The following is a 270,996-nucleotide window of genomic DNA, read 5'->3' on the forward strand; positions in this document are numbered from 1 at the left end:
TCTATGAACACTAAAAGGCCTTACTTCCTAAAATATTATACCCCTTTAAAATGTTAAAAGACCTTGTGGATCTTTAGGGAGTCATAATGTGTAACTGTCAGTTTTATTGCAGAAGGTAAACTTTACTTTATAGTTTAGTTGACTCAGACCATCGAGTTTTGACCCCAACATACTGAGGACACACACATAAAACGTAAAACCACCAGCTACATAAGCCCGAGAGGGATAAACGGACAACACACAGAACATTTATCATACACACTTTTACTTTACCTTTTTTATTGAGAAAAAAAAAAGACTACATTGGTCAACACAGTGGCAAGCTACTCTGAGGAAAGCATGAGGCACTACCTATGTCAGTGTGACGGCTTCACATTTGACATCAGTGGGTCTCTGAGGATCAATACACTGCTTCATCAATCAGGTCCTCATCATACATTTACATTCTTTAAAGCAAAATATGGCAGAAAAAGTCATTTTCCTCACAAAACAGTTAATACTTTGTCGATTTCAAACAATGACCCACTTTACTCATACAATGCAAGTGTTCACCAGTAACGGTACATTTTTAATTTGCATATAAACTGTGCGTCGAACACAGAATCTACATTAAACAACAGGGAAACCATGAGGAGCGAAAAATATTCCCTTCATCAAAAGGTCATTTTGTCCATTTACAATACATACCAGCAGTCAAATCAAAATCAGCGTGGGATCATGAGCACAGTGGCTATCGTATTCATAGGGGCACCTTCACAGAATGGACTCCTGTATGTGTATTTTATTTACATATCTCATACAAACGTACTGTATATAAATAGCCTTCTCATTTTAAACATACTGTTGCGCCTTCACTCAAATGACAAACCCTTTTTTCCCCAACACGTCACTCTCCCTTCATTCTCACAACCTTCGTATATCACAATGCCTCTTAAAAAAACAAAGACACGAATGATTAATAAAAATAGAAATGACAATATATATATTTTTTTAGCAAGTCAGGAAGACAGCCTGGGTGCTGGGCTTTTCCCGTCAGCATCAGGTCACTATTGTTTACATCTGGAGCTCTTCATTCTGTTTTCAAACGCTGCACTGGCTGCAGCACAGGCAGGCCTGAAAAGTGTCTGAGCAATCTTAAAGGAACAGTTCACCCCAAAATGAAGATTCAGGTTTTATCTCACTGTTGGCATCAGAAGAAACTAGTATTAGTGGGATCGTGGAAACTGGAATAAGTTAGCATGCTAACCAGCTAGCCCCAGCCTGTCCCGGTCCAAAGCTCCTGTGCTAGTAAACTCCAACACTCCTCAGGTGCTCCAAAGTCCCAGTCTGGACCACAGATGCACGGCTAACTGAGTTTACTAGCTAACGGAAACTCTTGTTAGCAGCAGTTAGCGGTTACTCTGGTGATATGCTGCCCCAATTTGTTTTGAGTATGAATTTGTCACGTATGCATCTTTAAGTTATGTGTTATCTGTATTAAGCCACTGCTTCAAATTAAAAGTGCTCAACTGTTGAAACATGTGGTGGCTTTTATTGTGAAGCAGCCACTGGAAACACAGTGGTATGTGTCAATTTGATAACAACTTTCAGTGATAAGACAAACTCTAAGTTTTCATTTTGGGGATGACTTATTACTTTAACACCGACTCAAACACAAAACATTTTCTTTGTACAGCAAAACTTTTCAGATTTCCTGCTTCTCCGTGTAATGACTATGCAACGTTTCCCTGTTGTGGCTAATGTAAAACACACACTGGCACAGTAAAACACGCCAAGAAACAATGGATCCCTTTGATAGAGCGGACTGGTACTGAGAGAGACTAGCATGCAGGCTGGTGAGATGTCAGGTTGGGGCGATATTCAGTGTGTCGCAGGGGTCACATGTTGCATGGTTCCCCTGAAGGCATGACAGCGGTGAAAACCCTCCTCCTCGGCATTAGATGACTGGCGCCGATCTGTCATTCGTGACAGTCGGTCTCAACTTGACCGTCGCAAAAGGATTCCCTCCCCTGCAGGGAGAAAATGGAAGAAAATCACCATCACGGTATTACATGTTTAAAATCATCTGCTGATTATCAAACAACCTTTAATCATTGAAAGAACGCAGTGAAAACCTGTGAGTTATTGTTAGTGTGTTAGGTCACTCACCCTAGAAAGGGAGCCTTTGCAGTCCCATTGACTAAAGAAACCTGAAGAAAAAACACAGAAGAAAAGACCCTTAAAGATCCAGAAATAACACACAACATTCAACACACACCACCACAGTCACCACATATACACACCCTGCCTCCAGCTGTGAAGAAAGTCAGTGTTGCCCAACTGGTTTGATAAGATTTCTCATCAACAGTCGCCCCCCTCCTCCTCCCACCTTACTAATCAGCACAGTGGAGGTTTGACACGTACTTCAGCTAAAACCTCAGACCTCACCGAGTCTGGAATCTAGACAATCTAGAAAGGCGGGCGGGAGACACACTCCTCCTTTTCTCTCACCTGAGGATGACGATAATCTTATCTCCTCCACAGAGCCAAGTGAGCATGGGGACGATAAAGCGGAGGAACATAAATACCTGAGCGATGTACCCTGAGGGCGACTACAGAACATTTTTGTTTATAAAATGATGTAAAGAAAGTTTATGGCGATGCTACAGCAGGCGATAAAAATATAAGAGGAACTATTGTTAACACATGAGTGAAGATTAGGGTGTTTTCATTTTAGATCAGGTGAGAATACGTGTTTAATCTAAGATTTTATCAGTTATTTACTCAGTGCACAGCACAACAAGGGCTGATAAACAGAGGAAACCTACTGACAGTCATTGCATTACCCTGCTCTTCCATTAGAGAGCAGACACCATTCACAAGTGACCACACATGAGTCAACGTGTAGGAGACTTATTCCCAGAACTGAACCTTTCAGGAAGCACCTCCTCTCAGGTTGATGTTTAAAAGAAGAGAAAAGAAGATAAAGATAGATGATCCAAGGGGCAGGCGGAAAGTAACGCATCTACAGTACTCGAGGCAACTCAACGTAAGGTCCCCTCTAGAGGAAACAGGACTTTAATGCTGCCTGAGAGGCTCAACTCAGGGAATAACAGTGACAAGGTCCACCTTCGGCCCACAGTCACAATAACAAACCTAAAGCGCACAGTCAGCAGTGACATCTGAACAAATTGCCAAAGGCAGGAGGATGTATTACTTATAACTACCTATAATAGTGGGATTAAAAGTGGAAAGTGAAAGTGAAAAGCACTGCTGGGGTTCCTCCTGTTGGGAGGGTGTATCCCTGCCTGTGGTTTATTTCATGGTGAAACCCTGAGGCAGCAGATACAAAGGACACTGAGTACAGACAGGGCGGCGGTGAAGAGGTGATGATGAGGGAGAAAGGAGCGTGCCTGCCCGGGCTTGTCCTGCTGGCCGGACAGTTCATTCTCAATCAGCTGGCACAGAATGAAACTGTGTGTACCCTCTTGTCCTTTTACATCTCCCTCTGTGACTCTCTCCTTCTCTTCTAGCTCCATTCCTGCACAAAACCTGGCTGGGAGCATTTTTCACATCGTCTTTTGAAAGATTTTGAGCCAAAAACGCTCTTTGTCTTGACACACTACTTAAGTCTGTATTGGTGGCAAAATTTCAAAAAGGCTCCATGAGAGTGTAAACACAACAACCTTAAGGCTCACAAATTGTTTTGCGAAATAGTTGCATGAATAAATATAGCACACTTCCTCAAACTGGTTAGAGGAATTAAGGTGCGTTTCTGGCACTGCTCCGTTTAAAGGGTGTGGAGGCAATGACTACGCAGTTGGGAGATTTTGATAAGACAGGATTAGTCAGGCTGGTAGCTTGACGTGTGATGCCATTTTTATATGTGGTTTGACGGTGGAGTCGGTAATGACTTAGGCAATAAGGATATTCAATGAGGAAACGTGTACCTTTCTAGAACGACCCACTTCATAGACATTTGAACATGGCAGCTGTCTGGTAAAAGGACAGTCAGCCATGCAGCTTTAAGTGCCTTGCCTGAAGGCACATCATAGCTGTCAAAGAAGAGGACTTAAACTACCCTGTGTTTATCTAGTTGGATTTGACTGCTGACTGTGCTTGTCTGGTCAGAAATTGACATCTGAGGCAAGGATGTAGCTAGTTACCTTCAACGCAGCTAGCTAGCTAGCATAGCAGACAGCATGCGACAGCATAGCAGACAACTACTTACTTACAGATACTTATTTTTCCACTTCATCTTCGTAGCATTAGCATGAGTTTGTATTAGCAACTAGCAGTGTAAAAGTTTTTCACTGCTACATAAAAAATTGTCACAAGTTGTGAACAAAACTGACATATTTGCATCGTTTTAGTTGATAAAGCTAACTTAAGCTAACTTGCTAGCAAAACATTTTCTCTGTAAAAATGCACCATATGCAGAGAAACATTAATGTGATTCCAGTATTCACTATAAGTCTGTTTATGGTTTAAAGCAACACCTGAGGGAAATAGCTGGCTAATTGGCTACTAAATGCTCCAATTACTATCTAACCACTAATTTTACTGCTGCTTGGTGCTACGTTTTGGTGCCAATACTGCTAACTGCTACTACTGCCTAATCCAATATAAAATACATTTTTGGCCACATTATTCCCAGAGAAATTAACAAAAATGTATATAAACACCCTATCTCGCGATGTTAAAGAGTGAGAAAAAAATGGTGAATCCATCTAATTTTCCGGATCTGCACCAAAAGTTAATCGGGTCTATTCCGGGCCGAGATTTATCCCCCATCCATGTTTCGTGGAAATCCGTTTAGTAGTTTTTATGTAATCCTTACAACAAACCAACAGCTTCTTTTAGTCACAAACACCAACAATCAATCATAAATAAAGAAGCTCTAAAGGGTGTTTGTTTAAAACAACAGTACATCAGTATGTTACTTGTCCAAACCTTGACATTAAAGCCGTGTTAAGATTAGTTTTTAAGGAACTTTTTGGCACAACTAGGAAATTCAACAACTAGAATTCCTGCAACATTACATCATTAAACTGTACACAACACATTGAAGCCATCTCCACCAGTGATGACTTTGTACTGAAACAGGTAACAACAGGTAACATTTGGTGAGTGAACGCTTCTACGTATGCTCATGAATACTGACTGTGTTGTATGGCGAGAGCATTGAGCGGACCACTGGGCTGGAGTCGTCGCTGTAGTCTGGTGGTGGCAGCAGCACCGGCCCCTCTTCGTCCTCCGGCTCAGGCAGACTGGCCAAGCTCAGTCTACGCACCGGCGTGCCCAGATTGCTGCTAAGACATGTGACATAAAGGTTCAGCTCTCAAACATTAGCCGTTAAAACACATTATTGATACTCTTCCCATAATGTTGTTATTTTTGTCTTACCTATTTGATATCACTGACTCAGTAAAAGGTCTGCAGTAAGATGAGGGAAACCAGCCCCGTCTATTAAGAGAGACAAACACACCTGGGCATTAGGAAACAATTTTGGTAATACAATCTTACTCATAAAAGAGCAGGATGCTTCACATGTCTTGCACAGAGTTAGATGACATGAGTGATAACACTCTTAAGTATGTGTGGTATACATAAGGCTGCTGCTAGCCGCTGTTATCTTAGCTTAGCTTAGCACAAAGACTGGAAACAAGGCGAAACTGTATAATGTTTAAAAATTGGCTAAAAGGATGAAATACCCTATGTTAAGTTGCTTAACCTCAATAATTAGTCCTTTAAAAGATCCAAAGCAGGAAAACTGACACTGACTTTTCGGGGTTGAAGAGTTTAAATCGTCATGAATCACGGCTACAAACAACACACTTGAGTCAGACGCAAATACCAGACATAGAACACATGACAGACAGATGGATTTTGTTCACTTAAGACTCAGAAGTTGTCTCCAAGTCACGGCTCGAGAAAAAGATGGCTTATCAGACCAATGCACTGGATTTGTTGCCTAGAAACAGAATGTAATGTGATTTATCCCAAAATGTCCTCTCTTCGTGACAAACCGCCGCTGACTGCATTAAAACCACTTCAATTTAAAAGACCACTTAATGACACACGCACACACACACACACGCACGCACGCACGCACACACACACACACACACACACACACACACACACACACACACACACACACACACACACACACACACACAGATAAGGCTTTCGTTAAATTGCTTCAAAGTGGGAATAAAAAAAATAATTCGACACGAGCTCTGTAAGCACCCTGTAATCCTTTCGCCTGCCTTATGAGTCCTAATTGATCGAGCGAGGAGCTGAAGATGACTGTAATTATACAAGCAACTCAGAGTGCCACTGTAGCTTCATGACATGTTGTACATAAACTTCTCCAGCCTGATCATTTGAGCAAAGAAGACAAACAGAGCCGACAGGGAGTGAAGAGAATATTAAGCAGGGATCATTTTTCCTCGTCTCTCCTGTCTACAGGTAACATGGAGAAAAAATGACGCATTTGTTGAGTGAAATATAAAAGAGCAGATGTTTCTTGTTTGCGTGTGTGCACCTGGATCTTTACCAGCTGTCTGTCTGTCTGTGGTAGGGTTGCAGTGATAAACTATTTTTTTTTGGTATACCCTGGTATGAAAATTGAAGATTATCATACAATGTACATTTGCTGATCAACAGTATTTAATTGTTCTTAAAAAAAAATAATATTTCCAGGTTCATGTCTGTCAGGACATATTATTATTTAGAAATTATAGTTAAGCATTTGTTTACAGATGAAATGAAATCCTTGGTTTCATTCTGTTAAGGGTAATTGCAGCTGATAACAATGTTTATCATGCTGTTATAATTTCTGAGATGGTTATCGTACCGTGAAAATCTTAAACTGTTGCAACCCTTGTCTGTGAACAGACTTTTTGTCAGTGTGATAGCATTAACAAATGGCAAGGTACAGCCACGAAACCTTACAGGTGTGAGGTTGAGATCTAAGTAAAGGCACTGAACATTTCAGAGCCTGTACTTAGTATCTGTACTTTAACTTGACTAAAGAATGTTTCTACTTTTGACAAATCTGTCCGGATCTACCACAGAAGCTGCTTTGAGTACTTTGCCGGGTGTTAATCTTTTCTGTTTGTTGACAGATTTTGTCAGCGTGATAGCTCACATCACAATCATGTAAGATGCAGTCATGAAACTTTACAGGGCAGAGTTAAGGGAGAGAGAGAGAGAAAGAGAGGGAGGCAGAGAGAGAGATCGAGCTTTACGACTGTCATGTCGAACATACCTGACATACTCTGTTTCGAGGCATGATGTATTGGCGCGGCAAAATATTCACGAACACAAAGCAGAAACTAGAACTGCTAAACTGAGTTATGTGAATAACGCTCGCTGCATATTTGTTGTAACGAAAGCACATTTCCTCTCGAGGGTGTGCCAAAGGTTGTGTTGAGATTGACAATGTTAGGGAGCGATTTCACAATGAGAATAATAGGCTACGTGAAACGCTTACATATCTTATCCAGCCCGTAAGGTTAGAGTTTAACACTGTCATAAGTTTATATTATATATTGTAAATATATCGTGGGTTTTGATGTTTTCGTGGGGTTTGCTGACAAAAAGAAAAGTTCAGAATCACCCGACTTTAAAACCAGAAAAATAGACAGGTGAGATAAACAGAGCTGAGGCATCATGACGCCATCAACGCATCCCTGAATATAAAAATATTACAAAACTTACTGCTGTGTCCTTTCCAGCTCTCCGTACAGCCAGCCGTCCTTCTCCTCTTGGATGAGCAGGCTGATGATGTCGCCGTGGTCAAAGCTGAGGAGTGTGCTGTTGTTGCCCGCCGTGTGGGGGAAGATGGTCATGACCCGGAGCTTCCTGCCCATGTTGAGGCCAGACGACTGGGATGTTGAGCGGGACAGATTGCCCTCTCCGATGCTGCCCTGGTCTGGAGACAGGAAGATTAAAAAAAAGATTAGAGATGTGATAATATCAGTCATCCACCAAAACTTCAAACTGAGGTTAAAGGTGCAATATGTAAGAACTGGCCACCTGTTGAGTTTATACTCAAAACAAACAGGAGGCAGCATATCACCACAGTGACCGCTAGTTGCTGCTACCTGTAGCTAGCAAGTGGCTAGCAATCTGAACGGTAAGTGTGGAGCGCCAGGGAAGTGTTGGTCCTTACACCGTTAGCTCAGGAACACTGGACCAAGACAGGCAGGGGCTAGCTGGTTAGCATGCTAACTTCAGTAAATATCTCCTCAACATAGACGTTGTGACATATTGCACCTTTAACTGACTTCTGCCATCTGTACCTGAGTTGTGGTCTGAAGAGGAGGTGAGTGGAGATCTGGGCTCTGGGTTGAACATGTTGGCTAGCGGGCTGATCTGTGCCTTTAGTGCCGGTGCTGGAGGAGGCTCCACGTTGTTCTGAGGAGATGAAGAAGAACATGATCAGCCAAAATATGAGTCGGCAAAAATAAAATGACACCAAGGTTTTGTCTGAACGACCAGGTGTAAGGGAAACAGTCATTACTGTAATTGAAGCTTATTGTCCTCCGCCCACGCAGCAATAAATAGCCAACGCCTAAAGGCCCTCGGTGGACTTTAAACAACACAACAATAGCACAAGCAGGGTTTCCCCTGGCTGACAGCCACATGACGATAACCAGCCACTTTACACATGGCAGCTTCGATCAGATATCAGCACCTTTGCAAGATAAACTACAAGCAACAAGACACGATAAACACTCCAGGGACTCCTTTTCACTATTTCTAACACTTGTATTCACAGCTTCTATCTGACAGTAAGATGAGTATCAAAGTTAGGGATGAATAAAGCTTGAAATGATGCCAGTGTTGTTCATGGTTTAACCCAAATCAGTATAGTCCACGCACACTGAGCTAATACTCACCCTGTTGTAGCGTTCAACCAGCGGTGATTGTTCTGGGGTGGTGGACAGCTCCTCTATCATGGTCATCACCGTGTCCGGCACCTTCGTGATGTCGCTGCACTTTTCCTGCCAGCTGGGGAGCTTCATGGCCAGCATCTCTTTGGCCTGAAACCACAGGGAGGAAGAAAGAGAACGGGTGTTAAACAGGCCGTATGCGGAGGTGTCTGAATGTGCAGGATTAGCTTTCGGTCCGGGCTTACTTTCTCGTGGAAGCTGCTAATTTGATAGGAGAACATGCAGTGTTTGTCCGCCAGGAAGCAGAAGCGCCTCTTCTCCTCCAGTAAGGCCTCTCTGCAGCCGTCAGCGATGAACTTCTGCATGTCCATCTGGCGCGACGAGATGGTCTCCACATACTGCAGACAGGGTCAGAGGACGGCAAGGAGGTCAGGACACAGGATTTATAATGAGTCAGGTTTCATAAGAGAAATTAGAATATATTTCATTATATTTTAGGGAGAAGATGAGAAGGGACCACGAAGGGCAAAACCAAGAACAGGCTGTTCTGCTTAGCACTTCATCAGGTTCACCAAAACTGACTCGAAATAAATACATTTAGTTAATAAAAAATTAAAAAACATCATTACAATGAAATAATAATAAAAATAAAAATATATAATTAGTAAATAATAGAACAAAATATTCCAATAAATAAATAATAAAGTATTAAGAAAGATGGAATAAATCTAAATGAAAAGAGAATTATTAAAATACATAGACATATAGTTTTACATAAAAGAAAAGACAAAGAACATACAGAGAAATGATCGGAAGTTATTTTAAATTGAGCTTTACTTTGTTTTCTTATCAGTAGACTTTATTTAAATATATTTTTAAAAAATTCTATAATCATAAAAAAAAAAAAAAATTAAGGGGCATTATGTGGTTTCGAAGAAGAAATTCAAACTAAGAATTTAAATATTAACAATATTAATAAGGTAGTAATACAAACTAATGAATCTTTATTTTTTCCTTAACTGAATAAACATTTACATTTTGTGTAAAAAAAAATACATAATGCACCTTTAATTCAATTTCATTAATTTAATTAATTGTTTTTAATTATTTCTACTTCGGTGGATCTTGGTTATTTTTGCAAACTGTTTTTTGAGTCACACTTGCACTGATAATGATCAAAACCTTTGATAAGGCCTTTTCACGAGCCTGATTGTGGCGTACAGATGTGCTCTGACCTGAAACTGGCTCTCGGTCTCTCTCTCTCTCTCTCTGTAACTCAGAGTCCACAACTTAATTCTTATGTTCAGAGGCACTAATTAGCTTTGTAATCGAAGTCTCTGCACTTAGTGGCGAGTTTTATTCGCGGCTCCTGTGGTCGGTGGATCGATCTCAGCGTGGTGTGAGACCAGCTGATGGACTGATGGACCCACCCTCCCCACAGACAGGCTGAGAACCGCTCTGCCATTCAAACACAGCAGATGGCCGACTGAATCTGACATATCTAACTCTTAGAAAATGACTTCTCAGCCCACCCCTCCATCCTATTATTCGACACCGACTCCCCTCTATCTCTCCCATTTTCCCGGGGTTGTCATGGTGACGGTAAAGCAGCTGTCTCTAAGGGCTCTGTTGACGACCCTCCTCTACTGTCTGGTCTCATTTTCTCTGTCTCTCTCTATCATAGCCCATCAGACGCCAAACCAAGGCTCTTCATTTCCCATTTTCACAGCAACAATGGTCAGAGACTCTCAGTGAGAGGAGGTGAGAACAGGCCGAGAGGGCCGAGCCCATTATTTACAGAGAGGAGTGGCCCAGTCTCAGCTCAGACCGAGAGCCAGGCTCGGGCTATTAAGCTCCACCCAGATAAGACGACTTACTAAAAGGTACCACTCAAATGCCAGGACAAACCAGAGACTGACTCAGACTTAAGCAGCAGATAAAATCAGACAAAGCGTGCGTCCTAACGACTCTTTTACAACCTACAATCTGGACTTCTCAATTAAAGGCTTTGTTCAGTAATTCCCTCGAAACAAACCAGGCGTACACACCGTCCATCATCGACAGCGGGGCCATAAAATGGTTGATAGATTAAATAAAGCCAGACAGGAAGTTGGTACTCAGGCTTTGCGGTCCCTCCTTCATCTCAACACATCGATTTACAAAGCAAATCGCAGTCCAGATGTTAAGAGCGGACAGCAGGACAGCAGGACCCGAACCACTTCAACCAATATAGTCCGGGTCACAAAACAAACCTACTCAAGCAAGAGGACGCCGATACTGACTGTTTCAACTTCAGAGCCATGTCTGTGTGCACTTGTTTTAGCTCTGCCTGTCATTTCACTGCTTTTTAGATGCAACAGATAAAGTTTTATGAGTCCACACGGCTGTTTTTTCCATGTGAATGCAACACTTCAATCACGTCCTCTGTGGGCAGACGAGTGTAAGACCTAAACAGATTTTAAGCAAGGTCTCAATTTCGGGGAATTTGATTTCCCTCCGTGTTGCAGCCCGACTGGCTCTATTTTTGGGATACAAAACATATTTAGTGCGCCGTCAAACCGTCAGTCCTCAGATAAAAAAAGAATAGTTAGAAAGGAAATAACATTTTGTTCATCAATTTGTTTAACTCTGACTTTTTATGACAAACTATTGGTTTCTGTGAATGAAGCCCTGATGTTTGGTAAAGATTAATCCCACTTGCTGCGCCCATTACAGCCTGGATGTCTCTATATCTGAAACTGTGTGTGTGTGTGCATTCATGCATTTCACTGTGCAAATTTAGGTGTGTGCGCCTTCAATAAAAACACAATCTTCAGTCTGTCGCCGAGCGCAGTGAGCCAAGTCTAGTGCGTGTAAAAACAGAGAAACTACAGACAGACGCGGGTGTGGTGGCACCTTTGATGGTTTTTATCGCCTGTCTGATCCAAAAGAGTTATTTTGTGTCATCGATGATGTCATGCCATTACATAATACTAAAGTACAACCTGGACTTTCAGTCCTATGAAGCATCTTCTTCTCACATGAGAACCACGTGCAGCACACCTCCTTCTTTCCCCTTTGCACTGGTATGTGATTATCTTGAAAACTATCTTGGCCACATACATAAATTGTACACTTGTCATATTCTCCTCATGTGCATCAGAGCGTAAGCATGTAACAGCACCTCTGCTTGCGAGGTAATACAAAGTATCCTGCGAGTGCACGTGCAGTAAGAAGGGAAGGAAAGGTTGGGGTCGGTTCGGTTTGGGTCTCACCTCGTTCTCTTTGATCTCGTACTTGGATGAGTGCTTCCCCTGGCTTTTTCTCCTGAGCTTCTTCAGCTCTGTCTTCGAGCGCTCCAGGGAGTCCTGCTTCAGCTTGTGCTCGGACTGATAGCGCTTGAAGGTGGCCTGCAGATGTTTGACAGGAGATGCATGAGACGAGTGAAGAATTTTTTTTTAAAAGTTTTTATTAATCCAATGTTCCTTAGACGCACAGAAGCTGAAGCTGAAATAAACATCCGTCACTGGAGACGCCAACTGTGAAATTCTGGGCAGATACTCCGTGCTGTTATTTATTCTCCCTTTTGTGCCCGGGAAATAAATTAATCATCATTACATCATTACTCTGTGTTTGAAAGAGCACAAATTCAATCATACAAATGTATGAAACAACCTTTAAAGGTGCAATATGTAAGAATTAGTCACCTTGAATTCATACTCCCAATAAACAGGGGCAGCATTTCACCAGAGTTACTGCTAACTGCTGCTAACTGCTGCTCAGTTAGTCGCGCAGCTAGCAGGACTACCAGAGGTTTTCAGGCCTAAGGCTAGCTGGTTAGCATGCTAACTTTAGTAAATATCTCTTCAACACAAAACATCATGTCAAAACTGTCATTTCTTCACATTCTGTTGATAATTGTTGTTCATTTTAGATTGTTTGAAACGAAAAATCTTACATATTGCACCTTTAATATAATAACACCTCCCCCCACATGAAAGAGGATCTTTATTTGAAAGGAATGTCAGTGCTTACATAGCCTTACAAACTGATGGGAGAAATTATATTATGAATTTGCCAGCACAAAATGAACGTGGCACGCTACGCACTGAACTTAAGAACCAGTTTTGAGAGTCTTTATTTCAAACCTTATCTTTTTTCTCCATTAAATTCAAAGTATTTTACTGTCTGGTGGCACTGATGGACGCACTTACGTTCATGTATTTAACATCCATGTCTGTCTTCTTCTCCAGCTCGACAATAACGTCTCTGTGGAACCTCTTGAACTGCAGAACAAGAGAGAAAACACACACACAGCTCAAACTCATTGCACCATCCATCATGCTGCATGCACACTGTTCGAAACGCAATGTACAGTTGAGTAACGCTACGATAAGCGTGGAGTGACCCGCTGGAATGTATGATAATGGGTTTCTGAGAGGATAATATCCCACCGACCAGGGATGGCTTATCAGCCTGTTAAAGTTAAAGATTAACAACTTTCCCCACTCAAAGAGTAATTAAATTGAGTCAAGGAGAGAGATTGTACTCGGTTCTCAAACTTCTCACATCAGACCGAGTGTTGTGTTTCAGTCATTGCCGTATTTAAATGCTTAATTTTACTTCTGAACACCGAACACAGGTATCCGAAGCATTTCGTCCCCAGGCAGCAGGGTTGGGAATGACGCTGATACTTTTTTCACCCGCGTCAAACTTTCTTTCACCTTTTGTTGCAACTATTTCGAACTCTCTAAAATGAAAAGAATGAGCTTAAAAGGTTGCAGAGGTTATCTGTCCAGAAGAGAAAGTGTAGCAGATAGAAGAATCGCTGTCTCATATGTCAAGGCAAGGATGTAAATGGCCACACTCTAGGAATTATCATCCTTCACCTCCACATGTTCAACAGGTGACAGTTCAATGCTTGATGGGGCTTTTATCATTGGCTGACATATTATGTTGCTGTGTTCCACGTTGAAAGTCGTATAAACATAGAAAATCTGACAAATGATTTCTATTTCACATCTTCCCAATCAATCAACAACTGAAAAGATGCTGGATAATGAAAATCTGGAGGGACATCGGGCCACATTTCAAGGCAAAACAACATATTTGATAGCCCGTTAGCTAACATTAGCATTCAACAACTTCCTAGCTAACATAAATGGTTTATCACATCCAGTGTGTTTCCCCATCATATTGTGCAACACCATCATACTCAGTGCACAGTAGAAGCTGTTGACAGTAAAATAAAGGATATTACCACATGTATTTTGAGGCTACTCACATTCTCTTCCAGTTCATTGTGGACCTTTCTGTGGGCCTCTGCGATCTCCATCAGAACCACACCTAGGAAGACATCAGGAATGACTTTAAGTATAATTCAGAGATTATTACAAAGAAAGAGAAACTTTTGAATTTTGGTTTAAAGCATTCAAAAAAGGAATTAATATTACCAACAGAGTGTGAGGGGACAACAGTGTTGGCGTTATACTAAAAACATCTATGTACTGTGTTGTAAAGGTGTTTATTGTTAGCAATGCTAACCAGCTAGCCCTGTCCAATACCACTTTGTCCCTCAAGATGCGTCTGATGGCCCCCCGTAGTTTCAGCTTGGAGACGTACGCCAACTGAGCTACTTGCTAACTACGTACGATACCATAGCTACAAAGCGTATAGTGAGCAGCAGTTAGCAGTTGCTGCCCCCCACAATAAATGTGGGGGGCAGCAACCATGTTAAACCACGTTGGGTTTGTTGTTACACTTTGAAAGATAACAATAGTGTTAATTAGTGAGCTTTATGGGTGCTGATGAGCTGTTTTCTCTGTTTCCAGTCTTCATGCTAAGCTAAGCTAAGTGGCTGCTGGTGGTAGCTTCACATTTAGCGTAAACACATGAGAGTGGTATCAATCCTCTTATCTAACTAGCAAGAAAAGGAATAAGATTTCTTTAAAAAACAATGCTGAACTGTTAATTTAAGGAAACGAGAAACTGAACATCCAAAGGGAAAAAACAACGAGATGCAGAGTCAGGATATATCATCAGAAAATAAACACTTTTCCAAATTTCCTGTATAGGCGTTAGCCTTCTTTTCATTAAGCCTCGCATACATCTTTACAGTCCATATTTTACAGATGACTTATCTCCATTCAATATTTGAACAGCTGTCAATAAGTAATCTCTATGAAACGTTCTGGTATTGTGCGGTCAGATATAGAACAGTCTCCATTCATTCACAGACGGGCTACAGCATAGATAGAGCAGCGTATGACACGAGACAATGGCAGTGAGTCAATACTGTAAACAGAAGTGGACAATCGTAGCTAAGCAGTTTATAGTGCTACCTCTGTCACAATGGGGTGAAATCTAGACTCAAGGTTTACTATAGGACACGCTGTTCTGGTGAAACCTGTAAAAACAGTATGGGACCTCATATCTGGACATGTGATTGTGTCACTGGGGAAAAGAGCAACAACCTGCAAGAGTTTCAACACCTTCAGAGGACTGTTGACTAAGCACAGGTGTTGGGTTCACCTTGTGATTTTTAAGTGAAAATCTCTAGAGAGTTGCTCGTGTCAGCCACCTCACCACGCATACACATTTGACCCAACACCTGACATTCCTCCCCGCACGCCTCCGCGCAGAGCAAACAAACGTAATGACCCGCTGATACAGAGCTGTACTTCGGTGATCCAGCGGGCAGCGTCCAGCTACAACAACATTGCCCTCTGAAGGTCACCAGAACGTACTGGTAAATGCTGCCTTTGTGCTTGGGCGGGGAGGGGTGGCGCTGGGGCTCAGGGGCTGTTTGTACAGCCCCAACAACAGCGTGCGCTGGGCTGGAAGGGGGAGGCTGAGAAAAGGCCGGGAGGGGGGGGTTCAAAGAGGCCGTTGTACACCTGCAGGTTTCACCTTTGGGGTTAATAAGGTGTGAAAGTCTGCCTGATGGAGGCTAAATGCTACAGAAAGTTATCATAGGTCGATGTGTATATAATCTGTACAGCGACTCGTGAATCTGAAGAGGGTGTTGAGAGGGACAGAGTACAATGTTGTAAAGAAGATGTGATGCTTTGTGGCTTTCTCTCTGAGGAAAGAAGGTGTGAGGGCTGAGGTGTAAAAGTAAAGGTAAAAATGGATTCTCTCGAACTAAAGTGTGAATAAAAAACTGTGGAACCGCTGGGCTGAAGTGGACCGCTGTTCAGGTTCATCCCCTCAAAAGAACAACAACAGCATAGCGACTGTTTTCCTGTTTGTCTCATCTCACATCTCCGTCTGTTGCTGGCGATTTGCTCTCTCTTGAGAGAATTTTAAGTATCTATGATTCACTCATATGACTTATGATTCATGATGAACACTTTGCTTATTCTCTCCTCCACTTCCTTATACCCTGCTCAACTTTATCATGGTGGAAAGTGAATAATATGCAGATAACATGAACTTTGACAATGACTTCTTTACAACACGTGTTGATGATTCAAAGACTTTTGTTTTGGTGTCATAGTTAGATTGTATGCCCTCTTTCCAACACCTGCATCAAATGCCTGATTTACAAGACTGCTGACAGGACACACAGAAACGCCTTTGACATTCTCAACAGGTGGTGCCATTTATGAGCTGGGAGTGCCCTGCACCAACAAAACCAGTGCCTACTGGTGTTTGATAAGGAAAGTGTATGAGATGACGTTGTCAGGGCAAGCAGTGGCAACTCACCTGCTAGCACTTTTTCTCTGGCTCACCTTCATTTCGCCACTTTACAGACAAACTTCCCTCTATTGTGCAAGCGACACCTGAGTTGAACTCGGCCGCAGTCATTGGTCATCGCATTGTATCAAGGTTTTATCGCTGACATGCATCATCGGGCTTGCCCAAGCAGTGTGTGTAATGGAACGAGGCCACCTCCTGTGTGACTCAGGATCGAATGGTATCTAAATTATACGCATTCCAGTGCAGGTGGGGAGAGATGCTGCTTGGAGGTTACCATAGATGAGCTACTCCCTTCCTGTTATCATACTGATGTCACTGTGATTAATGCAGAATCCACTGTGGCAGTAAGACGTGGAGAGGTGACTGTGGTTTAACCTCCTCTGGAGCGCAGAACAGAGTGTTCATTGTGACACAGGTCGCTCGAAAAGAAGTCAGATCTTTGTCACGCTTCTGTCCTCCATTGTGGGGCGAATAAATGTCCTTTAATCTCGTGGGAATATCACCACCATCATAAAGACTTCAAATAGAAATCTTCTCGAATCAAACCAACTACGTCCTAAAACTCTTGGGACTTTTGCACAACTTGTATAAACAAGCAACCACAACCAACAACCACGGCATAAATCATGATATTATCAAACTCTCAGCTCAATACACAGAGAGAGTCTTTTGATAAACTGGCCGAGTTTATCAGCTGTTTAAGACCGTGTGATATGATGGAACGGCTGGCTTATTATGATCGACAGAGAAGTGGGCGTTCAAATCTAGCTTTGTTGATTTCGAGCATTAATTATGTTGGTGGAGAGAATATACAGTATACCCATTAATACATGGTACAAGAAATTCAAAGCTAACAGGCTAACTGTAGCGTCTCCAACAGGCTAACATCAGTGTTAGCTTCCCCAACAGGCTAACAACAGTGTAAGCAAGATAACTTTTGTGTTAAAAATGACCTTAATGATGAATCAATATCCAGTGCTGACGGTTTTTCTGTAGATCAGCCGATTATTTAATCTCCCTTGCTTACACTAAACTCACACACACACAACTTGCAGAGCAAACTGGACAATCCTCTGCAGTCATTATTACCAATCACACATGCCACCTTGAGTACTGATCATCAGTTTCTCATAATAATGAATATAAAGTGTGACCTTTTTAGGGTTTTGTACCAATTTATTATTGGTCAGTGTTTTGAGTGTCTACTGTCATTCAGCATGTCTACTGTGCTTGCTGCAGATCAATAGCTGCGACGGCTTCCTTAACACAGAGCGATGACCTGCCATCGCACACAGCACACAACATCATTCATTACTAGAGCAAATAAAACAAACTGTAGCCCCGGGCATTAACAATAAATCTTGATTCATAAAATCCAAAAAGCTGAAGGCAAAACTCAAATAACAATAAAAACAGCACGTGTGGTTCATATGTTCATTATGTGAGGTGTTTTTCAGTTTTTATAGACACTAAATACTGGTTGAAATCCTTAATAAACTACGTCAGACGCCGACGGAGCGGTCGAAGAGAATCATGGGGTATTTTTGTGAATGGACTGAAGTGTGACGGGGTTTAAGAGCGGTAAGTGAGTCTCTGGTCTCTTTAGAGGTCCCATGGATGAAACTCCCAATGTACCTGAGAGCCTTGAGTTTAACGGTGGACGCAGGACGAGGGTGTTTGAGGTCTGGGATCATTAGAGAGCTGTGGAGTGTGACGAGAGGAGTCATAACTGACTGAACAATGAGTGAACTCTTTGAAACAACCTTCATTCTTCCTTGTTTGCTTGCTTTCAATCTGTGCCTGGTTTGTAAAAAACACAATCTGTGTTATTGTTACTGACATTTTATGGTCCAGACACACTGATCAGGACGTGGTCCTGCTAATTTCCTCAGAAATAACTCCCTCATATTCACCATGAGTCATACAGCAGATGCCACTTACAGGGTTTAAAGTGATTGTTCAACATTTTGGAAAAATATTTAGTCTTCTCAGTTTCTTGCCAAAAGTGAGATAAGGAGATTGATACCACTGCTCCAGGCGTTTGTTTGGAGTCAGGAGGCCGTTGGCTTATCATGGCATATAACAGGAAGCAGGCAGGCACACCTAGCCTAACTTGTGCTATCGTCTTTCGGTTTAAAATTGAACAGATATGAGAGCGGTAGAGTCATTTAATTCTTGGCAAGAAAGTGAACGAGTGCATGTCCAGCGTATTTCGAATTAAACTTCGGGGACTATTACACGTCATTACTCTGATCAGCCTTCCACGAGCACTGACATGTCACATGCAACGTCTAAAATACTGAGGACGCGCAGCAAAGGGCCGCAGGTCAGGCTTTGGCGCTGGGCTGCTGCGGGGAGGACAGGGTGCAGGCTCCACTGAAGGAGCTACCGGGCCGCCCCATAGGCCTGTTCTTAATTGGCCAAGATATAAACAGCATTCATTAAGGAGACATAATAGTGAGTCTTCATCATTCTATCTCAAATAAAGGAAGTTAACTACCCACAAGTTTTGGGGGGGCCACAGACACAGGCAGAAAAATTAAGGGGGGAGCATCTTCTGACTTGCGGGAACCATTTAGTTCCCTGATGATGTCTGTGATTACAGTTAAATTGCTCGCCACGTATTGATTATACAGGCAATAGCGTGTGTTGAGTCTTGAGAGTAATCCCATTTAATAGCTCTGAGCCAGATGTTTGAAATGTCACAGACATAACATCAACAGCCCTTCAGAGAAGCGGCTCCTCTCAAAAGTCAAAACCTGTTTCAGAAGCTATCGGCAGGAAACACTCAGCGGTCGGCCCGTTCTGGGGAGATTACCATTTCTGTCATGCTTACTGCTTCAATATTTCAAAAAAACAATTTTGACTGAGGCGTGGCAAACGGCGCAGAGAAAAGGTGGAAGGGGTGGGGATGCTGCTATTCTTTCTGCTGTAACGTTTTCAGTCCCTCACTACCTGCTGCTTTTCAGAGCGGAGTGGCAACTCCCTGCAGAGTCCGGTCATGCGCTAATGCACAGGAAGTTTGTAATTGTACACCCACTGATAACTGTGACTTTTAAATATACACAGTGATATATTGCATGCCAGCTGCACTGCAATGGCAGGGAACAGCGAGGAGAATGGGTGGTAAAGCAGAAAACAACAAACTGTTTAGGTCTGCTCCTGTTCTTTTAGGCTAGCATACTTGTGGGATAAATGATGCTAAATGACATTGTGGCAAATGGAGCATTATGTGGCACAAATTAGAGAAGAAGTCAAGCTCAGTAACATCAGTTACACAGCAATACCTGTTTTACATTACCTATTATTAGCCTCCATTAACTACTGCTGATACCAGTCCGAGTAAATATGTAAAACCCCTGAATATGTTGTCCGTTCTTATGTTAGCTTACATTAGCCACCTTGCTACTGGTGCTAACCGACCAGAGCAAGTAGTCTAATGCCTAAAATCCCTGAATCTATTGTCTGTTTTTTACTTTTTTAAGTTATGTTAGCCAACATTAGCTACACCAGTCCAAGTAAAAACATAAAACCCTTGGATGTATTGTGTATTCTGTATCTTTCTTATGTTAGCTTACATTAGCAGCCAGACGTCTAGTAAAGTGGCAAAACCCCTACGTTTATTGAATGAAGGTGTGTTTTATTGCTTACAGATTTAATTTTACAAGTTGTAGGAAGATAATGCTATTTCCTCTTTCAAAGTTATATAGCCTGGAAACACAACGGTACATTTTTGCAACTAGTTAGCGCTAACAGCCCATTAAACGACCTCATCCGAGGGTTAATAAGAGGGTGGCTTTTAACTACTTTGAAAGTTTAAAGTAACTTCTTTAAGAGGAAGCGAACATGTTTACTCATTTTACTCAAGTGTGACTTCTCTTATACTTTCACTTCGATTATACCATCACTATGTAAGAGAAAAATGTGGACAAACTGTTGTTCTGGTAAAACGGAGAAGTGCAGTATGAAGGAAAAAGCCTCAGGTAACTTTCTGCAAATACCTGCCAACCACTGTGACGCAAGTGCTTTTTACACCGCACCATTCACAGAGGGAGGAAAAAAACAACACAACCCATCTCTACTGTCCGCAGTTTGAGAGCTCGTCATAACGACATGTTAATGTATTTTGTCTGTCCTTCTCGACAGCGGTGCAGTTTAAAGCAAATTATACTGAGTTATTCGACTCTCTTCAATCAAGCATCCTACTGTCAGCGATGGAGAGAGAGATAAGATTCACTTGAGGCAATAATGAGCAACAGTGAATCCTGTAAAAGCAGTCATGCGGAAGCAAGAAAGACAGCTGTAATGTCGTAATGTCTTCAGGTTCTGACACATCCACTATTGTTTAACTCCGTCTTACGTCTCGTGTTTAGTTATAAAACACAGAAGTAAACGTTCCCTCATTTCTACACAAGTTTGATCCAAGCGTCCAAAAACAGACTGGCGGGGGGATTGTTGAGGCAGATGGAGGAACAGGGGGGATGAGGAGGATCAGCGGTGGGAAGACAGTCTTCTCTGTCTGTCTGTTTGTTCAGTGTGTTTGCTGCCATCCTCCTGCAACGTGTGAAATAATTCACACCGTCTTGTCGTCGTCTATTCCGGGAAAGTCAAGAAACAACACATGTGCCTTTATACCAGGAGCCGTTTTAATGTAAGGATGGATTCTTATGATCGGGGTCAAGTGACCGCACAACAAAGGTGCAGGTTCACATTTAATGACATTAATGTGTTTAAGGGGCACTATATTTACAATATTAATGAGGTAATAATACAAACTCAGATATATTTATGTTTTCCATAACTGAGTAAACACGCTGTTCTCAGAGGAAAATAAGGTTGAGGCTTATAGTTTGTTTATTCAAATGATTCAGCCATGAGGAAGAAGAGAGTTTGTTTATTTAGTTTGATTAGTCAGTGTAGATCTTTCTCCTCTGATTAAAATTTCTTCTGCAGCTTTAAGGCAGAGAGGTTTCACTTAGAAATGCACTAATGGATGTTAAACTGCAAACTTTCCACCTCGCTGTTTCTGGTATGCAGTCAAAATGTCAACGACCGGCCGCGTGAGGTAAACGTATTACTTAATGAAGCAATGAAGTATTGTTAGCTGAGGTGCGGCCTGAAAAACTCGATCAACTCTGCATCACAGTGGAGGACGGACAGTTTCTTCAATCACAGTAAATGTTTCATTGCAGACTCTCTGCCAGACATCTAGCCAAGCTGAGTTTATACTTAATGTTACTGAGTTTTCAGAAGAATGGACAAGAAAAGGCACGATGAAATGTTTTCTTCATGGTTTCATCTTCAGACACCGACGCCGCTCATGTTTGGCCTTGCCGCGTTGGTATTTTGCTAACTTCCTTATACATTTACTGACACTTTGTCCGAACGTGACAGGCAAACCTGATCGTGTTTCATTCGCACAGTGACAGCTTTGTGAAAGTCGCTTCACCTGAACTGACAAGTCACCAAATTTTGTTTATGATTTGAAGTCATGCAAACGCTGAAGAAGGGAAAGTCCACAGCAATTTTGCAAAGACACGTACGATGATGTAAATGGAAGCAGCATCCACTGTGGTCACAATTTTCCCTTTAGAAGACCAAATGACAGTTATTTTTCTGCTCTACTCTGATTCCCTGCGTGTCACATCAACCCGAGCGTACATGAGGCCAATTTATAACCCTGCAGGAGTGACGCAGCAGAATACAAAAACAGCTTGATTAATCATAATAGCACAAAATTAGGACCAATGGACAAAGTGGGTCAGCTCCAAATTTTACCACTAACACAATAATTGGAGATGAGTCACACCGTGGATGAAAAACAACCTGTACAAGCTCGATGGCAGCCTCAGAGAAGGGATAGAGAAGAAGCACTTCAATCAGAGCGAGAGGTAGACAGCAGGCAATAATGAATTTCTGCCGCTATTGTGCCGTGAGGGTTCAATCAACGTTATTTCCAGATGTTTGCATAATTGACTTGCAGTTGGGATTGTGGATGTATGGAGGCGAAATATGTCACCGTGATGAAGCTGCATAGAAACGGTGCTTAGACGATTGTGCAGAGACAATTTCTGTGTGTTTGTGTGAAACAAGAGCGGTGTTGTAAGCGAGAACGTCACTTTCATCATTTCTTAGTGACTTCAAAGAGTCAGTTCGACGTTTTTGGGAAATTAACTCACCGGTATTTATTTTCTAGATGAGAAGATCAAGATCAATATGACGCTTGTATGTGTAAGATGCCTATAAGGCTGCAGCTAGCAGGCGGTTAGCTTATCCTAGCATAAAGACCAGAAACTGAGGCTCCCCTGGCTCTCCAAGGCAAAGTCTATGTAACTGTCCCTTTGATCATCACTAATTAAAAACTTACAGTGTGTTTGCTTGACTCGTAAAATACTCGTAATATGACAAATTGGCATTTTTACGAGGTTTATCTGTTGCTGGCAACACGGTACCTGACAACAAGATAAGAAAGGTGCTAACGACTGACATACATTACATAAATGATGTTGAAATGGTTGCAGTTCGGTTAAGTTTTGTTAAAGTTTAGCCCCAAAAACTACTTGGAAAATATAACTTAGGTTCAGTTTAGGCACCATTACTTCTCGGTTAGGTTTAGGAAAAGATCACTTTGGTTAGGTTAAAGCACCACAACTAATCAGTTAATAAAATACTTTGGTAACCTGAGGAAAGGATCATGTTTCTGTTAAATTAAGTATATCATTTTCATAATTCCATATATATCATTATGTACCTAAGTGTGCAAATACTGGCAAGCAAAGAACAAGGGATGTGGTTGGTATAGATCTGTGGGTCTATCCGAGGGCGTTGACATAAAACCTTGAGCGTGGCCACAACTAATGGCTCATTTTACCATTTTGGGTTTTGAAGAGAATAAACAAATTAGCTACATGTTATTTAGTGAGCTATCGAGGGGGTGATAGGTGGGTTTCGATACCTTTGGAGTGAGCCAGGTTAGCTGCTTCCCCCAGTTTCCACTCTTTATGATAAGCTAAGCCAACCTGCTGCTAACTCTAGCTTCATATGCGCTGTACAAACATGAGTGTGGTATCAATCTTTTCATCTAACTCTCGACAAGAAAGTGAATAAATCTAAATATTTTTCGAGCCCTAGCGTCCCCACAGAGACATTCGAACATGGATATTCAGCAGACCCCCGTGAGATTTACTGGATATCGCTGCAGGTGTTGGATGTAACCTGGACTCGCTTGAAACTCACCAAGCTCTCTGGAGACCGGAGACACGATAGCGTTCTCTCCAACCTTTGACACTGCATCAAAATAGGCCTTTCCAGCAAGAGTCATCACTGCGTGGGGAGACAGACAAACATCATCAGGTTACCAACTGGATCATTTTATGTTCTGACAAAACCCAACAAACCAAACTCTCTGATTGGTGGAGATACTGTTGACACTGAATGTCACTGACCTGTGACTGATTTCTCATAGCTCTTCCCCAGGTTGACCAGGTTCCTCAGGCCTGGGTTGAGCTGATCCATCACAATCTGAAACAAACAGCATAGATTAAAGGGTTGTGAAGTAAAATCAGCAAGTTTGACAAATTTTTGTACTGCCACTTTCTCTTTCGCTTACTCACAAACATCTCTGATTTCTTTATTTTTTGAAAAAGGGCTTGGCGAGCACAACACAACTCATGGGGCTATTTTTTACGGGAGTGGGTGGAGAAGAGAAATCCATGAAAACAAGTGCAAGTGTTTGTGCTTTTGCTCTATAAATACCACCATGTGAGAACAATAAAACCTTCAATCTTTAACCTGACCCCTCACGTGTGCTTTTACAATTCCCGTCAAAAGAGCAAAGTCCCACACTGCTATTTGCGGCACGAACCTCATCCCCGACTCTCCCCTCCCAAACCCCAGCCCCCCTTCTCTCTCTCTCTCTCTCTCTCTCTCTCTCTCTCTCTATTGAAATGCCTCAACAATCAAGTGCTGTTCACCTCCCAGTCTCTATTCCCCTGGCACACCCTCAATAGAACAATGAAGGGGCAGGTATGACTTTACATGAAGAAAGGAGCAGAGCAGAGGAGAGAGAGAGAGAGAGAGAGAGAGAGGGAAACAGGTTCCTTGCTTTCTTTTTTTCTCTTCTCCCTCCCAGCTGAAACTGTGACACACTGTAAACTACAGGTTTGACTCTCTCTCTCCCTCTCTCTGTCACAACACACACACACAGAGACAGAGAGAGAGAGAGAGAGAGTTTATATTACTAAACCTGGGAGGACTTCCAATTGATAAAGTAATATTTAACCCTAATTCTACTATAAAAGTTTAAACTTAAACCAAAAAACAACCTTCCAACCTCTAAACTTTGTCTTGTAGACTTCAACACACTCTCAGCTGCTTATCACAGGAGAGAGGCGGAGGTGCCGACATGATTAGATTAACCTACTCTCACTGAACAAGGCTAATCCAGTGATCAAATGACTATTGATCAAATCATTTGACAGGTTGAGTGATGATAGAAAGCTTCTTCTCGCTCATCACTCACTTGTCAGACAGACTTCTCTGTGGTTTGCTTTGATTTATTCATCCCTGGAGTTATTAAATGTTGTTGGTGTGTGCCTGATGTGGCTTTTGTTGTCGTTGTTGTTGTTGTTGTTGTTGTTGTTGTTGAACTTTGCAGGCTGTAATTACAGCACGAGAATGCATTACTGCCCTTGTGAACAACAGTAGAAAGTTTCAGCTGCTGTGTGAGTGTGTAAGGGGTCAAACTCTGTCTTACAATTTAACTTTTGTAATCTCTGTGATTTAAGGTAAAGATTAAACTATAACAAAGCTGATAATCCCCCTATAAACCCTCATCCCATACCAGGGATAACACCTATCAATTATCCATCAGTGATCTCCTTTCACTCACCTTGTATGTGCTTTCAGTAAGCTTGCTCACATCCTCTGGAGCCCCAGACATGGTGGCAGGTTGTTTCTCAAGCCCAGAAAGTCAAATTAAAAAATAAAAAGGTAAACAACAAAAACACGCAGCAATCGTTAATCCAGGTGTTCAGTCGCTCCGGATGATGATAAATCCCCACAGACGCTCCTGCTCCTTGTGTCTGCACCCTCGCTCACTCCGCGCGTGTGGTTAGGGAGACGCTCAGCAGCCGGCGGCTCGCGCACTGACTGAGAGAGAGAGAGAGAGGGGGAGAGAGAGAGAGAGAGAGAGAGGCTGATGATGAGGAGGGCGGAGGAGGGGCGTGACGTCACGAGAGCTGCTATGCAAATTGAAGCGTGTGATGTAATAAAAAGTTATGAGATCGTGTGATTCTGCGTGTAAGTTATATATTAAAACAAGCAGCTGTTGAAGGCATGACGCATGTTTGGTATTTAACAAAAGAAGCCCTGATTGGCCCAGAGGGGGAGCTGTGACACAAATGTCTGGACAGTACTGTGAAGTATGGAAGTATGTATGTTCAGGTCTTTTATTGAAGTAAAGTGTTTAATTCCAAGTAAAAATATGTGAGTGTTTCTTTTAAAAGTACTCATTATGCAGAATTGCCCTACTGCCATGTTATATTGTGACGTAAGATTATTATTATAAGTGTTATAATAATAATAATAATAATAATAATAATAATAATAATAATAATAATAATAATAATAAAACATGAAAAGCAGCATTCAAATGTTGCAGCTGATCGAGATGGAGACAGTTTTAATAACTTTATTTACTGGTGTTGAGTCACATTCAATACAATTTCACAATATAATCTTCTTTGCAACGTCTTCCATGTTTTGTATGAAAATATTGTTAAATAATCTGTAATTAAAATTGACTGTAGCTGTCAATTACTGAAGTACAGAGAAGTATCATGCATTATAATATGGAAATATTGTTTACTTAAAGGATACAAAAACAGAAATTCTCTCATCAGTGACTCAGCCTCATGCCGATGGACAGTCGGGTGAAGTTTTGTAGCCCACAAACCATTTCTGGAGCTTCACAGCAAAACAGCGTTCTCCCGAATAACTGAAGTAGATGGGGACTTGTTTGAAAATGTTAAAGAAACAAACAAACATAAAATGACTACCAGGTCTCCAGAAGACATGAGGTCCCAAACTGACTTTAAAATATATCTGCACCTTCGACGTGCTGTCAAACATGTGCATCTGCTTTGGGTGAGGTGTGTGCTAACGCTAACGGGACACATTTATACAACCTGAATGAAGACATGTTAAAAAGTCCCCATCTGCTGCAGTTGTTTGGCAAAATGCTGCAACACTGTTTGTACCTGAGTAAATGTACTTTGCCACTGAGTTCATGATAAACTCACACTTGAATGGGCCACATGTTAGTTTTCACATGTGAAATGCTGTTTTTATACAACCTTAATGATGACATATTGAGCTCAGCTGTATTACATATTGGCTGAGTGAAAATGTCACATGTTGGCATTTACTGTAAAACATTACTCCCCATGGCCTGATGGGGGCGATAAACCCCTTCAACTGAAAAGCCATTAGTGCTGATTCAGTGAAAGCTGCATACTTACACCATGTAAAGTACCATCAACCATGTACATGTGTACATTTAACATACACATGTGACCCAGAAAATATAAAATACACCACAGTACTCCCATTTTCTAGTTGCAACATACTGTATATGTTTGCAAACATGGCTGGATTAACCCAGCTGGTGGCCTCGGGGGAACAGGTGACAGTAACAGTGTCAGACAATTACCGATTCAACTCCTCTCTCAAAGTACCAATTAGATACTAGGGCTCTCTTTAATTTATATTTAAGGTCTGTACTACCTTCATTATGTGGATCTGGAAACATTTTTATTTGAGGCAGCAGGAGGCCAGACAGCGCCATGAATCAAAAAAGAGTCAGCAGCCCAATGTGACCGCTAATAGCATGACGTCTTTATAATGACACTGACAAAGAAACTGTATTTATCCCATTGTTATGTAAGGATTTAGATCCGTTTGCTAAGATTAACATCAGCAGTGACACTGAACCCTTCTCTAAGGACTCAAGGATGATTGATAATGAACTCTTGTCATTTCAGTCATTTGGGCCCCCGTACTGAAAACAAGAGACAAAAGTCAAAGAAAGAAAAAAAATATGCTGAGTTTTACAATCAAATCTGAATATAGGCCAGCAAGAAATGGTAATAACATTTATATTCAACATATTTATCTGTGCAGCCTGCCAGAGCTGCCTTTCAAGACAGGTACCATGTATTTTAATCTGGTAACTTCCTCTAAACATAATTCAGGAACAATCCCAGCAACAAGTCGCTTTGAACAAACTTTTTGGCCGATTCCTGAGTTGATAGCACCACCATGTGGATGTCTCCTGTAGCAGAATTGTGTCCAGCGCCCTTATCAAATTTATACTTTGTTTGTATTTCTTCTTTCAGATAAAACTGTATATCTCAGAAAGATATAAGTCCCACATCTCTGAGAGGAATGTGACCCAGGCCAGAGCCTCCGACTCAAAAGCTGATTGTTCTTCCTGAACCACATGATTGAAACGCATGGGGACAATTTCAAGCCTTTATGGCTCTCATCTGCATGCTCAGTCAGAAGGAGCCTCATCACGCCTTTTCCTCCTCTCAGGATTAACATCTTCTGTTTGAGGTCCTCTGAGAGGAGAGAGCAGATATGGACAGGTACATCTAACATCTACTACATTAACGATAGTTGATACTTTTGCTCCCTGTCTTTAAACTGTGGGATGTTTGCCTACAGAAACAATGTTGTCCGGATCTTGATGCTCCTTCTCCTGGCCGTCCTGGGTGTGGCAGAGACCGCAGACCCTTTGACAGATTTGGGTAGGTCATGCAGCATTTCTCATTTCAACTTTTCTTGCAGGCGTCACGGCTAAATATACCATTTCTTTTGAACAGAAAATATCGCTGGGAAGTTGGTTTTCTATCAGATGGATGGAAATGCCACCTATGTGAGGGACACAGGAGAACTGGCTTCAGATGTTCCCACCGAGACCATGTTTGAACTCTTCGATCCCCAGAAGAGTTTCAGCAAGGCAAAATTCGACTATACCTGGGACCTAGGGAACGGGTACGTGGACTTTTCCTTATCTGAAAAAAATATAAATGAATGTTTGGCTTTTCTTTGCCTTTCATATATATTTTGATGTGTGATGCAGAGAGGTGATTAAAGGGACTGAGCCGGTGGTCCGCTATCATTACGCAGCATCAGGAAACTACACACTGCGGCTGAAAGTTGGGGTGAATGTGACCGAATATGCACCTCTACTCACTGACTTCTACTCCATGGACGTCCAAGTGCTCGGTTTGTAGTTTGAACAGATAGTTGCAGTTAGATGAGTCAAAATATTTCAGTTTTAAAGGTGCAATATGTAGTTTTGGTGAAGAAAATGTAATCAGAAGAGAAATATATTTATTGACTGATGCCTAAAAAAACAAACTCTCTTGTTTTCATGACTGAACAAACTGAATAAACAAACTGACCTTAAAGGAGAACACATTTTCACACTGTTTTACATTGTTTTATATGTGGCGGACCCTGCCACCTTTCTAGCTTCAAACAGTGTTCTGGGGACCTTATTTTCCTCTGAGAACAGCTTGTTTATTCAGTTATAGAAACAGTTTGGAGTTCGTGTTATTACCTCATTAATATTGTAAATATAAAAATTCCAAAAGTACATGGTGTCCCTGTAATGTACAGTTTTACCTTGATGCATAACAATGATCAGATGGTGAGGTAATGTCGCAGGTTCCCAGTTGAGTTTCAGTGAATGTCAATAAAACGAGGCAGACTGAGACAGGTTACTCCTTCACTACATTGTTAAATCACCATCTGCCTAATTCAAACTCAAAACATATAACAGAACAATAACAAAAAACATAGACGTCATAACATCAAAACTGTTATTTCTACACAAATTTTAGTTAATTTATATTGTTTTAAATAAAAAAAATTCTACCTTTAAAGCTGCAATATGTAAGAATTGGCCACTTGTTGAACTCATACAAAGGAAATACAGGGTAGCATATCACCAGAGTAACCGCTAACTGCTGCAAACCTTAGCTGCTGTTAGCTAGTTAGCTCAGTTAGCTGTGCAGTTAGCAGTCAGACTGGATGTTTGGAGAACCAGGGGACTGCTTCCGGGCTTGGTCGGGGCTAGCTGGTTAGCATGCTAACTTAAGTATATCTAATGTCAGAGCTGTTCTAGTGATTTTTTCCAACTAAAATTCTTACATATTGCACCTTTAATCAAAGAAAGTGCCTTTAGATATTAAATGTGAATTGTGAAATTATCTTGTTTAACTGCTATTAGATGTTTAGTAGGCAAAATGGATTCATATAAACATACATGTCGTGTCTTTCCAAGTGCAGTCGTGCTTAAACCAACCCTAGAAAATGATGAAATGACTAATAACTGAAATTATTCTGTAGATGTCATTAAAAACATCGAGCTGAGGGGGCCTTCAGACTATGAGGTTTCTCAGAACACCAATCTGGCTTTCCATGTCGATGGAAGGTAAGCTGCACTTTGTTTTGTTTTTTCAAATTTTCTGTTAATTGCAATAAAAAAAACAACAGATTATCCTGATTACGGAGAAACAAACACTCCCAATTAAATCTGACATTTTTTCTCAATACAAGAAAGAAATGCTAAACTATTATCATTACGATAAAGAATATCCTTCTCTCATATTTAAAGGTGACAGAAGGATAGGCTTCCTGTCTAATTTATCCAAAGCAAAGAGGGGGCAGCATATTAACAGAACAGCAAGCAAATAAAATTCCTACATATTGCACCTTTAATATGAAATTATATTCAGTATTTGGCCAATGCAGGTAAATCATGTATGTGTATGTTTGTGTGTCTTTAGTCCTCCCATGTGGGTGTGCTGGCGTTTCCTGCCCAACTGTGTGCCGGACACGTCGGGGGCCTGCACGCTGACCATGCTGTATGAAAACACCCTGCGACTGAACCACACCTTCACCTCTATCGGGATCCACTGCCTGGAAATCAGTGTCCGCAATGACGTCAGCAAGCTGCAGACCTCCTTCAGCCTCTACGTCAAGAGAGGCAGTGAGTGGCCACACACACACACGCACACACACACACACACACAAACTAATGTCTGCAGGCTAACAGCTACTTTCCATAACAAAAAGATCAACGATGAGGAAGGTGTGACAGAAAGACAGCCACCAGAGTAGGCAAGAAAAGGATCAGGTCAAGAAAGAGTTAAAGGATAAAGGATGCTTAAAGGATAAATTCACCTAAAATTGAAAATTCAGTAATTATCTACTCAGGAAGGTATAACAATTTAATTTAATACTTTTTTGTTTTAACTTTTTGATAAATCTCTTTTTTGCTGTCTGATTAAATATAGATTAAAAACCTTTTTATGGCCAATTACCAGGCAATACTAGCCCTCCATATATTTCAGTGTGTGGTGTTATGTCATTTGAAGCACAAAGATAAAATAAAAAATCTTGGTTGTTTTCCACATCCAGAGAGCTTCTTGAAACCAATAGAAGCTGTCATGAGGTGTCTCAGATAAAACTCACCATGTGCCTTTTAGCTGCGTTAGTTCCACAGACATGGAGGGGACGGTGAAAATGGAGGAATCCAGGCACAGATTGATCTGACTGCTCACCACATGACTCCTGAGTTCAATTGATTCACTGCTGCTGTGATCCAGCTAAAGCTAATAATTAACAGCTTTAACTGTCAGCCTCTCTCAGCTGGTCAGCAACTTTTTCGGAGGAAAATACGTAAATCTGAACGTTGTATTGAAGTCTTTGACTTCTGTTGCTGCTATTCTGCTGTGTGACTTACAGGTAGAGCAGCAGCTGTAACAGATTGTCTGAGACATCGACATTTCACATCATCCAGATACTGAATGATGCTTTTACATGGTTGTGACACACTTCAGATGGGATGTTTTCCACATGTACTGCACATCATATCTTACATGTAAGACAATGGAACAAAGTTGTTCTGAGTATTCTGATGCCAATATGAATAGTCAGAACATTTAAGACACTAGATCGCTGTTGAAAAATCCAGTTCCAAATGGAAATACATCAACTTTAGAAACAAATAAGACATTGTTGAAATGTTGTTTCACTGTGACTTTAACCCTGGATTGCACACTCACAAGTAGCATGTTTGCTTCTGTGTTAATTGCAGGTAACACCCACATGTTCTTCGTCCTGTCATGTGCTGCCATTCTCGTAGCAACCTTCTCCTTCATCACAGTCATCGCCTGCCGCCCTCGTCATTACAACAGATCACAGGTGAAGAAATGTTGTATCTCACAAGTCACACTGTATTTGTTACTTTCATTTGCAAATAATGAGTATTCCTTAAAGGATGAGTTCGCCCAAAAATGTAAATTCAGTCATTATCAACTCCCCATTATGTTGATGGAAAGTCAGGGGAAGTTTCATGGTCTACAAAACATTTCTGGAGCTTCACAGCACAACAGTGTTGCAGCATTCTCCTAAAAAGTAGATGGGGACTTGTTTTAAAGTATAAAAAGACAAACATAAAATGGCTCCATACAGTACATCCAGCTTAATCCAAGTCACCAGAAAGCCTGAGATCCAAAACTGATTTGAAAAGACTTTACTGACACCCTTGAAATGCAAGTTCAAGCGCGTGCATCCACTTCAGACGGGATGTGCGCTAATGCGTTTAGTTTAGCAACCACATTGAAGATTTCAGCTTTAAAAGAGTGTAAATAACGTCTTTTCAAATCAATTTGAATTTCAGTACTTCTGGAAACTTGGATTATGCCAGACGAGCTGCATGAAACCATTTTATGTGTCTTGCATTTTAATACATTTGTATAATCATGTTTTAAAACAAGTCCCCATCTCCTTCAGTTGTTTAGGAGAATGCTGCAACGCTGTTTTGCTGTGAAGCTCCAGAAATGTTTTGTAGACTATGAAACGTCACATAATTTACCATTCGCAAGAGGATGAATAAATAATGAAGGAATTCATTTTTGGGTGAATTTATGCTTGAATGATTGAATATAACTCATTGGTTTAAAGGGGTAAGAAGTGGGGATAAGATCTGAATGAAGGACATGGAACAGAAAGTAAATATTGGGTTTACAGCATGCGAGGTGCACTTTGGAAATGTTTTGGTAAAGTGATGGTAAAAGTGACATCAGTTATCATTTATTTATGTATGTTTTCATTCGCTCTGATGAACAGAGTCCAGACTTTTTTATAGAGTTTCAGTGATTGCGCTTGAATACAGCTTGTGACCACAGGGAGGCTCTCTGAGCACAGAAATAAATTACACCTGAGCAACAGACTGTGTGTGGCACAGATACGTCAGGTTGAAATGGGACTGACTATAACTCTTCATAACTTTTTTGTAATCTAAAAGCAACTTTGGAACTAAAATGTGTTTTAAAGCTTTTTTCTGGATTTCTTAGATCGCTACTTCCGGTAACGCAATATTCATGAAGAACCAGGACTCTGACAGCCAAAGCTCAATTCTTTTTAACTTTTCCAACGTGGAGAGGGGAGAGAAGGCGCCACTCCTCCTGGACTTTGGGTCTCATTACTCCTCTTAACCGCCTTCGCTCCAGCATACTGTGACTACATGTACATGTGGGTATCTGCGAGAAGACAATGCACAAGTATGGCATCACATAAGAAATAACATCTCTCATCTTCCATATTATCACCATGTTATAGACTCAAAATTAGTTAGAGATTTGGATATTTAAGTGTTTGACTTATTCTGTGACATATCTGAATTCTTATTTTGTGTTTTGTGAAACTTTTTAAATAATGTGACACATTTCACTTTCATTGCATATCCATGCACATACATATATGCACCAATAATGCAATATCTCTTTTCGAGTAGTGTATATAGCTGTGAATGACCAGTCTACCTGATATGACATTTTAAATTAATCTGGTTGCACCTGTATGTATTTAAGGTTATGGTTTGAGCTGTGGTTATGAATGGTTGAGTCACTATTGTTCAGTAAGCAAGTAGGTCAAATGTTTTCTGGATTTTTGTAATTAGGTAATGGTGATCAATTAATGAGTCATAGAGCTTGGGCTGACATTCAAATCAACTCATAATAAATTAATAGCACAAGTGCAGCTCATGTTTAAACAATGAGTGTTAATATAAGCACGCTGTGAATGGATTTTTTTTCAGGCTGATGTATAAATTTGCACCTTGCTTTACTTTACATTACAGATGTTTCATGTACATGTACATGTCTCTTAGTGCTAAATACATGAAAAAAATTAAATAGAAACTATATAATCCATTTTACAGTAAGGTTAGTTTGAGTCTTTGAACATATAGGCCACATTATGTACGACATACTTATTGTCACAGTATATTTGATTAATTAATTAGTTGTTTACTGGTATATGGACAAGTATGTAGCATAAACTGGTGCCACGCACCGCATAATCTGTAGCATAAGCTAATTTGCATTGCCTGTCCCTTTAAAATACATTAAATATAAAACTCAACAGCAAATACACAAAAGACAATTCAAACACTCACTCAAACTTCACTGTTTCAGCAGCTATTATACAAAAATATTCACATACTTTTACACTGTAGATGATGCAAACAATATAAATAATGCATGCAATGTCTGATGTCAATCATTTGGAAAGCTAGTGCCAATTAAACTTCACAAAGAGAGAGAAAAAAAATGCTTTTTCCTTATTTTCTTTTAAGTTTTCAAAGATTTCTTTGAAGCAGCAACACTTTATTTGAATTGTTGTCAGCTCTGACTTGCTCAAGCATCTTCATTCTGCAGAGCAAAGCAAAGGTACTTGGTATGCATACAGGTATCAGCTTTGTGGAAGCTTTCTTTGGTCACTTTTCACTAAAAACTTGTTTAGTTTTCTGGATTTGGGACGGGGAAGTGTCTGCAGCAATGCTGGCAGCTCTGTGAGGCTGTGCCGTGAATGTCTTCTGCACAGCAGTGGCTTGAAATAAATGCTAATGCCAGCATGCTGAAATCTCTCAATGACAATGCTACCACACTAATGTTTATGAAGTGTACAAACTCAAGTGTATGGTGCGTAAGCATGCTAAAATTTGTTTATTTTCGACTCAACACAAAAGTCTGATTAGTTTTGCACCTATTTGGTTGCAAACCACAGTATTAGACACGTGAAAATTTTACCTGACGATGGTGCCAGATTAAAAACTAGTGATCATAAAGGTTAGTCATCCAGGAGAGTGCAAGGTTGTAGAAAAATGTTCACTTAAGAGCACAGATGTAAAGCTCACTGGCTGTAATTCATCAGTTGGGCAGCGTGAATGCATCAAATGTCCTTGCAATCCATCCAACAACAGAAAATTAAGCCTTAGATGCACTTTATATTATATTTTGGACTGTAAAGACAAAATTAGTTGTTGCACTCAGAGAGACGTAAAAGTGACAAAAAAACGTCAGTGTCAGGAGAGAAAATGTTGAATAAAACTGAACTAAACACAGGATAACCTCACACAAAACAAAATCCTTGAATTTTCTCCAGCTGCGCTGACGTCAGTCAAATTATTTTTGTGCCACGCACCTTGATGGTGTTTATGACAGCTTGTCCTCTGTTTGAGTTGTCATGAAATTATTAATTGTGAGTCTCCTGATGAATGCCAGCTGTCAGAGAAACTGTGGGGAGCTGCAGGTGATAATATGAGCACTTCATTTCCATCAGGGGATCGACCTTGAGCTAAAACACCGCTGTGTTTAAAGACTTCAGATGGCTTTTAACTCTGTTAGTTAACTTTTACTCTATCACATCTGCTGAAGCTGTCTTGTGTCAAAATGTAGGGGTTAGGGGGAATCTCAAAACTCTTTGAGAATCAGGCTAGAAATCCATGCTACATATCCAGTGGAGGATACATGTTAAAAATCATCCATGTTGTAGCGTACAGCGTCTTTGACACGCTCGATCGAAACAGTCCTAAGAAAAAGATTAGTAATGTTTCTGATGTGTTTTTTCTTCTTGGTTGCTGTCTGGCTAAAAACACAGCGTTCAGTGGAAAAGCAAGAAGATCTGTAATAACCTCATAAATAAATGGTTTTCCCAGCTCCCTCCAATACATCCAAAATTTAAAACAGCTTGTGGCTATAAGCATAACTTGCTTAAAATCTTGGCCATTAATTTGAATTAGTTACATGTGTTCCTGTTTCTGTTAACACTGACTAAATGTAGATTTATCAGCCTTTCAACAGAATGATTGGATTAACAGCTGGTGGCTCTCTGATTATAAATGTGTTGCCTAAAATACTTAAATAAAACCACGGTATTTAAAGCAGCAATAACTTCTCCATTTTTTTCTCCATTTGGGGGCAACTGAACAAAATATGAATATATGGCTGACACAATATGACTTTATGAAGCTGACATTATAGTTTATTTGTAGTTATGGAGTCCACTCGTAGCTCTGGTTCAGTCTCCACCAACTCCTGAAGAAAACATCTCGCTCAGTAAGGACTAAATGCTCCGCTATGTTCACCAGCAGGTCAATGTTTTTTAAACCTAACCAAACTGGTTAGGTTAGTGTGCGTGTGTCACTGGTATGCTGCTCCGATTGTTTTGGGATACACTGACAATCAACCTATTCAGTTGTTTAGGTATGAGGATGTATTGTGAAAGTGTCACTACGTGAACGATGAGACTGAACCAAAAGTTATTCCAAGAAAACCATTTTCCACTCTGTTATTTCTATTTTTATTTGAGCCCTTTCTGATTATTACAGAACATTTTTGCACTTGTGTGCTGTTTCAGTTTCAAGGTAATTCGCTTGTAAGAGCAAGACATCACACGCCTCTTCTTTCTGGAACAAAGTGGTGGACCAATACTCCCAGCCACCCATTTACCAACACATTTGTTCAAAATAAAGAAAAGCCTTGAGTCTTACTGTTGTAAACACCGAGCGTGTGCTGCTTTAGGTTCAAGGTAATTTGCTTGTGAGAATGAGTCTTCAATACACCTCTTCTTTATGTTACTTAGATCATTTGTTAGAGCAACTGACCAACCAACCCTGTTTTTACCCATTTTCATCCCATCCTCCATCACAAAAAAAAAACAACCACAGGCTAATAAAGTATGAACTGATTCAATATGGCCTTAAACATCTCCTTTTTTCATTTCCATGACCATGAATGATTGATTTCTGCTGTGAAAAGCCTGATGGAGACTTTTATGTTATTGCTTTTTCCTTCATTTCAGCAAAGATAAAAGGCCATAACATACAGAGCATCCTCTGTCACTGGAAAATGACATGTTTTGAAGAAAGGAACAAAGCAGCTTCTGACGTGACCATTGTAGTGCAACATAAATTTAGTCCTCAGACGAGGCCACATGGATAACAGCCTGTGTGAATTACACAAATTAATTAGACGACTTTATAAGAGGTCATAGTGTGAAGGCTGCAACCAACTCTAGTCCTGTCTCCAGAGACCCATACAGTGTAACGTTCAGCTTGCATTTAAAGAGCTGGTAAACTTCATGTTTTTGAGTCTGGGTTTTATTGAAGCTTTTACTTCATGGCCTTCAAAACAGATGTATTTTTTTAGCCCTATTTAAAATGTCTCTCAGAGCAGAATGTGGTCAGGAGGAGCTGCTTTGTATGAGGGACTGTGTCCATGACGCCACCTGTGACCTTTTGGCCTCTCTCATCTGTTAAGCGTTGCTAATGCCACCCAGGACACCTGTTGTTGTCTTGACCCAAGACATCTGAGTCTAAAGATCCTGCTCAGCTCTGTGTAATTAACTGCCCATGTGTCACCTGAACAGACTGACCAAACACTGCTAACCAGAAACAAGGTGATTTTATCGGCCATATGCTTAAACGACTACTCGGCTTAATTAATGTACTTAGACAGCTCTGATTTATTTCACATGACTCTTAAAGGTGCAGTACGTAAGAACTGGCCTCCTGTTGAATTCATACTTAAAACAAATAGGGGTCATATCACTAAAGTAACTGCTAACTGCTGGTAACTATAGCTGTCATTAGCTAGTTAGCTCAGCTAGTGGTCCGTACTGGGACCAACATAGAACATAGACGTCATCACATCAAAACGCAATATGTAAAAATTGGCCGCTTGTTGAATTCATACAAAGAAAATATGGGGCAGTATATCACCAGAGTAACAACTGACCACTGCCAAATGTAGCTGTCGTTAGCTTGTTAGCTCAGTTAGCCGTGCAGCTAGCAGTCCAGGTTGGATACGCGGAGCACGGAGAAAGTGTAGGTGTTTACACTGCAAGCACAGGAGCTTTGAACCCGGAAGTGCCAGGGCTAGCTGGTTAGCATGCTAAACATTGTAATACAATAAAAAGATGTAATGATGTTAAAAATGTTTTTTCTTCACATTGTGTAGAGAATTGAACGTTTTCAACAAAAAAACTTACATATTGCGGCTTTAAATACCAAAATGATGCACAGGAAATGTGCTGATTAACAGGAAACTTGCAATGTAGTGGCTGACAGATAAAATACAGACATTTACATATACATTTTTGCAGCAGTCATTTTCTTTATTTTCCACATTTTCATTTATTGGCAAAGTCAACATTTACAAAACATTTAATGGCACTTAATTCTCCAGAAGGCCACAAGACACGTTGACAAAGAATTAAGACCATTCATGTGCTTAAAATTGAGATTACATAAAAAAACTAAATAATGAAAAAATCACACTACACATACAAATGATAAATTTACATTTAAAAACACCTTTTTTGACAAGTCTTATCATCGTTGTTACATCTTCTGTTGAATGCTTGGTTAGACACTGCAACAAAATTACAAATCACAAATAAAAATATTTCACAACACTGAAGCTATGAATATATTTCAACATGATTCACCATTTAAACAGGTTTTGTTCAAACAGGAAAGGCAAGTTAAAAAAAAAGAGCACTGTGATAAACTCACTAGTATCACTGGTATCAGCTATGCATGCCGAGAATGAAGCTTCCCAACAAGGTAAAGTTTTCTAATTCAGTGCTAATTCATACGTAAACTGGAAAACTAAATCAATGTATGTTTCCACCAGAGAAGTAAGTTTATTGCACACATGCTCCAACACACCAGCCAGAACCACATGACTGCTAAGATGCCAAATTGTACTTCTCCTGTCAGTCATTCTGAACATGTCAGAATCAGAGGTTTGATTGATGTTGGCTCTAAGCCCATTTCCTCATTAAGTAACAGACATAACATTAGCCAGACCTCTAATCTTTCCTCCTACTCCCACAGCACGCAACACCAACTCACATGTCAACTGCAAACTCACAGCTAGTCTGCACCTCTGTGTATTTGCAGTAGTAACGTTTCATGCGTGCGACTGTGCCGAACTAGACTGGATTTTCATTACTTCAAAGCCTGTGAGTGTGGAGGGAGAGGGAACTGTGTGGGGATAGGGATGACTATTACGTCTTAGCACCAATACCTGAGGGGACCTTTAACCATGGAGGTGGGTGGACTGAAAGATTGAATTGCCTTAATCATGGTAAAGAAATAAATATTGTCCCTGATTGCCAGCAGCTGATGATGTTGCTCAGCCTCCACACTATTTGAAATAAAGTGCGTCCACACATTCAAAGCCACGGATCTTATTGTGAAGATGTTATGTCATGTTGATGCAGGCATTTAAAGCTGCCACAAGTGATATTTTGTTATCAAAATTTCTAATACATTTTCACTTCATCCAATCAGGACAGAGAACTCCTTAAAGAGGCGCTCCTGTCTGCTTGTTCATGTGGCTACGTATAGAGGAGGGAGGGGACGGCTCACTGCAAAACGGACAGGAAGTAAGCAAAAACGACAACAATGCTTACAGCAGGTTTGATTTTAACAGATCCCAGGGTTGGTCTCTAACGGATTACATGTAATTGGGATTAAGTTATCAGATTACAAAAAATAAAACCAGATAACCTTTGAAAACAATTGGATGTAGGTTGTAGTCAAGGATTACTTGATTAAATTTATGATTATGTCTTTTAAAATGGCATTTTTTCCACGAAATATGTGTCTATATTGGTCCTAATTTCTCAGTGGGCAGCTGACTGAATTTCCTTCTTTCAGGTTTATAAAACATTCTTTCATTCTGTAAACATTTCTCTTACTCTTGTGATCAAACACATTGATCTGAAGCTCCATTCTGAGGCTGTTCTCTTCATTGTTCTCCAATAAATAACAAATATAGCAACTTCTGATCAACCCGTATCAATTTCAGGCTTAAATTGTCAACTTCCTGTTAGTCCCACACACCTCTGTTTTAAGCCCCACTCACTACGCAGATAAATTAGTTGACTGAACAGATACAGATACTTGCTCATCTCTAGTAATTTGTTTTTCAGTTACTCACGACATTTTAAAGTAATCTAACCCAACCCATGTCACAAATTTCAAACAACTCTCTGAGCCAAGCAGATAAAATAAATTTGTTGAACATCAATGTAACGCAACGTTCATAAGCAGCCTTACGGTCATAGAGCAGACAATATAAAAGATGCTGAGTGATCTGAAACAGCAGCTAATCTAAAGAGAGGCAGACAGATGAGTTTTAAGCATTGGGCAGTCGCTCCTGACACATCTCCAAGGGTCGCTTGAATGCTCCCCTCCCGAACACTTCCACGTTGCTCGCTAGCCAGGAGATCACATTCCCGGGGACATAAGAACTGCAGTTAGCCATAGACTGGACCTCGACCGGCTTCAGAACGCGGTCCCAAATGTTAACCTGACTCAGCTCGCCCACGAAAGCCTGTCCGGCGTCGAATCGCCCGCCCACCACGTCCTGTAAGGGCCATAAACGAAGGATGCAAATTTCAAAAGCATCAACAACACCAACAACAACATCATCGGAGGTAATTATCTTTATGAGGTGGAGGAGGCAGTCTGTGGGAATATGGATGGACTAATCATTAAACTTATGGATGTAAAGTGTGTTTATTCCCTGTTCTGTTTGATGCTGCAAATGTTGAAGAACCTAAAACTGTGTAAATGTCTGGAAACATCTGAGGTGACGCTGACTGGATTTTGATTAAGTTCATGGAAATTTAATTTGTTCATTTTCAAGAAGACTAAAGAGGCTGATGTCACACCATTTTATACACAAGTGTCCGTCTAAACTGTGATCACATCTTCAAAGTATTCATTGAATCCTACATTACAATGCGAGTCCACAGCAATGCCAGCAGCTCTGTGAAGCTGCGCTTAGGCAAGCTAACATTAGCATGCTAACATGCACAAAAGGAGAAGCAGGTGTTTACCATGTTGACCATTTTGGTTTGGCATGTTAGCATGCTAACATTTGGTAATTTTTATTGAACTACAAGTACAGGTGTGGCTGTAAAACCAAATTACAATTTGTACATGATGATGGAGCTACATATTCCTAAAGTCAGGTCATGTGATTTCAGTTTATCCAAAGGGAGACATAAATGTCTGGACCAAAAACGTCAGCAGAGCACGTCAGCTTTCACAGTGCCTGCTCAGACCTGGGAGAGCTGACCAATCGGAGCAGAGTGGGCTTTTCAGGAGAGGGGCTTTAAAGGAGCAGGCACTAAAATGGAGCGTTCAGCCAGGGGGTGAATAGAGGTGCTGCAGCAGCCAAAAGTATGAACCTGAAAATGAGCATAATGTTGGACTTTTAAACCACAAATGTCAACCTCATTGTGCACTAACATCATCAGGGCACATCATCTAGAAACCCTGACTGTCGGTACAAAGGTTGATGACAATCAATGTAGAAGATGTTGAAATATTTTAGCTGCAAACTTTGACCAGTTGATTGTTAAAAAATAATAATAAAACGATTGAATTTGATTTTGCCGTATGCTGTTTTTCATACTCCTGTGTTAAGTCATGCAGCTAGAATTGATTTCCTCAGAGCTGATTGGCTCAGAGGGAGACGTCAGCATGTGAGGGGAGTTCACTGTTGTCTTTGTTTTGTCATGATAACCTGCCACCTCCTTATCAATGCTGATTCATGTCTGTGATTCACTTTGCAGTTGTCAAAGATGCTTCAAAAATAACTCGGCTAATCAGTAGAACTACTTGACATTACACTTTGAAGTGTTTGGCTTTGGTTGCTGGTGCATTGTTAGTTTTCTTCAGTCTCTTCCATGTTGAAAAAAAAACCCAATGTCACTTTATAAAGAAGAGAAGTCATTGATGATGTAATTCCTGGTAAGTGGCTGCTTTCTTTGATCATGACAAAGGAGCTAGATTAATGACTAACCCAACAAACACAACACAACAAGCATTCGTCAAACACTTCGAAGTCTAATCTCTAATTTCGTTAGAGACTTTAGGGTCCTGCTGGCGTTCCTTACCTGCTCCTGCCCCAGGATGATGACTCCTCCAGGTTTGATGGGGTGCCAGGCCGCCAGGTTGTCGCCAGTTCCCAGCTTTTCACCGTCTTGGAAAGCCTCCCATTGGCCATCCCGTGTGGTCCAGGAGATGCAGATGTGGTGCCACCTTCCATCACGTACCTCCAGAGGCAGCTGAGCAACCTGTGGTCCAAACAAGATGTACTTAGTTGCGGATTGCTTATATAAAACACATGTATGGTATGGTTGTTGAACGAAAGCAGAAAGTGTATGATGGCTGACAAACATACAGAAGGATTGGATTTAGTGGAGCAAGGAAAGTAAGCAATACACAGTGGTGTATCTATTGATTTAAAAAATGCAGTTGACACGATAGACCACCTTTTGTTATTATCAAAATTGCTGGATTATGGTATTAGGGGCACCATTCACAAATGGTTAAGAAGTTATTTGGAAAATAGAAAGCAATCTGAACAGTAAACTGAGGATTATTTATAGTTTAAGAAGGTTGAATGTGGAGTTCCACAGGGGTCGGTACTGGGCCCAAAACATTTTCATTTATATATTAATGAGATCTGTGAATTATTGAAAAGTAGTCCACTGCTTTAGCATTGCACTCCTATAACACTGTTGGACTCATTATGGACTTTCAAAGTAACATACTGTATATGTTAAGATGACTGAATTGCTGAATCTTTATATGTTTTGTGAAAAGGAAAAGGTAAGGAAAAAGGGATCTGTACTGTTGAGTGCAATATGCAATATGTAAGAAATTTAGGTGAAAAAAACACTAAAATTATCAATAGAATCTGAATAACACTTCTGACATTATGATGTATATGTACTGTGTTTCAAAGATATACTTAAGATAGCATGCTAACCAGCTAGCCCCATCCTGTCCCGGTCTAAAGCTCCTTCGCTAGTGTGCTAGTAAACGAGATCACTTCCATAGTTTTCCAAACTTCTAAACCAGACTGCTAGCTGCACGGCTAACCGTGCTAACTAGTTAACAGCAGCTACAGTTTGCAGCAGTTAGCATAGCGATATGCTGCCTGCCCCCTATTTGTTTTGAGTATGTATTCAACAGGTGGTCACTTCTTACATGCTGCACCTTTAAGAAAAGGTGAAGGGCAGAAAATACAAGTTTTTCTTCTCCCTGCTCCTGTTGTTAGATGTATTATTTGTTCTGTTCAATTTGTCAGTTATCATTTTATTATATATCCCACAGGTTCAGTAGGTTAAGGTGATCAGAAACTGCTTGCCTTGTCATTGATGAGCAGCTCTATTGGGTTATTGCCCCATTCGATCAGCACGATCTCATTCGCTTGTCCTGGTACACCATAAGAAAAGGGTGTCCCTATGCCTGGACTGGCGCTGGACTTGATCCACATGCAGAGTGTGAAGGCGTACATCTCTGGCAGGCTCTTGGTGATGCGGCCGTACAGGTAGTTTGTCCGCTGGGGGAGGGAGAGCTTGAACTGCTCTGGGGACTTGAAGTCTCCTCCACCTGTAATGAGACAGGCAGAGAGAGAGAGAGAAAAGTATCAGGAGGGAGAGGTGAGAGGTGTCCCATCAACTTGATAATGGCTGCCAGGGGGTGAAAGTGAAGAAACAACAGCACCACATAGCTTTATGTTAATACGCAGACAGAGCCTTAACAAAGGTCCCTTTGCAAGAAATGTGCAGCCTTGTTCTCTGTCTCATCAGACCCTCTTTACTCTTTTATTCCCATGAGTGCCTTCTTCTTTCTCCTCTTTATTAATAGATTTATGCATGCTTCATATACTCTCAAGTGTTTTCCCTTATGCAGCACCATATTCCAGTTTCCTTATATGCTGGAAGTGCTGGCTGCCACCCACCTTCACACATTTCTGCAATTCAAGGTGACTTATCCAATCCTCTCCTCTTTTGTTTTGACTTTATCTGAACAGGTATGATGATGTGTTGCATTACCTTTCTCCAGCTCACTGATCCTCTCCACCAGGGCGTTCAGCGTGCTCTCCGTCTTCAGCCTGTACGCGGCCGTGGCGTTGGACAGCATGCTCTTCTCCTCCTCCAGGTTGCTGACTTTCTTCAGGAGCTGCTTCTCCAGCTCCCCGAGCCGGCGCTGCAGCAGGTCTCGGAGCTCGCTGGGGAACGAGGCGCCCGATACATTGGCCCGCATCTGATGTTGCTAAGGGATGGATGGACAGGAAGTGCACAGAGGTGATCAGGGACAATGACAGCTGCAAGTGAGGGGTTACAGCATCGCTCTATAAGTTGCCATTCTTCTCGATGAGTGAGTGACAGGCCTGCAAATGTGGTTTCAGGATTGGAAACATTGGAAGTTCTTTTGGTTGGTTTTCTAATCCTGTTCTTATTTTGAAAGTTATCTGTGGCAAAAAACAAATCCCAGCACTTGCCTTTAAATCATAATGCATAAGAGTTACAATCAGTGAATAGAAATAAACAATCTGGGTCACTAACATTTGGCAAAACACCATTTCAAGACTGTGGGTAGGACATTGTTGATACTTTAAAGGGGCTCTGTGGAACTTCTGCGTTGTGCTGGAAGCCAACTGTTGGACTCAATTTCTAAATTAAGGTTATATTGTTACTCTCTGTAAGCAGACGGGAGAGGGGCACTGGAGGATTGCATAAAGTCACATCCTTTGGACTGTAGTGGAAAATCCGACCCGAGTCTTTCACAAAGAAATCCACAGTCCAGCAGCATTAAGCAACTTTAAAAAATCGTCCATAGCCTTGTATAGGTAAACAAGAGACGGGGAAGGTCTTAATTTAAATTATTGATACATGTAAATTGCTACAAATTGTTACATGGAGCCCCTTTAAAGCATTTACTATCACAAAATATGTCGTGCGTAATAGAAAGTTTAAGGTCAGTTAGATAATCAATCTATTTCCTACAGACAGGCTTTTGATCTCCATTACGGGCACTATAATGGTTCTCAGAGGTGCTAGTCTACTGCTGAGCAGTGAGTCGACAATGTGTCGTAATCCTATAAATCCGTATCGAGAATCAAACAGTGCTCTTACGCATGGCTGTGGCACAGGATGTTCGCTTTGCGCAACTGGCGCCGACTTACCTCCAAGTTCTCCAGCCGGTCCTTGAGCCCCTGCATGGTTTTCCCAAGACTTTCGATGCTGTCATTCGGATCTCTGGGAACATCCCCCATTGTGTTTTGCTTTTCTTTACCCCAGTTACCCGCCTTGTCGTACTTCCTGTCGTCGGTGGCCGAGGCGCAGAGCGACAGCTTGGTGGTCAGCTCGTTGATGGTGCCGAGTTGTTTGGAAATGTTTTCCTTCTGCTGTAAAATTGTCTCTCGAAGCTGCATGACCGTGTTCCTGAGCTCCTCTTCCTGGCTCCCGGCGTTCAGCTCGGGTAAGAGTGTCACAGGGCAGCTGGCGTCGCCGCTGAGGGGTACTGCCCGGCAAATGTACCTCTTCCCATCGTCCGGCTGGCCGCTCGCTAGTTGACTCCAGCCCAGCGCGCACAAACATAACAATCCGTACAAAAGTGAAGACATAGCGGCGTTTACCTTACAAGGAAAGTCGAGGGGAAAGTGAAAAGCCAAACATTAAACCCTTAAAACTCTCTCTAACGTAATCCACCCTCAACTTTTAGTGCGTAAAAGCGTACCCCAAAATAGGTCTACCCAAAAAACTCAGGTATAACTTCTACGAGGCCATGTCTGAGCAGCGAAATTAAGAAAATTGTGAGCAGAAAATCGGATCAGGGGTGACTCTCTCTCCCTGTAAGCCCTGTTAATGTGGCTTGTAACTGGGACTATTCCTGGCACAAACAGAGCGCGTAGTGTGGTGCTGATCGGACAGCTCCTCTTAGGAAAGAGGATTACCAAAAAAGGTGTCAGTGGGAGCTCCCTGATTGGTTGTAGTAGGTTGACGTCACCGACCAGGTGGGTCGAACATTTGTTTATTTATTAATGCTGAAAGTTAGTTAAGCAATGAGGACTGTGAGGAGCACCAGCACTTGTATCTGTGAAGTTACTTCTTAAAAGCTGTTTTTTATATTGCTCTAGTTTACATGTTTTACTCCGTTTGTTGTATAACCATTACACTTTTCAAATGTGTTTGTATCATGGTTATTATTCTATATTATATCTCTCTTATGTAAGCTGTAAGTGTTCATCACATTTTTTTCGAGTTTTGTAGTCCACATACATTTCTGGAGCTTTCTCACAAACAGACCCCAGACAGTTCGGATTGGCAGTCACACCTCCTCTACCTTTGTGCTCGACACCAGAGCCCCCGAGGGCTCTGTGCTCAGCCCCCTCCTGTTCACACTGTACACCCATGACTGCATGGCTCCATGCAGCTTTTCCAATGTAATCAGAGTCTTAGGAAGCTCAGAGATCGCAAATTGATTTGAAAAGACGTCATTTACAGCCTTGACATGCAGTCAGGCTTGTGCACCAAGTTCAGACGGGGTGCACGCTTTTAGCTTAGAAGATACAGAGAGCTCCTAAACAGCTGAAGTAGATGGGGACTTGTTTTTAATTATGTCTGTTGTCATAATTCAAATCTACTGAGGCCACATTGATTTCAAAAGATGTAATATACACCTTTTTTGAGATGGGTGCAGGCTCGACCACATGTGATATATGTGTGTGTCATATTATTAATAAACAGTAATATACAAATACAAAACACAATCACTTGATAAAATCAGTGAAATTACTTTAAAATTCAGGACAGAAAGAAAAGATGTGTGACACTTGTTCTTTATGAGCACGTTTTGAAAAGATACAGAAGCTTCGAGGCCATTTAAGGCCAGAATCACGTTTCCTAGTAGTGAAAAACATGACAAATCAATCTAGATTCAAGTGAGTCTCTTCAATAAGCCAAGCAGTGAAGAAACAGGATGTGGTGGTAAACAATTAGCAGCAGCTGCCTGCTTGGCTGTGAAAGGTCAATAAAGCCTGGTGTGCAGACTGGAAGACATACCACTGTGCTTTGAACATGGCGTCCAACCATGCCCCAAATCACGCAGTCAATCAGGGGCTTTGTTACGGCAGTGGAAGCTGTTTGGTTTTATTCACTAATTACACATTTCTCAATTTTGTCATTCGAAACAGCGTGACCATGGGAAGTCTTATTTGCTCTCAATAAATGATCAAATAAAGACATGTCAATAAATTATACAAGTTATTACATGCAAAGTTTTTACTGTTGTTAAAGGCTGCCAGTCTTACAGGCAGTTTCAGACTAACTAACATCAGTGCATCACATCAGCATGATGCACTAATGTGATGGTGTGACTGACTCATCTCAATAAAACATTTCCAAAATCAGGTTTGGTTAAATCACTTTGGTTGTCAGCCAATCAGTGTCCTATATTGTGACCATTCTGCTCTTTTAACTAAAGCACATTCATATGAAAAGTGTCATATTTTATTTTATGTTTTTAATCAGTGGTGGAGGGAGCGTTCAGGGATGTTACTTAAGTAAAAGTTACATTACAAAAACATTGTTAAATAGTCCTGATGCATCAGTGCATGAGAGGCATTGTAGTGGTTGAAGTGGAGGTAGTTGTAACTAGTGTGCATACACTTTTGTTCCCAGCCAAGGGGCCGGAACCTTCTGAGAGGTCATAAAGTAATATGTGGAGGTCATGACGTGATTAATGGCACAGGAGAGTGGAAATGCAATGTTCTACTACAAGTGAAAAATTGGATTTTTTCATCTCGCAAGAGGTCCAGGTGTGAATGTGTAAATGTGTGGATGTAATCAGGGTGTTCCTGAAACAGAGAGAACTGCTCTCAGTGAACCCTCGCTGAATAAATAAAGGCTAAATAAGTACATTTTTAAAAGTGTAAGAGCCAATTCAGTACATATTATTTGGTAACTGCACTGGGTTTTCACTAGAAGGTTGCATTTAATTCAGTGGAACAAGGGTCAAAACAAGAGACTCTGGCCTAGGATCTTGGAGACTGGTAAAACAGCCACTGCATTAAGAAATGATTTGAACCACTGGTTAAATCTTACACAGTGCATTGTATTGTATAAGCTTACAGTGAACAGCCACAATATTAACAGGAAAAACAGGTCAAGTGAATAACATCATCATGTAATCATACTGTTACAATGAAATGTTCTGCTTGGAAACCCTGGGTCCTCCATGGCATTCAAGCAGATGCCGCTTGCCATGCATCGCCCAAGGATGTGTTCTTTTCATGTTGAGGCTGATCGGATAACAACATGTTTTTTCTTTAAAATCTTATCTTGAAAGTAACTAATAACTATTGGCAAATACAAGCTGTGGAGTAAAAAGGACAACATTTGCCCCTGAAATGTTGTCGAGCAAAAGTATAAAGTTGAGTAAAATGGAAATACTCAAGTATTTGGATAAATGAATGTAAACATCTCAGTTTTGGTACGTTTGAAAGCAGAGTTAAACAGAACAAAATGCAACCTTCGAAGGTGAAATATTTAAGAATTGTCGAATACATACTCCAAATGAACAGGGGGAAGCATTTCACCAGAGTAACCGCCGGCTGCTGCCGACTGTAGCTGTCGTTTGCTAGTTAGCTCAGTTAGCCTCGCAGCAAGCGGTCCAGACTAGGAGCTTGGTGTGGTCTTATGCGGAAGGCCAGGCTGTGGCTAGCTGGTTAGCATGCTAACTACAGTAACATTAGAACTGTTATTTCTTCACATTCTGTTGATAATTTTAGTTTTAGTATCTTTTAAGCAAAAATTCTTACACAAAGAAAGAAAGAAAGAAAGAAAGAAAAATAAAAAGAAAGGCAGGAGCAGGATGTGGCAGCAGTGAGGGACCATCAACACCTTCAGTTCGCTGGTCACAGGGTTTGGTAGCTTTGCAAAGCCTGTGAGAACCAATTACCATGATTGGTGACAGACTCTGCCTCCCTCGGTTAGACACAGGATATTTTTTGCTGACATGGTACCTATTGTGTGGTCACCAGGTGACAAAGACAAAAGGTACGTACCAGTTTCAACGTTAACCGCAGCTGATTAAAAACTGCTCCAGGAAATGGAAAGTTCAGCATTGATTTCATTGGGTACAACACTCATTGAATTAATATTCCCATTAACAACCACTCACAAAGTGGGGAGCTGTCAGAGTCTTTTACACAGATGTGTACCTGCTGGTTCACAGAGACTGTTATTTTGCAGACCACATGAGCACATGTTGGTAAAAAGAATGAATGCATTAGGGACTTTGGATGCATGAATAGATTCCCAGGGCATTGTTGATGTTTCAGACTCAGTCTCAAGGAAAGTGCACTTTTTTAAATATGAGAAATAATGCAGGGGTGATCTGGCTTCATCATCAGGGCATCAGCAGCCGCAGCAGTACACTGAGGAAACACAATTCTAATGGACACATGAGTGGTTTTTGGAGAGCCGGAGAACCAGTGTGTCATCCACTCTCCCCTCTCAGGATAAAGCCCCTGTCAGAAAAAACCCACTAATGAAACGAAGAGGACAGCGCAATAAGCCTGAGACAAACATCCTTTAGCAGATCATTATTACTTAGGGAACGGAGCCAGAAAGAGAATGAGAATGTCACATTATTTGTCAAATTACCTTTCACATTATATACGACATTCACTGAAAGGAATATCTCATTCTGCAGTCTTTTGCCTGTGGGTCCACGTATGAAGGGGGAGGCTGTGAAGGACAGAATTATGAATTAAAACCCATTAACAAAGCAAGCGAGCAGGAGCTGGGCTTGATAGACCAGGCGAGATAAATAATGAGCATTTCTATTAATTCCAAAGCCATTAAAACAAGCATCATGAGAAAAAATGTCAAGCTTTGTTGTTGCCATATTGTCATTTATGAACTACAGAAGTGTGCATGACAGCACCTTAATATGGTGACAATGAAACTTTGGAGCGAGCCTTAAAATGATCATGAAAGGTAAGATACTAAAAATCTACATTTTTGGCACCCATCCTCTCAAATATTTTCTGACATAATTAAGGAACAAATAAATCACTCCTGGCTCTCCTGTCCTGTATTAATGTGGCACATCTATCCTCTTGCATTGTGTCAGTAGACTTATTAAATACTAAGCTCTCAAAATCAAGATATGAGATCTGTTTTCTATAGTTTCATTCCTTTAAAAACATGTAAGTTTATACTATATTATATCTTTATAAGAAAAATTATGCTGAAGTTCCATGTTTGTAATGTTTCATGCCAACTTCAGTATTTAATTGTATTATTTCTACAGGGTTGGTATTGCGCTTGTTTTACTGTAAGCAGTGAAAATCTCAGATCATGGAGAGTTGACAGACCCGCTGTCTCCTTCAGTGGGCTGCCATCTTGTGGTAAAAACAAACCATGCTAACTACTTCAACTGTATGTTCCAGTGTCATATCTCATGGCCCATCCACCATAATTCTTCATACATCAGTTATTATCCATTAATATTAAGATTTTTTAGGTTGCCAGTCTGTGAAATGCCCCAGAGATGGTTTTAATTCATCTCCAGCATGGTGCATTGTATTTTAAGTTTTTTTTTTTTTTTTTATGCATAAGGAAGACCCAATCACTAAAACCAAATAACCTCTTACCTATAAAAGTTAGATATCAAACTTTTATTAATGAGGATAAGAAACAACAGCAATATGGATCACTCACAACCTGGCAACCCAAAACTTCTACGTTTCTATAAGTTTTATTAATTTATAGTTGATCAGTAAATGCTTTGTTTACTGTAAATAAAGCCATTAGGTATATCTTATAAATGTAAACAAACCGAAATGATAATAACACAACTACAGGCTGAAGTTGCCTCTGTAAATCCCATGCACTAACTGCTGGCTGAATTCACAATTTAGCAAACATTTAATGCACTATATGGATAGTTTACACAACACTGCAATATGTGTCTGAATGCTTTAGCGTTAGGCCTACATGGATTACTACAAGCACATAAATTACACCTCTCACACAGGGTACTACTACCAAAAAGGTCGATGCTGCGCAGTTACCCGCAAATTTACTTCCTCCGCTGATAACCCTGAAAGCGAAGACCATCGAAAACGATGGTCTTATAGCCACTGGTTCTCACTGTGTATCATTCCGCCTGTACTAGAATAAAACGTTTTAATTAATAAACCCTATTTTTACAGAGCGGAACACCGATTATATAGTTTTTCTGCATATATCCATGTAAAGCAAACATTACGAGACTGTATTCATGCATTCATCGAGAAAATATGAAATGCACTTCGCGGAGGGATATCGCACATTTTTACCGGTCGCAAGTACTGAGCAGCGCCGCGAGCGCGGCGGATACAGAGCGACAGTTTCCTGTCTGTCGTGCTTGGTAAGTGCAAATGGTCCAATTTTTCTTTTAAACTTTGGCGAAATCTTAGCTGTTTTCTCCGGCCTCTCGTGTGCGACTAGCTTTTAAACAGGTCTGCGTCTGAAAAAGGATGCTTTGTCCCTGTGGAGTGTGTTTATTTAGTCTCAAACAGAGTTTAACGTTAGGGGATGCGCGAGCGCTTTCTTTCTTTGGGAGAGCTAGCTTATTAGCTAACGGTTGCCAAGGTGTTTTGGGAAATTAATATTGTATGTGCCGTTTGCGGGTTTATACCATGCACGGATTGACCTCTTAGCAATGCAGTTGCCCTCATTTTGATGCCGAAAACCCCATTTTTAATTCAGAAATTTCTATCGTAGTGTACAAATCGTGCTAGTTGCAGCAGTTGATTATGTCATCATTGTGCGCCCGTAAAGAGGCATGTTTGTGTCTGTTACCTGGTTGTTTGTCAGACAGTAAATTCCCCGTGATAACGCTGATTTTTGCCTAAAGTTTGAGAAACTATGACATTCATGTCTGCAGATTAACAACGCTTTCTTCTTAAATTCATATTAACAACAGCGAAATTCTTATCTCCTCTCATCCCTCCAGTGTTCATGATATCAGTCTGAGATCTGTGCAGACTGCGGTCTGCCCCCTTTCACCACAAAAGTGCAGTCTGTTCCAGCGGCCACCATGGCCTTTGTGCCTGCGCCAAGCCCCACTGTGGTGGACCAGACTACACTTATGAAGAAGTACCTGCAGTTTGTGGCAGCACTCACAGACACCAACACACGTAAGTTAATAGACCTCAAATGTCATTGCTAGACTTGAGTAATCTCAATGAGATATAGAAGCATTAAACACAGATTTACTTAACTGATCAGTTATAGTCAGAAAATGACTTAGAGCCACTGGTTTTCTATTTCATCATGCTATTTTCTTGCTTTTGAACTTACCAGTATGCTGTAGGGATAAGTGTAGATGTCACCCCAGTTGGGTGACAGTTACTTTAAATGAACTGTTAAAATATTTGGCAATTATTAAGAGTAGAAAGAAGATGCTTGTATAATAAGTATTAGTGTTAGAATATATGTAGTTATCCCCCCAGAAATAGAAAGGGTGTTTTAATATTTCTTGTTTGGATTTGACCAATTAAAGGTAGCATTTCTAAGAACACATTTCTCAAACTTCTCAATATATTTACATACACACCTTGTCATTTCATTGAACCTTTTTCAGCTTAGTGTCAGCAAAGTAAATGATGGTTTAGATGGGGCACCTGTGCTCAGCATTGGCGATGTGATGAGAGCGATATGCTTTAGTCCAGTCAAAGGTACGTGTGTCTGGGAGAGTGCCTGTGTGTGTGTGTGTTGAAGTGTGAGTGCGTTTCTAAATGTACCTTTTGATCAAACTGGACGCTGAAAGTAAAACTGATAAGATCTGAAAGCCCCTGCCGAGCACATGGTGGTGGCCATGAAAAGTGGAACTGTATCATTAGCACGTTTGATTAATGGCGACATTCTGTCCTTCAACTTCCAGCCGATGAAACTAAGCTGAAGATGATGCAGGAGGTCAGCGAGAACTTTGAGGTAAGTTTGATGAATGCTCACAGTGTGTGTGATGGAGGGCGTTCATTTTCTTTGTCTCTGCTGATGGATTATGATGGATTTTGAGAAGTTTTATAGAGTCCCCAAAAGTGTGATTCTCTAGGAATCTTTTGAGTTGTTACTGAACCCAGGGGACAATACTGTCTCTGTTTTCATACAGTGAAGTAAGCTTTCAGCAGTGAAGAAAAACTTTGCACAGAAACATGCTTGCAGGATATGCTGAGTTACTACATGACTTAACATGTCTTGGGCTTGTCAATTTCAGAATGTGACATCGTCGCCTCAGTACTCCACCTTCCTGGAGCACATCATCCCTCGCTTCCTCACGTTTCTTCAGGATGGAGAAGTGCAATTCCTTCAAGAAAAACCTACACAGGTGTGTGGCTAAGAACAAGGGCTTTGGTTGTCTTCCTACACTCACAAATTTCTGTCTAGTCAAGGTCCAACAACAGCAACAACTTTGTATTGGTGATTTTGAAAGTTATTTATGGTAAACCAGTCACCGAACTTCATTGCAACACATTTCCTGAAATGAGTGAGCATCACTGGATCATATAAAATGGTGTATGCAAAGCTGGATTCTTGGATTTATAATGTTGTCCACTCTTTCAGCAACTGAGGAAACTAGTGCTGGAAATCATCCACCGCATTCCAACAAATGAACACCTTCGTCCACACACAAAGAACATCCTGTCAGTGATGTTTCGCTTCCTGGAGGTACGAGTCCTGTTCTCTTAAAACAGAACATTTACGGTTTATAATTTTAGATAATAATAATAATACTAACAACAGTAGTAATAATGATAATGATAATAATAATAACATTTATTAATTTATTCCACATACAGGAGCTGTTTGTGTGGTGATTTTACAGTCGTGCTTTTTTCCCCCACAGATTGAAAGTGAGGAAAATGTGCTGATATGCCTTCGCATCATTATCGAGCTGCACAAACAGTTCCGGCCTCCAATCTCTCAAGAGGTGAGAAGCTCAGAATTATTACTTTTGGGGGGGGGGACTGATTGTGCTATCCTCAATTTAAGAAATTCTTAGCTGAATAATTGTCAGAAAATCTGTCAATTTGGTACCTGTGCTGATGACTGCAGACTTGCATCTTTTATCGTTGTTTGTCTTTACTGATGTCTTCTTTGACGATGCCCAGGGTAATCTAAGTTGACTCATACAGAAGTATAAATTAAATTTAGCTTCAAAAGACAACAACTGTCATAAAAGAGCTTTGGATTTTCCTTATTCCTCTCTTTGAAGAATTTCGTAAAACATATCCTTCTTGTTTCTCTGTTATTGTAATACAGAATGTTAGCGTTATTCTCTGTGGATGTTCAAAGCATTATTGATATTATAGTTATAGTTTAGAGTGATAGTTCTTGGTGTGGATGGCCCTTAATACCTTGTTCTATATTGTAAACAATGGCCAAAAAAAACCCGGCTAACATTGTTTGTTGACCAAGACCTGAGTAACAAACAGTAGGGGCAGCACTATGTATATAATACTAAAGAGGACTGTTGTTTTTCTCCTTTGCTTAAGCAGGCCAAATACAACATTAAGGCATTAAAGAATAATTGGTTTCCAGTTGTTCCTTATAAAAGAAAAGGAACATTTTCATGAAGTCTTGGATTAACATATTTGTCTTAATCCTCTCTTCTCAGATTCATCATTTTCTGGACTTTGTGAAGCAGATTTACAAAGACCTTCCGAAAGTTGTTGTAAGTACAGCTTCCACAGCAGTTGGCTTGCCTTTCCATGAAGAAGTATTTCTGTTTGTATACCTTTTTACCTGTGCCTGTGTTTCCGATAACCAGTCTCCTTCTGCTCCCACCAGGCCAGGTACTTTGAGAACCCGCAGGTGATTGCAGAGAACACGGTTCCCTCCCCAGAAATGGTCGGGATGATCACATCTGTGTTGGTTAAGACTGCACCTGAGAGGGAAGACAGCGAAACACGAACAGTGAGCTAACCAACATTTTTTGGGAGTTGATATCTCCACTGCAAACTTTTACAGTACTGTCTGTAACCACTGGATGGTAGTAGTGTTCCTTATTGGCACACTGACAGGACACAACACCTCACTTGAATTAAAATAGAAAGTGCATTAAATGCAAATTACGCTCTCTTAGAGCAAAACATTTCCAAACTTAAAGTTGTATTAGACATGCCATTTGTAAGTTGGCCATGATGTTGCACTGAATCTGTTTCATGAGGGACCATTGACTGCCAGTTTCTCAAAGATTATTTTCCTTAAAGCTTTTTGTCGTCATTTTACGAAGACTGAGGACATGATCTTACAAATTGAGAAAGTCTTACAACTGAGACATTTTATAGAGGAATGTGTAAACCAGTCCACTTCTCCAGAGTAAATGGCTTTAGTGGTAGACGGGTGTGGCAAGTGTCCAGCATTTACATCATTCGGTTACATCAGTCATCCTCCTAATGTTTCTCACTTTGTTTCTGCCTCTAGCACACCATCATCCCACGGGGGTCTTTGTCTCTCAAGGTGCTTGCAGAGCTGCCTATCATAGTGGTGCTGATGTATCAGGTTAGTGACATACTCCTTATCTTCTCTTACTATATCCATCATGCTGTAACACTTGGTGGAAAAGAGATAAGTGAAATGGGTTATCTTCTTTTTGTCTTAAAAACTGCAAAGGAAAAACATTAAAATGACTGAATTAAAAAGTTTAGAGTGAAATATACTTCCTCTTTAGGGATGGAAATTAAGTTTCCATTTACTTGAAAGATTTTGACACCGCTAACTGAATTGACTCATCTGCATTTTGAGATAATTGGAGTCATGGAAGTTTTGGCATATTACCATGGGGTTTGGGAATGAATCACTTCAGCTGTAATAATGTGTGTGTTTTTAAATGAGTTTTTTTATTTTTTTATTATTAAGTAAGATTGTATCTATGTTCTGTGCCCTCAGCTATATAAGCTGAACATTCACAACGTGGTGTCAGAGTTTGTACCCCTCATCATGAACACCATCATGCTCCAGGTGTCTCCGCAGGCCAGGTAAGATGCATCTGTGTATGTGTGTGTCCATGCAGGCTTATTTTTGTGAGATCAGATAAGAGGTTTAGCGTGCCTTTAACACATTTCGTTTTACAGCCCTAGAAATGAGCTCGGGCACGTTTAGGAGAATTTTTTTTTTTTCTTCTTCTCCTGCGCGAAGTTTGTTGATGGTGTTGCTCGGCACTTTGCCTGCCAAAGCTGGAGTTTGAATCCATTTGGGGATGTTAAAATTGTAGAAATTGGCTTAGCGGGAGGTGAAACCTCTTGGGGTAGGAAGAGGGTTGTGTTAAGCATTCCGAACAGGACGGAAATGGAGCGGAGTTAATTTAGAAGAAATACCTCGGCAGTCCCTGGTAGGTATAGAGAAAGTTTCTCCCTGATGTGCATAGAATTGAGTCCCATGCGTGGACCCTTAACTTCAACCTATGTAATTGCCACCTACTGCAGGTAATCAGCATCATTAATGTCTTTCAATTTTGCTGTTTCCTTTGCAGGCAACACAAGCTTTATAACAAGGAGTTGTATGCAGACTTCATTGCCGCGCAGATCAAGACTCTGTCATTTCTAGCCTACATCATCAGAATCTACCAGGTAAACCCGTTTTGATGACTGTGTTGCATCAGTTTCCACTGTCAGTCAATAGATTTAATGAGTCATTCTTCCTCACAGGAAAAAAAAAATGCCATTTATAGTTAGAGCCCTTTTACTTGCATCATAGGATTGCTTTTCTCACTAGTCCTGTTTTGTAGGATTGTTGATATCATTTATTCTTGCAGGTGTCAGGTGATTGGCAGGAAGCAGAGTGTAACATAATGTGCTCGCTGATATGAAGGCACCGAAGCTGGGGAGAAATAAAGATATAAAAGACACTTTGAAAACTTAAATTAAGACTTTATATCTACTTAAATTTTTCCACATTGAACAAAACGAATGGCACAAATAGTGTCTTCTGAAACTTCACTGACTGTGCGCACACATTATCAGGAACAGAGTAAGAAAATAAAACCTCAGACAATTGGTGCAAACATCCAAGAACACTGATAATACCATAAAAAGGCCTTCTATTAGGAGGAATTTAGTTTACTGTTAAATTATACAAATTGAATTAAAAGATATTTTAAAAAACATTGAATCATGGTTCAAATATTTGGCTTGCATTTGGTATTTACTTGTATAATAAATGTTTTTGCAGGAACTAGCTTGCCTCCATACTGCAATTTTAAATCAAAATTGTGCCTTTAATCATAAGTTATATGTGTGTGTCTGTCCTATCAGGACCTGGTAGGGAAGTACTCTCAGCAGATGGTAAAGGGTATGCTGCAGCTGCTGTCCAACTGCCCCTCTGAGACCGCTCACCTCCGCAAGGAATTGCTCATCGCAGCCAAGCACATCCTCACGACTGACCTGCGTAGCCGTACGTACACACTCACAAATGGACACACACACACCACATAAATGCATATAACCTAATGTGAAAGAGGAAAGTGAGAAGATTTCATGCTTTTTTTTCCTCAGTAAAAGTTGAAGAAACTTTCAGGCTAATTGTAGTGTGATGTGTTCTTCCTGGTCAAAACATTAGCAGCGCAGATCCTTGCCAAGTCACTCTTCATTTTTCACATTTCGCACTTCTGAAGTAACATTTTTATTAGCTGTCAGACTGCGCTGTAGAACCTCATTTTGATTTGGTGGCTGAGCAGTGAAAAGTGAGACTGACTGAAATGGAATAAAAGCTCAACCAGCCATCAGTGAAATCTTGTGACACCGATGCACATTTTGGATCATTTTCTGCATTATGCTGTGAGTTACTTCTGCGGCTCAATCCATTTCCACCGATTCTTCTCATTTGACATTGTGGAGTTGCAGAAAACTGATGAAACTATCTAACCACAATTAGGTGTTTGAGTGGCAGTTATGCTCTTGCTGCCAAAACAGGGAAAGGGGCAGTGATAGTTATTATGTTTATTATTGTTATTTTATGCAATAAAACAAACATTTCTATCATGGGTCACACCTAAAATCATGCCATGAAAGTATATCCTTTTGTGTTTCAGAGTTTATACCTTGCATGGACAAACTTTTTGATGAAGCCATCCTCATTGGTTCTGGTTACACCGCTCGGGAGACTCTTAGGTGAGTTTGTGTGTGTGCACAATCATTTGATCTCCTTTGTGTTGTTGTTGATTTCTCAGCCAGGTGCATGTTAAGTGTCCTAGCATATTAATCAGGCAGTTTTTGATGCTGTCGAAATACAGGGGGAAGCTGACTCCCAACACTGCACCACAGATCGCACTGTCAAGTTGTCATGTACAGAAGCATCTCCAGAGGGCAGGCTGCCCGCACATCCTCCCTTAGGTCGATTTCAATACCTCGTTGACCCTCTTCACATGCCAACTAGCACACCTCACCAACAAAATAGCTGTCATTTTGCATTAGTACGACATAGGAAACAAGGCAGTTGGCTGAGAACTGGCAGGACTATTAGCATCACTCATTAGTTCATCTTCTCTCTCTCTCTGTCTCCCTCTCAAAGCTACTTATCATATCAGAAAAGCTTTTTATGACTTTGCTTTCCTGATTACAATTTTTTTTTCTAACTTTTAGTAAATGCTGGTTTCTGACTACTAAAAGTCATGAAACATGGTTATAATTCTGCTGCAGATGCCATAGTAAAGTGTTTCTCTTTCTTTCCAGACCCTTGGCCTACAGCACATTAGCAGACCTGGTGCACCATGTTCGTCAGAACTTGCCCCTGACAGATTTATCCTTAGCTGTACAGCTCTTTGCTAAGAACATTGATGATGAGTCGCTTCCCAGTAACATCCAGACCATGTCCTGCAAGCTGCTGCTCAACCTGGTAGACTGCATCCGCTCAAAGTCCGAGCAGGAGAACGGCAACGGGCGGGACATCCTAATGAGGATGCTAGAGGTGAGCAGCACAGAGCTTGGATCGATAGAAAAGACACTGTTTTATATTTCATACATATTGATTAGGAAATATTGAGTTGAATTTTCCCTATTTCTCCTATAAATCAGGTGTTCGTGCTCAAGTTTCACACCATTGCACGCTACCAGCTTGTCTCCATCTTCAAGAAGTGCAAGCCCCAGTCAGAAATGGGTGTGGTTGACCCAGGAGCATTACCCGGCGTACCAGCCACACCCACTCCCTCCACCACCCCGGCCATTCCCCCTCCCGCTCCTCCAACACCCGTTCCCGCGGCGCCTCCACCCCCAGCAACGTCTTTTGACCGACCTGGTGAAAAGGAAGACAAGCAGACGTTTCAGGTGTCTGACTGCCGAAGCTTAGTCAAGACTCTGGTGTGCGGCGTGAAAACAATTACATGGGGCATCACCTCTTGTAAGGCCCCTGGAGGTGAGTGGCCACAGATTCATGCTCAGCAACCAAGCATCTAGCTAGGTGTCTGCATGTAACCACATATCAATCAGTGACTGTTTGATTTGGACTTGCATGTCTTATTTTCTTGTTTTTTAACTTTTTTCCAGAGGCTCAGTTCATTCCTAACAAGCAGCTTCAGCCAAAAGAGACACAAATCTACATTAAGTTGGTCAAATACGCCATGCAGGCCTTGGACATCTACCAGGTACAGCCAAAGATCTTGACTTTACTGTCAGTGTTGTAATTTTTTGCAAGTCTTTTGGAGTAGAAAGCACATATAAAATCCCTAACAAATAAGCATATGGCAGGAGGGCATGGCTCTGATGAATCCTTTTATGTAAATCCAAATCAGCCCACTTTAACAGCTCATTTTTCTCCTGACCAGGTACAGGTTGCCAATAACCAGCAGACTTACATTAGGGTGGCCAACTGTCAGACTGTACGCATGAAGGAGGAGAAAGAGGTTCTGGAGCACTTTGCTGGGGTCTTCACTATGATGAACCCCCTCACATTCAAGGAGATTTTTCAGACAACCGTGCCGTACATGGTGGAGAGGATATCCAAGAACTATGCACTGCAGGTACATGCTGTCTTGCATAGAGACAAAAAATGCATCATTAGCTTTGTAATATCTCAGTCAATACATACACTGTTCCAACAAAAAGACCTTCAGATGTAATTCATCACTCGTGCTTGACTTAAATTTCTTCTTTTCTTTCCTCAGATTGTGGCAAATTCTTTCCTGGCCAACCTGTCAACATCGGCTCTATTTGCCACCATCTTAGTGGAGTATCTTCTTGAGAGACTACCAGAGATGGGTTCCAATGTTGAGCTCTCAAACCTTTACCTCAAGCTCTTCAAACTAGTCTTTGGCTCAGTGTCACTATTCGCTGCTGAGAATGAGCAGATGCTCAAGGTAAGCAGGTGTTTCTGTGTCTTTTTGTGAGGCTCTTTCTTTCTTTATCTTTGTGGCTCTTTACTGATATGCCTGTCCCTGTTTCCCCAGCCACACCTCCACAAGATTGTGAACAGCTCGATGGAGCTGGCTCAGTCAGCTAAGGAACCCTACAACTACTTCCTGCTTCTCCGGGCTCTCTTCCGCTCCATTGGTGGAGGCAGCCATGACCTGCTCTACCAGGAGTTCCTACCCCTTCTGCCTAACCTGTTGCAAGGTAAAGCCTTACACCACATCATGAACTGTGACAAGGTAATACTTTGTTCTCTTCTTATGTCCAATCTCCCCTTTCCATGCTATCAGGTCTGAACATGCTCCAGAGTGGCCTTCACAAGCAGCACATGAAGGATTTATTTGTGGAGCTGTGCTTGACAGTGCCAGTGCGTCTGAGCTCCTTGCTGCCCTACCTACCCATGCTGATGGATCCGCTGGTGTCCGCCCTCAATGGCTCTCAGACTCTGGTCAGCCAGGGCCTTCGCACCCTGGAGCTGTGTGTGGACAACCTCCAGCCTGACTTCCTCTACGACCACATTCAGCCTGTCAGGGCAGAACTCATGCAGGTGGGGAGTTGTTCTTATCATCATGACCAATACTTGAGCCACCCAGTTCAATTCTTACTGAGCTGCTTGGCAGATCCAAAAAACATCTCATTCATATCCATTCATTAGACAATTCTCTCAATATTACTTCGCATTTGTCCCCTCTAGTGGTCGACAATGGACATGGCAGTATCTGCAGACAAAACACTGAACTAGGATCACTTACACAGCTCTACACTATAGTAAGGATAGATAGTTATAAATAGATTATTACTGCAATGCTATCAGTATACAGTATCTACCTACAGGGACTTTTAGCCTTTTTCCTTGCACTTGTTCAATTTCAATGAAGTGCAGGTTGTAAAAACTCAAATGACAAACTTGAGGTTCTTCTACCTGGAACAAACTTCATCAAACAGAGGTCCAGTGTGTAAGATTTTATTCAGTTGGTTGAAATCTGCAACCTCACCACAAGATGCCACTAAACCCTACACACTGGACCTTTTTAAACTAGAATGAGCAAACTTTCAAAGATGTTATTGGTACCTTGTTTGTTTTTGCTTTTGCTTAATCTTTGAATACACTGAAGTTCTACTTTTTATTGATACTGCGCTCTTTTAATTAGTATTTGTTGTGGTTGTTGATATGGATCCCAGGAAGACAAGCAACAACTTTGTGGAAGCTAATGGGGATCCAATAAAGAAGCAACACAGTTTAATTACCTGCTTCTATATTTCCTATCAACGCCAATGCTTATAATTTACCTCCTTCTCTTCCTGTGCTGCAGGCCCTGTGGCGTACCCTCCGTAACCCCGCCGAGAGCATCTCTCATGTAGCCTACAGGGTGTTGGGAAAGTTTGGTGGCAGCAACAGGAAGATGCTGAAGGAGTCTCAGAGGCTGCATTACGTGGTGACTGAGGTGCAGGGACCTAGCATCAAGTCCGAATTCACTGACTGCAAGGCGTCCATACAGCTACCAATGGAGAAGGTAGGACTACACTGTTAATATTGTAGTGAATGTGTGCTTTGTGCTCTCAATTTTAAGTTGTTTGCAGAACTCTGAGGAGGAAAGTTTATTGATGATTCACTCAGTCAATCATTCTCTCCCTTTTCACCTTTTGTATTTCAATTTTAGAAACAAGGAAATAAAAGTAAAGAGTTTGATATTCCTCATTATTGTGCCCCACTGAGAGCAATATATCCTTGTCAGGGGGTTGTGTGTGTGAGAGAGAGAGACTGAGTGAGGAGATGTGTGTGTCCTCCAGGTAATTAAATTCATCTCCTGCTTCTCCTCCTCATCCCAGTCAGTAATCATCAATCTAGTGTGGGCCACCATGACGGCATTATTTACTCTCACTAATGGCTGCTCCTTCTTTCTGGCTATTCTGTGTGTTTGCCATCATCACAGGCGCAGGCAGCCCGCACAGACTCTCTCACACAATCTCACAAATGCTGCACACCCCCATGCACAGGCTGAAGGCATGAATCTGTAGCCGGCTCGTGGCACAGCCACACTGTTAGTTGGCACATTGAGAGAGTGCTGTAGGGTAGATGGTGAGATCAAATAACATCGATCTGAATAACTTGACTCTCTCCAAGGTGGTACATCATGTAAAAATACTCACATGAATTTGAATTTGAACTACTTTTACCTTTCAAGTATTTTACCTCTCGAATCTTGTTATTTTTTTTACTGACCACTTCAGAAATATTTTGCAGGCAGCCTGTACTCTTAACAGGCTCAAGTAGAAAGCTGTGTTTTCTCATAAGTTTGCATAAGAACCTTCCCTTCAATTTCTTATCCAAGTACTGGTAATGGCGTCAGAATCTGCCATCCAAATACACTGACAGGTCTACAATTCAATTCTGCTGCCCTCATCTCTCCTCTCAGTCTATTCTTGCATCCTTTTTATCTTCTCCCCTCTGTTCTGAGTGGCGTTAATTAGTTCATTTTCTCCCTTTTTAAGTGCCTGGCTGCTCTGGGTTGTCAGCCCATAATGTAGACATCCTAATGACCTTTGCTTGGCCAGATGGCGCCCTGTGTTACCGAAAATGAATCACACATATGTATATCGCAATATAATTGCCAAGTGAATTATTGAGGAATATTGACGTTTTTGCAACATTGTCATTTCTGAATATAACAAGGTGAAGATTTTGAAGGAAGATTTGTATTGTGTGTTCCCTCCAAGGCCATAGAGACGGCGCTGGACTGCCTGAAGAGTGCCAACACAGAGCCCTACTACAGACGACAGGCCTGGGAGGTCATTAAGTGTTTCCTGGTCGCCATGACCAGTCTGGATGACAATAAGCACGCTCTCTACCAGCTTCTGTCTCATCCCAAGTAAGTCAACATTCTGGGTTTGATTTTTGCCTTGGTATTGTGGTTTTTGTGGAATTTATTTACAATTAATTGTTTGTTATTTCCGTTGTAAAGCAGGATTGAATACTAAATTAGAGTATGAGCTTTTAGTAGGATAAATTAAGCCACCATGGCCTGATATTTTGATTGACTTGTTATTCTGGACATATTCAGTGTATTTCTATGTAGGGCTGGGCAATATATCAATCTTATATTGGTAACGTGATATGAGATTATATATTGTGTTAGATTTTGATTATTGCGATGGGGGAGAAGTGTTGTCTCTTCCTGGTTTTAAAGGCTATATTACAGAAAGTGATGTAATTTCCTCAACTTAGCCAGTGTTGTAAAAAGTACACAAAAATCATACTTGAGAAAAAGTAAAGATATTGTGTTAAAATATTGCAGTATAAAAGATATTGCTGTATTATTTAAGGCCATATCACCTAGCCTTAGGTTGTCAACAAAAATGACAGGAGGTGCTCACTTGCATTTAGCTTTGAGTCCATACACAGCCAGGTCTCCTATCAATTATCCCTCCTCTTTAACCTTTACTAGACTGACTTCACCTTGACCTCGACCTCCACCCTGCCCACTGCTTTCCTCACCATCTCTATGTAAATCGTCCCACCACCTGCAGACATCCCCTGCTCTCGCTCTTTCACGTCACGTCTTCACCAGCCTCCCCACCACACACTGCCTCATCAATTCTGTCTCAAGAGCAAGACTTGCTAATTACAAACGCGCAGCCTCCCCCCTCCACCCTCTGGCAGGCCTCACTGCGAGGCGGAGACACATACATGAACAGACAAACAGGAAGGGGGGTTGGTTGTCGGGTGGGTTAGTCGCATTACCATCATTGATCCCCGGGCAGGGGCTAATTGACTTTCCCCTGTCTGTTTACGCTACACCATGCCCCTTACGCTCCTGTCATTCCACACTAACACACATGGATACGTCCATGCACACGTTTCTGCGAGGATAATGAAGTGTGTCAGTTATGATCAGGGGGCCTGCACCTGCTGCTTCCCCTCGTTGATTCGCAGTGCCCTCTCTCTTGGAAGATTTTGTCTCCTCTTTTTTCTCTCTCTCTGCCTCCTGTCATCTCCATCAAACCTTCTCTCTTGCCTCAGTATTTTGTCACTGTGAGTACAGCCTTTCACTTTTAAAAGAACAAGATACATAGAGCAAATCATGAAATGCCAAGTGGGGAGAATGGAGCAGCTTTAGGGTGGCAGGCCCCTGAATCAGTGAGGGGCATTTGATCCGACTTTTTATCAACAATGCCAGCCACCCCCAACTTTCTCCGCCCGTCACGTTCGACACTCACCCCTCCTCAATCCCTCCACCGACTTCTACTCTCTCCTCCTTCAAAGAGTAGTCTTTTAAATGGCAATAATGAAATGAAGCGATCCATCAGGTCTGCCCCTGGCGTGTGGCATTATAAAACACAAGCTCAAGCATGGAGAAAACAGCTGCTCAATCACACCATGGCCCAGTTGCCTTCAGCTGCAGTAAATAACAAAAATACCAACAGGGGACAAACAGGGAGGCAGAGGAATAGAAAGGCAGAAGGAGCTACGGGGAGAGGAAAATTGAAGGACAAAGACGCAGAGTTTCAGGTTCAGGGACCGCAGACAGGCAGTGGACTTGGATCTTAATTTTAAATATTGAGCAATCAGGCTGAACGCAAATTTTTTAGCTTAAATAAAGGTTCTGTGCCACATGACGCATGTAAACATATTGTCCTTGTTAGTATGTGATTTCTTAATTCATTGTGTTGCTTTCTCTCCAATTAGCTTCACAGAGAAGTGGATCCCCAATGTCATCATCTCTCACCGCTACAAAGCACAAGACACGCCCGCCCGCAGAACTTTTGAACAGGCCCTGACTGGGGCCTTCATGTCTGCTGTGATAAAGGACCTGAGGCCCAGCGCGCTGCCCTTCGTGGCCAGCCTGATTCGCCATTACACCATGGTCGCTGTGGCTCAGCAGTGTGGTGAGGGACTAGTTCTCTTTGTATTCTCTATGTCTAATATTAGCTTTCTGTTAAACGCTGGCATTGGTATGCATTCCCAGCTGCACAAGAAAAAATCAGTCACTTTCCACTTCAGTCCTTTCTCTGCTTTTATTAAAATTCTGCCTGTTTCATTTTCCTTTAACACAACATAAGAAAATATTTCACACAAAACTCCTCTCCTCTTGTCCGCCTCCTTTATCCCAGGTCCGTTCCTGCTGCCATCCTACCAGCTGGGCAGCCAGCCAAGTACAGCCATGTTCCACAGTGAGGAGAACGGCTCAAAGGGCATGGATCCACTGGTTCTGATCGACGCCATTGCTATCTGCATGGCCTACGAGGAGAAGGAGCTGTGTAAGATTGGGGAAGTGGCCCTGGCTGTCATCTTTGACGTGGCCAGCATCATCCTTGGCTCCAAGGAGAGGGTAAGTCGCTGAGAGGAGGGTATTGGAAGGCTCAGATATTTGTGAATATATCTTAAGGAAATGATTTCGCTCAACACTCAGGCACAACTACTCTGAATGACTGATTACTCGAATTTACATAATGAAGTTTGATCTGATACACCTTTAATCAAATTGAAGGGTTTTTGTTGTTTTATAATTATTCTTCAATGTGTATGATGTATGTTTTCATATGTTTATAGTTGTTAAATCAGTAAATCATCTCAGCCCTTGCCTACTTCCTCAGGCGTGCCAGCTGCCCTTGTTCTCCTACATTGTGGAGCGTCTGTGCGCCTGCTGCTATGAGCAGGCCTGGTACGCCAAGCTTGGTGGTGTGGTGTCCATCAAGTTCCTGATGGAGAGACTTCCTCTGATCTGGGTGCTACAGAACCAGCTCACCTTTCTGAAGGCCCTGCTCTTTGTCATGATGGACCTCACTGGAGAGGTAAGAGGAAGTGACTGAATAATCTAACATTTAGCAAATATTATAAAAAGGAGTAGATGATTTACCTGCTATGTGTTGTCGACTTTTGTTTTCACACGCTGTTTCCAACTTTCTTCTTGTGTCGCACCACTGTACTCTCACTGCAGTGGCATTGTACTAACTACCTTATTGATTTTCATAAGGTGTCAAATGGAGCGGTAGCCATGGCCAAGACCACTCTGGAGCAGCTGCTAGTACGCTGTGCCACTCCACTGAAAGATGAAGAAAAGACAGAGGAGCTGCTGGCTGCCCAGGACAAGTCTTTCCACATGGTCACACACGACCTTGTCCGAGAGGTCACCTCCCCCAACTCGACCGTCAGAAAGCAGGCCATGCACTCCCTCCAGGTGCTGGCCCACGTCACTGGCAAGAGTGTTACTGTCATCATGGAACCACACAAAGAGGTAAACAAGGACTGAATGCCGTGGTAGTTTGGGATTTTCTGTGAAATGCACCTGTCTATTTAGTTTAAACACAAAATAAGCTACAATCAAGGACCGTGTCTGAACACCCTGGACTGATGCCTTCTGAGAGTGTATCAATTTTGAAATTTAACTTGAGAGTCAAACAGAAAATGTCTTTTAATCTACATTAATTTATTGTTTTCTGTGGGTTTTTTTCACTTCAGGTATTGCAAGATATGGTTCCCCCCAAGAAACACCTGCTCCGCCACCAGCCTGCCAATGCCCAGATCGGCTTGATGGAGGGCAACACCTTCTGCACCACCCTGCAGCCCCGTCTCTTTACAATGGACCTCAATGTCATGGAGCATAAGGTCTTCTACACAGAGGTATGTAAGATGCCGAAGTCATTAATTACATCAGTCACATACTCAAGATCTACTTCTCCAAATTGCCCTTTTTAATTATTTATGTCATGTTCATCTTATATATGTTATTGATTTATGACTATTTATACAAACACCTTGAAGCACACTGTAAGCGTTCCCCCCCACCACCACCACACACACACACACAAAAAATATTCTTAAATGACATAATTCTTCGATCAATGTAACCTTTTGCATGCGTTTCCTCCCTCTCCAGCTGTTGAACCTGTGTGAGGCCGAGGATGCTGCTCTGATGAAGCTGCCCTGTTACAAGAGCCTCCCCTCTCTGGTTCCACTCCGCATCGCTGCTCTCAGTGAGTAGGCTCTGCTGAACCTGATATTGGTCCCATGTATTATGGAATTTTTCAATTGCTACTAGTGTTTTGTGTTCAAAGCAAGTCAATCTGGATGAAGCTAAATACATAAACTGTTATTAATATGTTGTTGACCATATTTTTTCGCTCTTATCTTTGTTTTACCTCAGTGTGTTATGTTAGTAATGTTAATTTATAGGCATTTAAAACTGAATTCACTTGTCAGAAGTTAAATGTTTCTTTTCTGTTCAGATGCCCTGGCAGCCTGTAATTACTTGCCACAGTCCAGAGAGAAGATCATTGCTGCCCTGTTTAAAGCCCTCAACTCCACCAACAATGAACTCCAGGAAGCTGGCGAGGCATGTATGAGGAAGGTCAGTGCAACAGCTCTCGTCCTTTTCTTGTTGCTTTGTGATTGGTTTGTTTAATTTTTCAAATGATGTTATGACTTACAGGAAATGTTACATCTGAAATTAGTTTCAGCCCTCAAACCCATCATCTTTAAGTATGATGCATCCGTTTTTGTTATAGACACTTTTCTCATATTTTCAAAAGCTATTATAAGCATATACAACACCATGATAGAAAATGGTATTGAATATGCTGAGAGAAAATTTTACTCTTTGGCTTTTTTATGGTTTAAATCTGTAAACCCAAAGCTGTGGATTTTGGAATCCACAATCTTTACCACCTGTTGCAAGACATTTGTCACAGGGCAACACTGCCATTTATTTCCCTCCTATCTAGGCGTCTTAACATTGGTGCCCGGTTTGTTTCTGAATTGATTTGGAATTAATTTCAAGAGTTTATCGATTACTTAGAAAGCCCAGACCTTTGTGATATCACTTACTTCAGCTGCAATTCCCTTTGAGCAGAAAACACAGACCCACAGACCTGACCTTTCTAAATCTGGATTAAAGACTGTGCCCTTAAACTATGAAGCAGTCAACCCAAGATCAGACTAGTGATTTTGGTGGCACCCTTTAAATCCTTTCTAAAACCACATTTTCTACACCTTTGAAATTGCCTTCGACTGTGTCACCCTTATGCTCTCTCCTCCTAATTTATCCATTTGTATTATTTGTACTTTCGCTATGTTATGTTTTGTTATGCTTGTTTTGTTTTCTAAGTATAGTGTTTTATTATCTTGTTTTCCTGGTTCTCCTCCTTCCGCCTTCATTAGTCTTTTATCTGCATCACTCATGTCATTTGCCATCTGAAAAGTCCTTTGTTAATCTTCCCCTCATACAGTTTCCCCACCCAGTTATCTTCATATGGACCTCCCTCTGCTTTATCACACTCTCCCTGAACCATCCCGGCCTCTATTTATCAAAGTATCCATACAATCTTCGCCTCTATCCATCTATCCAAAACTCTTTTTCCCTCCATTTCTGTGTCCTTCATTTTCTGTCTTTGCCACCGTCACTCCTTTTCACTATCCTGTGATTTTTTATTTTTTATTTTTTTGCCTCGCCATTCTCTTCTCTCTCCATTCTTTCATCTCTGCCCTGCTACCACTAATGAGCGTTGCCATGGCCCGATCGATACAGGATGGAGTGTTTGTTCTCAGCACTGAGAGGAAAATGAATGTGGCTGCCATGCATCATTCCCTCCCGACTGTGTGAGGGTGTGGGTGTGCGTCATCAGTGTTTGGTGTTGGCAAGTGTGCTTGGTTATGGCTGGTCATGCCCTCATTTGAGTGGCCTTAGTTCCTTAATGGAGATACAGGGGCTAGCGAGAGCAGTTCATGGGGCTAGAAAACACGACAAGGCCAGGTCTCACGTCGAGACCAAATGATTTGTGAAAGCGAAATTAAAATGATTTGGTTTAATGCATTGTGGGAAAAATATCTGGCCAAACATCTGAAAAATACTTTGAATTTTTGACAGCATCAGAGCTTTAAAGAGTTGATTAAACCTCATGGAATTAAAAATAATGTTTCCCTGCTCTGTGTTTTAGTTCCTGGAAGGTGCGACTATCGAGGTCGACCAGATCCACACACACATGCGCCCCCTGCTGATGATGCTGGGTGACTACCGCAGCTTGACGCTCAACGTGGTGAACCGCCTGACCTCTGTCACACGTCTTTTCCCCAACTCCTTCAATGACAAGTTCTGTGATCAGATGATGGTGAGAAATTACAGATTCTGTCCTCCACCTCCTCCTCATCGCACAACATCAACAGTTAATCGTGGCATCAATGTGGAGAACATGACCACCAAAGCTTTTAACAGTGCTAGGCTTTAAATGATAGATTCTTTTACAGTATCTTAATACTTGAGTAGGTTACATTTTGAATATTCTACTGAATATACTGCAGATGTAATCTAATAAGGCTGTTTTAAGTAATTTTTGAAGGCCAAATATAAGTATGATAGAAGTTATGTATGCCATTTCTCTTTAGAATTAGCAACTACTCGCTAATTATACTAAAAGGATATTATAAAAAAAAGCTTTGCAGCAGATATTTTGTTTTTGGTTGAAACTGTGTTAAGAATATATTCCCTGAATCTCCAGTGAATGTTAGGTCTGTGTTGGTGCCATCTGGTACCTATTGAATCTCAATCTTGTCTCTCTTTGTCTTTCTCAGCAACACCTGAGGAAGTGGATGGAGGTGGTTGTAATAACACACAAGGGAGGCCAGCGCAGTGACGGCAGTGTAAGTATACACAGTTCAGACAGTCCCATACACACACCTCACAGCACTGAGACATTCAATACAATTGTAAAGCTTCCATCATGCATATCATGTAGATGTACCCTGTGTCTTTTAGTTACTTTTTCTAGAAATCTTGTTTCGATGCAATATAGAAGCAGTCAGACCTACAGGAGCAGCTCAATACAGCCGATGACTGGAATCCTTTTTTTTTTTTGTTTAGTTGATGTCCTGCCTAAACCAAACAGCACTCAATGAAGGGACAGAGAAATTGCCCCTCAAACACACAAAGCCACAGTCACATATAGTCAACACCTCCTCAATGTGGACTCCTCCCAGATGAGTTGTGAGTGGCCATATTACAATCAATGATTAATTAGGCGCCAGGCAGGCGGTGGTGGGCCCAGCGCTGCGTCTCCTCATTATCTCCCCGACAGATAACCTTGTAAAGGCAGAGAAAAGGTGAGAGAGAGGAAGGAGAGGGGGGGAAAAAAACAGCTGCCTCTCCCTCATAGAAATAATGTCCACTTTTTCCTGCCTTCTCTTTATGCGAGTTCATCCTGCCTCATCTCAAAATGGTTCGTTTAATTAGATGCAAATTAGCCCTTTGTCTTCCCCACCCTCCAACTTGTGCTCTTTGTGGTTGTTGACAGCAAGGCTGGCAGTGACAATAAAGCCAGGGTCATGGGGTGAATTAGCTTAGCCTGATCAAGACAAAAAGAGGAGAAGGAAGGATGGAACAGGGCTGAGCAGGATCGTCTGAAGACATGTAGGCAAGCAAGAGGGCTTCGACAGAGAGGAGGAGAATATGGAGTAAAGTATTGAGGTGAGAGGAGGAGTAAAGATCTTGTATTGGAGAAAAGGTAAAACACCAAAAACAAAATGTCAGTTTCTGTATTCATGACCTGATATCTGCCAGGAGAGTGTTTTCCTCCAAATGCCATGGAATCAATGTTGCTCGACTGACGTTCCACTGTGGCCCCTGCCCCATTATCCATCCACTGCAGAGAAAAGTTGTTCCCGAGGTCACTCGTAAAGGTTGCTTCCGTCTCGCCATCCATTTCATTATCACCTTGTCTTATCTGCTCACTTTCCATATGGAACAAAGACAGACAACACACAGCCACACACACAAATGCACACATAATGCTCTACTGACTCTGATCATTGTCTCCCGTTCCGGCACAGCCTGCGTTGGAGGGCGTTGAGGTGAGATGTGACCTGGTGTTGCGCCCATTGTTGGTGACTCTCTTGTCAGTGATTTAAACCTAGTTGAACCAATGTCGTGCTGGTGAATTGAACCAATGTCGTGGTAGTGGTGCTGGTGGAGTTGCCCTGTATTTCTGTGTCCGTGTGTCTGTGGTCGTCTCCAGAAATGTTCCTGTCATCTCAGCCTTGCCCTAATATTTCTGACTGCTAAAGAAATGTCCAATTTTCCCCATTTCCCTTTGACTTTTGCACCCCTTAGATGTAGATAATACAAGGTTTAGGAAAATTGTCACAAAACGATCCCTTGTTTGTACAAATGTAATTCAGATCTCCTGCAAAACGACTACCCTAATGAGCCCAGTTTGCATTTTCTGTCGTTTGACCAAGATTCATCCTCATCTTTCCACAGTGGCCGTCCATCAAGACTGTCAGAAATGATGTCCGTGTCTTGTTGCGTCATCTTCTCAAGATTTTAATTCGCTCCCTTCTTTCCTCTGCTCTTTTTCTGCATTTTTTTCTCTAGGAAATGAAGATCTGTTCTGCCATCATTAACCTTTTCCACCTGATCCCAGCTGCACCTCAGACTCTGGTCAAACCTCTGCTGGAGGTGGTCATGAAGACGGAGAGGGCTATGCTAATAGAGGTAGGACACTTAACACGACTCTTCAGATGGACTTGTAGAGACTGTCCAATCTTACTTTATGACTTACTTTAGGATTAGCAAGGAAATTCAAGAGCACAGCTCAAACAGTGATTCAAGAAAAGGAACATTTTCAACATTTTATTTTAGAAAGCAAACTCTACCACTTCATGGCAGTGTGCCTTGGTCTTACAAGAGCACTTGTGGCATGTAGATGAATGAAGCAAGAAAAAAAAGATGAGGATGAAGAGGAAAATGACCTGAACAAAAAATTACCATAGTAACGTTAAAGTATGTTACAGCTAGAAAAAGGGTCATCGACATTACTTAAGACATTTAATAGCTGAAGTAAGCAATGCATGATTATATTACAATAAATCCCTGAAAACTCTCTTGATGATCTCATGATATTAGTTGTTCCATCCTGGGATAAGCTTCCTAATCCTGTTTGATCTCTATCTGATGTATAGTCTTAATGGCACATTAAACTCTGCGATTAAGCGCAGATCTTCACAAGAATTCAAATTTTCATTCTCCATTTTCTACCTGTTTACTTTACTTTGTCTCCTCTCCTCCCTCTCTCCTCCCTCCTGTGTCAGGCTGGCAGTCCATTCAGGGAGCCTTTGATCAAGTTCCTGACACGTCACCCATCTCAGACTGTGGAGCTGTTCATGATGGAGGCTACGCTGAACGACCCTCAGTGGAGCCGCATGTTCATGGTCAGACACCTAAGTAGCAGTCCCTTCAGTCTTTTCATTGACACATTTGCCAATAAAAAAAGCATTTTGCTGCCTCAGTTATGGGCTGTAATCAGGGATATACTGGGTATTTCGAAGCTCAGTGGTCCTGTTAAGACCAAATTTAGATGGATCTTCCCAGTAAATACTCTTTACTTTGTGTTCATGTGCAGAGTTTTCTGAAACACAAAGATGCCAAGCCGCTAAGAGACGTGCTGGCTTCTAATCCCAACCGCTTCGTCCCCCTGCTGGTTCCCGCTGGCACTGCAGCAACAGTTCGACCTGGATCTCCTTCCACCTCCACAGCCAGGCTGGACCTGCAGTTTCAGGCTATCAAGGTATACACATTTTCCTTTATCTTTTTCTACATCGATCCATAGCGCTTAATTCTAATATGAAGACTACATAAATACTTTCATTACCTGTAACCTTTTTTCTTCTTCATCCCTTCTGCTCAGATTATCAGCATCATAGTGAAGAATGACGAGGGCTGGCTCGCAGGGCAGCACTCTCTGGTCAGCCAGCTGAGGCGAGTCTGGGTCAGCGAGGCCTTCCAGGAGAGACATCGCAAAGACAACATGGCTGCCACCAACTGGAAGGAGCCCAAGCTGCTGGCTTACTGCCTGCTCAGTTACTGCAAGTATGTACACTCATTCAAATTGTAATGTGTTTGAGGAAGTCGTCATTAGACCTTATACTGTATATGCCCTCTCTCAAAGACTGCCAATGAGCCTTTGGGCCAAGCATTATTCTGACATTAACAATGACTTAAGTGACCCTTTGAGTAATACATACATATACATTTAAATTTTTAAAGGGCTGCAAGTTAATAACGCAGGTTTGTGTAGTTTCTTACTATGAGTAACTTAATGGCATTCCAATCATGAATGACCTTCTCACCCCTCTTCTCTGGCTGAGCACAGAGAAAGTACTAAAGCACTTGGTGCACCAGGCACTTAGCAGATGTTTATTTCAGACCCTGCAATTAACCCCCAACCACTTTAGACGGTAATTTTAGAGTGTATGAGTTTAGTCAACCTTCTTTGGATAAACAAAGTTTTGTTTAAAGGGTGTAAAAATGTCTTTATTACCTGTGACACCTTAGTATAAGATTATTTGAAAGTTATGTTGTACAATATAAGTTATTATTGTCATTGACATTAGTTATGTCTCCTGTCTCCTTGATAGGTGTAACTACTCAGAAATTGAGCTACTGTTCCAGCTCCTGCGAGCCTTTACAGGTCGCTTCTTATGCAACATGACCTTCCTGAAGGAGTACATGGAGGAGGAGATTCCCAGGAAGTACTCCATTACCCAGAAACGTGCCCTGTTCTTCCGCTTCGTTGAGTTCAATGACCCACACTTCAACGATGAGCTTAAAGCCAAGGTACATACACAGACATGAGAGTCAATTAGTGGCTTCATGGCAAAGGGGGCTGAAAATCCCAGTGACCTTTTTGCAAGTTTATAAACCATCTTTTTGGAATTGCTGGTCAAGAGATGGTCGGAGGTATAATAAACTCTTACCGACCACGTGGGAAAAAATTATCAGTGTTTGGCTTGTGGGAAGTGTGCAACACTCAAACCCGCCCCTATTCAGAAATGCAAAAATGTCTAAATCTGGAAATGGAATTGATATAACATGTGAGAATTGGGTATTTTCAGTGAAATACTATTTCCAGGAAAGGATTATTAAGGACTGCAGTTTTGCTGCTATTTGTCTCTTTGTTTCTAGCACAGCAGTTATTACTTTCTTTTGGTTCGTATAAAGGCTGCTAAAGGAAAAATAGATATTTAAATAAATATGCTAATTTAAAGCTGCAGTGCGCATGGAAGCCTTAATTGGGGGGGAAAAAAGATTTTTTTAAATTGTGCAGGAAAAACAGATTAAAATCATGAATCGTGAATTGATTTTTCAGTCCTAAACTGAATAATGCATTGTAAATCCTGCTGCAAGATTCTTTGATCATCATCTCGGCTTGGGACGTGATCTGTGTGACTTTTCTGGTTGGTGTGTTTTGTACCAGAAGTTCTTTGATAGAGTCAGGAAGGTCATTTTGTCTGGTTCTAGACCCTCAGAGGCTCACAGATGAATGCGTCTGTCCTCTCTACCTGACCTGCTGCTGCAAGCATTACAATCATTCAGGCTGCTTTTTAATTAAGCCCACTCTCCCGCATGCATGCTCTCACACATACACACACAGACAGATGAACACACATGCACGCACACACACACACACACACACACACACACACACACACACACACACACACACACACACACACACACACATTTTGCACAGCTGTAACAGACACAGAGGAGCAACAGCACTGCTGTTAAGTACAAACGGGTCAGCGGGGATAGCCTGCCCTGGCACACTGTATCATATAGCCGAATGGCTAGACACACACACAAGAGGCTGGCTAAAGCGCCCAGACCCCCAAAATTCAAGGACATGCACTTTATGTTTATGATGCTGCTCACTCCAGCCTGGTCTTTTTGCCTGGATTCAGGTTAATTCTTTATTGCCTTCTGTAGAGATGTTTTTTCACAGTCTGTACACAGAAAAGACAACCAGAACAAGGTATAAACAAAAAAGAAACAGAATAATTACACACAACACAAGTCTAATACAGTATGCCCTAGCTGTTTAAATCGCTCATAGCTGAGGGCACAAAACTCCTCCAAAAGCATCTTTTATGCCTTTTTTTATTTTTTATTTGTCAGATTAGTCATCCGCTAAGAGGAAGGAGGGTGAAGCATCGTTTGAGGGGTTGGCAGGGGTCGTGTGAGGTTTGGGGGTTGGCAGTGGGGATACCAATTATTTTATTTCAGGAGCTTGTCTCCGTTGCTGAGGGAAACAGATCTGTTCACATTGCTTCATCTGCTTCTGTGCTGGAGAAAAAAAGGGACATAGGCATGGGAGAGGGTTCATCCAACTCACTGTGCTGTGTCTTTCCAGGACAAAAAGCTGTTCTTGAATTTTTAGCAGAGCAGAGTTCATTCACCGAGCTAGCAGAGCCATAACACCCCCACCCCCATCAGAATTTTGCCCATATTGTTGTTTTTCTCTTGATTGTCCTCCTCTGGTGAGCAGTAGATGCTAGCTGTGTTTGAAGTGGAGAGACAGACAAGGGGCCAGACTGACAGAAAGAACGAACGAACGAACGAACGTGTGTTTGTGAATATGTTTGTTTATGGTGATTAGTGTAAGTGTTGTGAGCAAGAGAATGAGTGTGGGTGTTACCACTGCTGACATTTAAATAATTGCCTTTAGCATTTTCCCAGAAGCATAATAACACAGGGAAGTGTGTAAGTGTGTGTGTGTGTTCTCGGTATGAGTTCGATAGAGGCCCAGGTTCTTGTGTAGCATCTCATGGGTTTGGGAGGATATTTCACTTTAAGACGACACAGAGAAGAGTGTGTAAAAGAGAGAGGGGGAGAGAGACAAGGTGGGACAGCAGCAATGAATCATCTATGATGGCACAGACTGACCTCATGCTGCTTCTGCATCGCTTCTTTTGTTTCGTCTAAACAGTTCTTACAGAAAACCGCTTTTGTGTTGCTTCTTTTGTTCGAAAGAGCTTGAGTATTCGCGGAATAGATTTCGAGCAGACGAGCAAACAAACAAGTGTATGAAATTTATGAAGCACAGTGCATCTGTTTCACATTCTGCTGCTTCTTCTTTTTTTTTTGTTCGCGACATGACATACAGTGTAGCAGAATGCGTCTACATGCTGTGCTCGTATCATCCCCTCAGTGGTGAATGAAATCAAACCGAAGTGTTAAGTTGAAACAGCATAACATAATTTTGTTAGTACCTGTTACAATCCTCCTGTGTGTAAGCAACAATGAATTAGATTTTCACTCGCATCTAATTACTGTTTGTTTTTTAATTTTACAAATAAAACAATAACACAGAAAAAATAATACCAAGGACTCATGTTTTAATAAGTAAAACAGTTTAAAAAGATGAATGCAGCTGTATTACCAACATAGATGTTTTTCACCGATTGTACTTACCATTCAAGACTTCCTGTGGCGACTTCACAATAAAAGCCATACATTTTTTGCACATACCTGGTAGGGATGGTTCATAATACATACTCTTGCCCTCCACCCCCCACTGCTTTACCACCATCTTCTTCCTAATGTGGTTGTGTTGCAGTGGCTCTAGGGTCTCTGCACACACTCACACGTACACTTGCTTGTTATTTGTTTAAGGGTATGGAAATGGGATTTGAGATAATTAAGACACCTGCAGAACAAGATATAGGCTACTTGCCCAGAGGTATTGTGTGTGTGTGTACGTACATTTGCACCAACACACACAGCCTGCAGAGAACAGCATCTCCTGGCATTACAGAAATACGCTCTGATCCTACAATGATTGATGTCAGAGACGCTCAGAATTAATAGGAACAGATGAGACTGTAGGACAGAGTGGTGCTCCATGCATTTTCTGTGTCTTCATTTGGCGGGTGCGTGTGTTTCTGCATGCGTGTGTGAGTTTATCAGCCATGCATGTACGTTGTGCAGAGTGTGTGTGAATAATGTGCTAACAGAGGAGCTCGAACATATGCTGCCACAGCTCGTTCTCCACTGAGCGATGCCCTGTCCTCCCCAGTGATGGATTGAACAGGGGGGTTCATTAACAGATAGCAGCTTCTTTAATAAATGCAGTCGTTAGCGATATTGTGGTTGGGTTATTCTGCATTTTTTCCTGCTAATCAAGACTTTGTCTTCATCAGATCCCTGATAACAATCCCTGAAGGTTTCAGAGTGTTGGTAAATTGCATTTGAAGCTTTGCCTCAGCAATAATTTTGAATACTTTTTCTGAATTATGAGAATTTGTTTTTGTTTTTTTTTGTATTTTCTCAAGAAATTTTGATGACAATTATTTTGGACATTTGACATTGCTGTGCCTCAAGTCTGTCTTTGTGCTCCCAAGTTCTTTTTCTTCTCAAATGAATCAAAGTTTCTCCCGGGAAATTATCAATGTGAAAAGGACCTGTGTCCGTCTGATTTTGGAATAGATTGTCGAGCAGATTACTATTTCATCACTTAATTATGTGCCATGGAGAGCTGAGGGTGTGCAGATTTTTCACTTATGCAGCTTGTGAAAGACCACACCAGGTGATTTCACTGATTAGTTTCTCCTTTCTTGAAGGTTGCGTATTCCCCTAAGTAAGTGGAAAAATGTTTTTTTTAATCAGTAAAATCATATGTGTGTTTTGTCCTGTTTCCTAGGTGCTGCAGCACATCCTGAACCCAGCCTTCCTCTACAGCTTTGAGAAGGGGGAAGGTGAGCAGCTGCTTGGACCTCCCAACCCTGAAGGCGACAATCCCGAAAGCATTACCAGCGTCTTCATCACTAAGGTGCACATGCAAATACATGTTTGAGATTTCTTCACATTGAGTCTCCTCACTTCTCCCCACTTCTCCCTTTGTTCATAACTCACCAGCTTTGTCTCTCCATCCGTCTCTGTGATTTCATTACCTGCTGCATTTCCTCTCATAATGTCTTATCAGTCCAGCACATCTCCACACTCTGTCATCATCAACTACATCCCACTTAGTCAGAGTCGTCTTCTCTCGTGTCCTCCACACATTACTTGATCACTTAATTGCTGTCGTTCTCTTCTTCCTCTTCGTCTCTTCCATCTGTCCTTGTTTTTCTCTCTCCCTCCCTCTTTCCATCACATTTCATTCATCAGGCCGGACTATAATTCCTGGTGTAAATGTCAGGGTGAGACCATGCTAAAGGTCAGCGTGTTTGTTTGTGCTGTGGCAGATCTCATCACTGACTAACACCAGTCCTAATGGCTGCTAATGGCTCCTCTACGGTCTGGTTAAAACTCATTTCCTCACTCACCTTCCTCTCTCTGTGTGCTCTCCTCCCCTTCTGTACCTCTCTTCAGGGAATTTTGATGGTGATTGGTATTTTGAATGGGTAGCTGTCTCTTTCTAAGAGCTTTTTTAATGTGTGAAAAACTGCTGTATATTGCTGTTGTGGTGGAGGTCATTCAAATGTAATTTTGAGAAGTAAACATTAGACAGTATACTTTGTTCAGGCAAACATTATACGCAATAGAATGTGTTTCACGTAAGGTGACTTCTATCGACCTCGGTCAGCAACCTTTTTTTGCCTATAAAATCAATTTATTTAAAAATGTGCTACTTTGACTCTGATTCAGCCACTTCTCTGTCTGTAGTCACCGATCTGTGGTTTCTGTCCTGCCCACAATCTGCAAAGTAACTAGTAACTAAAGTTATAAAACAAATGTAATCGAGTAAAACATACAGTATTTTCCTTCAAACTGTAGTGAAGTTTAAGTGTGAAGAAGATATTTTTCAGTCTGATCGTCACCTTTGCAGATCTACAGTCCTCACTCCGGTGGCACAATCTCTAACCATACACCGCTCCCATCTCTGTTGAAGGTTCTCGACCCAGAGAAGCAGGCGGACCTGCTGGACTCGCTGCGAATCTGCCTGCTGCAGTTCTCCACCCTGCTGGTGGAGCACGCACCCCACCACATTCATGACAACAACAAGTCACGCAACAGCAAGCTGCGGCGCCTCATGACCTTCGCCTGGCCATGCCTACTGCCCAAAGCCTGCGTGGACCCTGCCTGTAAATACAGCGGCCATTTACTCCTGGCGCACATCATTGCAAAGTTCGCCATTCACAAGAAGATTGTCCTGCAGGTGAGGAGGAATGTAGAGAGTAAAAACTCAGTGGAGCGTGGGTTTAATTGAGAATTGAGATGAAACAAGGCGAATTTGTGAAGAAGATGTATAATGAGTTCATGCAACACAAAGAATGAAATGAGATGATTACAGATAAATGCAAGATACAAAAATAACAAACTTAAAATTGGAGAAACATGATTAATGTAAGTAGTACTCAGAAAGAAAATTGGGAAATAATACAGTAGAGGAATTGAAGTGAAGTGAGTATGTGCTTGGCTGATAGCTTAATAGTATTCCATTAATGTAATATAAATGTATTGGAAGAGAAATACAGTAGTTGGAGGGGCCATTAAAAAGGAATAAGAATTGGTAGCATCACTTGTGCAGGAAAAGTTATATTAAAGTGCATTACCTTTACTTTCCCAGGTTTTCCACAGCTTGCTGAAGGCCCATACCATGGAGGCCCGGGCCATTGTGCGACAGGCCATGGCCATCTTGACCCCAGCTGTGCCTGCCCGCATGGAGGACGGCCACCAGATGTTGACCCACTGGACTCGCAAGATCATTGTGGAGGAGGGACACACTGTACCGCAACTGGTCCACATACTGCATCTCATTGTGCAGCACTTCAGGGTGAGCTGATATAGAACAACAAACGCAGATATTTAAGTTCAAGCCACTATTGAATGTATTGATTCCCAGTGTGTGCATATGGGTAAACAGGGTAGGGTAGACAGAACAGTCAAAAAAAATCTGAATTCTGTCCCTGTAAGCATGAGAGACTTGTCTGAACACCACACTGAGTAATTCCTTTCTTAAAAAATCACAAAAATTTCTGATTAATGAATATCTTACACTCCTCAAAGTGAGAGGGTAACTGCCACTTTAGTTCATCCACATTTGTTGCTGCTGCCAGCTCCCTGCTCAGTGTGGCTTCGGCAACTGCAGGGAACCACATGGGGAAAACTGTTGAGAAGCTATTTTTGCTGATTATCTGAGTGCCCTGAATTGTGTGATGCCTCTAAACCAGCCCTAATGGGAATTGAGCATCATCATTTAAAGTTGGATTATCGTGTACACCCCAATGAATAATTTTCATGATATTAGTTAGTTAACTAAATTTGAGTTTCATTTCGACAGTAGCCAAGGCAATGGTGTGGCTCTCCAGCACAAAGCTTACTCATTCATCATTGGCTAGTGGAGCTAATGGTAACCGCCTGCTGCCTGTAATCGCCTTGATGCACATACAATCCCAGACACACCGTCTCAGTGATGGTCGACAGAGTCAAGGAGAGCCTAGTCTGTGAACCCAGCAATGGATCATTGGCCTTTATGTTCGCCTTCCTCCTTAAACTTCACTCACACTTTCTGCCCTCTCGCTACTTTCGTCTGATGCTCGCCGCCTCGCCGGTCAGAAAGCGACAGTCTCTAAGCAGAAGACTGACATTTCCCTCAGTTCCCCTCTCTATCTCACTGACAGGCTGCTCTCACTGGGCCAGATGACTAATCTAATGTAATCACATCAGCATAATTACACTGGGGAGAAGATAATGACAGACAGATGAGAGACTTTGTGTGTGTGTGTGTGTATGTGTGTTTGATAAAGAAATAGAGATTGTGTGCGTGTTTGTCTGTGTGCACACGTGATGGACAGGGCTTAGCCACTCTGTCATTAAGGGGCTGTGAAGCCCTGCTCTATCGGCTATAATTACCCTCAAAGTGAGAAGCTTTAATATTCTTTGACACTGGCAACAGCCCTCAGATAGACATCTCATCTCTTGCTCTTTTGTCTGCGTGCGTCTGTGAGTCCCAGTTCAGTTTGCGATGAAGCTAAGTGACTCTTGAGTGTGACGCTTGAGAGTGTGAATTCTCGGGGCTAAGTGTGTCATCATGTCCTTGAGACTAAGTGGGAATACGACTTCAGAGTTTGCCCCTTCTGACTTGGTGTCTCAAAGTGATTGAGCACCCCGTTTAACTTTGCATGCGTTATCAACCAGAATCAAGAGCAAGGTTTAAGCAGTGTCGAAAAAAAATTGCATTTCATGCAGTTGCCTTTCATTCACTTTTTATTTTTGTCAGCACTGATGATAATGACGCTCTATCAGCGGACTGGATTTTTGCAGCAAGATGGTGTTGAAGCGAGCAAGGCAGGGTTGTAAGGAGTTATGGGGCTCTTTGTTGACTGGAAACCTCTAATTTTAGGCATTTAACCAAGCAGGGTCTTGTTGGGAAAGAATAACACAAAAAATGGATGCACCCAACAAAAGGTCACTTTCAAAATTGTTATAGATGGTTGCTCAGGCAATGGAAGCCAGCCTGATGTATTATGTGACGATACTGTTGTATGATATGATACTGTCATTACAACATGAAGTTGAGGCAAGGCTGAGGTTCTCCTCATCTGTTGTCAGCAAACCAGTAACGGACTTGATATCAAAACCAATGTGAAATTAATATGACAAACTTGCATGCTTAACTTTACATCACTTTTTTGGCATCTTAATAAATTCATGGAGAGTTTTTGTGTGTGAGGAATGTTTTCTGGTGTTCCCTCTCATGCAAAACAGGATTGTTTATAAGTTTATAATCCTACAAAATGTATCACTCGTTTCCCACTTCTCCATACTTGGACACTTGCATCTGGTTTTGGAAAGAGTGGCAGCCCAGGTAGTGAGATGTCCAAGTACAGGATGCAGAAACAGGCCCCAAGTGACAATGGCATTTTATGTTAATGTTTGGGTTCTTTACAAACTGCTCTGTCATCTGTTCAGCCTTATTTGCTATCATTGTTATCATGTTTACTTCTGTTCCTCAAAACTCTGCCGTTGGCATTAGTGACCATCTGCCATTGGTGAAAATGCAGAAAAGTCCAGACTGACACTTTGTGTTTTAAAATGCCAAATATTGAAGCTTCATGAACTAGATATTCAATATATTGAATCACTTATTTTCACATCACTACTTAAATGTTTAATTACTGCAATCTTTTTCCAGGTGTACTACCCTGTTCGCCACCACCTGGTGCAGCACATGATCAGTGCAATGCAGCGTCTGGGCTTCACCCCCAGTGTAACCATAGAGCAAAGGAAGCTGGCTGTCGATCTGGCCGAGGTGGTCATCAAATGGGAGTTACAGAGGATCAAAGACCAGCAGGTTTGCTCATGGACTGGTAAAAAATACACATACAATATAACTACAAAATCCAGGGAGAGAGGCTGTTGGAACTACACACAGTTTTCAATGACCCAAAATGTGGGCAACCATATCAGTTTGTGACTAACACAAACAGTTTTGTGCCCACATTGTTTATGGATCACCGCTGCTGTCTGGAGATGGTTATTAGTTCACAAGAAAATGCCATTTATCATAGAGATAGAACATTCTCTTAGTCGCATTTCATAAATACTCATGACCCATAATCCTGTAGGAGCTGGATAGAAACCTTGAAAAGATACACACTTGATAAAATTCTATAAACTGTTATTATGTTTACTGATGAACTCATTTCCTCTCCTGTCTGTCCCTCTCTTTGCCGTGGCAGCCGGAGTCTGAGGCTGAAGTAGGCGCTGGCGGTGAAGGGACTAGTGCCGCTGCTGTGAAAAGAGGACTGTCTCTGGAAGCTGCGGCTGCTGCTGCTGCTGGACAAGACGTCAAGAGGTTCCGCACAGCAACTGGAGCTGCTTCCACGGTGAGCTCAATCCATCAGCACTCAGGGGGTAGCAGAATGTTGCTGTGAGTCTCTGTGGCCAGTCACCTTAGCCAGGCTTGGCTTTACAGTAGTTAATCATACATTGTTCATTATAACTGTTGAATCCTCTTACCTACTCTCCGCTGGCTGTCCCTGTGTTCCACACTACTCTGAGTGATCAAACAGACATTTTGCATATCTCCGAGACAAAAATTACCAACAGGAGATGACAGCATGGTCGTTGTTGTTGTTGTTGTCTTAATCCATTGTTCCTTACAACAGCATAGCAGGCTCACATCTATTTCATCGGGAATCCCACTGTGATCTGTTGTTTCTGCAGTCTCAAAACTGGATGAGATGTCTTTGTTGTGCCTGTTCAACATCTAAATCTAAGTTGCTGAATCACTATGGTCAACCTCTGATATATTCTTTTAAAAGGCTATTTTAAAAACTTCGAAGTTGTCGGTCAACATAACCTTGTTATTTTAGTATCTGTGTGTTGTAGACTTGACAACCTATTGTACAATAATACTTCACTTATGAATTTCAGTATTCGCAAAGTATATTCATTATTAATCACCACTAATCTATCGCGTTGTAGTGTTAATAGCCCTGCACTAAAATTTAACCCAACACAACTGCATTATGATTATGATATGTTAAATATCCCTTTTATACGTCACACTAGCTTAAGTTTTAACAACTGCATTCTTAATGACGGTGTTATTTCAAACTCCTTTTATCTAATGTCAAGAGAAAAATGCAACAGCAATTGTTTCTGCTTGAGCCAGAGAAATGTTAATTGCTTTGAAAGTTGCCAGGATAATTATCAGAAAATCATAGTTGCAGCCTTCTTTTCACTATAAGCAGCGCAGGCAAAAACCTGACATTGTGAGTTTTATTATAAAGTACATTTGTTGTCTTAGAGACTTAAAACTTTAATTAGTCTTTGTTTATAGAATCATTCTATCCTCTGTATTAAAAAAAAAAGCTGACATAATAATAATTATAATGTTTGTGTGTGTTTGTTTGTTTGTTTGTGTGTGTGTGTTTGTGTGTGTGTGTTTGTGTGTGTGTGTTTGTGTATGTGTGTGTGTATGTGTATGTGTATAGGTGTTCGGCCGCAGCCAGTCCATGCCAGGTACTGAGACCATGCTCACCAAGCCTGTTGAGAAACAACATACGGACACAGTGGTCAACTTCCTCATCAGGATTGCATGCCAGGTAAAAAGCCCACAATTACTGCCACACATACACACTCAGTACTCCAATTCTCTTTCCGTCTCTCTCACACACACACACACACACACACACACACACACACACACACACACACACACACACACACACACACACACACCAGGTACAGTTCTGCCATCCATAGCGCCTGCCAGGTAGGACACAACTGTCCTAACCCCTCGGTGGTGAAGGAAGGACACACCTGGTGGCTGTCCTAAACAATTCTCCACAAACACACACACATTCACGCACACACACAGTCCTTTATGTGTCTCCTCACACATTCGTCCCTTGGTCTAGTGGCAGTGATGACCTTGGTCACAAGCCTGAAATAGACTGTTGAGAATTCACCCACCTTGACTTTTCTTACTTTCTTTTTTGGGCCAAGCTTCATTCTCACTGTTCATCCAACCATCTCTGTTGAATATAAGCTTCTGTATGACTGCTGGGGATCGCTCACTGCTCACAGAACAGTCTAAAGAAACATAATCTTTTCTTTGTATTCCACTTGATAACAGTGTGGTGTGATGCTAAATTGATCCCAGTTGAAAAATCATTTCTTTTCACCGGTCCCAGAGATCACCGACCGAAGCAAACCTCACCTAGAGCTGATAAGGATTTGTTGTCTTGCTAAGGATTTTTCCACATAGTGGATGTTTGTCATCTTGAGGGCTTGTGTTGATCTTCCTGATTGACTGGTTGTGCTATTGTTGACCTCCCGCTGCATGAATGAAATTACAACATATGGTGCCAGTCCTCGTCTCTTCTTGCCCTCTGCGATTTCACACATCGCCAGGACACCATTGTGATATTGAAGATGAAGACCCATTGTCACTGATAACGATCCCAACCTTCATCTCATCTCATTTCTAGGTGAACGACAGCACCAATGTGGCTGGGTCTCCGGGGGAGCTGCTGTCCCGTCGCTGTGTTAGCCTGATGAAGTCTGCCCTCAGGCCTGACATGTGGCCTCGCGCCGAACTCAAGCTACAGTGGTTTGACAAGCTGCTTATGACAGTGGTAAGATGGCATATGCTTTTAGAATGATTATTAGACCGCCATTATGTTTTATATGGCCACATCCATGCTTGTGTCTGTTGTTGTGCTGTATTTCCGCACTGCATTTCCCAGAGATTACTTGTAATGGCTTTTTCTTGGATTTTCCATTGATGAAAATTAACTTTCTGAAAGTGTCTGTCTAATCTTTTCTTATGTATTTAATGGAGACTGTTGTTGTTCTTTAAAATCCCCCCAAAATTATTTATTTGAGCATGTCACGGATTAAAGTTGTATGTCATCAGCACTGTTTTAGACAAACCCTTTTGAATGAAATGCAAAATGTTCATGTTTGTTGTCACAGCTCCGAGCAGTAAACAGCAAACGGCAAAGGATAACTAATGCGTCTCTGCCGACTGCCAAAGTTTCCCTGTCCCTGTTTAAGCTCTGTCTTAGTGTTTGCTCTAACGTCTCCTAGTCCTTTGTCCGTTATCGGTAATACATGAAGTGAGGCGCCAACCCCCATAATGACAAAATAATGACAGTGGTGAGATAACAGGGGTCTATCCGGGTTGGCCTGTGCCTTCCCGTTCAACCCTCCTCCCCCCTCCTCCTTCATCCTAAACTCCTCAGCCTTGCCTTCTGTATCGCCCCACTATGCCTCTCTGCATCTCTCCCTTTCCACCACTTCCTCCTCTCATCTCCTCTTTTCTTTTCAGCCCCTTATCGCAGCCTCTCTTCTTTCTCTCCCCTTTTATCTGTTGCTCCACTCTCATCTCTCTGGTCTGATTCAGCGCCACTGTTCAGACAAGGTTATCACCATGTGCTGCCAATTGTCACGTACTTCCCTTGTTCCCTTTTGGGGATCACTGCATCGGCCTTCTTTCTGCCTGCACATACGCACAAATACACACACATACCCAGTCCCAATCAGCCCCTCTACGTCCCATGGGGATGGTCTGACAAACAAGGCTTTCTGCAGGTCTTATGCAGATGCACATTCACAGGCCCCCGTCCCCCCGGGAGCATGCTCTACCTGCCCAGCCATCTCACTCAGACTAATGAACAATGCTCTAAATCGGATTACCTTTTATCATCCCATTGTACTGCCATGGCAGTGATTAAGAGTCAGGAGGAGGGGTGTGAGAGGGTAAATGAGGAGGGGCCACGCACACAATCCCACGCTCTTGAACATAAATGCGTGTGCCCTATCTGCATTGCTCCAGAGGTCCCATCCTGTTAATACAGTGCCAAATCAATACTACCCTAATATCTACCAGGAGCCTTATCACAAGAGTCACCTTGTTCATTAGCCAAGATTAGTGCCATGGATCTGTCCCAGATTATCCTCTTGGCCCTGCCAACGTTGTAAACCTTGATTGCAATTTAGACAAAATTAGGACCCGATGTTGGCCATTGATCTTTAGTTTAGCAGCAATCAGAGTGCCTCGGTTCTTTTGTGTGAGAATTACCTCTGTGTGTAGAATATTGATTTCTGAGTTGGAATTCATATGGAATAAAAACCTAAATGATTAATGCATCTGCCGATGAATTTGCACTACGTTTTTTCTTGCTTTGTTTTGGGTTGTACACTCATGATTTAAAAAAATGAGCCTGGATATTTTCCTGGACGCAGGGATCACATACTTTAAGACTTATAATGATTGGTAAATATTTCATTTTATTATCTCTCCCTCTCTTCTGCTTCTCTTTATTGTCCTCTCAGGAACAGCCAGCTCAGGCTAACATCTCTAACATCTGCACTGGACTGGAGATTCTCTGCTTCCTCCTGACAGTGCTGCAGTCCCCAGCCATCCTGGCCCATTTTAAACCCCTCCAGCGGGGCATCGCTGCGTGCATGACCTGCGGCAACACCAAAGTCCTTCGCGCTGTCCATTCCCTCCTGTCTCGCCTCATGAGCATCTTCCCCACTGAACCCAGTAAGTTGCCAGTGCCTAATGCCTTAATTCTAACTGGAATGTAGTCCTTGGAAAGCGCTGCATATCTGAGTTGTCTGAGGAATTGCTAACTCCCTTATGTGTTCATTGAAGACGTGCCAAAATATTTGGAGCATTTCTCTGTTGATTGATGCTCATCATGCCATGTGCTGAAAGCGAAGCATTGATTTAGATTCTCAGCTTTTCCTTGTCTGAAGCAAACGCTGCTCTCTCCCTCCAGGCACGTCAACAGTCGCATCTAAGTATGAGGAATTGGAGTGTCTGTATGCTGCTGTGGGCAAGGTCATCTATGAGGGACTCACCAACTATGAGAAAGCCACAAGCAACACTAACCCCACACAGCTCTTCGGTAAGACCTTTAGCTCTTTAGTTCTCCCTTTCTACCCACTTGCGCTCTGTTACTTTCACTTTGTTGCTCATAAACCCTGTCTTTTTTCAGATATTTTACTCACTTGCATTCTTTTCCATACAAAACCAAGCTACCTCAGTCACTTTTAGCAATTAAGTCAGTGAGTGGGTCGTTAAAATGTAAGCCGATGGGTTGCGCTGCTAGGGCTAACATCTGGTCTGTTTAAACAGAGGCCACAGTCCAGTGGTTTGGGAAAGGTTGTCTCGGGAAGGATTGGTGCTTCAGCCACCATCCCTTTATGAACATTACTGTTATCCGCCCAGATGTCACAGAGTATTTATGGATAAGGTGTACATCAAAGCTTCTTCCAAGGGGAAGTTATTTGATTTATCTCTCTTCTATTTGGAATGTACAGTAGGTTTCCAAATAAAGGCCCACAATGTGACTATTGGAGTATAAAGGTAATGCTATTTGATACAGTTTCGAAAAATGGCAGTTGTGGTCAATAAAAAAGCTTTAGGTATCCTGCTGTCGCAGAGACCTGATGTGATGGGGGGTGACATTTTAACATTTGTCTCCACTCCAGGGAGCAACAGCAGAGGGGGACATTACTCATACCCATCTCTGTCTCTGCGACACTGGAACTTTTGTTAGATTTTCTAAAAAACAAAAAGTCCTTGTCTTGCCGTGTGAATGAACACAGCCTGACTGCAGGTGTGTGTGCGTGTGTGTGTTACCTTGCCCCACAGACGTCAGGGTTTCTCATCAGATTATTGTATTTCCCTTTCCTACCATCATCCTCCTTCCCCTACATTTTTCTTCCAGGAACACTGATGATCCTGAAGTCGGCCTGCAGCTACAATGCCAGCTACATCGACCGCCTCATCTCAGTGTTCATGCGCTCACTGCAGAAGATGGTGCGGGAACACCTGAGCCCCCAGCAGGCCAACCCAGGGGTTACCGAAACCAACACAGGTACACAGACAGATGTGAATTCAGTCGGAAAATATATACCTTTTTATATAACAGCATCAAGAGTGATCATATACAAATGTATAAATAACATACAGTATATATGGATAGCTTTGAATTTGATTGAGTCAGTCCACCACCAATATAAAAGAGATTGTGACTGCTAAAAACACTAAAACTACAACTAATGACCTATTTTTGTTGAAAACATTTAAAAATTAACTAAACAGATTGTTTTGACATTATAATGTCTATGTACTGTGTTGCAGAGATTGCTACCAAAGTTAGCATGCTCCCAAGCTCCCAGTCTGAACTGCTGGCTGCATGGCTAACTGAGATAACTAGCCAATGGCAGTTACAGTTAGCAGCAGTTAGCAGGAGTATGAATTTGACAGGTGGCTAAATATTACACTCTTTAAGAGGGACAATGGTTGGCTGGTCGGCAAAACCAGCAATGAAACATCACTCTAGCATGAATTTAAAACCGAGCAAACACCCATGTCTCCACACCAGCCGTAACACATTCATAAAAATTGCGTTTACTGGCAGTAGGTCACTGATTCCACAGTCAGACGTGCCTCACTACCCCCATAAATCCCAGTATGCCTCAATTATTTAACCCAGTTCTTGAGTTCACGGCACCTGAGACACAATTAGAGCTTGGATATTCCACCAGACATCAACTGCCATTTCAGTTATTCTGCAGGGCTGTAGTTTCAGCTGGCTCACGTTATCAGGAATGCTAGTGTGCGTACCTTCCCCAATCCTGATCCAACAAGGGGTGGACTGTGTGTGAGGCTAGTCATACACAGGCACACTCACACAGTGACCTTCCTCAGACTCAGTTAGAGCTCAGATATCCAGTGTATCTCAGCAGTACCTGGCTCCATACAAAGACCGTATCAAAGGTTCTATATCAATTGCCACAGCTGTGTTCTCAATAGCTGACTTGGTGAGGGGAGATCCACTCTTCAGATAGTCTGGTTTCACAGGGAATGTTTCACAGGGTAGTTCCCACCCTGTTTTGTCTCTTAGTCTCTCACAGGAGAAGGCAAACAGATGGTCACCTTGTGCTGTTTTGCTTTTGGTTTGATAGGGGAGTCACTGTTTGATGCTTGACAACTTGCCTTGTGTGACAGTGAGGGTAGAGAGAAGAGGTTCACAAGTTTAAGTGTTGCTATTTAAGTTGTTTAGCTTTCTCGTGACTATTACAAAATTTATCACGGTTCCCTGTTCACTTTCTTCTCTGAGCCTGGCTCCACCAGGTTTAAAGAAGTCAGGCAGTACATAATTCCTGTGGCTACTCCTCAGATGGGAGGTAATGGCTGTAAGATGCTATCAGTGCTTTAAATGGGCCCCTAATGACTATATCGGGAAACACAGACATTTACCCTCCACTAGGCGCAGTTATAGTCACTAAGACCAAAGGCTGTCTGACCAGAAAGGCCTTTGCCTCTCAAGATTGTTCATGTCTCGCTAATCTAATAAGCTTAACTGAAGTAGTTCCATCCTGATTGTATTGAAACTGTTTAGTTGTATTTCTACTGCTATCACTATATAAAAAAACTAGAGCATGACTCGCATAGCAAAATGCTGAATTGGTGATCTGAGTATAAATGTGTTCTAAACTCGGACACAAGGTAAGACTTTTTATCTTAGAGCGCTTAGATTTAAGAATAATGCAGTGGTTTTGCTTCCTTGGTTAATATTGACAAGCTCAACTTCAGTATTTGTGCAAAAACAAAAACGAACGTCAACAAATACTTCCTACTGGTATTAATCCTTAACTTGATAATAATGTGTTTCTTGGTAGCTAGTTTGTCCCAGTCCTGCTTCTGACTGTTGGCGTCTCTCCCCTCACAGTGACCAGCGAGCTGGTAATGCTGAGTCTCGACCTGGTGAAGACTCGACTGTCCGTCATGAGCATGGAGATGAGGAAGAACTTCATCCAGGTCATCCTCACGTCGCTAATCGAGAAGTCGCCTGACCCCAAAATCCTCCGCGCTGTGGTCAAAATTGTCGAAGAGTGGGTGAAAAACAATTCTCCCATGGCCGCCAATCAGGTGAGGAGGCTTTTCACGCTGAGACAGTTTCTACAAATATAACGCATGGAAACAATTGGAAATGCGTGATTCAGCAGATAATCGCATTATTTCTTTGATAATATTAGGTGTGAATCAGAGTACTGATTCAGCAAAGGAGATTTTACAAGGCATGAAACCTTTGGACAAACAACAAGCAAAGCACATTTTTCTAAACCTAGCGAGGTCGATATTAGCATAATGCCCACAGAGGTGTCTTTGGTCTTTATTGTCTTTTAAGCTGTGGAAGGAGAGCAAGCTGTAAAAGGCTGAGGTGGACAGAGAGATGTGGATACAAGAAAAAAAAGATTATCTGCGTTTTTTATTTTCTCCCCTCTCCTTGTCCTCTGTCTCTTTCTGTTATCTCTCCTCTCTAACCGCTACCTCTCTCCAGATGCCCAACCTGCGCGAGAAGTCCATCTTGCTGGTGAAGATGATGACCTACATAGAGAAGCGTTTTCCCGATGAACTTGAGTTAAACGCCCAGTTCTTGGACCTCGTTAATTACGTCTACAGGTAATTACCGCCATTCATCACATGGCCAAATGGCCGTGCCACCTGACGCCGATGCCGCCCTTGCATCCATCTTAACAAGAGGGGGGTTAAGGTCGGGGGTTTGAGGTGGGGGAAAGACACAGGAGGTTGGGTCAAGGAGCGAAGGAAAATGATGATGAAGAAGTGTACCCTTCATCATTTTTAAGAAAGGAGGTAAAGGTAGAGAGATGGAAATGGTTACAATAAGTTGATGGTAAGTGGAAGCTAAAAAATGTAATAATAGAAATGGAAACTGTAGGTGGAAAAGGTTGGGGAATAGAAGTGTGGCATCGTGCAGGAGAGGTCAGAAAGACAGCAGGTAGTGATGGAGATGGATAATGTGCCAGGGTCTTTCACAGGGCTACAGTAGTGTCAGGACTCGTGACAGGACACACAGCAGGTGGAGGCCAGAGGGGAGAGACTGTCTTAGTGACCGCTATTCATCAAACCATGGCACTCTTTGTCTTCCTGTCTTACACACAAACACATTTAATCAGCCAAATGTACCCCGCATCTCTCCGCCACATCTGCTCCACATGTCAGAAGATTTAAAAATGAGCCGTAAAGCTATGATGGACAGCAAGTAATGATAATGGAATGACAAAGCAGCTGTGCCAGAACAATATGTGAATAAGAGAATGGTGCAATATGCAGCTGTGGTAGCCTCGCCTTTGTTGTTACTTCTATCCCACCTTCCCTCTCTCCTTCTGTTATGTGAATCACACCCATGAGGCCCATTAAGTGCAGCCGGATGATGTAGAAATGATGGCTTTTTTTATTTAATGCGTGACCATTAGTGCTTTACTATTACTGCTTTCTCCACGTCAAACTACTTCAATTTTGCACAATATTCAGTGTAAACTGCCATCTCCTCATGCATCAGTGATCCCCATGACTGAATGACACGGCTGTTTAAACATGCCACGTTGCGTTTGGATATTGCTATAAGACTACCTTCTGTGTTTGTAATATGTTTGGAATCCTACCTACCTGTCTGCCTGCAATGTTTGCAAACGCCACCTTTTATCCCAAGCAAGCTTGATTAGATTGTATTCTGTTAATTAGCAGTGATAATTATGTCTACAGTTACACCGAAATACCCCCCAAAATTGGTCTGTAAATATCCTTTATTAGTATTGTTTGATTGCTACACATGCAGCTATTCTGCATGAAAATTCTCTTCCTTGCTCAGAAACACATTGTAATGATATTTACTAATATAAAGATGAAGTAAAAGTCATAAAAACGTAAAGAATATTTCAAACATTCTGAAAGTGTTGTGCCAGTTTAAGCGAGTATTGGCATGCATCACCTCTATCCTCTTCACATGACGCTGCCATTAGTGCCACTTTGTTTGTTGTCAGTGCAGTTGAAGCTGCATAAAAGTTACAAAATAAGAGAAGCTTTGGCAGAGAATTTACATAGAGAATTTCTGATACTCAAGACTTTCAAGGAACACGAGTTTTTGACACTGACACAGATTACGGTTTTCAAACAAAGTTGAATCAGCATCAGAACTGAATATGATAAGCTTCATAAATGTGGAATCATCGCGGGGTACAGATGCTCCTGTTACTTCAGTGTGTTCTTTATTGTTGTGTTTGATATTGTAACTTGTTTTTCACAGTTGTCTCACAGTAGTTTTGACTAGTACATCATTTCCGTGACTGCTTTCAGTTCCAGCAGATGTTCTAAGTGAATTAAATTTTTTATTATCGACAAAACGCCTGTGTTCTGCCCTTATGAATAATGCAGCGTGCAAACACTGAAATAATTGTTTTGTCTATCATATTACACAGGGATGAGAGCCTCTCAGGAAGTGACATCACATCCAAGTTGGAGCCAGCCTTCCTCTCAGGGCTTCGCTGCACTCAGCCACTAATCAGAGCCAAGTTCTTTGAGGTGTTCGACACCTCCATGAAGCGCCGTGTCTATGAGAGGCTGCTCTACATCTGCTGCTCTCAGAACTGGGAGGCCATGGGCAGCCACTTCTGGATCAAACAGTGCATAGAGGTAAACAGAGTGCTGCCTCTGATCTTTCAGCGAGCCTCTTAAGCCTTTTATCCGGCATTAAAAAGATTGTATTGTTGACGCATAAAACACGCCTTTCTTTTGTCTTTTTTCCCCCTCCACTTTCAGCTAGCCTTTTGAGATGCCTGTCACTCATTTACTGTCACTGATCACGTCTTGTACTTGTGTGTGTGTGTGCTTGTTAGCTGCTGCTGGCAGTGTGCGAACGAAACACCATCATCGGCACCAGCTGCCAGGGATCCATGCTGCCGTCTATCACAAACGTCATCAACCTGGCCGACAGCCATGACCGCGCCGCCTTCGCCATGGCAACGCATGTCAAGCAGGAGCCGCGTGAGAGGGAGAACAGTGAGACCAAGGAGGAGGTGGGACACACAAACAGACCCACACACACAATACAATGTGTCATGAGACATGCTTTCTCACATAATTTAGCACATTATCCCATTAGGAACGTTGCATACTGTGGTAGGCAGACAAGATTAAAGCTTTTCTTCCTTGCTCCCTCTTTTAAAATTAGCGGCTGCTCTCATTTGCCACCCATTACTTTCAGCTGTTGATGGTTAATGTCCCCTTTCAAAAATGTGTCTTCTTTCCTTTGTGTCCAACGTGAAGACTAAATGTCAAAGCTCTCCCACAAGATGATTTTTTTCTTCTCTTCTCTGGCAGGATGTGGAGATAGACATAGAGTTAGCTCCAGGTGACCAGACGGCCATCCCCAAGAGTAAAGAGCAGGCCGAGAGAGATGCAGGCAACCAACTTCACATGCTTACGAACCGCCATGACAAGTTCCTCGACTCTCTACGGGAGGTCAAGGTAAGGTTGGTCCTCCTGAAACAAGCATATACTCTGTCCTTCAGTTCAGAGTGAGCTGAGGAGAGTGATATATCTAACCATTATGAGGAGTTTTCAAAATGACCCTAATTACCCAGAGGTTACTACTGACAATATTAGAGAAAGCAGCCTTTCTGATGTTTAACTTTGAACATATTTTCCCTCATCTATAGTGTGCAGAAGATTTTTATGATCCATGATCCTGCTGATTTTTATTCTAGCTATAAAATCAGGAACTGATTATTACCAGGGACATCAGTCAAATACAATTAACCGCCCAGTAGGATAGTAAATCAGCAGTGCTCTTGAGTCCCGAAGACAAGGATTAAGAACACTATTGCCTTGCTGAGTCAGCAGCTGTCATCTTTCTCTGCTTTGTGTTAGACGGGGGCTCTTCTGAACGCTCTGGTCCAGCTTTGTCACATCTCCACTCCGCTGGCCGAGAGGACCTGGGTTCAGCTCTTCCCTCGCCTCTGGAAGATCCTCTCTGACAGGCAGCAGCATGTAAGTATTACTCACTGGCCTCTGTGTAGTTACACCCCAAGCAGAGGAGCACAGAGCCAGGTAACTTCTGAGTCTGATTGTTGCGGTTATATAAGTGACCAAATTATTTTATGTTCAAAATGTGGGAATATTGTGTTATTCCGTCTTCCCATTTGCACGAAAGTTACAGAGGCAGAAAGAGGGGAGCGGAGGTAGTAAAAGAGCTGCAACAGAGGCGAATTGACCTCTGTGTGTAAGGATAAGCCGGCAGCGTGGGACAGGGGAATGACGGTGTAATGACGTTTACAGTCTGACAACATATTTCGAAAAATGTTTTACCTTGCCATGACGCAGCTTGCAAACTGTGCAGCTCTTCCCAGTACATACAATCTAAAATGTGTTCCTCTGGTTGGAAAATCCAAAATGCCAATTTGGTCACTTTTAGAATATAAATACAAACAACAAACAAAGCATACTTATCTCATCTCTTTATCACTAGTTTGTCTTTTTTTCATTCCTTACAAACACACACACACACACACACACACACACACATTCATCCACTCCCTTTATCCTTTTCTGTATCTTATCAATGACGTTAGCAAGGAGACTGTAACTCTGACCTTGGCCATCCCATTTCTGTCTCAAAACGTGCAGTTCCACTTAATGAGGACAGATTCATTTATGCTAAAAATGGAAACGAGAAAACTGAAGGAGGAAAGCTATAATGAGTTTAACGAACCAGATGCATATAGAGTATTTTGAGACTTGTTGAAAGGCCTTGATTTGAAGTGATTGAGCTCTTAAACATCTGAAAGACGCAGTCAATAAAAAGATGCCTTCAAAATGATGATATTTTCTGCCTGTGACAGGCATGAAGTCACAAATATGTCACATGTTTATTCTGATGCCTGGCTCAGCTCTGTGTTTAATGCCACCATTACACCATTTAAATTTAGGGGGGGAATAGGGTTATGACTGCTGCTCGCTCAGGCTTTATATCTGTGGGCTGATTATTACATGAGAATGATAGAAAAGCATATTCCTCTGAGGAAGGAATTTACTTCTGTTCACATATTGGCCTTCTCCACCACCAGCCTAATTAAAGTGACCATCAAGGCATTAATTATTCCGTTCTGTCAACGGGCAGTGAAAATTATATTCATTACCAATACATCATTTATTTCTGAGTGTGTGTCAGTCATGATTATCAGAGCAGTAACTCCATGGTCACGCTCAAAGTCTGTTCTGCAGGCGTTGAGAGAGAGCGGCCAAGTGCTCTTCAAACATGCAAATAATTTTTTTTTGTATTACCCTCGTTTAAGATGAAAAAATGAAAAATAGTTATTGACTGGGTTAAATAATTGCAATCACTTCCATAACATCAATATTTTCCTATATTGATTATTTGCTCATACATGTATATAAAATCTTGTAGTCTGAATGCAGAAGCGGGCTGAAAACAATGTATTATTCCCAGTCATCTCACCTGTTTCCTCCTACCTCTCTTACTGGAAAAAGGCATCACATTGCATCACATGCATGCAACAGAATGCCTTTATCAATATGCTATATCAGTGCACTAGTGCTTAAGTGTAACTGGGTAGTTTGATGAGCCCTCTATATCCCCACCTCCAGGCATTGTCAGGAGAAATGAGTCCTTTCCTGTGCAGCGGCAGCCATCAGGCCCAGAGGGACTGCCAGCCCAGTGCCCTAAACTGCTTCGTGGAGGCCATGTCCCAGTGTGTGCCTCCTATTCCCATCCGCCCTTGTGTGCTCAAGTACTTGGGCAAGACGCACAACCTATGGCTACGCTCCACTCTTATGTTGGAGCAGCAGGCCTTTGAAAAGGGCCTCAGCCTGCACAGCAAACCCAAGCAGAGCACTGAGTTCTACGAGCAGGAGAGCATCACACCACCTCAGCAGGTAATGTACTTAGATTTGGAGTTGGCAGCATTTATTTATTTTATGACTGATCAAAGGTCTTTGAATTTTGCATAGTTTTGAAAATTGACAATCATTGTACAATGTAGTGTTTTGTCGAGGGCGTTTTTGTCAGGAAAATGCAAGCCACAAAAACTTCTTTTTATTTATCCTTGTCTTCCACAGTAGAGGATCTTGAAAATACAGTTGTCATGTGTGTGTTGCAGCTTCGTGTTTAAAGCTGGCAAATCTGGCTCTTATACTGTTTGAACTAGACTCATTAGCAAAGCTGCTCTCACTCAAAACTTTCCAATTTGTTCTGCTGCCATCCACATTTTGTTCTTCTCTATAGGAGATTTTGGACTCCCTGGCAGAGCTCTACTCTCTGCTCCAAGAGGAGGACATGTGGGCCGGCCTGTGGCAGAAAAGATGCAAGTTTCCCGAGACCGCCACAGCCATTGCCTACGAACAGCATGGCTTCTTTGAGCAGGTGAGAGAAAGCATGGCCATTTTGAAATGTATACACTGTTGCCAATTTATTGGGCTCACTGTCCTACAAATAACTCCTACCTCCATGAAGGTGTTATTCAACTTCAGGGTCATCACGGAGGCTTTAAATTGTATCAGATTTTACTGAGAGATGTAATAATTTCTCAAATGAAGGCGGACAAACTGTGTGTTGAGGCAGGCATGTTGCGCTATTAATTATTTTATTACCCTCAAAAAGCCTGTGCTAAAAATTTTATGTGTCTGTTCAGGCCCAAGAAAGCTACGAGAAAGCAATGGAGAAGGCTAGAAAAGAGCACGAGAGGAGCAACGTCTCCCCAGCCATCTTCCCTGAATACCAGCTCTGGGAGGACCACTGGATACGGTAAGATTACTGGAACAGAGAAGATGCTGTTTTCCCAGAGGGCAGTCTATCTTACATATCAAGAGAGCTAGCAGAGCACAAAACCACAGTGGGATTTTACTTTAATACCTTCATATATATCCTGTGCACCATTGATCTTATAAACCAGATAACATATAATCCATTCATGACACCAATTATACAGCAGGGCTTTCAGAAACAATATTTGAAGAATACAGTAGACAAACTGAATTTCTGTATGATATATATTTTTCAACCTTTTCTTTGGAGGCCTAGATATAATTTTTATTCATAAATGGCATAGTGCTGTCACTGGGAAAATAGGCATCTGTCAGCAGGGAAAATTCCATCAAATCCATTTTCTTGTGATGCATCTGAGTTAAATGACTGCTTTATAACAACTTGCCACAGTATAGGATGACCAGTGACTCTCCCTGTTGTATCTGCCTGTTTAAAAAACATTATTATTAATTTACATCAGGTCCAATATTACGTGTAGTTTACCTCCAATATTTGGCATATTCTGTAATTCAAATCAAATGGAGACACACCTATATGGGTGAAGAAACCATAAAGAGCCTGTGCAAATGTTAAAAACCCTGAACGAAATTTGTAAAGCCAAAATGACAGAGGTAAACCTCCCACAGGGACAGCCCTAATGAAGAACTGTGAATTGGACTAATTAAAGGATACATTTTACTGCAAAAACTTAATTAGCACAGCTGTAGCACATTTAAGAGCCTAACTTTTCATCTCCCTCGTCCCCATGTCCAGCTGTTCTAAGGAATTGAACCAGTGGGAGCCGTTGACAGAATACGGCCAATCTAAAGGCCACTCGAACCCTTATCTCATGCTCGAGTGTGCTTGGAGGGTTTCCAATTGGGCCGCCATGAAGGAAGCTCTGGTACAGGTGAGGAGCACAGTCACCATGTGAAAATGTATTCATGCATGGATTTCACATAAACACACACCTACATACATGAGCGCTCTCACTGTCTCCCAAAGGTTGCAGTAACCCCCAACAGTTTGACAGAAAATAGAAACTGTAACCACAAGTTCTCACTAACAAAATCACAGACGCAGTGGAGCCTCTAGGCGTGAACCCGTTGAACCGGAGACTCGACTCCTTTTCTCTATTACATTCCTGGTTTCCAGTACAGTGCTACAGCCCAGGCCTCGTGTCAGTGTGAAGTATAGTAACTTGATATTGGGACCGTCCGGCAGCTCCACAAACCCACACCTCCACGGAGGAAGAGAGAGCTGACTGTAAAGCTGTGGAAATGCAGTATAGCTGTTTGGCCTGTTAATTTATTGGCCTCATGTTTCCTAAAACAAAGTGAAGACGGGTGGCGAACGCGTGATAGTACCTTGCATATAACAAATACTCCTGCTTTGCTCTTTCAAGGAGACTTGGAACCAATCCATTGAGCCGCTCTGTCCTAAGGTGACACCTAATTAAATTGTCTGGATGGCCGCACCGACTCCGCTGTATCCCTTCCTCTGTGTTTCATTCCTTCCCTCCTCTGTGTACCCATTTCTCTTTCTTTTGTCTCTTACTTCTCCAACTTCTCTTCCCTACTTCTTTTTGTCATTACTAACCCTCTCCACATCCACCTCCATCTCTTCATCCCTCGCTCTGCAGCTCTGGATTTAGCGGCTAATATTTACGACAGCTGTGCGCGTGAATAATTACCCTGGCATCTGCTGGAGGGTGATTTGTTTTATGGCGGAGGAGAGGAGCAAGGCTTTCAGTTGCCTGCCTGCCCACTGCTCACCACCTCAGAGGCAAAGTCCAAATGTCCCCCGCTTTCAATTAAAGCTGGCTCTTGATAAGGGCGGCCCTGTCTCCAGGATATTCATCAAGTGTCACCCCTGATAAGTGCGCTTTGACCGATCACTGTAATTTTCTCCAACATCAGAAGAGCTTACACAAATACACACCTAGGCTTTCTCACTCTCTTGCTCTTTTCACTCTTCCTCTTTTTGGTCTTCTCTCATTCTGTCTTTCTCGTATTTGCTCATGAACACATAACAGCAAACCGCAGGTTTGACGTATCAGGCTCCCCTAGGCTGTTGTTTGTTTAGTGTTAATGCATTCTGCGTTTTAATCAATAGCAGGGCCGTTTCCTCTCCTCCGCTTTCGTGTCAGACTCGTCAGGTTGATTAGTCATTAGTACGAAAGTCCTGCTGAAACCATTCAGAAAATGAATTAGAAACTGTATTGTTGTGTATTTGTCCAAGCACTAAATTATGCAAGGAAAGTGTCATAGGCCCTTTTCCCTCAGATGTTTACATTTAATTAAAACTGCCATGCTCCTTTCTGTTTAACATCATAGGAACAAACAGAAAAACAGCATATCACATGCACCAACTGTGTATCTGTTTCTAGTGAATGTCACCAATTCCTAATGGATTTTAAGCTTTAACTGACTGCTGCCGTCAGTCAGTTGATCCCAAAAGAAAAATGCAAGGCTGCTGCAAAGTTATATTTTGCATGCAGAAATCTACACAGTGAATTCTAATATCATTCAATCTCAACAGGAAGAAATCTTTTTTGTCTACAAGTACACTGAGAAATAATAAAAAAAAGAAAATTATACGGTATGATTACCTTAAACAAGATATTCATTTGAGGAGATGTGTAGGCTTCTCACAGCATGTCTGCAGGTCCTTAAGAAGTCTTAAATTATTTTTTCCTAATTATTAGACCATAAAAAGTCAATAAATAGTCCTAAATTATAATTTGTGAGGTCTTAATTACCACAAACATTTGATTGAATTTCATTTATCCATCTTTTAATTTCTTTTGATCAAACAGAGTCAGGCTCTTCTGTGTGACAGTGTTACAAATCTTTAAACCTACCACTGAACCTCATACCATCGTTTTACTTTTTACTTGCACTAACCTGTTGGCAAGATGTAGATGAATCCACTCCAGTAACCATTTTCCTAAATATGTAAAATTTACCTGTAATGGGACCAAATGCATGCTACCTGCCTTTATACATAACTGCAGTAATTTGTCCAAAGGCAGTCTTAAATTTGGTTAAAAATGTGTTTGAAAAGGTCTCAAACAGCATTAAATTGAAGTGTCTGACACCTGTAGACACTGTCTCAATATTTGATCCTTTCAATTTTTAATCTCAACATTTAATCCTGTGTGCTGCCGGTATGAATTTTGCAGGGAAACTGATGAATTGCTTTAAAACATAAAAGGGCAAGATGAGGCTATTTTCCAGTGCAAACACAAGTAAAGCTTGATTTTCTGGAGGCAGGAGATGGTAGAATAAGTTCGACTGATGGAAGAATCAAATTACAGCCCATTTATGCTCTTCAGATGAACGCAGAGACGAACGAGCAAAATTCAGAAGACGGATATTAAAACCACTGCTGTAGTGAGACTCAGCAACCTGGATATGATCTCATATTTTTAGTGTAGATTACCAAGATACATTTACCCTTTCATAAACAAATATTTATTATATTTAGTCAGTTTTATTTTTATTTTTTTAAATGAATATGAATTGGTGTTTAATTTGGAGCCGGACCGAATCTGGATTTTTGGGGCTTATGTGGAGACCAATATTGGAGAGTAGTCTAAATCAATATATTGGCCAACATTCTTTAAATATCAGTGTATAAATCCCTCGAAGTAGATCCCTCAAATTAAACACTTGTGACAAAGATATGTAATGGATGCAGGATATTTTACAGTTTATCAATAAACAAAATGACATCAGTGCAGTAAACTTTACTGGGAATCTAATAAGTCTAAATTACCCAAGCATTTTATTTCCGCATTATGTTCTGTTTGAAAAAAGTTTTCACATTGCCGCATAAACAGTATATACTGCATACATTTAGATACCAGTACAGCTGTGATAGGCCAATATCAGCTGATAAAATCAGGCTCTAGTTCAAATGTGAAAATGGACTTTGTTTGAATTTCCAGGTGGAGCTGAGCTGTCCTAAGGAGATGGCATGGAAGGTGAACATGCACCGAGGCTACCTGGCCATCTGCCACCCAGAGGAGCAGCAGCTCAACTTCATAGAACGGCTGGTGGAGATGGCCTCCAGCCTGGCCATCCGCGAGTGGAGGAGGCTGCCGCACATCGTCTCCCACGTGCACACGCCGCTGCTGCAGGTCAGTGTCCAAAATGCACAAAGAGGATTTTTTTCTTTTCCTCTGTTGAAAGGCCCCATTTAGACTGACACAGCAGTCAGGAAGCCGGGAAGAGCGGTGAAGAGGAAGTCAGTTTATTGTGATAAGCACTTGAAGAGACGCATGTCGAGAGATCATCAGTAGCCGTGAGACGTTGTGTTGTTGAGTAACTGCTGATAACGGTCTCTATCTCTCTCTAGCTCTCTCCATTTTATAAAATTGAGATAGATGATTAAAAAAAAATCAAAAAACCTTTAAGCCTCTTTGATTCCACCACGGGAGATTACAATAGACAGGGGCAAAGATGAAAAAGGAGAAAGAGGGGAGACTTAGGCTATGGAAATTGAAAAAGGTAGAGTGAACAGAATGTGGCGAACACGGGGAGAAAAAGAGAGAGAGAAAGAGAAGAAGAGAAAGAGAGTTAGTTTAGGATGGCTGTAATTACTTCCCTGCCATCAGATACCATTTGATTAAATACCTGCAGCAGAATTACATTTACATGATGAATGGGACGGTCTGAATGAAGGTTAGAAATGGGCCATCAGCTGATATTAACAGATAATTGTGAAAAATATTGTATTGCCTAATTTATTTTGTTTTGGGAGATTTGATTTCGGAGCGGGGGGGTTAAGTCTTCAGCACAGCTCTGATTCACTACATTTATCTTTTCAAAATGGCTATTTGAATTGGGTGACTACGTTCTGCTTTACTGTGTGCGTGTGTGCGTGGTTTTTTGGGGTGTGCGTTTGCTCGCATATGTGCAGTCCAATTATTTACCCTAGCCGAGGGAAAACAAGCTATTTATTCCTCTGCCCAGCCAAGCGGCCTGTTGTAAATCTCCATTCCAAACTCTATATCTCATATTCACGACTCCATGAGCCTCGGAGAATGAGAAGCCCAGACTCGGCAAATACAGTAGGGCTCAAATACCATTTGAATCAAGTTATCATCAAATCCCAGCTCTTAGCAGTGACTGACGATCAATGGATTATCACCCACGCTATCGATTATGAGGGTTGGCATTAATATTGATTGATGAGTAGTTATAATGGAATGATTGATTATATGTTCACAGAGCGGCTTTGGGCCAATCAATGAGGCTTTTTTTCTCTCCAAGGAATGAGATAGAAGCCCTTGCTTATCATTTTCACATTTTCCCACCGCCTTGTCCTTTTTTCTGTGCCATATCGGAGCGGATTAGCTGCTGAAGTAATGTAGGAAGACATAATGATTTTCCCCCCATAATGATTCTGGTGGCATTAAAATATATATTGCTGGACTGTATTTTAATGCAATAATTGTGTGTGTTTTTCTTACTTAGGCATTTTTATTATATACAGAATCCAAAGCTTCTCCTACGGCTGTGCACCATTCATCATCTTTAGTTGGTTGTTATGTCACTGTTAACAGTGAAATCCTTTATAAACCATTGGTTTATGGCAAAGTCGCAACTGATGTTTCTATACTTTGTGAATGGTTAATAAATACTGTGTAGTTGATCTATAAACAATATTTGGATGGCCATTAACTGCAACATTTATAAATGGTTTATAAAACATTGCATTGTTTGTTAACAGCGAATTAACTATTAAAGGGGCTCTATTTAACAATTTCTAGCAATTCACATGTATTAATCACTTTTTTAATGGCCATATGTGAGCGGATTTTAACCTGACCTGAAAAATGAGACCTTCCCACTCTCTCTTGGTTGCGTACACAAGCCTGTGGACAATTTGTTTAAGTTGTTTAATGCTGCTGAACTGTGGATTTATTTGTGAAGGACTCGGGTCAGATTTTCCACAACAGGCCAAAGGATGTGACTTAATGCAACTTCTCGAGTGCCTCGTCTCGGTGCCTCTCTTGGCTCCGATAACAGAGAGCAACAGTAGCTAATGTTACTTTAGAAATGGAGTCTGCTAACATAAACAAAAAAACAGCTTCCAACATAACACAAAAGTTCACAGAGCTCCTTTAGCTAAAATTTAAATAGCTATAAATTTACCAATGATCAATGATAGTTATTATGAAGTGTTACCAAACTTCGCTACCCTCATTAGTCTGCACTAGAAATACAGGTCAGTTAAAGGTATTCTTATTTTATTCATTTACATGATTAAATTACAAATCGACATGATTTGCACCTAAATGTCCTGTCTTCCTAGTCAAATGTTGCTTTATAAATACAGAGTATCACTGGTTAACTGCGTCAAAGATGTAAAGTATGCATTTCTTTTTCAGAAAATGTTTAACCTCTTAGATGAAAAATTGCGCTCAGTTTTGACTGAATGTTTTCTTTCTATTAAACTCCTCTTCTAGTCTAAGTTTACACTTCTTGGTCGTTAGGAACATCTCTAATTTCCCCTAGTCATTATTCACTCAGATTGGCCTGGAAAAAGGAAATGGAAAAATGTTGTCAAAAGTCAACAATAATGTGTGTTAATGTTTTGCTATGAGAGCATATGGTAAGGCATTGTTTTCTGCGGTAGAGCTCTTCAGATCTAGCTGTCCGTAGAAGTAAATGTGTCACTTTGATCCATCTTGTTTTTGGAGGCTTTCAGCCCCTGGGATTGTTGAGTAAGCCAGCATTGTCTTATGTCCTCATATCTGTCAATACCCTGACAGTAACAGTCCTATTTTTCTTATCATTTTAGGCTCTGTCTTTTACTTCATCCTTCATGTTTTTTACTCTCTATGCTTTTACCTCAGAGCCTCACACAGAGTAATTTTTTCCATTAACACAGTCTCACACCTTCTCTTTCTTGCCATCACCTTTCGTCTTGTTCCTTCCATCTATCTCCTGATCCTTGTTCTCCACATCTCCCACGCCATCTTTCCACCTCTTATCTGAAACCTTGTCTCCAAACACACTATATCTCCTTTCTAACCATGTTGTCACCCTATCTTATCACTCCTTTAGCTCTACTTTGTTGAATTGACTTAGATATTTTAGGAATTCTCTGCTTCATTGTGCGGTACACCACACACTGAAGACAACACGAAATAATGGGAGGGTGATGAGGCAGAAATGCACAAGACATTTTTGATGGCTTGCTGCAATACAAAACCTTAATATGCATGTTAAAACACCCAGAGCAGGCAAAGCTTAACATTTTGTTTAGTTCTTGAGCATCAACAAAAAATAAACAATTTACATGAGGTTTCTTTAACTTAACTTTTAAAAAATGACAGTCACTGATTGACAGCAGATGGACACCGCGTGGGTGATGCCGCGCAAACTAAACCAAGTTTGGCTAGTAGCATAGATTTGTTGTGTTGTGTAGACAGAATATTAACGAGATTAAGTGCAGCTGGTATACTGTCTGGACCAAATCTTTGAAGCAGACCGTAGAGCCAGCCTGGGAACACAAAATGTAAACTGTAAACAAAAAAGTTAGCCATTTCAAGCACGAGAAGCACTTGGCTGCCGCTTCAGATCTAGCACCATAAAAGTTTGAAGAGTGTGAGTGAAGCGAGTGTGCTCTAGAGATAATCATGATCCTGTGTGTAAGATACAAAAATTGCGAGATTTCTTAGTTATTATTTCTCCCCCCAGGCGGCACAGCAGATCATTGAGCTGCAAGAAGCGGCCCAAATTAATGCAGGGCTTCAGCCGGCTAACCTGGGCCGCAACACCAGCCTTCACGATATGAAGACTGTGGTGAAGACCTGGAGGAACCGACTGCCTATTGTTTCTGATGATCTGTCCCACTGGAGCAGCATCTTCATGTGGCGCCAGCACCACTACCAAGGTACGACACAAACGCCCACAGATCCAGCACAGCCTGTCAAATTTGTCACCAGAGTCGCATGCATGACTTTATACAGGTTGTGTGAGTTTTACAGGGTGATACTCTCATGCAGACACACTCAGATTGCTGGTTCGGTTTCTACCAGTTCCACGAAGAGCTCTTCTCAAAGAAGGCCACGATGTTCAGAACCCCCTCAGGGTCTCTGTAAATTTCAAATGTCAGCTTGCTACAGCACTCTCTCTCTGTCACTGCAGGACATAGAACACACACACTCTGACACACACACATATTTACCTTGCTCAGTGTTCAGCTCTCTCCCGCGGTGACTTTGAAACCATTCAGAGAGGCAGCCACTGCAAAATGTGATGTCTCAAGCAACTTGAGCCCCAACTCGCACTGCGAGGCACTGCAATAATGATAGCACTGGTTCTGCAGCACCACACCAATAAAATCCACTTCATTTATACGTGACAGCCTTCAAACTTATGTTAAAGTGAAATGGAATTTTCTTGATGAAATTCATCGCCATGGCCCATTTACTGTTCAATACGTTTAGTGTCCCCGGTGCCCTCCTGCATTATGAGAGCTGAGCTTTCAGAGTGCTAGAAGATCACCACACTGCTCCAAGCTATACTTTTTTGCTTACTTTTTCAAACATGACACTTGTGTTAAAAGAAAGAAATGCCATGTTCATTACTGTTTTGTCTCTGTCCACAGCCATAGTGACGGCATATGAGACGAACACGCAGCACGATCCAAACAACAACAATGCCATGTTGGGAGTTCATGCATCGGCTTCTGCTATCATTCAGTATGGCAAGATAGGACGCAAGCAGGTACTGGGTTAGGCTTATAAACCATGTTTACTAAGTCATGAAGTTCCTTTCTTTTTGATTGTGTTTTTAAAATCATATCACACTCTTGTTTCCCCAGGGTTTGGTGAATGTGGCTCTTGACATCTTGAGTCGTATCCATACCATCCCCACAGTGCCCATTGTTGACTGCTTCCAGAAGATTAGACAGCAGGTCAAATGTTATTTGCAGCTGGCTGGCGTCATGGGCAAGAATGAGTGTATGCAGGTGAGATTACCTGTACCACATAAGACAACCTCTGTCTTAGACACTTTATTTTGCCTATAGGCTCAATATCGATGCATATAGAGTCATTAACTGACCCATCTGTCATTTCAGTGATATATTTTTTTTATTCTTATTTTTTATTTTATTCTTTTCAGAAAATGAACACTTGCTTTGACAGTAAATTGTTGATGGTTACGCCAACAATCGTTGTACTTAATTGGTATAATCTCAGTACATTTAAGCCTCATGATTGTTAGGTTCGCATCTACACATGACAAATAATAGAACACAAATGTCAGTGTGTTAAAAATCACTGTTGGTTTTATTAGCATAGGCATGCACATTTCTATTTCAGCTTGTAAAATGAAATATTTTCTTGGTAAAATCACTCTCTACAAAGGGCAAAGCTCATTTCGTTCAAAAACACGTTCATCAAAACATGATAAACGTATTCCATCCATGTAACACCTGCACCATAATGCAGCACAGCTGCAAGAGATTTGGACTGTGGTAATGCATGCTCCAATTTGAAATAAGCCAGCCTCTACTGAAGAACAACACATTTGATTCATTAAGTGTGATTTAAATACTTGGGCTGATTTCTGTTAGTAGTAGGTGGAGGCTTAGTTAGTGGCAAGAAGTGTTTGGGGTGGCTCTAGGTGACAAGTTATAGCTGCGAGACTTATAAGAGAGTGTAACTCAGGAGCTTGCTCTTAAGCCCATGGAGTACTCTGATTAATAGGAGCAGTTCAGCACACCACAAGTCATTAAAAGTGCCAGTAGACACTCTTCTCTCTCTTTCTTTTTCCTCTTCTATCTCATCTCCTCTGGTTCTCTCTGTCTCTCTCTCCCGCTACACATCGTTTGTCACAGCAGTACATAGGGGACACCTAATCAGAGGCTCACCATAATGGAAGTTTAGTTCCCCGAACACCTCTTTTCTTACTTCTTAATGAACACCGAGCAGTTTGTTTGTTTTTCACCTGTGATTATGGCCCTGTCTAAAACCGAGTGTCGCGGTATCTTGTTCGCGATTCCTCTCCCCAGCGTCCACGAAAGTTTCTTAACTGCAGTTTGGTTTGAAGTTAAAGCTGTGTTGTTCACTCCCCCCTCTGCTAGGGTTTGGAGGTGATCGAGTCGACCAACCTGAAGTACTTCACCAAGGAGATGACGGCCGAGTTCTACGCTCTGAAGGGCATGTTCCTTGCTCAAATCAACAAGTACGTCTCAGTGTTGCCACTTTGTAGCCAACTTTAGCTTCTTTCCCTTTTTAGTTCTTCACAATCTGAATTCATCCTTTTGTCTGTCACTGTCTTCTCTTTGTTCGTCACTGCTTTGTCCTCAAAGTGGTCCCTGAACTCCGCGTGGGTGTTTTTTGCCCATCAGGACACGGCAGTCATGTTTAATCTGCACTTCTCGCCTCAAGCTGACTCACCTCTGAGATTATGTTACTGGGTCACCCCCGTGATGTGGCTTAGATATTAACGTGCATCTGTGTCATCAGTTTGTGACAGCGTCAGTAATGTGTTTTTTGCTGCAGGGATTGCCTGTGGAGCGTACAACTGCTCTTTTCATGCTTTGCTGGGTACCCACAGCCCCACTCTTTAACACCCCTTCAGCACCCCCTTTTCACCCGTCATCTCTGACGTGACATGGCGTCCTGAGGGGTGAAAGACAAATTGAGGGAGGCTTATTAAATGTATATGCAGCTCAATAATTAACTTGAGGCAATTTGCAGGAATCTCTGGGATCAGCAGAACTTGCCTCTACCTCAGCAGGGTTTATTGCAATCATTAAGTTTCCCCTACACCAGGGGAGAATTAACAGCAGAGTGGGGGTTAGGGGTTGAAAGAGTGTGTGTATGTGTGTGCGCATGTGCAACCACATGTGCTAAGGATTTTGGGATCATTCAATTAAACGGGTGTCAGAGATTTGACAGTCTGTTGGGTGCCTGTGCTCCTGTTGAGCCGGGTAGTGGAAACTGTTAATGTACTTTAACACTGGCAAAGTGACTGAGGCAACCCCATTAAGTATTACTGGAGGGTCCTCGGCTCTGACTCCCATAGCAATCAAGCTCCCATTTCTTAATCACATGCCAAAATGCCTTTTATAATAACACATTTTAATTGATTGGCTTGGGAGACATTTCGCTGTAAGTAAGTGGGAGAGTAGTTTTGGAAGCACTCCTAAAATGGAGGTCCATTTACCAACTGTAGCTCAGTAAGGCTTTTTCATTGACAGGCCTGTCTCCTTGTTTTGACTGCAGGGTGGTGCGTCTCCGGTGCCTCTTGCATCTTATTTATTAATCAAAGGCTGAAAGGTGTGCGAAAATTATTCAGACTGCGTGCCAACAAGCAGTTAGAAGCCGCTTGGCGTGCTGAAAACAGCTGATGATTCAGAATATATTTCCCTGTCAGCATAAATGGTGCAGTCAAAATGTAGGGGGGCCCTGCCAGATTTCACCTGTCTATTTCTTTGCCTGCTATTTAACAGTTTCTAAATCGGATGCTCAAAGTGTGACTGCTAGATTGCAGTACCAGAATAAAAAAAAAACCCCAAGGAGTCTCAAGTTTATCAGCCTGCAGATTTCTCTGAGCTGTAGCAATGCTCTTCACGGTCAATGTATTTGTATACAGATAAATATAGCCGTTACGCTGAGGTTTTTACCTTGCTGCGGCACTGTCATTTCTGATAAAATAGGAAGACGTTAAGCTCATATGTCACCCAGTATTAAATGGATTGATCCACACAGTATGATAGGGTTGGGTTCAACTCATATTACAATATAGCAAAAAGCCTGAACTCTGGGTGACATTAATTCATGCTGGGTTAAATGCTTACTCTGTAATGCTGAGGGGAAAGGCCTTGAAGATTACAGCAAATGAAATATGGTGCTTATTGATGTGTAGTACATAATTCAGAATGTGATCATCGTAATCTGTTTCACACTCAATCTTTCTCCTTTTCAACCCCCTCTCCCTTCTCCCAACAAGTAAATCCATCCATCTCTTTCAACCCTCCCCTCTCGCTCTTTTCTTTTCACTCAACCCTGCCTCCTCTCCCTTCCTCCTACTCTTTGCCACTTGCCCTTGACAACTCTGTGCTACCCCGTTGTCCTTCCCCTCACTCTCTTAACGCTCTCCATCTTCTCATCCCAGGTCTGAGGAGGCCAACAAGGCCTTTTCAGCAGCTGTGCAGATGCACGACGTCCTGGTGAAGGCCTGGGCCATGTGGGGCGACTACCTGGAGAACATCTTTGTCAAGGACCGCCAGCTCCACTTGGGTGTCTCGGCCATCACCTGCTACCTCCACGCCTGCCGCCACCAAAATGAGAGCAAGTCCCGCAAATACCTCGCAAAGGTGATAACTGAAGTGGAAGGGAGGCTTTTTGTGTGATTGTGTGAGGCTTTTGTTTTTTTTTTTTTCCCAGATAAGGTCACTTTTAATTCCCTTGTTTCCTGACCCCATCCAGCCCATTTATTATTGGTGCTGATGAGAAAAAATGCACCCTTTTCCCCTTCAAACTCTGCCACAGTTTCAAGCAGGGAGTCGTAGTGATTTGATCGATTATAGTCCAGCGGTAGACAGTAGTGTGGATGGGTTCTCACGGCAGATCGATGGTGTAGTGAAGGCCAACCTCTGGCGCGGGGGGTGGGGTTAACAGACTAATGGCCTCCCCTAACACTCCAATCTCATGACCCTCTACATGGACCGACCTTTCTCTAACAGCCAGACCAATGCTACCATACTTACCCGTTGAGTAAGCCCTGTGTGGGAGGTAAGGCTCCTTGCTAACAACCACCTCACCTTCTCACACAGACACACACCAAGTCATTCAGCACAGCCCCTCCAGAGGTTAGCACGGAAAGACCTCTATATGCACTTATAATGAGTACAGCTCTGAAAGCTGCTGTGCTCTGCCATACTGTACAGAGGTCAGGTGGTTCTCTATAGCAGAAGAAGCAGCAACATCAATTGAGATGATCACAGCACAAGAAGTAAGAATATTATGACGATTTAGGTGAATTCTTTTGAGTTTTTGCCTCAATAAAAACACAAACTGTGCCTTATTTCTCTTATTTATTAATGAACCGACGGGGGATGAGAGATTGTGAAAACTTGACTAAACTGCCTGCTGGGTCTTTTTTTCAAAGAGCCACAGGAGAGTCCGATTAGAGAGACTCATCCTCAGCGTCAAGCTTGATAAATAATAAATATGCTGTTGCCACATCCAGTGTTAGCATCAGGCACTGCTATCATTATCTGTTTTAATAATGGCTGCTAGCAGCTTCTCATTCCAATTAGATGTTTTTTCTGGTGACCCCCCCTGGTATTGTGCTGCCAAGCTGGGTTGGCAGTGCTTAGTCCTGACGGGTGAAGTGAGATGACCAGTCATTACCAGTAATTATACACAATCTGTGTACCGGGGTTGGCTCGCTGACGAGAGCCTGGGGGGGGTTGAGTGGGGTTAATGTCTTCATCATAATGTAGATGCACACGCAAGCACACCAGGGGAGGCGAGATCAACTCCACACTGGCTCGGCTTTGATCATGTTCAGGATCGCCAAGATGTGCTCATTCATTGCTCCTGCTGTGAACAGAGCCAGGGAAGCAGCAATGGTCCAATTAATGATGGAGACCTTGCCTCTGAATATATGGTGTCAGACAGTAACTACTTTTTTGTGAATGGAACATGTTCATGTGACTGCCTTGGCAGAATGACAAGAGTATTGCATTTAATTTGTTGTTTGTTTTCTAACCTGTCTCTCCGCCTGTCTTCACCTCGCGCCCCCGCTTCTGTTTTTTTTTTTATCTGTAGGTGTTGTGGCTTCTCAGCTTTGATGACAAGAACACCCTGGCAGATGCCGTGGACAAGTACTGCATCGGAGTCCCGCCCATCCAGTGGTTGGCATGGATACCGCAGCTCCTGACTTGCCTGGTTGGTTCAGAAGGCAAACCTCTGCTCAACCTAATCAGCCAGGTGAGGCTTTTTCAAACCTCTCAGATCAAGATCGGCATTGTGCTTAAGCCAAAATCCTCTTGGTCTCTTTTATCAGCTTTTTATCAATGAAAACGGCTCAAACAGAGATCTCAAATAATTGTATTGTTTTCTTTGGGTTTGGGTTATTTGTTTTAAAATCATACCTTTCCTCCTCTTGTTGCTTTTTTATTTTTTCCCTTCAGTTTCATGTCTGGATGTCTGCTCCACCCATCAATCATCCATATTTTCTTCTCTTGGCTTCTTTCGCGCATTTGGGGCAGCACATCTGGCTGGTGTGTTAGCATTAGTGTTCATGCACGTCTTTCTAATCAAGATAAATTAACTGCATTCACGCCAAAGTGGCCTCTCTCCTGCTTTCTATTTACCAAATTAAGCATTCAGATTCTTTCACTGTCCCCTTTTACAGCAATTTACTGGCTTTCACCAATCCCTGGTGAATTGGTTTTTAAATTATTTGTTCAAGAAACGATTATAAAGTTAATATCGTGCGCATCCGCACTGCGGGAACAGAGCTAGTAATTAAAGCGAGGACTAATTTGCTTTGCTTAATGGAGTATTATTTCCGCACAATTTGAAGAGGGTGATCTTCAAAGAGTAGTCTGCTATAACAAACAGCCATCCTCGCAGCAAAGCAGGAATATTGTATAGAGGATATGAGAGAAAGTGGAGAATAAAAAAAGGGGGGAGGAGAAGGAGTTTTCAAATGCAAGTGGGTGAGATCATGGAAAGTCGGACAAATCGCGTGATGAAATAATGACTTTGGAAATCATCTCTACTTTTAAGCATGCATTGCTACTGGCTTAATGCAAGTTAGCTGTTAAATAAATGAACACAGCAGCAGAAACGTATAACATGTTGACCTTTTTAGGTGTGGACAGGATAAGGCTTGTTACAAGGTTCAAAGTTGTGACCTGTTGGGTAAAGTTGAGTCATTTAAACTCGTACTTGCCTTTTGCATGTATATGAGGGGATGTCAGTGGGTGACTGTAGAGATTTTGAATCTACAGAGATCCGCTCCTCCCTTTGGTCGGCTTTGTCACCCTGTAATGACTGAAGGGTAAAAGGTTGACACCTTCTTCTTCATCCCCTTTTTTATGTAAAGAGAAACCCACATTTTAATGCATGGCAGGCTTTGTCTCTGCACTCGCCTGAATTATTTAGTGTTTCTCTGCGGCGGCGGGATGTTTAAAAAACGTATGTTGAAATATTGATGAAGGTGAGGAGAAGAGCGCCCGGGGCCAGGCGGGAAGATGAATCAGAAGTTAACAGAGAATCTCAACACCTCTCCCCACACGCGCTCCTCTCTCACCCTCCCTCGCTGCCTTCCTCCTTGTCTACCATTCGCCCTCTTCCCCTCGGCCCACCTCAGCTTCGCCAAAATATGACATTTCTTATCTCCCCATTAGTGGGCTGATCTCTAGTTCCTCCTCTTCCTCTCTGCCTTCCTTCCTCTTTCATCTTTAACGCTGCTGTTAGCTACCACTTAGGACTCCTTCCCGTTACCCCTGACTCTCGATCTTTCTCCCCTCTGTTTTTGAGCTCTGACAAGGAGAATCATGGAAATTTCACATTTGCTGTATGTGCAAAAAAGTAAATTGAGAAATGTGAGAGATTAAGAGAGGGTAGTGTATAAACAATTGCACACTACCGTTTATGTAAAGGGTGTGCAAATGTGCCCACGTTCAACTTATTTCGAGGGCTGACCCCAATGCTTTTATTGCCATGGTAATAGACGTCCAAATCTGTATTTGAATGGCTCATTTTATTTTTTTTCTACTCTACGTGCCCCAAAAATGGTATTCAGGACAGCCCTAATGTATTCAGTTGACTTAACAGATTTGGGTTGTATATACTTTTCTGCAGATTTTGCAGGAGGAGCAGGTTACAATAACTTATCTCAATTTTTCATGACTGAGGCTGTGGCTTTTTGTACTGGAAGCATTCAACATGCGGCTGTACTCAAGCCACAAAAGAGCAGTTAAAGGCTTTGGTGGTGACTGAAGGTGCTCCATAGCAAAATTGCCTCACTACTGAGGAAGTGAAGAGTGTTTTCCAAGATGTAGTTCAGTGTAATAATAGTTTTCATTCTTCCCCTTTGTATCGTCTCCAGGCTGTCCAGGCCTACAACAGCAGTAGTTGGTTAATCCTATCTGTCTCCCCTGCTTTTACAGCACCGACTGACCAACCATGTAGAGTTACATTGAGTGAGGGAGCTGAGTCTCTTGAAGAATTTGAGACCTGCCGGGATCTGGAACAGCTCTTTTAGTCGTCCAGTCTAAGCAGAACTACAGTATGTTGTAGTTAGCCGTGGGCCAACCCTTTCTCGGTGGCAGCTTTAAACTTGAGCTAGTTCTTGTGAAATCTTGATTTGTGCAGTTTGAGAATCCCTCTGAAGACCTGCACTGCATGTCAGAGGAATGTGGATTGAGTCAGTGAAAGCTTAGAGGGTCCAAAATCCATTTAGCCGTAGGCTGAATTGTGGGGGGAAAAAGCTTCTTCTCTTTCTTTGTCTATCTCTCTCGTCGATTTCCCCCTCCACCATCCATCCCCGACCCACTTTTACCCGTATTGAGCTCAGTTTTGTTGTTGAAATGTGGAGGTATCCCTTTCTGCCTTGCAGGCGTATTGAGGGTCTAGAAGGGATCAAGTGGCTGTGTAATTGCAGCCTATGAAATTGTGCTCTGGGACCTGAGAGAACGTTGTGGTTTGGTCTTCCACCAATATCCAATGGGCCTAAAAAGCCAGGCTTAAAGATTTCTTCTGTATAGAAATTCAAGGAAAATCAGCTTTTATACAACCTAGTTATTGTTCCTGTACTTGTACTCATTTAAAAAAAAGTGTAATGACATTTTTACATGATGGCAAATAGGAACATGACTGCTCAGACAATCCTAGATGTCATAAATAAACTTCCAAGGTGGTCATATTTTCTAAACCTGTTCTTTGATAGAGATGATTTATTTTCATTTGAGATGAAGAATTTGAAACTTTTCCGAGCAGAGCTTGTTTTACTTCTGCTTATAGTTGTTAAAAATGGCAGATTTCTGTTGTCGCCTCTGTAGAATTTTAGCGAGCTTTGTCTCAGCTCATGTTCTACCTTTAGGCGCTCGCTTTGTACAGTCACAGTGATATCTGTGTCGCAGTGGTCGCCCATCTCATGTATTAGAATGAGAATTGGTGACAAGTGTGGAATTGATTTTGTGGCCACATAAAGGAGGCTTTTGAAAATGTGTTCAAAGCTTTCACTGCATGTTCAAGACTTTATTTAAGGTGTTAAACAGTGTGTATTTAGATCAAACACTTTCCATAGAGCCATCTGAGCCAGCAGGAATACATGAATGGATGATGAATGAAATAAACCTATATGAGGTGAATTTGCCTTGACGAAAGAAAGTCAAAACTGAAAGAAAAAGGGAATACTGAATCTTGATTTTCTCACTTGGATGCTGAACTACAGTACAGTCGATGTAGCTTACTAATCCTACCTCCCACCTGAACTGTGAACCTGAGACAGATGTATAAATTATACACCAAAGGTAGATACTGAATTCACCTGCTGCCTCTCTTATCAAAGGGATCCTACTGCACCAAGTTGGAGGTGAATTTGCTATGTGTTTAAAAAAAAAAACTTGAAATTTCTCATGCCTTCACTTCAACCATTAAGCCTTTCCAATGTTGTCGGGGACTTTTCTTGAAAGTCTTGAGGGCAATTTCATCATCAGTCACATTCAGTTTTTGTAATTCAGCCATGACGTGTTTGTAACTTCCCCTAACTCCCCTGACTCAAAGCTTCAAACACTCCCTCTGTTACAGCAAAGGTCTCTGACTGTATCAGTATGATCTCTCTCTCTCTCTGACACACAAACAGTATCTCTCTGTCCCACTCTCCCTCCACCTCTACCTCTGTCTGCCTCCGCTCTCTCCCTCTCTCTCTCCTTTGCATTCCTGAGGGGGAGTCTTTGAAATGTAATCTGTGACCCTCTTTTATCTGCTAGGTGGGACGAGTGTACCCCCAGGCTGTCTACTTCCCTATCCGCACCCTTTACCTGACACTCAAGATCGAGCAGAGGGAACGCTACAAAAGTGGTAAGTAAACATCGCTGCCTGTCATGTGTTGCCTCGTTAAGATACTCTCAGCAATAAAAGTTCTTTCCTCTGTCTACCGTCCTGAGTTATTGAACATAAAATGTGTACAGTTAAAGAAAATGTGTTTCCTGATTACCCTTCTTTCTCCTCTTTCCATCCTTCCCCCCTCTTACCCACTCTCCCCAGATGCATCTGGACAGCAGCAGCCCAGTTCAGTGGGGGCTCAGCCTCACTCGGGGGCCTCCGACCCAGGACCTATTCGGGCCACTGCCCCAATGTGGCGCTGTAGCAGGATCATGCACATGCAGCGGGAGCTGCACCCAACCCTGCTCTCCTCCCTGGAGGGCATTGTGGACCAGATGGTGTGGTTCAGGGAGAACTGGCATGAAGAGGTGAGAAGGACAAAGGTGCTGGTTTCGTTTGTGTCTGACTCTGTTGCTACGTGTGTGTTTCCAGTGGATCAGTTGGTGAGAAAATAATACAGCTGGTTGTGAGATGCAGTGAATCTCTGAAAGCAATGTGTGTGTCACACCACCTGGTCAAGCAGTCTAAGCTGTTGTCCTGACTTGTCTGTGGATATGTCATCTTTCATCCTCAACTTTGTTGCCATAGACCTTTTGATAGTCAATTGTATTCAAAACAGAACTGGCAGAAGACTCTTGTACATTTCAGATAGTAGATCTCCTTAATTTCACTCTTTCTTGCCTTGTATTTTCTCAAATCTTTTTTACCTGAAGCACAAGTCTACTTAAATCAGCCTGCAGCCCCTTTCCCCAGTAGCTAAGTGTGCGAATGTCAGTGCAGGATGTGGGCCCGACTTCAGCTTGGTGCTGCTGCAAATTGTTTTAGCCATGCTAGGCAGCATCCACATGAGGAAGCTAGTCTGTGGGTGGAGGGGAAGACTGGGAGAAAGAGGCAGCAGGAGGCGAGAAGACTGAGACAGGTGATGGATGGGTGCAGTGAGCGTGTAGGATGGGGCGAGGGATTTAGGGCCGGAAGTTTGTTGGTGTGTGTGTGTCTCTGTGATTATCTGTGATGGTTTGGGGCACTCGGCAGCAGCTGCAGACTCTATGCTTCGTTCCACGGGGCAAGCAGGGGCAGAGGCGTTCTCTGCTATCATCACCTTCCCTCTCTCTCTCTTGCTTTGGTTACTGTATGACATCGCAGTGCTGCACCTTTGTTCCTAAAGAACGATGCATGTGTCTCTGTTCTTTACTGACCATTTGTCAGAGATCCGACTCAACAGATACTTAAAATAAAATGATTTGGACCCTCTCTTACTAATATTACTGGTACATTTCCTCACTATTTCTCCATGTTCCTCCTTTTTCTGCAGGTCTTGAGGCAGCTTCAACAGGGCCTGGCTAAATGCTACTCGGTGGCATTTGAGAAGAGCGGTGCAGTGTCTGACGCCAAGATCACACCGCACACACTGAACTTTGTCAAGAAGCTGGTTAGCACCTTCGGCGTTGGCTTGGAGAACGTCTCCAACGTGTCCACCATGTTTTCTAGCGCCGCCTCTGAGTCGTTAGCACGTCGGGCCCAGGCCACAGCCCAGGACCCTGTTTTCCAGAAGATGAAAGGCCAATTCACAACAGGTCAGTTTCAAACATACTCATGCTTGTATTGACTCAGAACAGACGGAAAGAAAAAAACAAGTGTTGAAAAGCTCTCACAACACGCTCTCCTGTGTTTACTTTTTGAACTTAGTGGCTAGTTCACTTTAGTTTCATAACTTTAAGCATTGCTGATTTACCTCTTTGAGGCTTCGTCGTAACACTTGGGAATTTGAAGAGACAAAATGTGAAGCATGTGTTTTCAGGCGACCAAAAACACGATTATTTTTTGACTATCTGACAAGGTGAGACAATTGGTCAGGTAGTGAAACCAGCAACACCTAGCTCTGCTCCCTAAAGCCTGAAATCACACATCAGCCACCTTTCAGCAAACAAGAGCAGCATTCTTGTTATTGTTTGTCCACACAAGTTAAAATGAAGAGATGGCCTCTGTGGCGATATATTGAACAGGTCACGTTGTATCTGCGCGGACACTCACGCTGCTCATATCAGCGCTGTCGGGACAGATCGCGCTGTGGCTTGGAGCAGCTGGAGCATTGGTGTTCTGCAATGCAATTAAGGTTTCCAACAAGATGATGGGATTTCATGGGAGGGGTGGTTTCTGGTGACTGGTCAGAAATAGGTGTGTGTGTCTGTCTTTATTACACTGTGTGAGCGTGTGCGCGCGTCTACAGTGGTTTTGATTATACCGAAGTCAGCTGCATTTTTAATCTTAGATGGTGCAGCACTTAGATGATGATCTCAACAAGCACAAAACCTGTCAGTGGGATGATAAAATAGAGCTGAAGACTCTTAGTTCTCCTTCCTCAGCTGACACTATAAAACAGTGAACTCTGTAAAAGTTCAGCCTTTAGTCGCAGTAGTGTTTAAAAGTCTGTTTAAAGAGATTCGATGCACTACATCTCTCTATTTGAACTGTAATGAAATTATTTTATTTTCTTGGCAGCTTCAGAGTGAAACTGACTATCAATGCAGGTTTTATATATTTATAGTGCACCAGAGGCTGACTAAAATAATTCCCCCCACATTGGCACTGACCAACTTTGGCCAATTATATTGAAATGTCAATGTAGTACCACCAGCCACCAGTCAAGTGCTGTTTTATTGTGGTTGGAGCTGGAAGTTTCAAAGTCCTATTTGCCAGGTAACCAAGCATTTTGAAAGGATACCGCTACTGAAGCCACCGTGGCACTGAGATGAAACAATTTCCCTCCCTTGTTTTATACCGGTTCAGAACAATAGCAGGGAAGCTATTGTGTTCTCATTACAGACAAAATTGGAGGGTAGAAATGGCAATGAATTACTATCATAAACAGCTCTTGTCTGTGCAGATTCACTTAAGTCATCAAGATAGGATGATATATCCACTGTATTTATCTCTCAGAGGTTTTTAATGTTGGGACTGTTCAGACATCCGCTGGGCTTTGTTTTACTTGGTGTTGGGCTTCCTCTTCCAACAGGAGATTAGAAGTTACACGCTGATGTAATGTCGTCATTGAGGTAGCGCATTGACAGTGTGGATTGGCAACCGTGTGTAGCTTTTATCTTCAAATTGAATACCTTTTTTAATTCTGAAACCTCAGAAAATTCCTAATTGCACATTTCTGCTTCACCGCTCTGGTCTCTGAGCAGTTGTACACTGATGTGACATCAAAGATTAGAAGTTGGAAGACGCTCTGCGATGACGGCTCTGTGATCCATTCCCAGTTTTCAGATTAAAACATTTCAAAGCAATAATTCTGTGATATTCATGTGTATGCTTGTAAGGCAGTGATGAAGCCTCCAGTCTTTTTGGCCTGCATGTTCAGATTCATATGCGAGCTGTGGAATCCAACAGGACAGGTGCAGTTCTAGTTTAGCCAAGGCCCCCTCTGAGACATTTTTCTCTAAACAATCATTCCCCTGTTTTTGGAAGCCACGTGTCTGTTTTCCTACATTGCATAAGGGAGTTGAACCACAGTTCAGTGGACCTGGTTTAAACGAGGCTCGTCTGCAGCTCCCCCAGCTTTCAGGGTTCAAATAAAACTTCTTTGCTGACTCCTACCCACTCCCATGGACTGACTGCACATACATGTACGCTAAATTGCACTCATAGTAAACCGCCTGGTCTCTCCTTTTTATTGCTTTTCCGCACAGCAACTCCTTCCTCCTCCCCCTCTATGCTCTTCAGTCTCTCCTGCGCTTTTCCCCTCCACTGGTCCTGTGAGTGGCCAATAGAGCTAATGTGTTTGGCCCTGGGATAGAGGGGGACAAGGACAGAGAGTGAATGAAAGGCAGCTAGGGAAAAAAATAATCACCTGACTTGGAAAAAGGTATAATATAGGTGAGCCAGAGCTTACGAGGCTTGACAATTACTGTGAGGAGAATAAAAGATGGAAGAGGGGAGATTATCAAAGAGAAAACAATAGGGATGAGGGGAAACATGAAGACAGGTGTGATGTCATTAGTGAGCAAAAGCATGTGAGCGGCACACGGACTGACTGAATGAACAACACAAACAAGAGCGAGCGAGACTCGGAGCGAGTGGCGCGCTGATGAATCTTTCCAGATGTTACGGTGCCAGCTGTGCTCACGCAGCCAGGCGTCACCGGGGCTTCTGCCTCGCAGGGTGCCTGCCGACCATCGCTACCCAGCTGTCCCCCCAGCGACATGGGAGCGGGGCCGACAGAGACTGAAACCACACAAGCCTTCCAGAGCGGAACAAACAGGGTTTACAGAGCTGCTGAGCAGCCAAGCTCCCGTTCCCCGCACCACGTTAGTGGCTCACTCGCTTTCACAGGGTTTGTGGGCCGGAAAATATGGGTTTATGTGTGCACATATAACATTTGGCAGCAGGGAGGCATTCAAATCCAATTACGGTGAATGCTATTTGCATGAGTTACTGTTTTAGCAGTGGATCTGTTCCAGAGACTTTTGTCACAAGAGCTCCTTCTAACTTTCTTGGCTTTTTAATTCTGTGTGAATTGAATAGTCATTTGTCATGCAAAACTGACATTTAGCATAGTTAAATGTAACTCGGTATAATTCTTATAGCAGTTTGGCTCACCAGCTATGTACCTTCAGTTAGTTGTCAGTCATAAAGTTTAAATGTGAACTTTAATTGCCAGAAACCCCTTACACACTGCTGCGATGACCTCTGAAACACTCCGCTCACCAATCAGACACAATAAAGCTGGCTGCATCCCACCACACACATTCATACGATCCCACAGTCATGGGGGAATGAATGTTCTATATACAGAGGTGGCCCACCTCCTGAGTCTAGATCCATAATTTGGTGCAGCAGTGCACATCCTCTGCTGTGGTCTGTCAGGTAGGGCAGAATTGCAGCCTCGGTTTCTATACACAGGTCAGAGAGCAATCTGGATACTTTCCACACCGCACTCCTCCTCTCTGCATCCTATTCCCCCAGCTAGCTGACGGAGCAGGGGTCAAAGATGAGTTCAGGGGGACTGAAAATAACTCTCTTCTGGCCTCACTGGCTGTATTGCAGTCTGCACCCAGCACCTCTGTAGTTTCTCTCAGAAACTGTCTGCAGGTTGAGTATTATATTTAGGTTAATTACAATCTGACACGTCCATTCCTTCTGTTCGTGTTAAAAACATTACTGTAATGTTAATGTCAGAACACCAGTTGGTCCTTGCATAAATTTCAGCTGCCAGTAAATGCAATGAAAATCTGGTAAATGTAGTTAAATCGAAGAAGCCAGTCCATCAGAAGTGTCGCGTCTGCCCACTGCATTAAAGCATTCAGCTGTGTATAAAAAGTCCCAGGTAATGACACAATTAGGTGAAATATTGGTTTGTCTCTTATTTTTGACTGCTTGTTTAGTGTTAACCTCTTGAAATTATTTTTATGAGTCGTGATTACATAAAGCCAGAATTTTATGTGCAGCCGGCTTCAAATTTAAACAGGTAAAAATGTTTTAAATCCAATAAAGATGGATTATATAACTTTATTGCTTTGTGGCTTCGAATGGTGGAGTGCGGCATGTCTCGCTTTTTTCTATTTGTAAGCATTATACACTTTTATGGAGCTGAATTGTTGTCGGGTTGCAATTCCTCAGGACTGTTTCAATTTTCCCTCTGCTATCGAGGCAGGTGAATTGCAGGCAGACGGATAGCGAAATAGGGCCACTCTGAAAAGAACATTGGCTGTTTTAAAGGGCTTATTTAAAGTATTAGGAGGTCTCACTCCGGGAGAGATTGAACGGGTTTGAAATGGCAAGGCCTTGCAGTTTCATGGATTCATTATAACAGGCGGCACAACAGGGTGTACTGAAATAGGAGAGAGGTAGGTGTGTGTGTGTGCATTCATGTTACAGAGATGTCCTGGGGGCTTTACGCTAAAATGGAAAACCTGCCTGGCTCACTTCCCCTCCTTCCGTTGTTATTGCCGTAGCTCATCACAATATGTTATGTGCAATATGAGTTGTGACTTGAAACAGGAATTTAATACTTTAATACTCTCATTTTTATAGCTCTAATTTAATCAGCTCCCAGCCTCCATCAGGGAGTTTTAAGTCGATAGAGCAAACAGCTCTCCTTGTGCTGCCAGCCTGCCATGAATAACTTATCCATGAAGTTCCCTCAAGCAAGGCAGCACGCTGCTGGAGTGGAGCGGCCGACAGTGCAACACAATATTTAGAATGGACATTTCCCAGATGTAAGTTTGTGTAACCGCTGCCCTCCCCTAAGCCATCACTGTGAAAAACAAGGTGTTGTTAGCCCATGTTACTGAGCAAATAACAGCAAAGTAAACACCCTGATCTCACTTTAATTAATCTGAACCGTTTGCGGATTCAAAAAGGCTCCGCAATGTTTTTTTATTGAAATTTCAAACTTTTAATATCAATGACTCCATTTATTTCTGCTCTATTTTCTTGAGTTATATTTGACTCTACTTGAGTCCCTTGTGTTTGCTGCCTGCATGTATCTTAACCTTGTATAGTATTCTATTTGCCGAGGTTATTTAGAAACATAGTAGTATTTATAGCACAGGTGCGGGAGCATATCGCTGCAGGAGAGGTCAGAGGTCATGTCCACACTTAAACACACTTGGGAGCTGCCCACTGCGTTACAGTCTTGTACGGTTGGGGGGTTAGTGTCTTGCTGAAGGGCATTTTGAGGATAGTTGATTTGGTAGGTGAAAGTGTAACACACTGACTCTCCATTCAGTCTTTCTCAGCCTGCCTGAGGAATTCAGCTGGCATCTGCTTTTGTATATTTGTTGTTTTCTTCTCTGACATTTTTAATATCACATTCTGGTTTCAGTAATGATACTAAATCCTTATGTCCACCAGGAGAGTTGAAGAAATAATGAAATGAAAATGCCAGGGATGTAAGGAGGAGAATGTTTAATGTATCAGGATATATGTTGTCTGATTTGCGCAGATTTTTTATTTATTAATTCTTTTCTTTTTTTTCTTTTTTTTCTTCAGAAAAAGATGCGTTGGGTGTCATTTTAGACAATAAAGATTATTGTTCAGCTGTAAACCATCCGGCCCCCATTACATGTTTGATAAGCACATCAGATGTGTGAATATGTGCTGATACATCGATATCAGAATGGTTCACTCCCTAATATATCCACATCAGTCTCAGAAATCAAGTATCGCCGGACTCTAATTAGTGGATTCTCCTTGTAACAATAACTTGTCTCTTCTCCTCCTACCAGACTTTGACTTCAGCGTGCCGGGCTCCATGAAGCTCCACAATCTGATCTCCAAGCTGAAGAAGTGGATCAAGATCCTGGAGGCCAAGACCAAGCAGCTGCCTAAGTTCTTCCTCATCGAGGAGAAGTGTCGCTTCCTCAGCAACTTCTCAGCGCAGACGGCTGAGGTGGAGATCCCCGGGGAGTTCCTCATGCCCAAACCAACGCACTATTACATCAAGATCGCAAGGTAAAGGACTCCTGGACCTAGTAAACAGGGTGTTATATAACACCAAACATGAGCCAAATGCTGCTCCAGCGCTGCTTTACCCACCACTTTCACACATTACAATTTAAAGGTCTTTTTCTGTTCCAAAAATATTATTGCTTCAGCTCTGTCTCTCTGCTCCTATTTTCAGGTTCATGCCCAGAGTGGAAATCGTTCAGAAACACAACACAGCGGCACGTCGTCTGTATATCCGCGGCCACAATGGCAAGATCTACCCGTACCTGGTGATGAACGATGCTTGTCTTACTGAGTCACGCCGAGAGGAGAGGGTCCTGCAGCTCCTCCGCCTCCTCAACCCCTGTCTGGAGAAGAGGAAGGAAACCACCAAGAGACACCTCTTCTTCACTGGTAGGACCAGAAAGGGACTAGGGATGAAATTTCACCATGATTATGGTGTTTTTGTTTTTTACCTATTTTTTTAGGACCTATTTTTACGTATACATGGTCACTTCTATTGCTGCTGTTGGCAGTGACCCTCCTCTTTCATTTGTCTTATCATTCCATCTCACTCACACACCACACACACAATTTCAATTTGCTTTCAAGCACTATTTCCTCCCCTGTCATCCCCTCGTGGCTTGCCTCCACCCAGATGTTTGCCCACTCTCCATTTACGCACTTGATTGGTTTGTTTAAAACAGAAATATGGATGGGGAATTCAACGGTCCCTTCTAACCCATTTCCTCCCAACTGGAATGGCTGGTATTGATTTAATTTGGGGGTGCTGGTGTATGTTAATGTTTAGATGCGTGCGCAGCCTTTTACCTTCTTTGACCCTGCTTAGTGCTGAGAGCTGACACGCCTTCAGTGCAGCTGTTTACCAGTTCTGGAGTATTTTAGTTGTAGGTTTAGATCTGTGGTTTACACTGTGGTAAAACAGGGACTTTGCAGCCAAATGTTTACAGTTGTGTGTTTTCCTCTCCCTCTCCCTCCTTCCCTATTACTGCTCTCTCCTTCTTTTTCTCTTTGGCTTCTCTCCATCTCTTTTCTTCCCTCCGATATGCCCCTCCCCTTCTTTTTCCCCACCTGTATCTTGTCCTCTTCCTGTCCCTCCCTCCATATCTCCAGTGCCCCGAGTGGTGGCAGTGTCGCCTCAGATGCGGCTGGTCGAGGACAACCCTTCATCTCTGTCACTGGTGGAAATCTACAAACAACGCTGCGCCAAGAAGGGCATCGAACATGACAACCCCATTTCCAGATATTACGATCGTCTGGCGACTGTGCAGGCCAGAGGCACGCAGGCCAGCCACCAGGTATGGAGATGATCATGTGAACAGATGCGCACACACAACAGCATGATACAGCTGTGGCCTGCATTGATATGCATTCTGGGTGTTTGGATTGTAAATTAACAGCAGTCGTGGAAGTTTTTTGTCGCTATGCTGTGAAACCATGTATCTCTAAAAGTAAAATAGCCTTGTTTTCAGGTTGGTGACAGTGCATTTTTCAGATAATCCAATTTGTTTTTAATTTGTTCTATTTGGAGAAAATAAAGGTAATAATTCCTCAGGTAATTAGAAACACTAAAAATGACCAAATTTAGAGATTTATGGTTTTCATTGGACAGTGATCATTTTCATTAGGGGCTTTTTCTGTGGTGGTCCAACTTAATTTTCAAGATACTTCTTTATCAACCAGTCAACACATGAAAAATGCAATCTTCAGTAAAATACACAAGAATCCTGTCTGCGTCTGATTGGCTGAATTCACTCTTAGTTGCATTGTCATTAGCATTTGCTTCAAGATGACAAACTGAAATTATGCTGACAGATTATCACCTAAACTATCCATTAAAAAGAAAAAGCAGGTCGACCAGCTCAGTTGCTTAAAGTCCCCAACACCGTGCTACTTGCCTCGGCATAGTTAAAAACAGGCAGCAGCCAATAGCGAGGAATATACGTTATGGAACCTGGCAAGCCGGGGCTGAGTCAGCAAGGACCGCTTACCGAGCTAACAGCAGCAAACTACATTTAGCAGCAGTATAGCACTCACCTTAGCAGCAGGGGGTCATAAAACATGACCTAGTTTCACCCAAATCACTAAATAAAGTTGTGTTTTTGTACAGTAATGGGTGAGGTTTAGCAACGCACTTATTTAGCGATGTTCTTCTTTTTTTACATCCATGGCGGCATCATTAAATAAAGAGTCCATTTATTGGACAAAATGATGAATATATGCCCCCCAAGATGTGTCATCATTTTAAATGATTTTCCAGGAAGTTACAAACTCTAAAAATAATAAAGTTAAGCTTTTTTGCCAGTGTTGGGCCTGATACTGGTGTGTAGATACGTAGCTTCATGGTAACTTTAATTTGAATGTGTTCAGGAGATGCATTACATTTTGTTCTATGAAGCTCTTTTTTTGATGAAGAGATTGGATTTCTACCTCATCTGTGATGCTTGTCTGCTTTTATAACATGTATTGTTGATATTTTAGATAGCTGCCACCTTATTGTCGTCTTTTGACCGCCCGACAACCAACCTCTTCCCCCTCCTCCTGTTTTCCACCAGGTCCTGCGGGACATCCTGAAGGAGGTGCAGAGCAACATGGTGCCTCGCAGCATGCTGAAGGAGTGGGCTCTCCACACCTTCCCCAACGCTACCGATTACTGGACCTTCCGGAAGATGTTCACCATCCAGCTGGCCCTCATCGGTCTGGCCGAGTTCATGCTCCACCTCAACAGGCTCAACCCCGAGATGCTGCAGATAGCACAGGTAGGAGTGCAAACATACACCACCAATAACATGTAGGCCCGTCTGTCAAGGGCATGCGGGATCCATGTGATGGAGGTTAATTCAATAGATATACACTCATAGATGCATTAAGAGATCACCATTACCCTCTCCGTATCTGGCCATATGAATTACCATTCTCCCCCATGACATTCACGCTAGGCCTATCAGTCAGCCCGCCGCTGTCAATGCGAAGGATGTTTTGACAGAGCGTTATATTCAGTCCCTGTGCTCTACAGCTATCAAAGACGTTTCAATTTGAAGAGTCCGTGTTTGTGTGTGCGTGCGCTCGTCAGATTCTCAGTCCTTACACACATCCGTCTGGTGCTCGGGGTCTGCAGACAGCTTTCTCAAAGTCATTATTAAAGATGATTGTGTCAGCCGGCCACCCCCTCCCCTCTGATCCTAATCGGCCTTTGCTGACAGGCGTTCCTCCGGGCAGCTAAGCACTGGTATTAAGCCCCCTCTCTGCCTGTTCCACTCCGCAGATCCCATTAGACACAGAAGGATTACGGTACGGAGAGTGTACGCACACATAAACACGCACGCACGCACACACACACACACATACAAACAAACAGAGAGAGAGAGAGAGAGAGAGAGAGAGAGAGTGCAAGGACAGGACATCATAGCCGTAGCATTGTGCCCCACCCTGCCTAAATAGAGACCTTAAGTTCCTTCAAGTTGGCACTTACAGAGCTCAGTGGTGCTTCAAGGCATCAACAGAAAAGGCTCTGTTTTGTGGCATTCATTCAAACTTAATTCTCTCAACAGCTGTCTTTCTACAGCATCACATCTCTCATCTCCTTTGACATTCAGAAAATCCTCCAGTATCTGTCGTTTCTCACACTCAAGTTCACTAGGTGCGACTCACTAGGTGCGACTCACTAATGTTGCGTCATCCCATTCACACCAGCCCAAAAATGAAGCCATCGCTGGCCTCTGCTCTGGCGATTTAGCATTCTGAGCGCTGCCTCCACAGCCAACCGTCTGCGGGCTTATCTGAGCCTCCTGGGGGTTGCTGGTGTCTCAGCCCACTGCCTTGAGGCCCTCCGCTGGGGCCTGGAGGAGCAAATGACAGTAGGAGAGAGAGAGACGGGAGGGGAGGGAATTAAGGAGAAGGAGGGAAAGAGGCGAGACAGAGGAGGAGAGGGAGCACGAGCTGGAATGAAATGCTCTGCTATAAAGCTGTCAGAGCCACTCACCTTTTCATATAAGGGAGCTTATCTTCCCCGGAATGGCTGCTCGTGTAGCGGCCTCTCGCACATAAATGCAGGCTTATGGATGAAAACTTGGCCGTATATATTTAAGTCAGCGGGGAGCGGCGGGGGAGAGGGGAGTGGGAGTGAATTGAGGATTATAGATGTTCTGCTGCTGATAGTTTGACGTGTTACGGTGTCTGGGGCACGCAGATCAATAACTGCAGCCATTTCGTTGGTGTGAGTTTGTTTTGTAACTCCCCTAGCCTTTCTGAAGAAGAGTTATTTTCTTGCAGGGGCTCATGTGGTCGAAGGACTGCGGAGGACCCTACTGACAGGAATATTCATAGATTATCTCTCTTTATTTGCTAGTGGTTATGAGCAGGTAGTTCTGAACAATGCTTTATTTATTTAAAGGTCCCGTATTGAAGAAAGTGAGACTGCCTCATCTATTCACATTATAAAGCAGGTCTAGGTGCTGTTCAAATACCGCACAAGTATAAAAATACTCAATCCACAGAGAAATCCACACAGCCCACATTCAGATGAACCATTAGGACTTCCCTAAAGTTGTGATGTCATAACTCACAACTGCCTGCCCAGGCCTGCAAGAGCTGACCAGTAAGAGCAGACTTTTTAGGAGGGGGGCCTTAAAGAGACAGGCACTAAAACAGAGCATTCAGACGGAGGGTGCTACAGCAATGAACAGTATATGAAAAATAAGGTGTTTTTTTTTACATTTAAGCATGTAAACATTCTTTAGTAGAAAAAATAAAATAAACCAAAAATGTTTATAATATGGCACCTTTAAAATGTCCAAACCTACCTCCCATATACACTTGTTTCCAAGCCAACTGACCTGTTCCTTAATCTTTATATTTATACTGTTTTCTGTTTATAGGACACAGGAAAGCTGAACGTCTCCTACTTCCGCTTCGACATCAACGACGCCACAGGCGACCTGGACGCCAATCGCCCCGTCCCGTTCCGCCTGACGCCGAACATCTCTGAGTTCCTGACCACCATCGGCGTCTCCGGCCCACTCACTGCCTCCATGATCGCCGTGGCACGATGCTTCGCACAGCCAAACTTCAAGGTAACTTTTCTGCAATGAAAATTGTAACATTACTATGATCAGCTTGTGTTTTCAAATAACCTACAGCCCGGATTAAAAATGATTTATTTTACAAATGAAGGTAGGGATTGATCATGGCATATGATCAGAGGGCTTACCTGTTCAAATATTTCACATTAGAAGCTAGATGTTGGATTTCAGCAAATGTTTAGGTATTATTATTTGAAAAAGTTTCAGATTTGGTCAGTATCTGAAACACAAGTGACCCATTGGTCACAATGGGTCACTTGCATGTTAAGGGGATCACATGTTTGCTCCCAAGTTTGCCTTATCTACTGTAGGTGATAATACGGCAGTGTTGGGTTTACGTGACTGTCCCAAACTGAGCAAAGAATTAGTTATTGCAGCTTAAATTAACACATCTTTTGCATCCTTTTCAAAAAACTGTCATGAAATGTAAAAATCACACTGTGAAGATATTGCATTTAAATATTGAAATAACTACACTTGAAAAATTACACATTTACTCATCTTGACCCAAATGACATGAGTGTTGGAAGGGTTTTAGTTTAGAGATTTGAGGTTCAAGTCTGCGGGCAGCATCAGTGAGGATATATTTCATTCTGTCAAGCCGAGCCAGTGGTTTGTTGTCAAATTTAAGCTCCTGCTGAATTCTCCAGATATTGTTTAGCACTTAAATTTACCCAGAGAGAAAGTTCACCAAGGCACAACCAAACAAAAACAATGCAATGAAAGCAGGGGCAGCTGTATGAAGTATCTGCAGCAGGGCAGTAATGACAGGCGTGTGGTGTCTATGTAAAGGTCCGGCTCATACTTTAAGTCAGACGGATGTAGACGGAGCAGGAGTGCTTAAGATGCAAATAAACAAAACACTCCACCATGTGAACCAGTTAAGGCTGAGTGCCATTGGCCATTGCTTCTTGTGGTTGAGAGAAAATGGACGTTTCCAGGGAAAACAGCAAAACACAACAAACACGTAACAATCATCCACTCAAATATATTGAAGCCTGAAACCAGAAAAACACTTTAGGTAAGGCTAGGGAACAGTGTGTACCTAGTTAGGTGATGATTGCTAGTGTTGTGGCCCCGTCATGGTTTTGTTGGTTATGTATTTCAGTTCTGTGTCACCATTATGGTCTCTTAACAACACCGAGAAATTTCCCTGAGGATGATTGACACACCCTTAATTGGACTTAGCAGCTCTGTTTTATGTGAATGTTTGAAATTGGCTCCATTTAAACTGAGGTTTGATCATGTTTCATTGCTCTCATTCCCATGATGCACGCTTTCAACACATGGCTTAGAAAGCTCTACCCAGAAGATTGGCCCGCTGTGTATTTAAACAGCATTCCTTGACATATAATTGAGAACTTCAAATGGATGCAGTGGTTATCGGATTAGCGAGCGGTCTCGTGAAAAAATGTAATGTGGTAGCTAAGCTACATAGCACAATGCTTTGAAAAGGCTGGTATATGAGCTTTTTGTGTCATTTTTCAAAAGCAAAAAACAGTGAAAAGAGGCAAATCGTTTTGAAAAAACTATGAACATAAACGCACAAAAAGGGGGTTATAATTCCCCCTTTTTACATTTGTATTTCCTTCATTTTACTATACTATGCTTTTAAAATGTCTGAGGGGTCCAGAGTAAAGGTTTTTATACTTTAATTTATTTTTTTATTTTGCTCAAACTTCCCTCAAGTTTCCTGCTTGATATGGGAATTATTTTCTTGTTGTCAAAACTAATTGCAAGTCAAAGAATTAAGAGAATAAATTAAAGTTAGATTGAATAGGTACATTTTTTTCCCAGACTCATCAGGATGTTGTCACAAAAAGAAAACCATAGCAGTCTGAGGATCCAGTCACAAACAATGTGTTAAATGTTTTATTGAACATGCTTCTACACCACTAATTCTTACCTATCTGTCTCTGATAGGTGGACGGCATCCTGAAGGCAGTCCTTCGAGATGAAATCATCGCCTGGCACAAGAAGACCCAAGAGGACACGTCCATGCCTCTGTCCCCTGCCGGCCAGCCAGAGAACATGGACTCCCAGCAGTTGGTGTCACTGGTCCAGAAGGCTGTCACGGCCATCATGACCCGCCTCCATAACCTGGCTCAGTTCGAGGGAGGGGAGAGTAAAGTCAACACTCTGGTGGCTGCAGCAAACAGCCTGGACAATCTGTGCCGCATGGACCCTGCCTGGCACCCCTGGCTCTGAGGAGAATGAGAGGGATGAGATGATGCAGGGCAAGAAAAGATGTTACTTTTATTGCTCATCTGACAAACACGCTCTTCACTGTAACTACAGTTAATCACGGAAGTGGGAATCCAGTTGAAACAAAGGCCCTGACCAGGGCTTGCCAGTTGTTATATCTGGACTGATGAATCTTTTTATGAAAACCCTTCAACTTATATTTATTTTTATAACTACACGACAGGGACTCCATGTGAGACGCCAGTTGCCCTGTCTTCACTATGACAAGATGACAGTACAAATATTTCTGTTGGTACCACAATGAGCCCCTCACTCAAGCTGATTTTTTTTTTTTTTTTCTTTTTATTTAAGAGATGGGAAAATCTTCTGTTGTTTGCTTTAGCTGCGTCTGTGTTGCATCAAGAGCTTACAATCTCTACTTTGATATTTGTTCTTTCTGAAACAGCCATTTGTCCTGAATGTGTATTTAAACTGAAAAATGTGTAGCTTCTTTTGTATCCCTGCCGAATGAGGAATTGTATCACCATGTCCGACTTTTCCAAAAGCCATTTAATTCACATGTGTTGAGTCTTTTGCATCAGTCTTGTTGTAATGTAACAAAGTAAAACTACTGGGCAAATCGACAGTGTAATAAGCTATGACAGCTGTGATGCAAATGTTTCATTCCCGAGCTGGCTGTGTATGCATATTCCTCCCCTTTTTGTAAAGGTACAACGCCTTTTCCAACAGAAGTATTATCTCTTGCTTTGTAAATAAGCATTTTGTTTTAATAAAATGCTCTTTTTTTAATACGGAAGCTGTGTTGGCTCTTTTACGGTAACCTCCTGCTGCGGTCTTTACTGGATTTCAACCGATGAATCTCAAAAATTGGCTTCGGCTTTGCTCACAATTACCATAAAGTTAAACTCGCATTAGTTTTCTTTTTTCTTTACCAGTTGTAAAACGGCAATAATAACCAGTAATCCCCATCTGTGCCTCACATCTACTGCATCACTGTCACAGCTATAATCACCCTGAAGGACGTACTCTTGGATATTATTGCGGTGATAACTCATGCTGTGAAATGACTCCAGATGAACCATTCTCTGACGTTAAAAAGTCCATTGCCATCATCCTTGCGGTTCACAGTTAGTAGACATTTATGGAGAGGCATTTCAGCGCAGCAGTGTTGAATCAAAGCGCTGCTCCGTCTCGTGGAGGTACAATAACCTTGTGGTCTTTCCCTCCCTCTGGTTAGAGAGTCCTGCGGAGGTGTGTTGAGGCGTTCCTCTCCTCCCCTGGTGCTTGATTAATGCGTGCCAGCAGATCTCCGAGTGGGCCGGCCTCGCTTGACTTATACACACTGTCAGCCGGCCCGCCTGCACTCATAAACAAAGGTTATATCTCTGTTCGCCTCTATACGATCCGCATACGCAGCCTCTGCCTCTCAACATGTTTACACACCGTCTCTAACATTTCTCTTTCTCTCTTTTCCACACAAGAACGGTCTCAGCAGCTGCTAGTTTCCAACACTGACCTCCTAGTTTCATTAATTATCTACTACTGGTGAGCATCTACTTTTAAGAGGCTGGCGGTGTTTTTATTAGCTGCTAAACTGTGTACATCAAAGAAAATAGCTGCACAAATCGTTGTCAGATTGTTGTTTCCGTCTCTCTTCACTCAGGAAATGTTTAGAAGAGAATTCAAGTTGTCCGGTTTCCTGAAAGGGTGAGTCACGTCAGTTTACAAAATCTCAGTAAGCTAATCCTTCGTGTTCATGACTACGGACCCTGTCGTAAGAGATAAAGAGGAGACGCACACTAAACTGGACTGAAGACATGTTTTTCATTAGCCAATAGTCGAGCATGACAAAGCAATAAGGTATATGCAGAAATTTGATCGCATCCTGTTGACGTCATGGTGAGGCGACCCTCCAGTTACATCATGAGTTATCCAAACAGTTGCACAAGTGAAAAAAAAAAATTAAATATATACATACCATATGCAGGAAGTTGTTGAATGCTAATGTTAGCTGTTGTCTAATGTTGGCATTCAACAACTTCTCAGCTTACATTACCTTTTTGATACTGTTACTCTTTGATAGAGGAGGTACAGCTAAGGCTAATGGCAATTCATTCGGGGAAGCAATCACGTCATTAGGGTTCATCATCTGGAGAACATGAACGTCGACCAAATTTCATGGCAATCCATCCAATAGTTGTAGATGTTTCCCCTTATATCCAAAAATGCTAACCTCCATAGAAGAGCAAGAGGGAAAGTCAGGATCATTTAAACTCATCAGGAGTCATCATCCGGGACCATGAACGTCCATAAAGAAGAAACTAGACAATCCATCCTGTAGTTGCTGAGATATTTCATTCTTGACCAAAGTGTCGGACTAACAGACTGACAGATGGGGCTTAAAACATTAGCTTTTTAAGTCTGAAGTTTTGGAAGCTTTAGTTCAGCGTATTAATACTCTCAACTAACTTTCCCTTTAATGAACCTGCAATCCTGCACCTGGCCCAAATATAGTGCTCACCTACAAACCATACCTTCACAGCAGCCTCTAATATTCACTGAAGTTAACAGAAATGAAGTGAATGAAAAGGCAGTTGTGCCCCTTTGGCTGAATAATTTCTCATTTCTGATGTCTCCCGACATATAACTTTACCGACTCGGCTGAGCAGCTTGTTCTCGGATGCATCTCTTCCCCTGCGGAGGCACGCTGTTATCAGTAGAAGTCAGGCTGACCCCGTGACCTGGAACCAGTGCCTCTCCAGAAACAACACATGATCGTCATGTTAAGTCGGCCACACGTCCAGTGTGTTTTGTTCAGATGTCTTCTGAAATGATTGTGTTTGAAGTTCTGGGTGCCCTCTATTGGGACAGACATCCATTTCACGCCCCAGGTGTCTGTTCCGATGTGAGGGAGATAAGGTGAAATATGAAATCCACAACAGCAGAACACACACACATACACGCACACATACACACATGCACACATTGTGACACATCCTCTCCCCCAGAGATGTGTCACAGCTTGCCTACTGGGGTCGTCTCTTGGCATCCCCTGACTGCAGACAGATATCACAGGAGCAGAGGTGTCGGCTGCAGCGACCCCACCTCCGTCTCCTCCTATTCTTTCCCTTTCTCTCTGCCTGATATGAGTGAAGTGGAGGCGAAGGCTTCACCACCCCAACCCCCCCATCTCCCTCTATAGTGGGGTGAGAGGAGTGGAGGTGATTGATGTGCTCCGGTGGGAGTGGAGGTGTAGAGCCTGGATCATCATCAGCCCTGGCACAGAGCAGAGATCTCAGAGGACACACCAAAGCAGGAATAGATCCTGGCAGGGCCAGATGATGAAATCTTCCCCCTCCAATGATCCTCATCCACGCGGGGGGATGACTGAGGGGGGAGGAAAGGCTTAAAGGAGGAGAGTTTTTCAGAAGCTGTCTGTTTGCTTTATGTGGCAACTAAGCTGTCATTTTTCTCAAGAGACGCATTTGGAAACAGTGTAATAAGAACTTACAGTAGACGCGCAAGTACAGCTGTGAGTGTAAAGAGAACAGAGGTGGAAAAGAACTTCAGCAGCAGCCTAATCCACTTCTTTCCTCCTCACAATTCATCATTCAAGACCAGAATGCCACAGACTCTTTTTCTGTTTTCACAGCCAGCATCCAATTATATATCACAATGTATCAGGCGCTGCAGCGCAGTAGGGGGAGACGCTTCTTTGTATTTTCATGTAAACAAACAGTATTAATCAAATACGATTGTGTGTTGATCTCTAGTCTGTGAAGCAGCGCAGCTCATATCTAGCAGCTGAGGATTTGTTTTGTTACTCAGTGAAGGAGCTCCATTAGGACTTCTAATGGCATTTCCACTCAGAGGAGTTGAGCTCATTAGTTTGGTGTCTAAAATCTGCCATTATGATTTTAATTGCCCAAGCCGTACACAGCAGTATGGGAAGCAATCAAAGTCAATCTTTTTTTTTTTTTTTTTTTTTGCTTTCCTTGGCGAGAGTGATGCGGCAGCACATCAGCATCTCACATGCTGATTAAAATGTGTTTATACACTTTGTATAGAAGGACAGCACTGTTTCAAAACTTTAAATGACTTGATATTCAGTTCAAATCAAAACAGAACCTGTCTTTTTTTTTTACTGAGAAAGAAATGATTTAAAAGAGACATATGATGCACATTTTCAGGTTCATAATTTTATTTTGGGTTACTACTAGAATAGGTTTACATGCTTAAATGCTCAAAAAACATCAGTTTTCTCACACTGTCCGGTGCTGCCTTAAACACCCAGTCTCCCTCTGATTGGTCAGCTCACACACGCCTTAATGCTAAGCTAAGCAAAGCTAAGCTAACCGGTTTCTTGCTTAAGCTTCATGTTTAATGGACAGATGCGAGTGCATCAATCAAACAAAACACATCTTCTTATCTATCAGCCAGATACTATATTGACTTATATTGACTATAAGACTTACAGAGCACATCAATGTTTTGACCCTGAAGGTCAAAACATTTCAGAAAACACAACATTCCAGATTGCAGAAAGGGTAGGAAAACATTATTGTTTGTGCTTGTGAAATGTTGTGTTTTATGAGTTGTTGTGTTTTGACCTTCAGGGCCACCGTAATGTTACTAAAACAAAAAAGTTGACTTTGTTTTGCCATCGTCATTAATCTTACATAGCCACAGATACATTTACTCGTCACAATGCATCCTGCAAACAGCTGAACAGTAGTAGGATACTGAAAATAGCTTGTGCTGCATCTTTCGCTTGTTTCCAAAACGAACGCACGTGCTAGCCAGATCAGGATCTTTACAACAGGGGACAGTGGTGCACATACCGCCTTTGTCCACAGGGGCCGCCAGGATCAAAAAAACGAAAAGCCCCATGTAGCAGCTTTAAGCAACATTGAGAACATTGTGAAAAGAATCAAAATGGAGGGGAAGTAGATGGTTTCATCATATGATTGAAGTGAACTGAGGATAAAATGACAATTACATCATTGTTCTTCTTTGTGGTTTATTGCTAGTTGGCAACATCAGCAGTACTGGAGTGGAGCAGCGGAGCGTGATTAATTAAGTACTCTTGGCACTGAATACCATGCTGAAGTGGTATTAGTGTAAGTGTGCATGAAGTGCTGGTTAAGGGTATTTCACAGCGGCATATTTCAACACGGGACACACTTCCATAGTTTTGTAGCCAAGCTTGCTGTACACGCTTTAAAAATATTTTCAGCACAATACACAGTACTATTGTGTTTAGTGAGATGAGACTATCCTGCAGTCGAACATATGTTTAAGTATCAGGTTGCAGGCGAACAGAGAAGGTTAGACTCCAGCTTTGCAACAGAACAACATCAAAGTGAGCTAACAGCACTGACTAGAACAGAAATACATGAAATATGAATGACCTGATTTCTGTTTTTAGGACTGTCTGACTTGTAGCAGCGCTAAAAATGAGTCTTGCTTAGCTCTGCAGTTGTTCCTCCAAAGGTGCTTCATGTAACACCGTCCACTGGTTCTTTTTCTTAAACCTACTTGCACCTCAAATCAAACCTCGTGCTAATCGCACAAGTGCCTGGCTGAGTGTTGTTCACATGATTCCTGATGTCAAACAGGATTTAGCACATCACAGGGCTTCAGAAATCAATTCCTGTGCGGTAGGGCTTGGTGTGAACCGTCCTGCTCACATTGATTCAGTGCTACGTATCTGGAAATGTGCTGTGCTGTTGTCAATGTTGCTGTGTGAAGAGAACAAGGAGGCTCTCCAACCCGCAAGACAATTTCCAATGATGGATTTTTGGATTTAAACAACAAGGAGGTCTGACAGAAGGGAATCTCAAGGTGTTTTCAGCCTGAAATGTCTTCTGGACTCAGTATGAGGTGGTTTGGATTCAAAGTACACAAAATTGACAAAATCCTTTGCTTTCATGCATACTTAGACGCTGCAGAAGGTCAGAAAATGAACGTCTTACTACCTGCTTTCTGTACCAATGCTGCTGGCGTATTCCAGATGGAGTGACCAGAAATGGTCTGGTTACAAATAAATCGGTGCAGAGGCCGTCAAAGAGAGAACCACAGCAGATAAATTTCGGTTCTACTGCATCATTCCTCGCAGTACTGATGCAGAATCAAGACTAACAGCCACGTTAGCTGCAGTGTGAGGCTTTACTTAGACTCAGCTGTACTAGATATTCAAGGGAAACAAGAAACACAGGTCTCGCTCTGAAATCTTGTGAGAGGAGTGAGAGGAGAGGTGTCAGTGTTGCCCCAAACGATTACACTGCAGCCATCGGAGATGTACTCCTCATGTTGGCCTTAGAGGAAAAGTCAGGGGACCACAAAGTAATCACGGCAGGTCTGGGTGCTTCATAAATGCAGCAAAAGTATCAAATTACTCAATTCACATCGAAATGCACACAGCCTGTATTCAGAAACCGGGCCTTTAAAGGAGCCTTTAGGACTGCCGTGAGGTTGTGATGTCACAATAGTCAGCCACGCCCCCAGGAAAAACACAGACAGAGCTGATTTGTAACTACATGGTGGACGGTGCCTCCTCTGGCCTGTGAGAGCTGACCAATCAGCGCAGACTGGGCTTTTTGGGAGGGGGGCCTTAAAGAGACAGGCACCTAAACAGAGCGTTCAGACTGAGGGTGAATAGAGGTGCTGCAGCAATGGCTAGCATGAGAAAAATTCTGTTTTTTTAACAAGTACACATCCAAAATAAAAGTATCAACCTGAAAATGACTATTATATGGGACCTTTAAATAGTGTGAATACATCATGGCCTTAAAAGTAATAGAGATGAAGCAGCAGCATAATGTTTTGAATCCCTCCAAGTCTCCTTTGACTACATGATGTAGCACAGTTAAAGGTATATTACGTGATAAGTCAGTAAATTTAGCTCTTTTTCATAAACACAATAAATAACAAGTCATTTATAGTTTCAGCACCATTCAGGAATCAGTTTTGTAAAGTGAAAATCCAAAGACAGGTCTGTCTCCAGGATACAAGCTCATATCTGACTCATGACCACATTCACTTTATATTTTCCCCATTAGCTTTTATGTGTAGCAATGAGTGGTGTTGTAATAAAACCTCACTCAGTGGATTCTTTTCACACAGATTCTCCAGCATCAACCTTAAGAAAAATTACCCAGGTATCTTTCCCAGGTGATGAGATACATTTCACAGCTTTCTGAGGAAAGTGAAAAAGTATTACAGAAAATATATCATACTTGCCAGCAGGAATAAGTCAGCGAAACCAGTTTTATTTGAAGAAAATTCCACCCACTGATAACGTTATGATCAATCCACTCCAGGAGTTATTTTGTGATGAAGTGTTGTAATATACTTTTTGGTGCACTGAAATTCCCCCAGACTGCCTTATCTGCTTCCTCCGAAGTTCCCCACCTTTTCACAACACCCCCACCCCCCCACCATACCTGAACCTGTTGCACTGAGCTGTGTTTTTAATAGAGATGGCAAACGCAGCGGTGATGGTGATCGGTAGTACGAGCAAAAAAACATGTTTTTCAATTAAAAAGTTGCAATTATTATTTAAAATGTACCTTGACTTGCCTAATACTGCATTATGCTGTTTCTCAATTTCACTCCTCTAAGTTGCTGCATGCACCTGAAGTCCCTGGTCTAAATCTTCCCTTATTAGACGTCAAATGAAAAGCAGCAGGACTGGAGTCAGGAAGTTCTGCTCCGCTCAATTGAGAACACTGTTGGTGAGGAAATTGGCAGCTCTGTTTCTGGCGTAATGGATTTCTCCCTGCATGATTTAGTGTTGGCAAGATAACGACTCTACTATATGATTATGAGGCTGTAATGCCAAAAGTTGCCTTGTACCATTGACACATTTAATATGATCAATTGCCTTTAGCCACACAAGAAACTCTTTTGGTCCATCACTTTGTTCCAGACAGAAATATCTCAACAGTTACATTTATTGTCCAATGAGGGTTAATCCTAATTACATCAGCGATCCTGACTTTACATCCAGTGCCGCAGAGGTTGACATTTATGTTTGACATTTAAAGATATAATATGTAGGTATTCTGCATTAAAATGTCGAATTTAGTTGAGTTGTGTACTTACTTATTATCCAAAATATTACTCACGGTAACGGTGCATTTCATGTTGCTACTTCCAGGACAGGGAAGTCGGCGAATGAGACTAAACTTAATTTGAATAAAACATTAAAACATTCGCTCGTCACGCAAGATAGATTTTTATCAGCAACAGTGGTTGTGTAATGGTGCGGTCACTACCAACATCGTGAGTTTGACCTCACCGTAGCCGTGCACCAAGGGTGTGTTTGTCTGTGTGTAGGTCAACTCTCACTCAATTCAGCACTCACCGCATGGCTAAACAATCTTGTTTTGTCTGAATAGACAGACCCCTAGCCACATAAATGACATATTGAAGGTTTAAGACACATTTATCAACAACTGTGGAGTAAATTGCCTTGAAATCATGTGCTCACATTCAGATCCCACAGAGACTGAATTTGAGATCATTTTGGTGAAATGTTCCCTTTTTATCTAACATTTTCATTTGTCCAGTACTTACAGTACTTGCATGCTCAACTAAGTAGTGAGCATGGTGAACATTGTACCTGCACATCTGCACGCTAGCATTGTCATTGTGAGTATGTTAGCATTGCTGTTACTCAACATGTCACGTCTCCAACGTTTGGCCTGATCCATTGGAACGAGAAGAACGGACAACCAAATAACATACCATGGCCAGAAATACTAAATTACATCACATAAATCAGGTGGATGTTTTTCTTTCAGCGTGACTGGTGGGGTTCTTACCTCGCCTGCAGCTCTTGTGGCTGCTTCATCTCTAATAAGGCCTTTAATTGCCCTCCATCATGGCTTTTTCATGGACATGGCCAGCAGCAACAAAGCCGTCTCCCACCAGCGCTCCCCTCCATCCCGAGCCAATTAATGATTCTCCTCCTAGGATGTCCTGATCAGACCAGGCAGAGAGCTGCTCAGCCAGGTTGACAACTGTTCCCCCTCCTCCCTCCCTGCTCTCCACCCATCCATCCCATGCAGCATCCTCAGCACTCTCCCTCTCCTCTGCGCCCAACCGCGTGATTTAATTTGTTTGGTAATATCAGGATTGGCATGTTCAGCCCAGCTTCACTCCAAAGTGAAATTGGACAAGGGCATTGGAGCCTCACCATGTAAAACCGCCTCACCTTGACAGCTGCTTGAGTGGGCAGCGGATTGCAGGAGAGAGTGGAGGAGGAGGGAGGACAGGAGAAGGTGGGGGGGTGAAGGATGTACCTGAGAGGGAGGCAGACACCAATTCACTTCTCTCTTTTCCAGGGGGGAGTTTTGTGTCAGGAAGGGAGCCAGCTACGAAGACGGAAGCTGTTTAAAGTGGAGACAAAGCACCAGGTGCTACGGGGGACCAATCGACTCCACAACAACATGCTGGAGCTCGTCCAATCTGTCCAATAAGCTTCCACTGAGACTCTGGCAAGACAGCTCGTCCTGGAGTGTGTGATGGACCACGTTGAAATTTGTCACGTTTATTTTGTCAACGCAGATCATCTAACTGTGTGTTTGACTGAAGAGATCACAGATATGTGAGAGAGATTTTCCCAATCCACCATAAATCCAGATAACCATTTATTGTTCTACTCAGACATCATCCTTTGTGGCATCATTTTCTGTGGATAACTGTGAATAGTAAACCGTTATGAGCATTTTAATGTCAAATTATAAAATAACTACAATGAAAATGTTATCTTGGGGTTGTTAGTAAGAATCTACATACGTAAATACATGCATTTATTTGTTTTACTGCCAGATGGTTGAGAAGATCAAACACTCTCTGAAGTGTTAGGCTGGAGCCAATAGTCAGTTAGCCTAGCTTAGCATAAAGACTGGTAGAAGGTGGAAACAGTTAGCCTGACTCTATTCCTATACAAAAAAAACATGACAGCCAACACTTTCAAAGCTCTTATGAAACACAAAAGAAAATATAAATGAAAGAAACTTGAATGTAACATCCCTGAATCTGGCTGGTTAAGCCAACCCTTGAGTCTGTGTTGTGTGGTGTTGGATGGGACGGGAAGCTCGTGTCGATGCTTAAGTCTGATTCACAGCGGTTTGGACAAATCAGTGCCCTGTGAGGAACTTCTGCCGGCTGTGAGCGTGGCTTAGGTGTGATGATCAACAAGAGAATCTGTTCTTCATTGAAAGTAGAGCAAAAACCAACACTGACGGCTTTTCTCATTGGAAAAGATTTTTTTGCTCGACTGGCTTCGGTCGAGCCAGTCGAGAGTTTGATTTACTTGGTGGTTAGTGCTCTGCCAATGCTTGTTTAAACCACCTGATCATATTTTTTGAGGTGCCTGCCTTTTTCCAAGCAGTGTCCGAGGACGACTTGCCAGATGGTTCTGTGTAACAAACCATCTGGCGATTCAGGCTATCACACACCTTACCTAGAACCTTGGCAAGTAACAGGCCAGCTGTTTCCCCCCTGCTTCAAGTCTTTTATGCTAAGCTAAGCTAAACGACTCCTGGCTCCAGCTAAAAAATTATGACTTGCTGAACATAGATTATGTGATACAAAAAAGTTCATTGGAGTTTGGTAGCACTAAAGTTATAGTCAGTCAGGTTTGTGCTTCAGGGGGCTCCTCCCAGACTCACCATTTTATATTAGCATTCAGCAATCCTGAGGTTCAACAATAATAAGACACTGAGGAGTCCAGGTGTGTAGGGAGGCAAACGAGCTTTATTTAAATGCACAGTTGACTGGTAGCTCATTCTGGGAGCTGCTGAAAGTCGCCAAATAAAAAAGTAGATGAAGCACACTGGGGAAAGTGATGAAAAGAAACTGTTCTTCAGCGAACTTCACAGTTCAATTAATATTTAATTCATGCTTTATTTGTTTTGCGTTTGAGTGGCAGTTTAATTTTGTCCGTTCTCAGCAGATTCCCTCTGATCCAGGACTTGTTCTCTGCTGCCAAACACCTGCATTATTGTGAGCGATACCCACCGAGTTGACTTAACATTATTATCCTCACACAGCAATCCTCCCGAAAAAGGTTTAATAAAAGAGTGCAGCGGCTGAGAGGAGAAGCCGTGTATATGTCTGGAGTGACAGCTTAACAACCCGCCAGACAGACAAGACAACCAGTGAACCTTATTACATGTATATATGGAAAGTCCAGGTCCGTGCCTCTGCTTCTCCCCTGTAACTCAAACGGTGAAATCTCCTGGAACATGCTGAGGCAGCGAGGAGCGATGGTAATCAGATTAGTTTTCTCAAAACTTTCATGCGAGGCAGATGGCCATCATTTGTGACTATGTCACTCTGTCAAGGCCTCCGTTGATGCTGATAAGTCATGGCGGCTTGATGGACAGTGATGAAGAGCAGGAAAAATGCGAGTCCCTGAGTGTTTAGCTGACTCTGCTGCTTCAGAGCATCAAATCAGCCGGAGAAAGAATCGAAGGTAATTGGTTTCAATAAAACCGTGCTGCAATTGATCATTCTGTAGTTTTGGAAAGTTGAGGCTCACAGACGCGCACACACACACACACACACACACACACACACACACACACACACACACACACACACATATCTGCTGCTCGCACCTGTCACGTCAAACGAAGTGAGATGGCCTAGATAGGTAGAAGGGGAGACAAGCAGGGTGTTAGAGGGAGCAGAAAGGAGCAGGGATCTGAGGCCAGATTCATTTCCACCTCCAGTGGAGGGAGACCACCTATTTAGCCTGTCTGTGAGAGGCCAGGCCACAGGGACGATAACAGATCACAGCCCATCAGCCGCCGGAGCTCAGATCTAACTGATGGCCTTGAGAGGAGAGCTCCTGACTGCATTCCACGAACTTACGACTTCAATTTCCATATCATTAGGCTTGTCTGCGTTACTGCATTTCACTGCTACTTTTCATAAATCCTCGGCAATTCATAACAAATAACTGTTGTCACGAATCAAAGAGCGTCAGTGCTGTGTTGTTTAGAGGTCCGTGTACATAAATGTGTGTCTTTCACTCTTTAAAGCCAATCCTGTCTGTCATATTAGCAGCGTTTAACCTCATTTCACCTTAAGATGCGCGGGGGAATATTTTGATGTGCCGCTCGTACAGACTGAAAGACTGAACGAACGGAGGAGGAGCCCCAATCTCCTGTCTTCCCACCTCATTACCCACACCTGGATAGGACTGCGGGGGATCCTAATTTAAGTCACTCGTTAGCAATGTCCTAATGTGTTCTGACAGCAACAAGAGAAGGGGATGGAGGGAAGGTGAAAGAGAAAGATCGAAGAAGAAAGGAGGGCGAGGGAGGGAGAGGGGGAGAAGAATTGTCTTGACAGACGACTGCAGGACAGAAAACCGGGAGGAGGGGAAGCGGCTCTGCGTTACAAGAACTATTCTTATTTCTTGCTTTGATTTCCATAAAATGAGCATCACCCTAAATCATCCAGGCCCTCCGCTGTTGGCCTCGTATGCATAAACCATTAGATTCCTTCGCTAATGCACATAAACTAATGAACACAATATCGTTTTCCACTACTGTACGCCGCAGCGCAACAGGAAATCAAATAAAGCCCTGTTTACTAAATAAATTCTTTTGTGTCTGTTAGGTCCGCCTCTGGTTGATTGTATGTTTTGCAGCAGACGCAGCTGCACGGTAGCTACAAACAGCACAACACAGCAGCATGCTGGGTAATGGATCAGAGGAAATTATCAAGGGAGTTGGGGTAAATTTGACTTCTGAGAGTGAAGCGTGGTGAATTTACACCTCCAAATGGGTTTGGAACAAGGTCGGAAAGATTTTCAGTGAAAGCAAATCCCTTTGTCTGCCTGAGATGTGGAGGGATATATCCTCCATTACCTTACAATTGCAGGAAACCATGTTCACTTGTAGCGCAAATCTCATTTCGCTGCCCCCGGTGAAAAGTTTTACAAGATTTCCATATTAGGCCAGTTCCCATATCCATTTTTAGTAACTGAAAGTCAATGAACGTCTCTTTCACATGACTGCTGGTAAAAGTCATTCGCATGATTCATTTGAGGGGAAAGCGGGAGTTTGTAGGGATTACCAAGTGGGGCAGAGACATTTATCCACATTGGACCAAAAACTCTTGAACCCAATAAAATCTGTCTTTTGTCTTCAATGGGAAAGGCAACAATTTGCATTCCGGGTCAAATGACTCTGCAGTCGTCGCGGGTATTCATCAGCTCCAGTTCTGATTGGCAGTGATGGAAACATGACACCCGGATGGACATGCTAATTTTGGCCCCTGTTCTGGCGTGATGCTGTGATGGGCGTTGAAGTTCCAGACGTTGGCACTTGAGCAGCACTCGAACATCGTTCAGTCAATGTTGAGTTTGAAAGAGAGACTAAAACAAAATATGTAGAAAGGTAAAAGCTGTGATATTGTCACTAGCTTCCAAGTTTCTTACTACTGTTTCCTGGCATGTTTACGGCCTTGAACATGACACATGCAAACTACAACTAATACTGGCAATTGGAAAAGGAACTGAATCACCCATTTTTATGGGGTCAATCAACCAATAAACACATTTTTTTCAATGATCCTTCGATTGTGGTCATCAACACTTGTCACAAAGACATTGAAGCCAGAATATTTTACAGTTTAAAGGTGCAATATGTAAGATTTTTCTTGAAAACAATCATTAATTAACTAAAATGATCAACAGAATGTGAATAAATAACGGTTTTGACATTATGACATCTATGTATTGTGTTGTGGAGATCTCTTCTGAAGTTAGCATGCTAACCAGCCAGCCCGGCCTGTCCTGGTCCAAAGTTCCTGTGCTAGCAGTAACATCAACACTTCCCTGGTGCTCCGGACTCCCAGTCTGGACCGCTAGCTGCATGGCTAAATTGGTTAACTAGCTAATGGCAGCTACAGTTAGCAACTGTTAGCGGTGGGCGGGAGCCCTTTATTTGTTTTGAGTGTAAAGGCACCATTTGCCAATTCTTACATATTGAACCTTTAACAAACTGTATTGCCTAAAATGACATCAGTGCATTGAAACAGTAAACTTCACTGGAAAGTCAATAATTATAAATTACCCCAAGCATCTTTTTCTGCATTGTAATCTCTTTAAAAGGTTTCATACTGACACGTTACAGACGATATGATATGTCTGTGACAGGCCAGTATCAGCCAATAATATCGGCTAAACAACCTCAAATTTAATATTAATTATTTATCATTAGACAACATTTTGTTCCAAAAACTTTCACCTGACTGACAGCTGAAGGGAGATCAAAGAAAGGAAAAAATATTCACTCATAGCCAGGATTCAGCAGGTGTCAACTGAGTCTCCAAAATGCCCATTATTTCTACATACAAACTTCCATTTGCTGTGATATTAAAAGTAAAGTCTATAGTCTGAGTGTCAGTTTGAGTCTTTGGCAGTCTGAGTGAGAGCAAACGTAGCTGCGAATCCTTCGAAAACTTGAGACAACAAACCGAATAAGAGAAGAGGTTGGAGAGGCAGGGGATCAGCAGGTTCATCGCGATAAATATGGAAAAATGCTCCAAACCCACTCATTAGTCCTGACCTGATGTATAATTCTGGCTCGGCAGCCTGTCGAAGCAGCGCGGTGACAGACAGAGGAAGAGATGTGATGGGAGAAAGCGCAGAGAGAAAGAACAGCCGGTGACAATACGCTTCACGTTGGCATTTGCAGATGAAAAGACACCTCCTGACTTTAAGGGCACTGAAAGATGAGCTTGAGAAGAAGAAAAGAGGAAATAATAAGAAAGTGCCAGAATTAATGGACCCGCAGTCGATAACAACAGAGGACACTGACACTTGTTAATGATAGCAACATCTAGAAACCATGGGGTCAGGAGGTAACTGAAGCTCCTTGTTAAAAGTAGTTTCTTTGAGAGTCCTTTTACAGAGTGGGATTATTAAACTGTAGTAGGGGAGACATTTTTTGTTTTCTCCTCAAGTGAAAGTCACTGAGGGCTTCACATATTTGGTCTTGAAAAGTAAACATGGAAAACCAAAGTCAATTTTGTCCCATGGTTTGTGAGTTAAATGGTCAGCTGCTAACTTTGACACTTAAAGCAGCCAGATGGTGGGTTGTGTGGAATAACACGTGTCCTGTCTGTGAAGCAGAGTGATGAAATTTAAAGGGAAAAACAGATAAGTATCTGTAGTGCACAGATAAATAGCGCATCAATCTGACCTGCAGTTCTCTCTACAAACCAGTGCGATAGGAGACTGCAGATGCAAATTAACATATTCGGCTATAAGTCAAGAGTTAATGTATAACCACCAGATGATGACTTGTCATTTTGTTTTTTTCCTGGTTTTAATGGGTGCATTAGCCAACAAGAAACAAATCCATCGGACGCCATCACATTAATACCAATGACTATAGAAATGTCGAAGAAATCACCAGTTTGGTGTAGATATATATTCATTAAAGAGTTCTTTCAGTACAAAAAGAGTAACTCATTCACTTTATTCAAAGTAGGGACGTCATGAAATATGAGGACAGACTTTCAAAGCTTTATTTGAAAACCTCAATAGAAGCTAAAGTACACTGACACTGGGTACAGCCCTGTCAAAACAGCCGAACTTTAAGGCGTTTAGTCCAAAATAAATATCAGAAGCAATACAAATATGTGTCATATGTGGGTAATTCTATAATGTAAACTCTGTAAATCCCCAGATTACTTAAGATATTGTCAAGGACGTGACCTCTGTGTCCTCTGTATGGCAGCTACGGCCCTGAATAGTTTCTTCACACCTGAATAAAAGGTTTTGCAAATTACGAAGATAATTTCTAGAGGTCTCAAAGGGAAGATACAGTAACATAGACACAGGCAACTTATTATTTTACTGAACTGATAAATCAAGTATAAACCTCCCGAGTGCAGCTAAATAAAGACCCATTTTCGTGTCAAATGTACAAGACTTGACCCTCATCCATCACTGAATGCCCAGCAGGTGCAACAGGCAGCTGGTTTCAGTGTCGGCTGCTCCTTTCAAATCCGATATGAATGATAGCAGAAGCAGCAGCAGCGGATCACGTACTGTATCTCGCTTGTAATGTCTCTTTACAAGACAGTCTAAAACTTAAATTAATAGCCTAAACTTTCAAATGCTTATCTGTTCTGACTGAAAATGGAGATATTTACAGGCTTGACAGTTGCAGAACAGAAAAAAAGGGGCACTTGCCGAACACAGCTTACATGCGTTTCAGCAGGTGAAATAAATATGAATATGTAGTATAAATAACAACCCAATTAATATTTAATCTTGTCCTTACTGTACCCTCCCATGCTGGTAATGCAGCCTCACCATTTACAAATATAACAGATCGCTAGTCACACATCGCTGAATAATTCTCTTCCTGATTGGAAATAATATTGGGAAGCCTGGAGCACAAAGATATGAGCTTTAATTTGGTTTGCTGATGCATTCTGAGGGATAAACAGATAACGCCGTGATCTTAGACAGGCAGAGATGGATTTCCTGGTTACTTTTTCACGGTTGACTTTGTTTGTGTAGCATGTAGTAACACAGTGGTAATGAGATTTTTAAGCTGAAATGACATTCAAATACTGGTGTTTATCAAGATGGGTAAGGGAAGCTAATGTGAAGGGAAAATTCATTAATAAACCAAAGTTAGTTACAGTTCTGTACGTTCAAGTTTAGCTACCTGCAGAAGATGAAAGGAACTTCATCCATTAGGTAAACAAGTCCTCCAGTCGTCCAATAGCCAAGCACCGGTAACTCTACTGGTGTCATTTATTTTAGCCTTTCCAAAACCTATAACACAAGAACAAAAGTGTAAAAATGGATTAAGCTGTCTGTTTTCCTGCTTTCTTGAACTTGAAACTTCAGAAACCACACAACAATGTCACCTGAGATATCCTCACTCTTTCCATACACATGGATTAGTCCTCATTATTATTTTCTTTTGTAATGTTAATAGTAAAATTGTACAGTAAATGTAACGCACAATATGTAAGCTAACCAGCCACACGGTTATGTTACTGCATCTTGTCTTGCATTACCCATATTTCGGGCTCTAAGGCGAATATATTGCTGCCCAGAAATAGAGCTGCGACAGCGAAGAGGTTGGTGTGTTTACTGGGGAATTACAGTCCGCAACCCGCTGTATCAGCACCGCCTTTAGCGTAAGTAGCTCGTTTAGCAAAAGAATATTAGGTAAACCAATCAGAGACATACTGTAGTGTGTTTCAAGAAAAGCAGTGGGATTCATAATAACGCATCATTAGTTTGTGAGAATGATTACTTATTGTCCCAGATATACAACTCTTTCGACATGGTACTTAACTAACTCAGCCTTTAGGTGAATCTTTAATAAACCTTTTTACAGGATTCTTGTTTTAAAACAGTTTGAAGCAACAAAGTCAGCCAGAGATTGAGTGTTCAACCATCTTACGCAGCAACGTTAGCTTACATAGCTAGCCAGTTATAACTTTAGCCGATAAAATCTGCCAGTAACAGTCATTGCAGCTGACAAAACAGTGAGTAAAATGACTAGAAATGAGAAGCCTGCTTCAGTCGACCTGTCTGGACTCAAAAAGCAAATTAAGTTTTTCTACTGTAAATCTTCCAACGTTATTATTTTTTTATTATGTACGTCACTTTGATATTATGCTGATCAGTTCATTGTTCAGAAACACCTGACAATGACATGAGCCACATCCTGCTTTGTCCTTGTCCAGCGTAGCTGAGCATGTTTCCAGCTAGTTGACCTCTGCCTCTGCTTAGAAGGCACTTTCCAGCGATTAGACTAATTTGTTCTGTGCTCCTGCAGACTTGCAAGACGAGCACTGAAAAGGTTCCCGAGTAGTGTACCTTCACAGTAGGGCTGTAATTAGCACAGATTGACGCGCTGTGCCTTACCCACCCCTGTGCAAGCGTGACAGATGCTTTGAATGATAAACACAGTGTGCAAACACGTGAGACTGCACTTACAGGTACTTTTTAAATCTAAATAGCCATGAAATATGAGGTGTGTGGACGTTCAGTTTTATGGAAGGATATCACAGTGTGAGTAGGATCACTTAACCTTTTCATTTAACCTCTTAATGTGTTTTTTTATTCCGTCCGACTGAGGCGTCCCTTGACCTTCAACTCCTGTAATAGTGTCAGCATCTCGATAAGAGGACTTGTAACACCGACTGGAAGATTAAATGGCTCTGAATGTGTGCGTGCAGCTCGTGTTTGTGGATGTGAAACGTGAGCGTTTGTTGAGTGTGCATGTACCTTTCTGTAAGGCGGGTCAATGTCACCCGATCACCGGGAATAGCCTTCTTATCTCGCCGCCGTTGCTGTTCCACTTGACACAAGGGACGCTTGTCAAATGAATCAAAGTTTAAGAGGCCGCCACCACAACAAATAACCCCATTACCTTTGTGGGAGGATTGAGAGATGACTCCCACGGACTCTTCCCCATTAATAATTAAAAACACTGATGTTGTTGTCACTTTCCATAAATCAAATTTAACAGTATGGCGACAGAGGATTTGTGTGCACGCAACGCTTTCATGTTTGTGTGTGCGCGCACAGGAAATGACTTACAACGTGACCTTAGCTGTTGGGTGATGGATCGCCGTGTTGTTTAACATCCGTAACCGAATTATTTTGACGAGCCGCTGACAAGTGAACAACTGGTTTCTCTCACTGACTGTACAAAACATCAAAACTGGCGTTACACTCACTCAATACGTGAGTGTAAAAATTAATGAATGGCCAAAACATAATTTGTTTAATTGTTTTTTATGCTAATGTTGCGTAGCGCCAAGGAGTGAGAGGTTTGTTTACCTGCGAAATGAAAACTAATAGAGGAAAAAAGAAAACATGGTATTTATTGGAAGCAATTTTCTGGCCACTCCACAAACAATTCAGTAAATGAGTGGCTGTGTGTGTGTGTGTGTGTGTGTGTGTGTGTGTAACTCTCTACAAGAGCCATACAAAACGTACCTCAAGGGTCCCGTGTTATCACGAAGGACAGAGAGGTAATGTACTGTCACACTGACACCTGTGTCTTTGAGACTCGGTGTGCTCGGTGTGACTTTGTGTGCATCTTTTGGTGCATCTGTGTCTGCACTTCGAGCACGGGCGTGCAAGTGCGCAATCACGCCCAGCCTCTGCGCAGGAGCCCATGGGACCTGGGTGATAAATTGTTGACAACCTGCAGTAATTACTGATCTGTGCTCTGATAGCTTCAGCCACACAAGTCTGAGGAAGAGAGATAAAGCGGCAGATAGTTTTCAATCTGCCGCCTCGTCATATATAATAAAGAGATTGTCCGATTTGATCATCAGGAAAATCTGCTCAAACAAATGAACACTGGACTGCGTTTGTTCCGGAGAGCATTTCTTGCACGAGGGGGGGAGAAAATCGAACACTTTGCTCGGCTGTGACTTTTAACTTTCGCTTTCCAATTTCTCTTCTTCTGTGCGTCACAGTCCTTTGACAGAGTTATAATGGCGCCGAGATGAAAATAGATGAAAATAATGAATTCACTTCGCACATTCTCACACAAGGCTCTGCAGCTACAGTGGGCCTGATGACATTTAGATAGTATTTGTGTTTCTCTGTGGGTGACCCATGTCAAAGAGTGAATCTTCTCTTTTCATCTCACTGAATCTCTAATTACAGTGCAGTGAATCATGTTATTTCCTGGTATTGATATCTTCTCACTGACTCATTCACGAGCCCATTCAGTTGCAGAAGGAGTAAGAAATCAAGTAAATTGTGTATTACTGATGTTTCGGATGTGATGCCTTTCTTGTAGCATCTGTGTGTATTATCAGACCGCATGTTTTCACGTTTTTTCGGGGGCTTTTTGGCAGCCATCATGCTAGCAAGCGAGTGTACTGAGATGCTTTGGATCAAACAATTTGGATAATGAGGCAGTTCTCATGTAGTTTAGACACAAATGGGTTAATTGGGATAATTTCTAACGGCGCATTCTCACTTTTTCTGTTATGTGTGGCTTTGATAATGCATGCAAATGGGTAGTGTGCGAGGCGGTGACTGCGTGTGATCTGCAGCTTCGTTTCAAACAAACCATGTATTTACTCCTGCTTTTGTATTTTCTTTCATACAGTGGCTGTCTTTTGATGTGTTAACATCAACCCCCAGTGATACAAGTCCCTGAGCATCATTTAAACACTGCAATTTAGATATAATAGGAAAGTGGAAGGTTTTAAACGGCTGTCATCAATCTCTCTTCAATTTTGTCGGCTTTCCAGGTGAATAACCTGACGAATGTAAGGACAATATTCAATCTCTTTTAAATTCTGTTTTGGTTCAGGAGCTCCTGAGGGAAATATCTGGCTCCTTAGCTGCTAAATGTTCCACTATGTTTGTAGCCCAGTCGCCAGGAGAAAATATTCGCAGGTTTAAAGTAGGGCTTTGACATTTGCCCAAAAAATCATATTCGAACTTTGTTTGTTTATTAATATTAATATTCGAATATATTCGAATATTTATTGATAATATTTTGATCATTAAATGCCTCCAGTAAGACCTATATTAGTATCAAAAGAAAGTCGTTTTTCTGTTGTTCTATGTTCTGTCCACCAGAGGGCAGTGTATCAATCAATAGACAGAAAAGTGTTGACAGGTGGGCTCTCAAGTTGCTGGTCGTGGAGTGGTCGATAAGTTTAGTCTCACATATTTTACAAATAACTTTGTCCTTTCTCATTATTTTTCCTTGTTTCAGGAAACCAAAGAAGCGCCACACATTACTCCTTAAATTTTCCGGCGTGTATAGTTCTCCTTCCGCACTCGCAGCCTTTTGCTCCGCCATTGTTTTTCTGTGAAAGAGTGTAAACAGGCGTCAGGCGCTAACGACGTGATAACGTACAGAAGCCCCAGGTGATCAATGCTCATGAGCTCGCGTTTCACAAAACAGGCTGAAAAAAGCCTCGAATCTGGATTGAAAACTACGTTTTCAGGCAAACACATTTACCAAAAATAATGCTTATTATAGGTTCGAATATTTAGAAGCTGCCCGATATTCGTTCGAATATCTTTTTTTTTTTAATATTCGAATTATATTCGAATACCGAAGTTCGATGTCAAAGCCCTAGTTTAAAGGCTACGCACCATATCGACATTTCTGCAATACATTTCATATGTGTGAAACAACTGGATATTTTACCTTGGGATGAGTTCCAGCTGTGTTTTTTAGCAACAGAAACTAGATAACTTGGACAGGGAGTCAGAACAAACATTCCCAGCCGTGTTTGTGGCGACCAAAGCAGGTATTTTAAGGTAAAACATGATCTTTTTCCTTTTTCCTCTTTCAGTGCCGAAACTTAACCAGACCCTATGCACAGAGTCGTCACAACATAAAAGGCTTTCAGACATTCACATTGCCGATATTAAGTTCTGGCAAGTGGGTACTCAATCAATCACCAATATGAGCATCTATCTTTCCCCGAAGTCTCCCACCGTGGGCCACAAGGCTTCCACTGTGGCTTTGAATTGTTTGTATTTTCACACTGACATTATTAATATCAGCCGCGACAGCAGGTCTGGTATCGTTTTCTCAGAAGAGTCTTTGTGTGTCATCGTGGAAAAATGTGGTCCTGGAAGTACCTTTTGTAACAAACTACAACAGAAGTGGTTTTGAGCACTCTGCAAGGTGTTTGTATGTCTGTCTGTGGACAATTAAGCCTGTTTTTATCCAATACTGTACCTGTCTTTCCCAAATCAATTATCTTTTGGTCACCCGTCCATGTCTTCATCAAAAATAGTGAACTAATCAGTTCAGTCATACTTTCATCAACTCTGTTTTTGTCATTACATTTTATTGAGTTGCTCCACTCGTTGCAGCCAACTATTTTTGGCCAACAAGTCTGTTCTCTGTCATCATGTTGGCTGAGTTTCCCTGCTCGCTGAGCCCTGTAGGAAATGAATGGACCTCCAGTGACTTGCTGATCACGTTTCCCACAGTGGGAACATATGGTAACATCTTAGAAAACTGAGAGAAACATGTTGCGTCAACATAATCTGACTTAAAAAGGTCACTGTGTTTTGCCTGTTGTTTTCCGCATTTGTTCTGTAATTACGCAGATATCACAATGATGCGTTTACTGACAGGAGTAGTGGGCAGAATGCAAAATGTCAAGTTATTTTCCCATGAAATTCCAATTAAAACAAGTCATCTGTTCTCTGTACAATATGTTTTGTTGTTCAGGTTGATCTAGAAAGTTACAAAGGTCAGATTCCAACAGCACCAGAGGCTCCTCTTTCCCACAGAAAACACTGCTCCTGAAACGCCTCGTCAGTAGTCCCACCTTTAAATCTGTGACTTTGTGACATCATATTGCACTACTGTGTAACACGTGCATAATTTATGCATCGCAGCTAGTCTGGCACATAACAATTCGTTTAGCAGAGCTGCTCTGTTGTTATAGCAACCTGTGTTGGGTCAGGCGTGTGTGAGCTAACCAGTCAGGGGAGACTGGGTATTCAGGAGGGGGGGGGGGCCTTAAAGAGACAACCCAAAATAAAATTATGAACCTTAAAATGAGCACAATACGTCTCCTTTAATCATTAAAGGGGCACTACGTAGTTTTGGAGCAGAAATTCAAACTCAGAATTTTAATATTTCCAATATAAATAAGGGAATAATACAAACTTGGAAACTTTTCAACAACTGAATAAACAAGCTGTTCTCAGAGGAAAATAAGGTTCCCATAACACCGTGGGGCAAATTGTTTTGTCCTTTAAAGTTTATTCAATCATGAACACAAAAATCCTCTTTCACCAATTTAATGGCTTAACGTACTAATTAACACCCGGTCATGTCATTGACAACCTGCCTATCACACTACTGCAGCCTGGTAAAGACCTGTGATCTGAAAAGCGGCATTTGTAGCAGTTTTGTTGAATAAACATGAACAATTCAAGCAGTTTTTAGATTCCAGGGTCATTCAAAGATGAGGCGTGAGACAAACTCACTGCCCAAAGCCAAATTAAACAAGAATAATGCAAAACAGGATTGGTTTAACCGGGCAAAACAACACTCGCAGCTTTGCCTGTGTGTGCCAAACTGCATTTAGGTTACAGTTTGTAGCATCACCTCTTTCACCTTGCACAACTGTGTTTCCTAAGGCAATGAAAGGTTAATGTTGTCTCTGGCCTCCACTTGACACTATGAACATTTCTCTGCACTCCATCCACTTCCTGACCTGCAACTCCTCTGCCAAACTGTTTGCAAACCCTGCACGGCTCACGCAGGACAGATATGGACTCTAACAGCCCCCTCAAAACGTCCTCTCAGGTGAATATCACATCCAGGAGTGCCAAGTCGATAAATAAGTCCTTGAAGAGAGCGCTCCTCTGATGTTGTGAGAAAAACAAGAAGTTGTCAGGAAAGTGAGGACGGAGAATATCTTTGTTGTCTGAGACGTGTGTTTTAATGTGACAACATCGGTTTAGACAGAGCTGCTCTTTTCTTTTCTCTGCACAAACACTTTAGTGCTGCTTCAGTGTGACGAGCGTCTAGGTTTTCTATTCCTGTCATCATGGGCAGCATTAGCCAAGCAAACATTCAGGATCTTTTTTTTCCTCCGTCCTTCTGTTATTGTTTGGCTGCTTGTGCATGTATTGAATCAGTGACTCATAGAGGACACAAAAACACATACTAAGACCTTTCTAAAGCTGGAGCGATTAGTCTAATAATCGTTTGTTTGTTTCGTTATTTTTTCAAGCAAAAATAGTAAAAAAATAAAAGCCGAACGTTGGCTGGTTTCAGCCTCTCAAACGGTACACCCCATCGTCATAATTCACTATAAGCTGAATATCTTTAGGTGTTGGACTTTTGTTCGAACCAAACAAGACATTTGCATATGTCACGTTGGCTGATTAATTGGAAATTAAAATAAGCATTAGTTGCAACCATTTGTCATCTCTTTCCCCTCTCATAAGCATGATTAAGTGCAAGCCACAAGTTGAAACATTAAATGCAGCAGATACTGTGGAGTTTGATTGATATCATGCTTTGTTTGGTTAATTCCTGCCCTCATTCTTTAATTATTTTTGTGAGCAATGAGTCATAATCAATGTGAACAAATGAACAGACGCCCACAGGTTAAAAATGTTTTTTAAAATCAGTGCCTTTTATTTGGTTCCTGCAGCATGTTTCTGATTTCCCTCACATGCTATAATTAGTTGCGTCTGCTTGATTGCATTGGTTTATTGACAATTTCCCCTCATTTAATGTTTACTAAATATGTACAGTGTAATGAATTGAGATGAAGTACGATAAACTCAGGATGAGCTGAACAGTAATCTATCATCAATATGTATACTGGAGGGGCTATTGATGATTGTAATGCACAAACACATGAAGAATGGGGTTTTATAGTAGACCTGTTATGCTCATTTTCAGGTTCATCATTTTATTTTGGGTTACTGCGTTGTACGTTTTAAAAGTTGACTTTAGAAATGGCGATTACTGTTTACCTCAGAATTAAACTAGACTATAAGACTTAAGTTGTATGTGTTCAAAACAAGATCTTAAAATTATTAATCTACTTTACTTGGTAATTTTGAGGTCATCGGTTTCCTTGAATTTTTAAGTAAAGTCACTTTGTCAGATTTTACAGTGCACCACAATATGTTTACATGCTTCAATGCTGAAAAAACACATCAATTTTCTCATACTGTCCAGTGCTGCAGCTCTGTATTCCCCCTCTGGCTGAAACTCTCTGTTTACGCTCCTGTCTCTTTAAGGACCCCCGCTCCCGTATACCCAGTCTGCTCTGATTGGTCAGCTCATACACGCCTGAGCCAGCACTGCTAACAACAACAGAGCAGTTGTGCTAAATCAATTGTTGTGTGCAAAACTAGCCGCTGGCATAAATTATGGAAAAATGTGACATGGTGACGGAGTGTGATGTCACAGAGTCACGGAATTTAAGGCGGGACTACTGACGAGGCATTTTAGGAGCAGTGTTTTCTGTGGGAGAGAGGAGCTTCCGTCTGTTTGGACTTGGACATTTTTAACTCTCAAGATATTTTAAATGCCCAACTATTTAAAAAACACCGAAGGGAAGAAAAAACAAAACAAAAAAGCACAAAAGGTTTGCTTTAATTTGTGCACAACTAAGTTAGTAACTTAGTGATGGCCACTAACAGGCTCCGTACTCAGGTGGCAGACAGGAATTTTAATGCTTCCAGTGTATCCTCTATCTTTCTGATGCTACAGCAGCTGTGAACTGAGCCGTGATACAGCCCCTAATTAGACGCGATGGTTTAATCAGCCTAACAAGGCACAGTCAGTCAGTCACTCCGACAGGCTCCTAATGAACCAACAAGTGTTTGTAGTGAAAGGAAACCTCATACTGTGCGAGCATCGTGTCTCAGTTGTGTGAATGGATGGGGAAGGAGACTCTCTTTGCCTTGAGTGGATTTCTTTTTTCCTTCCTGTGCCAAAAGCGGATCGATAATCGGCGAAGACGATGCTGATAAAAATACACCGGATTCTTGGTCAGCAAGTGTCTTTAGGATTACACAGACCAGGAATAATGCAGACACCTACACGATTCAATATAATAACTGCAGATGTCACAGAGAATGTCCTTCGCTTTTAAGGAGGGCTATTTAAATAAATCCCATTATCAATATGCTGAGGCAGTTTTTACATCAGAGAAAAAAGACGCAAGAGTATAAAAAGTGAGCGTGCGGGGGAAAAAAGAGTGAATGACAAAGAGGAGACGGATAGACGAGGAGAGCGAGCGAGATGTAAAATGGTGTCTGACAGAGATGAGAAACAAAGAAGGAGGGGCGGAGGGCTGAGGAGATATGATAATAGATTCACTACAGGGCCAAACCAATTTCCATTCTTAACCTCGTCCAGACCAGCTGATGATTAAGAACACAGCCGGGGTCACCTTGCCCCAGCTCTCCATACTCTCCATCCAAAATTAGAGACACTTATGGATTCATGACATGCATACAGTCACTCTGGATTATATGCCAATATATAAACCAGGACGCTCGGAGTTAATAAGTGAGACTTGCCCAGATAACATATGCATGAGAGTATATACAAGCGAGCCGAATGATTGCGCTCGATCTATATCTGTGCTGTATATGGAGGGTTAGAGGTTAGAGATACAGAGTTATAATCAGGACTCTTAAGTTTCCTTCAAGAGGTGTTCAAGTTTCTCTGCATGTGACCTCAGAGCTTAAAGAGGCACTCCATCATTAAGCACTGCTCCTCCAAAAAGTTGAGGGGCTTTTGAGAAAGAAGATTTTTCTTTGAAAGAATAGTTCCACATTCCGAGAAATACACTTAAATCCTTTTAATTACAGAGAGCTAGATGAAAAGATTAATACCTTCATGCCTAAAACTATGAAGTACCATCAGTAGCTGCTTGGCTTAGTTTACCAAAAAGACAGAAAACAAGGAATAAGAGCTACAGTATCCTGATCTGACTAAAGGGACAAAGTGCTCTGAAGCTCACTAAATGACTTGTACTTGTACTTGAAGGTACTGTGCCTGGCCCAAACACATCATTTTTTACCTTTTTTGGTAAGTTTTCTAAGTTTTGGGGTGGATTGTGCAAATGAGATACAACATGTTAATTAATGAGCTGTAGAAGTGCTGGTAGGCACATTTTGTTCCTCCAGACTGAGCCAGGTAAGCAGTTTCCCTAACCCAATCACCAGAATAAATTTACATTTCAAATTTCAAGTTTTTTGTTGAAAAGTACGCTTTGGCTTATAAAAGACCCCAAACACAACTGGAAAATGTCCCTTCATCTCGCGAAAATACCTGGTTTTGTCGCCACAAAGATGGCTGGAAAATGCCCCAACTCCGAACTCTGAACAGTGCTGTCTCGCTTGGCAACCGTCTCACCTGTGCAAAACTAAGCTAAGCTAGCTTCGTATTTACACTGCAGACATGAGATTGGTATCAATTTTCTCTTCCAACTGTTGGCATCACAGCTTCACCTGACAGCAGCAATATTTTACATAGTGTTTTCTAATATTGTATCCCTCTAGTGTCAGTTTTGCACGGGAATGGCTCCGACGTCAAGTTAGCAGTAATACATATGCGAGGGCTGGCTAGACTTTCAAAATAAAGCTTGCTGACCAACAGTTAACATATTATGACATATTGTGACTCTTCAACTGTAATTGATGTTGTGAAATAGTCGTGGTTTGGTTAGGTTTTGGCAGCCAAACTATTTGATTGGGTTTTGACGCCAAATCTACTTGGGTACGTTCAGGATAGGATCATACTTTGGGTTAAATAACTACGTTGGTCAGGTCACTTACGTAGCTTACTTTACGTCACATAACTTAAAAAAAACCCAAAACAATCTTAACTCTTAATGCATCTTAACTCCTGGATGTCTCTGGGGGGGAAGTCCAGTGCATGACCCATCCAGACACCCCCCAACTTGGACTTTTTTCTTTCTTTAGACTGACTCTAAGATTAAGATTAAGATTGTCTTTATTTATCCCACAACAGGGAAATTCACTTGTTACAACAGCTCGAGATGCAACAGTACAGGAAAAAGAATCGGAAAAATATGCATAAAGTTAAATAGATGTTTACAAAAAACAATAAGATATTTACAAAAACAAAGTGGGTGGAAAGTGACTGTAGTGCTTGAGTTAAACAGTCTGATGGCTGTGGGGATCAATGATCTGCGGTAGCGGTCCTTCTTACACAGTGGGTTTAAGAGTCTGCTGCTGAAAGAGCTGCTCGAGGTTTCCACAGTCTGGTGCAGGGGGTGAGAGGTGTTGCGAACATCCTCCTCTCACCCACTACCTCTATGGAGTCCAGCGGACACTCCAGGACAGAGCTGGCCCTCCTGACCAGTTTGTTCAGTCTCTTCCTGTCCCTGTCAGTGCTGCTACCTCCCCAGCAGACCACTGCATAAAGGAGCGCCGATGCCACCACAGTGTCATAAAATGTTCGTAGTAATGTCCTCTGCACCCCAAAGGACCCCAGTCTCCTCAGCAGATGGAGGCGACTTTGGCCCTTCTTGTACAGGGCATCCGTGTTGTCACGGACACCAGGGGGAATCAAGGTGTCAAACTTAAAAGCGTAAGGCCACTGAGTAGGCTGCTGTATTTTATGAGTTGGGACTGAGAACGGGCTGTCAGCAGCATACTATATTGTTCATTGTGGCAGAGGTACTGATATGTATGCTTGTTAGGAAACATTAAATAACACTGAGAGTGTAGGCTAGGTGTAGTACTGTAGTAGAGATCAATATAAAATGGCAGCTTGACTTGAAGTTAGAGTTTCTGACGGTGACGCTGTTATCTTTGTCTTTTCAGCCATGCTGGTTATCACTTTTCATTTAAACTTTGCGGTTCTTTAAAATTACTCCAAACTAACGACTTCTGCTGCTTTGAAAACTTTCACGTGCACCAGGATGTTAAAGCTCCCGGAGCAGCTGCAGTTTTTTTGCATCACTACAGCACCTTGTTAAAACGGTGTAACGGCAGGATTTTCTTTTCCAGGACACCAACATCGAAAGCTAATCCCGTATTCAGTAAAATCTCACACTGCAGTGATCTGAGGAAAGGTCTGCGTTGCTACAACCAACAGATCCATCCCGTCTTTCATCCGTCCCCCCACTGACACCCTTTTCTTCCGTGGGCTCATTTATCCCATTTGAGTGTAGCGTGCTGTAATTGACTCTCGGTGTAAGTAGAGCTGAAATTGTTCACAGTAGCACCACAATTTCTAGTATTATAGCAGGAAAATGGCAGTCTTTTTGTTTTTTTCCCCTCTTTGAATCACTGTGCACATTTTCATTACAGTATGTCCGACTCCCTGGTGTGAGCTCTTTTCTGACTCTATGCAATCCTTGAAGAATATTTTACATACGGTTGCTGTAACATTTCACCTTATTACCATGTAAGCTTCAGCCTTCTGTCCTTTAAGATAACATGAGACCCCTGTTCAGCTTTCATGGCAGTAATAATAACTACATTATCATTGTAAAGCCATTAGGGGATGTTGGTCTTATCTGTAATATTATAATTAGCTGAGAACATTCAAATAATCCCCCAAATGGTGAAAAAACATGTTTAGGGAAAGAGGAAAAACTATTAAGAGCATAATCTGTGGGGCCGACTAGCCTATCTAATTGCGGTCTCTTCTTACTGACCTTGTTATCACGCACACGCAGAGGTAAACTCTTGGACGATACACTGATGCATGTTGGAGATATTTAATGTGTTTCCCATTATGTTGCAGTGAAAATGGACCATGATCTAATGAGGTTGGATGGCAACAAAACAACTCTATCATTAAAAGCCAGGCCTCTGGACAGAAAATGAAACGTGAGGACCTGAGAGCCAAAGACACCAAAGTGTAATTTCAAATAAATGACAGTAACCTCTTTGATTTTGTTCCTGATTACAAGCTGGATGACTGCAGCGCAAGCATCCCAGCTCCACCTCTCAATCTTATTTGCTGCACCTGAAGGCCACACGTTACATGATTTCCATTAGAAAAACACCATCATTACATCCTCCCTCCAGCATCCAATTTCCTTGCAGTGGCGGTGCGGGCTAACAGGTTAATAGGTTCAGTGGTAACCCTGTGGTAAATTGGTTGCTTTGCTGTGGTTAAGGGAGTAATCTAAGTGGCTGTTTGCAGCGCGCTCACCTGTCCTGATCCCCAGGGTCGCACCATCAAACGGGCCGGTCACACCGCCGGCCAGGCTAGCAGATGGCTAATTGAACGGGCCAGGGCTTTCAGGTGGGAGATGGAGGAGATGAAAAAGCTGAGTGAGGGAGGGACAAAGGACGGAGGGAAGGGATATAAGGTCAGCAGCGGATCTGACAAACTATGTGGCGCCGTGAAAATGTTTTATATCAGTTTAGCACCAAAGCTCTTGCGGCGCACGATATCAGACTGTGTAAATGTCACGCTTGTTTTGAATTATATGAAACTTGATTTTTTGCGTTGCATTGCTGTCTGTGAAACACTTGCTGGGAGGAAGTGAAGGCAGACAGATGTGTGGGATAGAGAAGAAAATGAGGGGAAGAGAAAACAGAAAAGGCTTGAAAAGGTACAGAGTGTGCAGACAAACCTCTCGGAGCCATGTGACCAACTAATTTCTACATATGCCGTATAATTACATACGTGCCAACACTCGTTAAGGGATATTTGCGGGAGTCTCCCTATTTTTAACCCTTTCTCCCGCTGTGCTCCTGGGGGGTAATTTCTCCCCCGGCAATCTCCTGATTTCATAGTGATACAATTAAATCGGTGCCTCTTGGTTTCTGTACCTGGCAACCCAACACCCGGAGGCGCAGGTTACTACGCGCAAATGCCAGATATTGACTTTTGATCACTGTTTTGTACATTTTGCAGGTATTTTTGTTTAACTTATTTTATTGTGAGCTATGACTTTAACACTTTAAGTACTTAGGCTGAGATTTGAGAGCATGGATCAAGGAACATACAAGGTTTGACATTTTGGGAAATTTTTGCATTTTTGCCGATTGATAAATGTGAAGATCAGTTGCAGTCTCATATGTTCTGGAGCTACTCCCAGGAAACCGTTAGCTTAGCTTAACCCAAAGGCTGGAAACAGGTCAAACTGCTAGTGTAACAAGAATTTCTCAGCTTGCTTTTGGGCTGTATGAATAAAAATGATTTGATAGTTTTCTTGTCTGGTCAGTAGTGGCTACACATCAGACAATATATAGTCGTTACTTTGATAAGAAGCCTACAGTGATAAAAGAGAAATCACAGCGAAAATACGAAGCTAACACCAACTAGCTTAGCATAAAGACTGGAAACAAGGGGAAACAGCCAGCCTGTCTCTGTCCAAAAGTAACAAAATCTGCCTACCAGCACCAGCAATTAACAAATTTTTTTCTTCACAACAGAGACCAGACATGTGAAAATGACATGTGGTGTTAGGGGTGTTCTGTTACAGTCATGTGGTTTTGGTTTGTCTGATTATTCTCTCTCTGAGCGAGATGAAAACGTACAAGAAAGGGAATACAAAAGCCGAGACTGAGGATGAGTCAGAGAGAAGAACAGATAGCGGCAGGGAAGGATGACGAGCAGAAGGGACAAATGCGGGTAAATAGAGAACACAATGAGAGAGTAAAGGTTGAGAGAGGTAGCCGACAAGATGAGAATAGGTACAGGGACGGAAGGTTTAGAAAAGACGGGAGATAAACAGTGATACGGAGGATACTTTTGAATATTATGTACAGAAGTAATGAGGCAGGCTGTAGGGTCGTTCAGTCAACATGACCTATATAAACCTTTTGCAACATGCCAGCAAAACCCTGAATAACCACTGCTTTCCGTCCGCCCAACACGACCCCTGGACTGTGGGTCTAAATATTTATAGAGACAACATGCAGAGGAAGAAGCTCTGCTGCACATTATCCCAGTGAGAAATTCATCTGCTGCTCCCACTCGCAGCAGTAAATGCTTTACAAAGCATTTTTTGACCTAATAAAAAAAATTATATTAATGCACCACATGCAATTTTTTTTTCCCCCGGCGAGAGATCCATTTCGGCGCTAGCTGTGGCCAGTCTCCCTTGCTCTGATTATCACAGTGGCGCTGAGCTTTTCACCTTGAACGTCCAGCCGACGCGGTAGACTCGAAGCGGTTAATGACTTCAGTTTAAAGGACAAAAAGTTTTCGGTGCTTCGTCACAAGTAGGCGGGAAGAGTGACGAGAGCGCACGGTCAAGTAGTCAAACAATCAGGAGTCGAGCAGACGAGCTGTCGGACGGACAGGTAGCCGCGCGGTCCAGCCTCGGTCAGGTTTCAGACATGAAGGCAGACTTTTTTTTTTTTTTTTCGGAAATTCAATGTTAATGCAGTCAGACAGGCAGTTAGACACAATCAGGTGTTCAGACAGGTGGTCAGTCAGTTCGGCAGCCAGGCAGACAGTGCAGATATTTACGCCAGCCAGAGAGACGGGCAGTTAGACCAGTAGGTAGGCTGCTGTGTAGGGAATACAAATAACATTCAGTCAGTGCCGTTACAGCCCTACAAACACAGACAGCATGGCAGATTAGGCACTCTCCACTGACTAGAAGCTCTAGACGAGCCAGCGGAGCAACAGAGAATGAATGGATCATTTAACAATAGCTCCCTCTTCCTGAAATGGGCGGATGGGTGGGGAGCGGAGGGGACAAAATGACCAATATGGCTGCCAGAAAGACAACGGTGAGCACTAGAGGATTGAGCATAGAAAGGTTTGTCTTGGTTGGAGACACAGGACTGGACACTATGGATGGAATTACAGTTAGTGTCCAGTAAACTTTACAGTGAAAAACCTTGAGCGTCGGGGATGGTCATGGAGAGGTGCGAGGTATATACAGTACTTTACGTGATCACAATGCAAACTGAGGGCCGAGTGTTTGGTTAAATTGACTGGAAAGGTGCAGTTTCAGCCTCATTAGCCAATCGCTGCCCATTAATTCTATTAGAATCAGTGTTGTGATGCAGTTTCTGGTGTCGACATTTACCGTGACCTTCTCTTCAACGACGTCAGTGATCCGGCAGTCTTATAATAGATCACCTTTGTTCTTAGTGCGGTAGACGTAAAAGAAAATAGTGACAGCGTCGTAAGAGGATAACAGCAGGTTCTTCTACTCAAATCATATTGTATTGAGATTGACTGAGGTCTCTTCTGTGATGGATTTGTATCTGCAGCTTTTTAATTAATAATAAAAACCTGACTTGACATTTAGATAGCAGAAATATGCTCTGCTACATATACTGTATACGTCAAACGGACTGCATGGTGTTCACATTTCAAAACCACATTAGGGTGTTTGCTATGTTCAATAAAATAATGGTCAGTACCTGCTTGTTCAGACTTCTACTAGATGTAAATGTTAAAATATATCAGACCTACACAAAGGACTGATTACGGTAAGTCCGTTTTTTTTTGTTTTTTTTCATCCCTTGATAAACTGTTATTTTCAGCAGTTATATTACAGTGTGCCTATTTTTAATCAAAGCTTCATGCTAGCTTAAAGATTACTAGTTAGCCAGTTACTAGTTGGAGTACATACTGTAATTAGGAAGGGCTTTACACCAGGGTGGGAAACCTTTTTCAAATTCACTAGCCACTAAATAGTAAATCGTTACTTTGTGTCTGAAATATACCAGCCACTTTTATATTTTACCATCATTTGGCTGGTGGCTGGTGCTGACCTCCCGTCCCTGCTCTACGCACAACTTCATGAACTCACATGTAGCTACTGCCACCGGATCAAATCTGTTCAGCAATTCAGTCAGAACACAATGTCAGTTCAGTTTGACAGGCTTCCTTCACAGCAGACACTTTGACCTGTCCTAGGAGGACGAGCACAGGTCGGTAATAATGCACAAAATCCCAGGAAGTCATGACCGTGTGACAAAACAGAATTCGGCCAATTAATTTTATTATTTACACCTGTTGCTCCCACTGACATGTCAAAATGTCTCCAGAGAAAAGGGCCTTCTATCAAGTTAGGTTGGTGTTATAATACGACTTGCATGTTTTACTTTATTCTGTTCTTAGGACCTGTTCCTTGAAACTGCACAGTTGGCACGGAGACTTTTTTAAAATACGTTCAAAACTCCGTCAGCTCCTCTTAATTCCCCTCACATACCTCCGTCTGCCAGGTTGTTTGTTAAGGTATTTTGCCTGCTCGCAGCCGCTAAATGATAGAGAGAGATTAATTCCAACTCCTGCTCAGGTCAAAAGCCTTGTTTTGCTTCCGGATGCAGTTTAATAATGCCCATAACGAGGGCTGACAGAGAATTAATATAAATTAAAATGGACCAAAGAGTGCCTGCAAACTTGTCTTCATTAATAGGTAAGTGACAATATAATTTTTGTAGGGCACTCTTGCCAAGAGGCTCATACAATAAATTCTGTACAGGCTGCAGTCCTCTGAATTATTTCATTGTTTTTGAGCATAATTAGCTTTTGATAAAGCTTTATGAGGGGGAGTAGACGGAGGCAGGAAAGAGGAAGGGTAAAATAAAACTTCTCTAACAGGGTATTAGCCTCTGGGGGGTCTGGGCTCTTCACGTTGTGTATTAGGTTATATTAATTTGGAGAGTGGTATCTCTTGCCTAGAAAGGGAGGGCCTGTCTTTGATGTGCTCCTCTGCGGTTTCTCCCCTCAACCATTTTTCATGTAGGTGCTCCACTCGGTATTGATTAGGTCTCATAAATTGTGAAAGAGTATAGGGCCGATGGAGAGGCCTAAAAGCTGCCCTAAATAGGTTAATGCTGGGCAGCGAGAGCCAGCAGGGAGTAGAGCAGCAACTCATCTCAGAGCGGCTCATTTGAAGGCGCTGCTGAGACCGTGTATAATCCCCTTATGAAATTAACTAAACGTGCGAGGAGCTCTTTATCCGTGCCAGCCTTTGTCTCATACAAATACAGATGTGTGAATACAGCAGCTGAAAGTTTTACCCTCAATTTTACTGCAGATTGGATGTTTTATGGTCAGTGTGAAAAGCTATGTGAGATCCAAATAGACACATTTAGTCTAACCCCTCTGCTGTGTCCTAAATCCATTGATTGTTCATTTATTAACTATTCCCAGTAAGGCGCTCCATTGTTTACTCTATATTGTCGTCATTTTGCGTCGTCTGTTAAGTGTTACACATTGCATTGCAAGCTGAACATGCTGTATGTGCTATGTGGAGACTACTTTTTTGCTCCATTGTGGGATTTTCTCCTTTTTGAGGGCACTTAAATGTCAGATAGTAAATAAAGTGTACTATATAGTAAGTAAGTATGGAGTGTTTTCGCACACAAGTGCGAGCGCACAGTCTTTTTCATAACTCAAACTGACATTCAGCAGTGTTGCCATAGCAACAATCTAAAACCAAGTCTTTTTGCTGGTCAGAGTGTAAATTTTAAAACTATATTTGGGGTTTTTTCTGCCAAAATCTGCCGCAGGTCCATCTGTCCTCCTCTCAATTCATGTCCATTTTTCAGACTTACTCTGCCTAAGCTGCAAGGAGAAGTTTGATTTAAATAATTTGGTGAAGCACAGTCAGTATCCTCCAGTAGCCTCATTCCAGGAATAACACTACAGAGACGTTCCTGTATTCTCAGCGTCCTTTATTCTCAGGATTCTATATTCTCAGGGTCCTATGTTTCCAGGGACCTATTTTATCATTTTCCCAGCGTCTTGCTCTTGGGGAGCAAAGACAACCACGTTAAACAATTAAACATTTATTGCTGTATTTCTTCGTTTAAAAGAAAAACTTTCAGTGCTTGAATCCACTGAACACGTCATTTAAACATCATTTCAGCATATCATAAAGTAGATCACATCCTGGAACAGAAAAACTCAGTCATTCCAAGCCGTCACATATAAGCAGCAGCCTGCAATTGAGCTGTGAGTGAAGCCGCAGAAACATATATGTATGCTAACATACACAATCAGCCATGTGTACACGCTGCTGTATATCATGTCTGCCGCTTATCTGGCGTCTGTCAAAACTGAATATATGCTGACAGTCATGTGTTCTGATACCACATGTACAGACGCATTGAGATTAAAACCACCTCTCTACCTTTATCACACAGCCTTCATCACACCGGAGAGGACAGCAAGATGAATTTCTGATACTAGGTTATTTTTAGACACTATAATATATTAGATTGAAAGCTATATGTGTTTTCCGCATGTGTGTGTGTGTGTGTGTGCGTCCTCCACCTCGTCCCGTGCATGGAAATAAGGTGCAAACTGTGAGTTGTGAAGGCGAAGCAGGGAGCCACAGTCATCTGTCTTTGTTCAACACTGATGTCCTGTTATATATCAGAAGCAAAGATGAATGCAGTTAATAGACTGTGACACAGCCATTAACTACAGCTGTAATAGAAGTGTAATGGAATCAAACAGCCATTTCTCCCCTCAGCGTAGGCAGGCACAGGTAAATGTTTAAAGACCGGCCGCTGTGGAGGCACCTGTCTCTTCCTTTCTCACTCTTGTTGTTTCTCTTTTATCTCATCCCGTCCTTGCTTTTTTTCTTCTCCTCTTGCATATGTGCACATTTCCATTTTTTTTCTCCCAAGCTGCCACACCCCTCCTCGGTCCTCACTGCAGTCGTCCTTGAACCTCCGTCAGCCTCCTCACCGGCATCAAAGCGAGCAGATAAAAGCGTCCAGTTGTCCATTTTCCCTACTGATGCTCACCGCCGCCAGACAGATCCACTGATGTCTGCTTTTATCCCCTGTGTCTTGGGGATAAAATGTGACATATCTCCCCCACACCACCCCACCCGTAACCCCATTTGTATATTCCTGTATGAAATTACCGTATTGATTGGTGAAATTGTCGTTTATAGTCGAGCTCTTGAGTTTCAGGAGATAATGGAGGGCGTGTTATGCACCAACTTGGGACAGAAAATCATTTGTAAATGGAGAGCGGTCATATCTGCACAATGATAATATCTGTGTATGGACAATGCAGGGGAGACTCATTGTGAGCTTGTGTGACAAAAGCTAACATATATGTAACATACTGTATACAGTATGTACATTATTGATGTTGAAATCTTACTATCATGTGATTTTGACTTCACTTTACTTCATGTGGCCTCTTTGTGTTCAGTTGTCTTGATGGTAACATGCCGTTTGACATTTTCATTTAAAGCCAGTGCGTTTAGTGCATTTTATCAGAGCTCACACAGTGGTCTATATATAGTATACTGTAACATAGAGACTGTTTTTTTTTTTAAAGAAATGGTTACAGATACTGAACAAAGCTAAAACTGAATTCACACACAGCACAACTTATATTCTTCATGTTGGTCATGGTTTGGGTTTTTGGTTTAATCATTTCCTGTTTTATTTTGTAGATTATGTCTTCATGTGTCATTTTCCTGTATTTGTCTTTTTACCACACGCTTTTTCCTGCTCGCCTGTGCTCCATTCGTTATCAACCCCTGTGTATTCAAGTCAGCGTTTTTCCTTTACTCTTCGTCAGTTCGTCTGTTTTTGTCCTTTCGTCAGTCCTGTCTTCTCGTGTGTTTTATACGTGTTTGCTGCCTGTGTCCTAGTGTTATCCTGGTTTATCCTTAGTTGAGTTTTTGGTTTTTACTTTTATAAGTTTTTCACACTTGGGATACTTGTTGCCAGCCTTTTTGCCTGAGTTTCGTTGCATGCATTTTGAAATTACGGATGTAGAATACAGCTTTTGATTATTGAAGCTCGCTTTTTGTGTTTTTCTACCTGCCTGCCTTGGTGTTTTGCGTTTGGGTCCTTTTGTGTAAAGCCTGACAATTATATTTTTGTCACAAGGTTCCCTATTTTTCCATCCAGAGAGATGTAATGGGTTCCGGTGCTTTCACTTGTCCCATCAAGATGCCCCTCATCTTTCCTCTCCTTACAGAGACCCAACCATCAGTTCCCACACATGAAGAGTGATATATAGTTTATATTATTACATAGCTATACTTTGCCAACTGTGGCAAAATACAACCCTGATCACTAGATGGTTATAATGTTATTGTTGTTGCATATTATCCAACACTGTACTGTACACTACTGTATTTATCTTTGCTCACAAGCTCTTTTATGTACTTTTTATTGATGCATTTAAAGCAAGTTAAAGGTGTCCTGTGGAGTTTTATTGTAAAGAAACAAAATAAAAAAACAACAGTAAAACATTGTTAATATTTAGGGCCATTTTAGTGTATACACTGTCTAAATCTGTAACAAGGTCTAACAAATGTGTTTTCAAAGCTCGATTTTTGAATATTTTACTTTGCAGTCGCCTTCTTCTCTGCCTTTGTTGGCTCAGTGCCGCGTTTCCCACACGTTGCCACCAAATTTACATCAGCATTCACTTGAAACTGATGCAGGCATGTGTGTCTTTGTGCACTATGCAAGATACAAACAAAACAGGCACACTTGAGAAACCATGACTCCACAGCGCTACCAGTGGTCAAAAGCACAACAGGGTACAGGGTAAGAGAATAAAATGTACACTGTAAAATAAGTAAAGTAAGTAACTTTAAAATGCACAGTGTACCTTATTTGCCCATGGGGATTTGTAAGGGAGACACTGGGTGCTAACATGCGTGTATCTTTCCTAGATAGTGTAAATATGCATGGTCTTTCTGTTGTGAATGTCATCTAATCGGAAAACACAATATTTTTGGAGGCATGCACCTTCTCATTTCTTTGTTGACATGTGTCCTCACTTGTTTACCTGAAAAGAAGATTATGCGCATTAATCAGTCTTTTTCCAGATGAGCAAACACACACCACATCACTAGGAATGATGTGTGTGTGACAGGTTGCTTAATTTCCTGTGTCTAATCTTCAACTATCTTTATTTTTGGTTTGCGTTTCTATGTAATTTGGAGTGACACTGAGCTGGCCAAAATGCGTGAACAAGTAACCATTTGACTGACTCCTGTGCACTTTGAAAAGAAAAGAAAATCTGCCACCTCTTACCTGTTCCCTATTTTCCACCTTCCTCCATCACACCAATCGATTCTGACCAAAACATTGTCATTTTCCCGACTATAGCCTGGCACGCCCGTGTGCATATCTCTCCAATACAGTACAAAATCAATCAGAAAGACATCTCCTAAACACACTGATGTTAGCTCTGTAACGAGATGCGCCTTCGACCGTTGACCGCTGCCTCGGCTCTTGTCAGCTCTTGGATACATTCGGAAATACTTTTAAAGTGAAACGCTGTTGATACGCGTGTGGGCTGTTGTCCTCAGAGACGTGCTCGAAATAAAAATAAGCCCAGCTTGATTCTGCGTGTGTCTCATCTCAATATGAGATGAAATGTGCTGAAAAGATAAGATTTGTCTGACTCTTTCAGGGCCACTGGCCTTGAAGGACAGTATTGGTTGTCGGTGAAGCAGTTGATGAGATTTTTGTCGGAATCAACTCGCATGATGGGAAAATATTATCTAAAATGTTCCAAAGTGACTGAACTTTAAAAGCAGTGCTTTGAACAAAACACAGAATCACTCCTCCACAGCCACAAGACCTCTGAGAGGACATTTTCATCTCTGCATGCTAACAGGGATGTATTTCAGAAGTGATTGAGGCTGAATAAGCTCCATCCTGTCCAGCTGAGAACAATCATGCAGTGATATATGAATTGTGTCTGCTTGGTGTTTACCGGAGCTGTGTAGCTGCTTCCTGATTAATCAGACTCACCTGTTTTCAGCCCCGTCTGGGACTGGACAAACAGCAGCGCGTCATTACCTGGTCTGATTAGAGCTGGATGGCTGCAGGCGGCCACCACCGGGCTCTGCACCTGCTTCTTCTGCCAGGTAAAACTGCATCATAACTTCCTGTCACTCCGTGATTTAGCTAGTTAGCTGATTAGTTTGTGCATCGTTCTTTCCCTCTTTTAAAACTTTTAATTTCACTCCCTGTGCTGTGCATTTTCCTGAGAAAATAACGAGTGTTTGTGAGCAAACAAGCCAAAAGCATGAATTGACAACTGTGATCATCCCGGCGGGCAGAGCGGCTCCACTGTCGGCACAAGTAAATCAAGCTCAACTTGTCCTTCCACCTACTGTCCCCCCCCCCCCCCCCCCATCACTGTTACGAGTCATTGCTCTCCGGAGCACAATCCACCATTCTGGCTGCTTATGTAGCTGCCCGCTCAGGATTTAGTGGACTTGTAAATGATGTCATCCATAGTGCACACACATACGGACCCAAGGCCTCTGCCGTTTCCTCGTGTCGAGAATTCCTGTTGGTCAGACAGATTGAGAATTACAGCCCTGAAAATTGTGGTTCGCCTACATTCTGCGAACAGTCACTCACGCAATAACACACTTGGACAGGAGGTGGAGCTGGGGTCAGATTAAGATGTTTTTCTGTCAGATGCTTGGAGTCCAGCTCAGAGTTAGCAATTACAAGGGCACAAAATACCTTTAAATGAGATACTGTAAAAATTCCACGTTAAAGGCGCAATACGTAAGAACTGGACACCTGTCAAATGTATTCTCCAAACAAATGGGGGGCAGTATATCACCAGAGAAACCGCTAACTGCTGCTAACTGTGGCTGCTATCATTTAGCTTACTTAAGCATGCAGTTAGTGGTTGTAATAGCTGACTCTGCTCAGAGTGGTGGTGTTGTTTGCTACCAGACTTTAACCTCTTGAGGTACAATCTAGCAAGGGGCTAGCTGGTTAGCATGCTAATTTCAATAGATATCATTGAATATTTACATATTGCACCTTTAATATTTGGAATTAGCTCTTTTCCATTGTGCTTTGTTCATAATTTATTCTTTAAGCTGTCAATATTTGCACCAGGAAATTCACCCGATCCTATATAATTCAAGCTGAGTGTTTTCTCTGTGTGCAGTCTGAAGTATAAGAAAATGTTGGCACGACTGCAGCAGAAGAAAATGCCAGCTCCACAGAAACCACCTCGCGAGCAAAAATAACCAACCAACACGGATATAAAACTTAAAGGAGATAGTTGGTGGCAGAGAAAAACAACACCATCCTCTCCCAGAGGAACTTCTACTTGCCCGTGCACGCTGCATATATGAATTAAATCATACTGTAAAAAAAAAAAAATGCCTCCAAAAAACCTGTTGGGTTTCAGACAGAGGAGAGGAGACGTATTAATGAAAAGCGAGCACACGCACACACACGTGCAGACGGGAGCAGTGAGGCAGGCAGGCTCACCTTGCTGTGTACTCTGTGAATGAGATGTAAATGTGCCGCTCACCTTGCCACCGCGGGATCCCGCTGTGATCAAAGCGTTTTTTTTTAGAGACACGACTGCTCGGCTTACTGCGAAAATCTGCTCGGAAGACTATCACTGCAGGTGGAGACAGGGGCATTTTAATTACATTGTTTGTGTGAATTATGAATGTGTTCGTGCGCGCACTCCAGCATTTCTTTGTGTGTCCGTACAGTACGTGTGAGTGTGGGTTCATGCGCGCACGTTTGCTGGCTAAAGTGTGACTCCGGGGCTGCCAATGGTATCACAAAGAGGCAGGTGGATCTCTCAGAAGCATCGCAGCGGCAGCCACAATGCTCTGAGCTCAGCCACCTGCTGTTTACATTACAAGCCGTCAGACCATAAAGCATATCGTGCAGGTCTGCGTGTCAGCGTATTTAACAATGTTTCAGACTCCTCCAAATGCAGCACTTTGGCCCCTTGACATATTTTGTAGTTCACCTTTGCAAATTCATTTGAGTGTGAAAGGCTGCGCGAAAATATATCAGGGCGGCAATGGGTATTAGCAACTTTCATAAATGGTTTATGACACCGACAGAACAACAGTACAAGGAGCCCATGATTCAGACGGAGCCCGGAGAAAGAGAGAGAAAGAGAGCGCTGCCACAAAACTCTGCGCTGTCTTGAAGATAGTCAAACAATTTTCAAGACCAGCAACTTTCAAGTCTATAAAAATTGATCTGTTTGTCATGAGAGGAGACCCATTTGGGATTCCTCAAGCGTGAAATCTTCGTGAAATGGGTGTATCAATCAGAAAAACAGACGGACAGAGATTGAAAGGTGATGGAGGGAAAGGAGGAGATGAGAAAGAAGGAGTGAGTGGAAGAAGAGCCAGAGAGGGAAGAGAGAAAAAAAAGACAATATCACTTTAATTTAGTCATTGTTCCAGCTTTCCTAAATCCTTTCAAGAAGAAAGGCAGCCTCTCAGCCGTTGCTCTCTGAGGGAAGAGCAGCAGAGTATCAGTGCACTGTCACAGCAGATATGAAAAGCAATTGGCTCCTGTTACATGTACATGCGTATGAAATGTTGTATCTTCTTTATGTTCCTAATAGCGCTGCTGCTGCTGTCGGACGAATGATTGTATTTTTGCACAATTGGTGTTCGACATCCAGTAGCTGGGACCAGAAGCAGCTCAACAAACATCTTCTCATGCTTGCAAAGCTGCTGGAAAAATATTATTCCCCAACGAAGTCACTTTTCTGAATCTGATTTTTACAGCGTCTGAACTGAAGTTGATGAGCCCGGGTCACAGGCACCGATTACACAGTCTCCTCTGATTGGTCAGCTCACACATGCCTGAGCCAGCACAGCTAACAACAGAGCTGCTGTGCTCAATCAATTCTTACGTGCCGAACTAGCCGCTAGGCATAAATCATGCAAATATGTGACATGGTGACAGCGTGCAGTCAAGAAGTCAGGCAATTAAAGGCGGGACTACTGATGAGGCATTTCAGGAGCAGTGTTTTCTGTGGGAGAAAGGAGCTTCTGTTGTTGTGGACTTTGACCCTTTTAACTTTCAAAATCTTTCACATGCACAAGAACCTTTACTGGACAGTACTGGAACTGGTGTTTTTCAAATGTAACACGTAACCCCAAATAATAAGATAGTTGGCTAATGACATGCCACTATAGCCTCTGGAAACAAAGCTAGATTATTACAGCTAGACAAAGCTAGATAGCTGGACATGCTAACGTATACAGCTTACAGGGGAACAGATGAACACATTGTTTAATCTATTCCTTACACGTTTGTTCCTTTTTGGGTTTAGAAAGTTGAAAAAATGGGACATGAAAGTGCAAAATCTATAAACACTTTGAATTAACTGCCTCCCTAAATAAACAGTGTTTTCATTTTAGGATTTAAAATCTATACGACATGTGACACACTTTACCCTTTGATGCTCAAAAACGAGGAAAAACTCAGCAAAAATACCCTTAAAAGCAAAATGAAATGTGAAAACCATTGAAAAAACACCACCTGTGGCAGGTGTATGAGATTTGAGTGTGCTCTAACTGTCATAGTGTTTGATACAGTGGCATTAAACTGCATGCTGTGGCATGTAAACACTTCAATTCACCCACTTTCTGGTATTTTAGTGTCAGTGTTATAGAAACACTGCATGTCAATATTTTGTGATGTGAGAGATCTTGTTTGTTCTTCACTCCTTTGAATGATCTGTAATGATACGCTGTGTTTACAGGTTCACTTTAGTTTGCAGGCACTTTGGTATTGATTGAACAGACGTAAGCAAACAAAGGAACACATTACTTAAGGGTTTACCGAGGGTCATCATTCTTGAAATGTTTGTGGCTCCTCTTAAGAAAGAACGCTCAAAGAAAATCACATCAGTCGGAAAACAAGGAAGCAAAAAGCCAAATTCTGTTGTGAACTGACACAACAGTCCTGTCAAGTGTCAACGCGTTAGCTTTCAGTCTTCCCACCCTCTTAAAAGGTCCCATATTATGCTTATACTCTAGTTCATGCTTTTATTTTAGGTTTCTACAGCTAAATAATCTGCACGAGGAGCCTACTCTTCTTATGCCTTAAAACAACAATCACAAGGCACTAAGAATGATTAAAATGCAATGAAATCATTTGCTCGTACTCGTTAAAACCACAGGCGTCACTGTGCTTTCAGGAGACACCCTGGATGATTTGATTTCCCCTTGATTGGTTTAAAACCAGATGATATCCATAATGTTTTGTGAATGTTTTTGTAAAGTAAATTTCAGCTTCAATTCACACAGTATTTCCTGCTGTTCAAAGATTTCCACATCAGTCGCCGGCGTATCGTCATGCATGCGTGCAAGGCGGTTCCGAGAATTTCTGTAATTAATTGACACTTGCGCTTTGTTGCTCTGTGTTATTCATGAGGACCGGCTGCGCTGCCACACCTTCACTCTGAATGTCTGTCACGATCTCTCAAGGTTGTGAATTTGTTGTCAGGATCAGCAGTATGATGGTCCTGTCCTGCCTGTCTGAGAGGAACATTCAGTCGATAACAATACGTCCTTACCTGAAGCAGACGACGCGCTGCCAGGGAGACGTAATGCCAAGTCATAATCACACTCTCCATCCATTAAGCCCACAGAAAGCGTGTTGATGTTAATGAGACCTTAAAAAAATCATGCAAAATGTATAAAACAATTATGAGCAACTTGTAAACCTGACCTTGAAAGTTATTACGATCATATTTATAACATAGAACTGTTGTTATCAGTCATTATCACCACCGTGTACCACTATTTCGACTGCGATTGCCATTTTTTGGTGGCAACCTCACTTAATTCCTAGATTTATTGATTCAAATAGAGCTGGCTTGACAGATAGTTTTGGTTTCTTTTGTCCAGGTTTTGAGATAAACGTCTAAGAGAATTACACATGCCTCAACTGTAAATTAACAGCAGGGAATGGAGAGGAACATTTACATTTATATAACCCACAGACCTCAGTGTCAACGGCTTTTATTCAAGCTAATATGTACCAAAGAAATAGAACCTATGACAACTATTGACAGTGGAGTTTGGATTATTCAGGCCAGAACTGAAATTTGATGTCTCCTTTTCTTCATTTGGGTGATGAGAATTTTGCCGAACGCTCTCAGTGAACAAGTCAAAACAAGCAAAAGTGAATTTTAATTTCAGCTCGATTCTGAAAGCCAAATTTACCCAGACGACTGTACTCTCTATGTGTGGATAGAAGCCGCCGGGGGAGTAAGTGGAAAAATATGTTCTCATGTTTTGGGTGAACAGACCCTTTAACTGGTCTATTTGCGGGGACAGGCACTCAGTTACAGGGTCAGTCGCAGGGTAGGAACGGCGCACAGCTCAACCAGAAAAAGATCTCGCCCGGGAAACAGAGTATGACGGGTCGCCGCATCACTCTGAAATGTAGCCATTAAGTCTGATTTCAGGAGTGAGGAGTGGCAGCTAAAAGCCCGACAAACTGTCGGTGCCTGTGGTCAGCGCTGCTCCCCCACCATAACATGAGCTGAAATGAAGCATGATCTCCCTCCTCCCACCCACCCACCATCACCACCACCACCACCGTCACACCATCAGCACCTGCAGCTCTGCTCCTCTTCCTCCATTTGTCATCAGCCTGGAAGAACAGAGAGAGAGAGAGAGAGAGTACCTGAAAATGAGTGTGGTGGTAGAGATATAATTGCTTTCTTGTCTTTTTTCGGTTCCCTCCCAAAAGGAGGAGGCATAGCTGTGAGTGACTGAGGTTATCTTCGCCGCACTATCTGCTGAAGAAGCACATTAATGAATAGTGCATTAAAAGTTTGAGTCTGTGCTGCGCCGAAAAAACACACACACACACACACACCATCCTGCAACTACTGTAATTTAAAAAACCACAATAGCCACTATGCAATCTTGAAAATGAAAAATAAAGGCCTTCGGGCATTGTGAGCGGAGTTTCTTTTTTATTCAAACAAAGCAAAGAAAAAGTAACATTCACCTATCTGTGGTTACAGCCTAATTGATTCATTTCACAGTTCTTCGGTTGTTTCACGAGTACACGCTTTCCTTTCGGAGGAAACACGCCATATAAGCAAATATGCATTCAGGTAAACACACAGATTACCACGGGGGAAGTGAGGCTCGCGTAAATAATTCAAACCGCACAGGTCTGCGGTGGGGATACGGCTGAAATAAATAAGAACGTGATATAAAAAATTGTGAGAAATCCAAAATATATATGTATATGATGAGAGGTGATGTGGCAGCGTGAACAGCACCTTGAAGCGCGGCTGGAAACTGGCTGGATGGCTCTCTGAACTAAAAACCCAATTACTGTAGCGTGAATGCTTGTTTAATTAGCCTTGTATGATGGGCTGCCCATCCATTACGTGGCTAATTGCCATCCTATCAGACCAAATAAAACACGCTATCACACTCCGGAGTCTGCATCATTGCGCCAGATGATATAATTTCCTTGTGAATCATCTGGATGGTGAAGGGAGCAGAGTGACTGACTCGGCGGGGGGACTGAACCTGAGCGTGTGTGCGGTCGCGTGCGTGGATGTGCACGCTTAAGACGGACTGCAGCGAGAAACCAGAGCTATAATTCAAACCTTTGGTTTGACAAAGTAGCCATAGCAACGGCTAGCTAGAGGTGTCCATCCGTCTTAATCGAGGTTGTGTTTCTGTGTGTGGACCTCACCAGAAGGCCTCTCTCCCCCCCCAGGATCCCCGTGGATGGTAGTTATAGCTCATGTGAAAATACATCTGCACTGCACGCAAACTCACCTTATCCGCACTGCAGCCAGAGTTGTCGCTCAAACAGATGAACTGAAAATGTCTGTTCATTTACCCCCCTGTAGATACAATCCGAAGTTTAACCTGCCCTCGATTTAGTTTACTTAGTCAAAAAAAAAACTTCCCCTCCTTAAGCCCCTGCAGTCATTTACTCCCATATTTGCTCTTTCAGGGCGCCGCCACAGTGTATTCTCCTGATGAAATTGAAGCAAAGAACGACTATGAGTAGATTTTCACATCGGCCGGCCCATGTGAAGTAGAAGAGACTGTCATTATGCTGTTCAGTGGAGCAGCAATATCTCTAGCTGCTTGGGGACATTGGGTGCCTGAGCATAGCCGGCCTGCCCTCCTGCCTGTCTGCCCGCCCGCCTCCGACTGGCTGTCTGCGCGTCTACCTGTCTGTCTGCATGGCTGCGTGTGTGTCAGATTACCTGTCTGTCTCCCGTGTGTAGCTGTGCGTTTTTACCTGTGTGTGCACGCGTGTCTGAAATAGAGGCGCGAGCTGTACCCCAGGGACCGGGCTCTCGGCTCAGAGACAGCATGGCAGATAATAGGAGCTCCTCTGGAAGATTACTGGGCCTTGTTCTGTCCCCAGCAGCCTCTCAGTTTCTCCTCTCCTCACAGCTCCAGCGAGGTTGTCGTCGCAATTAAACCGACTCCCCCTATGTCACAGTCCCTGTCACCTTCTTTATTTTTATTTTTACTTTTGCTCACTCTCCGTCTTCCTCCTCATCTTCTCCTACTTCCCTTTTTCCATGTACTGTATATAGGCTGGCTCCAGGAAATGGAGAAATTGGACATCAGCCCCTCATGCTCAGCCATTCCTTCCTTATCATACTTTCCTTTCACTCTATCACTCTATCCTTCTCCTTTATGTAAGACCTTGACAGCTGTCCTCACAGAGAAAGCTGCAGCTCAGACTGAGACAAATACTGATTCTGTCCACTCCCATGCCGCATTTTCGTGAAAAAGTCTTGCTGGAAAGAAAACCGATGAATGGTCACTCTGTTTGAGTGTCACATCTGGCTCATTCAATACAAATTCAGCAAGACTATGCTGCCTCACTTAGAGATGAAATTAGAAAAATGATTCATTATATTTTCTTGATGACTATTTTCATGTGAATGTCACGCATGGTGATGAACCCATATTTAAAAAGTTATTACCCGACTCTACAGTTCTAGTTGGTTCTATACAGTTTTAAATGACTTTCAGCTCATTGTCACTTCACTCGTTTAATTCACTCCCACTGCTCTCGTAGCATTGTTTCAAGACAGCTGCTTTCATCAGATGGCTTTAAAATGGACTGTAAACGTGTGTGTGTGCCCACAGACCGGTTAAAACTCAGCGGCATGCCCGCCATCTCCCTCCATCTCACCAAACATTACAAACACAGCTAAGCAAATAGGCAAACGTCTCAATTTAAGTGTATAGTCATGCCAGCCATTTCTGGATAAAACTATATCAGCGGGGTACAATCAACAAACAAGCAAAGAAATTAGCATGTGCAAAGTTTTGCCAACTCACCAATAAAGTGTGTTTCAGAAGTGTATCAAACTTCAACAAATGTCACTAATTCCCAAATGTTCACTCGTATTCGATGATTAAATGGTGACAAAATGTGTCTGTAACAACAGACTACTCATTTCAAAGCAGACGGCATTAACACCTCAACAGCCGGAGATCCTGAGATGGCAGCCGTTTGATCTCCTATGCCCGCCCTAGAGTCTACAACAGCAAATGAGAGTGTGCACATTGACACATTCTCTCTTCTTTCTCCTATCTCCTGAGCCACTTATACACTGATTGACGATTGATACCTCATGTAGCCAATGAGATTTCAAATTTAGTAACAAACCATTTACAACAATTTTATGTAGTTTTATGCATTTTGGTCTTTGAATAAGCTGTTTTTCCACCTAAGCACTTGTTTTTGACTATTTTATGTATATAAAGTGAGCATTAATAAGCAAGTAAAGAACAATAATGAGTTTTCGGCCCTATTACTCACAATCAGAGGTCTTTCAAATCACAAAATGGCCTTTTTATACGTGTCTGAATATTTCCTTAGATGTAAGACTATATGATGTGGACCCATAGTGTTTTCCAGTTAATAGGGGCAGTTACAGGTAGCATCTCAATCTCATCTCAATGGAGCTAGAGCTGGGAGTCCATTAGCTTAGCTTAGCACAAAGACTGCAAGCAGGGGAAAACAGCTATGGTGGCTAGCTGCCAGGAAGTCACAATGTCTAGCTGCGTAACCCCGTAACTTGTAGTTTGTGTCCCGGTATAAAAAACAAGACGTGTTAATTAATGAGCTTTCGAGGCGCTGTTTTAATTTTTGGGCAGACTCATGCCAGCTGCTTCTCCTTGCTTACAGTTATTTTGCCAAACTAAATGACTCTGCCTCTAGCTCTGTGGCTAATGAACAGTAACGAGCTTACTATCGATCTTCTCATCTAATTCTTGTCAAGAAATGTAATTAGCATGTTTCCCAAAATGTCCAGCTCTTTCTTTCATCAACAATGTGTCTTTATGATATAGACCAGAGGAACTGCTTTGGTGCTGTCATGTGGATTTAATTTACATACCGGCTTGTGCAACGAATGCAGCTTCAAGATCTTTTTGCTTGTTTTCTGTGCAGTGTTACAGTCAACAGACATAAAAGCTCAATTGAGCAAACAAAAGAGCAATGTCAGGACATATTAATTAATGAAACGACGGATCAACGTTCCAAAAATGTGGAATTAACGGTGCTGATCACTATAAAGCACCGGCCACGGATAATCGGATTACATGACACCCTTCATTCCACCCAGACCTGTCAATTTCCTTTACTGTATATTAGAAACACTTAGTGAAATGAGGATTAACTAATGAAACTAAAATTATGGAAAATCTGCGCCAGAGGCCTCCACAAAGTCAATTGTTTATCCACCAGAGCTGAGATTACATTTAACCGGATAAAGTGGTTTAAACGCAGCTAATGGAGGTACTTTTAGTGAAATGAAAAACAGCTCTTTTGAAAACAGACTTTAATTCACAGTGAGTTTTTTCCTTCTTCCTCTAACCCCGGTGCTAATCCAGGCCCAGTGGTCCTCATCGTGACAGCCAATGAAATCAAGCCTGGCACCCCCAGCCCAACATTATTAGCAAATGCAAAAGAAACTCTGCCTTTGCCTGCTGGGTCTGTCTCTCCCTCCATCTTACTCTTACTCAACAGACCAGGGCTGCAATTCCCTCTGACAGGTTTCCAGCCCCAGTATATAGTGTGTGTGTGTGCGCGCGTGGGGGAGGGTCTGGGTGTCATGTGTGCCATGATACTCAGAGCAGCTCTTTTGCTAATTGCAGCTATTAGGCCTCCAGAGACCGTCTAAGAGTCTAGCATGGTTAATGAGGAGAGCACAGTGAGATAAATGAGACATTGTATATCTCATGTTGGAACAATGATTGAGCGACGTTAGATGTGCAGTCGAGGGGCACTTGGAGCAGTTATGTTCCTCGTGACCCTTGTTCTAACAACGCTGAAGAGGTATTACTTAAAAAAGGTTTTTGAATGGCGGTAATTAAGGTTATTATTTCTTTTTTGGGTGCTGATTAGGTCTTTGTCCTAGAACTTGCTCCGGGGGCCGCAGTGATAAACTGTTGTCTTCTAACTTGTTTCACTTTGGTAAGAGTCTACTGCTTATAATCATGAGCTATGGATGGTTAATACAGTATATAAAGATATATCTATATCTATTAAATTCAGAGAAATAGCAATGTTGGCCACTCAAAGAGTATACCTCCGCTGTAAGAAGAGACTAATCTGATCCAGACTGATCTGTAGGAATTTTCAATCAGATCGAGAGGGCTGCTGTAAACCTTTTGATACTCCGATCCGAAAATATTATTATTCCTCTCTGGTTGGAATAAATATATTCTTCACCCACGTGGGCGTGACATCGAAGGTGATGTTGCTTCCACGTCGCAAAGAGATGGCGGGAGCAACACAAAACTGGTCTGTGGCCAAACATATTTGTTGGAAGTCTTAAAGGTTGTTGAACGCCTCCATGGTTGAAAAGCTTTTGTTTAAACAAGATGAACAAAGCCAGAATTCACTGAACCACTGACCAAATCAAGAACCACTGGAGAAATTTAAAGGCAGCCCACTTGGCTAAAAGTCAACCCGCCAAAAGTGTTTCCAACCCAAACAGACTTGGATGAATGATCTATTGGGAGAGCGTTGTATGGCGAACATGACTTGATACAGCGTGGTCGTAGGGTTTGAGGATAACTCGTCTGAGGCTCCTGTTCCTACAGAAGAGGACAGCAGCATTACTGGTAAGTTCAGTCTTGACATCTATCGCTTACAGCAAAACATTAGCTAATGTTAGCTCAATAAACATGAACATGAAAAGTGTACTGATATATCAATACAGTTGAAAAAAAAACTTGTTATATTTCTCTCAACAGTGTCTGCCCTTGGATGGGTTTCAAAACCCAGTAAATTATATTTATGAGTTTCTGAGTCCTTCAATTAATCATGGGATATTGTCACTTTCAGGTGAAAAGAAAATCTTGCAGCTCGAAAATGTTCCTCTGCAGGCACTAACTATTTTTTCTATCTCAAGCCGAAGGTTGGCTGTATTGAGTATACTTAGTGAGGTTTGAAAGCGATGTTAAACCAAAGATTTCTGAGCTAATAAAGCAGAGTGTGATCCTTCAGTTTCAGTGAAAAGCGGCTGTACAAACCACTCAAGGTTTGCCCTCGCAGCAGCAGTATGACAGTGAAAGGGATAGCGTGTCATTTCCATGTTCAACAATATTGTACATATTCATGAGAGTACAGTATTGAACTGATGGTGGTGACAATAATAAAATGGGTGACATTTTGAGGGTTTCTCTGCACATGTAGCTGCACAGGAAATGAAAAGATATTCAGTGACAAGGTGATCGTGTCGCTTACTGAGTGAACACGTGGTAGTCTATGTATAGGTGCAGTGTGTCAGTGTAGTGTTGTAGGTGTGGACAGGTATAGGTCTGATATGCTGGGACAGAAGCAGCTCTGGGGAAGAAGAATGCAAAGTTGAGCCCTCGGTGGCTATTGTTGGTTTAATTCAATGATACCTGGTGCCTGTTTGATAACCTCATGGCGTGTCCACCTCGTCCTTTCCTCCAGCATCCAGTTTCTAAATACAGTATGGGAACACAAACAACTGCTTTTGTGCTATTTACTTGTCTTTTATCATTAAAGGTGCAATATGTAAGAATTGAAGTTGAAAACACCCCAAAAAATAACAAAAATTGTCAAAAAAATAACAGTTTTGATATTATAACGTATATGGATTGTGTTGTATCTACTGATGTTAAAATGCTAACCAGTTAGCCCCGGCCCATTTCTGTCCTAGTGGTGTAAACACAAACAGTACCTGTGTTTTGAGTTCCCAGTGTGGGCCGCTAGCTACACTGCTAACTGAGCTAAGCTAATGGTAGTGGTTATTCTGGTGATATGCTGCCCACCATTTGTTTTGAGTACAAATTTCGACAAGTGATCAATTTTTACGTTTGCACCTTGAAGAAAACATGTGAAACCTTAACGCATGCACATTTCAACTGTATTTTAATTCAGTTTCTCACTTTGTGGTGTAAGGTAATAATAACTATACTGCAGCAAAAATCAGCTAAAGGGAAAAAACTGTTTTTAGACAAAATTTGTGGAAAATTTGTCATTGAACCTGGCAGCAGACAACATTTTCACTTTAACTTATCATTCTGAAGTAAGTGATTGCACAGTGTAGAAAAATGACACCAGGATTGGCTTCCCTGGAAGATTGTTTCGCTATTTCCAAGAGAAATGAATTATGACACGAAGAAAGCACGTCTGTCGTTGCACAACCAAAACAGAAAGAGGCATTGTTGTGTGACATCTGGTCACCGTAAGTCTGACATTACTGCCAATGCTTCAGGTGAACAGTTATAGCCTGTATTTGACAGACCACACCAACATGCGGATCTAAGTGTGTCCTTCAGCACAGAGGATCTCAGTGACATGTCCCAGTATGAGGTTCACAGCGATGCTGACCAGAGTCAGAGCCAGAGCCAGTCAATCCCATCTCGTGGTCACCGCTTTTCTGTCCATCAGCCACCTCCTGCTCCAAAGGCCTCAAGGGCTGGAACATTATAAAGGCGATGAATTAAACATATCATAAAATATTTAGTGAACGGGAGCACTTGCTACACCAAAGTAGGCTATATTAAATCACCCCACCGTTCCAGTAATTAATCACCCTCTCATTCAAGTCTTTGGTAAATTCTGACCCTACAAACAGTTTGACAAGTGACACATGTATACAATATTTAATCCTATTTGACATTAATACTATGAGAGTACTGTGCTTTCTCTTTTTCATCCAGTTACACATAAGTAATGCATCAATGGCCTTTAGCTGAATATTACTTGGCTGTATTTATGTCTGTCCTCACACCTTTTGTTGACTTTGATGAAGTTATAAGTATTTGTAGTCTGTAGTAATTATTTTTGCTTTAGCTTTATGGATGTATGTGTTAGACATGATACTCTGGCCCCTCACCAGTGCACGTCTGTGTGGTCGCCATGAAAGACCAGCCGAGAGTCCTCCGTGGCAGTTTGAGGACAGTGCATGCAGGTGTACCTGCCTCGAAGACCAACAGGGTGGCAGTAATTGGCGTTACAGGAATCTGTCGCTAAAATGACCTCATTTGAGGTGTGCTCAATGTGGGAGATGGATATATCATAGGGGGATAATCTCACACAGGCGAGTCCCCGTTGTCTAGCACAAACGTCAGCAGGGACACTGTTTTTTATACCAGCGCCTGTCGAGGTCTCTGAGGCACTGAGGTTGGAGGCGGATAAGCTCCTCAGCCGCCTGTCCAAGGAAACCCCGCTGTCCAAAGTCAAGGAGACGGAGGGGCTCCTGGCTGTTCAGGGGGAGGAGGTAGAGGTCACTTGGGTAATTCAAAATGAGATTGTTTATGCTGTGGTAGCGTGAGGATAAAATGTATAAGCTAATTAGCAGCACTGCATTGTCCTTGTTCAGCTCTCAACCACCAACAGGATGCAGGTGGGGTAGGAGCCCCTCTGAACAGTGACGTTAGAGCAGATAAGCTATAAATTGCATTAATAAGTCATCTACCGCCTCGGGCAGATCAGTGTGTTGAGCGTTTCAGAACCATGGACAGCTTCAGGGGACGAGAGAGAGAGAGAGAGAGAGAGGGAGAGAGAGTCTCCTGCATTGAAAATGTAACTGAAGTACATGTAGGCAAGTATTATTAAGAAAATGTACTTAAAGTATTTTAAGTAAAAGTTCTTCTTTCCTTTTCTTTCCGGGGCTGATATGTCATTAATAATAAAATGTAAATGTTGTTATTTTCCATGTGTATGTTAGGTACTTTATACAATACGGGTTAGTGTAACAGTAAAGCACTACATAATATTTTAGATCATCATACGTTTTGGTTAATCTTAATCTGAGAATTGGTAACTGAAGCTGTTCATAACTGAGATGCTGTACAGAGCACAGTATTTCCATGTGAAATGTCAATGTGTTCCCTGTGAAGTATGAAGTATCAGATAATGTAAAAACTGCAGTGAAGTAAATGAATTTAAAAGTGAACTTAAAGGAGCACTATGTAATTTTGTTGAAGAAATTATAATCAGAAGAGAAAGGTCTTCACTGACTGCTTTTTTATGACAAAACAAACTAAATAAACCAACTCTCTTTGTTTTCACGACTGAATAAACTGAATAAACAAACTGACCTTAAAGCACCTTTCTAGCTTCAAACAGTGTTCTGGGGACCTTATTTTCCTCTGAGAACAGCTTGTTTATTCAGTTATTCTGAGTTTGAATTTCTTCTCTATATAAACTAAATAAAACTTACCAAAACTTGATTTGTATTTCCACACTCACCTCTGGTTTGGTAGAAGTAAAACTTCACAGAGTAAGATGTGGAATTATTCAGGGTCTACACACCGTTTGATGCCCAACTCTCCTGCTCTGTCTTCATCTGAGAACAGCTTGTTTACTCAGTTACTCAGAGTTTGTATTATTACCTCATTAATATTATGAATCTGAGTTTGAATTTCTTCTCCAAAATTAATAGTTCCCCTTTAACATGCAGAATACACACAAAAATATAATATCTAAGAACAATAGACACCTCAAATACCAAGAAACTCTCAACAAATTAAAATGTATTCAAATAAAAACAGACAGCTGAAATGATTATTAATATTTCACCATTTAAAAAAAAAACCTCAACACATATTTCAAGTCGGACTCATTTTTAGTTCGGTTTTCAAATAATGACAAGAAAGCGATATTTGGCTGACAACACAGCTGGTTTGATATCATATCATTATTACCTAACCAATATACAAACAATGCACCATGTGTGTAGTTCAAGGCTGATTTGTCTGTATGTGTCAGTCAATCAATATGTCGTTTATAAGGGCATAGGTTGATGCTTGCGGCTCTTTTTGACAGAACGTGTCAGTATGCTAACAGTTGGCTGTCATGCTGATAACTGATGCCCATGGTGTTGAAGTTTGCGGTCAATAGGCGTGCAAAGTGCTGAAATAACTGTCCTATTGAAGATCACAGTGAAGATGCCTGTGTTGCATGCACAAGTGCATAATTGTGCGAATGCATGGAGGTGTGGTACACTTAAGGGTCCTGGTTTGGGGGCTTTAATACTGTCAGTGTCTACAAGAAAACGTGCACACTAGAAAATGCTCTTGGGGGCGCTATGATGGCAAAAAAATAAAACTTCTTACTGGTGAATTCAGTTTTACAAATTACAAAAAGGAACGTAAGTCAAAATAAACACCACAAAATACTGATTTCTTACTGAAATTTCATTTTCAGCTGACGATGTTTTCACGTAAAAAAAGGTGGATGTCATATATGGCCTTCCTATTCAATTTGTTTTTTCCTAATGACAGTACACATAATGTAAAGAGATATAAACAGTGTCCCTCTGTCATACCACCTCATACATACCCGTGAAGTGAAGGATAGCAGCACTCTCACTATTTATGACACTAACTGCAAATTAAAAGAGTGTGACTGAGTCTTTAGATTGACATCTTAGTGTCTGCACTTAAATTTATGCAAATTGTTGGATGTATAGGAATGCTTAAAATGGATTTCTGGGTATGTGGGGAATTGTCTGACAAATTACTCTCTGGGGACCAATTTGCAATCAGCACTCATATTAACACAGTGCAGCGGATGCTCTTCAATGATTGTTTCAGTGATGATGACGGCCACATAGTGAGACGTTCTAGAGCCATTCATCCCTGTCTCTATTGTCAGTCATAATGAAGTTATACTCTTCATTTTAACTGTGGAGATTGAGAAACATCAAAGATCTGTTCTTTGTGTCTTCTCGACTCCAGATGAATATATTCAGTCCTTCCCTCTCAATCTGCTCCTTTTCTCCCTTGGCAGTTCCTCTCTGTTCTGCTTCTCTTTCAGGCGTAAATCTCTTTGCTGTCTCTCTCTGCTTGCTAATGTTGCCATTTTCTTTCTCTGAAACCCATCGCCATTTGGGATTTCTCGTATAAATCCGTCTTTCCCCATCAAAGACCTTCTTCTTCTGTTTTTTTTCTTTTCAAGACTGAATCAATACCTGAATGCAGCAGGAGGTGAGGAATCAACCACTGGCAGCAACAGACAAAACTATTTGTGTGTCTTAATTCAACTGAGAGGTCATCGGACTGGAGGCTTGATTTTTCATCCTCTGGACAAACAAACCGATCAGTTTAAAGGCTAGCTTGACAGACAGCGCTGCTGTTGATCAAAAGGCCTCATTAACATTTCAATCTGCCGCTGCCCAGATAAGACAACGACGGCCATTTTGAGATGGGTGCCGTCTGTCAGACGTGCCGGGTGGCTAATAATGATGGTGATATTTCATGTATGTTATCACGATCTCCATGCGTCTATCTTTCAAATAACAGATGCCACAGGCTTAATGTGTCTACCTTCCATTTTAATGAAAACATCGGTTTCCAAGTCATCTTGATTCACAAACAGACTTTTAGCAAATTCAGAAGATAAATTGAGTAATAATTTCTTTGAAGTGAGGTCAAAAATGCAAAAAGCTCGGGTTTTATAGGCCTTTAAAGGTGTCATTTGTAAAATGTGGCAATTCCTTGTGAACACAGAGAGCAGACTGGGCCCAAACACAAGTCAGTTTGACAACAGGGGATACAGTATGGAGGTGATTTACAATGGCTCCGATCAGGAATGTGTCTCCGGGGACAAGAAGACAGAGCAGGAGAGTTGGGCATCAAACAGCGTGTAGACCCAGAATAATTCCACATCTTACTCTGTGAATTGAAGTTTTATTTCTACCAAACCAGAGGTGAGTGTGGAAATACAGCCAAGTACAGCCAAATAGCCAAGTTTTAGTGAGATTTATTTAGTTTATATAGAGAAGAAATTCAAACTCAGAATAACTGAATAAACAAGCTGTTCTCAGAGGAGAATAAGGTCCCCAGAACACTGTTTGAAGCTAGAAATGTGGCAGGGTCTGACACACATAAACAAAGTAAAACAGTATGAAATTGTGTTGTTCTTTAAGGTCAGTTTGTTTATTCAGTTTATTCAGTCATGAAAATAAAGAGTTTGTTTAGTAAGTTTAGGAATAAGAAACCAGTCGATGAAGATCTTTCTCTTCTGAATATTTGCGGATTGTGGAGGAAAATATAAGTTAATTCATCATTGTACATCAGCTCACTGGACTTCCTTCAATCAGAAGATCAATAAACCACATCCTTAGAACAAAGCCAAAGTGTTGAGTTTTGCAGAGATGTGGCTTTTAAATCTCTTTTTAGTGAAATATACTCACTTTACAAAATCATTAGAGGCTTTAATCAATGAATATGACTTTTGTGTGAAGGCGGTTCTGTTAATGTCATACATGGTCATTTCAAGACAGGACATTACTATTTCATCCCTGTGGCAGAGACATACCGAGAGACACGTTTATGTACAGGATCCCTCAGCAGCTGGGGAAATATGTTGACAGTCGGATCAGATGAGTTATTGAGTCTTTTATCCTTTCAACACCAGATCACGCCCTTGTAATTGTAGGGATGGCGGGGAGGCATGTCATAAATGGCGAAAGAGAGGGCTGGGCTGGACAACTCATCCCTGTGAGTAATACAGATATAATTTCACCTACATGTCAACATTGTGATTGCTCCTTTCTCAAGGCCAGGCTCTGTGTGCTTGTGCACATGTTTGACTTGAGCTGCCTGGCTGTTCGACTGTAATGAACAAGTCTGAGTCTCACTAGGCACAGCTGAGGAGGGCTGCATGATGCAGCTCAACTGGTCCAAGCATTCAGTGTCAAATCCCAATACAATAATGAACAGGAAACACTTGAGAAAATGAGCACAACATAGTGAAATCTGGCAGGTCTGTTATGGTGTGGGTTGTTTTCCTCCCATTATTTAGCTCTACTAAAAGACCAACAAGTTTGACTTTTGTTGCCCCATAGAAAATAATGACCTGATGGGAGTCGATAAAGCTTGTTGATCAATATCAGTGACTTGATGATTGCTCAACCACAAAGGCTAAAAAGCCTTTTTCTTTAGCCAAAAAGCAAAGCAGAGCAGTGTTACCATGCCCCTACTGTGCATGGCGATATATCACCCCCTAACTAAACATTTCTGTTGAATTATGGCTTTAATAATCTAATTCCTGTCTTCTATTCAGCTTCTGTTGATTATGTTGTAATTCCTGCTGGTGACAATCATAATGGGGCTTAATAAGATGCACCATTATAAGTCTGCATATAAATGATCAAAGATGTTTGATGGAGACAATTTAATTGGTTTAGTTTGCATGGGTACATTTTAAGTTATTGCTTTTTTCAAAAATCTAGTTTAAACCAAACCTCAGTAGACACATCAAACCTGAAATTGTACTTGATTGCCCCCCTTACCGCACAATCACTGAAATCAGTCCAATCAGGCTGGTCTGCGGTGGTAAAGGAGGAAAGCATGCACTTAGTGGGTTTTTCTCATTTAAATTATAGGACCTGCTGTGGTAAAGTGAAGTCTTTAGCCATCAAATTTGTTCAATATAAGTATTTTTTTCAGTGCACGTCAATGTGTAGGGGTTCGTGCTTACACGAACACAACCCGTGGCATCTTGCCAAGGTTGCGTCTGCATCAGATCGGATATCAGACAGATTCTGCAAGTTTCTAAGAAATCGACATATATTTCAGCATGTGAGTGTTTTATTGATCTCTACAGTGTTGCATTTCATGCTTAAGGCATGCCTGTGGGTAAACCAGGCAGCTGAGCGGTAATATATAGCCTACTGTACTTCTCAGTGGTGGTGGTGTTGCTGGAGGAAAATTATGGGTGTCTGCTGATTTATCCTTGTTAAGAACAATAAAAACATAATAATGTAGGAATAGAGACCGAGAAGTGTTTTAACAAGCAGCCAACCTACAGTTTAGAGGAATTTACTGACAATCAACAGTTAGCTTAATGTTAGCCCTGGGGACTGCACAAATGTGTGATGATCTTACTGCATTTCTTGCAAAAACCCAACATACTCTGCCTCTGATTGGTTGCTTTCTCCACACTTGGCTCAAACTGTTAACTACAGCGGTTTAAGAGCAGTAGCTTCCGCGGTAAATGCACCAACCTCTTTTGCATCCTACCAAGTCTTCTCAGGGTCCTCATCCTCTTCCGGAGCGCTTCCCAGCCAGAGTGTCTCTGGGCTAGACAGAACGGACAGGCTCGGTGTCTACAGGGCGGGCTGCCGCTGGTCCACTAACTAGCCCAGAGATACTGCAGCCACGACAGCCAAAGAAGTCAGTGTGTTTACTGGGGAACACAAAACAGCTCACAATCCACTGTATCAGCTCTGGCGCTGGCTATTTTTGTAACCAACTTAAAAAAAAATACAGGCACAACCCATTAACAACCACTGAACACATGGTTAGAAAACAGCATGCTAGAAGCTGATTTTTGTCTCATCTGTGGTGCGATTAAACAGAAAATCAACGCCCACCAAACTGCTACCAACCCTTTATTAAACTTATGGTAAGACAACAAACAAGCTGATTCCTAAATTGTCTACTGAAATGACTCTTTCGTCTCTTTAAATGTATTATTATATGTTTGTGTATGTGTGCGTGTGTGTGTGTGTGTGTGTGTGTGTGTGTGTGTGTATGTGTTTCAGGGATGAACAGAGGCTACTGTGTGTTTGTAAAGCTTAGAAGTGATTGGATGCATCAACTAAATCAGCTCCTCTCTGTCCCATTTTCCCAATCAATCCCACTTTGGATACTGCAGCAGCCCTCCAGATATTTCCTCTGGCTGGGGATCAATAGTGGGATTGAATGATTGAAGACTACTAATCCAATTTACTTTTTACCCCTATTTGACCACGGCCATTCAGAGGCCCTGAATTGTTTTTCCCTTGCTTTCCTTAATTTAAAGTGGACTAAATGACAGATAGAGACAGAGGGTATTAGTGTCTTTGAGCTTGATTGTGATCACTGGCCGCACAGTACATCTACGCTAGGTTTAAATTTGTCATTGTACACAGACTCTTCTTTTCAGTGGTAGCGCGTGGTATCCATTTAGGTGAGTGCTGTTACAAATCAGCTGGCTTTCCATCCTATTTACCTTGGCACGGCATCCATTGCTCTGAGATTCGCTGGACGCTGTAGGCACTTCCTTTGAATTCAAGCCTCTTTGAAAGTCTGGGACACAGAACACAACAGGGCCCTGGCTTTATTATGCTCAGCAAACAAGCAGCAAATCTGAACCCTGCCATGAACCATTTCAACTATATCCATATTTTTGGGTGTTAGCGAGAGTCTAATGGAGACAAGGAGCTCTGCAGCCATTGCTACGTGCTACAGTTAATATTTAGATGGACAGACAATCATCCAAACAGTTGGTGAGACTTTCAGCCCCATAGACCACTTGGTAAAAGAGTCCGAAATATTTCCATCGTACTACACCAACTTCAGGACCTTGGTCTGGGACACAGAACACAACAGGGCCCTGACTCTATTATGCTCAACAAACAAGCAGCAAATATGAGCCCTGCCATGAACATTTCAACCTCATCCCTGTTTTTGGGTGATATTGCAGCCGGTGATATTTAGATGGACACAATCAACCAAACGTGAATGTGTGAATGTGTACTACACAAATCTCAAGACCTTGGTGGCTCACAGTTACCCATCTGAACCGTATTCGCTTAATCTTCTGTATTTTAGCGTTCCCATCGTGTCTTGTCAGGGACAATCCATTGTTGGAAGGAAATGAGATGCAGCGGGAGGCCTGTCGAGAACCATTTCAATCTCATCCCTATTTTTGGGTGATTTCAAGAGTTTGATGGAGACAAGGAGCTCTGCAGCCATTGCAATCACCCAAACAGTTGTAGAGACCTTGGTCTCAGTAGAAGCCCTCTTGGACCATTTGGTAAAAGAACAGTCTGAATATGTCCATTGTACTACACAAACCTCAAGACCTTGGTGGCTCACAGTAATCAATCTGAACCATCATCGCGCCACCTTCTGCATTTTAGCGTTCTCATTGCATCTTGTCAGGGGCGATATATCGGTGGAAGAAAATGAGATGCGGCAGGAGGCCTGAGAGAAAGCTTTTTACTGATTTAAGATCAGCCACAGGTATTAAGCTCCTCTCAGGGCCCAACAAAGCTCCGGCAAAAAGCCTAGGCAGGCAGGTGGGAGCTCAGACAACAGGGAATCAGATAGAGGGAAATCATTGAGATACACTGAGGCAGCACAATCTGGGAAAAACAGAAAACTGAGGCTTTAATGTTTCTTTTGTGTTCAGACGAAAATTAGCGTTGTCTGAGTAAAGGATCAGGAAATGCTGATACAGGATTCATATTTTATTCCTTTATACCATCATCATTTCTATCTCTTAGCTTCATCTGACTCTATTCTCATTCTGCACCTTTAATCCCATCTCTATCCCCTTCTGCATACCGTCCTGTATCTCACATACTTCAGAGGTTTTTCTTGGCATGCGGCAGGAAACAAACCCTCTGCCTTTTTCCTCTCCTCTGGCGTTTCGACTTCGTCATCAGTCTAATGCAATCAAGGCCGGCCACCTGCCCTGGCCACCGCAAACCACCACCTATTACAACAGAGCTTTTGTCTTGACGCACAAAGACACAGAGCCTCTGTTTTCAGAAGGACGGGGACGAGGAAGTGGAAGGAATGAGAGACGGGAGGCAGAAACTGAATCCAGCGCAGGTTTGTGTGGCCTTTATGTTCAATGAAATGGGATTAAGTAAAACATACACACATTATGAGCAAGACAAATTCCCCAGAGTTTCATTTCAAAGCTCTTTTACATTTTGCTGTTGTCATGTGAAACCCCCTCTTATGTTTTAAATTCAATTGAAGAATTACATGGTTCTTTAGAGGTTGACAGCGTCCGACACCCTCCAGCATACAAATCCATTTCAAAGAGTGACTTTCCGTCATCACATGCAGAAAACACAATTTTTTACATGTGAAGATTTCACCTGACGGATGAATGACGTGTCCGACAGTTAATTGGATGAAGCCAAAGGTGTCTTCCCGTGTGTGTTCATCCATTAAGGGTAACAGTTCAATACCTACAGCGTGAGCACAAGGGGCTTTAGTCACCGCAGTCTTGAGGGAAATAAGACAGGAACGAGTTTGTGTAAAGCTAAATCAATATGCCCTTTGAATGGCGAAAAACACAGGCGTCAGAGGCCTTGCATGCATGCGCTGTCCATTTGATAGTGTTAGCAGTAACAGAGTCTGATGTATATGTTTTATGAGGCAATAATCCTTCAAGGTTTGTCGTATTTCACTCCGAATGATCACATCCTCCGCCGCAGATATCATAAAGCAAAATAGTGTAAGCTGCAGTATAAAGTCACAAAAAACAATAGAAATGATGGATGCACAAAGTACTGATATAAAGGCACGTGTGTTTAATGGCTCAAGAAATACATTGGAACATGTCCCAAAACCTGAATGGTGTCAATTTTTAATACGCATGCTGCCTCTAATGCATTACCATGGTGAGACGGTGTCTGTTTGCTCGCCAAGGTTGAGAAATGGATGAGGGTCAGACTTTATTGCAATTTCGACCGACATTTGATAAGGAAAGTTGAGGAGAAACAGTCGCCCCTTTTTTCTCTCACTCCTCCGTTCAATAAAGCACCCATTGAGGGAAGGAAAACAGCAAACGCGTCTTTTCTTTTCACCCTGAGGGGAAAGTACCTCACATTGAGGCTATCACTGAAAGGTCAAGCCTCTCAGAATCTCATGGAAACTCCATTCAGGATACACACTTCCTGTGCCATACTGGGCTCCGTCCAGCTATCACCTCTGTTACAATAACATTTCTGCGACCCGGCGGGGGGATATGAGCTCCAGAGGTGCAGAGAATGTCAGAACAACGCTGTGACCTTTTGATCGTCGTGAATATAGATGGGCATCTAACACTCAGTTGATGTCAGAAATGCAACCTGTGTCTTTCGCATTTGCAGTGCCCTTTCGCTCTGTCACTGCTCTGTCATTCTTTAACACACCCAAGTTTAACATTTAATATTTTTATTTAGGCTATATAGCACCTTTTAAAAATGGGATTACACTGTGTCTTACAAAACAAAAGGAGCAACAGCAACATAGAAGACATTTCACTGAAACTAGGGAGCAAACATCCACCAGCTCTGATGCTTTCTCCATCTTACTGTCATTCAGATCATTTGTTGAATGGATTTCTTCATCCTGTAAGAGTTTAAAATCAAAGCTTGAATTGGGTTAGTCTCAAGGTCTTCATGATTCAAATTGTCAATTGGAGCAAATCCCAGAATTGGATCAACACGCAAATTGTTTCAAGAGGCTTTTAGCCAAGCTTGCAGCATGACAAAGGGGAGGGCAATGGTATTGGCATTTTCTGTTGGTCGGTCCAACACTTAGTTCCAGACTGAAGAATCTCAATAACCGTTGGAGAGATTGGCAGGATTTTTTTACAGACCTTCATGGTTAGCCTGACCACAAGGTTAATGCTTGTAATTCTTAGTGAAATGATCTCAACACCTGTTGAGCACCGTGAGATTTAGCACAGACATTCATGTTCATTCATGTGAGTTTTTTTAAGACTTCTTTTTCCCCCCCCTGCAAAACTTTTGTGTTCTCTTGCAATATGTTTTGTGTTCTCTTGCGTTATGTAAAGAATTGTCGACATGACCCTTAGGGGGCTCCGTAGGCTACAAGTTAGGAAACATCTGCCTGCTAACATGTTGAACTGAGATGGATAACAAGGAAAACATTATATCTGCTATCCATTGCATAACATTAGCATGCTAGCATTGTTGTTCTGAGCATGTTAGCATACTGATTTTAGCATTTAGTGCTAATAGAGCCACTAGCATGATTGCCGACTCTTAGCTGATGGGCAGGCATAACCGACGGGTAAAGATGTAACCTATTTAGACAAGATGTCAGAAGAGACGGACAGCAATGACAGTAAAAGGCTAACAAAAAGATGAGCTTGCACATTTGCAATTACAACTTCACGCAGACATTAATTAAGATTATTCACACTCAGAACAAAGACCTGAACCACCTCTAGGATTTGGTTGTGCTCAAAAAGAAGTAGTGTTGTAGTTCCATACTGTTGCACTCATTTGTTCACATAAAAAGTGACATCCGCAGGTTTGTCAAGAATGAAAGGCGCGCTAGAGGGAGAAGTTCAACCCGCATCTTATTTCTCACCTCTGCACAGCTGGACAAGCAGCACGTGAAGTGGGTATGAATGTCAGATCGACTGTTTTGAAAAGTTGGAAAGTCCACCTCCATAGTTTAACGTCAGAAAGGTGTTCAACCATCCGCCAAGCAGTTTTGATGGAGAGTGCGGGCAGTGTTACACCGGATTGTTGGACTGGAGGTCAGATTTGTTGCTAAATCACTCCCCACTTACTGTACACACCACTGGTCTAGTGGCCTTGTGAATCACTGTAACAAAGAGGGTGATTCTCCCTCCACTCACATGCTGGAGTTTCCTGCAACAAGGCACTCTAACACAAAGTTTATCTTGATACAGCTGCAAGCCAGCAGGTACTCAGATAAAAAGGTTGGCAGTAAAACAGACCCCCTTGAATGAATGGTGCATTGTTGATCAATTCAACATTGATCATACGGCGGCCGTTTGGTTTAACAGACGTATAAAACGAATCATAAAAGGGGTTTTTCTATGGCTTTATGACCCAGAAGCACGATAACTCTGAAACAATATCCTCAAAACACACTATATCCACTGAAATCCCCCTAACTGCAGTTGTGTGGCTTTGTGGAAGCTTTGAGGTTCCACCCTGTGTGTGAGTCCAAAGCCAGACTTGTACCTCCAGCTGAAAAACAAAGACAAGTACCTCTTTTACCGTGTCACCGCGACTGGTTATCTTCCCACACAGTCATGTGAGTGCACACACACACGCACACACACAGACACACAGAAGCGAGGGCAGCGTTGCCAACTAGAGCCCGCTACCTCTTACAAACCTCATGTTTATGCAGACATTCTGTGTGTTTCTGGCTGACAGTGATGGGACTTTGTTGACATGCGGCAGCAGCAGTGAGGAGATGAGCGAAAGCAGGAGGAAAGCAGGCGTGAGATAATATGAGGAAGAAGAAGAAACGTAATGAGAGGAGAGGAGAGGAGAGGAGGGGAGAGGAGCCCCGTGACAGGTCTACAGTTGGGAGAAGAAGAAAAGGATGAAGCAGTGGAGACAAACTAAGAAGAGGGAGGCAGGAGTTGCAAAGTCAGCAGTCAGGAGACAGGTGTGTGGGGGTGCAGAGTTCCTAGGTGAGCTACAGGGAACCGCTGGTATAGGCAAGTTTGTGTGTTAGCGTGTGTGCGTGTGTGCGCATTGTCCACTATGAGTAAAGATCCCAGATGAAATAGGTTCATACATCATTCTCGTAATGGTGTTGGCCCTGAGTCAAATCTTTGAGATATCTCTTTTTCTCTCTCATTATTACTTAACGACTTCAGGATCTGTCTCCATTTAGCTCTATTTTAGCGCGGGTGTCATAACTGTTGAGATTTACTGCACACCCATTCCTCCACCCCCACTGCATTTAGCAACCCAAACATGTCTCCGCCGAGCAGACAGCTGGATTAATAGTGAGATTTCAGTGTTTTTTCAAGTCACCAGGATGTTAATATCTTTTTTCAGGTCCCGACATGAGGCTTTGCTCTTGCAGCACATCGTCTACTTGTGAAGGCGGTCCGCACTAAAGCCATAAAATGTTCTAATATAAATGTTGATTTTGTAAGATGGTATCTGTGAAAGGGGCCATGTGAAAGCATCGAGGGAGCAAGACTTTGTTTAGCAAAGGGCGCACGGCACAAGATAAGGATGTTTTTGACTCAAATGGATTTAATTCAAATATTTGCATGGAATTAAATATGTGTTTGTGTGGAAAAATAATGTTCTGAGTGACGGTACAGTCAGAGGGAGTGGTGGTTTAGCGGGGTCGGAAGAAATGACCATATCCTAAAAATAAAAACGCAGCAGATCATTTCCTAAAACTTTAAATTACATTTCAAATGAAACAGGCCGAACTCTGCTTAGTTAAAAATAAGAAATTGCTCATTTAAAAATGTGCTCTTTTTAAATAAACAAGTTTTAGTGTAGTTTCACTTCTTCAGTTAATCAATGACCTGAATGTTGAGCTGCAACTTTTGACTTTTTCATTACAGATTAACTTGCTTTTATTATTTATTTTTATTATTTTATTATTAAGAAAAGCTGTATCACTTTTCTCTTCTTTTCACTATCTCAGGAAGATGGAGAATACATGTATTTCCTCAAATGTTAAGTCATTTCTTTCAAATGCACCGGGCTCTGCATGTAGCAGCATATTTTCAAAGGTTAGCCTCCAGGTCAAGGAGCATGCCAGGCAATCAGAGTGAAAGCTAACAAACAAATTAACAGCAGATGACTGTCATTTGTGGAGGATCAGGGACGGTGCTGAGGGTCGCTGCTATGTCTGGACCCGAAACGAGTTTCATGCTGGGGAGGCCTGGCAGTCAGCGGAGCCACACTCTAAAATAAACACACGCTCCAAAATGATCCAAACAGGAACACTCATCCATCCAAGCCAGCCTTCATTAAAGTGGTCCGCCCAACCTCTAATTATAGGATTACAGGGCAGCCAGCAGGACAAACACAGCAAGGGCCTCTGGTTGGATGCAGCTGCCCCAAAACACACTGATCACTGTACCTAGTGACCCAGGTATCCACCCACAGGCGTACACACACACTCCTGCACAAACCCCAAACACTCATTTGCACAGTGCTCGTTTTTCTCTCCCCCTCCGCAGGACGCTGTACACACTCAGAGCTTGAACTAACACCCCAACACACACGAGCCAAATGACACATATACCTGGGTAAGTATAGTGCTGACCGTGAGCCTCCAAAACAGACTTAAAAATAACCCCAAGGTGGAGCAGCAAGGAGAGTCAGTCCCACAGTCTGATAGCAGAGGGAGGCAGACAGGGTCAGGAGAACTCTTCTCAATAACATCTTATTATAGCCACAGACAGTCTGGGCTTTTAAGATGTTTTAAGAGATGACCCTGAGGAGCCTGTAGAACCACTTAAGAGTCCTGATTTAAGGAGGAACATGCATCCTTTCCTTTATTTCCTTGTTTCTGGATATTTAATATATTGCTTTAGCTCACAGGACCATCTTCTGTTTTAGTTCCTCCATCCTTTTCAGCCCTTCCTTCTTTCCCTCTGGGGGTTGGATCACTAAAATCACTTTCCTGGTTACTGATATGACTGAAATCAGAAAAAAGAAAGTTTTATTACCAGGGTTATCACTGGTGCCAGGCTTGTTTGCTCTGGGCGCAGTTATCATAGCGTTGAATGGCACCAGTCCTGAAGGCACCCATATTTTAGTGTGCTGTTATTCATTATTTGTATGTTAATTTAATGATTTATTTGCATGCAAATTCCGTTGATCTTAAGCTAGGTAATTATGGCCTAGAGCTTCTGATTGAGGTGACTAACAGACTAAAGTGAGAGACTGTGGTAAAAGATATTAAAGGTAACCACCGTTACACTGTCAGTGCAGCGCTGCTCTTGTGCAACTCACAATGGAAATGAGAAAGAAGTGAGAGGACTCACTCCTTAGCATCTTCCATCATCAGCTCCAGAAAAAAATGATGAGCCCTGTGATGTGTTTTCGCTTGTGTCCGTTTGTTGGTTGGTTGGTTTGTGAGCAGGATTACACAAAAACTACTGGACAGACTTCCACAAAACTTGGATGGAGGGTGGGTCTCAGCACAGAATAGAGCCCACTTACTTTTGGTGCGATTCTGGATAAAGGACGGATCCATGATTTTTTTTTCTCACTTTCTTTAAAGGTGCAGTATGTAAGAATAACAATTTTGACATTATGATGTCTATGTATTGCGTTGTACAGATATCTACAGAAGTAAGCATGCTAATTAGCTAGCCTTGACCCGTCCTGATCCAAAGCTCCTGTGGTTGCGATGTAAACAACAATATCCCTCTGTGCTCTGAGCTCCCAGTTTGGACGGTTAGCTGCGCGGCTAAGTTAACTAGCTTATGGCAGCTACAGCCAGCAGCAGGTGGTGGTAACTCTGAAGTCTTTACTGAAGACAGGTTTGGGATCAAGATCAAAAACAGAAATGCTGGAACGCTTGCTACGGGAGACGAAGGCGAACTGGCACAGAAGACAGGCAGCTTGCAGACGATATACACAAGGGAGGTGGGGATAATGACAAACAACACAATAAACCAGGAAACAGAACTAAAAAACAAGAAAAACAAAAGCAGAACCTGATGGGGCTGTTCTAGTTAAGCCTGTTATTGATTAAGACTTCTTTTAAAACAAGTTTAGTGTCCTCTGGATGTGGTCTGACGTGGCGTATGATCCGATGCTTTCTGTGTTCCAAGTTTTATCAGCACATTTTTGATGACAGACCTGAGACACGAAAAGAAAAAACACAGAAAAACAAACTTGTCTCCTGGCAATGGGAAAGGAGTCAATTGCATATGTTTAGTGGGTTTACAAAAATGTATAAATGCACTTGTTTTGCTGTAAAAAAAAATAAAATAAGATGGTGAACATGGTAAACATTACACTTGCTTGCATCAGCACGTTACCATTGTCATCATTGCTTTGCTAAAAGCAGCACTATGCTTAATTACAGCCTTATGGAGCTGACAGCACCCTGCAGACTGGTGATGGCTCACAGGTGTTTTCCAACTTGAGGGGAAACACTTTTATTTCACTGTATATCGGTTTCATTTTTACATTTTATTTATGCTACTTTTTGTGTCTAATTGTCTGCCATTTATAGTGTACTGGCATTAAAATCGGGGCTACGGGTAGCTTTAGCTGTCAACTCACTGATTGTGATTATCCTAATGAGAGCAAAACAACCCACTTTAATTTTACTGTTCTGTCATGATTATTCATGAAGGAATACGGTGTATGTTTTGTAGATACACTAATACTGGTGTAGAGCTACTGATCTGTAAAGAGCTGCCAAGATGTTTTTTAAGCCCTCAGGCATCATCTCGAGGAACAATGAATTCTCTATGAATATTACATTTCTGCTAAATGAGATGCCAATTATTTTTATCAACAACTTCCATTCTTGTGTAAGGAAGAACAAAGTGACGATCACAAAGAGAACACACATCTCTCTCACACGTCCCTAATATGCAATCAAGCAGAATGTCAACCTTGCTTTGTGCTGACACCCACAAATGATAATTGTGTAAACAAAAGGCGCATCATTCATTCAAACATTGTAAAGAAATAGATGAGAAGGGCTAACAAAAGAAGACAAACTGTATCAAGAAAGGGCCTCGCGTGTGAAAATAAAAGAAGAAGCCGCTTTGGGTGAGAGCGACTCAGAAACAAGTCTGCGATTTCAGAAAATGTCAGCAGGTCTCTTGTGACTGTGATTGTTTTTACAGAAGTGATTATCACGACACTTCAAACGTGCCTGTGTTTACACATCTGGCTCCTGAACTGAGCGACTGTAAATGTTGGGGAGGGGCTGACAGAGGAGGAGGAGGAGGAGCAGGAGGAGGAGGAGGAGCAGCAGCAAGAGCAGCGTGAGGCTTATTGGGGCCAACAGAGGGCATTGTTATCTGTAATATCCATTCAAATGTGGCGTATCAGATGCAGTGAGTGTGGCGCTGCTCAGGGATGGAAATTAGTCTTGTTCCCCACTCAGCCCTGGTCACGCCAAGGGCAAATTCAGACAAATGAATTTACTCAGACAATACATATGGAACGCCGGCGATACAGAGGGATGTATGAATGGCAGAAACAGTGGAGGGACGTGAAGCACAGAAGGTCGATGCCCCACTTTCTTTTCTCACCATAATAAACAACTGTCAGCATTTTATTTCCACGCAGCTTCAGGGTGACTTTCACATTTTATTTTAACTTGATGTACATTTACAGTCTGCCCGATGGTTACAACTGCTGCAAGAACCATACAATAAACGTATGTTCACAATAAACGACTCAGGCAAACATATCCATGTTACTGCTTGATACACTCCTAACTGAAAGCTAAAGAGAGACATAATCCAGCAAGGTGCAATTTCCTGATTCTTCTATATGAAAAAACCCACAGCACTGGGAACCAACCAAACCTGTTAGTTACTTAACCTGCTCTATGAGGTCAGCCAAAGATGGTAACGTCCAATAAAAACAAGGCAAGAAGAGAAAATGAATGAAGGTATTTTGATATAGAACTATAAAAGGAAAATAGTAACACTGTATAACAATCATCAATAATAAATGGTATATTCATAATTACACATAGTTATTGAACTTAAGTTAATAGTTATTTTTCAGTTAACAAACAATGTAATGCTTTATAAATCATTTAATAAGCAGTTTGTTGCAAAATGGCTTCTCATGTTCATAAGACTTGGTTATTAATACTGTGCAGTTCATGTACAAACATTAGTGGTGGCGTCAGAGAGGAGGACGCTGTCCAAGTTGTATGTCATCTTGGACAATGGCTCCCATCCACTCCATGACGTGGTGTTCAGCCACAGGAGTACATTCAGTACTAGACTGATCCACCAAGATGCACCACAGAGCGCCACAGGAAATCATTCCTGCCTGTGGCCATCAAACTTTTCAACTCCTCGCTCTGAGTGTCAGACACCCTGAGTCAATAGGAGGACTCTGGACGCTTTGTTTCTCTCTAATGTGCAATAACCCATATTTCAACTGTAGCATTATTTATTACACTGTATATTATTACTATTAAACTGTATATATGGATATATTCTAGGAGAATGTACATTTCTTGTATTTTTGTTCTGTTTTTGTTGTTCTTGCTTATATATCGTTTTTATTCTTCTGCATATTTCTGGGACTTTGAATGGGAGCAGCTGTATCGCATGCAATATCCTCTCGGGGATCAATAAAGTATTTCTGATTCTGATTATTTGAATGGTCATTATAAAGTTGCAACTGATGTTTATGAACCTTTACAATTTTTTAATAAAAGGTCTTAAAAGCATTTTATTTTTAACTGTAATAAATAAATAAATATTGCAGTGCCCATGAAGTCAAAATTGCGATTTTGTTTTTTTTTGTTTTTTTTTATCACATATGACTTGCTCCATATGTATACACCAGTATCAGGCACAACTATGACAAAAAAAAGCTGTTTTGTGGGTGTTTTTATTGGTATGGCTTCCTGGAAAATCATCAAAAATGTTGATGACTCATCCTGTACTTGAGGGCTTATGTTCATTTTTCAACCAATAAACATTTTCTTTATTCTATGACGCTGCCATGGATGTCTAGAAAGAGGAACTTCGTCAGAGGAGTGTGTTGCTATGGACCGGACACCACGGATTACTGCATAAAATCACAACTTTATTCAGTGAGTTGGGTGAAACTGGGTCATGTTTTATGGAGAAAATGTTTGTTGGTTTCCCTTTGCTGCCCTCGGACCTTGAGAAGCTGTCAGTCCGGGGAGAGTCAGCATCAGGGATCGGTTAACCATTTCATGGACACAGATTTATTAACGATACAGTACATGGTTTCAGGGAAGAAATTTTAACTTTTAACTTTAACTTAACTTTAACCCTATCCCATAAAAAAAATAAACAAACTGTCATCACAGGACAACACAATGACATGCTGTTTTGCTCTGTTTATATTGACAGGACCCCTCTTAGTGGGGACCTTATTTCCCTCTGGGGACCTTAAATTATGGGAATATATCAAATAAATATGTCTATTTTTGTATGTTTTCTGAGGTTAAATGTATTTTCCAAAACTACTCAGTGCACCTTTAACTATAAATTTACCATCTATAGATGATGGTTCTTATAAAGTGTTGCCAGGAAAACTGCCATTCGTTTTTTTTACACTAAACACAGGCAGGTTATGATATGGGTTATCAGCTAACAAAATGAAAATGTCATTCGTCATTTGGACTTGAATCACCTCTTGCCTGAATCTTTGCGGCAGACTTTGAACAGTGCCAAAGCTCACCCTTCACTCTGATAGTGCAGATAGGAACACGGATAGTCCTATCTTGCTATCCGCTGAGCTATCTCGCTGAGAGACACTGTGAGGCGTGGAGGACATACAGTAAATCTTGTGTATTTACGACCTGTGCTGTAGTCAGCTATCTGTTAGGATACCCTGCCCTCCTCCTCTTGATCTTGTCTGTGCAAGGTCTGGGCGCCTTTAATACTGTTGACACATGGGATCCAGGAGGATGGTGTTTCTCAATCAGCCTGTTATGTCACAGATTGTGATCAGAAGGAGCGCTGTCAAAGAAAGCTCAGTCATACAGAAAATATGAACGCTGCAGACAAAAGGGTGAAATTTGACACTTGAAGTCCTGGAGTTGGATCCTTTTGTTGTTTTCTTGCACTGTCATGATTGCTTGCATTTCTGCCCAGTAATAGAGTGAGATTATTAATTTGGAGTTGCAAATTGTCATCTCACAACAGTCTGCTTCTATTACCAGATCTGGAGCGCTAATGTCATTTGACAGCACATAAAATGAGAGTAAAAAAAGATTGTGTTGACGGATCAGCCCAGCGGCGAGAGCGAGAGAATCAAGCAGTCCGTCTGTTGATTCCTCATGAAAAAGCTCAGCTACGATTGCACAAGACAGGCCTTGTGAGGAACCATTGACCCATCGACTGCTGTGATCCATGTCTGACTGACATCAATACACATTCATCTGGGCTTGTTTCACCTCGGGCTACGCAGCCACAGGCTACAGTGGCTGGCGTGAGATTCAGACAGGCAACAAGCATCACTTTGTCTTCCGCGCTTGCGCTATCACTGACATCTAACACCAGAGGAGGCGATCTGATGGACCTTCTTTGCTTTGTTTGGAATTAGTCACTGTTAAAGGGCCCCAAAATGTCAGCAGTCAGCGTATCTTATGTGTGTAGACCCTCAATTACACCACAATTTAGGCAATGGGGAAATACTTCGTTTACTGGCAATACAACAATCTTTTCTCTATGTCTGACACAATAGACAATGTGGTGGTTTCCTGAATCCATTGTTAGTTGTTTGACCCCTGATGCTGCTCTTTGGAATAAACCTGCTTACTACAAGATGAGGCAATTTTATTTGTATAGCACATTTCATACATCATAGCAATTCAATGTGCTTTACTGGAATAGAGAATACAGGAAAAAGTGAGATAACAAGATTACAATTCAAAAGTGCAGAAGTGCAGGTAAGAAATACAAGATACGTGGAATTGAAAATTAAACCAATGCAGCTTATATCAAGGGATAATAAAAAAATCAAATAATACAGTCAGTACTCCAATGTTTATGTGCTCAAATATATCACAAATCAATTAAAAACATTAAATAATTATGTTAAAATACCAAAAATACCAGTAGCGGACTCGGGATGTATAAGGGACAGGAGCGAAAAAAATAAAAAGGGCACCAGCTGTAGGTGATGGGGCACCAACACGCAGAAAGGGCACTGGAAGGGCACCCTTAAGGGCACTTTATCACGTCTATCACCAGGTCTGGCTGTCATGATAACAGAATGATGCTTTGTCATGTTTTGTTTTAACTCTTGGGACGACCAGTAGGCTGGTCCCAGATGTCATGAGGGTTATGGATGGTTCATACAGCAAAAGCATGTCAGAGATGTATTTCGGCCCAGAGCCATGGAGTGATCTGTGTACTAGCAACAAGATTTTCGATTGTCTGCGTAACACGTTCTCTGTGTAATAGGGTCTTCGGCGTACAGATCGTTTCAATAATCCAATTGACTGGAAAACAATGCCACGGGTAAGTTTTTCTACGTCTTGCTTGGACATTATTCCTCTGAGGCTTGTGATGTTTTCTCAGTGGTAGTAAGCAGTCAATGTGACAGATTTGATGTGACTACCAGTGTTTCCCACATATTTATTTTACTGAGGCGGTCCGCCCAGGTATAATAGTGGCCGTCAAAGTATATTTGGTGACCTATTTCAGCATTTTATACTTTTATACAATGACACTATCTACTATTGGTTAATTACTGGACAATCGGACCTCACTCCACGTAGCTCACCTGCTGGGGCAAAAAATCCTAAGTGGAAGTTATAAAACACCCACTTAGGAGACTTTGACTTTATAAAAGTTACTACTAAGTTAATGGCAAGATTTCTGACTTGAGTCTTTGGTGTAAAAGACAGGGAGGTAAGTGAAGAGCCTTACCTCCGAATGATCACCGTCTCGTCACTAAAAAAACATTTGCTTCACCCAGTTGTTGATTTGTTCAATGCAGTTACACGATTCCACGATTCAAGAGGTACATAGTAGGGGTCGACTGATACGGCTTTTTCAGGGCTGATATTGATGCCAATGTTTAAAAATCAAGGAGACTGAAAACCGATATTTGGGACTGATTTTCATTTGCAGTGAAAATGAAAATCTTTGTGTCAATTTTTTTTTTAACAACCAGTGATGGAATAATTGTAATTGGAATAAGTACAATTTTCAGGTACTTTACTTGAGTATTTCCATTTTCTGCTACTTTATTCTTCCTCGCCTCTACATTTATTTGATACATTCAGTTACTAGTTGCTTTGCAGATTAATTCAGTGTTTATAGGCTTTTAATTGTGACGTGTCCCCAATCAGATAGTGCTGTAGGCGGGACATTGAGTGAGAGGATGCTGCATCAGAGCCAAATCCAGCAAATTTTTAATTTGTTTATTTTATCGGCAATCTGACAGAAAAATCACCCATACCAGGGAGCGATAATCGGTCTACCCTTGGTCCATAGCCACCAGGTGTAAATACGATGTGTCATCTGTGTAATAATGGCAAGCTAATTTATAATTTTGTAAGAGTTGGCCTAACGGAAGCGTAGAAAGTCTGAACAGGAGAGGTCCGAAGATGGAGCCTTGTGGAACCCCGCAGGTCACGTCCATCTGCTCAGACACACAGCTGCCAACTGAGACCAAGTGCTTTCTGTCACTGTACTTCCACTCTACCAACACACACACACACACACACACACACACACACACACACACACACACACACACACACAATTTAGAGCTCCAGATAAGCAAAGCTCTCTATGCTCTTTTAATTGTGTCTTCATTAACATTCACAACAAATGTTTTGTTCCACTGGGTAAATCCCCCCACAGAGACTATTTTAAACCATCTCCCCTTCTTCTCTCTTATGAATCTATTCTGTGTTAGTACAAGTGGCACCCCCTCCTCTCTCTGGGCTCTTTTTAATTATAAACTAATCTAGGGAGGTAATCACAGACAGCATGATCAGTTACTCATGCATATATGGCATACTATGAAAATGCATGCCGTTTATTACCCTGTCTCTGTTGCCTATTTACAGCCACTAGGAAGCATGGATGCAGCCATAACGCTGCTCCAATTAGCCGTAAAGAAGAAACATTAGTGCGCCGGCTGGGTGGAGATTTCATGTGGAATATGGGTTAGAGGTCAGAGCGGCAGAGAAAGTCGGTTTATTTCTCCCGTATTTTTTTCTTTTTTCTTTTCTTTGAAAAAGCACAGCGCTGAGAGGTGCTTTGAGGTTTTCATTTCATGCAGCCTTTCAACATTATTGAAGATGTGATTGCGGCTGAGTGGCAGCAGTGCAGGATGGAAGAGGATCCTCAGACTGATGAGCGCTCTAATAGGCCTGTCTAATGTATCATCGATGGATTGACTGCCGTCCCGGAGGAGACATTTCTGAGGGATTCCAGCAGATGAATTTCAGAAAGGAGAGAAGGAAATAAAAAAAAAGGAAAGGCCCGCTATCGCTCCTGCTGCTGAATATTGTCCAGTGGAAAGACGCCCTCTTCTTGCGCAGCCGGGATGTGCAGGCAGGATTTATTCCAAGTGGGATACAGACGAGCAGTTATATGCTTCACATGCTCGCAGTGTCTCTCTCACCCCCCCTCTCTCTCGCTCTCTCTCTCTCTCTCTCCCCCTTCAGCCAATCTGCTCACAGTGACGCTGCGCAAAAGGCTGGATCTAGTCCTGGCTTCATCATCATATTTAACACACCCACCCGGATTCACACATGCTACAAGGAGCGCATTCTCCCTTATCCCGCTGTAGTCCTAGAGGTTTGCCCGGCCCCTGCGGGAGGATTCCTGTCTCCTGTTACCTGCGCGATTTACGCCTGTTGGGTGATTTCTCGGGACCGCGATGTGAGAGAATTACGCGCCCGCCTGGATCGCTGAGGTGGATGAGAGCTCACGACTACTTTTTCGGGGACTTTCCCTTAAAAAGAACAAGAATCAACAGCAACATTTAAATGTGAAGAGCTGCACTTTCCGTACATCTATGATCGGCTCCTCTCCCCTGGATGGTGACACCGACGCGCGCCCTCGAACCTCTTGGACACGCACCCTTAACGGATCGGTCCCCTCCGGCGTGTCACAGCTGCTTTTCGGATCCTCTCCTCCTCCTGCGTTTCCTCTCGAGTACTTGGTGGTCGACAGCTGAAGGGGGAGAGCCGGCGGCGTGAGGAGGATGTGGCTTGCGCAGATCGACCGCTGGTCTGAGCCGACTCGACCTGCTCTACCTGGACGCTTGCGGATGATTTTGCGCGTCTGAAAAAATCTCGCCAGGACGAGCCGCGCGAATGACAGCAGGAGTCTGATGTTTGAAGACACCAAAGGCTGAACACTGAATCCTTTACTCAAGACGGCAAGTGAAGATGGCTCCTACGTGTTTAATGTATATTTCATTAGATTGGCGTCCAGTCTAATAAACATCATCAGCGATGTAGTCAGCCTGTTCATCTGCGTGCTCATCATTTGCAGTAAATACTCACATCTGCTCAAACGGGAGACCATGAAGATGATCCTCCTGCGCAAATTCCGCTTCCTGATCCTCATGGTGTTCCTTATCGCCTGCTCGATGCACATAATGATAGACTTGCTGCCGAAGCTGGAGAGGCACGGCAACAGCGGCTGCTCCTGCTCCCACACGCCGAGCGAGGAGCCTCAGAGCTGGGGGAAGCAGGGCTGGCCTAACAAGCACACCCTGCGGATCCTCCAGGACTTCAGCAACGAGCCCGGCTCCAATGTTTCCTCCCACTCCCTGGAGAGGGTCCCGGTCACGGGCGACAAGACGCAGGCGTTCAGAGCGCTGGAGCATCCCGGGCAGCGCGGCGACAGGAAGAGGCAGTTCATCCAGGACGCCTCGGTGACTAAGAACATGCCCGTGAAGGGCTCAAGGTTGTCGGCTCTCTACGAGCATCCCTTGTTTAAAAGATCCGTGCCACCTCTGACAGATGAGGACACGCTGTTTAACGTCAACACGGACATCAGGTTCGACCCCAAAGCAGCAGAGGATCAGGCATGGTAAAGTGTTACAAAGCTATAAATAAACGATCACATTAAAGGGGCACTATGTAGTTTTGGAGAAGAAATTCAAAATATGATTGAGGTAATGATACAAACTCAGAAATATTCATTTTTTTCCATAACTGAATAAACAAGCTGTTCTCAGAACACTGTGTGAAGCTAGAAAGGTGGCAGGGTCCGCCACATATACACAAAGTAAAACAGTGTGAAACTGTGTTGTCCTTTAAGGTCAGTTTGCTTATTCAGTCATGAAAACAAAAACAGTTTGTTTATTTAGTTTGTTTTGGCATAAAATATCAGTCACGATCTGTTTCTCTGATTAAAATGTCTTCTCCAAAACTACATATTGCCCCTTTAAATGGTTTATAGTTCAATCACATTACTGTCTGTAACTCCACAGCTGTTGCACAGCACCTGCCACTCATTACATTAAAACCTGACAATCCTCTTTTCCCCCCCGCTCCCGTCACACAGGAATACTGAAGGCAACATGGACGAGTTCAGCCCGACGGGGGAGCTGACGGCCGACTCCTACCCCAACTGGCTCCGCTTCCACATTGGGATTAATCGATACGAGCTGTACTCCAGACACAACCCGGTCATCGATGCACTGCTGAAGGACCTGGTCACCCAGAGGATCACCAGCGTCGGTGAGTCATAAGACAGCAGGGGGAAGCCGGCAGGAGGGCTTCAGTGGAGAGATGGCTCACACAATTCATCATTTCAAACAGTTTCGGGGTGTGTCGAGGTGTGAGGATGATCGAATGTGTGCTCATGTTGCCGTATGACATGAGCTGGACGTTAAGTAGTTTACCTACCTTTCTAGTATCAACACCACATCACTGGCTACCCATAAAAAACAAGCTTGCAGGGAGTTCCTTGTCTTGTTTAAGGACACTTTGACATCCGTCTGCTGGTGGGCACAGATATTGGTTGTCTCATGGAGTAAACCTGTACTGTTTTGGCTTGGTGTCTGTGTGTGCCAGCTGTGTTACCAGATGCCACGCACACGTACAAAGCTTGTTCCCAAATGCCTGCCTCTGGACAACAGGAAACATCTGATCTTAATGACATAGCTTGGTGCTGTATACAACATTCATGTCAATGAAAAACAAATGTATAATATCATTAACAGCTAATTAGCTATTAAGGCTACTCTATCCTGTAAGATTATGTACCCATGTATGTGTTGAGAAAAGGAAAATCCATCTCTGTGTCAAGTTGGTGCCCTTTAGCAGCTTGTAGCAGGTAACTCATGTGCACTAACATGCAAGTCCGACCCGCCCGGCCGCCAAAACAAAGGCCAGGGAAACTTGGATCACAACACCCTTGCAGGAAGTGTGACTTTATTATCTGGTCTGGATGCCATTACTCCACTACATGTATCTGTGTAGCACATGAGCAACAGGCACGTAGCTGGCAGACAGATGCTTTAGAGCAGGGTGGCCCAAACTTTCTTTCCAAAAATGTGTGAAAAAAAGTTTTGCCCGAATAATCTTTCAATGTATTTTTTATTTCCTGGATAGTGAGTCACCTGAATTGACTTCATGCACAAAGTGCCGTGCTCAGATTAAAAAAAGAAAACGATAAAAGAAAAAAATAAAGAAAAAGAACATTTTTATTAATTCATCTGGCGGGTCAAATCAAACCTAATGATGGGCCACCGTTGGCTGGCAAGCCCAACTTTGGGCAGTCCAATAAAGAACATGACTATCATGCACGGAGGAAGGAAAACAGCAGCAGGAAAAGTTAAGACATACCTGAGACAACAGTTATTTACAATTTTGTAATGTGACCTCATGAGAATCAAGAGTAACCACCCAAATGGTACAGAAAGTACCCTGAATGGTCGCACAAGATTACCAAAACTAATTGGGTGGAAAACAGGAACTGGAAACGCTTGCATGTCAGTGTTAAAAAAAGTCATCCAGAGGTGAAAGTGCGCGTCTACTGTAACTGGGTCTACCGGTTGAAGTATGAGGAGGCGCTGCTAAATCAGTGAGTGTCAATTGTGCTCCTTGCTATAGGCACTGACGCCGTAAACACACACTCACAAGTTTGCACAGAGATGGAAGCCAGCCACAGGCTATTGTACGACAGCGCTGAATCTGATCAGCCCGCGCTCTCCTCCCTCACAAGGCTGAGGGAATAATAAAACAGCACATTCTCCTCTGATGTGTTCCCACAAAGCGTCACAGCCCTAGAGAACACCTGGTCTCCATGCAGCTACACATCGCAGTTTGATTCACTGTTTTTTTGATCATTTTCATTTGATTGAAGTGCACAGTAAATCTAGGTTTCTGCAGAAAGCTGCAAAGCCTTCCACAGTAGTACCTGACGGAGGTGGTAATCCACGCCGGGGCAGTTATAAGAGTCTATCCTCTTTTTTTTTTTCCTTTTTGGAGGGATTGTCTTTCATTTTGGCTCCGTCCAGCTCCAACATTCCAAGAGTGCTTGTCGACTCAAGGTCGCCCATCTTGCGCTCGCTGTGGAAAGTGATTACAGATTTTAGGTTCATCTGCCAATGATAAAAAAAAACTGTAACTGGCCCATAGCAAAGATTAAATGCTTATCTTGGAGTGGGATTAGCTGTTTATAAAACTAGCAACCCTGCCCGGTCACTAACAGAAGAATTTCTTTCTTTTGTATCTGTCTTTCTACTCCAGATGTTGTTTAATTCTCTCAGATTTCTCTCCCTCTTGCTTTCTGTCTCAGGCTGGGTGGATAGGGGAAGCAGTTCTCAGCATCTCGAGCCAGCTAAATACATGGTGGCTCAGTAATTACAGAGCCTTAACACAGGCCTCGGGCAGAATACCAATAGAAGCCAATAGCAGTCGGTTATTATCTAAACTTAAGGATAGCAGTGCTTGGATGTATTATACAGTAACCTCTTTTGAGCAGCATTTATCGATAAAGACATAGCGTGCAAAGGCTCTAGATATGATCAATGTTTTTACAGATTATAGTGAGAGGCTGCTGCTGCTGCTGCTGCTGCTGCTGCACGTCTTACAAACAGACAGAGGTAAACATTTTCGCATCATGAGGTCTGGACAAATGCGGTTTGCTTGTTGTGACTGGAGGCTGAAATTAAACGTTACATTCATGCTGCCTGTTCCTGCTAATTACAGTTTGACGCGCCCTTATTTAAAGGGGCACTCTGCAGTTTTTGAGAAGAAATTAAAACAGAAGACAGAATCAGAATTTCATTATTTACGATATTAATGAGGCAATTAGGCAAACTCAGACATATTTTTGTTTTTCCATAAGTGAATAAACAAGCTGTTCTCAGAGGAAACACTGTTTGAAGCTAGAAAGGTGGCAGGGTCCGCCACATGTAAACAAAGTAAAACAGTGTGGAACTGTGTTGCCCTTTAAGGTCAGTTTGTTTATTCGGTTTTTTCAGTCATGGAAATGAAGAGAGTTGGTTTATTCAGTTTGTTTGGACGTAAAAAAAATCAGTCGATGAAGATCTTTCTCTTCATCTCCAAAACAATGTAGTGCACCTTTAAAATGTCTCCAGTAGACGCAGCTCCACCACAGAAGCAGGTGAGATCAGACGGACATTGATCCTTCTCTGTAAACGTTTGGCTTGTCCCCATGATTCCCATATGTAAAAATAAATGAGAACATTGATTGAGAAGGTTGTTCGTTGGCAAAAGGCCACCGAAACACTGCTCTCAATCGATCAGCTGGGGGAAAAACAGGCACAGCGGCTGCTCTGCTCCTTTATCTGTGTGCAAATTTAGTTGTATTTTAGCCACAGTGAAGTCCTCGCGCTAGCAGTCCAGTCCCACGGGCGCCTTTAGACGGCGTTATCGTGTACAAAAAGGGAGAAAACATGAAGGAAAGGAGGATGAATAGAAACACAAAGAGTCAGAGAGATGGACCCACCAGAGAATACACAGAAAGAGTAAACAGCGGAGGAACAGAGAGCGGCGGGCGAGCACTGGCTGTCCTTCACCCCCTCACTCTCCCTTCCCGTCAAACAAACACGGTGACATCAGCACTCGAGCACACAAAACCTCGCAAACACACATTTGCACACATGTGCGAGCTTGCGTACACACACGGCGGAGGAAGCTGAGGTTTCAGGTGTGGATTGACTCGTCTCGACAATGTAAAATCACTGTCAGTCAATATTACATTTGGTCAGTAAACAGACTATACAGTCCTGTCTGATGATGTGTAAATGGACTCTTATCTCAGGATGGAAACTGAGAAGATGTTATTGATACTGAGGCCACCGTCGATTCGGCTCATCGGTTTGCATCGACACTGTACGATAACCATCTGAGAAAACATCACAGTTTCATGGTATATGGTATTATTCAATTAGTGTAATTATTGTTAATATTATGTCCTGACAGACATGAAACTTGATATAAGCTTGAAATATTCTTGTTTTATCATCACTAAGATGGTAGAATTCCATGTTGTGATAAGCAAATGTCCATGGTATGACTGTATATTTTATACAGACTGAATACAGCTGCTCCACTAGCCTAAACAGGTTTTTCAGTGTTCTTATCTCTTAGTCAGAGAGGGAAAAAAGGCATGCATGAGAGTCAGGTAGTTGTGCAAAAACTTGACGGTTTAACTGCTGTTTAGCTTTGAACCGGTTCCGTTTGGACTTGGACTGACGTACGAGTCGAGCTAGCTGTAACCTGAGCGCTTGCTGTAGCCGCAGTGTCACCTGTCATCGTCTAAAAGGGATGAAACAAGACGTTCAGCTTTCTTATAATCAAAGAAAAATCAGCTAATCAGCTGGTTTTATTATAACTTGGGGGGAGGCAGTGGGACTTGTGCATAGAGGGTCGCATTCCTGGATTTTAAGCCCATGTTGCGTAGAAAGATGTTTCAGCATATTGCTGGTGCCTCCACCCTAACTTGAAATCATCTTTGTACAAACAATTCTAGCACTGTTGTCATTTTTTCTTCTTGAAATGAAGCCACAGTTTGGCCTGTGTCGGTCTCTTGTTAAAAGCTTCCAGCAGCTCAGACACATGAGTTTGATTTCCAAACTGTCAGAAAGACATGCCTGCATTGATACAAGGAACTGATAAGCTCATAGCATTTCTGAGGAATCAGACAATTTGGGACCGGTTGTCAGGCGTGTTTTTCCATTTCCAATGTTTTTTTGTATTTTGGCCGGAGAAGTTAAACACTGGTTAAAAAGAAAAGAAAAAGAAACTGAAGGAATGACTAATATTTTCTTGATATTCAGTGTCATGTTGGACAATCAACAGTCAACTTACAGATATTAGCTTACCTGAAAACAATAGTTCGACTAGTGGGGTGGGTTTAGTTTGTCGAAGTATAAAAGTGTGTAAGCCCATAACTAGCGCTCATTTCTCTGGAGAAATATAGCTGCCTTAAGTTACTGTATTGTTAAAAGCCGTGTTGTCTGTTTCACTTCAACAGCAATGAAGTCTGGAGGCACTCAGCTGAAGCTCATCATGACCTTCCAGAACTACGGCCAGGCTCTCTTTAAACCCATGAAGTAAGTTACATTATGTGTTGTATGTCTTTAAACTATAGTTCCCGCTCGCCCTGTTTTTCCTGCGGCTAAACAGCCCTCTCACCTCCCCTCCTCCATTGCTCACTGACGGGTCCGGTCTCATTGAGAAAAAGCAATCTCTTTGATATCGTGTTAAAGCTTGAGTGCCATTTCAGCATAAAACACCAACTATGCAGCTCTTTTACCTCGACTGACTTCCTTTTCGCATTAGACCACCTACTCATTCTCCTCACAACATCAATCTCATTTCCTCATTCTCCTCTCTGGCTATATCAAATTGCTTTCATTTCAGCACAACCTTGATATTCGATTGAAGGCCGACATCATTCTGCTGTGTCAGAGCCAAGTGTTGAGTAGGCAGTTCACCTCAGAGGGCTGTCAGGTGACACGGCACATCCTTTAGTGGTCATGTTGGAGGTCCTCAGCCCTCAGGCAATATTATGACTGATTCATCCAATCATGTTTTCTGTTTCCATAGTGCCAAACCATCTAGTCAGCTAAGTGTCGTGCTGTCCCGTTGTCGCCATGTGATTTGTGTACAGTTTCAGTGTGAAACTTTCTAGCCATATGCTGGTGGTGTGGCTTTAAGGACGTTCATGTCCCCTTCAGAATGAAAAAACTTTTTTCATACTACTTTTCATGTAGTGCCAAAATGTCTCTTGTTCATAACCAAAGACCTACAAAATAATATATCCTCATCAGCCTCTGACAACTTTGTATGTAGTGCTCATAGCAGGTAATAGCATGCCAACATGCTAAACTAAGATGCTGCCCATACTAAATAAACACGTTTAACGTCAGCGTGTTAGCATTGTCATTTTAGCGTTGTCATTGTTTGTAGTGCTAATTAGCAGATATTAGCATGCTTACATGCTCAACTAAGATTGTGCAGATATACAGGTTTAACATCATCGTTAGCATTGGCATTGTGAGAATGTTAGCATGATGTCGTTAGCATTTTCCTCGTTTGCATGACTAAAGACTCTTCCCATCTTCTTGATTTAAGTGTTGTGGCTTGTGGATTATTATTATTTTTTTTTTTACTTCCTGAAATAATCAAAAATGCAGCTAAAATTACCAGTTTGTGTTATCATGCAGTCCAATGCTTGATTTAGCAGCTTGAGGTGTATATTTTTGGTTCAGCATCCAGCTGGGGCTAAAGGCAGCAGCCACTCAGTTATCGCTCTTGCTAACCCAGGGGCTACATATTTTGTCATTAGTTTTCTGAGCTGGTTCTCTATAATGGTGCCAGACATAATTGCTGGGAGCTTTGTGATCCAACCGCTAAGCCTCTGTTCCTCGCCTCATCTCCGTCTGAATCGTACTCCAGTTGTGATATGGGAACATCCGACCAGCGAACTACAGCATATCATTAACGTCTCACAAGACGAGGTGAAGAGGAGCGAAAGCAACACTTTCCTTTTCTTTTTCACCTCAGCTTACATTTGTGCATCCTGTAATACTCTTTGGCTTAACTTGTAGAGAAGATAAGTCTACTAAAACTGCCCCACTGGTAGATACTCTGTAATATTTGATTAATTCACATCTCCTTTATCCACACTGTCATATTTAGACGATAACACATCCCAAGAGAAGTGCTCTTTGCTCCTAATCCCCCCTCGATTGGTGGATTTAAATGTCACCCTTCCTTTGTTATGGTGATTGTAATTTAATTGTAGGTTAATGGTTTTCTACACAGAAACCCGTTGTCTGGCCCCTACATGTCAGCATGGAGAGCGGGGTTAAGCCTGTGGATGATAGGTAGCGAGGTTTTCAGTGGGAGGAAAGCTATTCAGAGACTGTTGTAATTACTGCTTCAATCGTACCACACTAAGTCAGGCCAGACGCAACAAGCCTGAAATCATCCTGACAGGCTGGGTGAGAGGAGAGATGAGAGTGAGGTGAGAGGAGAGGAGAGGAGGGATGGGAGATGAGAGGTGTGGAGTGCAAGGGAGGACGGAGGAGAGGTGAGGGGGCAAGGACTGGAGGAGAAGGGTGGGTGGGGGGGGAGGTGGCGAGTGGGCAGAGAGTGTTGTCAATGCATGCACGGAGTCGAAATCCACAGATTATCTCGGCGCGCTGCCTCGAATTTTAACCCAGACCGGAATGTGAAATGACATTTTCCGAGAAAAGCGTGAGGGCGATGGGGTTGGATGTAAATCTGTTGCTTGACAGTCGTGGTTGTCGGAGCTGCCGTGATGTTTGATAATCCTGAAGAGTGAAGCTGGGGGGTGGGGGGGTGGGGGGCTTTTTCATTCCCTCCTGCTTGAATGCACTTGACTTTAACAAAATAGGGCAACCCATGCTGGCATGCATGTGTGTGTCCCTGTGTGTGTGCTCACTTGGACCGCAATCAAAGTCTTGGCAGATTTGCGCAGTCACTCCCCGCGATATACATCATCACACACATGCACAGACACGCACACACACACACACACACACTTCCACTTAACACCCAACATCATCTCCTAGTTCCCCCAAATCTGCTGCTGTGTTTCCACATGGTGCATCAAAGAGACAGAGGCTGAGAGATCAAAGACTTCTCCGGCTGTGCTCTTCTGCTCGGCTCCTCTCAGCTCTAATGCAAATGTGTCCCAGGCAATCAGGCAGCAGGCAGGCAGGCAGGCAGGCAGGCAGGCAGGCAGGCAGGCATGCATACGGTGTCTGGGTAACGATCGACCCTCTAACCATCCATATCTGTGGAAACCTGCTCTGCTCTCTCTGTTTATCGGCCGCTCTGTCTCTTTCTCATTCGCGGCGTTCTCCATCATCCTTACCCCGTCTCTGCAACACTGTGTGCTGCTTGTTTTTCTCTCTCGCGGGTTCTTTAATGAACGGCACAGATGAAGAAATCCATTAAAGGCTTGCCGTATCGATCCTTTAGGTTTTCTCTTTTCTTCTTCCTCAGAGAGAGAGAGAGAGAGAGAGAGAGAGAGAGGATGATCTGATACTGTGTTTTGTGGTGGCAGTTGTCCTCTTAATGTGCAGATCAGGTAAAACACACCTTATATGACAAGGATGAATCATTTTCTACCGTGCTGAGACACCACAAAATGGCCTACCTGTCCGCTATGATGTAACGCAGATGAGTCAGCCCACTGAACTGCTGTCTGCGGTCCAGTTTTTCCAGACACAGAATAAACCAACGCCTAACTAGTCTCATCTTACTCAAGGCTTGTTTGGCAATAATTGTTAAGACTACGGATCTTCAAGGAAAGGCGCTAAGAATCCCAGCTGATGCCCAGCCCTGTGTTGCTTAAGCAGACAGATGAAAACATCAGAGTTGTACTTTCTGTCACAACAACTGCATTGTAACCTGACTAAAGCTGCGTTTGATGACTAAGCTCAATTATCATCTTCGTCATTCTGCCTCATCCTGTTATGCCTGTGGCCAGGACTGAAATAACCCTGAATTGCGGCATTTTCATAATGTCTGCTTTTTGTTCCGGTACACAAACACTTTAAGCTGTCAAGTTGGGACACTTTCCTAACATGTGTGGTAAAAAACATGTACTTTTCACATAACCCTCAAAATATACAGCACGTAGGTCTTTAGAAGATGAAGGACAGGGACTGAGGTAGACTTTTCTTCCTCAGATGGAAAAAATGCAAATGAATGCTTTTGCAGAACAAGAACAAAATGGTCCCTATTGTCCCAATAGTTTCATGTTATGGTGCAGCTATGCTGTAGCCTGTAGGCTCAGCAAGGGTTTTTCAAGTTGAATATGCAAAAATGGAAAAATACTCAATACAAAAATTATCATTTTGTATTTGCTACTGAACGGTGCACAGCAGTATGCAGAGAGAAAATACTTTTATTCCTCATGGAATAGTAACAAAAACAATATGGAAAACCATTATTAAAATAATAAACAAAAAAAGCGTTAGTGCAAATTTCCATTGAAATCTGAGGTACAAGGTTGTAGTTTTGTGACTAAAAGGGCAACACACAGAAGTCTGGGAGGGGATTGTTCACTGCAAAATGGACAGGAAGTTAGCTAAAATGTCGACAACGCCTACAACAGTGTAATGAAAGTGATCTTATGTCTAATGAAACAGATAGAAATGTGGCTCTAATTTCTGTATTATTTACACCAAAAAATCTGACAGATATCTGAGAATCACACCTAATATGTGTCATGTGTAATGTCCTGCACCCTTTTTTCTTTTTCTTTAAAGGTGTAATATCTAAGAATTTGCCACCTGTCGGATTTATACTTTAAACAAATAGGAGGCAGCTTATCATCAGAGCAACCGCTAAATGTTGCTAAATGTGGCTGCTGTTAACTAGTTAGCTCAGTTAGCTGTGCAGCTAGCAGTTCAGACTGGGAGCTCAGGGACCAGAGGAGTGTTGGTGTTTACACCACTAGCACAGGAGCTTTGGAGTGGGTTAGCATGCTGCTGTTGTCTTTATAGCTACTGGAAGTGAAGCTGAAGCTTGCTACATTTGGATGTTAACTTCTGGACAGATAGTTGATCATTAGTATAAATACTAAATGAAAAGGGGACCTAAACTACAACCTTGAGGGACACCGGTAGAGCGCTCAAAAAATTGTTTATCCTTTCTTGTATAGTGCGTTAATTTCTTGTGTGCCGACTAGTGTGGGCTGTATGTGCCCTCAACAACCTCCAGGTTTATTTTGCTGTGAGTGCATAATGACGACTTTTTCTCTTTTGATTGACCTTACTGTAAGTGCTGTTTAATTATAACTCTCATTAGCTTACTTAATGCTACGTTGCCAGAAGCGTCACTAATTATGACCGTTCTGACCATCAGCTATGAGAAAATGACTTCAGCTGCAGTCTGGACTTGTGGCCACTCTGTAGAGCTGTGGGAGAAAAAGTCCCTTTGGGAGAGCTGCTCCAGTAATATAACATTTTGTACCTTCTGTTCCTACCTTCAAGTTCATATAATACTAATACATGTAATGTGCCTTTTGCTATCAGAAATGTCCATGTTCCATTCAGTGCAATACAAAGGTATGCATGTATTACCTTAAAGACCACCAGGGACCTTTGTTAAAAGTACCTCCGTGTACTTAAATAGACCCGTGCCATATACGGTGTGTTTGAGTCCCAGCTGTAGCATCGTACTTTGAACCTGAGTGTCTGGGTACACTGTAAAATCTGATAAAGTGACTTTACTGGGAAAAAAATAAGGAGACCGATTACCTCAAAATTATTAGTACAGTAGACTAATAATTTTAAAGGTGCAATATTTAAGAAAGTCAAATTCATATTCAAAAGGAAATAGGGGGCAGCATATCACCAGAGTAACTGCTTACTGCTGTAGCTTCTCTTAGCTAGTTAGCTCAGATAGCTGTGCAGTTAGTGGTTCAGACTGGGGAGTGTTAATGTTAACACCGCAGACACAGGAGCTTTGGACCGGGACAGGGCTAGGGATAGCTGGATAGCATGCTAACTTCAGTAGATATCTCTGCAACACAAGACATCATAGTGTCAAAACTGCTATTTATTCACATTATGATGAAAATTTTGGATAATTCTTCAATGTTTCTAACTAAAATTCTTACATATTGCAATATGTACCCCTGTATCCACCAGGGGGAGGGCGGGGCTAGCTGGTTAGCATGCTAACTTCAGTAGATATCTTTGCAGCACAATACTTTAACATAACCTCAAAACTGATTTGTTCACTTTCTGCTGATAATTTGAGTTAATTTTTAAATGTTTAAAACTAAAATTGTTGTTGAAGTAAAGTCGGCTTTTAAAATTTACAGTGTAGAGAACTCTCTTTTGATTTGCTTTGTCTTTCTCTGTCTGTCTTTCTGTTGCTATGACTTTGTGCTGGTGTAAACCGAGAAGACATGATTGTAATATTTACAGTGAAATTAGTCTCTGAGCGCACAAAGCTCATTAGATCATGAACGCAGATGATCGACGAAAGGAAGGCGGGGGGAAGGACTGATGATTGATATAATGATGGTCTTCCGTTCCTTCTCGCTTCCACTTAATTGTATTGCTTGTCAATCAGACGACCGTTGGCTCAGTCACAGACAATCAATGCGAGTATTCCTAGAAGAGATATCTCCTCCTTTCCGCTGCTCCTCCCCACCGAGCGATCTATATCTGTGCTCAGTCGGGTCCGTGAGTAATTTTTGATTGACACGTCGGGGAGACAAGAGACGGGCGCCACATAATGTCACCTCGTTTGTGTCAATAACATATTGACAGCAGCGCAAATAACAGCCTGGAGGAAATGTCTGTGTTAAATGTGAAATATTAGTTGGATGTTGGCTGAGTAGAAGACTTGATGTTGTATCATCAAGCAGCATCAGTCGTGGGAGGTGAAAGAATAAGATTGAGGCAGCTTTGTCTGAAGATGGGGAGAGCATGTCTCAACAAAAACCCTTATTATCCTCACTTAAAGCTGCCAGATTTGTCCTGGAACAAGGCGACGACTGAACGCTGAGAGGCTGATAAAAGACAGGACAGTTCAGCGATTGTTCCCACAAAAGCGTGTCAAACAAACTGACTTCTTCGGGACCGACCTCCACTTCTGCTCCCCATTTTTTCTATATATTTTGTCGGTCCGTCTGTTTGTGCGCGCGTGCGCTTATTTACTGTGTGATATTTTATTCACAAGGTCTTCTGTGGCCGTGCGCTGACTTTGAGTCAGGAAATAAAAGGGATGAAGCGCCTCAGGACAAGTCATTCAGAGCGCGGATGATGAGCACAGCGCTGTTTGGAAATGGAGGAAATTCACGGCAGCACTGTGGCAACGCTGGAGCTGGGAGGTTAGAAAGTAGCATTAACCCTCAAACTGCTGCTTCACATATGTGGGAATGGTGCAACACACACTTAGGCGGCTGCACTGAACCATGGCGTAAACGTTATCACAAGCATAATTGGATGTTTACAGTACATACATGAAATCCAGTGTGAATATATTTGCATGCATTACATGCTTTTGAATCAGATAGAAGCAGTTTTTGTACCAACTCAAATCACAATCACAATTACCCCTGAATGAATGGAATAAACATCCCATTCAGAATATAATGAAAAAGAATTAACTGCACTTGTACATCCTTGTATCTCCCAGCTATCGCATCCACGTTTCTCATAATCAGGATATGAGTCTACCTGGACTGTAAAATTCAATACGGCGTGCGCATGCTGCACATCTTAAACAGAACACTCGGGGATCATGAATAATAGCAGAATATAATAATCGCTTTTAAACGCACCGGCTGACCTCAGGATAAATCTCCGCTCTATTCATTTTCGGCTGTACCACCGGTTCCGTTGCGCGAGAAAACAGTTGAATAATTAATCTAAAATTACAGCCACTGTGAGATGTGTGATTTAGCAGCACTTAAGGCTCTGCACTGCTCCCTGCTTAATGTTTTGACTGTTCCCCCTGTGTTTTAATTGTTTCACCGGGTTATTATCGAGCGCTGCGTGGCTCGTGCCGGAGCAGAAAGTGTTTATGGAAAAAGATTTTTCGGAAGAGCAGAAAAATGTTCAAGTGCTCAGATTAACACACAAGTACACACCGGTCATCACGTATACTGTAGATGAAATTTGCAGGAGCTGAACATATTGTTCAGAGTGCAGCAGAGCGGTACATGCTGTATGATCAAATGGAGCCCTCAGGCTTAGTAATCTGACCCCCTTAGTGTCTTCCCTGCAGACTGTGACACACTGCAGGCCATTGGTGCAAACATGTAGACCATGTGCAAACTGTGTTTCCCCCAACATGTTTCTGTTCTCCACACATGTAGAGAGATGGAGGAGGATGGAACAGAAATGGTAAAATTCACCCTGATGGTACAGAGAAATATAACACTAATTAGTTTTTACCGGTAATGGATACCAGGCTAAAAACACCAGCATTCATCCCTGATGAATTGGTGAGAAGGGCAGAATGGGCACTCCAGCCTTGCATTGCTGCGAAAAGGATGCTTTACGAGAGGTTACATAAGGCTCCCACCTTGTCACATTCACATGTGCTGAAAAATGAATCTGCTCGTTTCTATTCTTCTAAGTTTTTGATGGAAAGTAGGGCAGCTGAAATGGTCAGGATTGGACAAGTCATCGCCGTGGGGCATCAATGCAAGCTGTGTTATTCAGCCCGGTTCCAGTAAATCACTGCTTCTTATCAGGGTTGGATGATGTTTGCCAGATTGGCATATATAACATTGTTGCTGAGGTGGTCCTAACTTTCTGTCATGGTGGCTTTGAAGACAACCTCCAACCGTCTCACCCAGAGAAAACTGTCTCCTGTCATGTGGGTAGGGCTGGGTATTGAACTTAATACTTCTATGGCACCAACCGAACTGCCTCGATACTATCCAACATAAAAAAATCTCTCGTCATTCGATACAAAATTTCAATTTCGTACTGAAATTACCATCAGAATGTGAAGAATTAACAAGTCTGACATGATATCAAAGAGTCGATGTCCTGTGTTGCAGAGATGTTCCCATCAAAGTTAGCATGCTAAGCAGCTACCCCCGGCCCGTCCTGTATCATAATACCAATATCTCCCAGTCTGGATCACTAGCTGCAGGGCTAACTGAGCTAACGGGCAACTACAGTTAGACAGGAAGCCAATTCTCACATATTGCACCTTACCTCAACTCTGAGGGGACACACTCCTTTTTTGTGCTCTCTGGCGGGGCTCGTGTTAAATCACAATGTTACGATGGTACAAGCCATCATCCATCAGCCCATCCCTGCTTCTTATTCAACCAGGTGGTCAAGGCTTAAAACAGGGTTGGGATTGAATATAGAGGAGTGATAGGAATAGATTGTGTGTGTGCACGCCGGCCGACATGAAAAGGCTTTTTAGCCACTCTTGAAGACGACAAAATGAACCACTTCTTGAACTTCTCACAGGACAAAAATAACTCCTCCTAGCTTGCTGTGTTAAATGAATTTAACGTTGGGATGTAAAGTGGCGGAGGACCTATGGTTAACCGTGCCACTTTGATGATAACTTATTGATTTGGGGCTGAAGTTGTCACGGTAGTGTTCAATAAGCAGTGCAGACCTATGGCCCAGCGTACTGTAGAAAAACATGCTAGCACTCAATAACAGAAGCTTATGCAACTAATCTGTGGTCCGGTGGGGATGGGGAAAAAAGCTGCACATGAGCAAGTAGCCCACTGTAATAATCTGTTAATGTACTGTTGGCACTCTGCCATCTGCGGTAATCAGCCATCATGATTTATGTAGAAAGTAGATATTATTAAACCAGTGATGTTTTCCCCGGTAATGTATTCCAACACACAGTGCCAGTTTTAATCACTGTGGCTGATTAGCATAATCGTTAACTTTGACACGTCTGTTAGAAGCAAACATCCACCCAGTTTCTCTGCTTTGCACCTTTTTTTTTTTTTTTACACTTTCTAAAAACACAAAATCAGCACCCGGTCTTCTCACAGCCTCGTCAGTATGCACCGCTGTCACTGCGATTGAGATCTCAGCGTGTGTTTGTGTGTGTGTGTGCGTGCGTGTCACACTCGTACTGCCACCTCTGACGACTTTGGACATACAGCTTTCCAAACTGTCACACTGTAGTTGCCTAGGAGACAGAAAGTGGTCATATTTCTTTGTCTTCGCTGTGCCGATCTGTGTGCGCGTGTGCTCACACTCACGTGCGTTCCCACTCTGCGCTGATACTGTTGTGGCAAATTCCAGGCGGGCCTGGCTCGGGCCTTCCAGGAGCAGAAATGTCTTGACGATATTATCAGTCAACTGCCCCCTTCAGGTAAATGTTATCAGCTCTAATGTTGCGCTGAAGGAACGATAACACAGTGTCGCAGCCAGCAGAAATGACAAGCCAGCATCCAATCTGCATATCAAAGCCTCGGCTAAATTCCTCTGCCATCTGTGTGGTGCGCGCGCTTGTGCGCGTCAGTGTGTACATGCCGGAGCTGCACACACACATGCATGCATTTTAAATGTGCTGCCATTTCTCTGCAGTCTCAGAGGCAAGTTGTTCCTGGCCCAACACAATCGCAGTTCATCCCTGATAAACTTCCTCATTGTTTCTTCGAAATAACAATAAAAGAAGCTTAATTACTTGCCGATAAACATTTCAGAAAACCCGATCCATCTCTGAGTTTCTGTGGGAACGCGGGGCTTTGATACCATCTGTCATCCTGTCGCTCTGCTTTGAAGGAGCTGTCACTCAAAGGCAAGCCTTTACTCTCTGTCTGGACACAGTACACCTCAACAGCTGATGTGACAATCGCGGCAGACATTGATTCATCTGGCCCGGGCCCGGCCCCTCCGCGCCGCCGCTCTTATTGAGGACCAGATGCTGAAAGCAGAGGAACAGAGGCTGCTTCATGACTGGAAATGAGGCTTTTATGTCTTTCCATGAATCAATGAACAAAAGGAGAGGAGGACAGTGTCATGTGTCCTGAATCTGGTGTCCGTGTACTTGAGTTAACTGGAAGCAGCAGCCTTTTTAATCACTCGGATTACAAACTGAATATTCATTAGCTTGTTGTTCTTTACACGTTATATAGTGTGATCACACTTGAAGCTGCTTGTTAAGGGGCAAATCCATGTGTTTTTTCTTACATTTTTGTTTTTGGTTTCAGTCTCAGGCGGCATGATTACAAGAAAACCAGATCTTATAAACAAAAGTCACGAAAACTTGCTCGTTTACTGGACAGAGTTTTGGAAACCTGTCGGAGATTTTGGCAGCATGGCGAATCAAAATAAATCTTAAACTTCAGTCCCTTTAACTTAAGCCAAAAGTCGTGGGCTCATTTACTTTCTGTGCTGTTTAAATACCACTTAGAGCATGTGAAGAAATACATGAGCATCGTTCCTGACTGCAGTTTGTTTTGCTCGGCCGCCGGCTATCAAATGTCAGCATCCATCTTCGTGCACCATTCAGCCTTGCATTTTTGGGTTGTGTCCTGCAGTTGGCCTAGATACATGTCTAAGAAAACAGCACCAAACTTCTCTTGGAGGAGGCATTTCCACCTGTCTTGGGCCTGAATGTTCTGGCCGAATGTTCTTGTAAACGCTCCCAGACTTTGATGAAACTGCTCCAAATGTGTTTCGGGTGAAAGTGCCATTAGTCTCAGTAATTACAGAGGAAGGATGCTTTCATTTAAAGAGACAAACATACTCACAAAGAACAACCGAAAAGACAGTTGCTTTAAAGGAGACATATTATGCTCATTTTTAGGGTTCCTTCATTTTATTTTGGGTTACTACTAGAACAGGTTTACATGCTTTAAAGGGAAGCATCTTATCAGAGCGCTAACTGCCCTTATCTAGTATGCTTAGTTAGCCGTGCAGCTATCTGTTTGGACTGGTCTGGAAATTTAATTAAGTTTTCATTATTTTCAACTATAATTCTTTTAAAATTCTACTTCCTTTTAGCTCCTGTCTCTTTAAGGCCCCCTCCTGAATAACCAGTCTGCTCTGATTGGTCAGCTCACACAAGCCTGAGCCAGCACCGCTAACAACAGAAGAGCAGCTTCGCTAAATTAACTTTTACGTGCCAAACTAGCTGCTATGGATAAATTATGCAAATGTGTGACATGGTGACATAGCGTGATGTCACAATGTCACGGAATTGAAAGGCGGGACTACTGACGAGGCGTTTCGGGAACACTGTTTTCTGTGGGAGAGAGGAGCTTCTGCTAGCGCTGACTTTGACCTTTTCAACTCAATACTGAGTGGAAGGACAAAATCGAAAAAGCAAGATAGATCTCCTTTAACTTTTAGTTTTTTTTTATCAGAGAGCTGCAAGGGGCCTGAAGTAACATCTGTGCTCTGTGGTTCATGTAAAACACACAGTATCTGTTCTACTGCCACGGGGCGAGACAGCTCTAGTTTTACAGAAGTATCCAGCATTTTATAGCGTTGTGGGGGCTTCATTCCGGTCTGCACAGCTCAAACTTTCTCCTGTGATCTTCTTCCTCGCTTTCTGTCCTCACCTTCACTCGCCATTAAAGCTTTCGGTCTCCTCGCACTGTCCCGGCGGCAGAAACTGATCCCTTTTATAAGCTGTAGTTAGTGTCAGGGAAAACACCTTAAGGGGATCATTAGACTGTAATGAAGCAGGAGGTAAAATACCATGTTCACCCGTCTTTCCCCAACATTCCTGATTGTCAGGTTTAATTATAGCCCCACAAGGTCTTTTGGCCGTCATGTTTTTTTTGTTTAGTTTTTTTTACTGCATTTATCTCATTTCTCCAACTCAACCTCCACCTCTCCATTTCAGCAGATGGACACTTGGTCTAATTAGGCTTTCTCTTCCCCCTGTAGAGTGGCCCTCTGAGGGAGGCGTTCGGGAGCGTGGCATTATGAGGGCATGTTGTGATACGTAATTAGCAAACAGCAGAGCGGCGACTAAGGTTACGGTGGGAAAGAGGTTGTGTGAACCACAGCTGTCAGCGCGCTGGCACTGCTATAGATGCGGATTAAACAACATCTGTTTCACACTGCTGCATACTGTATGCGCTTGATTAAAGTAGTCTGCTCGTACAATTCAGTATCTGCATATCCCTCAAGCTCCACCGCTGACGTCCCCCTCAGAGGGGAAAAGGAGGAGGTTGGATAGTCAAAACAAGTGATGCAACCGTGCTCAGATGGGGAGATTAAAAAGCCATCCATAACCTCCAAGTCCCAACATGAATGGCTGCCTCACATGAAACAGAGTGGAAAGAGGCTGCGCGTACTGTAACGTACCAGTCAGTCCCTCTAAAACTCAAAGAGCTCTGGTTGTCTTGGAAGCGAGCATAATTTATAAGTGATGACAGCTTGTGATTTGTTTCACTGGGGGTATGCCGCTTAAGTGGCACAATAATATACTCAGATGGAGACGCATATTTTTTATTGCAGCACTTTAATTTTAACTGTAGAACAGTTTAGTTTCATTACAGTTTATAGGTGTTTGACTTTCACAAAATGCAAACGCAACAAATAGTGACAGAATTAATGCAAATGGAATCATCTTCTCATCAATTACAAATAAATAGATTACTGAAGAACATAATATATGCATCTTCATAATGAATGCATGATCTGTCTGAAGTTAAGGTTTAAAGAAACATTGCTGCTGAGCTACTTTTCATGTGTCGAGACTGGTATTAAAGCATTTGTTACTGATACTTTTGGGCACGGGCGGGCAGTGCAACAATCAGTAAACAAACAAGCTACTTTAAGCTTACATGTTAGCTTAAGCAGACAAGGATCAACATCAGCATTCTGTCATGGTTTGGCTTCTTTAGTCATTAGTCTTTCCACTTCCTCCCTTTGTCTGCTTTCTTTAGCCGGTAAACGCTCCACTATGTTCGACAGCTAGTTGTCTGGCGCTTGGTGCCCTGCAGGTAGCGCTCAGTGGGTTTTTCAGGTGATCATTCTCTGTAGAAGTGTCTGTCCTTACACATCACAGTCAATCCACTTCATTGAGAGCTCCAGCTTCAGTTAAAAGAGGCACAAAACTGACAGAAGGATTATTTGAATGTTGGGAGCATTCTGGGCCCTATACCATCTCCCCAGTTGTCCAGATTATTAATGTCAGTGGGGTGTGGATAAAGAAAGGATAAAGAAAAGACCATATGGTCGGGCTCACCAAAGGATTATGATTTGTTGTTGTTCGCAAAAAGAGAGGGAGAGAGAGGGAGGAAAAGTGACTTCAGCATTGTTAGGCCCAGCGAGGAGAAAGCAGCTTGACATGGCACGGATTAGCGTGCTGCGAGAGGGAACGCTTTCCTACCAACTGTGATGCTGTGCTGCTTGTTCACTTAACTCGTTGCAGCGTTTGGGTTGCGAGGAGGAGGAGGAGGAGAAGGGGGGTATTTGTGGTGTTTGTCCAGCGCTTAGTCAAATATGAGCTTTGGAGTCTCAGCTCTTGCCCAAGCACGAGCTAACTTCGGAGGGGGCGTGGCTGTCTCGTCATTCAAAGTAATGATGCGGCGAAATCAAAAGCCCACCGTCTGGAACAGGACAGGGGCTTTCACCTTTCATTCCACATGTCCACCCCTAATTCAGCGCTCATGAACAACTCAAGCAGGCGCACCACTTAAACACGCAGCGTGCACCATCCAGTACACTCCCTCTGCCTAATATAAGAGTACAACTTATAATTTATTTGTCAGACTGAAGAGGGGCTTTCACATCTGTCATGCCGTGTAAGGAAACATTAAGAGGAGTTTGTTTGAGCTCTCAGACAATATTCACTCTTTTATTCTGCTGTGCAGTAATGGAAGAGCTGCAGTTAAGTGCAACAGAGACTCCACAAAATAAAGACTGCATATTTAAAGGTGCACTATGCAGTTTTGGGGGATCTCCACTGACTCATTTCTTTTTAATGCCTGAACAAACTAAATAAACAAACTGTTTGTTTTCATGAGTTAAATAAACAGAGTAAACAAAGTGACCTTAAAGGACAACACATTTTCATACTGTTTAACTTTGTTTATATGTGGCGGACCCTGCCACTTTTCTAGCTTCAAACAGTGTTCCATGGACCTCATTTTCCTCTGAGAACAGCTTGTTTATAAATATGTCTGAGTTTGTATCATTACCTCATGAGTTTGAATTTCTTCTCCAAAACTATGAAGTGCCCCTTTAATCAACACCTTTTATCCTCCTTCCTCATTCTTTTTGTCACTTTATACTGTCTCACTCCCTCATCCACCTCTCTGCTTCTTTTGTAATCCTCTCCAGGCCATTTCTCCTGTAGTTCTCTGTCCCTTTTCTTTCCTCGTCACTCCTCTTCACCATCATTCCTTTCTTTTCTCCTCGGGCCACACCTCTCTCTCAATCTCTGGTCCTGGGAGAATAGAAAGCGAGAGTCGGAGCGCCGCTCTCCCTCCAAACAACACCTCCGTCCGTCCTCTCATTTCCTCCTGATATGATATGAGTGATTCAGTTGGGACGAACAGGCCCACTTTGCGCTCTCCCTTTTCCCCCTAGCACTTGCTCTCGCAGCCACTCACATCCCTGGAAAATCTGAATCTGTCGTTTACTGCTCCTCCTCTCGCAAAACTTGTTTTCCCCTGCTCATAAAGTCCTCCAGACAGCCCTTATAAATGCTTAACAAGGTCAGTTTTGAAGTGTGCTTTCCAGCAGCGACCATCCTATTGTGTTTGTGTGGTTACAACCGTGGTTGGTGCTGCACCCTTTTCCCTTCGTTTACTGCTCTTATGTAACAGCAGCACTGACTCATGGCGTAAGTGTGATCTGATAAAGTTTATTGCTTGTATGTTTTGTAGTAAAGTCTCCTGGATACCTTCTTCTTTCCATCTGACTGGTACTCCCAGTGTTATTGTTTCTCCATTCAGTTTTTCCTTCTCTACCTCCATCCACCCCTCGTCCTTCTCCATCTGTCTCTGTTGTTTTCCAGCAGCGCTCTCCAGCTCCTACTCGGAGCCTCCCCTCCCTCCCTCTGCACCCTTAGCATGCTGGCCCCATGGCTCCAGGGTTTCCCTATGTGTATTTATAGTGTATTTATAGGCGCTGAGCCCTGTTTTCTATCTGCTTATCAACAGCCACCATGTACCCCACCCACCAATTTACCAGACACAGCCCTGGGATTTCAGAACACCACAGGCCCTGGCTGCAGTCACTCACAGCTCACAAGACCTTGATGGCTGTCCTCCCCCCTCTCTCTCGTTCGCTGTATTTTTTTCTTTACTAAAGTGGTCCCAAATCCCAAATCCCTTGATTTGTGCCCTTCTGATTCATGTTTTTTTTCTTTTCACCACCCAGCCTTTATTATTCCTTTCTTTTCCCGCCTCTCTCCTCTGCTAACCCACTTTTCGGGGTTTCTCTCTTGTCACTCGGCGCTCTCTCTCAAAAACGCTCGTCGCTCGGAGACTCCTGAGTCCCTCGCTGCCCCTCGCTGGTTCTCTCCAGCAGCAACAAGAGAGCAAAAGCTTAAACGCTCCCTGCCCCTGTCCTCGTCATGTGTGTATTACTTTAGCTATGAGGCGCGAACTGTGATCCGCAGAGATTTGTGTGTCATAAATCAGACACGGCAGTCGCCTACCGGGGCGTGTGCCAAATCACATCAGTGCACATTTTTACACAATTTCTGTTTGTGCTTTAGCAATAACATGTGAGGCAAAAGTGGAGACTCACAGAGGCACACAAGTTGGATCCTGCTACAGTGGCATGCCACCGCCTTCTTTGCAAGGCGGCAAACAGTATAATTAGACTAATTGTCTCTGCAATAAATTTCAATCCAGACATGAAAGAATTTGGGGGGGGTTTACGTTGCTAATTACTCACATAGTCTGCGGCCCGTGATCAGAGCGCCAGGACAAGACACAGGTGACATGCCGGAGACTAGTAGCAGTGGATGGTGGGTAATTTTAAGCCAGGGTTGATTAAAGTAAATCTCACAAGTTGAGGCACAGTTAAACGTAATCGTGCACAACAGCCACAAGATTAAGAATAGAAAAAAAGGCATTTTGGGAGTTTATAGTGTGCTGTGTGAGTCAGAGAAAAAAGGGCGAGAGGGATAGAGACGACGTGGGAGGCAGACAGGATGAAGCGATGCCTGGCAGAATGGGCCACTTCAGCGGGATTTAATGGGACGTTGCTAACGGATGTATGAATGGTTTTATCTTCTCATGTCTAATTCAGCTCCACTCTGTCCTCATTGTCAGCCCTACTGAATGAGGCGAGGCACTACAGGAGAATAAGAGGGAAAAGTCCTTTCATCCCAGCTTAATGACATTTATATATAGGTTAAATGTAGTCTCGTACTTGACATATTATGCTTCCCATTGTCGGATTAGTGAATTTTTCATTTAAAATGCACACATTTGCATTTGGGAACACTTTGTGAATGTATTTCACGTTGCAAATATAATGCACGACACACGTATTTGCAGAAAATAGCAGTAATGTTTGTAAGGATGCACCTGGTGTTACAGATTTAATATGTTACTTCTTCTAAACAAGAACTTCCAGGAGAGATTCAGAGGGTGTGGAAGGAAGTCTGTGAAAGTGACTAATTGTGGCGTGAAGAAAACTTTAAAACACTACCTCGTTTGTGAGCTCATCCCTTAGTCACGTAGATGTGTTTTGACTGGCGTCAGGTGGTTGTGTAACAGTAATGACAACAGTTCCCATGATCTCACACTACTTATGACTTTTGTTTTGGTTTGATTGAGAGACCCCTCGTGGCAGAAATTCAAAAATGTGCATTTAAACCAAACATTATCACAACATTTTGGTAGATACACATTCGTTTTTCGAGTTAGATGAGAAGATTGACACCACTCTCATGTCTCTATGCTGAATATGAAGCTAGAGCAAGGATGCTATTAGCTTAGCCTTAGCTCAGTAATAAGTAAACCTAATTGTATGTACAGTAACCTATGCTTTTATGTTAAATGACTACCTGTAACTGTTATTTAGCGAGCATTAAAGGTGCAATATGTAAAAATTGGTCACCTGCCATATTATTTTCTCGAAAAATAAATAGAGGGCAGCATACCACCAGAGTAATTACTAACAGCTGCTAGCTGTAGCTACCCTCAGCGAGTTAGCTCAGTTAGCCGTGCAGCTAGCGGTTTGGACTGGGAACTCAGGGACAAGGCAGATTTTTTAACGTTTTCCACTAAAATCCTCACATATCGCCCCGTAAAGTTTTGCTGTTTACTCGTTTCCATTTTTTGTGCTATGTTAAGCTAACCACCTCCTAGCTGTAGCTTCATAGTTAGCAAACAGACACAAGAGTGGTATCAATCTTCTCATTTAGCTCTCAGCAAGAAATCAAATGAAGAGTTTTGTTTGTCCTTTCACTTAAGGACAAACAAAAACAAATGTCTCAGAAAAGTTCAATTAATTCCTTCCACATTTTTACCTGTGTTGCCTCCGATTTATCATCCATTTATGATACAAACTTGTAGCCTTGGTCTAAGATGGGCGGCTGCATTTAACATTTCTGAAGTTTGTGGTGATTAAAAGATGTCCCATTTAGTGTCTAAATTAACACTCCTAACAAATCACTACTCCTTCCATCAACAGCATCTTTGTGATTATTTTTTTTTGCTTTCTTTCAAGTCCAGATCCGCAGGAAATGAGGAAAATCCATTAGCTGGGTGGTTTTAGCCGCCCCCCTTTCCCCAAACTGCACTTCAGCCCAGTGGAAGCGTAGTCCTGCCCTGTGGGCCTACATGACAAGGGCAGAGGAAATGGCCGGCCATTAATGGCAGCTTTGATTACTCTCCTGTCACTAATGTAGCCAACATGAAAGACAAGAAGAGGAGAGGGATGACTTCAGCCCCAATCAGAGGCAATCTGATGGCATCTACATGTAGCCAGACCATTTGGAGCGCACAGAAAGGCTCTGGGGGCACACCTACATAATTCAAGCGCCACATACCTCTGGCCAAACACCTCTCTTCTTGATATCCGGATAATGTTTGGTTACTAGGGAGGTTACAGGCTCTTTGCTCTCATCTCTGCAGAAGAAATGGTGTAATGTTACAATTACTGGAGAGAGAACATGTGGAGTGAAATGTATGTGTATTGTGTAAAGAGTCTGGGCATGTTCATGGGCACTTTTGCAGGAGTTTCCATTGCATACCTTGGATTCAGAAATCAGTGTATGGTTTGGAACATGTCAGGAATTCAGACGAGGGCAAGTCTCTTTGCCTGAGGTGTGGGGAGTTGTCAGGAAGTCTAATGAGGGGCGATTTACAAGTTGCTACTTTTTGATTGGATCTGTATCAAATATGAGCATTAACTCGGCAGAACATATAGTCCCCATAATTCACAAAATCCTCTTTTGGCCGGGCTGGTGTCAGCTTGGCTGATACAGTATGCACCATTAATGCATTTTGAATCATTAAAGTGGTTCTCCAAGGCTAGCTATTAGCCAGGGTGGACCAAACTAGCAGCGCTAGCCTCAACGTATCCTCTGTGAGCCAATAATCAATCAATAGTGTAGTAGTAACAGTAATTAATTAATAGGGGTGTCAAAATGTCAGTTCTAAATCCAAAGTAGAGTGAAATGAGCTTTTGATTACGATCATTGAATTCCAAGGCAGTATCAGTGATTCACCCACCACCACCGGTCCTGTTACGTGCGCCGACCTGCCCGTATCCGGCACACATCCAAAGGAAAAAGAAGAACACTTTAGAGACGACACAACTAGTTTACCTGTAGCCTGTAGCTGCACTTTCTGACGCCTATCCTGTGTGAATGAAGACAATTAACTGATTTGTAGTGATTGGAGATGTTTCAGAGATCCTGTATTGATTTCTTTGAGAAGAGGGTCTACTTGGGACAGGTTTGAGAAACAGAACTTTGTAACAACAGAGTACATTTCTGTCTTTTGTTGCTTTTATTGTTGAATCACTGACCACTGGGTGGTATTTTTTGTTCAATTGTGGAATCTTAACTTTTGGAGAATATTATTTGAACTTATCCAACACTAACCTGCAAAAAGCCACTATAATGAAGTCAAGCTGTGAATGTAAAATGCCTCATTGAAGATGATTTTGAAAATGTAAAGACCAGTTGTTGGGGCACAAAACTAATGATCTGTTGATCTTTACAAATCCAGTCTGCCAATAGCCGAGCCGCCAGTGCTGAAAGAACATTTTAATTGAAAATATCGAATTGACCATAATCTCAAATCGTCAGTCAAAGTCAAATCGAATTGTAGATTTGGAGAATCGTGACAACCCTTGTCATCATCTGATTGTTTTTCAAGCAAAAAAAACGAACCACATGATTGCTCAAAGTTCTTAAATGTGTTTTTCTTCCTCTTTGATTGTAGTACATCTATGTCTTTGTGTTTGAGGAGATATGTAAAGATAAAATCATTACTTGCTGCCCTACCACGGGTACCATGTCATGAAAATAATGAGTAATTTCTTAATTATAACCTCAACAACTTTGGCTCTGCCCACTGAGGTTAGTCTCAGCCAATGAGATTAGCTCTGCCTCCAGAGAAGCTCTGGCTCCTTTAAATGTTTGGATAACCAGATATCCAATTTGCCATATGCATGTCCCTATGGGCTTTGGTGTGTCATACAAAATCTGATCATGTACTCAGACTGCAGACATGTTATTATCCGTCCAGTTCACCCAGTGGAGCTGTTTTTTTTTATTAACCTCAGTAATATAATGGCAGTCTGTACCGTCCCTGCCTGCACATGCACCTATACTGTAGATGTACATATACATTACTGAGGTGCTTTTTTGCAGCAAGACTGAAGAGTTAAAGAAGAGTAGCACATTTCAATTGAAATGGTTTCAGTCAATCCATCTTTAAAAAAAATACATATAATAGCATAGTTTGGAATTGCACTGGACATAATTTGTGTCTGAAAATATTCCCATCTTATCAAGTCACAAATGATGTCTGCAGTGGAGGAACACTCTGTCCTCCCTCTAATTGAGACGCTGTAATTTGCCTTATTTGCCAAATGAATTGATGCTCCGTCCTGAGCGCTGAGAAGCGAGAGCCAAACACAAAGCTGTCTTCTAAATAGCAGCGGGCGAGCAAGCGAGCACTTTGCAGAGAGGAGGCTGGACTCAGCAAAGATGTCCGAACCTGCTGTGAGGAAGAATTTTTTCCTCGTGAGCATCAGTCTAATTACCCTGCCAGCAGTCATTTTGTGGATTCTCATTTTATACCCAAACTCAAATGATAATAACACATAAGTGATTTTTTTTTTGCACCTTAAATCCTAATTACAATTTTTGATGATAGGATTTTCAATGTTTTGAATCAAAACACATTTAGGAAACAGGCTTTTTGAAGCTATATACGCTGTGTAAATGCTTTTTAAATGACCTTAAGCGCTTTATGACCAAGTTAATAATGTGAGACAGGACCCTAGAGCATTATAAACTATTAAACCACATTGTGTCACGCTGCTGAGCTGATTGACCCCGGTGTGAGGTTGTGTGCCGCGTACCAGCGTTCATCGCCATGTCCAGCTGTTTCCAGATAGTCAGCCTCTCTCCTGGGGTAACACACACTCTTCACATGATCACTGTACAATGATGTATGTGTGTGTGGAAGACAGCTGGTAGCCTATGTGTGTGTGTGTGTGTGTGTGTGTGTGTGTGTGTGTGTGTGTACGATTTGAATTTCTACTTTTCCACCTGCTCTCTCAGCATCTAAACCTCACTGGAAATCGCCTCGCCTGCACTTCACATCTCCGCCTCTCCTTCTCTCTTTGCCTGCTCCCCAATCACAGATGTGGATGGTGGACTCCCCTGGGTGCCCTTACTCCGTGCCTGGGAGTTCATTTAGTGTCAGCCCTGGTCTTATTGACTGCAGTCTACACAATGGCTACAACACATGTCCACGAGACCGTCTCGCCTCCTCTGGAAATGAATCCGCTCTCAACAGAAACATCGCTGCCATTCTCCTCTCCTTTCACTGCCTCCTCATAATTCTATTAGCGCTTCCTATTCAGGAACCGCCTGATAAGTCCGCCGCACAATGAGCGGCGCGATGGAGAGGTTCTTCTGGGGTTTGGATGGCGCTGGCCTGTGTGATGTTTCGGAGAGCCTCGGCTTTGTTCTCAGTGGTGTAGCCTCTAGCAGCGACTGCTGCTGCTACAGTAAGCTGCAGTCTATCAGCTCTGAGAGGCGCTTGATGAGCTTAGGAGAGGCCCGTGTCTTTGCCGGGGCTTTCATGTTCTGTTTCTGCTGCCACACATGGCACGATATATAGCATCTTGTGTGCGTGTGTGTTGCTAATATGCACTTGCGTACACATAAATGATCAGACCTAGAGTCATGTATGCAAATGCCTAGCACATCTTTGCTGCCTCAGGGAACATGTGTATGTGTGTGTGTGTGTGTGTGTGTGTGTGTGTGTGTGTGTGTCTGTGTGTGGGTGTGTGTGACGTGACTGGGCCACTCTCTCAAAGGAAGATTAATATTGCCAGCGCCCGTCTGCAATGTGTGTTTGTGCCATTAAGCTGTGTCAAACAGAGAGCCATAATCTGGATTGAACCGTCTCTGGCATGGAGGCATTCTGACTGGGTCATCATTAATGTGCCGGCTAGATTTAGAAAAGTCAGCTCCGTCAGCAACACATGAATCACTGAAGTGTGTTAATGTGTACAGTCAGGGGCTCCAACCTTCAATCTGACGAGGAGAGACAGATGCGCTATATAAATACTGTATTGTTATCGTGATATGAGCCTATATATATTGTCTTAGATTTTTGGATATCATCATATCCCAATGAAGTCACATTTGGATTCACAAAATATTTTAATTACATGCAATCTGGATTGGATCAGGTGCAAAGCGGCAAAGTGGCTCCAAAACCCAACTAACCGTTCTGTTAGACATGGCGATGTCTTGTCCGATCGAGTTGTTGTCCCACAAGCTTCTGTTTTGGGAGCCTTGCTTTTCATAATCTATGTCAACAACATGTCCAAAAAGGCTCAAATTGTGTAAGTACCGTCTGTATGCAGATGATACAGTCATGTACTTCTTGCCTGTGCCCCCATCGCAGAGATGGCCTTTTCAAATCTGCGGAGTGATTTTAACACCCTGCAGCTCTCTATCGGATCTGAAATTGCTTTTTCACCAGAGCAAACAAAGGTTCCAACTCTTTCCATCAACACTTTGGACGGTGTTGTAATTCAGTCTGTTGATAACTGTGAGTACCTGGGAATTTGGCTGGACAAGCTTTACACTTCGAATGAGTCATATTATGCTTTCTCATTTTGTCCCCTTCTTTCAGTCTTTTATATACTGTCGGTCTTATACATGTATAAGTTCTCGAAGGTTAAAAAGCCCAAAGTCCACTCCAACAGAAGCTCCTCTCTCCCTCCCACAGAAAACATTGCTCCTGAAACGCTTTGTCCTTAGTCACCCCCTTTAATTATTTATGTCTATATTCCAGCAGAAGTGAAGCTAACTGGAAGCTTAAAACACGACAGAGCCAACCAGAGACACAGTGAGTGGTGCTGGCTCAGGCGTGTGTGAGCTGACCAATCAGAGCAGACTGGGTATTCGGGAGGCGGGCCTTAATGAGACAGGAGTTAAAACGGAGCTTTTCAGACAGAGGGGGAATGCAGAGCTGATTGGACAATATGAGAAAACGGATGTGATTTTTGAGCATTAGCACATGCAAACCTATTCTAGTAATAACCTAAAAGTACGAACCTGACATTTCTAAATAATATGTCTCCTTTAAATATCAAATCAACCACCTCGCAAAGAAATTAAAACTTACCAGACTGTTCTAATTTGTTGTCCTATATCTATCTATATGCACATTAATGATTTTTTTTTTAATCAAAAATCTCATTGTGTCAGTGTTTTATGAAAGTACCAGCAGTTATCCCTACAATAGTGAAGCAATATTGATATAGAGGAATTTGGTCAAAAATATTAGATTTTTTGCCCAGAACTTGCATTTATGAAGTGCTTTTGAGGAGACTATAGGCGTATATATCATCTAAAGGCCATATCTCCCAGCCTTAACTGAATGTTTGATGGGCTTATTCTCATGTTAATACAAAACATAACTTAACTGAAGCCTCACTGCATCATTAAAACATAAATGTGTCTTGTTGCAGGCACTGATGATAAAAAATGTATTTCAAACAACATTCCTCTTCCTCTGAGCACTGCTGCTGTATTACCTCTTATGTTTCTTCCTCCCCTGTCGGATCCACCTCCTCTCCAAGCAGTTTCTCCTCTCCTCCCTCCTCCTCTCCTCTCCTTTGTGTCCGTCAGGATGTAAGCACGGTAACACCGGGCCTTCTTGGTAATACCTTCTAATAAATCCATTGCACGCTGCGAGAGCAAAAGGGCGGATGAGGGGGATTGAGGGAAGGAAAGAAGAGAAAAGTGCGGCGAAGAGGAGGGCGGGCATGAATAATGAAAAGCGCCAGAACTCATGCTGTCCCATCAGGCCCGGCGACACCCCGGCATCCTCCTGTGCTGTTTTGGTTACAGGCAGATGAAGGCTGTGTGCGCACAGGAAGAGGGAGATAGGACCGGAGAAGAATGGCCTGAGAAGTGAGCGAATGGATGTGTGCTACGTGCTTCGAGTGCTAAAGAGAGAAGCTGAGGAGGACAGAGCAGCTGATAATTAGCAGTAAATGTTGTTCAGGGAGGGAGAGAAAGGCAATTGGTTTGGGCTTCATCTCAGGCGCTTCTCTGTTCATGTCAGAGAGCTTCTCCTCTTCTCTGCTCTGTTTGTTTTAAACAATAATATGTTGCATTTCATCTGATCCCAGCACCACTGTGATATGTGTCTATGAGAATTTTATTAGGACTGCAACTCATTTTGCATCTAATCCACTGATTATTCAATTGATTTACAATTCAATTAATCAAACAAAACAAAACTTTGTCGCGAAAAGGTGGAAACAGGACTATCTTTATCTCTGTTGCAGCACTCATTTTTCACACATCTTTTAAATGATTGGCTGTTTGAGTTCAACTCTTTGCTCTCTCTATTATCAAGGCAGTGTTTCCCACACATAGATTTTACTTGGACCGGCCGCCCCAGGTACATTAACCGCCGCCAAAGTATATTATGTCATCCATCCGAGAGCGATGCCATCCGCGATTGATTAACAAGTGGACAATCCTCCCTCGCTCTTCCCCGCCCGTCTGCTGTCAATCACACGTGCTTTGCAGAGAGACACTCTCTGTTACTACATTCCTCTTGTAAATGCATTGACTCTGATGCAACCTCTCCTTGTGTCAAAGCAACACCATGTAATGTTAACGTAGGCAGTCACATTCTCAGGTTGTCAAATCTCGACATCATTATCTCTCTGATTTTCAGTCAAATATCACCCATGCTGTGTCAGTCAATGACCTCTGAAATCTTAAGGCAGTGTCGTCATCAGGCCAATCATATGAATACTTGCTCCCAGATGATTTCAATGAATCAAGAGGATTTGACTGACTCGCTCAAGAGTTAGCATGGTTTAGCGAGTTCAGAGCTATGCTGAGCCATAGTGAGAGACGGGGCTATAAGAGATTGTTGACCTCCACCCACACCTTCTTCACTTATATTACATCAAGAGGGGGACAAGGGGAGGTAACAACATTATTAATAAAAAGCACTCATCCTGCCCTTATGTTGCTATCCTAGCTGCTACGACCCACAAGTCAGGTTTAATATGATTGCCATGGTTACCTTGATATGGAATTTGATATATGACATATGGCGAGAGATAACTGAACAATTAACACACAAAGACAGGAAGCATCGCCATAAAAGATTCCTAATATAAAAAATATAAAAAATCTTGGAGGCACAAGATTATCTATTGTGCAACCTGCAAAACCAAACTGCCTGCAATGACCTGTGACATATGATGATCTTATGAAGATTGGAATATTAATTTGACTTTCATAACAGGTTAGACAGATACAGTGAAAGCAGCCTTAGAGAACACACAGCACATATCTGACCAAAATAACACTGTGTAATGGGAAGAAATTATGTGACCTGACCGACAAAAGTGCTCAATGAAAACCTGCACTCCTGACACGTGTGCACTGTAAACACAGAACTCTCAAAGCATGCTTCCCTTGCTCTCAGTTGACCTCCCTGCGGGGGGAAAGCAGAGAGAAAGAACGACCATGACTACGCTGTGAAGGAGCAACCCCGCATGTAGTTACATAGAGGCCGGGGCCGTAAGCTTTTGTTGCAGCACACTTGAGAGGAAAGCTCATGGTAGGTGAGTGAGCTCACAGATGATGGAGAAAATTGCAGTTGAGTGATGAACAGAGAAGGCCGGTTACACAAAGTGAGGAATGCTTTCAGTTAGGATTGAAACTTAAGAGACTTGATTCCTCTCTTCCTAGGATTACGCTTCCTCCTGAGAATCCCTCCTCAATTATTTGCTTTTAAATGTCAATAAGTGTATTTACAAAGGAATATTTTTGAAATACAGTTTAATAGAATATTATCTACCATCAAATAATATAATCATTCTGTAATGAAACATGTGTTTACTTTAAAGATACCATAAGGAACTTGTAACCGGTTATGAAACAGTCTTAATTTAATACTGACACGGTTGCAGCAGGTTGCAACTGTTTTTCAGCTGTACTCCTGTACATTTGCTTAAGCGCTAATTTTCAAATATGTCAGCATGCTAACAAGCGAAACTAAGACGGCATGCATTGCATCATCATCTTGAGCATGTGAGCATGCAGATGTTAGCATTTAGCTCAAAGCACCGCATTCTGCACATGTTGGCAACAGATGTTAGCATTTAGCTTCAAGCACAACTAAGTACTGCCTCAAAAATACCTCTTAACAAAAAAGAGGTATAATAGTATCTGTTTCTTTAAAGGAAACTGGAAGTATGTAAACATTTCACTCCCCGACTTAAACATGTTAGCTTTATTAGGCTGTTCTGAACATGTTAGCATTTAGCTTAAAACAATGCAGTACAAACGCAAAGAGCTATTAGTACCACTGTACACTCTTAGCTACTGAAACAAAAGCATGCGTTGAACAGGACTTGGTGGCGCTCATACCAATTCTGTCCACAGGGGCCGCCAGAAACAACACAAAAAGAAAATCGTTGTAGCTGCTTTAAAATATATGGCATGTTTTTTGGGCCTCCTTACAGTGGCATGCAGTGATTTTTATTTTATTTTTTCATGAATATGGTGATGTCTCCTATAACTAACCTTTAACCCCCGAGGCATCAACCTGCATCTCATCACAGCAGACAATAGCAATCGCTTTCCTCACCCTACCTACAGTTACATGGATGAGCTGCTCAATTCCAATTACACTGTGGTGATTGCAACGCTGTCACAAAGCCTACAAAGGCTGTTCAATGGTGCAAGACCACACACACACACACATGCACACAATCACGCACACTGGAGAGCAAGAGTGGCTGGCTATTGTTGACGCAAGGAGAATTCAGAAGGGCTACATCAATCTTGTCATCAAAAATCAACATGCTTGTTAGTCTGTGTCTGTGTGTTTGTGTGTGTGTATTCATGGGCTGGGCTGTGTCTGTGCGCGTGGCTGTTGTTGTGTGTGTGAGAGTGTGTGTGTTTAGAAATGAGATTCACCTTTTGGTCTGAGCGAGGTTTTACTGGACTGTGGGTCGATAGATCAATGTTGAGTGGAAGGCACACACTCAGCAGAGCCAGAATAGCTCTGGAAAGGCCACAGCAATCAGTCTTAGGCGAGCCTGTCCCCTAATCATCCCGTGGAGATTCTCATTCTGAATGGAAGCTATTTTTACAAACTGGCACTTGAAGCACTTCCAATGAAGTCGAATATGCAGCAATTACAGATATGGATAATTGAACGTGATGACGCATTCACTGTCTATCTTCAACTGCTGCTGTTTGATACTCTTTTTATTATTTACAGGCCAGACTTTAAGTTAACCTAACAACACTCAGAGGCAGAGGGCAGCAGATAACATCACAGTGCTTAATTTAAACCTAAATGGGCAGAGCCAAAACCACAGATTGCTAGCTGGCAAGCTTGAATAGCAAATAAATAATCCTGATCAAAAATGGCTGGAATTCATCAAGAGAGCGGGGCTTCATAATGATACTCTAGCTGCTTTCTCTCCACCATTGAGGTTGAGCTCAACCAAAGAAATTATTTCCGTCTCGGAGAAAAGGCTTGTTTAATCTGCACTATAGAAAGCTCTTACTGCACTTCCCTTTCTCCTGAAATAAACGCCAGTCATCTGTAATTTTTTATTATTGCAGCTGGAACCACAGCATAATTTTATATGGTGATGTTAAACACATTTTGTCTGGTGGTAATGAATGAATGGATCACATGAGTTAACTTTGCTTCAATCACAGTCTCAGCTGCTAGCATTTTAGCCATGCTAACAGTTTGGAAGGCGATATCAGTCAGCCTGTTTGTCTGTGTCACAACCCAATCTGAGCAGCACGTCATGAAAAATGTCAGCCATCTTGGACAGCTAGGTACGGCAACACCACTTGGACAAACCACGTGCAGTAAAACTGGCAATCTGTTAAGTTTAGTGATGATTGTTATTACATTTGCTAATTATTATTTGGGATGGTGGGGTGTGGGTGGATTGACAGGCAAGCAAGCACCGCCATCCAAATGAATCATGAGCAAATTTATTCATAATCATAACTAAACTGAACAAATGTAACTAGAGTTCTGTGTGTGGTTAGCATTTAGCTCAAAGCACCGCATTGTGAACATGTTAGCAAGCAGCTGTTAGCATTTAACTCAGAGCACTGCTAAGTAGCCTAGGCTACAGCTTCACAAAGCTGCTCGCATTGTTGTAGCCTTGTTAAAATCAACTTTAGATAGATGCAAGGGTTTTTTCACCTTATCAGCATGCACACGTTAGCATTTAGCTCAAAGCACTGCTAATTACAGCCTCAAAAAGCTGCTAACATTGCTGTAAACTCTTAGCCTTGTTTAAATACACTGGTAGCTGTTTCTTTAAAGGGAATTGGAGATGAAGAGGTCTCCTCCACTTGGCCTGCAAAATAAAATCTCAATAAAAATCTCAGCTTCATTTGAACTGTGCAAACCATAAGTAGGCCACTGTATTCTCTCATGTTCTCCCCTTGACACAGTTTAAGTGCTGAAAGTTGTACCCATATATCACAGCACGTATTTCAAAAGGCATAATTCAACTCGCTATACGTTCATGGTCCATATAATTGTGCTGCACAATGTGATTATTTGGTCAAGATGCAGGCAGGCGTGCTGCTGCGCGAGCGGACTGATGGCGGCACTGCTTCATTGATGCCGTTCGTTTGAAAACTGAATGAATAGTGCAGATTAAGGATCGTCTTTTATGCCATACGGGGAAATTCATCATCTCCCCTTCCCACTCACCAAGACACACACATGTGTAATCCACCTCTGCTTTAGAAATGGAGATTAGAAGAACAGTTCAGTTGTCCTCTTATATGGTTTATATGTGAATTCAATGATGCATGTTTACATTTCTGTGAAGAGATTCAGTTTAAATCCTTGGCACCTTCGTGTTTCCTGGTTTGCTGCTTGGAAAATTGGATTTCTTCTCAGACTTCGAAATACTTGAATTGATCTATCTATCTATCTATCTATCTATCTATCTGTCTATCTATCTATACATCCATACATCCATACATAGTCTCAATCTGTGTATTCCTTCCTCCTTCGAAGGAATGGCGTTGAGGCGTTTTGCAGTGTATACAGTAATTGCGTTCCCAAGCTGAATTTTTAATCCAAGACAATTTAATTAACTTGGAGCTCTTCCTGATTTCCTGCTGGCTTTGATGCATTTGAAATGAAATAAAAAGTGATTGGATATTTCCTGGAATGTTCCAGCACTGGAAGGACAACTCCTGGAAGCGTCCCGCTGGTTGTCTTCTCTCGCGCTGGAGAGCCGCTGTGCTCTGCTGGCGCCCAGTCAAACCACAGAAAAACATGCACTCCAAAAACAAATACAAAAGCATCAGACCTGGGATGATTCTATTTTCTCCGAGCGGTGGATCCAGATGGAGAGAGGAGCTGACATTCAGACTGTAGCAGGGTTGATGTGTTATCAAGAAAGACTTACAGAGACGGTGAGGAAGAAAGAGCTGCGAGATGAGAGGTGGTGCTGTATTAGGACGTGTACACTTCGCATCCCCTGTTGTCAGAGGCGGCGGTATATCTGTCTCAGATTATGTTGAGATGATGGCTTCATCTTTATGGCCTGTTTATCTGTTGGGGATATTTACAGGATGACATGACAACGGCTCAGGCGGCAGGAGAGGAAGAGGAGGCCGGGTGGAGCGTTGTATATCCTTCCTGTGATATTACTATGTGTGTTTACATGCCTTTCCATAAAGGATTATTGCAAAGAGAATGCAAATCCTAAAGGGACACTATGTAGAAATTCAAAGTCAGAAATGTAATATTTACAATATTAATGAGGTAATAATACAAACTCAGAAATATTTATCTTTTCCATCACTGAATAAACAAGTTGTTCCCAGAGGAAAATAAGGTCCCCAGAACACTGTTTGCAGCTAGAAAGGTGGCAGGGTCCGCCACATATAAACAAAGCAAAACAGTATGAAATTTTGTTGTCCTTTAAGGTCAGTTTGTTTATTTAGACATGAAAACGAAGAGAGTTTGTTTATTTAGTTTGTTTAGACATAAACAATCAGTCAGTCAGTTCTTTCTCAAAAACTACATAGTGCACCTTTAAAATAACGGCGCACACGCTTCACTTTTCCGTCCCCCGTCGTCTCAAAAGCCTCTCAGTAGCAATCTAGCTGAACATCCTCCTTCCTGCGTCTCCCTCCTCCTCCTCCTCCCTCTCAACAGCTAACGCTCTTCATGGCGTCTTGCCACACGTTAAACCCCTAATAGCTGTGTTTTGCTCTCTGATTTTCATTTAGGACTATTCTTTGCTAAAGCCTCTTTGAAGTGGCTCCAGATTGAGAAAAAAAAAACAAAAAAAACAATCTGTTGTGTTGTGAAGGAGTTGGCTATTTATTCAGGATGGCATCATTTACATGGTGCTGGCCCCCGAGGACTCGGAGGCTAAACTTGAAACAGGATGTAGTTTCTTTTAAAAAATCATCTCTGTTGCATAATTCATTAAATTGACATTATTCATAGGCTTTGTGATGTGCTGTATGTGAATCACGGGTACGTCTAAGAATTGGTCTCAGGAGGAGGATGTGTTTAGTGTGAATACATAGCTGTTTCCACTGAGAATAGCTTTCTACATAGAAAGCAGGATGTAACGGTGCTTTTTTTTTTTTTGCAATGAGTGTGTGTGTGTTATCCTAGTTGTCAGGTCGCTATCTTTCTATACTTTCATCACTTGCCAGTGTGTGTGTGTGTGTGTGTGTGTGTAGCCTATATATGCTTATTTGTGGCTCTCCTGCTCCTCCTGTGTCTGTCCTAATATGTCTCCCCAAATGTGTGTGTGCATGCACCTACCAGTGTGTGTGTGTGTGTGTGTGTGTGTGTGTGTGTGTGTGTGTGTGTGTGTGTGTGTGTGTGTCAAAGAGAGAGAGGGAGTGAGTGAGAGAGCTTCGCTGGAAGGAAACAGCTGTCTCTCTGTATGTCAGGCCTGGGATCTGAAGGGGTAAGGGAGTAATGGAGGAGGAGGGAGGAGGATGAAGAGCACTGCAGTGCCTGGGGAGCTATGGCAGCCATCGCACTACTCCGAAAACTGCGACACACAGAGCCCAAACCCATGCACAGAGCCATGGCAAACACATACACAGACACACACACCTGGATCATGGTGTGAAGGTTGTTTGGAGAGCCCTCGGGATATTTGTGGTGAGTTAGTTAAAAAAATGTTAACACCTGACTCATTATACTGCGCGCACACGCGAGCGCGCGCGAGAAGGTCCGACTGCGGGGGGTTTGAAGGCCGATGCTAATATTTGAAGATAGAAATCATTTCATGTTGTTATATTTGACTTTTCTGTGGACGAAATCCTTTGAAACAACATTCGGCCATTATGGCTCACTTCAACTCTCCACTGTACGCTGCACTGTTCAGCTTAAATAAGTAGATGAAACAATTTAGTTATATGACAGCAGATACGTAACCAACTGAAATCCAACTTTGAAGCAACTGAAAGGAAATTAAAGACTTTTACACCTTTTCTTCCTTCCTTCCTTCCTTCCCTCCCTCCCTCTCTGTATGTCTTTCCAGTGTCGAACACTAAATGTCACCCCTGTGTACCACCTCCACAGCCCTCACTCATATGAAATAACCTGTCACAGCTTCCCATTTGCGCTCCATATCCCCCTATAAGATTACAGCGGAGGGTTACGGCGGCAGCGGCACCAGTAAACAGTAACACGTATCGTCCGCCATGCAAACGCTCAGGTACGCCTGTCTCATTTGCTGCTGAATGGCTTTTTTCTCAATTTATCAAATGTCATCGCTCAAAAGGTCAGCCGTCACAGGCGTTATGCTCGAGATAAAACAATGTACCGCCTCCTCTCATCTCCACTCTCCCCGAGGTGGTGATGCTGTATTTTTTTTTTTTCACCCTTAGGTAGGATTCGCTATCTTACCCTCTCATGCATTTACAGCTTACCTGCCTGCTCGCAGCTCAACACCTCCCTCTTGAGGTTTAAAGAACCTCTGTATGTGTGTGTGTGTGCATGTATGATCCTGTATGTGTATGGGTATATATAGATGTAAGTTTTGTGTGTGTGTGTGTGCGAGCGTGTGCTCACTTTGCCGTGCCCGCGGGTTTGACGGATGATGTGTGACAAGTGTGTGGAGTCAGCCCTTTGGTGGGAGCCCGCTGGGGCTGGAAGATGCCCTTGTCCTTTTATATTTTACAGCAGATCTTTTTGCTCCTCTGCTCGGCTTCCCGCTCCGCCCTGTGGCCTGCAACCACCGCTGCAGGCTTATGGTGATCGATTGGCAGTTTGACTTTGAAATTACATTAAAACATCCTCTTCACGCTACGCCCAAATGAACTGTGACACGCCGATGCTTTGGCCGTTGACATATTCACTCTCATTGTAAAGTAAAAGGAAACGTGTTGATGACGTTTGCTTTCCGAGATCCAGCCCTTCGGATCAAACAGAGTGCAGGAGATTGGGGCGTAAGGATTGTTCAAAGCGAGCGGGCCGGACCATGAAAAAGTGGAAAGGAGAAAGAAAATAAATGCATTCAGAGGAAGCTGTGTGGAAGGAATTCACAGTGAAATGCTTCCTGCATAATGCTGAGCTGTCACAACTTTTGACGAACTTGTAGCCACTGGGATGCAGCACTGACGTCTTAAAGTGGGAACGTGGATTTGGGATGTGAGCACCCAGAAGGGCTCAAGAAAAGAAGCGTTTTGCACTTGAGCTCGACCGATATATAAGTTGGCCGACGTTATCGGTGGATATTGGCCTATTACAGATAGATCTAGGTCGGCTCATGATGTTTCAGGAGCAGGGGTGAATAAAATAGACAAAAATACTAACTAGTTTTACATCCGCGTAATATGGCATGGTTGCATTATGAGAAATGTCGGATTTAAACAAGTCTGACTCTCTATTTTTCTATTGCTTTAACACTGTGAGTCCTTTTTTGTTAATGTTTCTCTTGAAAGCCTCGCAGCTGAGTGAAAAAGCAATACTGAATCACAGGAGTAACTGAACTTTGATACCAGCCAACTGCACACATGCTACGGGTTTACCATCCTGGTCAGTCTTATACCAAAGGGACAAGGCAGCCAGTGTTCAGTTTTGCTGTGTAGGAGTATTTCCTTTCGCTTTCAACTGATCGCCGAAGGCAGGGAAGGGACCAACACTAGCATTTTACTGGGAGAGAGTCAATCTAATGAGTGTATTTTTATTTGCTGCTCGAGGCAAAATACCTGTTTTTCCGACTTGATGTCAATAACAGGGCAAAAGGAAATGCCTCTCCCTTTCCTTCCATCCTTGCTGTCTCTCTCCTGCCGGCGTTGCAGAGGTCAGCCGCGTTGCGTACGCGCAGGTAGATTTTCCAGATGCGGCGCTCTCGCTCGGCTTAATGTTCTCACACTGCTGTGTGTTGGCGGTTAGACCTCCGCTGCACCGCTGGCTGCCGGGGCCCCTCGGAGCCAGGGAGCGGAGCCAAGAAACTGTCTGGCCACCCAGTGTAAACTATGTGTTTACAGCGAGGCCGGGGTCACACTGGCCGTGCTCTACGTCTCACCTGCTGCCGATGATAAAGGATGTGATGTCAGCGTAGACAGGCGGCGCCACCAAATCCTACTTAAAAAATATGCTATTTCTGCTGCTCTTAAAGAATTGCGTTTGACAGTCCTACTTTGCCTTGGTTAGGTGGAGAAGAAATATATTCTTTTCCTGGCAGCTTTATACAAGATATCTACTTATCATTCAGCATAAATCCGCTCCGGATTTGTAAATATTTTAAAGGTTAAGCTCGAGCATGCAGCCCAAAGTGAGAGGGACGAGTGGCTCTTGAGCAACCAACATCCCTGCCCTCCTCTCTGTTTTCTCTGAGCTCAGTGCATACTGTGTGCTCAAACATTTATAGACTTTATTATGTGGTCATGCATTTATGTATGTTTCCCCTGCCTTCACGTTGACGGCGCAGCTTCCCCGAGACAACACGCCCCTAATGGTTTGCTTGATCAGAACACGCTCAGATATGTCTGAACACAGGTGCTGCTGTTCGAGGACCCAAACATGACGTTGCGTAACGCCGAACAGCTGCATATTTGTTAGTTCAAAGAACACTAAGAGACATCTACTGTACTGTGTCCTCTACACCGTCCCCGCTCGTTCTCCGGCGTTTAACTGCTCTGCCTTTGTCACTGTTAATCTCTCCTCCTTTCTTTGCTCCTTCCTCTCTCTTCAGTTGTCCTCTCTCCCGGTCAGCGGGAGGAGGAAGAGGGGGGGTCATGCCATGCTCTAAATAACTTTATTGACATTTGAATTGGATGTGGATCACGGTAATTATCCAGCCTTCCTGCTTCCTGGCTGGCATTCAGCGAGAGGAGGGCATCAGTGTGCAGCCACATCTCAAGCCGGGGCCACAGGCAGAGAGACGGGCCTCAGATGCAAACACATGCTTGTATTCACGCGCCGTTCGCTCATATTAGCATTCACTGTGACACAAGACATGTGCACCTCGTCGAGCATATCGGAGCGCACGAATAGAAGCATGAATGAAGCAGCTTATTGTGGGTTTCTCCCCCTATGGAGACAGCAATGTAGTAGGACTGTGTGAAGTATGCTTGTGGATTTCTTTAAGGTCAAATAACCATCAATCATTGCACTCGACTGTTTGCTCATGCTTACACTCCATGACCTGTGTACGGTCAGCACGGTCATGAATGCTGGCAGAGTGTGTATCATGTCAGGCAGGACTGGAACCCTTCCCCGTGTCTCTCGGTCGTCTATACAAGTCTGTGGGTGATTTGTTAAAGTTGTTTAAAGCTGCTGGACTGTGGATTTCTTTGTGAAGGTCTCAGGTCGGGTCAGTTAGCCTAGCTTAGCATAACGACTGGAAACAGGGGTAAACAGCTAGCCTATCTCTGTGTGAAGGTGACAAAAATCTGTTTGTTGGCTCTAAAAGCTCATTAATTAAGATTACTGAAGGCAACCTCAAGATATGAGGAAGTTTCTGTGCTAGGCTAAGAAACAGTCCACTGGTTACCCACGCAAAACGAAATACATGCAATATTTTATATACAAACTTTTTGTGCTGTGTTGCATAGTCATTTTATCATAAATTACCTGAATCGATTAAAAAAGAAGACACATCATGATCTGTGGCTGCTAATTGTTATGCTTTCTTGTTCACTGAAAAATATAAAGTTATGCTTTTTTGCGCATTCTAGTAAATCTGGGGCATGCTGAGCTCGTGCTTTAGTCAGCAATATGACCAACTTAATCATCACTGCATCAGTGCTGCAGTTTTCCTGCAGTAAATGGAAGCTCTTTGGCAAAAAATACCACGTTTAAAGTAAAGAAAATGACGTTTTTACACTTGAAGTAAACAAACAAGATATGACATGTAGTTTTCTTTGCTTTTAGAGGTGCTTGAAGGCAGATTTGTTACCTTTAGACAGAGCAAAGCTACCTGATCTTCCTTGTTTTCAGTCTTTGTGCGAAGCTAAGCTAACAGGCCTCTGACAGTTACTCCATATTTAGCGTGTAAACATGAGAGTGGCATCAATCTTCTCCTCTCACTCTGGACAACCAAGTGAATAAGTGTCAACCAGTTCCTTTTGATGAGCCATTGTCAACTGGACAACAACTGTGAAGAGCCTCTTGAACATGCTGTTATTTTGCCTGCCATGCACTTCCACCTCACACTTACTTCCTTATCCCAAACTTTATGTATTATAGTCTCCAACAAACATCACAGATTTATGCTCTAGACTTCCTGACATCTGGCGGGAAATAAATCCAGGACCTGACTTAGCACAACTGTCCCCATCGATAAAGCAGTTGTAGCCGCCTCGTACGCTGGACTGAATGATATTGTCCTGTTGCGCAGCTGAGCAGCGCTGGTGTAAATAGACACCGCTCTCTGCTTTCAAAGTCAGTCTCATTTTTCCTTGATGTAGAGTGAGAGCTGTGTCCCTGAAGCAAGGCTATCCAGAGGAAGGGAGCGATACAATCAACAGACGGCACTCGGCCTCTACTGGCAGAGGAGTGAGGGATGAGCAGGAGAGAGGTGAAGACAGTGAGGACATGGGGGTTGAGAAATGTTATCATGACACTGTATATGTTACATTTTTAATGCCGATCATAGCAGTCTGCTGTGAAAATGGGAGCTGAACTATTCAAAGCTATTTTAAAGGGGCAGTTCACCCCGTGATAAAAAATACATATTTTTCCTCTTACCTGTAGTGCTGTTTATCCATATAGATTGTTTTGGTGTGAGTGGCTGACATTTGGAGATATCAGCCCTAGAGGTGTCTGCCTTCTCTGCATAATAATGGGAACCAGTTGACACTCGACTCGTGGAGCTCAAGATAATGCAGAGATTCTGTTGTGAACAGTTTCACGTAGAAGAAACGTGCATCTGCTCATGCAGAGCCTCTAGAGTCATGGACAAGAGGCTGATGCTCGTGACAGCACAAGATGTGAACACAAATGGCATCCTCCTTGGCTAAGCTGTAACGTTAGCAAGCTAAGTTAGCTGGCCTCTTGCCTATGAATAGATGAACGCTTCCTTCTGCGGTATTATATGATTGGTGGGTGTAGTTTGGTCGGAAGAAAATAGTTCCTACAAGAAACTGTAACGATAGCTAGCTGTAACGTTAGCTAGCTTGGTTAGCTAGCCTCTAGCATCATGGACGAGAGACTCGTGCATGTGACAGCGCGGGATGTTAACATGTATGGTACCTCCTAGGCTAAGCTCTACATTAGCTAGCCTCTCATCTATGAATATATGCAGGCTTCCCTCTGCATGGTGACTTGGTTGGCAGGTGAAGTTTGGTAGAAAGAAATGTGTTCCTACACGAAACCGCTCACAACACCGTTTGTGGATTATCTTTATCTTATCTAGTACCATTATATTCAAGAGAAGGCAGACATCTCTGCAGTCAATATCTCCAAAACTGGCAACACACACCAACACGACCTAGATGGATAAATACCACTACAGGTTAAACAAAAATGTTGTATTTTTAATTTTGGAGCGGCTGTCACTTTAAGACAAAATATCATTCAGCATGATGATTTTGTGTTTACTTCGGCCACCCATCTGCATGTGGCTGTCAAATGCTTGTAGCGAGATAGAGGTTGGAGGATGATTAGAGAAAGACAACAACAGGGGTGATACAGAGGAGGAGATTGAGGAATTTTTAGTGGATGAGTGTGTTTCTGGGCTCCATGTTGGGTTAGTTAATGACTGGTGCATATGTCAGCCACGCAGCTGTGGCGTTACAATCAGCCAGCCAGCTGAGGAAGGGAGCGACGGATGGAAATGGAGAAAAGAGGAGGAGGAGGAGACAGATATAAAGTATTAAGCCGTGGACGCGGGGAGAAAAAATAAAGCAGAGAAAACAGTTCTGCGTGAGGGAGAGCGGAGACGCAGAGGAGGTGAGATAGAGGATTTTGAGCGAAATAAACACAGAGGCATCCGGAGGGAGAAGAGAGAGAAGGAGAGAAAGACAAGTTGCCAAGATAGTTTCCATTCTTCTCATCCTCCCTCAGCTAGCTGAAGCAGAAATGGCAGAGGCTGCAGTCCAAATCATTACACTCAGCTGCCTTCCTGGAAAGTATTTACTCTTGTCAATAAAAAAAAAGCAAAGAGAAGGCAGAGACAGTGTATAAAAGGAAAAATAACTCAAATATGCAGCTCCTCTGTTTAAAAAAAAAAAGAAAAAAGAAAAAAGGACCTCTCCTTGTATTTTCAAAGACATTAACATATTTTCTATAGCCAGCACCTTCTCAGGGAGTCTTTTCACCTCCACCTCCTTTGACTTCGCCTTTTTACCCCAGCCGTCCTGTTTGTCCTGCCCCATCCTGGCCCGTGTTCCATCAGCTCTGGGTTTTAAGCCTTTAAGAGCCTCTTTTCCCTCCAGTAAGAGCTTTAAGGCAGAATGTGTGTGGAAAGCAGTTTTTTTGGGTGGAAGGATCAGAGCCGGACAGAAATAGGTACCGATCGAGAACAGGAGTGGATGCTTCAGGAGGGAAGTCTCTGACCTTCAGTTGTTCCCGCTTCTTGTTGCCCCACAAAACAGCCAAAGTAGCAGAAGCGGGGGCCTTTTTGTGAGGCAAGGACACCAGTTTATTGTGGCTTGTTTATAGCTCACAAATTCTGCTCGCAGTGTTAGGTACACAGGTGTAAAGACTGAGTGTTTTATCAGCTACCCGTCTCCTCCGGAGTGAAGTGATTGTAACGCGCCAAAGTCATTGTGAAGTTTACCGAGCAAGTGTTGTAATGTTGAACGCCTGTTTGTATGCCGTCTTGCATACTTGCATTGTGAAACCCACAAACCCAAAGTTAAAAAGGTCAAACTCTTCACCAAGAGAAGCTCCTCTCTCCCACAGAAAGCGCTGCTCCTGAAAGCCTCGTCAGTAGTCCCGCCTTTAATTCTGTGACTTTGTGACATCACATTACGTCACCAATTTATGCCTAGCGCCTAGTTTTGGTTAATTTAACACAGCTGCTCTGTTGTTGTTAACGGCGTTGGCTCAGACGTGTGTGAGCCGACCAATCAGAGCAGACTGGATATTTAGGGGAGGGGCCTTAAAGAGACAGGAGCCTAAAACAAAGCGTTTCAGACGGAGGGGGAATACAGTGCTGCATTTTAAAGTTTGTAAACCTATTCTTGTAGTAACACAAAATAACTGATATGAACCTGAAAATGAGCATTAGATGTCTCCAGGTAATTTGTCAAGCAAAAGTAGATTGAAAATCTCCAGACAACATTCATTTTGGGAACTCTGGGATCTTGTGATGGGCAATTTTTGCTACTGACATTCTGGAGGACAAACCACTAAATCAAGAAAACAATGGTTAGTTGCAGCTCGGGCTTCGACATGCTGCACTGTCGGGTTGACACCGAGCCTTTTTGCATATTGCTGACTGTCATTACCTTGTGTTTGCTTCCCAGTTACACCTGACCTCTAATCCTTTCTCCTCGTGTCTCTGCAGGCAGACCCGGGAGCAGGAGACCCCACCGGACTTCTTCTACTTCTCTGACTTTGAAAGACACAACGCTGAGATCGCTGCCTTTCATCTGGACAGGTGAGTCGCTTTCGGCCGGTCTCAAGGGGTGTTGTGTGCGTCTTGTTTGTGCGAGTGAGGCACTGCGCTGTCACACGTTCATCCATCTGTCTTCTTGAAGCTAGACGATAGCTAAAAGTGCAACCAGCTGAAGTGTGAGCGAGTATAATGGACACTTTTCATGGCTGACATTTTGTGTTGACAAAGCAGGAAAAGCACAGGTGGAATTTATAACATTAATGATGGCTGCATTCCATTTAGTTGAGCCCAATTTTTCTTTTTAATTTTCACTATCAATTGGGAAGCTGTGAAATGATAACTATCTGTCTGAATCCCTACGTGTACACGACTTCAAACAATCATTCGAGCTTCCCACCCCGAGCGTGACATCAGAGGAAAATGGCCGCTGTGTGAATATGGTCTACTGCTGAGGCACAAGACACAGAAACAGAACAGTGAGGCTACTTTGGTTTGAAAAAATACATCTTATGCATCTATTTCAGTAACATTTTGGGTGCTGTGTTGTCTTAGAAACAACACGTTGACTAGATAGTAACTAAGCTGCCATGTTTAGAGCTGCCATTAAGCCTTTTTTGCCGACTGAAAGCCTTCATGTTGTCACTAACTCTCTGTCAGTTAGGGACAGCGTCACCTGGGTTTCTGCCCTTGTCAATCAATGACAGGGATGTATTGATTATATTTTGACAGACTAGACGCACAGTTGTGGGAAAAAGGTTTTATCATCAAAGATCTATTTTTAGCTTGTTATCGTCTCGTCTTTCACCGTGAAAAAGAGGTTGTTGACGAACACCATACTTTTCATCACTATGTAGTTTTGGAGAACAAATTCAAACTCTGAACTTTAATATTTACAGTATTAATGAGGTAATAATACAAACTCGGAAATATTTATTTTTTCCATAATCAAGCCGTTCTCAGAGGAAAATAAAATGATTATTCTGTTTATTCAGTCATGAAAACAAAGACAGTTTGTTTATTTAGTTGTTTCCGCATAAAAAAGAATCAGTCAGTGAAGATCTTTCTCTTGTCGGGCAACCATTCAAAGTAGTAAACAAATGTGCATTAGCCATTCTTATAAACTAACTTTTGAAACATATACACTCCAAAACATGTACACACAAGACCCCCCTTTAACTTTGGGTCCAGAAACCGCCCCGATGCTGCAAACCTTCTCAACGAAATAAGAAAAAAAGCTGATGTTCCTGAATCTTTTCACACTCCTTCAAGCCCAACCACTTCTTTCCGTCCCGCAGGTTTTGTTCCTCCCTGATTGCTAATTTGCTTCTCCTTGTGTCAGCTCATTAACCACCTGGGGGGAACAAAAACCTGCTGAACACCTTACCTGACGGGCCACCACTGGGTACCTATGTTGAAATAGCAAAGCTCTGCTATATGTGTCTATAAGTTCCCCCCTAAGTATAGCGGTACAGATGTGCGTGCATCTGTGTGCAGGCATGCCTTCTCCTCTGTGCATGCACGCCCTCCACACACTGTCTGCTCTTATGTGTACATTTGCCTCTCCTTTTCACCGTCTCCCTCAGAACCTTTTTTTATTTCAGACCCAGTGAGCGGTGTGAGCCGGGCCTGTACAGTAGAGGCTGTGAGCTCCGAGAGGCCATGAGTCATAGAGAATGAATGCCTCCCTCCCGCAGCTAGCATCTGACTGAACAATGACTGCAGCCTCCTTGCTTTGCTAACCACCACGCTCTCTGACTTCACCGCCTTTACAAGGTTAACACTTTACGGCCGGCCTGCTGGAGAGACTTTAATGAAAAGAGAAAACCTCATGAGGCTCTCTGATGGACCAGAGAAAGCGTTGCTATTAAAGCCCCGCTGACGTCACTGTGGCTGTATGTTATTATGAGCCGAGGGATTGTGTTGTAGTGTGTGAACGCTGGTGGTACAAGATGATACTCAGGTCACACACATGTCCACACTCACACACACAATAGGGGCCACGGAGGGTGAGGGTGATGTTGAATCTGCTTTGCCTTCAGGCGCGATGACACAGTTCAGCAGCGATTGCATTAGAAGCAGCTTTCTTCACCAGTCTGCTTCACATCTGGTCCTCTAAACACACACACACACACACACACACACACACACATAAAAATACGCTCACACACTCCCGGCATATGTGTGGGTTAAGGGGAAGAGGAGGAAACCAAAGGCATGAAAGGCCCTGTGCCCATTCTAAATATAAGTCAGGAAGGGGTTTGCCAAAAGCAGCGCTTTATTTTTTTTCCTTATTTTGTCTGTTCTAAATTAGAGCCTGGCTACAGAGCTGCTGCTGCTGCTGCTGCTGCTGGTGGTGGTGGTGCTGCTGCTGCTGCTGCTGGTGGTGGTGCTGGTGGTGCTGGTGGTGGTGGTGCAGAGACTGAGGCTACACTGCCTCCCAGGGGGTTCACAGACACACACAGGCTCTTTTAAAAGGAGTGTACGCACAGACACAGAGCCACTTGTCTTTTCTTATGTAGGCTACGCTGCTGTAAGCATCATTAATTATGTGATTGGACTTCAGTGGGAAGTGCACTTGGTATTTCTGCATTGGGTGGGGAAACAGAGCATTCAGCTAGGATATATAAAGACATACAAAGACTGATATGAGCTTAAAATATGAAGTTATACAGACCGAATCAACGTGACGATGCACAAACAACAACAGTGATTTCCGGGTAGACAGCTGGCGCTGGATGTGCATTGCGAAGATGTGTGAAATCAGCAAACACACTTATTTCTGTGGCCATTTGCAGCCATAACTATGACATTTGCAGATATACAGCTAAATGCAGGGGTTTCCTACTCAGAAGTTATTGGAGACAAACATGTGTTTGCTTCTGTAGCTCCAGATTCACGAGACCCACTGGGCTCTTTCTACATTTTTCAGCTGTGTATGTGCGCAATAACGATCCCTGCTCTGCTGGTCATGCACAGCTCTGAGCTGGTCTCTCAATCCCACCCTGAATATAACACAGGTTTAAAATGGCCACAGTGGGAGTAAGGTTTATCAAAGGGACAAGGATGAAAAAAATAAACCTGAGTGATGAACAGAAGTGGAGTCGGCGCTGGCTGTTCCCTGTAACATGGCAGCGGGCCCGGGCCCAGCAGGCCAGGCGGTGCTGCGCGGTGCCTCATCCTGTGTCCGTGGATAGAGACATGAGTGTGTGCTCTCCCTCCACCCGCCACCACGCTACTTGATGTCATCATTTATGCCACGAGCTCTCAGTTAACAGCTCTTTTTTTCTCTCTCCGTGTGTCTCCCTGCCCTCAGGCCTTGGCCATTAGGTGTTGTCAGGGGTATCAATTTTTAAAGAGCCTGCGCTGATGTTGCAGCCCGGGTGGTATTGACGACAGAGGCTACACATGCATAAAATAGGCGTGTGGCACGCACACAGGAAGACAGCCGCGCCATCACTCAGTAAAAGACAGCTTTATTGAACCTGCCTCTCTCCATCTGACGAACATACGCATTGACACTAACGCTAGTTTCCTGTCAAATGAAGCAAAGGCACAAAATCACAGCGGCCTCATAAGATGGAATAGAGATATCGGTTCCATATATCTGCAAATATGTTTGTCAGAAAGCTGAGGAAGTTAAAAGTGTGTTTGATGGAGAATGATAGCCACATAAAAACCACAGGGAGGTTTACCACCATGTGGTGTAGCTGGCAAGTCATTACTTATGTCACAGTGCCCCCTGTTGGCTGTGATGTGGAATTACATGATTACAGTATGCACTGAATTGTGTCTGCCCCAGTGGCCTAATGGATAAGGCACTGGCCTCCTAAGCCAGGGATTGTGGGTTCGAGTCCCATCTGGGGTGGGATCTCCCTTCTTGTTACTAATTCAGCACTTGCATACGTCTGTCTGCTAATATTCTGCAAATATCTAAAACAAAGCAACATTTTCAGGGCTTCAGCCAATAACAACACGTGGCTCCTTATTCAGTTATACTTCCAGCATGATTTTGTTCCAAATCGGTCTCACAGTCTCATTCTTTATCTACTTAATCACTATGTTCCTGTGGTTTTCAAAGTCTGACACTTGAGATATGTTTCTTAACACTACGATTTGGCAAAATGGCATCATTAAAAGTACGCCGAATCATCTATTAGCTGCTCCTGTTTGCACTGTACTCATTCATGTAAAGACAACTATGACTGGATTATTTTGATGAGGAAGAAAACTTAAAAACGTGAGGATTCTTAAGCAAGTTCTGGAGCTACTTTAGCTACTTTTATGCATGATTCATGTCTCCCATGGTTCTCTCGCACCCCCCCCCCCCCCCCGCGAAGGCGCACCTCACACCTACAGCGTCTGCTGTACTCTGGAGGCAGAATGTAACCCCTCAGTTTGTGCCTCTGTCCTGTAGGGTCCTGGACTTCCGCCGTGTCCCTCCCGTGGCCGGCAGGCTCGTCAACATGACGAAGGAGATCCGAGACGTCACGCGAGACAAAAAGCTGTGGAGGACCTTCTTCATTTCACCAGGTAGGCACTGTACATTGAAAACTTTAATCAAGATGGTGCTATACTGACCTGGACCTGACCTACTGTATACTGACCATCATCAACATTTAATCAAGATATCATGGGATTGATTTTTACATCCGCAGAATTGATAAAAATGCTGCACAAATGTCAGTTCTGCTCTTTATACAGTAGTTAGGTCACGTATACAAAACATCCATCCATGAATAGAATTTATGAGATGAATGATGTTATTATTGCCATCATTTTTCTGATGAAGAGTTTCCTTCCTCATAATGTAGAGAAAAGCTCCTGCTGTGCCTTGAGTTATTGGAATATTCATTTGCATGGGATTAGTATTATCAGGGGATTTTAGCTCGAGCAAAGCACGACAGTTAATTAGCGGTGCAACCTTTACTGTACTCATCATACACAAGGAAGTTTTTAACTGGATTAAAATTACTGACAGTCTCAGCAAATCATACAACTGATTGAATGTCCCCAGTTCATTTCAATCTTGAGAATATAGTTTTTTTAATGTATGTGTTGTGATGTGAATTTCAAACAGAACTATAATAGAGTAAACCTAAGCAGCCACAACAACCTATGTTCTTTTTTTCCAATTCTCAGCCAACAACGTGTGTTTCTATGGAGAGTGCTCGTACTACTGCTCCACTGAGCACGCTCTGTGCGGTAAACCGGACCAGATAGAAGGATCCCTGGCCGCCTTCCTCCCAGACCTGGCCCTCGCCAAACGCAAGACCTGGAGGAACCCGTGGAGACGCTCCTACCACAAACGCAAGAAGGCAGAGTAAGAGATTGATCCTGCACTCAGACAGGGCAGCTATCAGAGGATGTTCATCACACCCACTGACCAGCGGCAATATCATGTAAACGACAGACATGTAAATAGAATAAAACTGTACAGCTCATGCCACACTTAAAAGTGCCCTGTTGAGTTCTCTGGTAAACAAACAAAAGTATATTTACATTCTGTTTTTCTTACTTAAACACCTCCCGGAGGTCTAACAACCGTATTAAATGTTATTTTGTTTTCATAAAAAATGTGATTTTTAAATTGTTTTAAATACTTATTCGTTTACATCTATGTTTGCTACCTTACAGTCTTCCTCTTCCTCACTTTTGCTCGGCATCACTGTCAATTAGTGGAAAAGCATTTTCAACAGAAAAGTGTATCACTTGTGCACATGCGTACTTGTGCATGTAGAAACATTTCTCCTTAGTGCTACTAGTGGCCCAAAACTCCACAGGGTGCCTCTAGCTGCAGTCCTGTTTTGATTAAAAAAGAAAATCATCAAATCATCGTCAAGCAAACAACATCTCAAAGGGGAAACGAACAGGTTTTGTGATGGTTTTGCAAATAAAAACGAGAATGTGAACGAGACATTGTTTGATATGTCACTTTCAGATGGGAGGTGGACCCGGACTACTGCGAGGAAGTCAAGCAGACTCCACCTTATGACAGCGGGACGCGACTCCTGGACATCATGGACATGACCGTCTTTGACTTCCTCATGGGTGAGTTGACACGACACAAACAACTACAGGTCTTTGTGTAAAAAACATTATTGTATGCATGCACACATGTATTGTAAACTACATGATCACTCATCTGTATGTGCGTTCTTTATTTTTTTCTTTATTTTTGCCTGCATTTCCCTCTTGGCTGAATTATTTACTTGTATTCCATCACAGGAAACATGGATCGCCACCATTATGAGACGTTTGAAAAGTTTGGAAATGAGACTTTTATCATCCATCTGGACAACGGCAGAGGGTAAGTCACTGCATTATAGTCTGTTGTCATTCACAACTTTCATAACTCCACTTGTTGGTTCAGCTGTAACGGATCAGTGTATATAGATCTATAAAAAAAAATTACAAATGAGAGAATTACAAAAACACAAACATGATGTGCAGGTGTCTTGGACATAATGTCAAAAATCAGAAATCACACAGTATTAAACTCTCAAATTAAGTAATAAAGACGTACTACAGCTAAAGAAGCATCTCCTGAAGAAAATCATGTTTATTGGCATACTTTTTGGATGACTTTTAATCAAAACTTAAAGGTCCATTCTGTAGGATTTAGCAGCATCTAGCAATGTTGTTGCAAATTGCAACCAACTGAACACCCCTCACCTCACCCTCCTCCACGGTGGCTGCTAAAAACGTGAAAGCCCCTCGCTTGAGCTGTGCAGAATCATGTGGTGCAACACTTGATGCTTTAAACTTTACACAGTGAACGTTGCAAACAGTAAATTGTGAAGAAATATTTGAATACTAGTGATCACTTTCAGAAACATCCATTCTTTTATCTTTCACTGTAGCTTTGGAAAGCACTCCCATGACGAGCTGTCCATCCTGGTGCCACTGACCCAGTGCTGCAGGTAAGACTTCTTTGCTGGTGTGTTGATGCAGCTTAATAAGAAGAGTGTGTAGCTTTATTGATCCTCGTACAAAATGTAATCAGGACTTTCACTTTAGCCTTCGCTGACTGTTTTCCCCTCCGGCTGCTCTCTTTCTGCAGGGTAAGGAAGTCGACCCACTTGCGTCTGCAGCTGCTGGCTAAGGAAGAATACAAGCTGTCCATGCTCATGGCAGAATCCCTGGTGAGGGACCGCCTCAGTCCCATCCTCATCCAGCCACACCTGGAAGCCATGGACAGACGACTACGCCTGGTCAGTGCTGCGTACAGCGTCTATTTATCTTTAGGACTGAGATGGAGATATGATCACATTTGAGACGACAGAAATGCAGAAAAAGCTGAAGGGCTCACTGACCTTCTAGCAGCACTGCACTCATTTTATACAGTGTTTAGTCTCTGAATCTTTAAAGTTATCGCTCAACATTTTAGGATTATGTTTATTCACTTCATTGCCCAGAAGATACCACTTCCATTTGTGACTTTTAGCTATTTAAAGGTCCCATATTGTTGAAAGGGAGATTCCCATGTCTTTTTTATTATAAAACAGGTCTAGCTGCTACGATGAAAGTATCAAAACGCTCAATCCACAGAGAAATGCACAAAGCCCGTATTCATGAACTGTGCCTTCAAACGCACCGTCAGGATTTCCATTAATCCTCCCTGCCGTGGTTTAAAACACAGACAAAGCTGATGCTGAAACACAGAGTGTGTTGCCTGCTCAAGCCTGTGAGAGCTGACCAATCAGAGCAGGCTGAGCTAAAATGGGGCGTCCACATGGAGAGTGAATAGAGGTGCTGCAGCAATGGACAATGTGAGAAAAATAATGTGTTCTGATATTTAATAAACTCCCCAAATAAAAGCATGAACCTGAAAATTTGTGTAATATGGGACCTTATAGCCTGGAAGTCATTAGCTTAGCTTAGCATTACACTTTCCTACCACCAGCTCTAAAACTCACAAACTGACGTTTTCCCACATCTGTTTTTGTACGGACTAAACAAACAAAACATAGCATGTGCTTCAGAGGTGCTGGTAGGCTAGCTGGGTTGCTGTAGCTGTACTGTAGCTTTCAGTCTTAATGCTAAGCTAAGCTAGCTGGCTGCTGACCATACCTTCATATTAAGTGTACAAACATGTGTGGTATCAATCTTCTCATTGAACTCTGGGCAAGAAGCTGAACCAGTGTTCAACTACTCCTTTAAACATCCAGGAAAAATATCATTCAGTGAGTTATTGAAGAATATACTTTAACCTTTTTTGACCTCTTATAGTGACTATAAAGAATGACAACAGCTTTTCTCCTTCCTTAAACCTTTTATCTTGTCTTGTCATTGTCACCAGGTGCTGAATGCAATGTCAGAATGCATCGAAAAGGAGGGCTACACTTACGTAGTAGAGGACGACCTCCAGGGGCACCAGGGGACAGACCACGCCCACACGGGCCCGCGGCGGAGGTAGCTGTCTGAGGGCGCTGGCAGCTGGATCGGACTGAATCCCTGGAGATAGGAGATCCAGTCTTTCTCTTAGAACTGAACTGGCGTCCTGTAACACAGATGCTCTCCATCTGTGCTGAATTTCTCAGAGGGCTTGATTTTTTTTCGTTGCTGAACTCACAGTGAAGCCCACCTGACTGAGGTTAATATAAGCTGTGTGGAAGAAGTGGAGGCCTGCTGGATAGGGCTTTGACAAACAGTGAAATGACTGCTCGAGACGCAGGTGATGTCGAAGACTTCTGGACGGATCTGGGTGCCGGGCCACAGACTGAACTGACCCAGACTCCTTAAAATATCCGCCCCTGACTCTAGTGTAGGATAGTGTCACCGCAGCCGACCCGAACACCCACCGACCCACCGCAGCACTACCAAACCATGAAAGTCTTGCAAGAGACGCCTTCTCTCTGTCTCGTTCAGGACCCTTTTTTGAATTCAGTGAATTCTGAGGGACTTGTATAGAACCCCTCCCCGCCGCCCCTCCCTCCCTTCACAAGCTGAATTATGTGTTTATACGTATCGTCGGTATTGCAAGTGTTTCGGTTCACGGTGGAGGAAACGGTGGAGGTTGACTCTCGTTGTCTTAATTATCAAAATGATGTTTTATTGATTTGCTGGAAAAAAAAGTGTTTTATTGCAAAAAGTGTCTTTTTTTTATATTTTATTTCTGCTGAGCTGATTCAGCTTCTATCATTGGTATTCAAGATGGAGATATTTGAGAGGAGTGCAGGTTTACTCCTGGATTTGTCCTTTAATTTTGCCCATAAATGTTACTTGTACTTGAGAGAGTATTTATTAAAAAAGGAAATCATATTTATTGTTTAAAATAAATCATCAACATCACCTTTCTTTTGTTCAAATGAACCATTTGAATTGAATTTTACATCACAGTGGTGCGCTTCCTCATTTGTCCAAAAGAGGGCAAACTGAGCACGTGCAAAAGTAACCACCAGGTCGGTGCCTCTCAGTCAAATAAACCCTCTCCATATTTCCAAGCATCAAGCTCGCTTTAAACTCGGTTCCTAGCTGCCACAAGTATTGGTTAAAGTCAAATGAGCAAGTCTGCGCCTGTGTTTACAACATTTAACCCAACTACTGTTTCTATTTCTTTCAGCGCGACACATATGAGGTTAGATTTATGGTACCAAAAGCCAAATGTGACACTAATAGTTTTATATTATTGTTTTCTTTGTAATATATTTGATGTCCAGATGTTGCTGTTGTGGAGAGATTATTTTTCAGGATGTATATTTCATTCATCAACGATTCAGTCGCTGGCTGAAAGTTAATATATACAGTAGGAAAATCTAGTGCCTGTGCAATGATAGAAATACTTGAATGTCTGGTTTCATAGCGGAAAGGTTCCGACTCCTCCAGGATACGAGCTCTAGAGAAGTTAAGCAGGTCTACATATACGTGTGTGTGCTGACTCCATCTGTTCCATAAGGGTTTTATTATACAGTCTAAGTTCCCATAGTCCTGTGTCAGGTCAGTACAGTGTGTCTGGACGTATGGGTGGATCCACGGAGAACCTTTAGATGATGTGTTCCTAAAGTGAAAATGCTTCTTTTTTTATTCAACTCATTGTTTCTGTGGGAATCTTTGTTTTTTCATTTCTTTGCATCATGGTAAAAGTGCAATAAAACAAAATAAGCAGAATAAAGTCGTGATTCAGTGTTTTCTTCAGAAGGAACAGCCCGTGAGTGTGTCTTAGTTTAATATGAACATGTTTTTATATTGTTTGAGAAGAGATGATTCATATTTAATCATCATGGAAGACGACAAAAATAATGTAGTTAGTTAAAACATCCAGTCGGTGATCATTCATGATTTTTAAAATATCAATCACTTTTATGGAAGCCCAAAGGTGACGAATTATTGAAAATAAGAGATAATATAAACTTGAAAATGATAATATAATTCCACATTAGCATTGTAATTTTCTACACATCATAAATGTGAAAAATTACAACCAAAAGAAAGTCTTTTCTAGAAAATTTCTATTCTAAGTTTACAAGACTTGAAAAATAACAGTAGTTCTTCCTGTGCCTAGTAAATTGACTTGAATGTAAAATCTGTGAAATACCCCTTTAAAGGAATACTCCAGTTAGTACTTACAGTAGTTACATTATTTGACTGAATCTAGTGACCAGAAATAATTACAGCAGTTTCTTCTTCTCTCATTCAATAATCAAACACCTTCAGGACTAAAGCAGAAACATATGCAACATAGTAACTAGTAACTATAGTTGTTAGATAAAAGTAGTGAGTACAATATTCCCTGCTGAAATATTGTGGGGTAGAAGTATAAAATAGCATCATGTTATACTCAAGTAAAGTAAAAGTGCCTCAAAATTGTACTAAAGCACAGTACTTGAGTAAATGTACTCAGTTACTTTTGACCACTGAACACAAGCCAAAGCAGGCAACGTAAAGTATGAAAGACATCAACATAAAAACATGTCTGAAGAGGACATTATTGTTGTAGGAGCTGCTGGTAAAGATCTGTACAATGTTTGAGGAAGCTGATCCTTATAATAATCGTTCCTTGTGTTGTACGGAGGACAGAAACTGACATATAAAAATAAAAAATACATAAAGAAACAAATGAACGGCTTAATAAATACATTAACTTTCTCATTTAATTTTCCATTTTGTTTTTGAATTTATGTATTTAGATATGTATTCATTTCCGTAAATATTTCAGTATTCTACTCCTTTTGCATTTTTCAACCTTTTTTCCACAAACGTGTTTATTTATGTATCTTCCTTTTTCATTTCTTCTTCTCTTTGAACGTCTCTTCGAACCTTTGAAGTTTCCTGACTGCATCTTGCACGGCTGTGACAGTATGTGACATTATTGAGCTGACAGAACAACGCTGTCTCGACTGGTAATTAAGTACATTTACTCAGGTATAGTACTTAAGTTCAATTTTGAGGTATTTGTACTTTACTTGAGTATTTCCATTTTTACCAAACTAATATTTTAACACATTTTCTTTACTTTGACTCAAGTTCGACTTTTGTGTACTTTCTACAACACTGCCTGAATTAATAATACACATTTTAGACGCTTTAGAAATGGAACCTGGACATGTTTAGCCTAGTTTAGCATAAAGACTAGAGGCAGGTGGCGACAACTATCTTATATCATTGAATTAAATATCAATCCTGATAATCTGGGTTTGTGTCACAACAACAACAGCGCTGGGATATCATGTTTTGAGGTTGTACTGACTGTGTAACTTTGTTTTGTAAAACTTAATGGATGCAAATAGTTTATTAGTTAATTTTGTGTTTGTTTTTTCTACAATTCTTGGCATCCTGTGCCATTGATGACTCCACTTTGAATAAATAAGTTCCTCTGTTGTTAAAAAAACACTGCTCGACTGCAGCTATTAGCTCCATAATCACAGTCGACCCGTGAGTCGCCTGTGATTATGGAGCTAACAGAACACCCAGGTGAACTCAGGCCTGTTCTGCAGCTCTTATCTGCAGCTCTCGGTGTAATTTGACAGTGAATGGTGGCAGTGAGGATGACTGCACAGTACAGTGCAAAGGAAAATGGCCCTCAGCCCCAGATCTGTGTATAAGCATGTTTACAGTTCCCAGTGCACTGTTGTGTTTTGATAACCTTTCCTCGCAGAACAGCCCCCGGAAAAGCTACTTGGTTGGTTTACATAAATGCATGTACACACACACACACACACACACTCACAAACGCAGGCAGACAGAGCTATGAATGGAGGAAGCGGAGTCTGAGACAACCATCAGAGGGACAGAGAGTGACCAGAGGAGAACTAAGGGCTGTAATCAGCGCGGCCGGCCGCAGACAGGACGCCAGAGGAAGCCTCGTCATGGGAGTGAACCATGAGGTGCTTATCAGATCTCAGTTCAAACCAACCTGATACTGTGACCTCCTCCTCTCCTCTACACTGCCTCCCTCTGTTGGTTTATTTACAGCTTCGTATGAATCAATCTGTTTTTCCTGTCTGGAGCGAACAGGCGTGAGCTCACTTTTGTCAGCGCTTGTTAAAAAGAGTCAGTTACATTCAAGGAGAAGAGGTTGTGGTGGAACGGATCGAGGAAAAATGTGAATAGATGAACCCAGTAAAGTAGAACTCATTGGTGGGAGAAGTACTCGGATCCTTTAAAGGTGCACTATGTAACTTTTTTGTAAGAAGTTTAGTTATATTAATAGCCTGTTTTGCTTCAGTGTTTGCAAAAAACAAATGTAAGTTTGACAGCCGGAGCGCCATTTTGCTCGGTAATGCTAACAAATACAATGCAAGGAATCACAAGGAAACAAACAACTGGCCCTGGTCCCGCCGACCATATACCATATTCCCAATCTTGAATGCGAGCTGCACGGCTAACTGAGCTAACAAGCTAACGGCAGCTGCAGCACTTACTGTAGCAGATGATATGCTGCCCTCTTTTTGTTTGGAGCGACCTCAGACAGGTGGCCATTTCTTCCATGTTGCACCTGTAAGTGTGAACTGATTTATTAATGATGAGCATCAGCAATTCATGATACACCCTGCATGAAGTCATGCATGAAATCATGATGAGATATGCATTAATTAATCGTAACGTAACTATGTGGTTTAGCTTAGCTGGTACCATTTTACATTTTACAAACTTGAAAAGGAGAAGAGCAAAATTTCTTGAATTCTAAATTATGATTGGAAAAGTTCTACACATGTTAAGATGTATTTATGTATTTACTCATGGGGTACAATTTATAGAAATATAGAATTAAAAATACTATTATGTTTATTATGTTTATTATGAGTTTAATTAATGAGTTTTAGAAATTAAACTCCCGTTAAAACCTTTAAAATAAACGGAGCACACGACCTTGGTGTCCTCACTGGTAGCTGTGGCCCTGCATGGTTCCACCCACCATCATTATGCACGTCTACGCCACAATTTCTAATGTAAAGAGAAGACAAAACGAATCGCAGTGATTTTCTTTCATGCTTCGAGAGGCACTGAAGCATCCACTTAAAAAATCTGGGCCTTCACCTTTAATTGAGTACAGCGTTGACCTTTTAGCTGCTTCATTTGCCAATCAGGAATAAAGAGAGAGCTGCTTTAATGTCCCTGGGTGGACCGATGCACCTCCGACAGGCCTCTCCTGCAGCAGCGGGGCCACACACAGAGGCTGGTCGGACCTCAGGCTGTTTTCCCGGCCTCTGTCGCCTCACGGGAGACCTCCAATTGCCCCGTTAAGAGCCCTTCAAAATACACATCCCCCTGTTCTATAGACGCGGAAACAATTTATGGCCATTAGAGAGCATTATAGATAGCATCTAGAAAACTTCCCGTTGTTGACTAAACGTCTGCCAGAGTGGACACACACACACACACACACACACACACCCCAAAGAGTTAGCGGAGAGAAAAAGAAAACAAAGATGCAAAGGATTGTTTGTTGGTTTGGAGTGAGCTGTTTTAGGTACAGTTAGAGAGATTAGGCTATAAAAAGAAGCAAAATAAAACATGAAGGCGGTCTAGAAATTTCTGCGGACCACCCAGAATCCTGCTGGAAGTCGGGTTCAGACGACCAGGCTGCTCCTGTGGACCAGCTCATTCGAGTCCAAGTTAAAGGGCGCACGTCTGATTTGACATGTTGAAGCGTGTTTACAGGTGTTGGGGAGAAACACTGCATGTGCAAAACAAGTTGTGGAAAGCAGGGTTGGAGTTATGTGGGAGCTTTGCATAATTGCTGCCCGAAGTGGGCTGCTGCGTGTATGTGTGTGTAAAAGTCATGGACTTTTGGGCAACAGTATTACAAGTTGTGGGTCTATTTGTAAAGATAATCACTGTATTACCAAAGACGTGCAGCCACATCTGTTTTCTGGATCTTTTTTGTTTGGATTATATTACTTTGTTGTAACTTGGTGAGGTTTGGGTCATAACTTTAAATCACGCCTTACACACATGCCGGGGTTGCTACGTCACAATGCAGACATCATCGTTTTCCATTGTGATTCAATGATTAGCAACACTGACAGCAGAATCGATGTGTTTTAGCATGCGGAGAGAAAACAGAAACCCTGTTACATTACACAATGATCTCTTAATATTTATGTTTTTATGAAAACATGTCAGAGGCACTGTATTTCTCAATGTGTTTTACAGGATACAGGAAATTATGAATGATGCATTAAAGTAATCCTGTGTGAAAATCCAACTGCTATCTAATGATTTACTATGATTTTTAAAACTTCAGACAAATTATGAATAAATAACAGCAAATATTGGCTGGACTAGAGAGGCACGGCACTGAAAAAGTCTGTCCATGTCAAGTAAGAATATCTTGACCTGATCTTCACGTCAGGACACTGAACAAATAGCATCGGCAGTGAAGACAGTTCTCGTCTTCAGTAGTTTCACTGTTGCAGGACTTTCTGAGCTACTCGCTAAAGCAGAATGAGTAGACATGTCGAGTTTTCCAATAATCGATGGGTTGATCTGAGCAAAGACAAAGACGTGCCTGCAGGTCAGGGTGTATCTATGTCTTTATAGTCGAACCACCCTCGCTGCCCACACTGTTAAAGACATAATACAAAGTGTAACATAATATCTAAAGTGTTCAGTTTTTCACAGAGGTGTTTGTCTACATCAGAGGTATAACATAAATGTGCTGATTCTGTTCCCACAGGCATCCTAAATGTCTAAAGAAACACATTTCAGATTTCATAAAACGTTTTTTTTACAAAATGAACCAAACACAAGAGGAATACCTCGGGTAGATAATAATCAGAATACATACGAAACTAACTTTAAACCTCAATCCAACCCTCTCCAAACTAAAGAGAAATCCAGTTCAAATGAATAGAGTACATCTTTGGTGATGGTAGAAACAACACTGAATAGAAACGCTGTTGACTCATCCAGCTCATGAAGAATTAATAAACAGTTCCTGACTGGTTTGGGTTACACTCAAACAAACTGCGCCTAAATTTGAGAGCAGAGTGCGGTCAGGTTGCTTTGTGGGTAATGTAGGCTCAAGGAGGAGGACAAGGAGGGAGAATGCATGGATTGAAAAAGCTGATATCTCTGGTTCTGCTGCATTTATTTCAATATTTTTTTTGTATTTTCACCTTTAATGGAGTTTAAGGTTAAACTGGTGCATTACTCTGTTAAAGAGTTTGGACCGGGACCCGTAAACTGACCAAAAATAACCTCCAATTATTGCTCAACCAGGGCCGTCAGATCTTGTAAATACAAATATAAAAAGGAACAGAGTGTCCTGCTCAGCCCTACAAGGCACATAGCTGAGAGCAATTTGGGGGGAACTGAAGCCCGAAGCCCACTTGCTCAACATTTACTCGACATTTCTGAGAGGAAACATCCTTCTACTCCACCGACTGTAACAGCTGTCGGAGTGGTTTTAACTTCACAGAATTAAGTTTAAACCGCAAAAACATGGACGATAAATACAAAACAATAGAGCATTGTCAGAAAGCACACAGCTGGAGCATCTTCAATGTTAAAATAAACACTTTTAATCTGACTTCTTTTATTACCAACCTTTTTGAAGGCTATATTTCATTATATGTGCGTGAGACTTAAACGAGGTACAGGTTCAAAGTGTATTTAAGTTTGAAATACACTAAAAGAGGTCAATCTGAAAGATGTGATACAGCAGGCCACCTTGAATAACCTAAAACATGTGCAGCGCTGGTGACAAAATAAATATGAAATCTAGATTTGCAAATCTGAGACATGTGTAGTCGAGATAAACAGTTAAACGCTGTAAACACAAGAGCTACAAGAGCCGACAGGGCTCAGAGAGGTGGTCCTGAGTCTGGAGACCTGCAGCTGGGACGAGGACGAGGAGGGGCAGAGGAGAGGGGGGCTGCATGGAGGCAGCCGTCATCAGCAGAGCTCAGAGTGAGTGTCAGCTGGCCGAGCAGAGCATGGTGGCAGAGCAGAGCAGCAGGACAGGGGGTTGCTGCTGGGCTTTGGCCAGGAGAGTCACACTGTGGATCACACACCGAGCTGTAGATATGTTTGATAACTCCAACTACCCCTTCAACTGTTTCAACTACGATGGAGACGGATACCCTTCCTCCAGCACCGATGAAGAGAAGAAAATGTGTCGACCTGCATACAGGTATGGTAGATTTTCAGTTTTTAATATTTCTTTTTTTCCTCTTTATTTTATAAACTTTGAGGGAGCTGTTTAACATGATGTTGTGAACCAGTATTTTGTAGATTTTGTAACTTGAAATAAAGGAATTAGAAAGACACAATAGTGAGAATGCTGATGCAGTATTTCCTCATTTTTAGTTTTCCTTAAAAAAGTGTAAAATGACCTCTGTTTTCCGCGTGATTTGGGCAAAGCAAAACAAAAAGCTTTATCTTTGCAACCTTGTTCAGTTTTACCAGCATACACAAAGTGTATCATCGTTTTTAGCATATAAAACTAATCAAAAATCAACTTCCCTTTAAAAGGCATATTTAAAAAATATAGTATGGTTGACTAGGCACAATTTGTTTGCATCATATGTTGTAGATTTTTTTTTTTTTTTTAAGAATGTTATTTCATACATTTTTGTCCCAGTTATAAAGTAACATAAAATGAAGGATTGTGAGATTAAAAATGATATCCAAAACCTGCCATTCCCTCCACACTAAGTTAACCACGATGTTTTGTAAGAGCCCCATAAAAGCTCAAATAACATACCAAACATTGCTCAATCATCTTGACACTGCACAATGTTGAAACATTATGAGAATTGCTCATAAACACGATGTTAAACTGATGATAAAGGTCGGCTCCAAATAATGACGCCGTACTTCTCGTTGGGTTCTCAGAGACCACAGCTGTAAAACATTAAATACATTTTTATATGTTCTATATCTGTGATTGGTCTTGACAGTAAGTCTTGTGTACCACAAATAAGTCCATCTAAATTTGTTGGTGCAATGGAAATATTCACCACTTCATTACTTTTCTGTATATGAGATCTGCAACAAACACATTTTTCAAAATAAAAAAGTAAACATTCTCTGATTTTAGCTTCTTAAATGTTCTTAAATATTTTCTGGTTTCTTCACTCCTCTATGACGGCATTTTCTGACATTTTAAAGACCAAACAACTAGTCGATTAATCAAGAAAATGATCGACAGATTCATAGACAATGAATATATTAATTTGGGCTGGTTTTAATTATTGAGGTCGGAAGAAAAGATAAAAATATTCAAGGAAGGCAATTGGTAGATTTGCTTTACACAAACTGAGGGAAAATAAGGTCAACAAGGGTTAAGAGTCTTTATCATGTGTTGTCCTATTCTAACTTGTCACATTGTGTTTCCTGTGTGTGTGTGTGTGTGTGTGTGTGTGTGTGTGTGTGTGTGTGTGTGTGTGCGTGTGTGTGTGTGTGTGTGTCTGTGTGTCAGCTACATAGCTCTGATAGCCATGGCCATCCAGCAGAGCCCCGAGCAGCGGGTCACTCTGTCGGGCATCTACGAGTTCATCATGAAGAGATTCCCTTACTACCGCTCCAACCAGCGAGCCTGGCAGAACTCCATCAGACACAACCTGTCCCTCAACAGCTGCTTCATCAAGGTACAATACAACACTTCATGTCCATTTAGCAAGAGATTATTACATTATTTAATTGTTATACATATTTATTGTTCTTCATTGTTTTTTGTCATGGCCCTTTTTTATCTTCTCTGTAGTAGAGAAGTAGTAGTAGTTTCTGCATGTGTAACGCTTTTTAAAATCATTATTATCTGTGCTGTTCCCCACAGGTTCCTCGGACAGAGGGCAATGAGAAGGGAAAGGGAAACTACTGGACTTTTGCCACCGGCTGTGAATCCATGCTTGACCTGTTTGAAAACGGCAACTTTCGGCGGCGCCGCCGCAGGAGGAACATGAAAATCGGCTTCCGTGATTCAGGAGAAACCCCTTTCCACCCTCTGGAGAGCCACAGCAACCAGCACGTGCCCGCGGCTCGCCGCCCTGAACCCGACTCCACCCTCTGCCCTTTGAACCCCGACAGGCCGAGGCCGGGCCCCCAGCAGAACCACCTCATCCCAAACCCCGGCCAGCAGGGGAAACCAGAGTCAGAGATCAAGTTTAGCATTGACTACATCCTATCCACTCCGGATCCACCCCTGCCTGGGTTCAGATCCTCCCACGGCCCCGTTCACATAGGCCCCACGGGGCCGCCCATACATGTTGTGGAGCCCCAACATCTGAACCTGCACTTCTGGACTCTGTGAGAGGAGAGACTGGACTTGTTCCTTCATTGTCGGCTGTGTCCAAAACTGGGAAGTACTGTGAGGACATCCGAGGACAGAAGAGGAATTTTACTGACTTGAAAATGTAAATGAGGAGCAAAGTACAGAGGTACAGTATTATATGATGGGTTCTCTTCAAACTTAAAAAAAAAGCATCTAAATGTGAAGAACGCAGCAAATAATTCATATTGTCATTATCCTGTATGTGTCCAGTGCCGACATAGACTAGTTTACAGTATTCTCTATATGTATATACACAGCAGCTGTGAGCACAGGGGTGATGGGGTGAGACAAACTATCTTCAGAACACAAGTTGAGAGGATTTTCAGAATGTGTTCAGAATATCGTGCTCTGTCATTCTTTACGCCGGAAAATACAGTCTGTCTAACCTTAACGTGACTCCTGTTGGATTTATTTCTGAATAACGGCAGATTTGGAAAATGCCATTATGTCATGACAGCTGTCTCTGACAGGAAAAAAGAAATTAGATCTCACTATCTTCCTCCTCAGGGAAGTGAATACAATTAAGCTTTTGCGTCAAACTCTGTACATACATTATTTTGAACAGCAAAGCTCCGACGTCCAAATAAAGTAACAATGAGGAAAACACACTTCTGAGTTTCTGAAAATGGGAAACAATGCCAACAGAAAAAGAGCTAATCATCTGCCTTGTTTTGGCTGGACATCCTTCTATTTACAGTTAAAAGAAAGTTTTCAGTGTCCGTCAGTTTCCTCCATTCTCTCACAATTCTGCACACAGAGGACATGGAGGAGCTGCTCACGGCTGGAAAAA

General features: G+C 42.3%; 6 protein-coding genes across 10 annotated transcripts; 4 read left to right on the plus strand and 2 right to left on the minus strand.

Moving 5' to 3' along the window:
• Positions 1-248: 248 nt before the first annotated feature.
• baiap2l1a (BAR/IMD domain containing adaptor protein 2 like 1a) lies at positions 249-25,669 on the minus strand. Of its 3 annotated transcripts, none has more exons than XM_084342864.1 (14): positions 25,456-25,669; positions 24,011-24,086; positions 23,802-23,888; positions 14,149-14,210; positions 13,079-13,150; positions 12,140-12,274; positions 9,131-9,283; positions 8,892-9,035; positions 8,292-8,406; positions 7,708-7,921; positions 5,386-5,445; positions 5,144-5,288; positions 2,149-2,189; positions 249-2,009 (listed from the first exon to the last, which is right to left on the minus strand). In XM_084342864.1, the coding sequence occupies exons 1-14, from the start codon at positions 25,504-25,506 to the stop codon at positions 1,937-1,939; spliced, it is 1,428 nt and encodes a 475-aa protein (XP_084198990.1). In that variant the 5' UTR covers positions 25,507-25,669; the 3' UTR covers positions 249-1,936. The 3 variants fall into 3 exon arrangements, with proteins under 3 accessions (XP_084198990.1, XP_084198989.1, XP_084198991.1); XM_084342863.1 differs by having other exon boundaries at positions 5,144-5,291; XM_084342865.1 differs by lacking the exon at positions 2,149-2,189 and having other exon boundaries at positions 5,144-5,291.
• A 2,488-nt stretch (positions 25,670-28,157) lies between these two features.
• On the plus strand, positions 28,158-34,227 carry tmem130 (transmembrane protein 130). 2 transcript variants are annotated; one of them, XM_084343116.1, is made up of 8 exons: positions 28,158-28,213; positions 28,293-28,375; positions 28,451-28,622; positions 28,711-28,856; positions 29,985-30,069; positions 30,425-30,627; positions 31,738-31,844; positions 32,999-34,227. In XM_084343116.1, the coding sequence occupies exons 1-8, from the start codon at positions 28,206-28,208 to the stop codon at positions 33,137-33,139; spliced, it is 945 nt and encodes a 314-aa protein (XP_084199242.1). In that variant the 5' UTR covers positions 28,158-28,205; the 3' UTR covers positions 33,140-34,227. The 2 variants fall into 2 exon arrangements, with proteins under 2 accessions (XP_084199242.1, XP_084199241.1); XM_084343115.1 differs by having other exon boundaries at positions 28,188-28,375.
• A 3,889-nt stretch (positions 34,228-38,116) lies between these two features.
• LOC311249958 (neuronal pentraxin-2-like) lies at positions 38,117-45,690 on the minus strand. The gene is made up of 5 exons (XM_084341412.1): positions 44,990-45,690; positions 43,857-44,076; positions 43,166-43,410; positions 41,907-42,086; positions 38,117-40,366 (listed from the first exon to the last, which is right to left on the minus strand). The coding sequence occupies exons 1-5, from the start codon at positions 45,428-45,430 to the stop codon at positions 40,136-40,138; spliced, it is 1,317 nt and encodes a 438-aa protein (XP_084197538.1). The 5' UTR covers positions 45,431-45,690; the 3' UTR covers positions 38,117-40,135.
• A 5,466-nt stretch (positions 45,691-51,156) lies between these two features.
• trrap (transformation/transcription domain-associated protein) lies at positions 51,157-130,707 on the plus strand. Of its 2 annotated transcripts, XM_084341897.1 has the most exons (73): positions 51,157-51,225; positions 51,814-51,997; positions 52,744-52,793; positions 53,077-53,187; positions 53,424-53,528; positions 53,707-53,790; positions 54,478-54,534; positions 54,651-54,776; positions 55,287-55,364; positions 55,752-55,840; positions 56,335-56,431; positions 57,116-57,254; positions 57,892-57,970; positions 58,532-58,766; positions 58,874-59,210; positions 59,342-59,439; positions 59,620-59,814; positions 59,959-60,150; positions 60,241-60,406; positions 60,493-60,749; positions 61,516-61,716; positions 62,921-63,072; positions 64,890-65,089; positions 65,315-65,532; positions 65,798-65,995; positions 66,178-66,438; positions 66,663-66,824; positions 67,081-67,177; positions 67,430-67,551; positions 69,137-69,307; positions 69,768-69,836; positions 71,022-71,042; positions 71,566-71,685; positions 72,282-72,401; positions 72,593-72,757; positions 72,878-73,059; positions 73,608-73,806; positions 77,672-77,800; positions 78,863-79,129; positions 79,541-79,747; positions 82,109-82,267; positions 82,656-82,802; positions 83,916-84,026; positions 84,915-85,061; positions 86,764-86,977; positions 87,216-87,344; positions 88,170-88,319; positions 90,180-90,379; positions 90,792-90,913; positions 92,731-92,944; positions 93,148-93,327; positions 93,632-93,778; positions 94,181-94,300; positions 95,918-96,205; positions 96,555-96,692; positions 96,961-97,073; positions 97,848-97,983; positions 101,026-101,217; positions 104,789-104,984; positions 105,702-105,820; positions 105,918-106,064; positions 107,184-107,284; positions 109,223-109,424; positions 110,884-111,045; positions 115,062-115,152; positions 115,339-115,544; positions 116,489-116,750; positions 122,406-122,631; positions 122,801-123,018; positions 123,739-123,923; positions 125,181-125,384; positions 127,503-127,697; positions 129,630-130,707. In XM_084341897.1, the coding sequence occupies exons 2-73, from the start codon at positions 51,898-51,900 to the stop codon at positions 129,912-129,914; spliced, it is 11,562 nt and encodes a 3,853-aa protein (XP_084198023.1). In that variant the 5' UTR covers positions 51,157-51,225; positions 51,814-51,897; the 3' UTR covers positions 129,915-130,707. The 2 variants fall into 2 exon arrangements, with proteins under 2 accessions (XP_084198023.1, XP_084198024.1); XM_084341898.1 differs by lacking the exon at positions 71,022-71,042.
• A 74,849-nt stretch (positions 130,708-205,556) lies between these two features.
• On the plus strand, positions 205,557-261,615 carry fam20cb (FAM20C golgi associated secretory pathway kinase b). The gene is made up of 11 exons (XM_084342241.1): positions 205,557-206,880; positions 207,358-207,533; positions 212,305-212,383; positions 251,438-251,530; positions 255,903-256,018; positions 256,628-256,808; positions 257,427-257,536; positions 257,714-257,795; positions 258,349-258,408; positions 258,549-258,699; positions 259,788-261,615. The coding sequence occupies exons 1-11, from the start codon at positions 206,369-206,371 to the stop codon at positions 259,902-259,904; spliced, it is 1,677 nt and encodes a 558-aa protein (XP_084198367.1). The 5' UTR covers positions 205,557-206,368; the 3' UTR covers positions 259,905-261,615.
• A 6,342-nt stretch (positions 261,616-267,957) lies between these two features.
• On the plus strand, positions 267,958-270,201 carry foxl3 (forkhead box L3; the record flags this gene model as incomplete). Its single annotated transcript, XM_084341821.1, has 3 exons — positions 267,958-268,064; positions 269,355-269,523; positions 269,712-270,201. The coding sequence occupies 3 exons, from the start codon at positions 267,958-267,960 to the stop codon at positions 270,183-270,185; spliced, it is 750 nt and encodes a 249-aa protein (XP_084197947.1). The 3' UTR covers positions 270,186-270,201.
• Between the last annotated feature and the right edge of the window lie 795 nt (positions 270,202-270,996).

Source organism: Pagrus pagrus (genome assembly GCF_965226575.1).
Source record: "Pagrus pagrus genome assembly, chromosome: 21".
NCBI classification, from domain to species: domain Eukaryota; kingdom Metazoa; phylum Chordata; class Actinopteri; order Spariformes; family Sparidae; genus Pagrus; species Pagrus pagrus.

Bases quoted from the DNA above. Each gene is read 5' to 3' on its own strand.
- baiap2l1a (XM_084342863.1), bottom strand. From the start codon at position 25,506: ATGTCTGGGGCTCCAGAGGATGTGAGCAAGCTTACTGAAAGCACATAC. The intron at 14,211-23,801 runs GTGAGTTTCAAG...ATGTCTTCCTAG, and splicing joins TCCGGTCTCCAGAGAGCTTG to GTGTGGTTCTGATGGAGATC. The intron at 5,446-7,707 runs GTAAGTTTTGTA...CTCTCTTAATAG, and splicing joins GAGCTGGAAAGGACACAGCA to ACGGGGCTGGTTTCCCTCAT.
- tmem130 (XM_084343115.1), top strand. From the start codon at position 28,279: ATGTTTGCCTACAGAAACAATGTTGTCCGGATCTTGATGCTCCTTCTC. The intron at 30,070-30,424 runs GTAAGCTGCACT...GTGTGTCTTTAG, and splicing joins GCTTTCCATGTCGATGGAAG to TCCTCCCATGTGGGTGTGCT. The intron at 30,628-31,737 runs GTGAGTGGCCAC...TGTTAATTGCAG, and splicing joins CCTCTACGTCAAGAGAGGCA to GTAACACCCACATGTTCTTC.
- LOC311249958 (XM_084341412.1), bottom strand. From the start codon at position 45,430: ATGTCTTCACTTTTGTACGGATTGTTATGTTTGTGCGCGCTGGGCTGG. The intron at 42,087-43,165 runs GCAAGCAGTTTC...TTTGGACCACAG, and splicing joins AGCTGCTCATCAATGACAAG to GTTGCTCAGCTGCCTCTGGA. The intron at 40,367-41,906 runs GTAAGGAACGCC...TGGCCCTTACAG, and splicing joins TCATCCTGGGGCAGGAGCAG to GACGTGGTGGGCGGGCGATT.
- trrap (XM_084341897.1), top strand. From the start codon at position 51,898: ATGGCCTTTGTGCCTGCGCCAAGCCCCACTGTGGTGGACCAGACTACA. The intron at 66,439-66,662 runs GTAAACAAGGAC...TTTTCACTTCAG, and splicing joins TCATGGAACCACACAAAGAG to GTATTGCAAGATATGGTTCC. The intron at 116,751-122,405 runs GTCAGTTTCAAA...TCCTCCTACCAG, and splicing joins GAAAGGCCAATTCACAACAG to ACTTTGACTTCAGCGTGCCG.
- fam20cb (XM_084342241.1), top strand. From the start codon at position 206,369: ATGAAGATGATCCTCCTGCGCAAATTCCGCTTCCTGATCCTCATGGTG. The intron at 206,881-207,357 runs GTAAAGTGTTAC...CCCGTCACACAG, and splicing joins GCAGCAGAGGATCAGGCATG to GAATACTGAAGGCAACATGG. The intron at 258,409-258,548 runs GTAAGACTTCTT...CTCTTTCTGCAG, and splicing joins CCACTGACCCAGTGCTGCAG to GGTAAGGAAGTCGACCCACT.